This window comes from Paramisgurnus dabryanus, chromosome 20 (genome assembly GCF_030506205.2).
Source record: "Paramisgurnus dabryanus chromosome 20, PD_genome_1.1, whole genome shotgun sequence".
Lineage (NCBI taxonomy): Eukaryota > Metazoa > Chordata > Actinopteri > Cypriniformes > Cobitidae > Paramisgurnus > Paramisgurnus dabryanus.
Window position 1 is genome coordinate 21,770,563 of NC_133356.1, and position 268,747 is coordinate 22,039,309.

Below are 268,747 nucleotides of genomic sequence, written 5' to 3' on the forward strand. Positions count from 1 at the left end.
GTTTGCATCAACTTCTGAAATTAAGTTCAACCAACAAACTATATTGAGTTGGAGAGGGTTTTTGGGAGGATATTTCACACAGGTTGGGCTTCCCCCTGATGCCTCAGTCACGAAGTTTCTACTCAACAGGTAAAGTTTGACATGCTATTTTGAGAAATCCATTTAAAATCACTGCTAGTAAAAGTTTGTAAAAGCTATGATTAGCGATGCTAGCCCTGGCACAAGTCACGAACTGCGCAGACACGGTAAACATCTCAATATATGAACCATGCCAACAGCAACTTGTAAACAGAGCGAAGAGAAGAACTAGGCTCCTGCATGCTCTCTCTCTCTCTCTCTCGTCCACACGTTAATAGGCTTTGCCTTTTGGAGCAGGTAGAGTGTTGCACATGTGCATTTTTTTTTAAAGTGGAGGGGCGGTACCTTTAAATTTGATTAAATCCTGGACACTGATTTACACAAAATAACTACAAATATTCTAACTTTTTTATTTAACAACACTTGTCAGGTTGCAGAAGACAACCAGTATTATCATTTTAGCAAAATGCATTCTGATTGAAGCAGCATGGATCAGACTCAGTGGGTCTGTTCTCAATTTAAAGTCGCCATGAAACGGAAGTAGCGATTGCCTTATTTTCCCCCTGGTGACGTATATCCGAATGAAACGGCTTTTGAGATGAAATAAGGCAGGGCTGGATTTGAATTTGTCCATCGAGATCTGATTGGATCGTTTGAAGTTGGGTCGTGTTGCTAATTGCTAATCACTGCGATCTTCTCCCGGACCCCGCCCACCTGCCATACTTTTGACCGGAAGTGAAGAGAGATCGTTTTGAGGAGGGGAGGAGATTTGCATTTTTGATTAAAGATTATGAGCACACACGAATTTTTAAACAATAATGAAGCTCACAGATAAGTCATTTGTTAATAATACCACACTATTAAAAATACATATATAGTTTTTCATTTTAATTTCATTGCGACTTTAATGCTCTATTCTTCAGCACAATGGTAACCTCTTAAAAATCAACAGCATAACAGAAACTATTTTAAACATCAATATACAAAACAATAAACATTTAACAATAAACATTTATAAGTCATGGTGTGTTTTCATTTTGATTGAAAAATCCATATTTACTCTCACTATCAAGCCTCATGCTAGGCATGCTGGGAACCTGAAACTTGCTAAATGCATTGATTTACTAAAACTTAAATAATGTTTTAAACAAGTTTACACAGATAATTAAGTTGAAGTAACACACAATATTAAGTTGATTTAAAAATCAACATTATTATGTCTGGACAACCAAATAAAAAACGTTTGGAACTTAAAATGTTTCAATATATCAGTTATTTCTAATTTTTAACTTGACCAATGCATTAAATAAAGTAGTGGCAACAGATCCCCAGAATTATTTTTTTAGAGTGATCACTCGAACACACATGCCAGGTCAGAATCCCCAATCTACTTTATTCTTCAACATACTCTTCACTCTCTCAATATGAAGGTCAATTGCTCATCTCCACTTAATCGTTTTGTCCCTGAAGAAAACATTCTGTCAAAGTGATCTTCCAAAATTTTTTCTTTACAAACTATTAGTAAATCTTTTAGTATCTAACAGGTGGCTAGGAATCAATTCATCTAAACCGACAAACAGGATGCAGTTGCCATGTAGCACAGCATTAGATAAATGTGATTCGACAGAGTTAATAAGCAGTGATGTGCTGAACGTCTCCAGGGTGTGAATGTGTGAGACTGACAGACGAGGTGATTTGTTTTAGTGCTTGGGTCATTGATTTGGGGGACAAATAATTTCATGGTGCCGTCCAATACCATGACTCATATGCTTAGAAGAAGCCAGCATCAGATCCTCCCACCTGCCTGTGTGTGTTCTTGCTGTGTATCTTTAACTTGTTTGTTTCCTGAAAGACTCTTACTCACTTCTTTCTAATGTCTGATTGGGACTGGCATTTTGGGAGCCGTGGTAATCATTACGTCTTGGTGAGTCATACAGTGTCCTCATATAATTCTGGATCTATTCATTATACCCAACACAATCTCATGAGAATTCGTATGTGGCTTATATATTAGACCCAATGTTTGTGACACAGCTGCCCTAAACTAACAATATTGTTGATTAACAAATTCATTTTTTTGATGTTTCTGTAATGGTTTATACACCAGTAGGTGTATTTCTAATGCAAATTTTAATGACCTATTTAAAAAAAAAATAGTTGCAGTCTTTAACAGAAAAAATAAGTTTTGAAAAGCACCAATGGTCCGATTATCAATTTTACATTTCCTGGGATTCAGGCCAATCACAACATACAGATTAGCTGGCCAATCAGGGACACAGAGTTTTTCAAATCCGTGTGTTTCAGGAAGAAAGTGAAATCTGGAGCTACAAAAATGTACGGTATGTAAAAAAATAATGTACTTTTTACCATAAACCCATAGACTGTAAAAAAAGATGGACGACGCCTGTTCGCTCTCTTCCATTGGTGAAAAGTGAAGCCGCCAGTGTCCCGTAGTGAGCGGTAGTGAGCAGGAAGTAAAGCCGCGAAATAAAGATGCCTCCCTCGCCCTCGCAGAATGCGCATATCAGACGATATCACGGCTGTCAATCATGACGTGACACCACCGTTTTTATATCATTAGATAACTAACTAAACACAAACTTATTTTAAAAACAAACATTTGAATTTACATCAGCGTGATAAAAACTACAGTAAATGACAGAAACCAGCTTCGGAAAAAAGATAATTGAAGTGTAATTAATTTCTTTAGTTGGTCTCAAGTCCCATGAATAACATGGGGAGGCGGGCTTTATGACCTATACTGGGACCAGTCACTGGGGGGCGATCGAGACGTTTTGGCTTCACTTTTCAGGGCGTGTGCGGCACGCTTGCATAAACCACACAAACACATTGTATTATAACAAATGCACAAAATAACATTGTTTTTTCAACAATGAAATAGGTGCTTTTTAAATTATTTCACAATGGTGGATAGTGAGACAAATAGACTGGTGGTCTAGAAAATGTGTTAAGCTCTGCATGTTGCTACAAGACACAGACAAAAACCAATAACATTCAATGTCACTGAATATATAAATGCCAGAATCAGAATTGAGAGCAATGGGGAAGATTATACATGGGTAAATGGTAATATTGCAGTTCATTTCTTATATACAGCTGCTGTGTGTCTTCAAAAAATTTGAAATCACATTAAATTGAGTCACAATGGCTACTTTTATTGAGCTTTTACACCCATTTGGAGCTCCATAGATTCACCAGACATCAAAGGTCAGACTGACCAGAGAAAAATAACTACCTTAGTTTATTACAGGTGCCTGGGATCTCCAGCACTCCAGACACATGGAGACATAACTGTGTCTCTCTTTATGATCTCACTGCTGTAGAAGAAGGGGGCATTAGATTTTTTGGACAGATAAACCTTTAGAAGTGAGAAAAGCTTGGACACACATTAGCACAATGTGAACACATGATGTACACACAGGCACACACATAAGTTGAACATTTGTTCCCCTGCTCATTGATCCAAAAGTGCTCTGCAGTGGATAACAGGCACAGATGGCCACTGTCAAGAATGTTGATAAAGTGAAACATCAAGAACTGTCTCACATTGCAGAACACACGCACATACACGTGCACACACACACACACACACTTTTTCTGATGCTATGAAAATATACAAACAACGGATTATCACCTTTTTGGACTTAAAATGTAGAGTCAGATCCCTCACTTTGCTGACTGCTTCACAATAAGGTAATCATCTTACATGAAACGTACAGTCAATGTGCAGTTACACTGGGCAAAAAGGCAGAGCAGAAACCTTGACAGAACAACATAACACTCAGGGCTAAATATAGACCTTATTAGAGAAAAAAACAAAGGCAAGGGGAAGTCTAAATGCATGTCCATGTTTAGCAAACCAAGCTTAAAAAGTTCATCCTTACAGTATGTAAACACACACAAATGTAGACACATCGGGAATACAGACATTATTATAAAGGGCATATTATGCTAGAATAGATATACCAGCACACACATACTGTACAGTATTTCTGCCATGTTATCAATACGCACCACCTCTGCTACAGTATGATGCTTCAATAACAACCTAAAACAAGATAAACTTACTAGAAAAATACCTTGCAATAAGTTTATTTTTATTTTATAAAAAATTCATATTTAAATTTATTTTACAACAATTTATTTAAAAAAATAATACATTTAAATAAGAATGTTTATTTCAATTTGTAGTAAATTTGTATGTGAAAACGCAGTTTAAGTAATTTTTTTAGATGTTTAGATAAAATCCTCCCACATAAAGAAGATTCTGTGAAAATATAACCTTGATATCTTTAATATTGACTGAGTAAGGCCATGACAAAGACTGGAATTAAAATGAAATCAGTGACTGAAATCAAACTCTGATGCTTCTGATCTCATAATTAAATGATAAGACTTTAAACTTGGATTAAAGTTATGGATTTTCAAGATATTAGATTTTATTTATTCTTTTTATTTTAAGACAAATGTTCGTCAGTGTTCATATATCAAATACTATATACCACATGAAACTTTTTGAATAGACTTAATAAATCAGATTCATTAATGTTTTAGAGGCAGTCACATGAAAGACTACAGTACAGTCACATCACATCAGATTTAGCTGAGAGAACTGGAGGGTGATGTGAATCATACCAGGAGGACCACAGTAGGGTCCATAGTGACCTACTACAGTAGTAGCTATTAGTTTATCGTCTCATTTATTTAAATGTTAGAAATTTTTCAAAACCATAATTTTTTTTAAATACACACTTCATATTTATGAAAAAGAATTACCCTGTTTGGTAACACTACTTGAAGGGGTGTTCATAAGACTGACATGACACCTTTATAATCATGACATGACACGTGCCATGAACATGAAGGAGATTTTATGCACATTTATGACAACTGTCATCATGGGCCCTATTTTAACGATCTAAGCGCATTGTCTAAAGCGCACAGCGCAACGATTAAATGGGCGTGTCCGATGCCACTTTTGCTAATTTAACAACGGGAAAAATGGTTTGTGCACCGAGCGCACAGTCAAAAAGGGTTGTTCCTATTCTCCTAATGAGTAATAGTAGTGTTTTGGGTGTAACGTGCAATAAACCAATGATAGTCTCAGCTCTCATCCCCTTTAAAAGCCAGTTACGCTGGCGCAATGTCTAATCCCTATTTAGATAACGGATTTTGTAAACTGAAAATCTAAGTGGAGGAAGAAGATCCCCAGTTTAAGATGAATGTTAAATAATTGTATTGTTTTTTACTTGTATCATCATATACAATAAGTCCGTGGGGTAGCATTTAAAAAAACATTTAAAAATAGATGCATTTGTTTAAAACAAAGCATTTATTTACTTACCAGGCTGCAGGTGAAGCAGCTCTTTATGCCTTCTAAACTCTCATAATAGGTCCTCATTAATATCAAAGACACAATAATAATCTTTTACATTTGAATGCTTTACTTTTTCATATTTAAAAGCGTTTTTGTGCTGCTGCGCATCCATGTGTGTGATAAGCAAACCCGCGTTGTTGTCCTGTTTATAGGCGCATATTTCTAATGCGCTTATTAAATAACAAAAACACTATTGCGCCTTAGACTTTTGACTTTAGACAAGGTTTTAGTTGGTCAATGGCGTAGTCTATTTTAGTTGCCTCAGATTTCGCAACACATCAACAATGCGCCTGAAAACACTTCGTTTTTAGATCAGAACGCCCATGGGTGCAAAAATGGGCGCAAATCCATTTGCTATTTAAACAACATGGCGCTAAACGTGAAAATGATAACTGCGCCGGTGGGAAACTAAAGACACTTGCGCTGACTGTATGATAGAGCCCTACATGTCATTCGCTCAATTATGTCATTTTCAATGCAAATATGACATCGTTTGAGATGTCTTTGTTATGACAACTTGACATTACCGAGACAACATAACTTGTAATAAATTTTTTTGGGATCATAATTTAGGCTCTGCCATTGAAAATGCTCGGTCTCCTCTGTTCTTACACCTAGACTGTGGAACATCGAAAAGCATCTGATTGGACGACCTCAATGATCTAGCCTGAGTATGGACATGTAGCATGTAGTCATTAAGCGTTAGTACTAATTGTTAATAAACAGACACGTCAAAAAAAGTAGCTTTATGTATGTGCACAATCCATAAAAACTGACAACTAACAGAACTTGTCCTTCCTCACACAGAGAGTAATATTTTCTGACATTTAATTAACGTTTTTGCAGCGATATGGACCAAACGCTGCATGGCTTAACCCACCATTGTACTTTTTTCATTTAATTTAAGGTGAATCTGCCTCCAAATGAAATACAATATAATTTTATCAATTTAAATTATGATTATTATTGTATGATTGATTTAATTTCTCTAACACCTGGTGGAAACAAAAAATAATTATGAAATGAATAAAATTCATGAAGCTGTTATAAAACTATTTGACAGCGTATTAACACTTAATGACATTTAAATGACAAATTTAATTTGTACCACTTTAGTTGAGGTCAAGAAAAAAATTTATGACTCTATTATAAAACTATTTGACAGTGTATTAACCCTTAATGATATTTTAATGACAAGTTCAATGTATCACCGATAAAAAGTGATCAGACACAATTGTAATGGCTTTGTGACAGCCAATGTCAAAACCAGCCACATGACAGTTCATTGTTATGTTAAAGCTAGGTAGTTTCTTAATTTTAATATCTGATTTATCTGCTATGTCATGTTTATGACAGATTTATAACAAGTTATGTTGTCTTGGTAATGCCAAGTTGTCGTCATGACAACTTATGATGAACTGTATTGGTTTATGTCAACTTGTCATAACAAAGACATCTCAAACAATGTCATCTTTGCATTAAAAAGGACATAATTGAGCAAATGACACTTAATGACAGTTGTCATAAATGTGCATGAAATCTCCTTCATGTACATGGCACGTGTCATGTCATGATTATGAAGATGTCATGTCAGTTTTATGAACACCCCTTCACTTAAAGTGTTACCTTCTGTTTTATGCACACATTTGACTAGGATTCATACATGTTTTAGTGAGTATAGTGTGAGAGTAAAAATCTCTGTACTGTATACGAACCCTCCAGATGAATGAACAAAATCAGAATTTTATCTATAGATAGATTCAGTGCTCATTTGTGGCAAGCCATTGCAGCTAAAGTCTGAATAAATGATGCCTTGATGACTGAAGTGTGTAAAACAGAAAATCTTTTTAGAGAGAGAAAGAGTAAAAGAGAAAGAAGATAGTATGCATGCACATGCGCCATCATGGAGATGTTTTAATCAAGAGCTTCCTCAGGATGTAATTTTATTCAAGTCTGATTTGATAGCGGAAATGAATCACTCATCTCTCCTCGCTCTACTGTGAACAAACAAACAACACTGATCTTTACATCTGTTTATTGCTACCTCAAACTTATGTTTTTAATTCCACAGTTGTCATGATGTCATCATTTCATGATGATGTGTGTAAATACAAGTAAGCCTATACTTTTTATCAATCCTATGAAACCAATATTAAACATTATGTGTAAACCAACAGTTACATCAGTTTGATATAAAGCGACTTGGTTCAACTTTGTATTGCAGTGGTGGCGTACTGCTGATATCCACATAAGAGAGTGACATTAACATAATCGTAAAAATACCCATCAATCAAACTTGTCACGAGTACACTTAGAAAAAAGCAAAACACGATCCGGTGCACTAAGAGAAAAAAACCTGGCTTGGATTTGTGTCTTTGAGGAGAAGGACGGGCATCGCAGATTTATGTGTGCAATAAGGCAAAAGGTTCACACATTTCCCAGTGGCTCACTTAAACACGTACACTAACACAAATACACACTTAAAGGGACCTGACAAGACTCATGGGTTTTGAATATAAGTGGTTTGTGAGAGAGATGTGAGTCCAGTTTTTTTGTCCAGTGCTTGGGTCTGACGCTGTCTTGGTCTAACAACTGTGTGTTTGTGTGTGTGTGTGTGTGTGTGTGTGTGTGTGTGTGTGTGTGTGTGTGTGTGTGTGTGTGTGTGTGTGTGTGTGTGTGTGTGTGTGTGTGTGTGTGTGTGTGTGTGTGTGTGTTTATGAAAAAGAGACCTCAGCTGCTATACTCATAGGAGGGTACAGAATTCCCATCAGGGATGTTATAGATGGTAGACAAGGGATTTATTCAAAATAATCAACAGTACATTACTTTGCTTCCTTGTTTTAGAAGTCCAGCACTTTTTCATGACAGCAGAAATGCAAGACCAGGCTCAAGAAAGAGAGAGATGCTGTGAGCACAATGAATGATGCGTCAGTAAATTTACTACACTTGTAGCATTTGCAATTGTTCATTGTTGCTATTTTTCTTTCTTTCTTTTTTGTTTGCTCCATCTCTCTCTTCATCACTCAAACTGAAATGGAAGCAGTGAAGACCTTTTTCCCTTTAAATACACAGTGCTATTTACTGAGGACATACAAGTGTACCACGACCCTCAACTAAAGTACACTGGGAACATTTCCTTTCCAAGCATGCATGCACACACACACACGCACGCACGCACGCACACACACACACACACACACACACACAGGTTTCCATGTTTTGTGGGGACATTCCATAGACGTAATGTTTTTTATACTGTACAAACTGTATATTCTATTCCCCTCACCTACCCCATTCCCTAACCCCAACCATCACAGAAACCCTTCTCCTACTTCACATTTTCAAGAAACATCATCCTGTTCGATTTATAAGCTTGTTTCCTCATGGGGACTCAAAATGTCCCCACAAGGTCACAAACAAATGATATTCCTATCTTTGTGGGGACAATTGGTCCACAACGTGATAATTGTTTAATGGTCTGACTAGTTGCTGAAACTGAACTCTTGAACAAATACCTCATCAATAATAACAAATGTTTTGGTTTCCTAGGTAATCTTGTTATATAAATAAACTACTTTAAAAGGACTTTGTTGTTATTTATTCTTAGTGCAGTTTACTGGAAGTTGTGTGCTTTCCACGAAAGCCACTTGTTTATGTTGTTACTGCTGAAACTATTATGTTGATCAAAATGGCTTGTACAAAGCACACAGAACACAGTTGTGTGTAAGAGCACTTCACGTCTCACCTGTTAATTCATTAAAATGTTTCTTCATGTTTTATTATAAAATAAACTAGACCTTCTAGCCCTAAGAGGGCTTTTCTAATACTGGCCAAGCTTCAAAAATGTGAATACTTGAGTGTTATAAATAAATAACTAAGCTATATTATCTGGGGAAACACTTTTTCTGAAACTAAATGTGTAAATATTTAAAAACAATAGTGATACCTTATTTCACCGGTTATAAAGTTGTCATTAATAATTCAGTTTTACTACACATAATGATTGTCTCGCTTTATAAGACCTCAATATATTATCAGGACCCACAAGTATTTCCTTTTACTATAGCACCTGAGGATTTGTATTTTATGGAACACCAAGGACCACAGCTTCAGCTAAAAATCTATACTGTTCTCCTGAATAAAAAATGTCACCTAGGTTTTGGACAGCCTTAGGGTGAGAAAATGAATGGCAAATATTTATTTTGACATGAACTATCACTTTTAAGTTCTCCCTACTGTTCATCATAATAATGATTGGAGGAAATATGCAGAGCAAAATAATGCTAAAAAATTAATTGGGAGTTGGGATTTTTTGGCTACGATGTGCGGTTTCATTATCCTCAGTGTGACATGCCCTTTATATTTAATTTTTTTTTTGGATCTTACCCAGAGAGGCAATAAGGCAGCCGTCCCATCTGACTAAGAATGACCTCAACACCGGTCTATCTTGCAACGCTCATTAATTAATTCTTAGTAGGACAGTAAGTAATGCTGCAGTATTCAGTGATTTCATATTACATGGTGACTAATTAATCTGGACTTAGACACTCATTCACCCACAATTCTCTTTAGGTTTCAAAGATGGGAGATGTTAGTCTGACAAAAGTAAAGGTAACGAACATTTTCTAATAAAGAATGGGCATTACTATTAATCTGAAGTTAAGAAGCAAGCTTGGGTGCAATCAGCTGCCAAACCAAAATGGGTTAATTCCAATTTGTTCCAGCCAGGGCCCAACTGAATCACATTCACATCTATTATCCAAAACAATTTTGATGTTGGATTACACCAGCGGTATTAACAAGTGTCAGTAGCTGATGTATGCATGTGGATGTTTGTAATAATGGCTTCATCGAAAATAAGGTCAGACAACCCATAAACATGCCGCTGACACGTCACCATAGCAACAGTTAGCCCTGCCACCCCACTGAACTATTGCCAGTACATAATCTGACATTTCTCATTCAGCACAGAAGCACAAATACATTTGTCCTTTACACTCGTCTCAGGACGTCCAGAATGATTGACAGAACATCTTTACCTCTCTCTAGGGTCCAATAAAAGCAGTCACAGGGGTCCGTGTAGTCATCTATACAAGCAACAGAGGCCTCAGGAGCTGAACACATAAACAGTCAGAGATTCAGACCTCAACCACTGGGTCTTTATAGATTGCAACTGCCAAACAGCGGCTCTTCATGATTTGAAAGTAGAACTGCACGTTATATTAAAATGATGGAAAATATTCAATTTTAGACTGGCATATGAATGTTAGTTGGGATTTGTACTATGTATATATGTATATGAGTGCAAGCACCTCCTCTGACGTACGCAATATGATCAACAAGCTCTGATGTTTTCATAGCAAACGAATCTGTAAAGCATTAAAATGACAGATTTGTTTAATGTCCTACAAATGTAAACATTGCTGTTTACTTTCAGTAGTGATGCTTTCTTTTCCCAGAATGTGGAACATCTATGAAAAATATGAGTTTTGCACTCTTTTCTTTATCTTATATTTGATGCTGTTGTAACAGCATCAGCATGCAAAGAGCATTGTAAACAATCTTAATTTTGTTTGATTGACAGCAATAAATCCATCTTCAAAATTAGCATGTGAAATAATCTTTCATGAAACGACCCATCTGTGGTATGCTTTAAACACAGCTGAGTCCACACTCATTAAGATCTTGAACAACACTCTATGGATCTGTATGTTGACCAGAGAAAACAACAGTAAATAATGTCAACATTTAAATATATAAGAGGCGTGCCAACAATACAGAGATCTAACAGCATCTCAAAGAGTTATTAAGAATGCAATTCATGTCATCATCAACATCACCAGAAATATGTGGTTTACTACATTACAACACATACACCTAAAAATATAACATTAAATTCAGTGTATCAGGTGGTGCTCACCGTTTTCACCTCAACTCAGTCGTCTGTTCCAAGTTTGTTATATTTGTTTGTTTACTTGCTGCACAAGTCCGAAGTTACAAATTAATTATTTTGCCAGCAGCGCCCTCTAGTGCCATTACTGCGGTATTAGCGTATTAAAGGTTTGGTGATCGCCCTGCTAAACTTTGGACTTTCTCCTCCAATGTTTTAATATTTTTGATTGACGGAATGCATGTATGTTTTTATAGATCTATCGTTGAAATTACCAGTTTCCGGTTTATCATCCGGAAAAACGCAAAAATAAACGTAAGTTTGGGAAGAGCTTGATCATTCGGTCCTGTCAATTATTTCTCGATAGTATTTCAACAGCCGCCTACCTAACGCCACTGACGATTACCTGCTTAGATATTGTAAAAATACATTTGCTTTGCAACAACAGAACGTTCTTATAACGTTAGATTTTTTTGGGTGGGGACAAAAATAATGTTCTAAAAACGTTTTTTATAGGCTTTTATTTTTGTAACCAGTGCGTTACAGAAAGAACCTAAAACTAAGTTATACAGAACGTTCCCTGTTGGTTATTTTTCAGTTATTTTTTTTATCCAGAACATTGCAGAAAGCCATTCGACTTTATGCGGCGCCGCAAGAACCGGCAGCTGGATGACGTCAAAGTACCGCGAGAACGATTAGAGAAATCATACGAAGTCTACTTTCGTCTCGCTCTCGCGGTAATTTGACGTCATACAGTTGTCGGTTCTTGCGGCGCCGCATGAAGTCGAACAAGTCTCTCATCTTATGCTGCGTTTCCAGGCAACCTGTAACCCGTGAATCACGACTTAAAAACCACGACTCACGATTCTGAACTGGGAGTACATCGATCTAGTATGAGTTCACGGGTGGGAAGTCACGAGTTTGACTGCCGTTCCACTTTCACAGGTAGAAGGTTGTAAAACACGGGTTACAGGCTGCCTGGAACACATAGAGTCGTGAGTCGTGGTTTTGAAGTCGTAATTCACGGGTTTAAAAACCTGCCTGGAACCTTTCTTTTACTGTCTATGCCTGGAACGCAGCATTATTTCCCCGTCGTGACATATCCGAGTAAAACCTAGAGCGGGACTTGAATTCATTCATCGAGAATTGATTGGATCATTGGAAGTTGGTCCAGGGCTCCGCCCTCTCGCCATGTGACCGGACGTAATGAGAGATCATTTAGAGGAGGACATTAATGATTTTTAATTAAAGATTTTTTATATTTTTATAATGAAGCTCACCAAATAAGTCATTTGTAAAAAAAGGATATGTAAAATATATATATATTTTTTAATTTCTATTTCATTGTGACCTTAAATAACCTAAAATTAACATATACAGAACGTTCCTTGGTGGTTATTTTTCGGTCATTTTTGCAACTGTAAAATCAGAATGTTGCAGGGTGTTTTAAAATAACCTTAAAAAATATAATAAAGTAACAATTATTTTGAATGCCTTTTGGGCATTCCGGTCGCTTTCCCAAATGAAATCTGTGCATACTACAAATTTTAAGACTGAATGGGTAGGTGAACTGACCTTTTGCTCCACAAAAAGTAAATCTGATAAACATGGTGATAAACACCAGTGAAGCTGCCAGAAAAATTGACACATTAAGCACTACTTCTTTGAAGCTTTAGGTTTGTGTTGATCCTTTGCTAAGCACAGAAGTGGTGTCCTTGACACAACAACAGCCAGCTGAAAGCTAAATGAGAAGAGGCAGTAAATGCTGAGGATGGATGTTACTCATTCATGTGCAGTCTGGGCTTTTCACAGTATGAGAGGTGCTTCTCAGTAAGACGTGATATACCATGCTGCGAGCGACGTGTAGGAGGTGAATGTGATTCTGCATTTATTGCTTGTGTGTGTGTGTGTGTGCGTGCGTGCGTGCGTGCGTGCGTGCGTGTGTGTGCGCGCGCGCATAGATGAGTATGGACATAATGTAACTCCTTTCTTAATCAATATGTTTGTTTTGTTTTATACTAAAACATAATTAAAACAACAAGATAAATAACTTAAATAATAATAAAATAATAGTAAATAATAAAAAATCATATTTTTCATAGCCTATATATATAATCTAATAGAACGTGTATTTTTTGTGTGGTGTAACATGTCAACAGTCCATGCTGCCTAATTATTAGGTTTATATGAAATGTCAAATCTGTTGGACTGTCCTGTACTTTGAGTGCCAAGGTTGCAAACACCTGTTGGTGCACGAGTGTTGTTGTATATCTTTGAATGATTACATTTTAAAACTATTCAAATAAGTAGCTGGACCAAACTGTGCTCATTTCTCTGCACTGTTTGTTCTGTTGTGGGATATAGCTAATGCTATTTTGGTCATGTACTTTATGCTTAATTCAACTCAATATTGTCTTTAAGAGGTTTCTCTGCAGTCTGCACAAATCTATACACTATTATTCTGTCTGAGCATGCAACCTGCTTACTGCTTAATGTCCACGGGGATGTAAAGTACTGGAGGGCACTCATGTCTAAAACGCTTCGCTCCAGTAAACAATAAATCTATTTCATTCTCAATGTCCTAACATGCAGTAACCACCTTTCAGGCAATGCAAATTACTGATGTTTTACAGCTGACAGCAGTGTGGCTATTAACATCATAATAAGTAACTATTTACATTATAATAAGTAGCAGATTCTTCTTTGTTGATCTTATTCTTATATTGTAAATAGATTTTTTTTAAATAAAAAATAAAAGCATTCTTAGAAACGACTGTAGTTCGTTTCTAGCACTTCAAAGAGAATCCACATGATGGCACCACAGTAGGGTATTTCACACATTGTTCCAGAATGTTTGAGGGTTCACATTTTTTGGGTGTTTTGGGTTTTTTATCTTTTTTTTTTTTACAATAAATCCCGCATTACTTTTCCTCAAATCACCAATTCTGCGTTCTTCCTGACTCATTCATGTTTCATATAGTCTCAATGCGTAATGCGTTTTTTCGCTGACACTTTTGTTTTAATGCATTTTCCGAGTGTCTAACAAAAAACTGCCTCGGGCGCGTGATGCAGGGCGAATTGAAAGATGGCGCGAAAGAAGCTCTTGAGCCGACGCGCGCAGGTAAACAGGTCCAAAAATGCGCAGTTCATGAGGCGCGCTCCTGCTGCGCGAGGCTAAAGATTGTCATTAGGTGCACCGAGTGAATAGGCTACAGGACTAAATCTCAAAGCAACAGTTTATTCAGAGGACCGCCGTGAGCTGTCGTGTCCAGTGACCCGCTGGAGCAAAGCACGCCAGGAGCGATGGGATCTGACCGGCATACTGATACGCCTCAGCATCGCGACCGCAGCATCAGCACCAGGAACGCGCTCTCAACCTGACACTTTGGTTTTCGTAAGAGTTGCGTTTCATTATTTTAATGTTGGTCACATAGTCGCGCATGCGTTGCTGTGTGGTTGCGCTTCTTCAGACTTAGTTTACCGGCTCTGGCGCTCGATGATGAGAGGGATGCTGGTCGCTTGGCGCGCTGGGATCTTGTGTCTCCACGCGCTTGTGGTTTTAACGCATGGCCGTACCCCGCCGGCGAACAGGTGAGACATCATGTGTATGTATATCGGTGTGATTCATCTGCATTGATTCAGTGTCTTAAATAGTCTACTACTGTAATTCTCCCCAGTGTGAATGAACCCAGCAACATGTCATACGTCAAAGTCACCGTGGATAAATTACTGAAAGGATACGACATTCGTCTAAGGCCTGACTTCGGAGGTAAAGAAGTTATTCTGATAAAAGCACTTCTTTGAATCTTCACGTTTTCGGCATTTTTGATAAAGTATTAGCTGTCACGAGATTGTGTCAGATAGATGTATCTGTGCGCGCGCTTTGCAGGTCCTCCTGTGGACGTCGTTATGAGTATTGACATCTCCAGCATCGATATGGTGTCGGAAGTGAACATGGTGAGTACTGTCCACAGGTGTTGATAGTCTGGTTTAAGAGAAAGTGGTCATATAAAAGTGGAATAGCTTACTTAGTATCAATTTGTTGCAAACATTTCCTTTTAATTCTAAGAATTAAAGATTTAGATATGTGCCTTTTCGATATCTTTTAAAAATAAAGGTGCTTAAAAGGTTCTTCAGTGATGCCAGAAGATCACTTTTATACATTTATTTTATACATTTATATAATCTAAAGAACCTTTTATCATCTTAAAGAACCTTTTGAACAGAAACAGAAGGTTCTTCAGATGTTAAATGTGCTTTCCCTAGTTCGCCTGTGCATTCAGATCTTATTGATTTATGGTAAACGAACTTGGCTTGCTGTCCTCGAAGGGAGCTCTGCAGCTGAGCTCTGAACCTTCAGAGAGGGCAAACCTGAGGCCAGGGCTTGAGCCCCAAGTTCAACCCCTGCAACAGAACTGCGGAAAAGAAAAAAGAGATGTGATTCTGGAAAGGACAAGTCAGTTTGGAGAATGGATTGGATCAATGGTGTGCACTCCAGGTCTTGGAAGGCCACAGTACTGTGGAGTTTAGATCCATCCTTTAATACACACTTGATCCAGCTAATCAATGTCTTTAGGATTAGATACCTCCAGTCTGATGTGTTGGAACTGGTTGGAGCTAAACTATGCAGGACAGTGGCCCTCCATGAACTGAGTTTGACACATACATTTTATGACTATTACATAAGGAATAATTGATGACTGGCTGGTGAATCATTCAAAAACAATTTACAGCCAAGGTGGTAATGCGGCAGGATGCGAAATGAAGTTACACCGTAGGTGTGCGTTATTTTCATAGAATTCAAAGGAGTGAATTATTCCACTTATACCACGTTTCCACAAAGATTGCTCTGGTGGTTATTTTAAGACATTTGACAGGATAAGTGTGCGTTTTACAGAAAAATTATCAACATCTGATCAGAATAAAGCATTCAACAGGCCTATGTAATAAAGAAAAATAATATACTGGATCATTTTACAAATAAAACTGATACATTTGAAAATTTTATAGTAGTTATTCCAAAGTAACTTTAGTAGCAACTAGATAAAAAACAAACAAGATTAACAATGTTTAATAAAGTTTGAGCAATAGTTTGTAAATTCATTATTTAAGATTGCAAATAGCAAAAATTGTCTAAGAACGTATGAGTTCAAAATAGCTGCTTCAATTTTAGGAGTAAAACAGGCTTTTACAGTGAAATTTACGCATGGGTAATAACGAATACAAGTGCTGTTTCTTGTTCACTTGGGGAGAAGCAGGACCTGCAGATTTGTGTGGGTTGGTAAATGTGGTTTACGGGGACATGAATAGTGTATAATGACATGATTACTATGCTATTACCATGGTTTACGGGGACACAGTGTCCCCATAAACTGAAAAGCTAAAAAAAACATACCAAATTGTTTTTCATAGATTAAATACTGCCAACAGGTTTTTGTGACATTGGGGTTAGGGACTGAGGTAGGTAGGGAAAAATGTATAATATTTTGCATGGTATGCTTGCTTGCTTTCTAAGAATATGTATTATAAATACATGTACAGTAATAGCCTCCAGGTCTTAGGCTTTAAGGTTGTAAAAATTAACTTCGTTTTGACAATTTTCTGTGAAGAAAAAAGCTTTTTTTAGTGAATTATGGATAATTTCTGTGCTGGTTTGTGATACATTAATGATTTTAGCACATGAAAGCTTTTAGGTTGTGCACTGATGAGAGGTGCAGATCTGCAGCAGAGAGTGATAGAAAGCATTAGCAGCAATGTCTCAAATTGGTGTCTTTTTATGTCTCTAAAAATCTACTTTGTTAATCAGAATGTGCAGAATAATGCAGCTAAAGCCCAGACCAATCATTTTCATGCCTTGTTTAAAGACATGGCAAGATCAGAGCATAATGAGCTGTCCTGAAATATTTATTAAATATTTATCGTTGAGTTTGAAATTAATGAAGACGGTCTTCAGAGTTATAAGTTATAATGCAGTAGAGTTGGTTATGGTAAAATTATAGAGGTTGATTTCATCTGCTGTTGGAGGAAATAAATCCTGATCCTGGTGTAATGTGTAACTGTTAATATGCACTTTTTTGAGTTTAGAATCACAGCATCTTCTAATTATTGCTTTTCATACGTTGAACTATATTTTATATTCAGAATTATAAAAACACTAAACTATTATAAAAAACGTCTCTCTTCTAGCCAGTTTGTTTTGAAACTCTGCATCTTACAGTAGCACTTCTCATATGATTTCCTCCAGGTGAATCATTTCACTGTTTTGCTCAGTTTTGCACGTCACTTTAAGCATCTGCCACACATTCACACTGCAGTGTAAGGGATGCTGTACATGTTAAGTTTTTAGTGAACCATGTTTGATGTTTAATGTGGATGGGCTGCAGTGTAGTGGTTGTGTTTTTGAATTTTTTTGAAAGCTTATGTTCCCATGCCCATTTAATCTATTAGTTAACCAGCAGAATAATCTATGAATAAATTGCTATGAATAATATTTGGGAGGGGTAAATTAGAGTTTGAGTTGAGTCTTCCTGGTGTGGTTCAGTATCCTGCTGGGTATTGCAGAGCCAAGAATAAATGTCATTGTTATAGTGTTAATATATGGAGCTAGAAGAGTCTCAATAAAGATAAATGCACACACTACATTCACATATGCACACACAGGATTCATACATACACACACAGGATACACAAATGCACACAAAATTCACAAATGCACACACAAAATTTAAGAAGCACAGAAGATTCAGAAATGCACACAAAATTCAGAAATGCACGCAAAATTCAGAAATACACAACCAATTCAGAAATGCAAACAACATTTACAAATGCACTCAAGATTCACAAATGCACAGGACAAGATTCAGAAATGTATTTCTGATGCACATACAAATATATCTTGATTTACAAACTGTTTTTGGTCTGTGAACTTTACTGCATTTTGAGAATTTTGAGACTCCCCTGACTTGGCTCGACACACAGACTTCATTTGGCGCTGCGCAGAGCAATCGTATAAAATCAAAGTACTGCGAGAGCGAATCAAATGCATATGGAGAAGTCTGGTCTCGCGGTACTTTGATGTCAAACGCTGAATGGCTTGCGTTGAGCCACCGTAGCGGGACATCTGCATGCTGCGTATGTCATAAACTGTAGAGAAAAGTTAGCGTCTTATCTGAGAGACGAGATAAAGAGCAAACATATGGATGCATATCACATTTGCTTCAGTCAAGGGACCCTTTGTTTAACGTGATGCTACAATCAAAACAAAAGTGATGCGCGATTGCAGGGTCATCCCGCAACTCAAAGGCAAGCACAAATGTTTATATACTCTGATGCTACTTTATCAGCTAACCTGAGCTGGTACATAACTTGATATAACTTACTATATAAGCCAAAATAAACCAGCGAGGTCCTGTACTGATTGCCCGAGTAACTTAAGTACATTATAAGATTGATAATAAGTGTACAATTTCACTGTCCTCACATTTAATCAAGTATGCTGTAATGTATTTACTGTAAAGAGGGATGCATGACGGAAGAAATGTAGTGCACTTAATGTGAGAGAGTGGTGTTACGTACTACATGTGTTTACAATTAATCTTTCAAATGAACAACTTCACGTTTTTAATATGCATTATCATATTTCTGTTAGTGTAATTTTAGTTTACTGGAATTTTTTAAATATTAAAATTATATCTTTTTTAGGATAGGCCTATATAAGAATATTTGGTAACACTTTACAATAAGGTTCATAAGTTAACAGTAGTTAATGTATTAACCAACTTGAACAAACCATGAGCAATACATTTGTTACATTGTTTATTCATCTTTGTTAATGTTAGTTAATAAAAATTTAAGCTTTAATTGTTTGTTCATGTTAGTTCAGAGTGCATTAACTAATGTTAACAAGATTTTAATAAAGTATTAGTAATTGTTGAAATTAACATTAACAAAGATGAATAAATGCTGTATAAGTGCAGTTCATTATTAGTTCATGTTAAATAATGTAGCTAACTAATGTTAACTAATGAACCTTATTGTAAAGTGTTACCATATATTTATATCACAAAGTTAGGCTATATATTTTTCAGTATGGCACATTCAAGTACTGTACACAGACTAAAATTAAATGGGTTTAAATTTAATGTAGATTTCTAGACTAAAATCTCATGGCATTTAGTTGAATAAAATTAGACTAAAACTAAATCAATTCAGATGACAAAAATATGACTAAAACTTAATTAAATTTTAGTCAAAAGACTGTGACTATGTTTAATCTGTGTTTGTTCTGCCAGGTCAAAATTTGGAGGTGTTCGATTTCTTTTCTATATTAAGAAATAAAACCTCATAAATAAACTTTCTTAGTTTTCACTGCCCAGACCTACAATGTCTCTTTGTGTTGAGGACAAGTGCATCTTTGAGCCAACATTCAGTATGAGTAAAAATACTTGAGTACTAAATTGGGTTACTTTAATACTTTTACTCAAGTCGTTTTTAAATTGGTGACTTGTAACTTGTAGGGGAGTAATTTTTACAGTAAGGAATTTGTACTTTTACTCAAGTATGGCTTTCAGCTACTCTTTACACCTCTGGTACACAATACTTTTTTAGTACTACTAGGTTGAGGTTCCAAGTGAGCCGTACTGATACCAAAACGTTACGTGTAACACTGTGCCGTCAAGCAAACTGTGATGTTGTCATCTGTGTTTTGTGGTACACGTTTCCAAATTCCCTTTCATCTGTAAAAAAATAACATCCACATGCCAATAATCAAGGACACCATTCCATCAATATGCTCTGTTGCTCCTTAAGTTTGCTTGTATTACGCTCCTTGATTTGTTTCCGTAACATTTTTATGAGTATGTCATGGCAGTAGAGGCATTATGCCGTAATGGAAAAGTGCCAAAAGAACGCCTTTGTTCAACAGATGTTCTTTATGGAATCAAACAGCACAACAAAGAACACTTACAACTTTATTTAAAAAGTGTTTGAGCCAAAGATATCGCAGACCATCACATATCTATCACATGAAGCGCATAGTTACAAAGTTAAACTAACTAACTAACCTAAAGTTAGTTATTCCTAGTCTTCTGCTATATTTAATGTGTCTTTAATGTGATGAGCACAGTAAATGTGGTCATGTGATATGAGGTATTGCTTTCATGTTTGTGTGTGTAAAGTTCTGTTTATTATTTATTCATATTTGTTCCTGTCTGTCAGCGTGCTCTGTAAAAAGGTTCTGGAGTGATGATTTTAAGCTGTTGTCAGGGGCAACAGCTGCTTCTAAGAATAGCATTTGTCCTAGGCAAACCTGAGGCACACCCATGCGCACTTTCACGTCTCTATCTCTCTCTCTTATCACACTCAGTCTTTTCATTCTCTGTCTTCACTTCTCTTCTTTTCTGCAGCACTCACATGTTCTCTCCCCCTCATGGGACTGCACCCTTCAAATCTGATTGGCATCTTCCAGTTTATATTGCCCTGAAGAATCCACACAATGAAACATTCAGTACTGTAGATCTGAATGTGCTATATCATAAAATTTCCAAATTTCCTTGATCTAAGCTTGAACTCTGAAAGGTTATTATCTTAACAGTCCAAAAAAAATGTAACCTTCTCTTACAAACTTTGCAGTGTACTATTAGCACTTATTATTATATTAAACCATTATATTAAAACTCTAGTGTCAATCTCATGCACAGTTTTAGTTGCAATAACAGTAGGCTATTCAGCCATGCTTGCATAAAGTATATCTCAAGATTAAAAGAATGTTCAGAAAAAGTTTGTTTCCCAAAGGTATCTTATGAAGTGATTGCATAGGCACTTTAAAGAACTGCAAACTAGGCTGGATGATGTGTGTGCGTGCTCTTTGTGAGATGAATTTTAACCAAAGCTTTGCGGTACGTAAAGTGATCAGGTAACAGTGGTCAATTGAAATAATTGGAAGCAGTGCTTTTAAAACATCACCCACAAGCCCGGTCAGAATCCCATGGGTAATCTTTTATCTTAATCAGTTGAATCTTTTGTGGTCTTTTCTTTATTTTTGTATAAAAAAGCTGTTTGTCTTATTGAAAATTTAGTATAACTGCATTGCAGCAAAACACCAGTATTGTGCTAAGTGTACACAAATGTTTCACAGCAACCAGGTTCATTTTCCCACTTTGAAGTTTGACAAAAGACAAATATTAATAGTAAAAAAGGCATTTCAAACACTGACTAATAACCTTTTCATTGCCATTAAAGTGAATTACTTAACTTAAACACAAAAACCTGATAAAACATGCTAATTTACAAGAAAATATGTTAGAGGGTTTTGCAGCTGAACTCTTTAACCGTTTCCCTATCTCCACTAAATAATCAATAGGGAATGTGTTTCTTATTTAAGTTGGACTCAGAAGCACGCTTGTAATGTAAATGCACAATTTATGGATGACTTTAACATTAATATTCAGTTATATTAAAAGAAAGGTATCAAGCCATTTCACAAAATTGTGTTTTTCTTTCATTTTATATTAATTATACTTCCTATTAATATAAATGTTTTAGGTTAATATACCCAAACTACCAATTGTATGGATATACTGTATAATCTAGATAATTAACATGAATAATCACCTAAATAATTGTCACTAATGAAGGTTCTAAGAGACTTTCCCTTTTTACACAGATCTACAAAAAAAGTGCACAGTAATGTCAATAACTGAACCTACTAGAGTAGATAATGTATGCAAAGATAGGGATTGAAAAGCAAACTAATTCCAAGAAAACAAAACAAAAACCTAACAATTGTAAGTACATTGAAATATCGAATCACAAATACATATCCATAAATCTCCTTTAAGTCAATGGCTTTGCAAAGGCACTAAATCTAAATTCATTCATACAAGCAAAAGTGAATCCTGTAAATAGACAATCTAGACAAAAAGGATACTTTTGATTGGTTTCTGTGCTCCGATACACTTTTGCTCACAAAAAGGTTGGAGACCCCTGCTCTAAAAAATGTTGGGTAATTTCCAACCAAGTGTTGGGTCAAAAAGAGATGAACCCAACCAGTTCAGAGGCAACAGATGGGTGACCTGAGATAGAGAGGACTTTGGAGAGAAAGGTCTGGGCTGGGGGAAAGGAGACCTCAGTCTTATAAAATAAGTTGTAGTAAACGTCTGCTTGGGTATGTCAAAGAGTCAGGCAGACATCATCTCTGAGACTGCAGATACAGAGACAGAAAGAGGAATGTACAGCACTGTGATATATGACAGTGCAATATGTTTACTGTCTGGGGTATATGTGTGTCCTGCTTGTATTTGCTAATGAAAAAATGTGTGTGTTTTACAGGACTACACCATCACCATGTATTTCCAGCAGTCGTGGCGTGATAAACGTCTTTCCTACACGGGGATTCCTCTCAATCTCACATTAGATAACCGAGTGGCTGATCAACTCTGGGTGCCTGATACATACTTCATCAATGACAAGAAATCTTTTGTTCATGGGGTCACAGTAAAGAATCGTATGATTCGTTTGCACCCTGATGGAACTGTGCTTTATGGTCTCAGGTCAGTGTGTTTTTGTCTTGTATCTTGGTGCGTGATTTGAAGTGTTTTCTTTTTTGCCATTAGATTTGTGTGTCCACAATAAGATTCGCTATTAGATTTTTTAGGATTGTCCACGTTGGTGATTTTTGTCGCATTTTACAATAATAGTGAGGTTATCGAAACAGATATGAACCATCTATGAACCATCTGACCAAATGCATCCAAAGTACATGAAAGCTATGTTACTGTATATTCTCTTTAAAGTAGTCACTCATTGCCTAGAGTCATTTGTCATTTTATCAAGCAGCTTGCTTCTTGAATTCTCATCCTAGGCGGATTTTTAAACAATATTAAAATAATTTATTTATTATATGCTTTTATTGGCTGTTTTTATGTTGCCACAATTATATTTTAATCTACAAAAGTAATTTTAAACATTTATTAATTTACCTTAAAGGAAAACACCACAGTTTTTCAGTATTTTACTATGTCCCACTCCTTACCTCAACTTAGATGAATTTATACATACCTATCAATGCGTGCACTTTTAATCTTTGTACAGCCTTCTTGAATGTGTTAGCATTTAGCCTAGCCTCATTCATTCCTATGGCTCCAAACAAAAGTTTATTTTGTGCCACCATACTTACTTGTCATGTAACAGTCTTTAAATAGGGAAAACATGGAAGTGTCTGGTAGCTTCAAAATTCATCCCTGTTTGGATCCTAAGGAATGAATGAGGCTAGGCTAAATGCTAACACATTCACAATGCGTTGTACAAAGATTAGAAGTGCATGCATTGAAAAAAGATAGGTATGTATTTAATAGTCTAAGTTGAGGTAAGAACATAATAAAATGTTGAGAACTGTTTTCCTTTAGGATTTAAAGATTTTTAAGAAACATTTCACTCAACTGCATCTAAACTTTTGAACGGTAGTGTATTTTTCCCCATCTACATGTGTATGCGATCTATGTGTGCTGTATTTTTGGTTGACCCTGTTCTCCTTTGCGGTTTTGATGTTGCTTTTTTGGAGCTCAGTGAGGCATACTTATCCTGTCTAAGTCGGGGAATAGAAGATCTGTTTACCAATGAAAGATGAGGCTGTCTCTGTCCTACTTGAACCAAGAAAGTCTATAATCCCCGGAGGAAAGCATCCGTTAACACTCCCGTTTATCTCATTGGCAGTTGCTTAGCTTGTGCAGGAACTTCCAGATATGTAATTTAAAATTAGCCATCTTTGATTTAAAACTTTCACCTTAACAAATGACAGATGTGTAAATCTGTGTGTAAAGTGTTTTAAGACTATACTGTTTAAAGGGCACATATATATATATATGCAAACTCTACTTTTACAGGGTGTTTGGACATAAATGTGTGTTGGCAGTGTGTGAAGAACACAACCACCCTGCAAAAAATCCACCCTCTGCTTCTTTTTAAATCCTCATCAAACCATAGCAGTCTCAATGCTGTTTTAATTCTCTCGTTAATGTGACAACACACAAACAAAGCACAGCCTACGGCCACTGACTGACTGGTTAATTTTACCCAAAAGTTTTTCTAAATGTGTTTGTTAGCACATTGTAGCGCGAATGCAGCTAAATATACCATCGTCTCAGACTGTATTCACAGGAATCAGATCTATTTTTAACCAAAAACGCTCATTGTCTATTGGTAAGGAAGTGAGGAGCTGTAGCTCATTTGCATTTAAAGGTGCTTTTAAATTATATTAAGCCTTAGCGTTCTGCATAATTAAGGGCGTGGCCATTTGAGTGAGGGGTGAACAGCCACTGCTTTCACTAGAGTCGAGCTAGGCAGGCGTGGTTTCAGCAACCAGCCACCGCGAGTGATGCCGTGAAGTTGAGGTGTTGACGGGAAATGTTGGTTTAATGTCATTTGATGTAATAAGTACTGTAAATTCCAGTATAGTAACCTGCAATTTTTTGTTTTAAACAGATTGCAATAGAGAAAAAAATGTTATGGATTACAAAAAGTTATTAGAATTTTTAGAGTAAATACAAGTCAAATACAAACACCCCACCCTGCAAAAACTGATTTCACAAAGGAAGCTCACAATTTACATAATTTGCAGGCATCAGGGAGCCGCTCTCAATAAAGGAGACAGCTTAAACAAACTGAAAATGGTGAGTCTAGTCAATTCTGCAATAAACTGCAGACACACATTTCTTTCACTGCTTGGCTTGCAGTTTAATGTGAAGTTTTAAACAGTCTTTCTCTGTATAATGTCTAATGTAGTCTACTATGCCTGAGAGATATGGACAGAGCAGTGTTCTCTATATAAAAATACAAAATTGCTAACAATCTTTGTGCCCCTAGAGCAGGGATGGGCAACTTCGGTCCTGGAGGGCCGGTGTCCTGCAGAGTTTAGCTCCAACCATAATTAAACACACCTGAAGCAGCCAAATTAAGGTCTTACTAGGCATACAAGAAACTTTTAGGCAGGTGTGTTGAGGCAAGTTGGAGCTAAACTTTGCCAGACCGAAGTTGCCCATCCCTGCTCTAGAGACTCAATATCACTATATTAAGTAGAAAAATAAACCATGTATGTTTGTATTGCTGATGTCTGTAAGTGCTGTAAACCCAAACTCACCCTGGACTGCATAACAAAGAAGCAATTTCATCATAAGTTGACACAGACATGCAGAAGTCACGCACTGTAAGGTTGCACTGTCTGTGTTTCTGTGTTAATTAAAGCACAGCGTAATTAGGATCCAGCCAGAGGCATTTCAGAGCACCTGCAGACATGACTGAGATGTGTTTAGGCAATTAAACAGAAGTGGAATAAAGAGGGAAAGTAGGGCCGTTTCTCAATTCCAAGAATGTAAAGAACAGACTTGTGTTCTCATGGAGACCAGTCTTGCAAGGCAACCTTGAAGGAACTGGAAAGGACGCAATGACACAGAACGCATCTTTGCGAAAATTGAGATGTGCTTGCGCTGTGATCTTCCTGTTGGCTTCTCAGTATATTTTAAATAAATTTAACATTGCAACATATAAGATGATAAATATACAGTACCATTATTTACATGTTTTATTGCATATATTTCTACATTTAAATGTAAATTTCAGCAAAACACATTTCTGTTTGTTTATTCCACTATTAAAGGGGACAGAGAATGAAAAACCTTTACCTTGTCTTTGTTGAATAATGGTAGTCTACCCGCATTCACGAACATACAAAAAGTGCTAGACATGCTAAACATCTCAGTCTCATAGAAATTCCTCTTTTAGAAATGTCAGCCAGAAAACGGCCCAATCTGAAAAACTGATGCTTATGACATCACAGGCATCTCCCTGCCCCTCTACTTTAAAATAATTGGCTACATTTTTTGAGTGGCAGCAAAGTCAGCCAATCAGTAATGAGATTGCAAGTTAAGCCAGTAGGGGGAGCCAAATAGGTGCAAAACCACTTGTTTAAAATCCCCCACCCTAATAGAGCTATCTGAGAGAGGTTTTTAGGAAGCTTCTAAAGCATTACAGACCCAAACAAAAATTTTTTTGTGTACATGTCACATCACAGAACAAGGATAAATACCCCATTCAATCATTCTATGTCACCTTTAATGTTTACAAGCAAATGTCTACGTTCTGCTGTTACCTCAGCTAAAATGATCATATAAATAAGACACAACTACATTTTGTGACACACAAACATTAATATTTCCAATATTATTTTGGTTTTGGCATGGTGAAATACTTTTATCCTTACACGTATCTCTTCTCGTCTTCTATCCAGTTTTCCTGATGGCACCTGAAGTCTAAGACCTTTATTCTAGACTTTAATGTTTCTGGTGTTAAAGGTGCAGTGTGTAAATTTTAGAAGGATCTTTAGACAGAAATGCAATATAAAATAGTGGTGTATAAAGACCTTACAAAATGAACTATTGTTTTTATTACCTTAGAATGAGCGATTTTTATCTACACACTGTGAGAGTTTGGGGACAGATGAACCCAAGCGCAGACGAGAGTACACAATACAGGACTTTATTAAATAAAGAAGAAAACAAAAACCCACGAGGGGGCAAAACAAGACAGGATATACAAGACACTAAGTAACAAAAACACTGACAGGATGAGACTACAATATATAAAACGAGACAATAAACTGGACTAGATTAACAGTACAAATAAACTTGACTTAACTGGTCTCTTAACTTAACAGCAGGAACAAAACAGTACTTACGTAGACAGGACAATGGGCACAAGGACTTAAATAGGGGAGCAAATAATGAGGACAACAGGTGAAAACAATAAATACAAACAAGGATCACAAAGGGAGCAGGGTAAAAGAGACAAGACAAGGAAAACACGTGGTTGGATAAAAACATCTAATGCCACGTGTTCCCACACAAAACATGGTACTGTCAGAACCCTGCCACAAAGACTAGATATAATATAAGACATGATTCTGACAGGATCCTGACAGACACACCGCGAGTCATCTTACATGGAAGCCACCATTTTGTGCCATACTTTTCTATAGAGCGTTTGTCACTGCGTTGTCTTAGACGATGACATGTTTGTCCTGTGTGGCTACCATAGCTTCTCTATGTGCTTCGAAAGGGAGGGGGGCAATACGCAGCCTTACCACTAGATGCTGCTAAAATCTACACACTGCACATTTAATAAGTTCTCCCTCTTTATCTCTCATCTATGCGCTGTCTGATGACCCGCACCTTCTCCCAGTTAAGTGAGATGTGTTAAGGTGTGTTTGACTTCACGCGAAGCTGCATAACCTTAGACTCATTGGTAGATTAAATGAGTGCATGGTGACATAAAACGTTTGACGTGTCAAGCAAATGAGCGGTAAAAACGTGGACACTGGTGTCCCATGCAAAATGCAGCTGCCCGTGTCTAAATTCGCAACGGCACACTGTTGTAAAAAATGCTGGTGATGTCTCAAAATTTGGTTGCAGTTTGGAGCCCTTGGTGTCCCCCTATTGGCTTGTGCCCCAGGGCACTCGCCCGATCCCTTTTATGGATAATCTGGGCCTGGTATCACGTGGAGCATTGAGCTCAAGTGTGACTGCAGCTTTAATTAAGCATGGCTATTTCTGAGTAAGCATTAAGCTTGAATATAGATCACATTACTGTTACTCTATTATGGCCATATCGAAGCAGATTGGTGTCACACCATCTATTTAAATGTACAGCTTTGTGTGTATTGCCTAACAACAGATAAGTGGGGAAAGTCATGGAAATTCATCATTTAGAAATTGTGGGAAAGCCAGTTTTTATATTTATTTACCCTCTTATTTCATGTAAAAAAAAAACATACTCAAGGGAAAATCTCATTTCGGAGAAAGAATAGATCACATTAGGTGCACTAAACTAATAGTGACTGTGTTGTTTTTGACCTCATATCTGCAGGATAACTACCACAGCTGCATGTATGATGGATCTGCGCAGATATCCACTGGATGAGCAGAACTGTACGCTGGAGATTGAAAGTTGTAAGTGCTGTGAATGGTATAATTGTTAATCAAAACTCACTTGAATGTAAATTTGTGTTTATACGGTAATCATTACTTGTAAAGTTTTATATCATCAGAATAATTTTCTCAGATACCATGCTAAGGCTTTGTTAATGATATTCATAATCTGCATGGTAAATATGGTAAACATATATTGAAAAATATGGAAGTACTATAGGTTAAAGTAAGAAAACATTGTTAATCCCGCTGGTCTCGCTGGTTTTGATGCAGAAGTCTATGTTTGCTCAACACTGAGGAGAAATTATGTATCTCTCGAGGAGAAAATCTGTAATTTAGCAGGTGTTCATAAACAAACATCTGAAGTCAATAAAGATAGAAAGTGAGAGAAGGAGAGAAAGTTATATTGACAGGAGGGAGTGAGGTAGCACATTAATACCCGAGAAAATCAGAGCTCATTAATGCAGATAGACTCTCATTTCTCACAGCACTTTTAATACATACAGATCTCATCTTCATACCAAAGTTTAATTTTCATAGAAAGCGAGGAAGATGCCGATTCTAGCATCTCATCACATGCTATGTAACAGTTGCAGTACAATGCAGCAAAAAGCATCAGGACAAAACTGCTGCAATCAACTACGGTGTGTATGCATCATCTCAGTTATACTTGCAGAGGATCTCACTGTGCTGACTTTCTCTCTCAGACTTTACATCTTTTTGCTCTTTCATATCTTCCTCTCATCTCTTTTCATACTTGTGCCAGACAGTGTTTGTAATTGGATGTCTGCTTTGTTGGGCAAACAGCTGTAACCTTGTAAAGCGGCTGTCGTGCCTCAGCTCTGAGATGAGTATCACAGCATGAAGAAAAAAACTTTACATCACAGCTGACAAAACTTGTCACATTTACCATGTACACATAATACATGCGACATTCCCTGTAATGTGGAAAAAATGTATTTATTTACGTGACTTTTTGTTTCTTTTTACCAGAATAAATTAAAATCAATTAAATGGATTAGAATTACGTTGTTGCGTGGTTGTAGGTAAAGGGGATGACGGACATCTGGTGTATTTAAACTAGAGCCCGATCGATATATCGGCAAGCCGATATTAGGCATTTTCCAAACTATCGGTATCGGCATTCATAATGGCCGATAAATGAATATTTTAAAAAAAACGGACGAAACAGCCTTCATTACATTTCCTCACTGTTGGTGTTTTTGACAGAGCGCTCTGAACCAGTAGCTGCTGGTGGGGTCCAGATTTAGGCGTCTAGCCACTGCCTGAGTCAAGTGATCAGCAGTTTATATTTTGCTGTTGTTGTTATTTATCAGAACTTACAGAATTTGTCTCCAGTCCTATTCAAAGTTATATTTATGAACCTAGTCTTATAAAACTGGTAACTTTGATTTGGTTGTTGTTGTTTTTGTGTTTTTGTTCAAAGGACTTTACGTTTCATATCTTAAGTTTGTATTTTTATACATTTTATTTATCAGAACTTTAATATATTTTAATGTTCCTCTGTTCTGTTCTGTCAATAAAAGAAACAAGTTTCTTTTTAAAATGCATTATCATATTTTTTTTATTTAAAACTCATAAATAACTACAAATAACTAATGTTAGGGAAATCTGTTAATGTTTAGTTGCACATTTTTTGAAAAATATCGGCCGATATATCGGAATATCAGATTTTAAAACCAACAAACATTTGTATCTTTATCAGCTAGGACTGCACGATTTGGGTAATTTTCCCATTGCGATTATTGTTGCTGATATTGCGTCGTGCGATTGCGATTATTAATTATCATGAGTCAACTTGATGGGTTTTAAAAGACAAGTTCGGTATTTTACACTTAAAGCCCTGTTTTCAGATTGTTTATGGTGAAATAGAATGGTTTTGACTGAAATTTCGACATATGCGGCTGCCCAGAGAATTTTCGGGTGTTTGTGTTTCACCTCCCACCTCTACAATGGGTTTATAGGTGCACTGGAACAATCCTTTCTAAAATGCATTAAACTTTCGTTTACAAAGACGTGAAACTCACCGAGTGGTCAGGGGTGTTCACTGATATGCTCACACAAAAATCGCTGCAAAAGATGCTTTCCAACAGCTGTTTTAGCATTCGTTGTTAACTTGTGGACCTATTTTTCCAAACGCCTCACACCCGTATATTCTTCCGCTGAGAGCTTGAATAATAGACACAAGTGGTGGCGCTAATCCGCCATTGCCAATGGCAAGAATAGAAACAAAGTTTGATGTCGCACATAGAAATGATGTCGCACAGGCTGACATCGCGATTGCGATGCGATTTAATTGTGCAGCACTATCTGCCTTCAAAATCCTTTATCGGTCGGGCTCTAATTTAAACTAGCTACTGTTTATAGTTCAGTTTATGTGAGGTGGTTTCTCTGCTATTATAAAAGTCCAAATAGGGCACTGAACCATCTATAGGCTACCAACTCAAGATCGTAACTTCAAAGTGTTAAGACGAAGACAAATTCTCCTCAAATTCATCTGAATGATCCACCTAACCCTAATATGTTAATAAATAATAATAAAAAGTAATTGCAGAAGCCTTAGCAACAAGTGATTGCTGATGGACACTCAAAAAAATGGACCAATCTCAAATACAACACTGCTTAACTGTACTGTAATCACAGAAATCGTCTCTGTTTAATTTGAATTTTAAAAATCGAACACATAAGCAATTTCATCGACTTAATATGAAGAAACAGAAAGATATGGACAGAGTACTGTAGACCTTCATTTGGATTATCATTGGGTTTCAGTCAGTCACTAAGGACTTTAGGCTGATGATTCGTTTGATTTAACGTAATGAAGAAGAACAGAGAAAATCCTCTAATTAAGTTCTAGTGTTGTGGATCGCTGTGCTGTCCTGTAGATAAGCAGAGAGCGTCTGCTGGGAAAATCCTGTCTGACAGACCTGGACAAGCTTCTCACAGAGCTGTTCACAGTGCAGTCGCATGCTGATTTACAGCACTGACGAGAGAGACCATGAGAAACTGAAGGATCCAGCTTTCCCTTTGTGGATGATGCTGAGGCGTTTTGTAGGTGTGTGTGTGAGCTCTGAATCTTTCTGTCTGGCTTTTGTCTCTCAGATGGATACACCACAGATGACATTGAGTTTTACTGGCAGGGTGGGAGTTCTGTGACGGGTGTGGATAACATTGAGCTGCCACAGTTCTCTATTATCGACTATAAGACGCTGTCTAAAAAGGCAGTCTTTGCCACAGGTACAGTCTGTTCTCTGTACATTCATCAGATGAGTCACATCTCTGCATATCAGAACTACACCAAACTTACTTTAGTTTCACACTGTAAGCCCAGACAAGTTCATTTAATGTAAAAAGCTGCCCTAAAAATGTCCATTTTGCTTTGTTTAACAAGTGAAATGAATTAAAGGTCCAATGTGTAACTTGTATAAGGATCTCTTGGCAAAAATGCAATAAAATATACGTACCTATATAATCAGTTGTGCATAAAGACCTTACAAAGTCACTGTATTGTTTTTATTACGTTAGAAAGAGCCGTTTATGTACATACACTGCAGGTTCCTTGCATGGAGGTTGTTGCAATGTTTCTACAGTGCGCATTTCATCACCATGGCCCTGTCCCAAATGGCACACTGCAGACTTGTGGACTTTCTCAGAGTCCACACTTTGATGTAGTGCAGACCTAAGGGACCCTTGAGGCGAGTTCACGAGGGCGCACCGGAGTTGTATTTTGGGACAGACTTGAGCGTCACGCCGGAAAAAGAAAGCGAAGTGGTGTGAACTCCTCCCATCCGTCGACTGATTGCTCTTTTGCAAGGACTTCTGGGTTGGTAAAGTGTGTGGAGCCTGCAGCAGTGCTAGCTTCGCCAGAGATAGCATTAAGGGGGCGCTGATGAGCATACTTCGGAGTCTAAAAATGACAGATGGGACACCCTATGGACGCGTAGACTAATGCTGCGTTCACACCAGCAGCGGTAGAGGCGTCAAGCGCAAGTGAAGTCAATGTAAAGACGTGTTGATGCGTGTCTGGAGGTCTCGCGGCGCGAATGAGGCGTTAAGCGCAGCGCTGTAGTTGCGTTTCTGCCTCATTCACGGGTCTAGTTTGCGTGAATTGAGGATTGCCGCAGCAAACACGTGAGTTGAAGAATTTGAACTCAATTAACCTTAACCAATCAAGAGCTTGCTCTAGTAGGGACGTGATAACAGGAAGCGAGCAGAGTGGCAGAAGCCCCTCCCATGAAGCGAATTTCTGTGTGAATGTCTCAATGACTAGAATTTCACCCGCAAATGAAGGGAGTAAACTCAAAATGTTCAAGCGGCAAACTAGACACGGTAGACGCGATGTTGACGCCTCAAACGCGGCTGGTGTGATCCCACAGTAAGCGAGCATGTGCAATTTAAGGCCACAAGACCGAAAGTCAACATGAAGTGCGCCATTTGTGTCTGGAGGTCTCGCGGCACACATGAGGCTTTTAGCGCAGCGTGGTAGACGGGTTTCCGACCCGTAGACTAATGCTGCGTTCACATCAGCAGCAGTAGAGGCATCAACGCGAGTGATTTCAATGTTAAGTCAATGTAAAGACGCGTTGATGCGTGTCTGGAGGTCTCGCGGCGCGAATGAGGCGTTTAGTGCAGCGCAGTAGACGCGTTTCCGCCTCATTCGCGCGTCTAGTTCGCGTGAATTGAACATTGCCGCGGCAAACACACGAGTTGAAAAATTTGAACTCTGGCAGAAAAACGCCCGCGTTAACCAATCAAGAGCTTGCTCTAGTAATGACGTGATTACAGGAAGCAAGCGGAGTGGCAGAAGCCCCTCCCATGACGCGAATTTCTGCGTGAATGTCTCGATGACTAGAATTTCATGCGCGAATGAAGGGAGTAAACTTAAAAATGCGGCAAACTAGACACGGTAGACGCGAATTTGACGCCTCAAACGCAGCTGGTGTGAACCCACGGTAAGCGAGCATGCACAATTTAAGGCCACGAGACCGAAAGTCAACATGGCGTGCACCATTTGGGACAGAACCTATGTTGGATAACATGTTTATCCTGCAATTTGCAATCTCACCACTAGATGTCGCTAAAACCCCACAATGGACCTTTAAGTTTGTTAAACAGTCAATTAAAATTTTTCAAAACATCTCCTGTTCTGCAAATAGTTAGAATAGTTTATTGTACATGTCTTATTTTAACATAGTTTTATAAAACTAGTAAGATTAAGAAAACTCTGCAGTCTTTGCCTCTTAAAAAGACAGATTGTGTTTTGTGTAAGTGTAGCCAATCGATATTCAATTCTTATTTTAATGACTTACTTTTAGGGTCATACCCTCGCCTGTCCCTTAGTTTCAAACTGAAGAGAAACATTGGATATTTCATCCTTCAGACCTACATGCCTTCAACCCTGATCACCATCCTGTCCTGGGTCTCCTTCTGGATCAACTATGATGCATCAGCAGCAAGAGTGGCACTGGGTGTGTTTGTGTGAAATTCCCACCATTCAAACACCTAACTTGTATTCTTCTGACTTTCTCGACAATGTACAATTTAAACATTTTCTAATCCTGCTTTATAATAATTCTTTTCAGGAATCACCACTGTTCTGACTATGACCACAATCAACACTCACCTTAGGGAGACATTGCCCAAAATCCCATATGTGAAAGCCATAGACATCTATCTGATGGGCTGCTTTGTTTTTGTATTCCTGGCCTTGCTCGAATATGCCTTTGTCAACTACATCTTCTTCGGCCGTGGGCCACACTTACAGAAGAAAGTGGCAGAAAAAGCAGCAAAAAGCAACAATGAGAAGAGTCGAATGCAGAGTAACAAAATTCAGGTAAGAACAAATGCATCTGCATCTCTCTATGCATACACTGCATATCATTTTAAATGTATATGTTAAGCACAATTTTAATTTTTGTTATGTGTAAAACTCTCATTGCGCCTTTTAACCATTAGTCCCATTTTTATTTTTCCTTTTTTGTAAAGATTGATATCCATGGAAACATTCCCCTGACAAACCTTGATCTGCATCTCAGCGGGGCAGAGATGCTTGGTGCTCTTGGGGATCCAAGGAACACCATGTTCTCTTACGACAGTGCCAGCATCCAATACCGTAAGCCCCTCACAGCTCGTGACCTCTACGTTCGACCCACCGCCTCTATGGAGAGGCCAATGCCCCGTAAAAAGGGTCATCTGAAAAGAAAGGCCGATCAGCTGAAGGTTAAGATTCCGGATCTGACAGACGTTAATGCCATCGACAAATGGTCCCGTGTCATCTTTCCGATCACCTACACCTTCTTTAATCTAGTATACTGGCTCTATTATGTCCACTAGGGGTCAGCGTGGACTCAACTCAGTCATCCACACATCAGGTCAGACTCTATTATCCTCCTCACTTAAGTCTTGAATTAAGTCTTGACAGGATGGAGGGGGAGTATATACCGTAGCCCTCCTCTGTAAATAGTTTAGATATTTAATTTAGATCTAGCCTATATTAAAACATTATGCTCAATATGACTTTGAAGTTGACACTGGATTTTTGCACATTTTTGCTTCATGAGACCCGACTGCAACCTCACAAGAGAGACAGACAAACTGCATAACTTCACCACACATCAATGTCAGACGGTCTTTAACCTTTAAAACAGCATTTGGAGGTTATTAAACAACTTTTTGGTGTGGTCTTAGAGGAACATACTTGGTTCAGTGCAACCTAAAATCACGAAAAGAAAAAACAATGTAATCTTTTAAGCACCATTTACAGAAATTATTCTCAAAACATTCACCTTAAAATGTATTGCTTCTTACTTTGAAAAGGACGATGCAGACAACTTTACAGCTTAAATAATAAACAGGTTTTCCCTAAATAACTAAGTGCAAGTGCTTTACAAAAGTACAAGTTTAACATTTCTGCTTTTTGGCTGTCCTGGTTTATTTCCATTGTAAGTTTGTTACTTTAACCACACTTTTGCTTTTTAAAACAATAACTGAGGAATGATTCAATATTGTTTTACCACTATGCTGCTTGGCCTTATCTTGTATTAAACCCAGAACATGTACAGCTACAGTATGTATACAGGCCTTGGTTAAGACAATACTTTCAAAGATAATGTACAGTAGCTCTTGTGTCATCATGTTTTTGGGAAACTTTTTATTAACCCAGGAATCCTGCTTATATAAAGGTTGATACAGTAGTTCACTTTTATACTTTAAAGCCCAGTATTTAAAGGGGCCACGGCATGAAAATCTGACTTTTCCATGTTTAAGTGCTATAATTGGGTTCCTAGTGCTTCTATCAACCTAGAAAATGTAAAAAAGATCAACCCAGTAAGCACGTGAAAAATAGGTCATTGAAATTTGGCTCTCCTTATGATGTCATAAGGAGATCTTATTATAATAATACTGCCCCTTAATCTGCACTATCCAACCACGGCACAGCCATTTAGTGCAGAAAAAGAGAGAGAGAGAGAGAAAATAATTTACAGCACAATTGAGTTTCAATTTCAACAAACCACCGTCATTGCGATCAGTGTTTGACAAAGTGTCAATTTTTATGTTATAATAAATTATCTATATGGTATTTTGAGCTAAAACTTCACATACGTACTCTGGGGACACCAAAGATTTATTTTACATCTTAAAAAAGTATTTTGACATGGCCCCTTTAAATTATTCATTTGCATGAAATGAATACCTTGCTTCATATCATTAGAAATACTGTAAAGAAATTCAGGATTGCATTTTAACTTCCTGACACTAGTAATCAGATTGTAGTTATAACCAAGATATAGGCATTGTTCATATATAACTATTTATAAGGTACAGGAAATGTGTTTAGCTTACAGATACAGTATGCATAGCTTTACACATGTTCAATGTGAGTTATGTATTATTCAAACTCATTAAAATGGAAGATAGGGATTAATAACTAATCTGTTTTAGTCTTTATGGCTAAACTTTGTGCCTTTTAGGAAAATAAATCATTTTACAGGGTTTTACATACAACGGAGTAGAATCAGAATAAATTTCCACGCGGGGTATCACAACAGAGTAATGTTTCAAGGGCTTCCCTAATGCCCTGCTTTGAGATTGTATAATCAGCTATGTAAATAAATCGCTTCTAACACTCTATACTGACAATCTGCTTGGAATATCATCAGTTTGGTTGTTGAACACAACTTTGTGACTCCATCAAGCAGATGAAATAATGTAAAAGAATAAACAAAGCGTATTCAAATTCACTCTAGCTAGAATCAGCATGAATACACAAACACATGAAAGTAAAACAAGCAAATACAGAGAAACTTAAATGTTTTATAGACCATTATTTCATAGAAGTTGTTTTGACCTATAACAGCAAATTCCCCCGAACAAAGTGTATTTTTTGCACAATATCCTATTAGAACCAATAAGCATGTATAATTTCTTTATATTTGAACTTATGCTATTGGTCTGTGCACTCTTATGCGGGAGTGTGTTGTAGAGAAATGTTTAAAGTATTGAATGAGATGGAGATGGCGATTGTGTATGGACTGTTGGACTGTATTGCACAGTTGTTGTCTAGGAGGTAAACATTTAAAATGAATTTAAATAAAATATCTCACCAAACCAATCATAATATGGATCTGTGATTTTGCAAGCTTTGTTGGTGTATGCAAGTACTGTATGAATCAATGCTGGACACAAAGCTGTGAAAAAACACGATGAATGCTTTATTTAAGGGTTATTTGTTTTTACAGACTGCCCTCAACTGAAATTGAAGGGGCAGAATTTCATTCATACAACAAAGAAACAAGAGAACTAAACACATTTTAACATTCATGTGCAGACTGGGCACCTTGGATTTGACTTATTAATTGAGATAACAAATAATTTGGCACCTCTAACAAATCAGTGTTACCCTATAAAACTGAAGCTTTCTTTTGGTGAACATCATGAACACTTATAGTCCTTGAGTTTTGCTTAAATAGCTCATAGTCAGAGCTACTATTTCCAGTTTCTGTGTAAGGTTCCCGTGTGCCAGCATGCAGGCGTTGTCTTACAGCAAAGACATCAGAATTGCTGATTCTGGTCTCTTTATTTCAACTGCAGCACCACCTAGAACAGAACATGTGTCAGGAAAGCTGTGTAATGGATGCTGCTGTATATAAAAAAAAATTTGTTTTTGACTGCATTACCTTATTAGCTGCCTCTAAGGCACTGATGAGTGTTTGTAGCTCCTCTTTGTTCATTTCTATGTTTGTCGATCTCTGAATTCCATTATCTTTCAAGTCCAGACTTAGATTTAACAGGGGAGTGTTTAAAGCTGACAGCTTGTCACTGGATAATGCCAGCTAGAGTGAGTTGGAGGTAACAATGAAGTGATGAGAAAGAAAGAGGAGTCAATGCAGTCAATATTAATCACTACATTGTTACATATGAAAATGTAGGGTGTTTCTCAACCGCGAGGACGGTTCCTAGGCAGGCTGCATATCTCGGCTGCAAAGTCATCACGCATCGTTGAAGGACATTTCAATCCGAAGTATGCTTCGAAGGCAACCTCTGTTTCATGCCTTTAATTGGGCCACTTTTGTAGGATGCACGAACTATAATCTTCATGCTCTCAAATTACCCACAATCCTTTGCACACATTCAGAAAACATCGCGAGACGTCATCCAATTTCATTCTGAAATATAAGCCAAACATTGGTAGGAAACGAGTGGGCACAATGGTCATCCAATATCAGTATGAAATGCAAGACAAAAACATGTTTTACGCATGAGGCATTTATGTTTTCCTTGATTTTTTCCTTGATAAATTAATAACAATGTATTCTGTATAGAACTTGGAGACCACAAATGGTTGATGGGTCAGTGACAAAAACGGTTTGGCATGATGAGAAATTCAAAAATCTTTTTTAAAAAACTTGTTTTAAAACCACGCATCAGATTTATTTCAATGCACATATGGTTTTTATGTTAATTTTATGCAATAAAAAATACATTTGCATCATTTTAATAAAAATGTGAAACGGTGTAACTGCCAATTGCGCCAAAGAATGAGAAATATTAAATATTTCATCCACCTTGATGGCATGTAAACGTAATTAAAAAAAAAAACATTTAAAAATATAATTTTGTTAGTTATTTATAAATTAAAATTTTAATGCATTTTTGTAATATTTGTCCTGACATATGCTGAAAACAGCTCTTTTTTCTAAATAATCTTTGACAAATGATATAAAAATTTGACATATGATGTAAAAAAATCATATTACACGAAACTAGATGATTATATTTTATTATATATATTTTTTCATTTTTAAAAAAAAATACTAGTTACACCAATTGACACAGACCGGTTACACCACAGACATTTTTGCAATTATCCCCCAAATATTCTTTCAAAATGAAATAAAACCAGAAATTTTTGACTTGGTCCTCAAAAACGTGAATCTGCAAATTTAATTAGAAATTTTAAAGCAACACTATGTAGTTTTTTTTACCTTTAAATAATGTCTCTAAAATTATTTCAGTGATAGAACAACTTTTAACTGGACAAATTGTACTGTTGCTGCAACCTGAGCAGCCTCCTAGCTGCTACAAGCACACTCTGAAAGTGGCGGTGGAGGGTAGAGCACACAGCCCCGCCCCTCCCCCTGCCTGCAGAAGAGTGTCTGATACCAGGCACTGTTGTGCTTTTCAACCACATGGGGGAGATGTAAGTCATTTTTACATGGAAACTACATAGTGTTGCTTTAACCTTTTTACATTTAATTAAACCATATGGACACAAAATAATTAACGTCACGTCACTGACACTTATATATGGTTCTCATTCACAGTACTGAATTAATGGAAAGTTGTTATAACTTTTTGTGGTGATACATTGCATTATCTTCAACTTTTAACTTTAAAGTTTTCATGACAAGACCACAGGGGAAACCGTAATGACGTTGCCATGGACACTTATTAGACCGTCTCATTCTAGTGTTTAAACTTGTGGAGGACTCTAACCTTGAACTGTCAGAAGGACTGTACTCGGAAGGAAACAGCTTTCATAGGGCGCGCCCTTGCGTTTGAGAAACACCCGTACTGTATATGTATGTGCTTGCACACCTTTATCTGCCAGTTAAAGTCCTGTAGCTGTGTGCTAGAGATGGCATTGGTTCTGTCCACCAAAGCATGTCTGATCTCATCCAACCTTGACCGCACACACTGCAGAACAGCTTCGGCACGAGCAGGATCCAAGTCACTCAGCAGATCACGAACCTACACATCCATTAATACAATAAAGAAAACATGCAGAAATTATTCTGGCAGAATTCAGACATCACTCCCTTTCCTATCAGAATTCCCAAATGCACATTAAATCATGTGACTATTTACTCATTGTGATTGCAAATTTATGTGCAGGTAAGTATAAAGTTTATAGGTCTGTTCAGGTTCTTCTGTCCTCACCTCTTGATCTGAGCATCCTCTCCCTACAGCAAAGCGGATGAAAGATGAGAGACTGTTCAATAAATCCATCCATTCTGTCAAACTCCATCTGTCTCTGTAATCTGATCGGGACGGACCCCGCCGCCCGCACACTCCATCCACCACCCTGTGCAAGAGCTTAGAAGAAAACAATAAAGAAACTATTAACAATTATTTCAAATAATGCCTGTAGAAAAGGCCTCAAAGTTATGTTAGAGTTGTTATTATTTTGTCAATCATGCTTTATGTTTCATGTTTCTCCCATTTATTCAGTGCCTGTAACAGAGTAAAAGTGCGCACTGGTTTGTGTATTTTATCTGATGTCACGCAGCTAGTATGCAGTACGGTATAGATAGGTGTTCGTTGTCACGCAGTTAGTATGCAGTATGATAGAGATAGGCGTTCGTCATTTCAATTAATATTCAGTACTACAGAGATCGTCCGTCGGTTCGGACATAATTGCGGGTGTCATTTTTCCTCAGAGTGTGCGTGAATGAGAAAAGTAAGTAAAGTTATATCTGCTGCATTACTCGTGATATTGTATTTTTGGCGCTGTTATTTCTGTTATTTGATATGTTAATTAAGAGTTTAAGGGTCGCTACACAACCGTTATGTTAATTATGTCTACCTGATTCAATACGTCGGATCGAATATTTCATATCATGTTTAGACATGTTTGCTTTATTTAACACTTGTTGTTATAAATGTTCATTATTGTGGCTGAGTAAAGTATTATGTGGTGTTAAATATTATTATCTGGAATGCTATTAAGGCTTTATATTATAAATGACAGTATGTTATAGTTACGCTATTGGTAACTTAATGTATGGTAGAGAATCTGATAAGTGTTTGAATTCTTTCTCTCTGTTTACGTTTCTAGAGTTTAAGAGATATATAGTAATATTTTCTGGTTATTGTTTATTTTATATTGTAATGTAGAGGGGAATGAGTATATGTATGTTTCCCTTGTTCATTTGTATTTTGTTCTCTCTTTATAGAAACCACACACATTATGCAAATTATATTTAAACTCACTCATACAAGAAAAGGAAGAATAAACTGAACATTAAGAATATCTCTCAGCTCTTTATTGCATACTCTGCAATATTTGGCCTTAAGGAGTGTTCTGGCCGACACACCTGCGTGAACCTGGTGATAAACCTAGAATTGGCACCTATACTGAGTGTTTACCCATTATCTTCACTACAATGCCACTTATTGTTATATCAGCATGAGTGCAGTGAGTGAAAGTCTAACAATTAATGACAACCTTTAGAAATTACAGTACACCTTATACACAAAATATATAGACAATGTATCCATTTAATATATAGTATCACCATTTAATAATTGATACGAACACGTAAGATGTTTTAATTCCATGTTATGTGACTTTGTTATGTGGATGTGATATATGCCAATACACACTACATAATCATTGGGTAGTAATGGCCCACACATTTCAATAATTTTACCTGTAGTATGCGTGCTCCGTTTAAAACAGATCAGATTTAGATAAAAAATAAAATAAAATAAGGAGTGACCATGCAACATTATTTCAAAGCTGATTCTACAGAACGCTGATTGCAAAGCGAGACTGACGTGAAATTTAAATCAACAACGCAATGTGTATTGGTATTATTTAATTAATACCGTAATACATACTAAACTACTGCTGCTACTTACTTTGGGACATTCTTCGGGTGATAATTTATCCAGCAATGTTATCGTACCGCAAGACATCTTCCTCCCCGATTGAACTCGAGTGATGTCAGCTGATACAATGTCACATGACTTCGGTTTAAGCGTGTTGACTTCATATGCCGCTACCCAAGCCGATCGTAGTTTGACATCAGGTTACCGCGAGAGTATGTCTAACGATGTGCTATCTAATTCATCTCGCGGAAACGTGATGTAACATGAGAGCGGTTGCGCAGCAACGCTTTAATTCGAACACAGTTTTTGTAGGGTGTTCAAGATTGCGCTTAATAATATTGTTCTCTGTAACAAAAAATATATTTTTTTTAATCACATTTACCCAATAAATTCAAATTAACCTTTTAAAAAATGTTATTTTATGAGCAATGTTCTGAATGAATCCCGGAAACTTTCACTTTCGAAATTTCAAATTAAAAGTCCTATTAATCCAAAAACAAAGTTATGCCTGTTCTCCAAATTGTAAATTGTAAAGTTAATGAAATTATTATTTTTTTATTCAGATGGTTTAAAATATATTTTGACTGTTTATGCCCAAAACGTTTCATTTCAATACGAGATAGGTTGTTAAAAATTAAGGCGGATATCTAATAAATGTAGGCCACACATTATTATTTTGTTTGCCTTTCTTTAAAATAAAAAAGTGAATGTTTGTTTAAAAAAAAAAATACACGACACAAAAAGGTAAAATTGTGTGGGTGCTTTTGTGCAGTGTGAAAGGGAGTGAGTATTCCTACTAACGTACACAAACAGAGGATGCTCGCTGCCACTGCCAGAAGAACTACTGAGGCTTTACGCAGTTCTCCAATGTGGATCCCCGTACACCCAAGTATTTTATGGGACTATTAAATGTCATGCATGATTTGCATGAAGTTCAGATTTATGAAACATTAACGATTGTTCGACCATGAGGCCAAGTCGATGAATCGAGGGTAAGATTAACATCTTTGTTACCTTTAAGGTTACGCGGCTACTGTTTGTAACAGGCTCCAAATGAAGTACTGGTTCCCGATGTTATTTAGGTTTCTAAACGACATGGGCGTTTTACGATTTTCGCGATAAAGTGAATCACTTTGACCCACTGTCAAGTTCACGTATATGTAACTTAACGTTAGTTAATGTTTTACAGGTGTCCGTGTTAAGGTGTTTCCGCCTATGCTCCTCAAAGACGGATGTACGGATGATTAAATGCACAACGCAATTATTTTTTGTATAACCAAGGCATTGACCTCAATCTTTCTCGCGTATCTTTATTAGCGCGTGATTAGCACGAGTGTTACCGATATTTTGAATGAATGACTGTGGCAGTTTATCTCGGATGCTTAGGGAACCTCTAATAGTGTTTCATATGCCATAAAGTAATTAAATACATATAAATAAAACAGGGATTGTTTCCTATTGTGTGTATTTGGAGAGGTTATTTCAAAATCTGTTATGGTTTGTTTAACCTGTCAATATAACAGTTTCCTCTTCCTTGTACAGTATGGTTATAGTTCATGTAGTATATACAAACTTACAATTCAAATGCTAAATTTTTACTTATTGTAGATGTGTGTTAACATTTTTAGGGTTAATGTTGGATAGAGAATACAGAAATGTTGAGACCAGTTAAGGAAGTTACATGCTTGTTTAGATTCATTTTAGGTTCCCATAAAGTGTCCATGTTGTTTTGTTTAGTGGGAGATTAAGATAAGCAATTATCATCATCTACATTTAAAAACCAATGTGTGTGAGATGTCCTTACTAATATGGTAAAACCAACATGTTTTTTTCCTATTTTAAAATTATTTTTTTATTCTTTTTGCCTCTTTATTTATTTACTGGCAACACAACAGGTCTATAAAACATGAGATGTTTTACATGAAACATAACACTTCCTCTTCTCCTAATGTCTTCAGTTACATACTTCTGCATAAAAACATTAGTGATTCACATGTCTTTGGCTTTTCAGCTCTGTCACAATTTAAGAATATTCAACACGTTTCACAGAAGTTGAAATGGTAGGCTGCACATAGCCTGCTTCAAAGCTGAAATGCTCTTGTCGGTTTATAGTAATTGTATGCATCTTTTTATGTGTTTAGGAGCAAGACTCTTTGTGGTGCAAACAGAGACCCCTGGCATTTTGGCCTCTCAGTCTCTGGTATTTCTTTGGTCCACCACTTTGATCCTCATGGAGCAGTTCCAATGGGTGCGACACCGATGTCTACAGTTTCTATCCACGGAAACGAGGAGAGGCTGGTACTCTCCTCCTTCATCACTGCCTCATAAGAGCAGTCTGGATGCTCAAGACCCTCAGGTTCAGCGACTTAATGGAAAGAGAAGAGTTGTGGTTGCACGATGGGGTCCACACCATGCGGAGTACCAGAGCATCTCAAAAGGATTCCAAAAAAACAGCATTCGGACCACCAAGTACAACATTATCAGTTTCATACCCATGAATCTGTTCCAGCAATTTCACAGGTATGACATTTGCAATTGAAGACTTCTCACTTTTTACTCAGTAGTTACAAACTGTAGCTACTACAGTTAACTACTACTACTTCTACTTCTGAATGCTATTACTGAAGTTTCCATTTTCTTACAGTAATCATTTAGTTGATCAACAACTGAGGTTCGACTACTGAGCTCATGTAGTGTTTTTTTTTTTTTTTTGCATGCTTTTGTGTTTTTAGTCAATTGCCTGTGTTTTAATTAACATGCTGGCAGTGTGCTTATCCATTAGATGGTTTGCCTTGTAAAATCATCTTGGAAGTTGCATCTCTCAATTTATCCTCTTTAAACCACTGTAACACTCATCAATGTCTGTAGCCAATGTCAATGAGTACATTTACATGCACAGAATAAGCGGATAACTATCAAAAATCTGCTTATTATAGAAAACTGTTTTCATGCGTTTACATGCAAATCAATAAACCGGCTATGCAGACAACTGCGTTTACATGGGACTTGGAGAATTATCAGTTTTCTCACAGGCAGTGGCGTCACCGCCTATAGTAAAAAGCCAACGGCATATCTGTCTTAAGCTGTACAGTTGTATCTCTTCTCAGGTCTTCAGAACCTGTTAATGTAACATGAGCTTCTATTCTCACAGTTTCTCTGCCAACTGCTTTAGTCCAGCGGAGACAGCAGGACATGCGCACATGGACAAAACCGTGAGAAAGCCGGTTAAGGTGTTTACATGCCACGCGAAATCGGCGTAATGAGCAAAAAACTACCTGTGCCGATTTGTTTTTGCTTATGCCGTTTATGGGCTTTCCCCGATAAAAGAAAACCGTTTTACCCGTTTACATGACCCCACACGTTATCAGTTTATTGAGCATAATCGGCGTAAGACTGTGCATGTAAACGCACTCAATGTCTTCACAAACCTATGGGTGACGTCACGGCCACTACATTTATATTTTTTACAGTCTATGATGGTGACGTGAATGCCAAGGTAGGTAAACTATTGGCTTAAAAAAAGCTTTTTTACAAACCTATTGGTGACGTCACCGACACTACGTCCATATTTTTTACAGTCTATGATTCTGCCATGAATGTTGCGTTTTTAACATGCTGTGCCAAGCTAAAAGATCTTAAGAATGATAGGTCACCAGTTTTGTACAAAATGTAGCCTGGAATTGCCTGAATTAATTCATTTTAATTTGTATGTAGATTTTTTTGTTCTGCCAAAAGCAGTACTATCTTTTACTGACACACATTTTTTGTTTTTTCTCAACAGAGCAGCAAATCTGTATTTCCTGTTCCTTGTGTTACTGAATTGGGTCCCAGCAGTGGAAGCATTTCAGAAGGAGATCACCATGATCCCACTGGCTGTGGTGCTCACTGTCATTGCTTTTAAAGATGCCATGGAGGACTACAGACGGTACCGCTATGACAAGAAAATAAACAACACATTAACGCATGTATACTGCAGGTCAGTGTGTGCTTTTGATGTGGATGAAATAAAATGAATGACATGATGAACACTAACAGTAACTTCACTCTCTGTATTTAAGTACTGTTGGATATTAAATTGGTCATATAATGAGGAATACATTTGTACTCTTATCTTTTGAGATAAGATGTTATTATACTATCTGAACATACTGTTACCTTTTGCCCAAACTTTCTTGATATCCCAGAAATTTTTTTTTTTATTATAACTAAGCTGCAAACACACCTCATTCATATTTACACCTAGTATTAAGGTGCGTTTTGGTTGATCGGATCACAAGGGGACAAGAGAGACACTCACATTTACACCTGGTATTTCAATCACGTGGCTCTTGTCCACTTTCATCCGCTTCTGTCCTGATTATTTTGAGAGGTTAGTTTGTGGGTAAGTCGTTACAACTCGAGTGGGAGAAATGACGGGGTTAAATTGACGTACACTAATATTAGTTCAAAGTCCGCTGGTTGTGTTGTTAGGAAACATGTTCCACAACGTTTTGTAAATGTATATGTAAGAGCTCTCTGAAATTTCAGAGCAATCAATGAAATAATTATGCAACTTTCACATGCTCGCAAAATGAAAGAGCCGAAGACCAGCCGCTTTAGATGTATCAATGAAAGCCTAAAGATCAGATTGAACACTGTGGGTTCACGCTAGATGTGAGGTCCGATGTAAAAACATAGTGCTCGATACATTACACACACAAGATAATAGGCGGGGAGTAGGCGGTCTTTTGTGGCTGCTCGAACACATTCGACCACATGCACGTCTACTCCACAAAAGCAATCTGGTCGAATGTGTTTTCGACTAACTCTAAAGTGGTCAAAACTAGTGGACGAGCTCAAAACGTTTTACACCCTGTGTACACCTGTATTTAGCGTCGTCCACTTTTGATCCAATCAACCAAAACGCATCTCAAAACCAGGTTTAAACAGCCTCTTAAACACCAGTGATTTTTATCCTTCAAAAACGCTTCCAAGTAAGTCAAACAGTTAACAATTGTTTACCATTGTTTAGCTGTTTTGCACATTTTACTACCTCAGACTGAAGAGCAAATAAGAACTTTGCAGATATAGATCAACTGACAACAGTAAAAGTGTACAAATTTCTTTAAACCATGTGCTATTCCTGTCTGTTTGCTACAATAACACTTTACTTACAATATAAAGTACCTCTTGAGTGACAAAAATTAAAATTATAAAAACATATATGTTAAAACCCCTTTAAACTTTTGTTTATTATAGACGTGGAACCCTGTACTGTCTTTATAACTATGAAGTGTTTACAGTTAACACAAATTCACTGTCCAAACATAGCACTTTAAAACAAGGAGCACATTTCCAAGAAATAACATTGCATGGACATTTTAGACTAGACTTCCATCAAGACACTGATATTGATGAATAATATATTATATCATATGATGTAAAAATAGTTTCTTGTTATTCTTCTCCTTCATTTTTATGGAAAGAAATTAGTTCAGTATTTCATTAATGGTTGGGTATTGTAAATGAGGTGTTGTATGTATCCATGTGTGGAACTTCCAGAGTGGTTGTGAAGGTCTGTGATGTTACAGCTAACCCTCCCACATCGCCTTGCACATATTTGACTAGTCCATCATAAAATACTAAAAATATAATCATTGCATATAATTGCATGTGCTTAAATATTAGTCTTCATAAAGAAATGCTCGTAATAATAAACGATCCTTTTTATGACTTATAATAATAACAACAATCTCCACTCCTTAGTTTGATAGTAAGTGTCCTCTGTCCCAGATAAACGTCACTGGTTGCTCATTTACCAGCACATTTGTCTTTAAAAAACGCCTCTTGAGTCATAAAAGGCTCTGCATGAGTTTGTTTATGATGCTGGCAGTGTTTCCTGGTCGAGGAGCGGACCGTCTATATGTTGTTGATTATTAGAGGTTTCTGAGACACGCTGTACTCAAGTGTCGGATCTCGTAGCTGTTGTCCTTGGTTTGGATAGAAACAGAAGGAGGACAATGACAGACCAGTTTAACTTGTGGTGGTAAGAGTTGCTGGACATGCTGGGGATAGAGAAACTAAATGATCTGACTGGAATATTCTTACATGCTGGAACTGAAGAGTCCAGTAGCAATGACTCAATCACTGGAACCAGATCAAGGTGGCACAATAAAAGATCAGACAAAGAAGAGAAGGATAGTGGTCTCATATTGGACTGAAGATGAAGAAGCAAAGGAATTGCACAAGTCGTACAGCAGAAACAAGGTCCGAACGACCAAGTACACCTTTCTATCGTTCATTCCCAAGAATCTTTTCGAGCAGCTCCATCGGTTTGCCAACGTATACTTTCTCTTCTTGTGCGCGTTAAACTTTGTGCCTATCGTGAATGCGTTTCAGCCGGAGATCTCCATCATTCCTATTGTTTCAGTGATGTCTGTAACTGCTCTTAAAGATCTTTGGGAGGACCAGCGACGGAGGATATCTGACAAACAGGTCAATAGCCAGTTGTGTGATGTGTATGACAGGTAAACACGTGAAACATTCTGAAAGAGTACAAAATGTGTAATCCAGGACCACAAAGGAGTCATAAGGGTTCATTTTTTTTTTAAATATCATCAGATCAGCTGGATAAAGCTTTCCACTGATGTATTGTTTGTTAGGATAGGACAATATTTTTCTGAGATATAACAATTTGAAAATCTAGAACCTGAGGGTGCAAAAAAAAATCTAAATATTGAGAAAATCAAGTTAAATATTGTCCAACTAAAATCATTCGCAATACATTACTAATGATAAATAGATTTTTGATATTTCTATGGTAGAAAATGTACAAAATCTCTTTATGGAACATGATTTTTACTTAATATCCTAATATTGTTTGGCGTAAAAAATATTTTGACCCATATGATGTATTGTTGGCTATTGGTACAAATATACCTGTGCTACTTATGACTGGTTTTGTGGTCCAGGGTCACATATATGTTCAAATACATGTTGCAAACTACACGTTCATGTGTTCAACATACATCTCTTTGTACTTTAACCTTAACACAGCTGATATCTACAACAGCAGTTTATGGCATTATCTTACTCATAATATCTTAGAATCATGCAATTCAAGTGCTATTTACTGGAAAGCTGCTGGATATGTGTCTTTATTGTTTGTTTGTTTGGTTTTCCTCCAGTCATACAGTTTTGCTCTTGAACAGCATAACTTGGTAGTATTTAAAGGAAAACACCACAGTTTTTCAATATTTTACTATGTTCTTACTAGGGATGCACCGATAGGATTTTTTTGGACCGATACCAATTTAAATAGACAACTTCTGGCCGATACCGATATTAAGCACTTATTATGTATTATAGTATTATACAATACTATACAGCTGGTCTATAAGCTAGTTTATTTCTGCATCAAATTATTTTTATTGAACATGGATTGGATCTAATTAACATTTAACTGACCAACATAATAAGAGAGGAACAAATTAAGCTAAAACAAATATAATAAGACAGCATGACAACCCTAAAAGGGGGTTTTTGCTATTCAGCATTTATTTTATTAACAACATTAACTCATTTTTTACATATAATGGATTTCTTTATGCAGTTAATTAATAAACAGTCGGTATCGGCCTTTCTCGTGCTATTGTTGATATGCTGATGGTTTCAAATTCATCAAAAATCAGCCGATAAATATCGGCGGCTGATACATCGGTACATCACTAGTTCTTACCTCAACTTAGACATGAATACATACTACTTTTTTTCAATGTGTGCACTTACTCTTTACAGCATGTTGTGAATGTGTTAGCATTTAGCCTAGCCCCATTCACTCCTTAGGATCCAGATCGATGAATTTAAAAGCCACTGAACACTTCCATGTTTTCCCTATTTAAAGACTGTTACATGAGTAGTTACACAAGTAAGTATGGTGGCACAAAATAAAATGTGGCGATTTTTTTTTTTTAAGCGGATAAATAAGGAGAACTGTATTGTATTTCAGTGGAGCACTTAGTTTGCAGCACTTCGACCTCAGGCGCAGTAATATTGACAGAAGTTTGAGCGAGTGGGGGGGGGTGATGATGTTACTGCGCGTCGAGGTCGAAGTTCTGCAAACTAAGTGCTCTTCCGCCATATAATACAGTTCTCATTATTTATCCGCTTAAAAAACGTTTTGTGTCGGAGCCGATGGTGTTGTGGACGGTGCTCCGACAAATGATGCAGACGCACTTCTCGCGACCCGAGTTTGAATCTCTTCACCCTATACTTTCCTGTCATCTCCTTAAAGGGATAGTTCACCCAAAAATGAAAATTCTGTCATCATTTACTCACTCTTGTGTTGTTACAAACCTGTATACATTTCTTTGTTATGATGAACACAAAGGAAGATATTTTGAGAAATTTTTGTAACAAAAAAAAAAACTTTTGTGGACCCCATTCACTTTCATAGTATTCTTTTTTCCTACTATGGAAGTAAATGGGTTCCACAAACAGTTTGGTTACAGACATCAGAAAAAAAATTTGTTTTGTGCCACCATACTTTCTTGTGTATCTACTCATGATGTAACAGTCTTTAAGTAGGGAAAACATGGAAGTATTTGCTGGCTTATAAATTCATCTCTGTTTGGATCCTAAGGAATGAATGGGGCTAGGCTAAATGCTAACACAGTCTTTAAATAGGGAAAACATGGAAGTGTTTGGTGGCTTCTAAATTCATCCCTGTTTGGATCCTAAGGAATGAATGGGGCTAGGCTAAATGCTAACACATTCACGACGCCCTGTACAAAGATTAAGTGTACTCATTGAAACAAGGTATGTATTAATTTGTCTAAGTTGAGGTAAGAACATAGTAAAATACTGGGAAAAAAAAGTTTTTCTGTTAAAACATTATTTAATCTTACTTTAAGTTGGTCACCCCAGATACTGTTTTTCTATGTATTACGCTTATTATATATATTTTTTAATCCAGTGGCTTGCTCTTTAAACAGTTTGGAGGTGTGGTTTCATAATGGCACTGCACGTGTCACATGCAACAAACGTTACTGGTACATTTTTTCCATCCAGTTATGTTAAAACAGGTCTTTGTGCATATTTAAGTGTCTTATCGTAGCTAAAAATTCCTTTAAATGTGTGTGGCTAAAACCAGTTCCTGGATTTATGCCATGTTTCATAAATTATTGATTATTTCTTGGTCTAAGACTTAAGAGTGCACACACCTATGCACGCAAGCCTGAGAACAATGGCAAAGTTTTTTTTTTACTTGTGATCTATAATATTGTTTAGCTTCGGTGAACAGAGGCTATAAAGGCTCTTAATCACACAGTCACTATGACTCTATACACAGGCACAAACAGACCTACAAAGGTTTACATTAAATGCTAAACAACTTGAAGGCTCCTTTATTGTAACATTTTTTGAAGGCCCCACTCACAGTTTCAACCCAATAAAATATTCTAAAGTGTGGTATAAAAACACTATAATTTTTTTATTTTATTATTGTTTTAGGTTTATTTTATGCATTTTTGCATTTATTTAAGTCACCTGAGGGCTCCTATTGAAGTCTGGCCCATGGTTGGGAAACACTTATGTAGACTATAGCTTTTCTTGTTTCTTTCTGTGCCTATTTCCTGATAGAAGCTGTATCCAAACTTTGAATAATTTGACATTTGCAGTAGTGTAGCTGTAAATGCTGCTCAGTTGAAACAGGGCTCCCATGTGATCATGTCGCAGTGGGTCATATTAGTTTTCCTGTTGTGAAGCTGTTGCCTTGGGAGATGATGAAGCGCAGCGTTTACTCATTACTTGGACTTTAAGAGTGTTGCGTTGAGATGATAAAAGGGTATTGTTAGAATCTGTATGTGTGTGTTGTGCTTCATGTAGATGAAAGGCGCCTAACAAAGCAGCAGTGGGAAATCTCTATTAAGAGTTTGTTTGTGCGCAATTTCTGCAGGGATGCATTGAATGTTTTTTCATAATAGGTTTGCATGTCAACATTGCAAATACTTCTTAATAGTACCTGCAAGACTGGTTTCTAGTGGCATCCAAACCACGAGGGTTATTTCACTTCATAATAAAAGACTTTACCAACTTTGCATCACATGATTGTAATGAAGAAACAGGGACTTTTGGTGAAAACACTGAGTTTTGTCTTCCTTGTTCTGTTGTTAAAGGGATAGTTTGCCCAAAAATTAAATAAATGTACTCACCCTCATGTTGTTTACAACTGTATGAGTTTCTTTATTCTGTTGAACACAAAAGTTTACTAGACTCATTGACATCCAGCATGAAAGAAAAATACTGTGGAAGACAGTACTGTTAACTGTGTAGGTACCATCATTTTAAAAAATATCTTAACAGAAGAAACATTTTTAGAACAACATGAGGGTGAGTAAATGATAAGATTTTTTATTTTTGGGTTGACTATTCCTTTAAATGACACTGTAGATACATATAATTAACTAACTAAATAACTGTCTATTTAACTGTTACCTACTGTTAATACCTGTTTAATTGTTGATTCCTTTTTGGTATTGATAATTAATAGCTATTGATCTCTATCTAATAGGATCAATAGGTGAAGCCAAAAAACTGCATTACAGACAATAATCATCCGTAAAATGCCCAGTCATGAGTAGGGCTGGGTGATATTGACTAATATTTATATTCCGGTAACTTTGGGGTGAACTGACCCTGCTAAAAATAAACAATAGAAACCATCACAGAAATTCTGTGAAAATTATGTTGGTTATACTAGAAACTATAATGGTCTTTACTGATGTGTGTTGGGTTCTTTTATTGGGACCATTAAATCCTACTGGAATATGTCCCAAAACACACTACAAAAAGGATTTCTGTGGTTTTAATGGTAAAGGCTAATATGGTATTTTAACAATAACATATTGATAACAATTTACAATAAGGTTGTTAACAATTAGTTAATGCATTAGCCAACATGAACTAACAATGAACAATACTTTTACAGCATTTGTTAATCTTAGTTAATGTTCATTTCGCATTTACTAATAAATTCCTAAAATCAAATATTGTAAATGTTAACATTAGTTATGCTCTGGCATTAACTTACATTTACAAGAATTAATATATGCTGAAAAACTATATTTTTCATTTTTTGTTCATGTTTTATTAATGTTTACTAATACAACCTTATTGTTAAGTGTTACCAGAATTTTTTGTGGTGATTTCTTTTGTTTTTCCCAGATGGGGCAATATAAAATAAATTTCTCTGTTTTCGACAAATTACAATAAATGTTTACATGCAAGTCAAAACCTTATGTGAGATGCAACACTTTGATTTTTATTTCATTATATGCTGTTTTAATTAAAGACAGCGTTTCCTTTCTGTTTGAAAATATAAATCTGCGCAACATGCAAGCTGGTTGGAAAGCTAAGCTTATTTCTGATATCTCAGTGTACATTTATGGCAGAGCTTCTGTTGCATAGATAGAGGGTCAAATCATACAATACCCATATAGACTTGTTTTATCCCATATCCGGCTGGGGGAAAATATCAATATATTACCCATGTTCGATATACTGTACTGGCCAGCCCATAAAGCTCTTAAAGTTAATTTTTAAGACAATACTTTTTTTAAGAAATATTAAGTAATGTTAACCACATTACTTCATATTTCTTAAAAAAAATTAATTGTCTTAAAAATTAGCTTAAACTGTTATTTCAATGTTTGGCAGTATTTAGCGAATCTTTAAATGGCTGATCTCGGAAAAGGTGAGCTTAAGAAGTAGTTGTGCATACTGTGAAAATGCACTGAAGCATCTGCAAAATGTTTAAATGTAAACTTAGTGCTTTGTGTGTACTGTATACTGTTTTCTGTCAATATGTGGAAGACAATGCTACGTTTACACATGCAACCAAATAATCCGTTTGTAATCGTATTGATGGCTCAATCGTATTGAAAAGCCTTCATGTAAACACCTTAATCAATATGTTTGAGGTTGATCGGATGCAAATTTTGATAGTATTGAAGGGGGTGATCTGTGATCCGATCAGCAGGAGAAAAGTACGCATGTAAACTTGTGAAACTTATTATTTTTTCAATCTGATGTAATACAATGTGCACATGCGTAGAACAATTATGCTTAAGTTCACATCTTATATTTACCTCTTATTTACCTATCATATGATTCTCATCACAGAAACGCTGTGAATTGCATTTGGGCTACATAAATCATAAAATATGTGTTTGTGTTTTGAAGGAACCAGAAGCGTTTCGTGGAGCGACGCTGGGCAGAGGTGTGTGTTGGTGACCTGGTTCGTCTCAGCTGTAATGAGATCATACCTGCTGACATGGTCCTGCTTTACTCGTCTGATCCTAATGGTGTGTGTCACATCGAGACCGCCAACCTGGATGGAGAAACCAATCTCAAACAGAGGCAGGTGGTTCGTGACTTGACAATGCAGGTGAGATGCTATCAGTGTCTTATTATCTTTAGCAATATTGTCCAATGTTATAAGCACAATTTTTTTTTTATTCATAATATTTGTAAAATTTGTTCTAATATTTAAAATATTTTAAAAGTTATAGAAAGAAAGATGAAAGATGTTTCATCGTTTTTTTGGGTGGGCATCAAACAAGACGCATTTTAAAATTCCCTGTGTTTTTAAACATTATCAATAATTTATCTTCTTTTAAAGGGACATTCCACTTTTTTGAAAATATGCTCATTTTCCAGCTGTCCTAGAGTTAAACATTTGATTTTTACCGTTTTGGAAACCATTCAGCTGATCTCCAAAAAAAGTAACCAAGGGGACTATTTTCGGCTAGTGCGTAATATCACTACGCCTGCTGCAGCCATGTTACGACAGCAAAGTCCTTGATTATTACGCCAGAATGAGAGTATAGTTCCTAGACATATCTGCCTAGAAAATCGCAACTTTTAATTTTCCGTCAGTCATAGTACACGATGTAACTACAGAAGAGTCAAGTTTTAAATAGGAAAAATATCGAAACTCTTTGGTTATTTTTTAGCGTGATGCTAATGGTCTAATCAGATTCAATGGTGCTAAAAGTAGTAGCGCCTGACCCGGAGATCAGCTGGATGGATTCCAAAACGGTAAAAATCAAAACTCTAGGGGAGCTGGAAAATTAGCACATTTTCAAAAAACAGTTTCATGTTCCTTTAAGCAAAGATTGCAGCATTGGGAATTAAAATAAACGTATATCTCTGCATACGCACATGTATATGATCTTTGCCACAGGGATCCAAATTTGTTCCGGAAAACTTCGGCAGTCGCATAGAGTGTGAAAATCCCAACAATGATTTGAGACGTTTCAGAGGCTTCATGTAAGTAAATAAAACTCCTGTAAATAACAAACATGAGGAAACCTGCACTTTGATTTGAATAAATGTGTTAATGGGTTTGCTTTTGTTCACACAGGGAACATCCCGGTAAGGTGCGTGTTGGACTGCACAGTGAGAACCTGCTGCTGAGGAGCTGCACTGTGAGAAACACTGAGACTGTGATTGGCATCGTGGTCTATGCAGGTCACTTTCAAATCTCTGCTTTATGAGATATGATAAGAGTATAAAAACAACAAAAGCGCTTTTATCGACTAACAGATCTCAATAAATGTGCTTGTAGGTCATGAGACGAAAGCGATGCAGAATAACAGCGGCCCACGCTACAAGAGAAGCAAACTGGAGCGCAGGCTCAACATTGATGTGCTTTGGAGTGTTGTTTTACTGCTGATCATGTGCTTTGTTGCTGCTGTAGGTCAGTATTGCCAAACGCTACAGAAATTAATAAGATGATGCAGTTTTATTACTATGAATAGGTGTGTACAAAGTAGTTCATCGTGTCCTATGAATGTGAAAGTGCAATGCTATAGCGAAGTCCCACCTCCCATTTAAACCTAAAGACTGATGATTCACAGGAAGTGGTGATCTGTACAGAGTGTTGTGAAGTGCTTGGTAACCTTTGCAACCTGGGAAAAAGGTGTTTTTATAGCCCAATTTGAGCTTTTAGAGTTTATGGTACAGCTGTTATCAGGTTAACTGGCGGTCAGAAATATGTTGTTTCATTGTGATCTAAGCAAGTATTTTAAGAGATATCTCCCTTCTCCCATGATCCTTTATGACTGAAATAGCTGCCCGGAGGCAGTGCAAATATGGCTGCCGAGTACAGTGACTTTCTTTTAATGCAGGGGTAAAAACTTTTGATGTTTTGGATCCAAAATAGGTCATTCTTGTGATTCGTCCAGATCCGAAGAGTTTTTGGAAATGGGGGCGAGGGGAGTATGCGAAAGGGTCGCATGAACATCATGTCCAGCTATTGAGTAACAATGTCAAAGAACTAACCATTTTGGCGGATTATTTTCTAAAATGTATTTTCTTTGCTGCCGAAGTTTTAGCAGTCTATTCAGATTGAATGCATACACTCAACTTGCAGCAAGGCAATGGCAACACGCATTATTAAGGTAATGGTGTCACGCGCTGTACATTCTTCAGCTCATGTCTTTCATAACATTACATAAAGCAATAAAATATTGTTGTGTCTTTCGAAAATTGTATTTTCTTTTCCTTTATCTGAAAAAAAGAACAATTTTCTCTAACAGAGCTTTGACTTTGTACACATTTTTTCACAGTGTGAACTCGACGAGTGTGCTGTGCACTGCGTTGCCAAGTCCTCTTTTGCGGACTTTAGAGTTGATTGTTTCTGCAGTTTACAGATGAAATGATTTTGTTTATTAGTATTTGAGCTGTGAATAGTCATTAGAATGCTTTCGGGCTAGTTTTGAATGTCCATTAGGCTAGTTTTGATATGCGAATCTGGCAACCCTGTCAGTGCACTTACCCAGGCAACAAGTAAAGGCACGTTGGTTTGTTTGACAGAAATTGCAAAGACACAAGAGCCATCATGTGCACTAAATAAAGTAGGTCACATTAACTCACAGATCAGGAACAGTTTCAGGGACATTAAAATATCTGAAATATTTTTCTAACGTAAATTGCTTTTTGGCTGCTGTTAGTTTAATGCTATGATGTGCTGGTATTGTATAGGTCATGGTGTTTGGTTAAATGGACTAAAGGATCCAATCTTCATGATCCCTCATGACACACCCTCTGCACTTGCTGCCTTTTACATGTTCTGGACAATGATCATTGTTCTGCAGGTCAGTAAGGGGACATATTTACATTTTAAGCCTGTGTATAAATGAACAGAACAATACTGTCTTAAAATAAAATAATTGATCACAAATCATGTACATAATGTTTTTAAAACCAAAGTTGGTCTTTGTTATAATGGGTTACATGTACTATCATAATTGGGTTACATATAATAGGGTGTTCCTTTAAAATGGCCTATATTAAGTGAAGTCCACTTTTTTAAGGTGTCTGGTTATAAATTTGTTTTGGCACTGTGTGAACACAACCACCCTACAATTAAAAAAATCCACCCACTCCTTTTTTAATCCCCATTAAACCAGAACTGTCTCATTAGACATGCTGTTTTAAATATAATGTGATGTCATACTAACAAAGCCCCGCACACAGCCACGGACTGACTGGGTAACTTAATCTAAATGTGTTCATTAGCACGTTGTAGCACTGATGCGGCTAAATATACTATTGTCTGTTTACAGGAATCAGATCTATTTTTAACCAAAAGCAGTAGCTCTTGCATTTAACTCATTCCCCGCAAGAAATTTTTTGAGAAGTTGCTGCCAGCATTTTTTGTGATTTTCACAAAATGCCTTCCAGGAAAATGTTCTTCTAAAAATAACAAACATACAAATATATCAAATGAAAGAACAGAACCTCTGCTTTCAAACAAGCAATAAACCAACAAACAAACAAACAGGATAAACTTTTCATCCCATCTATATTTTCTCTCTGCTTATGAACTCTTAAATATGGGTATTTTTCTTTAAAAATAATTTTTTTAGCTACTGAGCCCTAAGGGGACATGGAGTAAAAATTAAATAAAGTTTAGTGTCATGTGCTCACGCGAAACTTTCATGTGCTCACGCGAAACCTTCATGTGCTCACGCGAAACCTTCATGTTCTCACGCGAAACCTTCATGTGCTCACGCGAAACCTTCATGTGCAGATTTTTTTTTTAAAGTTTAGTTTCACGCGAGCATGCGAAACTAAACTAAAAAAAAAATTCTGCACATGAAAGTTTCACGTGAGCACATGAAAGGTTCACGTGAGCACATGAAACTAAACTGTAGATTTTTTTATACTCCAGTGTCACCTTAGGGGCTCGGTATTTAGCAAATAGTTGAAATAATTGCATTTTTGGGAAGGAATTTTGTTGGAGATCAGATTCAGAACGATTATCAAAACATATACAGAGTTTAAAATTAGTAAATAATGTTTTGGCTTCAGTTTTTTCATAAATTAGGTAGTGGATAATCTAGTGGATAATCGCGGAATTGCAGATTAACATAAAAATTAATCAGGAACACATTCTTTTCATGCAAATGTTTTCTTTAAGTTCAAAAGATAACTTGTCAATACAGTGGAAAGAGTTAAAGGTACAGGCATGAAGGCAGCACTTTTTTGCTCCTGCCAAATGGGGACATTCTTAGCACACCTTATAAAACAGTACATCTTGTAAAAATGGGCATAAAATTGGCCTTTTAAAGTTTTTGAATCGGTCCTTTAGTTTTATAGATAGTTGTCGAAGCTTGCTTAGAAAACCTGTCCTTCTTTTTCTCTGTTTTGTAGGTGCTGATTCCAATCTCGCTCTATGTCTCCATAGAGATTGTGAAGCTAGGACAGATTTATTTTATTCAGAATGATTTAGATTTGTATAACCCAAGATTGGACACAGGTGTCCAGTGCAGAGCATTAAACATCACAGAAGATCTCGGGCAGATCCAATACCTGTTCTCCGACAAGACAGGAACCCTTACAGAAAACCGCATGCTGTTCCGTCGCTGCACTGTGGCAGGAACCGAGTACCCTCATCGCGACAACGGTTCGTTAGATTCACATTTGCTCTTGTGTTGTTTTACAAACTGTGGACACACTTAGAGGGTTTTGCATCTGAACCCTTCATAGTTATATTACAATTTATTTATGTGGTCAGACAGAAAATATAACTGTATGGTTTTAAACGTTTTGTTTGTTTATCTTCAGCTATATCTCTGGAGCAGTATGAGCAGGAGGAATGTGGAGATGTAGATCGCTCTCACACGCTGAGATCACGCTCCAGCAAGAAGTCCCTGAGCTGTAAATCTCTCAACTGCAATCGAAGTTCAGTGTCTCTCAATACCCTTACTGCAGAGTCTGACACACATTCAGTCCTCGACACGCTCCGCAGACGCACACTCGGAGCCTTCAGTGGCACCATGGTGAGAAATGTGAAGCCATACCTATAGGTTTTTTCATTTATTGTGAATGTGTATTTAATGACCACTCACAGCTATATGAGTCACCCAGTAATTTCACTCTACTACCACACCTAACTTACTTATTATCACAGATGCGTGTTTGAATTAAAAATGTTTTGTTCAGGAGTGTGCAGTTATTCCAGACCCTCAGCTGCAGGGGAAGCTTTGTGCACTCTCCACAGATTCCAATGTCCGACCTGAAGCTGCCGAATTTTCCCACATCCTGGACTTCTTTCTCGCGCTGGCCGTCTGTAACACTGTGGTGGTTTCTTCACCCACACAGCCAAGACATGTGGTATGATCCAAATCCTTCCAGATATTCCTGATCCTATTAAGTATGAACTCGGGCTCTTATCCACTTGGTTATGGTTTTGTTTACTGTAGTCCACTGTTTAAGTTGAATAATGAAATTGCCACCACATGCACCATGTATGTGTGAACAGCTGAACAGCATTTGTTTTTAATATTTTAAGTCCCATGAAATATGTTTAAAAGGACTTCCATATTGTATAAAATAGTTTATTGCATTTAAAAAACAATACTTGACAAAATCATTCAGTATCATAATTAAGTTTGTGTTGCATACATGATCAGACATGATGTTTGTAATTGTGTATATGTAACTATGTAAATATAATAGGTTCAAATGCCTGTGGCTCGCACCCCCTTGCGCTCTCTAGAAGAGATGAAGATCCTTTTGCAGAAGTGGAGTCTACCTCGATTATCTATTTCACCCAGCCAAGGCACAGACACTCCTGGCAGCCTGACCAAAAAATTCTTCACCCGTGGTCGTTCAGCATCCTACTTTCCCAACAGCACTCCACAAACACCCAATACAACCCAAGAGTTACCCAACCTACCCACTTACACCCCTTCAGACGCTTCCTCAACCTCCTCTACTCCAGTACCTGTATGCAGTGGGGCGTGTGGAGAAGATGTGAAAGACAGTGAGCTGGCCAAAAGTAATGATGATGATGAGACTAAAAGTGATGAGGAGGAGGAGGATGAAGAAGAATTGCTGTATGAGGCTGAGAGCCCGGATGAGGCAGCGTTGGTGCAAGCAGCAAAGGCGTATGGGTGCACTTTGCTTGGCCGATCCCCAGAGCAAATCCTGGTGAATGTTCCAGGTGCCGGACCGCTCTCCATCCCACTACTTCACGTGCTACCGTTTCATTCTGCCCGCAAAAGGATGTCCGTGGTTGTCCGCCATCCCTTGACCGGAGAGGTGGTGGTTTACACTAAAGGAGCAGATAATGTCATCATGGAGCTGGCTGAAGAAGGTATGGGATGTCAAGGCTCTGAAATTATACTATATTGTATCTGTTTTATTTACAGTATGGGTAAACATGTGACATCTCAAATACCTGCTGCTTGGATATACAGAACTAGTTGATGATAAAATTAAGTAAAATATAAAAAAGGAATCAGTTCTCTTTGCATTCATATTGTACATGGGCTTTAAAGTAGAGTTGTATCTCTCTTTGCCACATTTAAGTTTTTGTAGGGACATAGATGTATTATTAGCTGCTTTGAAACAGAGCCATGTGTCAGAACCATTGGCTTTATTTAAATTCTGGTGCAGACCTATTAGTTATGCAAATTTGGGTGGAATAAAAATGCCACACTAGTGTACAGTAAAGACTTTGAACTCGGTGTACTTATCTCTCTGCTTTGACTGTGTGTTGCAGCTGATGGTTTCGCTAGAGAGGTTATAAAACGGACACAGAGACACCTGGACCAGTATGCCAGAGAGGGTCTGCGTACTCTCTGTGTTGCTAAAAAAGTATGCTTTTCTCTTTCACTTCCCTATTTGAAACAATGAAACTGTATTATGTTCCGTAAGCACGCTGTATGTCAAACTACGTCAAATCTGAGAATGGTATGCTTTGACTAGATATTTTCTGCGTATGATTGACAGGTGTTGGAAGAGCAAGAATACAGAACCTGGTTAAAGAGACATGAGTTTGCAGAGACCAGCATTGAAAACAGAGAAGAGCTTCTGCTTGAATCTGCCGAGAGGCTGGAAACTAATCTCAAGTTGTTGGGTAAGACATTAAGATCTTGAATTTGTTGGTTATGCGTACGTCTTTTCTTTATTTTAATTTCAAACCAGTACAGACACAATGAACTTACCAAAACATTACACTGTAGAACCACATACTGTAGCAACACCCTAACAGCCACCCATAACACAACATGAACTCCCAAACATTTACCCATACACCCCAGTAACTATCAAACATTCACCCATACACCCCAGGAACTCTCAAATATTTGCCCATAACAGTAACACCCCAGGAACTTTCAAACATTCGCCCATAACACCCCAGGAACTCTCAAACATTTGCCCATAACACCCCATGAACTCTCAAACATTTGCCCATAACACCCCAGGAACTCTCAAGCATTCATCCGAACGCCCCAGGAACTCTCAAACATTCACCCATAACACCCCATGAACTCTCAAATATTCGCCCATAACACCCCTGGAACTCTCAAGCATTCACCCAAACACCCCAGGAACTCTCAAACATTCGCCGGCAACACCCCAGGAACTCTCAAACATTCACGTGAACACCCCATGAACTCTTAAACATTCGCCCATAATACCCCAGGAACTCTCAAACATTCAACCAAACACCCCATGAACTCTCAAACATTCGCCAATAACACCCCAGGAACTCTCAAATATTCGCCCATAACACCCCAGGAACTCTCAAACATTCGCCCATAACACCCCATGAACTCTCAAACATTCGCCCATAACACCCCAGGAACTCTCAAGCATTCGCCCATAACACCACAGGAACTCTCAAACATTCGCCCATAACACCCCAGGAACTCTCAAGCAGTCGCCCATAACACCCCAGGAACTCCCAAGCATTCACCCAAACACCCCAGGAACTCTCAAGCATTCACCCATAACACCCCAGGAACTCCCAAGCATTCACCCAAACATCCCAGGAACTCTCAAGCATTCATCCGAACGCCCCAGGAACTCTCAAACATTCGCCCATAACACCCCATGAACTCTCAAATATTCGCACATCACACCCCAGGAACTCTCAAACATTCAACCAAACACCCCATGAACTCTCAAACATTCGCCAATAACACCCCATGAACTCTCAAATATTCGCCCATAACACCCCAGGAACTCTCAAACATTCACCCATAACACCCCATGAACTCTCAAACATTCGCCCATAACACCTCAGGAACTCTCAAGCATTCGCCCATAACACCACAGGAACTCTCAAACATTTGCCCATAACACCCCAGGAACTCTCAAGCAGTCGCCCATAACACCCCAGTAACTATCAAACATTCACCCATACACCCCAGTTACTCCCAAACATTTACCCATACACCCCAGTAACTATCAAACATTCATCCGAACGCCCCAGGAACTCTCAAACATTCGCCCATAACACCCCATGAACTCTCAAATATTCGCACATAACACCCCAGGAACTCTCAAACATTCAACCAAACACCCCATGAACTCTCAAACATTCGCCCATAACACCCCATGAACTCTCAAATATTCGCACATAACACCCCAGGAACTCTCAAACATTCAACCAAACACCCCATAACTCTCAAACATTCGCCAATAACACCCCAGGAACTCTCAAACATTCACCCATAACACCCCAGGAACTCTCAAACATTCACCCATAACACCCCATGAACTCTCAAACATTCGCCCATAACACCCCAGGAACTCTCAAGCATTCGCCCATAACACCACAGGAACTCTCAAACATTCGCCCATAACACCACAGGAACTCTCAAACATTCGCCCATAACACCCCAGGAACTCTCAAGCATTCGCCCATAACACCACAGGAACTCTCAAACATTCGCCCATAACACCCCAGGAACTCTCAAGCAGTCGCCCATAACACCCCAGGAACTCCCAAGCATTCACCCAAACACCCCAGGAACTCTCAAGCATTCATCCGAACGCCCCAGGAACTCTCAAACATTCGCCCATAACACCCCATGAACTCTCAAATATTCGCACATAACACCCCAGGAACTCTCAAACATTCAACCAAACACCCCATGAACTCTCAAACATTCGCCAATAACACCCCATGAACTCTCAAATATTCGCCCATAACACCCCAGGAACTCTCAAAAATTCACCCATAACACCCCATGAACTCTCAAATATACGCCCATAACACCCCAGGAACTCTCAAGCATTCGCCCATAACACCACAGGAACTCTCAAACATTCGCCCATAACACCCCAGGAACCCTCAAGCAGTCGCCCATAACACCCCAGGAACTCCCAAGCATTCGCCCATAACACCCCAGGAACTCTCAAGCATTCGCCCATAACACCACAGGAACTCTCAAACATTCGCCCATAACACCCCAGGAACTCTCAAGCAGTCGCCCATAACACCCCAGGAACTCCCAAGCATTCACCCAAACACCCCAGGAACTCTCAAGCATTCATCCGAACGCCCCAGGAACTCTCAAACATTCGCCCATAACACCCCATGAACTCTCAAATATTCGCACATAACACCCCAGGAACTCTCAAACATTCAACCAAACACCCCATGAACTCTCAAACATTCGCCAATAACACCCCATGAACTCTCAAATATTCGCCCATAACACCCCAGGAACTCTCAAAAATTCACCCATAACACCCCATGAACTCTCAAATATACGCCCATAACACCCCAGGAACTCTCAAGCATTCGCCCATAACACCACAGGAACTCTCAAACATTCGCCCATAACACCCCAGGAACCCTCAAGCAGTCGCCCATAACACCCCAGGAACTCCCAAGCATTCACCCAAACACCCCAGGAACTCTCAAGCATTCATCCGAACGCCCCAGGAACTCTTAAACATTCGCCCATAACACCCCATGAACTCTCAAATATTCGCACATAACACCCCAGGAACTCTCAAACATTCAACCAAACACCCCATGAACTCTCAAACATTCGCCAATAACACCCCATGAACTCTCAAATATTCGCCCATAACACCCCTGGAACTCTCAAATATTCGCCGGCAACACCCCAGGAACTCTCAAGCATTCATCCAAACGCCCCAGGAACTCTCAAACATTCGCCGGCAACAACCCAAGAACTCTCAAGCATTCATCCGAACACCCCAGGAACTCTCAAACATTCGCCCATATCACCCCATGAACTCTCAAGCATTCGCCCATAAAACCCCATGAACTCTCAAATATTCGCCCATAACACCCCATGAACTTTCAAACATTCGCCCATAACACCCCAGGAACTCTCAAGCATTCACCCAAACACCCCAGGAACTCTCAAACATTCAACCAAACACCCCAGGAACTCTCAAGCATTCACCCAAACACCCCAGTAGGGGTGGGCGATATGAGCAAAATCTTCTATCACGATAGGATTAATTTTATATCATGATAACGATATGTATCACGGTAGAGTTTTTTATGTTTTAATAAGGTTTAAATCTTTAATACCATAGAAATGTTCATAATTCTCACAAAAAACATATACAAGCATAGAAAGAAGATAAAAACAAACAAAACTCAAGCTCTCTGAAGATACACAGTCAATAAGAATGATAATAGATAATTATGCATGTATGTATAGGCCTATATATATTTTTATTTAAGGTAGAAAAGTGATTTAATCAGGAGCGAGAGATTTTTTTCTCAATGCTGTTTGATTAACACGAGTGACAGACAGGAGCAAAATTAGGTAACTTCCCCTTTAAGACCAAAGTCCGGATCCAATACACTGTTACACATGCGCTTTCTCTTTTAGCTGTTTACTTTCTCTTAAGACCTTATTGGTCGTGTTTATGATGATGCTTGCAAAGACGGGAATTTTGACGCATATGTGTATTTAAGGCCAATAAAGCGGGAAAAATGCTCACGAGCTTAATAAGCAGAGGTCGCGCGACTTGCGCCCTCCTCACAGACAGAAAGAGCAGCGGTTGCGCGACTTGTCCGCTCCTGACACACAGAAAGAACGCACGCATACAGATCTGTTGTCTGTGTTTCAATGGCTTAAAATAACTTGTTTTAAAACTGCAGTGCTTAAATACGTGTACAAACGTTACGTTTTCGCGACCACACGCACAGGAGCGTGACGTGGGCACGTAACCTCGATAGAAACGATAGTCCAAAATCTCTACCGGTTGACAAATTTCTACCGGTTAATTTTGTCTACCGGTTTATCGCCCACCCCTACACCCCAGGAACTCTCAAACATTCAACCAAACACCCCAGGAACTCTCAAGCATTCGCCCAAATACCCTAACAATGCCCTGGCAACTACTTATAGCATTATGGCCATCTAGTAAGTTTTTTTTGTCTTACAGGGGCGACAGGTATAGTAGACCGTCTTCAGGAGGACGTTCCCGAAACCATTGAGGCCCTGCAAGAAGCTGGAATTAAAGTATGGGTCCTTACAGGGGATAAACAAGAGACGGCTATTAATATTGCCTTTGCTTGCAAACTCATCAGACCAACAGATCAGCTACTGACAGCCAACTGTGACAGCAAGGTAAGAACAGCTGTGGATGAAAGACTGACTATTTTTAACAGCTGTTTGCATCCCAGTAGTCTTGTTGAGTCGACCAAAACTACAAAAAATACAACATGGAAGATAGTACACATGCTACAGTATTATAGTATGAGCGTTTCCAATTGGAAGTGATCATCCCTATGCCCTACTCCCTCTAGAGTTCTTCAAAGGGAATTGCGTAATTGTGTCTTATACTGTGCCCGATTAAAATATACTTGGTGAACAGAACAATAAAAAACAGCGTTGTTTTTTCTTTATTTGGAGTGATTGTTTATGTGATGTCCCCCCTTTGTGAAGGGCCCTTCAAGGGTGCATAAAGTGTGTGTGACCTGAATATTAGCAACTTCAAAATGCTAAAACTTTATTTGAAAGATTATTAATGTCCCAGATGTTGTATTTTAGTAGACACTACAGAAAATAGAAATGACACCAAAATATCAAGGAAGTGGAGGCTAAAAAAACAAAGATAGTATGCAAGTGTGCTAGTCCTGTTTCTTCATTACTGGAATAACATTTTTTCTGTGTATATGTGTGTGTGTTTTCTACCTCAGGAGGCATGTGAAGCTCGACTTTATGAGTTACAAAATGAGATCAGGCACTTAACAAAGGAAGGCGTATCTGGCCAGGACATGTTCAAGTCTGATAATATTAGAAACGCCTCTGACTTTGTGCTGGTCATTGATGGCCGTACGCTGGACTTTGCACTGCAGAATGAATTACAGGAGTCTTTCCTGGTACTCGCGTGCTGCTGTCGCTCAGTCATATGCTGCAGATCCACGCCCCTCCAGAAGAGCCAAGTCGTACGGCTTGTCAGAGACAAACTTAAAGTCATGACCCTGGCAATAGGTCAGTAGATATAATGAATGATCTGACTGGATTTTGCAGAATAAAACTACATTTGGGGGTGGTTTCCCAGACAGGGCTTGACTAAAATGCACGTTTGAGCTGCTTTAATTTCAAAACACCTTGACATATCTTAACCTATATCAGGGCCATTGTTTTGTCTCAATGTTTGTTTGTAAAAACTACTTAATATCCGCAAACTAAGGACTAGTCTGGGAAACTGCCCCTTGAAGTCTAAGAGGGTTTTGTATAATATGACGTGATTTTTATTCTCAGGTGATGGTGCGAATGATGTTAGTATGATTCAAATGGCAGATGTTGGCATTGGCATCTCTGGCCAGGAGGGCATGCAGGTACACTATGTGATTGTGAACAGACACTAAACTGTTTTTCTGTTTGTTTCACATGCTTAAATAGCTGCAGAAAGCCATTTTGCTGGATGTTTTATAACACTGTGTAAAAAAAGTGACAAGGATTATCCTCACTTTTGTACTAAATTTGTGACACAAGAAAGACACAAATACTGTTATAACCTTAATGTTCTCTTTCAATGTGTGTGATCTTATCTTTCTCTATAGGCTGTGATGTCTAGTGACTTTGCCATCTCAAGATTTAAGTACCTGAACAAGCTGATTTTGGTTCACGGTCATTGGTGCTATGCACGCTTGGCTAACATGATCCTCTATTTCTTCTATAAGAATGTGGTGGGTTACAAAGCCATTTAGAAAATCAGATCAAAATAAATGTGCTGAAAAATTCTCATTTATCTCTGGTTTCCTCTTTAAATAGATGTACGTCAACCTGTTGTTTTGGTACCAGTTTTTCTGTGGGTTTTCGGGTAGCACCATGACCAACTCATGGGTTCTCATCTTCTTTAACCTGCTCTTCACCTCTGTCCCTCCACTCGTATATGGTGTGCTGGACAAAGATGTCTCAAGAGAGACACTCGTAGACCTGCCTGATCTTTACAAGTTTGGACAGAAGTCTCAGGTGAACATACTTCCCCAACACTATTCTGTTGTATTCATACATATTGGGGGCATTGTGGTGGTTTGTTTGTGGAAATTTAATAAATGTGTGACTTTTTTAGGCCTACCTTCCTTCAACGTTCTGGCTGACCATGCTTGATGCGTTTTACCAGAGCTTAGTGTGTTTCTTCATCCCTTACTTTGTAAGCCAATCTGAAATTCATGTCTTCAATGATAGTGTTTGTTGAGTGCTGTCTTATTTGAATTAAGCGATTTGCATTGTTCTCAAATCACATTTGGGTATGTCTAAGAACAGGAAATATAAAGCTACTTAAATATGCAAAAATGTCCAGGTTTTTTTTAAAGGTGAAGTGTGTTTTTTATTTTAAAATATCTTGATTCTGAATAATCTAAATAAACAAATCAAATTATTGGATTATTTGTTTGAAACTTTAAAGGGACACTTCACTTTTTTTTGAAAATATGCTAATTTTCCAGCTCTCCCAGAGTTAAACATGTGATTTTTACCGTTTTGGAATCCATTTAGCCGATCTCCAGGTCTGGCGGTACCACTTTTAGCATAGCTTAGCATAATCCATTGAATCTGATTAGACCATTAGCATCGGGCTCAAAAATAACCAAAAAGTGTTACCAAGGGGACTACTTTCAGGAGCTGCGTAATATCATTACGCCTTCTGCAGCCATGTTACAGCAGCAAAGTCCTTGATCATTACGCCAGAATGAGAATATAGTTCATAGCCATATCGGCATAGAAAATCGCAACTTTTAATTTTCCGTCGGTCTTAGTACAAGATGTAACTACAGAAGAGTCAAGTTTAAAATAGAAAATTATCGAAACTCTTTGGTTCTTTTAAGCGCGATGCTAATGGTCTAATCAGATTAAATAGATTATGCTAAGCTATGCTAAAAGTGGTACTGCCAGACCCGGAGATCAGCTGAATGGATTCCAAAACGGTAAATATCAAATGTTTAACTCTTGGGGAACTGGAATATGAGCATATTTAAAAAAAAAAATGAGTGAAGAGTATTATTTTAACTCTTTCTGTGGGTGTGCGAAATAAACATACGTTACCTTGAAACTTTATATTGCAATTGAATCTGGCTGAAATACCTCTTAAATGTATCTTAAATAATTCAAATAAGATAGACATGTTTAATTTTTAGAGCAATGTTCTGTGTATATATAAATTATTACATTGTTTCTTTTAATTGTTATGTAAGGCCTACGCAGGGTCTGATATTGGAGTATTTTCATTCGGCTCTCCAATTAATAGCTCTGCCCTCCTCATCATCCTCCTGCATCAGGTCATAGAGAGTCGCACATTGGTAAGTATTGAATAAAAATTTAGGACAGTTAAGCAATTCATAAAAATAGCACACATTACCAGTATAACAACATATCTTTATATTTTATACTATTATGTTTGTCTTGCAGACATGGATACACGGTGCATTGCTGCTTTTTAGTGCCTTGTTTTATTACGCTTTTGTATTAGTGTTCAGCGTTACATGTGTGACATGCAGTTCTCCCACCAACCCCTACGGCATTGAGACAAAAATGATGTCTGAGGCACTGTACTATTTTGTATGTGCACTCACCACAGTCCTGGCACTTCTGCCTAGGTACAACACACACATCCATTTATTCACATATCACAATAACATCAATAGGCTTTATGCCCAGCTGCACTACTTCCTTTCTTCCAGCGCCAGCGCCAGCTCCTTGTTTCCTGTCTGCCATTATTGGACAAACTGATTAATCCAGGTGTGTCTGATTATTGTTGTTGTGACTACCGAGGTCAGGCACACCTGGATTAATCAGTTTGTTTGTGACTACTGAGGTCAGGCACCCCTGGATTAATCAGTTTGTCCAATAATGGCAGACAGGAAACAAGGAGCTGGCTGAAGTTCAGGAAGTAGTGCAGCTGGGCATAAAGCCTATTCTGTTTCTTAGTTTTTAAAGGGATAGTTCACCCAAAAATGATGTTGTTACAAACCTGTATTCATTTCTTTATTCTGATGAACATGAAGGAAGTTATTTTGAAGTATGTTTGTAACCAAATCATTCATGAGCCCTTTTCACTTCCTGACTAAAGTATGTAGAGCATTTCAGTTGAAGTTCTGCTTTAAGGCAACTACCTATTGCACCTTGAAAGATTTTTAATTTGGCCTTTAGATCTCTTTGGCTCAATCTCTGTTTTTTCCTTCACAGGATTTTGTTTCGTGCCATTTGTAACACCGTCTGTCCTTCTGATCTGGTAAAAGCACAGAAAATAGAGATACTTCCTCCTGAAGCCTACTGCTCTAGTATAAAACAGTGGAAGGAGACCAAAGCTGCAGGAGAACCATCCCCAAAAAACATTCTTCATAGCTTCAGCATGAATGCCGACGTGCCCAATTTAACAGATTGTATCCAAGAAGCAGGCACTGTTGTTTCTTGACCAATAACAAAACTACAGCTTTGTACTATATGAACAAAGTTATTACTAAATATAATGACTTATCCTCCTGCACTTTATGTGGTTGGCAGACATTCTGACCAATCAGATCACAGAGCTGGATTTTCTCTGCCCAATAAGAGTGTTTTTATAGGGAGGTACTTGGACTCTCTGATGTATGTGCGAGAGGGTTAAAACTGACAGGTGAATTGCATGGCAAACACGTGCTTTTGGGGATCATAGAGTATACTTTTCGGTGGTTCAGTGCTGTTTTCTATCTGCAAGATATGCAGAAAATTGTTTACATTTCAGATGTTTCGGGCTGTGCCTGTGACTTTTTGAATTATACATGCACTCCAGAATCCACACAAGATCTGTGACTTGTACTTCAGCTGTTTAATGAGTTTTCAGTAGATGTAAGGAATTATGGGTGGGGATCCAGTTAGTATATGCCACAATATTTTGGCTGCTTTACTCGTACTGTAATGCAATATGTAATGCAATATTTGGTTACGTAGACTGAAATATTCTGTGCTACACGGTTGCTTAAGTATGATTACATGAATTGTGCGCTTTACTTGAGAGCATCCTGTACATAAACTCGCAAAAAATATACTTTTGGTTGAAACATTTTCTGTATTGTAAAAGCTAAGGAATTCTACTACCTGTGTGCCAATAGCACCAAATGAACAGAGACATAAAATGAAAGAAATGAATTGGGTGGAATAAGAGCGAATGTTGCACATCCTTAATTTTTGTTGATCTGGTAACTTTTGGATAATTCAGAAAAGCATAACATTGATCGTGAAGATGAGAGGCCTTTACATTAACAACATAAACTGAATTTTGTCTGCTCAGGAATGAAATTAAGCAAAAGCAGCTACTGTATTTGTAACCTGAGGTCTTCGATGCCCATTACTGTGTATAGTGGGCAAGCAAACAGGGTTAGTGAACAGTGTACCAGATGGATTACCAGTATTTTATGATTGCTTTTATACCAAAATGTTTTATTTTTGTTGCAGAATGCTTGAGTTGAAAATGTAAATTGGTAATTATGATTGTTAATGATTGCAAGTCATTAACGCGAAAACCTATTATTTATACACATTTTATTTTATTTTACATCTCTTTATAACCTTTTCTGTTATTAGGAAATTTTGAAATAAAATACTCAAAACATCCTTGTTTGTTGACTTAATAGGAAGGCATGGGTGCATACAGCATGCATGTCATTGCAATGCATTTTTTTTTCTAAGAGATAAAATACTTGGAAATATTGCAATATCACACTTAAGAGGAAGTTTTTCCTTACTCAAGATAAATGGTTGTTAATTGTGCTTGAACTTTAAACTATATTACGGGATTATAATGTGTGGACACTTTATGTAGGACACTAAGTGATGCTTCATAACTAGGGCACTGGGGAGCCTTCTTCCAACAACTTCCAGGGTAACTTAATAAAATAAACAAAAAATGACTTCTCAGTGTTTTGTTATAACAAAAAAAACGAAAGAAATTGTGAGTGGGGAGCTTTTAAACAGTAATGTCGCCGATAATGGGGCGTTTGGTCAATAAGGTTGATGACAGGACACAGGTCTATTTGCAAAGTGGTGAAGTGTAAATGAAGTCAGCTTCTCTAAATTAGACTACTGGGGGCGGATCTGTTAGACTTCCTCTGTTTTATGCTTTCGCTTGTAAAGCAAACGACGCACAGATAAATAACTGTTTTAGTTAAACGTAAAGAGAAATCAGTAGTGGGTGACCGAGTAACAGTTATCACCTGCATTCACATATGAAGAGATGAGTGTCGGTTCAACACGCAGCTGTGATGAAGACATGGACGAGCTCGAGTCAATCAGGTCAGATCAATATCACGGGTTTTATATATATATATATATATATATATATATATATATATATATATATATATATATATATATATATATATATATTCCACACCTTTTATGCTTTATCATGTACTGCTTATCTCTTTTTCATCACGTCTTTATGCGTTGCTACACACCTTCACATGGTATGTTTGTTAGTTCATTCATATCGTTATTTCTCAGGTGTCGTCGAAAATGTAGCTATTTAGAAACAGAAGCATACGAAAAGAAACATCGTGAATTTTACTGAAGAATTTTTTTACTATAGTTTGTTATCTACAGTTGTAAAAAGGTTAATTTAGTATTTACTAAAAAACTATAGTGTCTATGAATTGTATATGAATATGAACTGTTTATTATAATATTATTATAGTTTATATATTAGTAATTTGTAGACAAACATAGGCTAGCTACTACTGGAGCAGGCTACGTGTATTTTTTCATGTCAGTAATGTTGTGAATGTGTTTTGTACACCTGCTAAGCCTGTTCTTGAGGTAAGTATGAGGAAATACTCTTATTTCACTAATTGTTAGGAATTGGGGCCTGTTTAAACAAAAAGTGACTACTGACTAATCAATTGTCAGCTCAGCTGGTGAAACTTTACTGCAGTTACATTTAATGTAACGCATATATTTCAGAGTAACTTTTCAGAAAAGCAGTACAAGATTTAAAGTTCAACAGGTCCAAAATATAAACCTTTAAAAAAATGATGGCATAAAAGTATAAAATGACAGGTTTGGCTGGGGTGAAATAAGTGCACTGTAATAAATGTACTATTTTCATGCAATAATTTTGTACGTAATGTACAAAAACCTTTGGAATTTCTTAAGGAAAACATAAGATAAGAACATCTCAAGCTGTGCAATTTTTCAGCGCCATTTATTTCAGTGTACACTTTTACTGGTATTAAAGGAACACGCCCACATTTTGGGAATTTAGCTTATTCAGTTAGATAAGTCCATACATACCTTTCACATCTCCGTGCGTGCTGTAACTCTGTCTGACGCAGCCCCTGCTAGCTTAGCTTAGCACAAAGACTGGAAGTGAATGGCTCCAGCTAGCAAACTACTCCAATAAGGTACAAAAAAACGCCAACATTTTCCTATTAATGTGTTGTGATTTGTATAGTCACAGCGTGTACAAATAACAAGGTCATATGAGACACAGCGATCTTTACATAGTGGGAACTATATTCTCATAAGGAAAACCACAGCTACTTGGGCGGAGTGATATGCACAACTCTGACCGAACTCTCTGCTCCTCACCAGGGGGCTTCTCAAGTGCTGCGAGCAAATCCCTCCGCCCAAGCAGCAGTGCGATCGCCTTCTGATAATATAGTTCCCAGTATGGGTACTGTTAAAAGATCGTTGTGTCTCATATGATGTGACTATACAAATCACAACACATAAATAAGAAAAAAATTGTCAATTATTGGGAGCAGTTTGTTAGCTGGAGCCATTCACTTCCAGTCTTTGTGCTAAGCTAAGCTAGCGGGGGTCTGCGTCAGACTGAGTTACAGCACGCACGGAGATGAGAAAGGTATGTATGGACTTATCTAACTCTGGGGGATACAGTGAATAAGCTAAATTCCCCAAATGTGGGGTGTTCCTTTAAGTATACTTTTTTCAAGTGCACTACTAAAGTTGCCTTCATGCTTCGGGATGAGTACGGACCGTGAAAGATTTAGGTTATTTTTATGAAAAGTTCTTGTGAAAGGGAAGTCAGTCTCTAACCACATCAACTTTTAAACATACATTTTTCAGAGATGACCCTCAAATACCAGAAGGCAAGACTATTAGGATTATGATGAGTTGTTGCTCCATGTTTTACCTCGAAATAAAAGCATTTAATATTTTTAAGGTTTTAAGTTTTTACAGGACTGTAAGATTTACCCAATAATATTTTGCTCAATACATTGTTTTGTAGAATAAGTCATCTTTATTTGTAGTGCTTTACGCAATAGATTACTTCATAGCAGCTTTACACCAACAAATGATGAGAAACTATCAGAATTTCAGATCACATCACGCAAGAATTACAAAAATTGAGTTTTGGTTTAAATACCATTGCCACACTTGAATTTAAAGCTAATGTGTCAGCTCATACTATAGTGTCTTTGCATTGCACAACCGAGTCTATAGATTACTCAATTGTAATATCCATTTACTCACAAATAATAAAACAAGGTGTTGTGCAGAACATAAAACTTTTGATGTTTCTTAAAATGTTTATTACTGCTTATAACACATATATCCCAGGTGAAAAAAAATTCTATTAAAAATATACTTTAAAAAAGTGTACTAAGTATATTTTCTAGATTTTGTACTATTTTCGTCAAATCCAAGTATAGTTAAGTGTACTCAATTATGTATTAACTTCAACTTAACACCTATTTGATTACACTTCAAGTGTAAATAGTATGCTAAAATGGAACAACTTTTTTTAAACTTCAAGTGCACTAAAATACACTCCTGAAAATCAAGATTTATGAGTAATTAAGCACACTTACAGTACAATTGCATTGTATTGCAATTTTAATGGAAATACACTTAAAAAGCCATTGCAGCACAAATTATAGTTGTGTTTAAGTACATTTTGTGCATACTGCTATCATACTTATAATTAGTATAAACTATGTTAATTTAGTATGCCTCTGTAATATTTCAAGTGCTCTACAAATGCACTTCCTAACTATTTTTAGTGCTTTTAAAGTGTCCCACTATGACAATAATAATGTTTTTAAAGTGAATTTCAATTATAACCTAAACATCATAGACACGTACTTTCAGTGCAATATTATTATAGTGTATTTTTTATATTTTAAGTATATTTAATTTGTACTTTTATCCCCATTTTGTTATACTTAAGCATGAATATTGCTGTTACACTACAAGTGTATAATATAACAATTCAGTTCAAATGCACACAAACAGATTACAAACTGCATTTCAAAAAAGGATCTTTATTAATGACACAAAAGTAACACACAAAACAGATATTGGCAAAATGGGGAACCTTAAACAGTCGACTTTCTTTGAAATGCCGGGAAGAGAACAATTGCGAACAACTTGTACTATATGGACATCTAGCTCTGATTTGAACTACTGGAGGCCTTGTAACTGGCATTGTTGCACTTCCTCCGTAGAAGGTCCCGGATCTCTGCCACCTCGATGTTGGGGAATCACTCCCTCACTGCATCTGTAAAACAGGAAAGAGACATTTCAATTTCAATTTTATTTATATAGCGCTTTTCACAATTTGTAGTTGTTTCAAAGCAGCTTTACATTAAAAGAAGCAGGGGAAACAGAAAAATCGACAGACAATATAAGTAGCAAAATACAGCGGCTATGAATAAACTTTACAAGTGAGCAAATTAATAATGTCTCGTATACAAGAGGGTGCTAAGTTAAGCCAATGTTGCTTGACTCCCCGGGGTTAAAAAAACCCTAGGAGAAAAACCTCAGGGAGGAACAAAAAGTCCTAGGAGGAAAAGATATACACATATATATATATATATATGGGATGTAAACGGATAAGGAGATTTAACGGGTTCCGTCTAGGGCTGCACGATAAATCGCATGTGTTTGTCAGGCGCATCTCCTCAGTAATGCCGGTTCCTTGATTAGTATTAAATCGCCATCAGCTGTTTTCAGATGGAGCAGCTTTAACTACAGAGCCGTAGTTCCCTGACAAGCTGGGCCATATCGCATACATATCGCAGCCGATACGTCCGCGATAATTAATGCGAAATTGCCCCGATTGTCAGTGAACTACGGCTCTGTGTAGTTAAAGCTGCTACATCTGAAAACAGCTGATGGCGATTTAATACTAATCAAGGAACCGGCATTACTGAGGAGATGCGCCTGACAAACACATGCGACTTATCGTGCAGCCCTAGTTCCGTCGGTGGTCAGGCATCGGCTGGGCATCACGTTGAAGGGCAGCCAGTAGATCAGTGGTGTGTTGACCTCCACGGCAGCCAGAACTGGTCTGTTTGTCTCAATGTCCTCGGGTTTGAGGACGAGACAGGGAGAGAGAAACAAAATCCTATTAGCGTAGGGGCCATTCACATGTAATGCAGTGTCACACAGTGTTGTGTTTTAATATCTGCTCGGTTCCAGACAGGCTAGCTATTGCGGCATTAGTAAATTACCCAGACGAGTTATGTGAATGCTTTGTTCCGTACAAGCTAACTTTTGCGAGATAAGTATAATTTACTAGACAAATTATGTGAATGCTTTGTTAAAGAAAAAAAGTCTTAAAGAATAATTCCGGTATTAAACACTTTGAGTCTCATTTCTGGTTTGTTTTGGATGAACTACAGTGATGGTCACTGAAATTTTGACAATGGGTCGTGTCTTGACTTTTTAACTTGTTTAGAAGCGTCTCTTGACTGCTTCAGAATGGAAGTCAAGGGCCATGCACAAACATGTCATTAAAACAACACTTAACGTTCATTTTCAAAACTGTGCTACTCACAGAGTGGTTTGTGGTGTTCGTTGATGATTAAAAACAAATATATCAGAGCAATGTATGATTTCAATCCGTGTTATTTGCTATAGTGGATCTATTTTTTCAGACACCTCACAACCACGTATATACTTCCGCTCTATATTTGAGTCTGAAGCGTTAGCACACTCTTGACCACTTGATGGCGACAACCACTTTGCCTAACAAGGATGCTGAACGGAACTTGGTGTCTAGCGTATAGACAGTCACAATCGAGCTCAAATTCAAACCTAAGGCTGGTCACTGAGCCATCAAATATGGGAAAAATTTGTGCCCTACTCCGAGGGCACAGTTGCTCTGCTCATGCTAGCCTTTTGAGAGAAACCGAGCGAAAAAACTACAACCAGATGTAAACAGACCCTTTTCCATTTCCGGCGGCAGAGTGATATATCAGCGAGCAATGAGTCTTCCAAGAGAAGTCAATGGAATTTTACAAAATGCCAAATAAAACACCACAGAAACTGTATTTCGCTACACTACTTGTTTTTAATCATCAACGAACACCAAGAACCACTCGGTGAGTAGCACCCCTTACGAAACTTAACCATGGTTTTACTACAGTTAAGACCAAAAAAACCATGGTTACTGTAGTCAAACCATAGCTACCACAAAATAACAATGGTTTTGACAACCATGGTTTTCAAAAACCATAGTTAAACCATGGTTAGTGTAGTAAAACCATGGTTTTGCTCATAGTAATCAATTGACCAAAAAAAACATGGTTACTACACTTTTACCACAATAAAACCATGGTTAATATTCGTAAGGGACAGTTTTGAAAATGAAGGTTAAGTGTTGTTTTAATGACATGTTTGTGCATGACCCTTGACTTCCACTCTGAAGCAGTGAAGAGACGCTTCTAAACGAGTCAAAAAAAGACACGACCCATTGTCAAAATTACAGTGTCCATCACTGTAATTCATCCAAAACAAACCAGAAATAAGACTCAAAGTGTTAAATACCAGAATTATCCTTTAATGGAGCATTTCACCTTTAGAAACATTAATCTTTATTGAAAGTGTCTCATATTTGTAGTGGAAATGTAACATACATTTCGAATTTGGTGCCTATTTGACTAAAAAAGGGGTGTTTGTAGTCTCACCACCTCAACAAAGATATTGGACTTCCTTCTTTCAATGATGCAAAATTATAATTTTTTACATCATTGAAAGAAGGAAGTGCAACACTGAAATCTGTATTTCTCCTGTCTCAGGAAATGATGCATGACCATTCAAAAACATGACTGGGGTTCTAAAGATACAAAGCTTAATACAAATGGGTGAAGTGTCCCTTTAGATTTAAAGTGATTGACTGTGTCTGATTCACAGATACCAGTTGGCAAATCATTTCAGAGCTTAGACACTTTTGATATTCTAGGGAAAATTAAGAGACCAGAATTTTGCGACCGCAGTGTACGTGTTGGATTGTATTCTGATATTAATTCTCTAAGATACGAAGGTGCTGGGCCTTTTAAGGTTTTATTGGTGATTAATAGTATTTTTAATTGTATGCGATATTTGACTGGTAGCCAGCATGACATGGGCATGAATTAAAACAATATTAAATTAAAAGATTAAACTTAACTTACATCATTTTTACACAGAAACCTCTTCAGCGTCAGCAAGGTCGACCACATGGTACATGACCTCTGTAAACACAAACATGGATAGACATCATATTAAAAAAGAAGACAATCATACAACTTTAAAATATATTTTGACTCCAAGCTTCTTTACAACAACATCTAACGTTAGTTTATCTTAAACTTAAAGTGAAGCTGGCTTGGTTACTAAACAGAATAAAGCTATTAAAACAGGCTTGCAAAATAAGCAGCATCTATCAGAACTTACCTACAGCAATGACCCAGCGGGCATATGACCGACCTTCAACGTTGAAATTTGGTTGAAATTAGGTCAGTTGTTTGTTCAACGTTGAAACAACGTTGAAACAACGGTGAATGGTAAACGGTTGAAAAAGGTTAATAAAATGCTTAAAAATCAACGTTGAAAATTGGTTGAAATAACGTCAGTTGTTTGTTCAACGTTGATTCAACGTTGAAACAACGTTGAAACAACAGTGAAGTAAATGGTTGCAGAGAGACAATAAAATAATGTTTTATAATATGTGAATCATTCAGAAAAAAAATGTAAAAACTCATTTTATAATATTGATGAAATTATAAAAAAAATGTAACAAATAATTGAATATACAGGTAGCGAGGTAATCTCGCGAGATTACACGAGACTGGACTGTTTTAACGGCTGTCTGCGAGATCTTGCGTATCACACGAGAAAATGCTTCAGAGAAAGAAGAGGTAAGGAAATATAAGTCAATGTAAACGTATAACGTTATTTTATTCACATATACAAAGTGGTATGACAAAAAAGCACGATGCCAAATCGGGTTTTTTTCTGTTAGTTGCGAATGTATTCGTTATAGTAGTTAATTTACTAGTCCACGGGATGTTCCCGCCGAAATTGGATTTCGTTATTATGAATATTAATAAATTAATATGAGGTGTGTTTTTATCAACTTAACCACTTGGTTGTTTTTGCTTCAGAAAAGCAACTAGTTATAAATTTAAGGGCTTTTTGGACAACTTCGGTGAAAAACTGTTGATTTCGTAGTTCAGTCAGCGTAACTTATATCCGAGAGGTCTTACAGGCGCCACAGACACCTATCAGCCTTTTGTAAGGAGGAGCAGCTCGAGTACGGTCCGGTCCGGTCAGTGTTAGCTGCTTAGTTTCTCAAATTACTATTACTGATAAAGTGTTAAAACTTAGATGAGATGTTGGTGTTTTATGGCTCACGAATTCGCAATAACGGATACGTATAGCAGTTCGTGTTAATGACATTAATCCAAACTTATTGATGACATGATAACATGGGCGTCGAATCCAATATTAATCATGCTGAGGTTTTCTCGACGGGGTAATGTGTATAAATGCAGTTATAAAATTAAAAGGGACAAGATAGTCGACGTGACCCTCATGTTTCCATGGCAATCACTCAATTACGCTTATGACGCTCACCTGCGGTCATTCGCGCAGTATCCATGATTTTAAGCGGCTTGAAACACTTAAGTTAACTCCTTTGTACGAAAATATCATGTCGTGTAAGTTTGCATGTTCTATTTGAATTGAAATACATTGTAACGGTGTAATTTTGCTTACTTGTTGAATAGTTAGCAAGTTTTAATGGAAATAGAAAATAATGGTTATCTAGACAAATGCTCTTGTTTTTAGTATATTTTTATAACTCTTTTGTAATGTCTTCGTTATCAGAGCCCTTCAAATTAGAATAGTGAGGATGATCTTGTCAATGCTGAGATTTTCATGCATCAACAGCCACTACATCTGGATCAGGTAATGTTGTGTTAACCCTGCTATTCTACAGTATTTACTTAAATGCAGTATGCAAGTGTATGTATTCATGTTCTGATAAAAGTCATTATAGAATTCTCTTCCAATATTGCACTAATTTTTCTTTTTTATATTTTGTCAAGATTGAACAAGAAACAGACAGCAAGGGTTGTCAGGTCAGAAACAGAATGACACACAAACACAAGAAACTTCACAGGTGAGAATTGAGAGTGGCTTTTTAAAAACACCTGCTACTTGTTTCTCAAGACTGGTTTATCATTGTCATTAGGAAAATATAAGAAACTAATTTAGGATACAATGGTTACTTTTCAGCACAGCAATTAATTTCTTTTGTATGCCACTATTCCTTCTACAGTATGTAGGCCTACATATTTCAAACACTTTGTTTTCAGTATACAGAGAAAAAAGTTAATCCAGTGTTCAGAGTGGATGTTGATGCAAGTTTTATAGAGGCTTCATATTGACAGGAAAAAAATGGGTCTTTGTGGTGGTGTACATGACAGCATTTATTTGTTCTTATCTTTATGTATTATGGCTTTAATCATAATTTTTTTTAATTGTCAATGAGCTACCACCTACCCTGGTAATGCACCACCAAGATACCATGTTGTAATAGAAATCCGTAATTTACCATTTCTTTTTTGTGAAACGTTTCCCCTAAAACCTTACAATGAATTTAATATTTGTTTTGTAACCAAATCAAATTCTACTAATCCTAATAATTAAGATGCAGTGTTTTGTATTTCACAATTTGTTTTCTTTTTAAAAGGGGCTATGACTTGTTTTTATTTTATGTGTTTTAAATTCTAGGCAGATCAACATGCAATTTGAAGACGTGTGATAAAATACAGAGAGGTGAAGTAGTGTGTCTTTCCAGATCCCCAAATCATTCCTTCTTAAAAGGTAATGAATAGTGTTATGACAAAAAATGTAAACATTCTTAATTTCTTTAAAAGTTGTACTTGGGCCACAGTTTTCTGTATTTCTAACCAAAAGATTACATTTATATTTCTATACTAATGAAATTTGTTTTTCTTTTTCCAAACTTTATCAAATGCAATGATCGCTAAGATGAGCCTGAAGAGGAGATTTGGGAAGATGCTGTTTCGTAAGTCGCTTTGCCAGATCACCTGTGGTAAGTTTGTAAAACATGTATTAAAAATAGGATTAGAACATCTCCTAATCAAAAGTTTTTGATCAGGTCGGGATGTCTGCTAACAAGATGCCTTGCTGGTCTGGGCGAGTTTAAAGGCTTACACAGACAATCCAGAAGTTCTGAAGTCCATCTTTGATTTCATTGGTAAGGGACTACACAAAAGGCTGTTTGACCCACACGTAAAGCAACCTGTCAGTGTTTGCTTTGTTAAGCATCTCTTTTAGGGGTGTTGAAAATATAAAGTTAATATCACTTAAGCATTCAGTATTGGATTCATTTGTAACCACATCGATCAGAAGCACCATTCACAACCATAGTATTCTTTATCCTACTATGTAAGTCAATGGTGCTTCTGGTCAGTTTGGTTGCAGACATTCCTTAAAAAATCTTTGTGTTCATCAGGACGATTTAAGGTGTAGAAACATCTCAGCAACCTCAGTTGTTGCAAAGGGTCTGAATATGTATAATGTAAATATGATGTTTTCTTTTTTCATACATTTGCAAAAGTTTCTAAAATTCTGTTTTTACTTTGTAAAAATATCTAAACAATTACAGTATCATGCAACAACATAAAATTGAAAGTGAAAGGTGTATGATTTCTGAATGCACTGTAGATGATATTAATTGAACCTCATTGTCATCTTCGTAAACACAACAGCTTTGTTCTTTCATCAGATGGCTATGCAATGTTTCAAGTCAGACTATCAAAGAAAACGCATCTTGCCCTGATGTGCAATAACAAGATTTTTTTGTACATGGGCTAAAATGCAGCATTTTTTGAAAATTAAATATCTTGTGTTTTTTCCCCTCCTTAGATGCTGTCATCATATTAAGTACAGCATGAGCCAGAATAGATGGGTGGTGGTGGCCATAAGAAGACTGTCAACTAAACCAACAACAAAATTCATATTTGCAGTTTTTCTTGAATAAAGTTTTTCTATTCAGATTAATAAAATGACTTTTAAACATGATTTTGTTTCATATTTTATGATTTTATTATATATTTAGAAAATTCCACTTCTGCACTACTAACTGGAAACCTAACTGTTTGAAATAATGTGTTTTATCCATAAAAATATTTTTAACAGCTGCTTTCATGTTTATTTGGAAAGGGTAGGCACCTGCCATTTTATTTGTCCACATTTAAACTTTACCTTCCTTAAGTGTTTAGTTTTATGAATGGGGTTGTACTGTAAGTTATGCGTAGCAAGTTGCATTCATATGATAATTGCACTAAAAATGACACGTTTACAGTAAATAATTTAGTGAGTATTGCAGTGTAAAGTAAAAATCTATATTTAGTGTTAAAAACAACAAGGAAATAGAAGGTTGAAATTGCGTCATGATATCAACCATAATTCACCTATGTTGAAAGTGTGACGTTGAAACAACGTCGTGATTTCAACGTTGAAATTTTTTGCAAAACCGAAAGGTAATCCAACGTTGATTCAACGTTGGTACCTGACGTTGATTCAACGTTGAATCAACGTTGAAATGCCGACTGGGGAGCTTTTAAACAACAGAAATCGTCTAAGGTTATCGTTTAAAATAGCAGAAAGAGCCATTTGCTACAGTTAGCTGAACATCTCCAACACAAGTAATCTTGCCGTTTTATTTTTAAAGTTTTAAACATCGAATTGATTCGTTTATCAGGCATTTTGCATGTTACTTTGCTCACTGAAAAACCGCATGTTCAAGTTCCTAACGTTACTGTGTACAGTGTATAACTTACTCTTAATGTTTCCTGTGTGTGCTTTAAATTAAAACACTTCTCGCATAAAGACAAAAATAATCACAGTGAAGAACAAAATAGGAACAAATATGGAACAGATCTGCGCGATGTAAAGGAATGAAAGTCAAACTTACCTCAGCCGTACTGTTTAGCATGAAAACGAGTCAGTAGCGGTTTGAAAAATGCCGTTGATCCTGATTGGTGGGAATGAATGGGTGGGTGCAGGTGCATTCTGGGAATTTGAGTCTTTTGCCCTGGCGTTGGTACTGCTTTAGCATGCTGCTGTAGATGTATTTTGACTACAATTTCCAAGTTGCATTGGATGTTTTTTTTTTTTTCATTATTTTGGATCCTCTGCTGGCACTTTATGTACTTTTTATAATCTGCGTTTTCACACTGATTTGTTCTTTATACTTTATCAATAATAAAAATATTAAATATTTTTATAAAATGTATAACGTTTACAAAACATGTTTAGTTGACAAACATGTTGACAGTTATTTTGAGTGATGGTCAGATTTTCTTAAATAAAAAAAACCTTTATCAATTAAATTACATTAGCATAATAATACATGTATTTAGTAAACACACTTGTAGATATATAATGTTTTTATGTTATGTGCTGCCTTGAACCCCCCACAGCTTTGAAAACAGAGACAGCAACTCTGTCATTAACCCTTCACACCTCACAACCAGCACTCCTTACAACCAGCTGTGAGGATTCCTAGAAACTTCCACCAGTATACATCCATATACACAAGGTTTCTGGATGTTTCACGAGTTTACTTCTGAGTATTACGTTTCCAAGCACTCTGCCTCATTTATCTGGCAAACCTAAAGTTTAGCAGGGATTTCCCATCCGTATTTGTCTGGATACAGCTCTTTTCATGCAGTGTATAGCCTACATTTTATTATTCTAACGTATTTTATGAAAGTACTCTGATATGCAACTAAAAATACACTTATTTTATTGTGTACTGTATAAAGTGTACAGAAGTCACACTTCTAATGAAGTGAGATCCTAGTATGCTAAAAAAGTAAATTAACAATTAATTTCCAAAAAATATACTTCCCATAAGTATATTGAATTGTCACTCTAAGTATGTCAAATTTAATACACTTAAAAAAAATAAACTTCTATACAATTTAAAATACATTGACAACAAAGTACACTTTCAAAAAGTACATTTAAAAAATATTTTAATTACTGGTAAATTAGTATACTTATTTTTTGGACTCTTAAGTTGAACTTAATTACATCTTTTTTTAAGTATACTTCCAAAAAGTACATTTAAAAGATAATTGAATTACTGGTAAATTCATTATACTTATTTTTTGGACTCTTAAGTTGAACTTAATTACATATTTTTTGAAGTATACTTTCAAAAAGTACATTTAAAAGATAATTGAATTACTGGTAAATTAGTATACTTATTTTTTGGACTCTTAAGTTGAACTTAATTACATATTTTTTGAAGTATACTTTCAAAAAGTACATTTAAAAGATAATTGAATTACTGGTAAATTAGTAAACTTATTTTTTGGACTGTTAAGTTGAACTTAATTATATCTTTTTGGAAGTATACTTTTAAAAAGTACATATTAAATACTCTTTAAATTAAGTACAACAAGTAGAAGCATACTTGTTTTATACTTCATGTACTTCAATCATATTTCTAATACACTAAAGTATACTACTTTTTTACCTGGGATAAAATGGAATCAGATTTGTTATCCTAGGTTTAACAGATATCAGTCTTATGTATCAAGAGTAGTGTTGAGCCAAGTTAAGCAGTAAATACAAGCAAAGTGATATGCAGCTTTAGTTGAATTCGATTAAATTTGGCTTGTGATGTGTCTAACAGATGCCTGTTTGTAGTCAAGTCGCCCATTTTCTCTGTTTCCCTCTGTAGTTGGTATCATTATGATTTGTCCCGGCATGCGGCTGAAGCTCTTCTCCTTTCAAATGGGGTAGATGGGAATTTTCTGCTAAGAAACAGCAACCAGGGTGCTGACTGCTTCGCTCTGTCTGTCCGGTAAGACCTTATGTACTTGCAGTCACGTGCTTTGAATGAACTTTAATATTAGTGTAATAACATATAAAAGCACCCAGCAGATTATACACAACTTTGTACTTTACACATACATACAATAGATGGGAAATCAGGTCAATTGCGAAATGTTTTGACTACGTGAGCTACTTTTTTGTTATTCCCCTTATTTATCTATTACTCTTATCCGTCACTCTTTGATGTTGCTTTAAACATTTCAGTTCCCTTTTCTTTTTTAGGTGTCAGTTGTGAACCCCACATCTGCATTCTTGCTTGTTTATTTTAAAGAAATATATTGCATAAAAACGCCATAAGTGGCTTTGCTATTTCGTGAATATAATCACAGAGGCTGTTGCGAAGTGCCTGCAACCACTTATTTACAAAATGACTCAAAGTAAATCTTCATATTAGTACTGTTATGTTCTTTTTGTTAGTCAAAATTCACACACCATGGCTTTTTATTTGATGACAACAAAGAAAGTTTGTTAGAGTAAAAATCTGGTTATAATGATGCAATTTCCTCCTTGACATCTTTAGAGCAAAGGATTCAGTCAAACACTTCCACGTCCGGCGGCACTTGGGCAGATATTCCTTTGGCTTCAATGAATTTTCCTCTCTTCAGGATTTCACGAGACATGTTGCCAATCAGCCCCTGCTAGGCAGTGAGACAGGTTGGCGTACCTTTACTTTACACTTACACATGAACTCATTGTTAATCACTGCTGTGACACCGATTCCCCTTTCACTTTTTTAACAAAGGAAACCTTATTGTGGTGCGATTCCCATACCCACGGCAGGTGGAGGAACCATCTATTTATGAGACCGTGTGTGTACATACAGCCATGCAGACGGGGCGGCATGAAAATGACTTGGTGCCTAATGCTCCATCAGTAAGTCAATCGGCCATTAGGATTGGGGTCTGTTTGGTTCATAAAGAAGACATTTCGCTTTATTAATATTTCAGCAGAGAATCTAATACTGAATAAAGCAACACAGCAGGAAAAGAAAAAGTTACAGTTGGCACCAGCTGGCACAGGACAGCACAGTTTTAGGACGATGGTAGAAAAGTGCAATATGTGTTCCTGAGTCACTGAAAACTTATTTATCTTTGTCTTTAGCTTGGCACTAAAGAGGGTTATCTTGTGAAACAAGGTGCCATCATCAAGGTATGTGTACATGTTACACAAGTTATGTTTATACCCATATGAGTCAAACCAATGTTTGTGTTTAATGCCAGTTCCAGTTAATACGGAGTTAAACTGTTTCTGGAGCAGACTGTGATGCTGACGTCTCTGTATTTGTTTTTGTGTAGAACTGGAAGCAGAGATGGTTCACGCTGAATAGATATGAACTCAAGTATTTTAAAGACAAAATGGTAAGCGTGTGTGTTTTGTGCAGCGATCACTAAACAATGAAGTTGATTTTGTCTAACAAAAAGGAAAATTTTGTTCTGTTTTTAGTTTGCAGAGCCAATTCGAACCCTAGATCTGACAGAGTGCTCTGCGATTCAGTTTGATTACAGTCAGGAGAGAGTTAACTGCTTTTGGTAAGACCTTCATATTGTGCCTAAACATCTTGTACTGTACTTTTAGTGAACTAAAAGTGATATGATTGTAAAGCATGGCACCCCATACTCAAAATGCCCTTGCTCAAGCACACCTCAGTCACAACCCAACTTTCAGGTTACAAGCCCAACTCTCTAACCATTAGGCCATAATTAGGCCTTACTGTTTGTGTAGCAGTGTTAAAGGAAAACACCACCATTTTTCAATATTTTACGATGTTCTTACCTTAACTTAGACTAATTAATACATACCTATCTTTCTTCAATGCATACACTTAATCTTTGTACAGCGCGTCGTGAATGTGTTAGCATTTAGCCTAGCCCCATTAATTCCTTAGGATCCAAACCGGGATAGAAGCCATCAAACACTTTCATGTTTTCCCTATTTAAAGACTGTTACCGGAGTAGTTACACGAGTAAGTATGGTGGCACAAAATAAAATGTGGTGATTTTTTAAGCAGATACTTCAACCTGACGGAAGTTTGAGCGATAGGGGGAGTAGTCAGGAGTAATGATGTAATTGCGCGCCGAGGTTGAAGTGCTGCAAACTAAGTGCTCTTCCGCCATACAATATAATTTTTTATCTGCTTTAAAAATCGCCACATTTTGTTTTGTGCCACCATATGTAACTACTCATGTAACAGTCTTGAAATAGGGAAAACATGGAAGTGTTTGGTGGCTTCTAAATTCATCCCTGTTTGGATCCTAAGGAATGAATGGGGCTATGCTAAATGCTAACACACTCACAACATGCTGTACAAAGATTAAGTGCACGCATTGAAAATAAATAGGTTTGCATTAATTCGTCTAAATTGAGATAAGAACGTAGTAAAACATTGAAAAACTGTGGTGTTTTCCTTTAAAGGGATAGTTCACCCAAAAAAAGAAAATTTGGTTATTAAATACATATTTAATAATTCTTGGATAAACCTCTTGAGATGTCATCATTTACTCACCCTCATGTTGTTACAAATCTGTATTATTTTCTTTGTTCTGCTGAACACAAAGGAAGACATTTTGAGTAATGTAATGTAACTATTTTTGAGCGCCATTGACTTCGATAAGAGTGTTTTTTTATACTATGGAAGTCAATGGTGCTTCTGTTTCCTGCTTGATTACAAGTATCTTCCTTTGTTTTCAGCAGAACAAAGTAATTTATACAGATAAGTAACAACATGAGGGTAAGTAAATGAGGACAGAATTTCATTTTTGGGTATTTACTGTTAATATAAAACAATTTGGTACTTGGTATATATTGTTAACTGTAAATCTGTCTTGAACTGTGTTTAGTAATAGAAAAACATTTCTAAACCTAAAAAGTCCAATATTACTTCTAATGGCAAACAATTGCTGTGGGTGAAGAAATGAGCTTTTTATCGTGCTACACTACACACGCTTCCTATATTACATCGGAAACTTCTGTACTTGGCCAAGTGGAAAATTACTAGCTATTTTTTGACTACTTAAAAATAAGCTACCGTATCTAAATGGCTTGCGCAGTTCCTGAGCACATCTGAACTGAAAAGAACATCTTGGTTTAGTCATTTATATTTCATTTAACAGTGGGGTTACAAAAGGTGACATGAAATGGCATTTCCTAAAGTCCAACTTTGAAACTTTTTAAATAGGCTAAAATGCCATAAGAAATAATCCTACAACATCCACATCTAAATTTTCCAATGTTATACTTTCATTCTCAACTGTGTGGATTTCACATAATTTCTAGTATGTACGTCAGTTTAAAAAAAGAGGAAGTAGGGTCAGAAACCCTTAAACATGGACTTCCTCCTGCCCACATATTTTCCAAACCATGCCACACTACCACATTACCCAATGTAAAAGATCTCTCCATTAAAATACTAAACTGACTATCCATGGATGTTAGCAAAACACTCGACTCACATTTATCTCTTTCTGTGTGATAGTATGGTGTTCCCTGAGAGGACATTTTATCTGTGTGCAAAATCAGGTACTGAGGCTGATGAATGGATAAAGATAATACGATGGAAACTGGTAAGAGTGTTTTGTTTGAAAGCTATCAAAGCAGCCATGAATAATTATTGTATTAACAATACTGTCAGTTATTTCCTTAATGAAACTTATTGTATGTGTTCATCTTTTCATTTCCCTATTTTTAATGCTGACTATCTTACATTTTCAGTCACAGATAAAGAAAGGTCGATGATGGTGACATGGAGAACAAAAGCATTTGACTAAATGAAAGCTGTGCAGTTTTATATGAATTATTACACCTGCAGTTATTTACTATCTGACGGTCTGTGACTTTGGTTACATGGTCATGCATTGAAGATTGTTCATGAAAGACAAGTTCAACAGCACAATGCTAAAATGTTTATATGGAAAGTCTGAAGACAGTGCACCTCCAACATCAGATATACAATTACAAAGTAGTATTTTTTTCACTTATTTTGCTCTTCTGTTAGCCGAACTGAACATTAACCAAAAGAGAGAATGTGCCTTGAAACATCATGAGTTCTCCCAAACATGTGTAAATGTACAATCTGCCACCAGTAAGGTGTATAATATACTGACCTTTGATCCATGAAAGTTTTTAGTTTTGCCTCTTATCAAAAGGCCATTTGTAGTGTGATGTGTGAATTGACAGTTAACATTGTGTTATTTATGAATGTGTAGACAGTATTTATCTTCCTTTTACTTTCTGTAAAAAGTGAATAATGTACAGTAAATAAAATATATATTTTTTAAACCAAAGACTTGTTTATTAATAAAGACACAAAACCAAAGGGTTACATTCATATGAGACACAGCATAAAGACAAAATCCAATACACAAGCCCACATAATATATATATGTACATATCTATGAGCTACAACATTGTAGAAGTTAACCCATCTCTAAGCTACTTCCACAACCTGCCTTAATTCTTCTATCAGGGGTACAAGCTCCTTCTCAAGACTGAAGATCAAACCTAAATATAAAATACATATATGTTCAAATTGATCAAACTTATTTCTTATTAACAGTACTATAAACCAAAACCAGAAGAGATCTACCTGTGTTGGCATTACTACTTGCGATGAAACTTATCACTAAGGGTAATCGGTTGAACTGTATTATCTACCAAGAAATGCATAACAGGTCTCATATTACAAGACATTCTTTATAAATAACTTTATTTAAGTCAAATGTGAACTTTTGTAAAACACAGTACCTGATACGTGTTATAATAGCAAATGATGCTCTTATTTTTGGACAAGCCCAGCTTGCTGCCCTGATCGGTCGCCAAGGCAAAGGTAGATAAGAAAGCTGGTCGCAGTGCATATTCAGGTGCATTGTCATTGGCAACTTAAAGTGAAAGAACAACCACAATGTCAGATGAAGTTTGTGCAGACAAAAGGCATGAAATTGAACAACAGAGCTGAGATTGTTACCTTTGATTACAGGAACTCCGTCTCTATCTGTTACCACTATTGCATGAAGCCCTTCAACACTGAGAAATAAATACATTCCTTACATATGACAATGCATATTATAATAGTCAATTAAGCTTAACCGTTGTTTCAAACCAAGATTAATCCGTTTACCTTGGCAGTTGTTTATACAGATAGCTCCGCAGATTCTGTAACGCAATCAAACACATACTCTCAGCTACCGTAATAAACATTATATTTAAATCAGAATATTTAGAAAGGCATTATTAGTCAGAGAAACTGTACTTACATCTGCCATATTTATTGCAATGGGTTGAATAATTCGCCTGCAACACACAGAAACAATAAAGATAAAAAAATGATACAACACAACATGACAATATCAATGTCGCTTTGTCTTTTTTGCATCAATTTCTACATAACGTTAGCTACCGACACTACAAATGATAACTTACACTGCGTACGAAATTAAAACCCCTAGTAACTTAATTCTACTGAATCGAGAAAATATTTACAAAAAGCTTAATGCATTAAACGTGAGAGATTTACCTTTAAAATGCGTGATTTCATAAAAGTTTCTCGACTTGTTTATGTGCGTTCATCACATGACAGATAGCGCAAGTCTTTCCGTATACGTAATATCCGTTGACGCGTCACTTCCGGTCAAAATCCGTAAAGACATCGCAAAGGCCCTCTAGTGGCTTAAACTGAGCAGTAGCTTCATTACCAAGTCTGGTTTTCGGAAATATCTCTTTTATTATAGTAAAAATAAAATAAATATTATAGTAAACTTTGCATTACTGTCTTTAATATATCAATTGAATTAAGAATGGTTTTAATTTTAAAAGATTAATCTGCAAATACATTTCTTTACTAGCATTCTCGTTATATTTATTTTAAAGGGATAGTTCATCCAAAAATGAAAATTCTGTTATCATTTTCTCGTCCTCATGTTGTTCTAAACCTGTATGAATTAATTTTTCCGATGAATACAAAAGAAGATATTTTGATAAGTATGTACACAGTTGACTGTATCCATTGACTTCCATAGTAGGAAAACAAATATAATGGAAGTATTGTGGTTAATGATGAAGAAGATATTTTGATAAATGATGGTAAGCACACAGCTGACGTTCCCTATTGAATTCCATTATATTTGTTTTTCCTACTATGGAAGTCAATGGTTACAATCAGCTGTGTGCTTACCATCATTTATCAAAATATGAAATATTTTCTTTTGTGTCTTTTCATACAGGTTTAGAACAACATGAGCATCAGAAAATGATGAAAGGAATTTTCATTTTTTGGGTGAACTATATCTTTAACATTTACTTTTAGGTGCATATCAGATAAGATTTGACCAAAAGCAACAATGATGAAAACAATGAGATACTAAAATTAAATGATCAATTTAAGTATTATTACATTAAAAACAGAAATTGCATTGTCCCCTGCTAGAGAGCACAGGGGCTTAAACGCAACAAGGGGATAGGAAAGATTAACTTGGGTAAAACCCAATCCTTTCTCCATGGTGGCTGTATTTAAAAATGTTTTGCATGTAATACATTTAACATGTACTTAACATATGAAAAAATTGTATGTTACATAAAATTATGATAACTTGTAAATGTTCCTTACAAATAGGCCATTTCAAGTTGTTGAATTAAAAAGTTGCATAATCAGATTCCTGAAATAACAATAACGTTACCAGATAATACACAAGAATGTTTTACACATAATCCTGGGGTCCAACTGTTTTTAACAACTATTTGTTGTTTAAAAGGCTAAAAATATTCATGATTTGTACACACACTTCTAAGAAAGCTTTGCTGAGGCTTGGAATGAAAAGCCTTCATATGCGGATTAGTACTACAACAACGCTCTCTTCAGTTCTCGCAAACCAAGCAGAAAACATAATTAGAGAGCTTTCCATTCCATTGTTTTTCCAGCCCTTCATTCCCACAATCACCCTGTCATCACCTAAACCCTACAGACCCTTTCCCCCCTCACACACACTCTTTCATGATCTTGTTCTTTCTCAAACTAGAACACAGTGAGTCTGGACTTTAAAGTACCTTTGAGCTGAATTGATAGAAACAGATGTGATCTAAAATCTGAACGGTGTGTAAATGGCTCTGTGTGACAAAGACCTGGAATCTGGCTTTCTGAATTCATCAGAGAATGTTCCTTATGCTGAAAAGAGTGCCTTCACACAAACAGAGCACAACATTGTCGCTGCGTATCTCATCACTGCAGGTAAACTGTATGTTTGTTACTTGGTGTATTTCATTATAGTGATCAACTGGCTGATTCAACTTCTTACATTTTCATATTAGATAAGAGCTGCTCGTACATCCATCTGTGTCTTAACATCAATCTGTAAATGTGTTTTCAAGCATTCCTTGACATTTGACATTTATAGATCCATTCAAGCATTTGAGGCAAACAACAGGGGGAGTCTGTTAAATGGAGAACTGAAACAGTGAAATGTTTTTCATGGACATGAAATATGTTTGTGTGCGTCCAGTGTCCACAGATGTATTACCTCCTTCTCTTCCTGTCTGTTTCTCTTGGCAGGAGTAGTCAGTCTGTCTAGTAACATAGTTGTGCTGCTGATGTTCGTGAAGTTCAGAGAGTTGCGTAATGCCACAAATGCTATCATCATTAATCTAGCCTTCACTGACATCGGAGTCGCCGGGATCGGTTATCCCATGTCAGCAGCCTCAGACCTGCACGGGAGCTGGAAATTCGGCTACATGGGTTGCCAGGTGTGATGGTCACAAACACAAAATTCAAGAGATTATTTCTTTTAATCTTGTGATGAATTGTGGGCAAATAACACTTAAAGGGATAGTTCACCTAAAAATGAATCGTCTGTCATTATTTACTCACCCTCATGTTGTTGTAAACCTGTATGAGTTTTATTCTGTTGAGTATAAAAGAATATGTTTTGATAAATGATGGTAATCTCACAGTTGACCATAGGAAAAACAAATACTAAGTCAATAGCTACAGTCAACTGTGTACTTACCATCATTTATCAAATATATTTTTTTGTGTTCATTAGAAGAAAGAAACTCATACAGGTTTAAAACAACATGAGGGTAAGTAAATGATGACATAATTTTAATTTTTGAGTGAACTATCCCTTTAATTTCACAATGAGGACTTTAAATGCATTTGAAATAAAATGTTTTACTTACTATTAGTTATTTAGATTATTACATAAGATTTAACACACACAGTACATAAGAATAGTGAAGCAGGTGCGTGTCACATTATTTGTGTGAACTGCTTTGCAAGATGCCTCTTTTACCTCTTTCATAGATCTATGCAGCCCTGAATATATTTTTTGGAATGGCCAGTATCGGACTGCTCACAGTGGTTGCCATCGACAGATACCTTAGCATATGTCGACCTGACATAGGTATGAATTTTTCCATTCAATAACTGTGAACCAATAAGGTCTGTCATTGTCTTTGTCAGAGTAAAATAAAATCTTTGCATACTGGAACTCAAGCAACTCAATGTGTGCACTTGTTACAGGACAGAAATTGACATCAATGTCATACACGCTTCTTATTGTGGCTGCCTGGCTGAATGCCGTGTTTTGGTCATCCATGCCCATCATAGGTTGGGCAAGTTATGCTCCTGACCCAACAGGGGCCACCTGCACCATCAACTGGAGAAACAATGACACGTGAGTCAAAAACAGCACAGATGATCATTCACATCATACAGACCTGTTTTATTTGTTAACATAATGCGAATATATAAAGATGAAAATGTATCAGTTATTAACATCATATGTCATTTTAGATCTTTCGTGTCCTACACAATGGCTGTGATCACGATCAACTTCATCATTCCTCTCTTAGTTATGTTCTACTGTTATTACAATGTCTCTGCTACTGTGAAGAGGTACAAAGCCAGTAACTGCCTAGAAAGCATCAACATCGATTGGTCAGACCAAATGGATGTCACCAAGGCAAGTATTAGTTTTTATTTGGCATTAAAATCAATTGTTTGAATCTTACAAAAGCATGGATAAACTTTACTTCAAAATGAAAGAAAAATAAGGAAATGGTTTTATGTTAAGTGATGATTCTTATTTCTGAGAAATGTGAACCGGCATACTAGAGGTTTAACTGTGTAGTCATATCTTTGTGGTTCCTGGTTGCTTCTTTTTTTAGATGTCCATTATAATGATAGTGATGTTCCTGTTTGCCTGGACACCATATTCGGTTGTGTGTTTATGGGCATCATTTGGTGACCCGAAAATGATCCCAGCTCCTATGGCCATAATTGCCCCACTTTTCGCTAAGTCCTCCACCTTCTACAATCCTTGCATCTATGTCATAGCCAACAAGAAGTAAGTGCACTATTTCACTACATCTAAATGTTTTATGTTTTATCTTTTTTACTAATAATTTGGATTTGCTGATCATTGCAGGTTCAGAAGAGCCATCACTGGAATGCTACGATGCCAAACCCGACAAAGAGTTACGATTAACAACCAGGTTCCAATGACATCCTCTTCTTTACCCCTAAACCCCTAAATGATGAGTGAATACATAAAACATGACCTGCACCTAGCGCTGGACGCTATCTCCCTGTTTCACATCACTAGTGTACCTGAATAAAAGTTTCATCATGATTTATACAGATTTTTATAATCCATGAGCATTTTAATGACATATTTGTAAGCATCAAGTCCATCAAAAAATATTTTTCCAGAATATTCCAAATTTGAGCTGAAATGCATGTAATTTTCACTAAAACAGGATTTTAGGGCGGGACATAGTGAGTTGGATTCTTTGGATTCTGGAGAGTATTTGATTGGTCAGAAAAATCTGACGAGTGCAGAATGATGTCATAAAAATCATAAATCTGTTTTGGCACCCTAACCTAACCCTATCCCTGCATCCGAAATTGCATACTATGGTACTGAATTAGATGAAGTTCATACTCATCGACCATTAAAACATAGGCACAATTGTATGAATATGGATAGTATGAATGAATTCGGATGTACAACATCCGCCATGTTGATAGAACACATGAAATACGTCTTCATGACAACTACTTAGTCATTAACTGGAATTAAACTAGTGCAATTTAATCAGAAGGGACAGCTGTTTAATGTGTTTGCATTTGAATAGAGCCGCGGTACTGCTTTTAGACATTTTTGAATAAAACAACAGCTCTTCTTCTTCATTGGTTAACTCATCCCCATGGGCTCACGGGATAGTAGAGTGTCCATTGAATGAACACTTTGGGATCTTGCCTGATGTAGTAGGTTATCCGGGTACTTTTTGCCTATACGGTTTTTCTAATAAGGTACTATGAGTTCGGACATACTACTCACCTCATCTACTGCTTTTCGCCTAATTTATATATTATGGAAGTAGACGGTTCCGGACACAGCGTGTGAGTTTTTAATACTTATATTTTTTAAATATGAAATTTGTTAATATTTTGGACCAAACTAGTTTATAGAAATCTTTGAGGCTAACATATAATTTTTTTTTAAAGGAACAGTATGTAAGAAATGTATATAAATTAATCATAAAATGGCCCTGATATGTCACTAGACATTAAGAAATCATTTTCATTTCAAATCCTTATCTCACTAACAAAAGTGGTCTGGCCAGGATATTGTCATTTAAAAAGTGGAGTTGCAGCCCTCAACTGATGTTTATCTTTTTATTTTGTGTATTGGCAACCAGCTGTGTGTGATTGCAGTACTAGTTTTAGCCACAAGTTTATGATTGCAATACCAGTTTTGGCCACAATCCTACATACTGTTCCTTTAACTATCTCACAAAATGAGTCTCAGAACAAAGTACTGGGAATTTAAGCATCCTTTATAACATCTTTCACATTTACACCTTTTACAAAGAATTAATAACTAAATAAAGAAACAATATACAGTGCATACAGATTTTTTTAATGCCTGGTTCCAAAGAAAATATGTACTGTAATCATGTATTCATTTTACTGTTTTTTCATAAGAGTATTTTAATTTAAGGCTCTTAGCTTCAGATTCATGTTCAAGCTGCCTTGAGCAATTAATTGAATTAATTTAACTAAACACTGTGAACAAATGTGTGTGATGTAATGGCTTGCGGTACAATCTGTCACAATTTTCTGTACAGCACTATTACACGTTGTTCGCCAGCCAGCGCTGTATCTCCTCCAGGTTTCGTTTCCTCCATTCAATATTGTTCTTCACAGTCTCTACAGCTTGTTTTCTGGACATTTCACCTGCTCCTGCATTTGGGTGTTGTTCAAAAAAGTGCTCCATCTAAAAGAGAACAACTTGTATGAGCAACCCATGAGGCTGTTTATAAAATCAAATTCTGCATATTCAGAAAATGTAGTAAGAAAATAACCAGAAATTTTACACCAAGAATGCAAAATCATATTTTCAAAATTATAACTGGATACTGAGGAAATAATCACACTGGAGTTTTCTAGTAATGAATGTTTTACATCTAAACACTTAAATAATGTAGGCAACTCTGTAATTGATTAATCTGGTCTGTGGAACTGATTAATCTGGTCTGTTATTATTCCTTTACCTGCCACAGCTGCAGCTCTGTGTTGTACGTGCTTGTAATTCTAGCAGGCAGGCGGCCCAAGTTCCTGTCATTTATAGTGTATCTAAAACAGACATTACATCATACACCATATTAGCATATTCAGAAAGAAATTATGGATTTTCATACATTAACTTATTGTATATGAATCAACTGACCTGTTTACTAAGTAATCCCAGTTTAGCGTGACCCAGTCCCAGGCCATAGTTTTGCCATATTTGTTTCGGGACACATATTGCACTACAGTAAAAACATCTTGACTCTTCACAATGCTTTCATCTTTGGTGGCCTCAAGCAACCTGTTTAAAAACATATTCACAATAATCATACATTTACATTTACTCATTTAGCTGAACCTTTTAATCTGAAGCAATTTACAAATAAGAGAGCATCATTAAATATTTGTTATACACAATATTGTGCAAAAGTCTAGCAAAGTTTTAATGGCCATTCTTATTTTTTCATGTCTCTTTCTTTATGAACAAATACAAACAGAAGATACTGGAAACATATACACAAAATTAAAAAGTAACACAATTTTCAAAACAAAATGGCTTCTTTTGACAAAAAGTGTGTATTGTAACAAGACAAAAATTACATGTTTCACATTGGAGCATTGCAGAATTAGTATTACATTCAGTATGCTATTAAACAAAGCCCTGTTATATTACCTATAAAGCAGCTTGATATCTTCCACTGAAGCCAGGCCATAGAGCAGCTTGTCTTTCTCCTGTGCAAGAGTTGCATCAAGATACTTCTGAAGCATTAACTCCCAGTGGTCTGCTGATCCTGATTTCTTCATTCCATACCGATACACCAGCAACCGCAAGTTTACAGCCACACTGCTGCTACCCCAATCACAGATTAATACACCAGTATATAGACTCACATAAGCGTAACAGCGAATGTCCTGTGTGAATTACCTTAATGTTCCATCAATCCATTTTTGGAAAATATCAAATGCTTGATTAAGAGCATCCTCATCCTCCATCTGACATGCAATGCCTAGCACCGTCTCTCTCAGTAGCCTGTGGGGACAAACACACCATTCAGTTCTCTTTCATCATCATCTCGTGTTCGAGATCCACTATGGTAAGGGCATCCAGACCTCGGCAAAAGCATCAAATTGTGCCAATTCTGGCTTAGACAGACGTGTGTGCTCAAAGCTATATAAGGGACCACCCCTTACCTAACACATAAATACACCTGCACTTGATACCTTTCCTCAGCTGACATTTGCTTTTCATGACGCAGCCTTCGCTCGATTTTATTGTCTATTTCTTGCTAAAATCTACACAGTGCACCTTTAAACTTTTTACTATATAATTATACAATAATTTATTATAGAGAATATGTGTTGTATTAAATCAGAAACAATTGAAGTATTTTCACTAATAACTTTTGATATAATAGAAACAGTAGCATTTCAGACCCCCTTCCCAAGCTATTCAGCATGTGTTATGTATACATATGTAGATGAGGTATCTGTTACGAACACAGAAATAGTTTTTGTTTGCTATTATTCAATAGTTCTGCCAAATATCTCTTACCTCTGTGTTTCGGTCCCTTCATCTTCCCACCCAAGAGTTCTGGATATCTTCAGCACGTGGTTTCGGAAGAGTTTCTAAACAGAGATATGAAATGGATCCTTAATTTGCTCTTATATGTTGTTTGAAAATAAGTGTGATAAAAATCTGCCAAAATAAGTGATACAAATCTGCCAAATTCTTTTTTTAGTCCAATGAAACCTCAACAGTCTCATGGGACAGGCTGTGGGTGTTTTCTGAGCAAACTGACATCACTTTACGTAGGCCCCGCCCACAACTATCTAAAGTTAGGTAATAATTTCTATTTCAAATTTTCCTTACATAATTCATTACCACACGTTGATAATAAACAATGAAGTAGTGATTGTTTAATGAAAAATGATGTATGTTTTCAGTACAGATAACCAGTGGCGGTCGGCGACTTCTTTTTTTGAGGGCGCATGCACGATGCGAAGCTCATCACAACATGCATTTAAAGAAAGCAAGCAAGCTAATTTTATATTTATATTGCACTTTTTTAAACAAATTAATGCAAGTGCCAATAGATAGAATACATAGAAGAACCAATAGATAAAATAATTAATCAAATTAAAAGAAACGATTAAAAAGTAAAATAGACACATTAAGATACATAAAAATAGAATTTATAAGGATCGAAATACTTAAAAAATAAATAAATATAATAAAAAACATCATTAAAAACAAAGCAAAACACAATATTTAAAACGTTTCATAAGATTTTAGTGGAAGACCATACTAAAAATAAATGTTTTTAATTTAGATTGAAAGCTATTAATGTTTTCAACACATCTTATGTTCTCTGGAAGGTTGTTCCAGAGGTGAGGAGCATAACCATTTTTTTCGTTCTTCTATAAGGTACCTTTAAAAGAAAGGTACTGTATAGTAGAACAAAACTGCACGTTTCCTGCACACACAAAAATTGACCTTCTCAACACAGTATATAGGATATTTGGACTTAAAATTGCACATGCACATGCAATTTTAAGTCGAAATATCCTATAGATCATTTAATCAGGACACCTGAGGCTAAAATCACATTTTGAAAAATTGCAGTATTCGGAGACCTTTAACATACTCATGCTCTCACAGAGGATTGAACTTAAAGCTTTAGGATCATACCTGAAATGCAGGGTACAGCTCAGTATCATCAGCCAGCATGTTTGCCACGTATGAGATTGAAGCAGACACTCGATCCCACACAATGTACTCGGTTTCATTAACCAAATACATTGTTAGGTTGAAAGCATTTCCATAATCGACGATATCTGCCCTGCATGCCAACAAAAGGCAAAGCTTGATGTCATCTTTACTTTTACCACAACCTTAGATTTTTTTTATTTGTTCTGGCTCTAGCAATAAGCAATGCCAACTCTTGGATTTAAAGGAACAGTGTGTAGGATTGTGGCTAAAACTGGTATTGCAAAAACAAAACTTGTGGCTAAAACTGGTACTGCAATCACCCAACTAGTGGCCAATACACAAAATGACAACATAAACATCAGTTGAGGGCTGCAACTCCACTTTTTAAATGTCAATATCCTGGCCAGACCACTGTTGTCAGTGATATAAGTATTTGAAATGAAAATGATTTCTTAATTTCTAGTGACATATCAGGAACATTTTATGATTAATTGATATAAATTTCTTACATACTGTTCCTTTAATTCCAATGGAAGGTGGATATTTATATAATTCGGCATAATGTACCGCAAGATCCTTTGGATAAAATCAATAATCAACTGCATAAATTTAAATGTTGTTCCAACTCACCGTGCAAATGCAAACACATCATCAACGTAGCTGCTTCTGTCAGTTGCATCATACACCTAAAACAAAAATGAGCAGGTTAGTTATATTTTATACCAACAAGAGTTCTTATACAGAAAATCGTTAAAATAACACAATACCAGATGATCTGCGAGAAGCTGCTCACTGATAGCACTCCACATACTGTCAATGTGATTTACTCGGTAAAAGCCCATGTGGTCTTTGTTGACTTTGATGAGACCATCATTGGTAGGTGAGTAGCCAGGAATGACCATCTCTGAACAATGACAGCAATGAGGCAAATTACACAGAGGAACATCTCGAGTTAAAACATCTGAGCATGTGATCTTGTTTACCTGTCTGTCCTTTGTCAAAAATGATGGAGTTCTGGTTGGAGTTTATTGACTGCCATTTGACAGGTATAGTCCATTTGTAGCTGTGGGACAAGAGTCAAAACATCAAAGTGAGATAAATGAACCAATCAGTGTCAAAATGAAAAACCGAGAGAACAGTCAAAGAAAAAATACTATGATACATTTTCTGCTGCCAGACTATAAGGCTCACCCCAGGGGATTGGTGGGCTGGGTTGGGTCAGCATTGGGGTCCAGGAGAAACCTGGTTTGGGTGAGTTTAGCCTCAGTGCCTGTGGTGGTTAAACTTAGAACAGGATATCCCATCTGCTTTGTCCACGTGTCCATAATGTCTGCTACCTGTAAGCCACTCTCCTGAAGTGCACAGTAATGGGGACAATGAAGCTTTACTTTTGCACAATTTTAAACATCAACATTTTGTAAAACTGAGCATTAACATGGCATGCCATTATGAATGAAAGCCATTTACATCAGCCAAGGCTTTCCAGAAGTCTGCAGTCTTTGCATTTTGGAAGGTGTATGTTTTCAAGTATGTCTGTGGTGAAAGAAAGGGATCTTATTTAATTAAATATAGTGCGTATTAATATAATTAAATTAGAATTTTTCACACCAAGTATTTTTCATTTTGGGTCAGTAATGTAATGTGTGCATAAAGAGAGAAGTGTTGCCTTACACGACATCCATCCCTGAACTTGTCTCGGCCTAGCAAGTCCTCCAGCATCCTTAAAATAGATGCGCCCTATAACAGACAGTGAGATCAGGACTCACACATTTCACTTTGTAGAGAGCTGGTCGATAGAGCAACAGTCACCATCGGTATCATACCTTGCTATACGAGATACCATCAAACACTGATGTGATCTCAGCTGGACTTGACACATCCACAATAATAGGATGGGAGGAAAGGAGAGCGTCATCGACCATGACAGGAAATACATCACCGGTAAGCATGATGTCACGCTAAATGCAGAAAAAAACAATAAGTTAAATATGCTTGTTTTAAAGAGATAATGCCAACAGAGTGCAGTTCTCTATTAATAACCAAAACATTTTTAAGCTGTTTTTAGGAGCATATGGGTCAATGGTACTCCTAAAAATTTATTTAAAAAAATATGTTTTCAATATGGATGTATTCGGATGCATGTTTTTGAGTCAGGAACAAAGTGCATAAAATGTTTTGTATATATTTCAATACATTTAAATGATTTTATTCACAATGTTTTGGATATCCCATTTCCAAAAAAATGTCAGGTGGTACAACCAATCATTATCTATTTACCAGATAAGTTTTAATGCACTCCCTGTGTCATGCTGATTTTTTGTTAATTTGACAGTGGCATTTTAAATTATAATTCTGAAAATAGTTTGAGAGTGTAAAACAACTTTACCATGAAACTAACATTTGAAAATGATAAATTTAAGAACAATCATTTTAAACAATTATAGACAACCTTAGCTTGCATTTATTAAAACTAAAATTATAAGCTAGATTATTAAAATTATTTAGCTTATTTTTTATTCTTAGGGGCATTCAGTTGCGCCCTTTGACTTTCTGGTCGCACCACCTGACCTCTGCAATGAATTTACATTTAACAGACTTCTATTTTGATGCTGGTTTAAGCTTTTGCCTGTGATATCAAATTCATAAATATACTTTTTAAATACAATTAAAATGTGTTTGATAAAATTGATTTTTTTCTAGTTTTACATTGGTTGTACCACCTGACATAGAAAGTGTACCAGCCTAACCCTAAATTTAAGTAGCTATTTTTCATCTCCAAACATTTTATTCAGAAGTAAAGACCAACTGGGGTTTACTTGATGATGTGATGTGATCATCTTTACTGTTCATACTTGATAACATCTAATAATAGGTCTATGATTGTGGTTGAACTAACAATTTAGAGCATTCAAATTGTTGGACAAAAGTTTTTCAATTATCCTAACATCCAAACAATTACTGATATTCATGAAATTTGTTTATAGGAAATACTGCAAAGTATCTTATTTTGAATTTGTAATAATTTAAACACCATTGATAAGAGTTATCTTAAACTGCTAACTGGTACAGACATTTGTCACACCTGCCATTTTACAAATTTAGATATCTTTAAATAAATGTATTTATTTATTATTAAATATACTGAAAAAGTATTTTAATTTAATAGGTTTTATAAAGTGTCATAAATGTATCACGTTAGTTTTATAGTACATAATGCCCCGAGCACAAAAATATGCATGTCTTGTCATTGACCCATAAACCAGTGATAAAAGTGTTTGTTAAAAATTAATTTGCTTTATAAATTAAATTTTTATTTCCAGAACTGACTGGAACTGACTGCTTTATTTGGCGACATATTTAAATGATACGTGATGTATCATAGTCATATCTATCTGTGCTCACCATGCCCCAGTCAGGTTCAGCTTCTTCAACACCAACATATTCAAAGAAACTAGCAAAGCCCTCATTCAGCCACAGGTCATCCCACCAGTCCATGGTCACAATATTTCCAAACCACTGGAGGTAAAAGTCAAAACACATCTTAAACTTAAGACCAAAAATAACTTATTATTATTCAGCCACATTCATGCTTTTATTACAGTATGCATGCATTTAACTTGCTTAACCAGCAAGTCTTCTTTGGTAAAAGTTTTCTAATAACATCTAGATTTTAAACCCCCTATAAGAGATGTCTCAAGTTCACCCATGGTTTTACATCAAGACTAGACCTTGGATCTGCTCATAAAAAATTATCTTATCAGTGTGACTGCCATCATTATCCCAACAAAACATCACTTTGTTGGATGTGTGGAGTGTAATATGTAACTGTGTGATAGTAATCTTTATGGCATCAATATTCTTTCTGCTTTAAATCAAAATAAGATGCATAATCAGGACAGGATGTTCCACCAAGGTCTTTTCTGACGTGTGACTGTTTATGCATACTCAACAATTATCACTCTGTGAAGTGTTTTGGATACTACTGTAGTGTGCTCTGCTTTCTACAACATTGTTTGCTATGAAAGACATCAAAGCTGCAGATACAGTTTTTAGCAGATGCATTAGTTCAAATGTCAAACAGCAGACCTAACTATTGTCCAAAGGCACAAGGGAACATGCTGGACTGCCAGTTGTGAGATTTGAACCTGCAATGTTTTGGTTGCCAGCCATCATTTGTTACCACAATACCATACAACCCCTTGTATCCTTGCCTTTAAGTGCTACAAAACCATATTTACTTTGCAACCAAGTAATAATATTCAGCAATGATAATAAGTAACCTTTTCAAGAGTTTTCATCTTAATACATTTAAAACAGTGAGCTGAAATGCACCAGTGGTATAACCAAGACCACATTTTTATGTATCATCAAATATAGTTTGAAACATATGCTGTATTAGTGAATCAGTAACCTGGTGAACGAGCTCATGTGCAATGACACTGGCCACGCGCTGTCTGTTGATTGACGAGGACTCTTTCTCATCAAACAGCAGATTGGTTTCCCTGTAGGTGACCAAACCCCAGTTCTCCATTGCACCTGTCCCAAAATCTGGGATTGCTATCTTATCTGCAACACAGACAGAATATATTAAAGTTTTGTGCCACAATAATAGATGCATGGACAGAAATGAAAATCAACTCATTTTCATGAGATATGCAGATTTACCTAGTTTCTCTATGGAATATTGCATATCAAAATATTCCTCAAAGTAGTCAAATATGATCTTGGTGACATTGGCAGCATAATTAGCTGTTTCTAGCTGCAAAGGTTGGGCGTAGATCCGCAACTGTCAGGAGAGAAAGAGAGATTCAACTTAGAGGTTATAGTGAGCAGACAGTCAGGAATTTTTTCTATACTCATGAAATATAATTTCACTGGAATGATCCATTTTAAACAAGAAATACTTACTGGTATGTTTCTCTTTGACATCCGCTCCACGTATTTGAACTGATGCACTGCAAAACATACCAAGTAGGTGCTCATCTTTACTGATTTTTTAAAGGAGGTTTTGGTCTTTTGATCTGACAATTTTTCAGTTTTCTGTAAAAGAGAGAGCCATATAAGTTGAATTTAACATATCTGCCAATTGAATTGTCCCAGAAAAGAGATATAAATGGAGAAAGACTCCAATTACCAGAGCCACCACCATACACACTCCAATACATAAGAGCAATTCTGGCATTATAGATGTGACATTTGCAGTCAAATCTTGAAATATCAATTATCAGAGAATGCATTTATTACCAATATATTTAATCATCTGTTTATATTTTTCTAAATCCCTGATGATTAAGTCCAGACATCAGAAAAATATCAATCTATTTATGAGCTTTTCATGTAAAATGAGGGAAACATGCATGCACTATATGGATGTGACAAAAAATAAAAAAGTTTTCGGGAGACATGTGTATTTATACGAATTTAAAGGCACAAACCAGGCAAAATTTAAGAAAGGATGTCTCTTCAAAGAACATTTAATATATATTTTATTACAATTTTTGTATGCACATTTATAAGCAACATTATGGACTGGTTATTTTGTTCATTGGTCCTTGTGTGATTATTCCCCAGGTGTTTCTTGTTCCCTTGTTTCCCCTTGTGTATAAATTGCCTAGAGTTTTAGTTGTCCTTTGTCAGTCTTTGTTAATGTAATGTCTTTGTTGGATGTTATGGTTTGGTTTTTGTGTTCTGTCCTCTTCAACCTGGATTACCTTGTTTCCTGTTTTTGTGTTATCTGCTGCCTCTGCCTGCCTACCTCACCAAGGTTACATTATTGACATTTGAGATATCAGTATGGTTAAATACTTGTTGTACAACTTTACTTTTCATAAAAAAGTTGACATTTGAAATTGCCCATAAAATTATTGCAGGCATAGATAAGTTTAAGTTTAAGCTCCACCTTCAATAAACTTTTGAGAGTAAATGTTACCTCAACAGGCATGTTGGACAGAGCTTCATATGCGCTGTCATGCGTGATAGAGATTGTGTAGGTGGCCTTTTTGTTAGGCTCATCAAAACAGGGAAAAGATTTACGAGCGTCCGTGGGTTCGTGGTCTGTAGCAGCAATTTTCCTGTAAAAAAAATCAGAGAGGGAATAATAAAACTCAACCGGTGGTTTACATACCTCAATAAAATCCTGGGTTATTTTCATCACAACAATTCGGTGAAAAAGGGACGTTGGGTTGTAATTTAATATTTGCTGGTTTGTTTAAACCCAAAAAGCTGAGTTATTTTAACTCATTGTTAGGTAAAATGTAAACATTTAACCCAATGGTTGGGTTTGTCCCCTTTAGACCCAATGCCGGACTTAAAATAACCCAGCATTTTAGTAGATATCGAACTCTTTGTAGTTGTTATTGACATCTTTCTATATTAAAAAAAGAAGGGTCTGTATCATTTCAGTGGATTTGTTATTATGTAAAAAATAATGGATTAAGTCCCACATCAACAAAACTCAACATTTTAGAAGGTTAAGTATTGAAGTTATGAGAATTTGAATACGCTCCATAAAAATAACTTGTACCAAGAGAAATAAAAGGGAACAGCTTGGCAATACGCAAGCAATGAAGATAAAAAGCACATTGTAATGATTTATAAAGCCTGACACTGTAAAATACTTCACATCGTAATCTCAGCTGGACTATGCGCCATTTTTCCCCTCAGAGACTGATTCTTAAAGGAACATGCCCAGATTTTGGAAATTTAGCTTATTCACCGTATCCCGATATGAGACACAGCTATCTTTTAACAGTATACATACTGGGAACTATATTCTCAGAAGGCAAGGCACTGCTAATTGGGCGGAGTGATTTGCTCACAGCACCCGAGAAGCCCCTGGTGAGAAGCAGAGAGTTCGGTCAGAGTTGTGCAAATCACTCTGCCCAAGTAGCAGTGCCTCGTCTTCAGAGAATATAGTTCCCAGTATGTATACTATTAAAAGATAGCTGTGTCTCATATCACCTTGTTATTTGTACACGGTGTGACTATACAAATCACAACACATAAATAGGAAAATGTTTGAGTTATTTTGTCACTTATTGGGAGCAGTATGCTAGCTAAAGCCATTCACTTCCAGTCTTTGTGCTAAGCTAAGCTAGCGGGGGCTGCGTCAGACAGAGTTACGAGACGCACGGAGATGAGAAAGGTATGAATGGACTTCTCTAACTCTGGGGGATACGGTGAATAAGCTAAATTCCCAAAATCTGGGCATGTTCCTTTAAATATGTGGACCAGAGGTCCCTCCAAAATAATTTGGATGTAACATCCATCTGTTTCCTACTTACACAACATCAGTAGCACCAAGATGTAATTTTGATAAAAGTCTAAATTAACTGTAGCTGGTTTGTATACTTTGAAACATGCTGCAATATTATAAAAGGTAATTTGTTACGTCAGTGAGTGCTGGCTGCTGAGGTCAAGCAGTAAATATCAGGACTTTTTTCCACTTATATGATAAAATAACACAAATATTTCAAATTCTGACCAGCTGAAGCAACCATGCAGGTCACTAAGGGTTCAGGAAGACAACCTGGGTCACAGCGGCCAATTTCTTTGCAAACAGAAAAAGTCATCCAAAGTTGGACCTCTTGATAAGAAATGTCTTACTGTTATATCAGTATTACAGTAGTATTAGTATCGGTCTACAAGATAGCATGAATATAAAATTATCAAAGAGTGTATACCTGAGATAAGGTGTTTCACAATGCCATAGAAGACTTATTTGTGGCCGAACGGTTCCATAAAGAAATGCTTGTAGCCATAAAAGATCTTTAGATTAATAAAGGGTATGAAATAAATGATCCTTCTATAAACCTTTGACTGAGTGGTTCTTTGAGGAACCAATCCAAGTACCTTTTGTGAAACAGAAAGGTCTTTTAAATGTAAAAGGTTCTTTATAGGACCATAGAGCCAAAAATTATTAATTCATTGCATCATGTACCACCTTAATTTTCATGATTTATGCTAATTTACTGCTCCCCAAAATTAAAGTTCTGCAACATAGACACACAGTGATGCTTACTTGAGAACTTCATTCTCCATATAAGTGGTCCTGTAGAAACCCACCAGAGATCCATTAAGCCAGCCTTGAAATTGAAGAGTAAGTATGTAGCTTTCATCTGCTCCAGTGACTTTCAGCTGCTCGGACGCCTCCACCACCACATACTCTTGCGGCTTAAACTCAAAGCATTCCTTCACTCTCACCGATGTCAAGCCAGACGGCCCTTTATGATCTAAAGTGGGTACCACAGTGACAAACGTCTCCCGGATGTGGAGCCACAGATGCGAGCTCGGTTGCGTAAGGTTGAGGTGGATGGACACGCTCCCAGTGTAGGTATCTGTGTTCAGGTCAGGCTCCAGGTGCAAATCATAATGGAAAGGTATGATGTGGTCAGGAAGGCGGAAATTGTTCCAGCCACCGTTTGTGTTGCTGGATGGTTTGCAGGGACCCCGCTCATCAGGTGGGGATGTGGGTGATGGTGTTGGTCCCGGAGATGGTGTTGGTTTGGTTTCATCTTCTGATGACGAGGTCTTCTGGCTTAAACCAACCCCAAGACCCACAGCAACACCCGTTACAACGACAACTGCACAGATGATAGCGGCATGTTTACCACGGATGAAGTAACGTTTTTCCTTCTTTTCGAAATCCAGGCTTTCCATGGTGAGCGGTCAAATGAATGTCAGAACTTTCTCTCTCTGAACTTAGACATAGACAAAAATACAAACGCACACACAAACTACTCTTACGCCTCCTTTTGCGTCCAAAGAGATAAAACAGCTGTGTCTGGATCTCCAGTCCCACATACACTCATGCAGGGCAGCCTGTGGGAGGCACAGAGGTTAAAGCTGCAGTGTTGTTTCACCACACTCCAAAAATTTACTTAGATCTCAATGAAGCCACTGCCACGCTGCTGTCAGTATGTCCACACCATGTCCACACCTCAAGCAAACTGAATCTCGGCCTGATAGCATGGATACGTAGGGGACAGGGGCTGAATGTGTACCGCCTTTCAGTTAAACATAAATCAAAATATGCTAATCAGCAGTCAAATGATCATAAACATGCATGTAAGAGCGTGATAGAGAAAAAGAGAGAGTGATAAAAGTGGGGGGAGATTAGTTTTACTGTAGTGTGCTGTTCTGAGAATAGGAGGGGAATGTTACTAGAATGTGACTAAATAACAAATGGTATCCACATACATGTGACACCAAAATTAGGCTATTGCGTTTGAAGCTAACTTTTTAATGGAAATGAAACAATACATACTGTATGTTCATTTTTGCTTCATATTTATTAAAGTGGAGGCAAATTTTGCATTTAGATATGATATGGAACAATGTTGTATATTAAAATATATCTTCGCTATTTTTTGATACACAACTTTCAGATCATAAATTGTTTTAAAAAGTGTTTAAGATCAGACTCTGTATACAGAACAAAAAATCATGTGGGAGTTTTTTCAGAATTTTCTGTCCTAAACTATATCTGGCCATAATCAATTAAGTTAAAAAAAAACTTAGATGTGAGTTTAAGGGATATTTCCTAAGAAAAAAACAAAGCAAAACTATTGATTTTGTCTTTTTAGTGTTTAATGCTTCTAAGAGTGAATTACTGTAGTAAAACATTCATACGATTTTTTGTTAAATGGATAGTTCACCCAAAAATAAAAATTCATCATTTTCAAAGTCATCATTTACTCACTCTCATGTTGTTACAAACCTGTATAGATTTCTTTGTTCTAATGAGGAGTGTTTGGAACCAAATCAATCAGAAGCCCCATTGACTTCCATAGTAGGAAAACGAAATACTATGGAAGTCAATAGGGCTTCTGATCAGTTTGCTTAAAGTGGACAGAAAATGAAAAACCATTTTGACCTTGTCTTTTTGAATAATAGTAGCCTAGTCTACCCGCATTCACGAACATACAAAAAGTGCTAGACATGCTAAACATCTCAGTCTCATAGAAATTCCTCTTTAAGAAATGTGAGCCAGAAAACGGCCCAATCTGAAAAACTGATGCTTATGACATCACAGGCATCTCCCTGCCCCTCCACTTTAAAATAATTGGCTACATTTTTTGAGTGGCAGCAAAGTCAGCCAATCAGTAATGAGATTGCAAGTTAAGCCAGTAGGGGGAGCCAAATAGGTGCAAAACCACTTGTTTAAAATCCCCCACCCTAATAGAGCTATCTGAGAGAGGTTTTTAGGAAGCTTCTAAGGCATTACAGACCCAAACAAAAAAATTTGTCTACATGTCACATCACAGAACAAGGATAAATACTCCGTTCAATCATTCTATGTCACCTTTAAAAACATTTCTCGAAATATCTTCTTTTGCGTCCATTAGAACACTTTACATAAGGTTGTATTAGTTAACATTAGTAAATGCATTAACTAACATATACAAACAATGAACAATATAGTTTTTCAACATGTATTAATCTTTGTTAATTTTAATTCATGCCAACACAGTTCATGTTATTTCATGGTGCATTAATTAATGTTAACAGTTACAACGCTTCATTTTAGAAATATTGTAGTAAATGCAGAAATTAACAAGAACTAAGATTAATAAATGCTGTAGAAGTATTGTTTATTGTTAGTTCATGTCAGCTAATGCATTAACTAAACTTTTATATAGGTTTATAACAACACAAGGATGAGTAAATAATGACAGAATTTTCATTTTGGGTGAACTATTCCTTTAAACACATTCAATAATATTTTCAATCAGTTCTAATCGTAAATCTTTATAGCAGGGCTTTGATATAAACAGATAAGATATAAAAGAATCTGGTCGATCTGTTATCACTTACATGCTAAAATCACTCATCATCAGTTTGCAAGAAGTTTTCTGCCTGTGATGTGAATTCCTTATCTGGGAGTCTCTATGATCTAATACAGGGTGGAAGCAGTTTAGTCTTATAAAGAAGTAATCCAACAAGGAATTTAATAACTCTGTTATTTGACTAAACTTCAAGCAATGCACACATAAGGAAAATTTGAGTTTTGTTTCCAATTTAGTTTTTAAGCTAGTTTTCTTCATTTATGTGTGATTAAAATCATCCTACATAAAGTAAAGAATATTCTGTGAAATTAAAACCTTGATATCTTTAATATTGACTGAGTAAGGTCATGTCAAAAAAGTTAAATCAATGATTGAAATCAAACTTTGAGGTTCCACATTTCATAAATTAAACTTTTGCCTGGTTTTCACATACAGGGTCACACATGGTAAAAGCATATAAATGTGTCTACTGAATGGCTAACTATATCATGGCTGTCTATACCTACAGTATTAGTGGGTGTAGTTGAAATGAACTGTCAATAAGAAGGAGCTGTCCACATACTTTTAACCCTTTAGTTATTATAGATGTGTTGATTGTATATGAAATACAATAGACTATAGTTATATTGCCTGTAAGCTATAATTACAGTTCACTGAAATAATTTTCAGTAAATGTCTTTGTCTCAAAGCTGACATCTGTTGGTCACGACTGAGTGTTATTGAAAACTTGTGAGTCACCCATAGGAGTGAAAACACCTGAAGTAACGAAATATGATCCTTATACTTAAAAAAATATATAAGAAAACATAATTTCCTTGTTTAGCTGTGTTAGATGTGAATGGACATGGGTAATATTTTGTGTATCAGATCATTAAAAGTGACTTTGTGGTAGATTCTGTCCTTTTACATCTCTTTAGGGATGTTTATCTTTGAGGCTGAGAGTGGTCCAGTTATGTTTCGAGGTACCAAAGATCCTACTTTAGATTTTGGTTTGGGTTTCTTTCGTGAATAATCAGATTTTGCAGCCGTTTGCTGTAGGTCTGTATTTTCAGCCATCATCCCAACCACTTTCAGACTGACAATGGCCTCTGATATCCCTGCCATGTTTTGCGCTCTGCATCGATACTCTCCTGCATCTTTATAGGATATTCCATTAAGACTGACAGCCGACCAGCGAATTCCCACTCGAGACGAGTCTTGTACATCTGCGGGCCGAGACAGGCTTAGGTGTGACTAGGGTTTATTAGGTTATAAAGTTCAATCCATCATGTGCTATTGTAAGGTAATATTTAGACACAACGTCTTGCACAAGGTACACTATAACTGAAGTCAATGAATTTGCATGTGATAAGGTTCTAATGGCAACTTACAGCTGGAGAGTTTTCTGGGCAGATTCTCAGTTCCTCTGCTTTTTTCACAGCAACCTTAAAATAAAACAAGACAGTTTTGTGTTCAAGTCAAAATGAAAGTATACACACAGTCATTGTGTGTATAAAAATAAACCACATATGTATAAAATAGGATACCTGTGTTATAAAGGTTCGGTCTGGCAGATTTGAACCACACAAGTGTGGGAGTGGGGTGTCCTATAGCATCACAGCGAAGCAGAATGTTGCTGCCCAGCAGAGCTGTGATCTTTGTGCCGGAGGTCACCACGTATGGCCGGCGGCAACGAGAGAGCTCCACATTCTGAAAGGAAACTCCAGCGAAGACCGGCGGTCCGCTACAGGTCAGGAAGCGATCCAACAGCACCATAGAGGATTCTGGTGCCTTGCTAATATCAAGCAAAGAGGCGAGTCTGCAATCACACACCCAGGGGTTATCCTGTAGACCTGTGGGAAAAGGTATGGGATGGAGTTGGTGTTGACAGAATTGAGTCCTCAGAGATGTGCATGGTTAAGTTATCTACATTCTCCCGAATAGCAGAACTAATTGGAGTCTGGTGAATTGGTTACCATTGGAGACTAAATGCAATGAGCCATCTAATGACTGAAGACTTCTAGATCCCACTTAGATACCAGCAGTGTCTCTGGGTAAACCAGTCAGATTAGGTAAATATTTAATTACTATAAGACATTAATGACTTCATTTAGTTTCAATTACCTTCGTTGTGTGCATGTATTTGTGTATATGTGTGGAACAATTAGTTTGTTATGGATGTGTGATAATGAAATTTTAGCCTACACATATAGCCTAATTATAAACCTCTACTGTGTCTGCTCTTTATGTTTCACCTAAAACCAAAGAGCGTTGGGTTTGAGTTGTCTCACTGAGCATGATCAATGGCCAGAGTGCAAACAGGTCATTGGGTAGCGTGCTCAGCCTGTTGCTTGAGAGGTCCAGATAAGTGATATTGCCTAGGTAACGCGCAGCCAGGGGTGGGATTCGTGCCAGGCGGTTATTGTGCAGTCCAAGGGATCGGAGGCGAGGCACATCCCTAAGTCCCTCCCAGGGAAAGCTGGACAGAAGGTTCCCATCCAATCGTAACTCGTGAAGGAAAGACAGGTTCGTAAAGCTCCTTGGATGTACAACAGTGATGGAGTTATACGTGAGCCACAAATAAAGGAGTTCTGGCATGGAAAAGAAAGCGCCTCTGAATATCCTTGAGACAGAGGTTCGTTCCAGACGAAACTTGACCGTATCACTTGGCAAATCTACTGGAATACCAGTCAAAGCTGGATTCTTACAAAGCACTGTTCTAAGAAAGAGAGTAAAACACAAATGAATAGCAAAAACTTGATATACTTTATACACGTTTCTATGAGGCAGTTTAGATTAATCCAGGCTTAGTTATATTAGGATATTTAACGTAAACATACCTAAAAAAAAAAAACAATAATACTTGTGTGTATCTTAAGACAAAAATATAGCACTGATATACTGTATGTTGATATATGTCAGTACAAGATGTTTTTAAATTAAGGCATATCAAAAATGTATTTTCTGGGACTATGTTAAGCCCTGTCCGGGAAACTGCCCCATAAGTGCCTCAGCATTCCATTATTAAAAATGCATAAATTAGCTAAATTAAATGTTAAAGACTTCTGCAAGGAGTCTTAAGGATGAACAAAAAATACGTTTAAAAACAAATTATTTGTCCTTTTTTACTGCTCACTACTTACATTCTCTCTGTCACTATTAAAATGCTTGTCTGCCTTAGATTTAATAGATAACCTCTACAAAAGGACATAATAACAAGACAACAGGACAAGAGAGAGTGTTTGGATGTTTTTAAAAAACAAGAAGCAAAGACTTGATCAAATTACAGAAAACTTCTCCATACCTGAGTTCCTTGTTATTGTTGCGTCCATGGAAGGCACACGTGCATAGAGATGGGCATGCTGGACCTTGTGCACATATAACCAAAACCAAACACAGAGTAAGTTCAGCATACAGAAGGAGATTCATTGTTTCAAATGTTATACATATATCTCATACACTACTGTCCAAGAGACACACACTATTTCTAAACAACACTGTAGATTAAGACAAACACTAAAAGGATTAGGTCAGATTACTCTTGTGAAGTTCACATCAACACCTGTAGTTTGTGTATACTATAGTGAAACATGTCCTTATATTGCCCTTTACTGAAAAATGAATTTACAGTAATTCAAATGATTTAATGTTTTTTATGGAAACTGTAATTGTTTCTGGGAAATGTGTTGAGTTGTATTGGTGCTAGGTTATCAGATAATTGTACTAGAAACACATCACATAAAGAAATATCCTACTATAATTATATTAATGATAAACAGCTGATCCCACATAAAAAAAATGTAGTATACTTTGGTATTTATAGTAGATTAATTGCAGTATACCTGACTGACTGAAGTATATAATTATATAAACTACTACACTTTCTGAATGTATAGTATCCTTTAGTATGAACTAGCCTATACTAAATTGACTGTAGTGAATTATAGTATAATTAATTTTTTCTATGTTAAGGTCAACTGTTTCACAGTTTACTATAATAAATACTAAAGTAGTATTTTTTACTTGTCATGACTCATTTGTGAATTAATGGTTTTTGTAATAGAATAAAAAATGAAAGATGGTTCCTATGAAAATGGCTGATTTAAATACTGTAACTTTACAGACGCACAAGACATCGAAACTGTAGTGTAGGATATTCGCCCATTTTCACTCTTCACCAAAATTTAAAGTAATTCGTATAGTTTTACTGTCACTACGAAAAAAAAACCTACAATTATTATTCCGTGATTCATATAATAATGGTGGAGTACTCCCCTCAAATGATCTCGGTAGCTTTCTCTTCAGGTGTGTTCGATTTTTTGCGGCTCTGCGCAAACTGATCGATGGATGACATCTAGTATCGCGAGATCAATTCGAAAACACAGTATTCGAATCGCTCTCGCGATACTTGATGTCATACTCCGATCGGACTGCACAGTGCCGCATGAAGTCTGACTCTCGCTCTCTCTGTGTCCGACAGCAGCAAAAGCAAGCATGGCGGCGGTGGAGACACGGGAGTGTGAGACGGAGGGCTGCTGTAAAGAAGCTAAACTCCAGTGTCCCACTTGCATCAAACTCGGGATTTTAGGCTCATACTTCTGCTCTCAGGTGAAATTTGAACGCCTCGTTGCAAACATGCGACGTTGAATGGTCTGCAGCTCGTGTCACGCTACCGGCCTACGGAACTGAGCTCCAGCGTTAGCCAGTTAGCTGTTGTATATAAGGAGGAGACAGTTTACACCTCATTCTGAGCTTTGACGCTTCTTTAGAGTTTCGTGCATTTGGTTTTTTAAGGATAACATAATTGTCTGGATTATTGAAAGTAAAACACTGTGTGAAATGTCGTTTTGCGAGCTATTTTCAGTTCAACGAGCTTTAAATGACCTCAGCTCAACGTGTCCGCGTGCTGTCTGATACAGTTGTCAGTATATCAACCCTTTAGTCGTGTTGTATTTCTAGACTATGTAAAGTTAAATGAAAACAGTGGGCATTATTATTTCAGAGCTGTGCGTCAAGGTTTGTCGTATACACTGCACGTGTGCAGTCTGCAGGGAGTGTCTCTATCTGCTGAGCTCTCATTAGTTGTCTCAAAATTAAGTGAGCTGCCCACTACAGCATTTTTGGGTTGTCTGGGTAGGCAGCTCACTAGGGCTATTAAACCAGCACCTGTTGCTGGGCCTGATCTGCTGTCTTGATGTAGTTTGAAATTGAAGAGTGACATGATGATGATGCTGCTATTAAGTTAACATTTTTGATTTTGACATCTTTAAAAATGGCATCTTATTCATAAATACAGTGGGAAGGGTTATTCTTTAATTTTAATGCATGCCTGTGAGTGCGAAATCACAGATCTTTAGTTCCTTTTTTTCCGGGGAGAAACACAAATTTTAAACGCTGTGCATGCCAAGGATAATTCTGTCAGTCATCATATATTGTATATGTCCTTAAAGATAATAGACATGGACTAAAAGTTTTAATTTCATGCGGTTTTGATGTTATTTCAGTGACAAGATGTCTTGTGTGTTTTCAGGAATGTTTCAAAGGCAGCTGGGCCACCCATAAATTGCTTCACAAAAAAGCAAGTATGTGTTTGTTCCCCCCACCCTTTCTGTTTATTCTGTTTGTGCAAATTATATCTTTGTAAATCAATCATCAATGTCTATCGTGTTTCTGCAGAGGATGATCAAATGAAAGATGAAGGCAAGAACTGTGTGGAGAAGGAAGTCAACACAGACCCATGGCCTGGCTACAGATACACTGGCAAACTACGACCCCACTATCCACTGGTGAGGACGAAACACACGCACATTTATAAACCGCAATGTCAGTAGGTTAAGCATAGACTTAGCGGTAGCGACTACTTGTGTTGTAAATGTGTAGTCACTATTTTTTGTTTCAGACACCCATGAGGCTTGTTCCTAGCAACATCCAGAGACCGGACTATGCAGATCATCCGTTGGGTAAGTATCAAGTCTTTATTTTTGAGTAAATTATTAAGAGTAAAAATAAGTGTGTCTCTTACCATCTGGCCTGGGTCACTGCACCATTCCGACATACGGCCCTGTTCAGTGTGCTTGTGCAGCCTGAACTTTTGAACCTTGCAAACTCGCTTTTAAACGAATGGCCTTCATTTCCAGTGCCATTCGATTTTTAAAAGGTGGCATGTTATTTGCAACAGTGCACTTCTGCTAGCCAACAAATTAACCATAAGTGAATGCATGCCCGCTTCAACATTAACAAGAATAACCTGCAAAACCTTTTTATTTGTGTCTCTTTGTTGCCCCTGGCATAATATGGGGTTTCATGCAACGGTTTTAGGGACATAGACAAGATGTTTGAAACATTGTGGTGTGTTACAGTTTAGCAGCTGAAGTTAAATATTTATTTTAGCTATACGTCAGGACTCCTATTGGGAGTAACATACAATATGTGGACACTTACCACACTTAATAATGTATGAATGCCTTTTCAGTTGCCCTTTATGAGGTTCAATTAATTTGTTACACAGGTTTTCTGTCTACTATGTGTGTGTTGCTAGCACAATGTCTGTAAAAATTAGAAAGCAGAGTACTTGCCATTCTCTAATTTTTTTGTAACGCTTCCATGTCAAGCTTCTCATTTTTTTTAAATTGCCACAACTACACAACTGTGCTACATTTTTAAGGAAACCCTTAGTTATGTACATAAACTGTACAAAGAAAGTGTTGTTACCCTTAGGTTTGTGAAGAGCATTTTGGAAGCCAATAGTTGGCTGAGCCTGCCCTGACCACGCGGGGTGCATGATTTTTGAAAAACACTTTGGAAAAGGGAGTCGGGCCGAATACCAAAACACACTTGTAGCCAATCAGTAGTAAGGGGCGTGTCTACTAACACGACATCGTTGCCTCAAGCAAGCTTGTTTAGGTGATTTCAAATGTCAACACTGGCTTTCAGAGATCTTGCACCCCGCCTTAATTTTGCAGAACTTTTAGGGCTTAAAGAGCCCAGATGGTCCGATTCACGATTTTACATTTCCTTTGTGTGTATTAGTACATGTTAAGAGATCCAAAAGGTACAAACCCCAAAGTAAACGATGACGAGAGTTATCGTCTCCAATGTAAATCTCTTTTCTTGGACTACAACAAACACACAGATTGTAGGCAACAGTTAACTTCCTGGGATTGGTGATGTAGACAAGAGCGACATTATCATAATTCCTCCCGCTTGGTCTCACAGCCTGTAAGTTAACTCCTGGTAGCATTGCATTGTGACCGAATTTTTCAAACATGGTAAGGAGCGTCACATTTCCAGCTGACGTCAGAGTTATTCAGGCCAATCACAACGTACAGATTAGCTGGCCAATCAGGGACACAGAGCTTTCAAATCTATGAGTTTTGAACCAAATCTGTGCATTTCTGGAAAAGAGGGAAATCTGTAGCTACAAAAATGTACAGTATGTGGAAAATGTGTTTTTTAACCATAAACCAGGCAAACACATTGTATTATACCAAATACACAAAATAACGTTGTTTTTAGCAATGAAATTGGTGCCCTTTAAAATAATTCAAACAAATGAATTACAAAAAAATTCACCCCCTCGCATTTGTCATAAAGGGCAAAGTTAGCTATATAGACCAAAAACACTTTATGTACCAGGATGTAAACACATTTATTTCAGCTGTAACGTTGGCATTACTCCCTTTTGGTGGCAGTCTCTAGCGGCCAGCCATTTTGGTTTCACGATAGAGACCGGAAGGTTGCCCCTTGGTTATGTCTATTGTCCTAGAACAAATAAAGGGTTCAGATGCAAAACCCTCCAGGTGCGTTTGATGTTTTCTTGTAAATTAGCTTTTTTGATCAGACTCTTTAATTTAGGTTCATTAATTTCACTTTAATGGCAATAAAACATAATTAGTTAGTTATTGAAATGCCTTATTTTCACTTTAGTGATTTGATTGGTATTTAACACATTTGACTGTCTTTTGCTGCAAAACCCCCTAAGTGCATGCAAACAAAAATCGTCACTTCTAAAAAAAGTTTTTCAGTCACCCTTTACTGTCTTTCCTGAATAAAGGTAATCGGACCAATATGTGGCGTTTAATCGATTCTTTCAAGAAACCTGTATTTCTGAAAATGAGAGCGGGATTAAGCGGATTTGAAGCGCAAGTATTTGATGAAAGTGTAAAACATAGCAGAGCATTCGGACAGAGGTTTAGCAGCTTTTGCATCTGAGCTCTTCAAAATGAGATTACTTACACAGCCTAAATACCATTAATACACTTCCAAATGGACTTCTCTGTCTATATTATAAAGGCATCTCTTGTGAAAACACAGTATTTTGTGAGTAAATAAGTGCTTATTTGTTCTTCATTAACTAATGCTGCAGTGTCTTGCCGTAAGTAACCATTATGGTAGCGACTGTTTGCTATTAGTGTCTTATAGTTACAGCCACTCTCTTGTTATTAACTTATCCTTTAGTTTTAATGCCTCGGCTTTCAGGTACAGAGTCTTGAGACAGCCTAGTGTCTTTAGAAAAGCATCAGATGGTTTAGTGAAATGTGGGTGTGTGAGAGAGGGTATGAGATGGTCCAGAAATCCATTTATATACGTTGCTATTGACCTCCATGTGTGTGTGTGGGGTTGTGCGTCTGAAGCCTCTCTCTCGCTCTCTGCAGCTACAGAGGTTGGGTTGTTGGCAGGTATGAAGCCCCGCCGCTCACCTCGTTTGTCCGGCTTTTGTTTTTACAATATCATAGGGAGCTGTCTGCTCCATAGTGGGCGTATGATTGTGTGTCTGTGAAATGGCATGGCTCTGTTTGTCTGCATGGCTGATGTGGTTTGTTCAGCTGGTATTAAGGGTGGGACGGTATGACCAATTAATGATCATTTAAATTAAAGTAATTATAATATATATGAGAAAAATTAATATCAGTCTGTTGACTTTTTTTCTCTTTTATATATCTGCAAATCTGGGAAAATATATAAATAAAAATGTACATCAATTAGCTGTATAAAAAGACATGATTTAAGTTATTTTAGAAGTAAATATATTGTTTATTTCAATAGCATTGAACATGAATCTATCACTTCCCTTCAGCCATAGTAATACATTTAGCAAGTTTTTTGTAGACTGTTGCTTTAGCTTAACTGGTAGAGCACTGCGTTAGTACTACCACAGAGGTCATGGGTTTGATCGACGTTATGCTCATAAAACTGTCCTATCAACTCATACCTGTCCAAACGTATCTATCGTGGTATTTCTACCGTTAAATTTCTACCGTCATACCACCTGGCCCCAGCTGGACCTTTCTGTTGCTCCATTGTCAAGTTGTCATGTCCTAGAGGTCTCTGGATCAGTGATCGTGTGTGTATGTGTCTTCACAGATGTATTGTGATGTGTTCATTAGCTGACTGGAGACCGGATCTGTTGTGCTGAAAGTCAGTAGTTAGTCACAGTTTCTGACTGGTAGTGAGATACTTCTGTGGGAAGAAAAAATGTCTTGTGTGTTTTACTATGCATTAAATGATTCATCTCCATTTAAAGGGATGTCTGAGTCAGAACAGACCATGAAGGGGACATCTCAGATTAAGATCCTCAACGCCGAAGAGATTGAAGGCATGAGAGTCGTCTGCAAGGTAAACGCATACATAACCCCTAAACAATAAAAGTATGGTCAGCCTATTAGTGCAGAATAGATACCCATATAGACCTACATAAGTTAATACACATTATATCCAATTTCTCTCGAGAAACACAGAAGGCTCTCTGACAATTTTATGGACATTTTCTGAGATCAGAGTGCTGTGTGAATGGTTTTTACACGGATTAATAATGGATCATGGGTGACAGACTAAATGATTGCCTGTGATTTCTTACTGATTCCTGTTACGCTACATTTTGACAGTAAATCAATTTGAAAAATAAGACCAGAAATACCCTGCAAACACAAACAATTTGTAATAGACTGAAGTACCCAGGTTTGGGAGTGAATGTTGATTTAGAAAGCATTTAATATTTTCTTCAGCTTCAAATCACGCAGCTTTTCGTGTTAGATATTGTTTTCGAAGACATTGATGTAGTAATCTAGCAGTATTCATTTTCTCATCATAGTTTTGTCAACTCTAGTTTTCATAAGTGTTTTGTTGAAAACTAGGGATGTGACGATAAATGCAGATATACACTAATAATACCTGAACGATAACTATTCTGTATTGCACAGCCAATATTATGCACAGCTTTCATGTATTACGGCTTTTAATCAGAAAGTCCTTATCAATCTGAAATCACTGTTAGTTTCAGTCGTTTATAACATGCATTTGAAAAAGCAACACTTGTCAAACATAATCATTACACATTCTTTATTATGATGAAAATACCTGAAAAAGTTTGAAGAACACCAATATAAATATTGTTTTTTTTCCTGTGGCCCATATTGAGTTTCTGCACAAGAGCGCCATCTGGCTTTTGGATGTAGCGGCGTAATTAATTGAGAAGCATAGCAAGCAAAATCGGCTGAATTATCGATGCATCCCTATTAAAAACAACTATTACAACCATTGTGTCACTCATGCCCTGATTTTCAGACCTATCCAGTACTCAAAATTAAAAATGGACAAAAGTGCCCATCCCCATTATGTTGTGTTGCTCCTTTATGCATCTTGTTATTTTAGCACTCATTTAGTGAATGAGAAGCCAGAAAAAGTCCTGGTTACACAATCGCCATGGAGAACAATCAAGTTTAGTGATGTGTTGTTTTTGTTTAGAAAAGGTTTAGTTTAGATCATTGAGTTGATTAGTCATGAACATACTAGTCCTATACATCAATTGACAGTGATAGTATCAGATTTGCTAGATTTTTTGGCAGAGATTGTTTTTACCTTCTTGAGAGACGTGACAGTGCTCATCTGATCTGATCTTGAAAATACATTTATGACTGTAAATCTGATTGTGTGATGCAAGCCACAGGACAGTTTTAGATGTTTTATGTCTTTTTGTCTTGTCAAGCTGGCTCGAGAAGTGCTGGACATTGCTGCCATGATGGTGAAATCTGGAATGACAACAGAGGAGATCGACCATGCAGTGCATTTGGTACATCTTTTATCCATGTTTATTTCTCTTTAACTCTTTCACCGCCAGCGTTTTTAAAAAAAAGTTGCCAGCCAGCGCCAGCGTTTTTCCTGATTTTCACCAAAGTTTAATGCCTTCCAGAAAATGTTCTTCTTTAAATATATGAACATACAATATACCAAATGAAAGAACAGACCCTCTGCTTTCAAACAAAAAACGTTTCATCCTACCTTCAGTGGTTCTTTTCCAATCAGCTTTTGAATATGGGTAGGTTTTTGCAAAAACACCATATTTTGAGCAAAAAGCAGATATAATTCCATTTTTATGACGGACTTTTCATAGAGATCCCATTCAGAGCGATCTTTAAAACAGACACGGACATGCAGCAGTTTGCCATAGGGCAAAACTTCCGGTTTTAAAAAGTTGCGGAAGGGCGCCACCTGGTGGATAATAGCGGTATTGCGGAAAGACGGAAAATCTCGTCATTGGCGGGGAAGCGTTTTCTCTTAATTGACGAGATATCTCGTCAATGGCGGGGAAAGAGTTAAATACAAGTGTTAAACACAGAGTGTAAATAAAGTTTGAAAATCCAGGCAGATGACAAATTGTGCACTTCATCTTATTGTTTGTTTTACTATACTTGTTTCCTTCTGAAAGCTTATCAGTCAGTTTGCTTAAATATAATTTTTGACTGTTCTGTTTACTGGTTAAGGCCTGTACAGCTAGGAATTGTTACCCATCACCTCTGAACTACTACAACTTTCCAAAGTCTTGCTGCACCTCCGTCAATGAAGTCATCTGTCATGGAATACCTGACCGCCGCCCCCTACAGGATGGGGACATACTTAACAGTATGTATGATGCATACACATGCAGATTTCACTTTTTACAGAATGTTTGGTGTTTTTAAGTATTGTGTTTAAGTAAGAGATATACACATTCACTGACTTAAGTCATTAAAATTCAATTTTTTAAACTTTCCATGTCACACAGACATAACAAGCGGTAATAAACATTAATAACTATTTGTGTTTTTTAAAAATATATGTGCCTTAATATATGTGTATTAATGCAATAAACTGTGGTTATTAATGCAGATGTTTAATTTAAATCTTCCACTGTAGCTCTTGAATTAAATATGGCACATGTAGGCACAAGGACTCACATATCATGTTCATGGATGATGTAATGAACTAAAGTTTTATAACCATTACTTTATAATGTAGTCCCCACACTGTGGCTTGATAGAAGCAACAACAGATTGGCGTGCTAGATGCTTCAAGTCCAAGTCTGCATTCAGTGCTGCGCAGTTTGATCAGCCTTTGCAGTGCCGCATGATTTCAAACAGACAGGATAAATCGGACATGACCCTATGAACAGAGGGTTGTAATGCTGGTTAAAACTGTGAATTTTCTGAATTCAAACATTGTTGAGAACATTCGGGATAATGTAAGTACACGTGAACCAAATATATAACATTGTGCTAGTGATTTAAATTTCCTTTTAAAGTCCGAGTTGCATATGTCCATCGTTTTTCAGACAAACACATTTTCGGATATTTTATAAAATGTTTTAGATCTTTCAGTTGATTAAATGTAATGTTACAGGGTCCACCTATAGTCCACGACCTTCAAGTCCAAAAAAAGTGCGTCCAACCTTCACAAATTAAATCCAAACGGCTCCAGGATGATAAACAAAGGTCTTCTGAGGGTAATCTGCGCAGGTTGTTGTATAAATATCCATATTTAAAACTTTATTAACGAAAATAAATACCTTCCGGTAGCGCCGCCATCTTAGACTCCTCTGTATTCAGGAGAGAGTATCAGCGTAGTGTACGCACTTTTCTTAGTGACGTATGACAAATTCGGAGGGCGGGGGCACAGAGCAGCAGCAGAGTAACCTCCGTAGGCTGCGTAAGCTCTCATCCTGAATGCGGACGCGACTAAGATGGCGGCGCTACCGGAAGGTAGTTATTTTTGTTAATAAAGTTTTAAATATGGATATTTCTACAACAACACCGCATGGATTACCCTCAGAAGGCACTGGTTTATCATTGCGGAGCCGTATGGATTTATTTTGTGAAGGATGGATGCACTTTTTTTGGACTTGAAGGTCGTGGACTATGGGTGGACCCCGTAACTTCACATTTAATTAACTGAAAGATCTAAAACATTTTCTAAAATATCTGAAAATGTGTTTGTCTGACAAATGATAAACATATGCATCTCGGACAGCTTGGGGGTGGGTAAATCAAGGGTTTAATATCATTTTTGGCCGAACTATCCCTTTAATGTTAACCCTGATGCAGCATGAAATCTGTGTGCCCCATATTTAAACTTAATTATTGATGCATACAGTTCACAGTAATAGATTCACAGAAATGTTTTGGCCTCCCAACTCTACAGGGAACTAAGAGTCACACATTAAAAATAAAATAAAAGCTACACTCAAACGTTTCACTTTTGCTAAAACCCTCTCCCGCTTACAAAAGAAATTGAGTGCTGCACAAATCAAGTAGGAAAACAGACCTTTGCTAGATAGTATACTTCATAGGCAGAGACATGCAAACACTAGCATTCACACTGTGAAAATAAATCACTTGGCCAATCATATATCATTTTCCCTTGCAGTTGATATAACAGTTTACCACAATGGTTACCATGGAGATCTGAACGAAACCTTTTTTGTCGGTGATGTGGATGAGGGAGCCAAGAGATTGGTGCAGACCACATATGAATGTCTTATGCAAGCCATCGACTCTGGTGAGAATTAAAGCCCATGCAAACAAACACTGCATATTTCATCAAGACAGTTATATTGTCTCTGCATTTTCCCTTGGTACATGAATTTTACATTGCATTTGAGCTAGGAAGTATAGCGTACAGTGAGCTCATGTAAATTTAAAGTACATCAATGACCTTTAGAGGGCAGAATGTCACAGTGGGATGTATGTTTTGCGCTTGATCTAAGGATGCTTGTTGCTTTTATGTGTAGTGAAGCCTGGAATCCGCTATCGTGAATTGGGGAACATCATTCAAAAACACGCCCAAGCTAACGGTTTCTCAGTGGTACGGAGTTACTGCGGACATGGCATCCACAAACTGTTTCACACGGCACCCAACGTACCGCACTATGCCAGTGAGTACATTTACAAACGCTCAATATACATTCAGATTTGAATATATATTTAATGTTATTTTGTTTATTTGTGCAGAGAATAAAGCAGTAGGAGTGATGAAGCCTGGCCATGTGTTTACTATTGAACCCATGATTTGCGAAGGTAAAAGATGAATCACCAAATTCTTAATGTATTTTTTTTTTTTTAAAAAAGGTTCATGTTAAAAAATGATTTTACTTCGTGCAGGTGGCTGGCAGGATGAGACATGGCCGGATGGTTGGACAGCAGTTACTCGTGATGGAAAACGCTCGGCACAGTTCGAACACACACTCCTTGTGACGGAAACCGGCTGTGAAATTCTCACGCGTCGCCTCGAGGAAAACGGCCGTGCTCACTTCCTGTCCCAAATGTAGGGGTTGAATTAGCCCTATTCTGCAATGGAGGATACAACGGCTCCGCCCCATATCACCGATCAGCCAATCGCACAGTGTGTGTCTCTGTAGGGCAGGAGATGATTGGCCATGTGGCATTGTCAGCGGATTTGGGCAGGAGGTGGAGATTTGTTAACTTCTGAATGTCACCTGACAGTCACATTAATCAGCTTGGATCTGAGAAAATTATCAGGCACTGGGCTTTAATCTGGTTACAGTGCCATCACACACTGTCTACTTGGGCAGAGTTATTTGTATGGATGGTTTTGTGTGCGCACCTGTGTGTTTGAGTGAGAGCGTCAGCTCTGTGGACTCTGCTGTCTCAGTCTGCTTCAGTGCATTTGTATGCCTGGCTCGTTGCAGTGTACTGTACTTTTTCTTTATTGATAAGCCATTGTTGAGTTTAAGATGCAGCGGGTATTGAGTGTAAAGTGGTAAAATACTGTCTCTCCGGAAGATATCAAAACTGATGACGGATTTGTGGAAACTCTGTTACGGGTGACTCGTAATACTGAACATTGTAGAAATGTTATTCATGAAGTTCTACCAGCATTCGTAAGTTCAACTTAAATCAGTTGTGACTTGTCAGTGAGACCACCTAGTGGTGAATATTAGCTTTTATTCAATAGTTTCATTATTTTCTGCTCTGTGAAGGGGATGACCCCACTGCAGTTGTCCTTGGTAACTGAAAAGATGATTTTTTTGTTTGTTTGTCTTTGGCGATTAAATCCCACATAAAGAAAAGTGCAGAAGACTGAAAAGCAGTTGTAAGCCTTGTGTCTTTGATGCTCTGTCTGTATGATGCATCTCATGAAATCAGATTCAGTGTTTCAGTATTCAAGCTGAATAAAAGTATATTTTCTCCTTTATTGTGGCCTCTATTTTAGAGACGTTAAGTGAAAAATGAAATAATATTACAAAAAAAATGTATGAAAGGTTTAGTAAGTAGTTTGACAAAAATTGCTCTAAGATAGATTTTAAAGAACACATATTATGCCCATTTTTACCAGATGTAATAAAAGTCCCAGTTGTGCCTAGAATGTGTCTGTGAAGTGGCCATGGGTGGGGTTTTATTTGTGTGACATCACACTAACAATAGAATCAAAACAGCATGTCTACTGAGACTGCTTTGCTTTAGTAGGGATTTAAAAAAGGAGAGGGTGAATGTTTCATTGTAGGGTGGTTGTGCCAACACATTTGTCCAAACACCTTGTAAAAGTGTATTTTGCATAATATGTACCTTTTAAGGAGTTCAGGTTATAAAATGCTAAGATCAACGCAACAAATAATCTAATGCAGACCTCTGCTTGACTTTATAGGCAATAACAATGCCTATAGAAACAACCTGCTGCCATTTTAACCATTGATTGTCAAAACCTGTTAAATGGATGTAAACATGGTAAAATGTAATAAACAGATACAATTTTTTACATGCATACGTCCACTGCACTCTAAAAGATTTGGTGCTAAATAGCACTAAAAACTAGTAATCGTGGGGGAATCACCTATAAGCACCTATAAAGAACCAAGCAGGGGTGATATAATACCACATATGGTTCTACACAGGTGCTATATGGCACTTAAAAAGGTTCCCCTATGATTACGGTGGTTGGAAACTCTGGAGGAGTGAAATAAATCGACTTGACAGCATCAAATTGCTTACACAAAACCACATGAAATGATTTACATGCTTATTTTTATTTGCAATAGATAACTTTTTTATTAATGTTCATGCATTCCATAACAGAGTATAATAGATTGATATACATTTTGTTTGGTTACAATACAACTACATATAATTTTTTTACTTCAAAGCAAGTGAAAGCACTTTATAAAACAGTAAGCTAGAGAATGCAATTAACAATGCTGTGTAATTAAAATGGATCCTTGAACCCTGTTGTTACACATTACAAACAGGGAGGAGGCAAGAATTTGACTGTTTAACTTTTGGAAGTGGTTGTGTAAAGATTGCCCTTTATTTTGATATATTCAGGATGGTTCGAATGCTGAAAAACAAAACAAATAAAAGAGTTTTTTTTTTTTACAGTTAAAGGAATACTCCGGCCAAATATCAAAATTACCCCACTCACCCCTGAGCAATCCAAGATACATGTGTCCATACTTAAGATGAACACATTTGGAGTTAATAGACTTCATGCTTTATAATGGTAACTAATAGGGATCAAAAAACAACTTTAAATTTTTAAAAAGACTTTAAACCCACAAATTGCATTTGTCCTTCACAGAGGAAATGCACACGGCTCCAAAGGGTTAATAAAGGTCTTCTGCAGGTAGTCAATGCGATTTGTACAAAAAATATTTAAAAACTATAAATAATGACTAGCTTCCGCAAACAATGCCATCTTGGACTCAAAAAATGGCGTAGTTACCAGAAGATAGTTATTATAGTTGATAAAGTTTAAAATATGGATATTTTTCTTACAAAACCGCATATATTACCTGCAAAAGATCTTTATTAAACTCTTGGAGCAGTGTGAATTATTTCTCTGAAGGATGGATGCACTTTTTGGGCTTCAAAGTCAGAAGTTGTTCCCTGATTCCTGTTTTCTACCATAAGCTTGGAAAAGCAAGGACATTCACTTAAATTACTCCACATGCATTCATCTGAAAGATGATGGACATATGCACATTGGATTGCTTGAGAGTGAGTAAATTTGATATTTGGCTGGTGTATCGCTTTAACTGTTTATTAATATAGTATTAGCTATGAAATCAAGATCAAGTTTTAAAACTGTACCATTCTCCAGTCTTCATAAGGTTGATGGCATCATTGACCTTCTCCAGAGGCATGTTGTGTGTTATGAACTCATCAAGCATTATTTTGCCAGACATGTAGTCCTCAACAAGTTTTGGAACAGAGTCCTTGCCTTTAAAACCTAGAAAAAAAATTATCCACACAAAAATTATCACTTCTCCACTTTTTTAACAAGATCCTTGAAAGTCAGCTTGTGTACCTCCAAACAGAGAACCCTTCCAAGTTTTCCCAGATATGAGCTGAATGGGCCGTGCGGAAAAGTCTTTCACATCAGTCCATCCGACCAGAACACTCACACCCCAACCTTTAACACATGACTCCAGTGCACTCCTCTATAATTAAAGACGCATTTGTTTACACCCAGAAGATTGAAAGAACTTTTAAATGATTCAGTAAATGAACATTGTCTGTCTGTCAAAGCTTACCATTACTTCTGTGTTGCCTACACACTCGAGAGAGAAGTCCACTCCTCCATTGGTCATCTCTGCGAGCACCTCGCTGATAGGTTTATCGTATGATTTCGGATTCACAAAATCAGTGGCACCGAACACCTTTGCCTTCTTAAACTTCTCTTCATTAATATCAACAGCAAAGATCCGAGAGGCTCCTGCATTTCTACAGCCCATGACTGCGGCAAGGCCCACCGCACCCAGCCCGAAAACTGCACACACGGAGCCCGGTGTGACCTTATCAAGCAAACATAAACAACTTGATATCACCTTATCCTTCAGTGGCTCAAAACGTTTTTCCACAATGAAAATGTATGAATTTTATTGCATTATATATAAGAGACAAACAAACTTCTTCACCAACAGACATTTTATGGAAAAGATTTGAACCCAATAAATGTCACTTAGTTTAAAGATCACGTTCTTTCTGATCTAATTTTTTAAACCTAGTTAGTGGGTAATGTTGCTATAATAGCATAAATAATACCTGTAAAATGATAAAGCTCAAAGTTCACTTCCAGGTGATATATTTTCTTTAACAGAATTTGCCTTTCAAAGCCTACAGCGAAACGGCCGGTTTGGACTACAGCCCTCTAATCTGCTTTAACATCACTAGAACAGTTTTTTGACTAAACTCCGCCCACAGGAATACGTCAGTCGCCAGCTAAGCTAACGGCAAGCTAAGCTGCTATCGAATCAAAGCAAACTAAAAAAGCTACACAATCAGAACTCGTTATGTATTTCTGAAGGAGGGACTTCATAGAACAAGGAAGACATCAGCCCATTTTGAGCACATTGAAAACAGCGCTATACAGATAAGTAAATTGTGTGAAAAATTTTTTTACACGTGAAACATGAACACATGTTATATTGGGCACTGTTAGCTTCAAAAACACAGAAAGAATGAGACCTTTAACATTTAGTTATATGATCCAAAGACATTTAGTATTTAAAGTGTCCAAATATTTTTGGGGGCCGAATAAATAGGTACTGTATGTCTTTCTACAGCATGTTTATGTACAAGTATACATACTGCAGCCGTATTGACAGCTGCTCCATAGCCAGTAGAGACGCCACAGGCGAGCAGACACACTCGATCGAGCGGAGCATCGTCGTGGATCTTTGTCACGGCGATCTGGTTCATGACAGTATACTCGGAGAAGGTGCTGGTGCCCACGAACTGCAGGATAGGCCGACCACGGCAAGTGAAACGTGTTGTGGGATAGGACATCACATCTAAATGCTTGTTGGCCCTGCCAGATAAAAAAGCTTTTAATCAAGAAATAATCCCCCCTTTTTCAAAAAGTCCAAGTTTGCACCTTAAAAGTTCATATTAGTACCTCAGAGGAACATAATGCTACCAAATGTATACATATCAGTATCCTCTATTGCATATTAGGCTCTTTAAAGGGTACTGCCCCAGTGACAGCTTAACCATGGTTTTACTAGTTAAAACCAAAAAACCAGGGGTAGTGTAGTAAAACCATGCGCGTGTGTGTGTTACTAGTAAGTAACACACACACACACACACACACACACAAAAAACATGGTTACTTTACTTTTACCACAATAAAACCATGGTTAATTTTCATAAGGGATGATTTTTGTTTGGGTGTTTGTGTGTTTCTCACCAGCTACGATCACACATGTTTGTTTTTGGATATTTGCAGAACCTGCAATCTCCACACTGACAGAGGAAGAGCGTGATGACTTTATCACCTGTTCACCAGAATCCAAAGACACAGAGAAATCACATTTAGATCACATTTCCAGCAACAATAAAACTGTGGTTTTATTTCATGACCTGGTTTAAAATCAGTGACTTTAGGTCCCACACTCTCCACCACACCGGCCCCTTCATGACCCAGAACAGCAGGGAAGCCCTTCTTCAGCTGACTTTCAAACAGGTGATAAAGATCGCTGTGACACACACCTGTAGCTATTACCTACAGAAACAGAAAAATCTTTGTTAACCGGTGACTTCATGGCACCAAATGCTTTAAAAGTGGGTTTATGAAAACGTTTCCCACCTTAATACGTATTTCTCCTTCCTGCGGTGGTGCCACCTCTACTTCCTCCATCACCAGGGGAGCATTGGGCTCCCAGGCAACAGCAGCCTTACATTTAATCACCTAAAGCACACAAATATATTGCTTCAGTGTGTTGGATAGACTACTGAGTATTTGACTATAGGTGTTTATATAACTGTTTTTCTGCTGCAGTTGTAACTTCTCTGCTCTTTAGCTGTTAGTCGGGGAGCCAAAGTCTCAAAAGCTCATTAAAATTGGTTGAACCTGACATGAACAATCATGTTATCCAGTGTGTCTTTCGGAATTATGATGGAATGAGTTTCTATGGAATGAGTATACTGTTTGGTGAAAAGAATGGTATATTGACTGATGTCATAACTTGGGGGAATAGTTGATTGCCAATGAAGTAAAGATGAAAATATTGGAAAAAAGTAAAAAAAGCCTACTTTTTTGCATTAAATTGAGTTATTTTTTCAGTAGATGTTGTCAGCACATTTGTTCTGTGTATCTGGAAAGCATTTATTGACAGCTTACCCAACCCACTGAGAATTTGAGGAAAAAAAATATTTTTCACAATTTTCTGATAAAAATAAAGGGTGCATACACTAAAATGGCCACTTTTTTTCGCGATATTGTTCGGGCAGAGCAGACCCTCCAATTATTGGTTCTTGGGGTCAAAGTTAACAGAAAAACACAAATAAAAAGTATGGCAGACCATGTCAGGTTGAACCCATTTTTGAGACTTTGGCTCCCTGACTATGTACTTGGAGCTTGTCCTGGACAAGTTTTCCAGACATTTGATTTTGGTCAATGAAAACATCTGTCTTTAAGCCAAGATTATGTGGGATTTCACAATCAAAGATAACTATTAACCCAGTACATTTTTATAGTTTTCGTCTTGTTTAAAGTTTGAAAACTACATTAAACTATGAAAATACAAGTATACATGCATACTGTCATATGTAAATGACTTAATATGTAAATGACATTAAAAGAGATCAAAAGACAGTTTACGAACCTTCCCTGCAGTGGCCATCTCCCAATGTAGTCGTATTGTTGTGCTGAATGCAAAAGGAGCAAAGATTTTTTGCCTGTTGTTTTTGTACCCTGCTTTTATACAGATGAAGCAATCTCTCCACCCATCTCTCTCTCGCTCTGTCTTTCAAGTTTTGCTGTGTGCAAGTTTGATCTGCAAGATTACCCATTTCCCTTGTTCAAGTTCAATCATTGGTCAGTAAATAATACAATCAAAACAATTGTATGTTTTCTTATAGCTTTCATTCACCAGGATGTTTCATGGGAATAAAATGTTTTGTGCAGCTCAGCAAACACACGTTCTAAGATAAACTACTACAAGAATTTCACAGGTCTTTTTCCAACTATAGTTCTAATATTAGGGATAAATGTACATTCTCGGCTTAAGTACAGTATTTGTATCTGGTGTGGTGTGAATAAAAAATTTTGTTTCAGACACCCATGAGGCTTGTTCCTAGCAACATCCAGAGACCGGACTATGCAGATCATCCTTTGGGTAAGTATCATGTCTTTATTTTTGAGTAAATTATTAAGAGTAAAAATAAGTGTGTCTCTTACCATCTGGCCTGGGTCACTGCACCATTCTGACATACGGCCCTGTTCAGTGTGCTTGTGCAGCCTGAACTTTTGAACCTTGCAAACTTGCTTTTAAACGAATGGCCTTCATTTCCAGTGACATTCGATTTTTAAAAGCTGGCATGTTATTTGCAACAGTGCACTTCTGCTAGCCAACAAATTAACCACAAGTAGATGCATGCCCGCTTAAACTTTAACAAGAATAACCGGCAAAACCTTTCTATTTATGTCTCTTGCATAATATGGGGTTTCATGCAAGAGTTTTAGGGACATAGACGAGATGTTTGAAACATTGTTGTGTGTTACAGTTTAGAAGCTGAAGTTTAATATTTATTTGAGCTATACGTCAGGACTCTGCGTTCCTATCGGGAGTAACATATTTATGGACACTTACCACATTTAATAATAATGTATGAATGCCCATCAGTTGCCCTTTATGAGGTTCAGTAAATTTGTTACACAGGTGTACTGTCCACAATTTGTGTGTTGCTTGCACAGTGCACGTTTTTAGTAACGCTTCCATGTCAAGCTTCTCATTTCTTTCAAATTGCCACAACTTCACAACTGTGCTACATTTTTAAGGAAACCATTAGTTATGTACATAAATTGTAAAAAAAAAAAAGTGTTGTTACCCTTAGGTTTGTAAAGAGCATTTTGGAAGCCAGTAGTTGGCTGAGCCTGCCCTGACCACGCCCTTAAAGGCGGGGTGCATGGTTTTTGAAAAACACTTTGGAAAATGGATGTCGAGCTGTCAACCAAAACACACTTGTAGCCAATCAGTAGTAAGGGGCGTGTCTACTAACACGACATCGTTGGCTCATGCAAGCTTGTTTAGGTGATTTCAAATATCAACATTGGCTTTCAGAGATCTTGCACCCCGCCTTTAATTTTGCAGAACTTTTAGGGCTTAAAGAGCCCCTATGGTCCGATTCATGATTTTACATTTCCTTTGGTGTGTAAGTGTGTATTAATACATGTTAACGATATGCAAAAGGTACAAACCCCGAAGTAAACGTTGATGCGAGTTATCGTCTCCAGGGTAAATCTCTTTTCTTGGACTACAACAAACACACAGATTGTAGGCAACAGTTTTCTTCCTGGGATTGGTGATGTAGACAAGAGCGACATTATCATAATTTCTCCTGCTTGGACTCACAGCCTGTAAGTTAACTCCTGTTAGCATTGTGTTGTGACTGAATTTTTCAAACATGGTAAGGAGCGTCACATTTCCAGCTGACATCAGAGTTATTCAGGTCAATCACAACGTACAGATTAGCTGTTTTGTATAAAATCAGCACGTTTTGGGAAAAAAGGGGAAATCTGGAGCTACAAAAATGTAAGGTATGTGGAAAATAATGTGTTTTTTAACCATAAACCACGCAAGCACATTGTATTATACCAAATACACAAAATAACTTAGTTTTTCAATGGGTGCCCTTTAAAATCATTCAATGGATGAGTTACAAAAAAATTCACCCCCCTCACATTTGTCATAAAGGGCAAAGTTAGATATATAGACCAAAAACACTTTATGTACCAGGATTTAAACACATTTATTTCTGCTGTAACGTTGGCATTACTCCCTTTTGGTGGCAGTCTCTAGCAGCCAGTCGTTATGGCTTCACGATAGAGGTTGGTTGCCCCTTGGTTATGTCCACTGTCCAGAACAAATAATGGGTTTCGATGCAAAACCCTCCAGGTGCGTTTGACGTTTTCTTGTAAATTAGCTTTTTTGATCAGGATCTTAAATTTAGGTTCATTAATTTCACTCTAATGGCAATAAAACGTAATTAGTTAGTTTCTAAAATGCCTTATTTTCACAAATGTCACTTTAGTAATTTTATTGGTATTTAACACATTTGCTGCAAAACCCCCTAAGTGCATGCAAACAAAAATCGCCACTTCTAAAAAAAAGTCTCCAGTTACTCTTTACTGTCTTTTCTGAATAAAGGTAATAGGACCAATACGTGGCGTTTAATAGATTCTTTCAAGAAACCTGTATTTCTGAAAATGAGAGGGTATGTGATGGTCCAGAAATCCATTTATATACGTTGCTATTGACCTCCATGTGTGTGTGTGGGGTTGTGCGTCTGAAGCCTCTCTCTCGCTCTCTGCAGCTACAGAGGTTGGGTTGTTGGCAGGTATGAAGCCCCGCCGCTCACCTCGTTTGTCCGGCTTTTGTTTTTACAATATTATAGGGAGCTGTCTGCTCCGTAGTGGGCGTGTGATTGTGTGTCTGTGAAATGGCATGGCTCTGTTTGTCTGCATGGCTGATGAGGTTTGTTCAGCTGGAATTAAGGGTGGGACTATATGACTTGTCAATGTCATTGTGCAATCAATTGATTCATCATTTAAAGTAATTATATATGAGAATTTTAAAATTAATATCAGTCTGTTGACTTTTTTTCTTTTTTTAATTAATATAATACCTTTTATGTGTCTGCAAATATTTAGGGAAAATATATAAATAAAAATGTACATCAATTAGCTGTATATGTCTATAATGATATTGTTCATTTCAGTAACATTGAACATGAATGTATCACTTGCCTACAGCCACAGTAATACATATAGCAAATTTTTTGTAAACTGTTGCTTTAGCTTAACTGGTAGCACACTGCGTTAGTACTACCACAGAGGTCATGGGTTTGATCGACGTTATGCTCAAAAAAACTGTCCTATCAACTCGTACCTGTCCAAACGTATCTATCGTGGTATTTCTACCATTACATTTCTACCGTCATACCACCTGGCCCCAGCTGGACCTTTCTGTTGCTCCATTGTCAAGTTGTCATGTCCTAGAGGTCTCTGGATCAGTGATCGTGTGTGTATGTGTCTTCACAGATGTATTGTTCATTAGCTGACTGGAGACCAGATCTGTTGTGCTGAAAGTCAGTAGTTAGTCACAGTTTCTGACTGGTAGTGAGATACTTCTGTGGGAAGTAAAATGTCTTGTATGTTTTACTATGCATTAAATGATTCATCTCCATTTAAAGGGATGTCTGAGTCAGAACAGACCATGAAGGGGACATCTCAGATTAAGATCCTCAACGCCGAAGAGATTGAAGGCATGAGAGTCGTCTGCAAGGTAAACGCATACATAACCCCTAAATAATAAAAGTATGGTCAGCCTATTAGTGCAGAATAGAAACCCATATGGACCTACATAAGTTATATATCCAATTTCTCTCAAGAAACACAGAAGGCTGTCATTTTCTGAGATCAGAGTGCTGTGTGAATGGTTTTTACACAGATTAATAATAGATCATGGGAGACAGACTAAATGATTGCCTGTGATTTCTTACTGATTCCTGTTACGCTACATTTTGACAGTAAATCAATTTGAAAAATAAGAACAGAAATACCCTGCAAACACAAACAATTTGTAATAGACTGAAGTACCCAGGTTTGGGAGTGAATGTGGATTTAGAAAGCATTTAATATTTTCTTAAGCTTCAAATCACCCAGCTTTTTGTGTTAGATATTGTTTTCGAAAACCTTTTTTGTATAATCTAGCAGTATTCATTTTCCCATCATAGTTTTGTCAACTCTAGTTTTCATAAGTGTTTTGTTATATACTAGGGATGTGACGATAAATGCCGATATACACTAATAATATGTTGCCGATAACTATTCTAAATCACACAGCCGATATTAGGCACAGCTTTCATGTACTACGACTTTTGATCATTAAGTCCTTATCGATCTGAAATCACTGTTAGTTTGAGTCGTTTAAAACATGCAATTGAAAAAGCAACACTCGTAAAACATAATCATTATACATTTTCTTTATTATTATGAAAATAGCTCAAAGGGCTTGAAGAGCAGCAATTTAAATAGCCAGTTCCTGGAGCTGCATGTGTAATCAGTTTTCTTCATTGTCAGTTTTGACGAGAATAATGTTATATTGGGCTTATTTTGAAAATGGAAACTTATAAAGTCATTGTTTATTAGCTTTGCAGTAAGTTATGTACTTCACAAATTAATAAGCAACTTACTGTTAAGACGACAATGCTTGACTGACAACATGATGTAGGGCTTATGTTTAATGTACTGCGCAACGTTTTCATGACGCGAACCCACAGTGTTCTGCCGGGACTTTAAACTTTTATAAAACTAAAGCGTCTAAACTAAAGGGTGTAAAGTTGCGGAAGCTTATTTAATCAATTGCTTTGAAAAGAGCATAGGTGTCATTTACACTGGGGACGCTGGGGACTATGGGGTTCCCTTTGTGCCAAAATTAAGTCGACATGCTATCTGTGTATGTGTCACAGGTCGGAGCGGACCACTAATGTCGTGGGTCTCGCCCCTCCCTAGTTTCCACCTCGAGGAGGTCCCAAAAACACCCCAATGACCAGACACACGAGAGAGAGTAAGTAAAATTAAAACAATCTTTATTAAATTATTTAAAATGGTAGATGGGAAAGGGGAAAGGGATGACTAAAACTATAGCTCTCTTAGGTCGGTTCTGACTCGCCTCTGACTCTCACGGGGACATATAGGTAGGTCGATCTGACTTCCTCTTCTTCTTCATCCATACGTGACTTGAGAGTGAATATTCTTGCTTTTGTGCCTCGTGTCTCCTAGGCAAGCTGCAGACAGAGCCTCTCAACCTCCTTTCCTGGGCGTAGAGAATGAACACAGGTAAGTACTCAGGTATGTATATAGGTAAGTAACTATATAGGCAACCTTAGCAGATAAGTGGCACACTGGCTCCAAGCTGGGGCGTCTAGAAGGCCCACAATTGAGTCCCGGAGGGCAGGGCTGGAGAGGCCTAGAAGGTACACAGGTAAGTACTCAGGTATGTATGTATGTAGGTACGGTATGCTGTGCTCTCAGCTTTGGACGTCCAGGTGAATACACAGAGAAAGTACACTGGGCTCTTGGCTTCGGGCATACAGGTGAGTATATAGGGTTAGTACACTGGGCTCTTGGCTTTGGACGTACAGGTGAGTATGCAGGGAAAGTACACTGGGCTCTTGGCTTTGGGCGTACAGGTGAGTATGCAGGGTAAGTACACTGGGCTCTTGGCTTTGGGCGTACAGGTGAGTATGCGGGGAAAGTACACTGGGCTCTTGGCTTTGGACGTACAGGTGAGTATACAGGGAAAGTAAACTGGGCTCTTGGCTTTGGGCGTACAGGTGAGTATACGGGGAAAGTACACTGGGCTCTTGGCTTTGGGCGTACAGGTGAGTATACGGGGAAAGTACACTGGGCTCTTGGCTTTAGGCGTACAGGTGAGTATACAGGGAAAGTAAACTGGGCTCTTGGCTTTGGGCGTACAGGTGAGTATACGGGGAAAGTAAATTGGGCTCTTGGCTTTGGGCGTACAGTTGAGTATGCAGGGAAAGTACACTGGGCTCTTGGCTTTGGACGTACAGGTGAGTATACAGGGTAAGAACACTGGGCTCTTGGCTTTGGACGTACAGGTGAGTATACAGGGTAAGTACACTGGGCTCTTGACTTTGGGCGTACAGTTGAGTATGCAGGGTGAGTACACTGGGCTCTTGGCTTTGGGCATACAGGTAAGTATATAGGAAAAGTATACTGGGCTCTTGGCTTTGGGCGTACAGGTGAGTATACAGGGAAAGTACACTGGGCTCTTGACTTTGGGCGTACAGTTGAGTATGCAGGGTGAGTACACTGGGTTCTTGGCTTTGGGCGTACAGGTGAGTATGCAGGGAAGATACCCTCTTAGCTGGAACAGATATGACTCACCGACCCGGAGGTAAGCTGATGTCGAGCTTTGGCTCTTTGAGGCTTCGGCGGACGGAGAGAACGTAGATGCACACACGAACTGCTAGTCCTCCTCACTAGGACGGACTTCTAGAGAACACTCGGCCGTGGACTTCCAACACGTAGTGACACAGTCCCACGTCGACACAGAGCCCTTGGCTCAAACCTGTAGACTGGCAGGAGACAAACACACAGAGTCTCTTTAACGATAGACTACTTCAGTGAGCATTTAGGGAGAGATACATCACCGCTCGACTTTGAACAGGAGAACAGATGGAGATACAGGCCAGGGCTGCTGCACGTTGGACCTAACACGGCCACAGATGGAATCGCAAGCGGTGGGTAGAATGCAGTAGAACACCACACCAGAGATGTACTGTTCGAGTCGGCCGATCGCTTCCCTCTCCTCTCTTCCACAGCTTGAACAGAGATCTAGACAGGGGTGGGCGTCTGAAAACACTCAAACAGGCGTATTATCATACACAAAGCAGCACATCCACCTTTTTCCACGCAGCAGCCAATCAAAACTCCCCCTTCTTCAGGTACTCCACACACTATTCACAACAAATCCTTACTTACTACCACCAGGTGCGGGAAGGAATTACAAGTCACAGTCAGGGTATATATAGAGGTATCAGTCATCCACCAGCTCACTCCCTTTGATCCAGGGTTCTCCTCTTTGGCCTAGGGCAGGGGTAGGCAAGTTCGGTCCTAGAGAGCCGCAGTCCTGCATATTTTAGCCTAAGCACTGATAATCTAACCTGATTTCTAATTCCTAAAGACATTGATTAGCTTGTTCAGGTGTGTTTGATTAGGGTTGGAACTAAACTCTGCAGGACTGCGGCTCTGTAGGACCGAACTTGCCTACACCCGGCCTAGGGGGTGATTGCTGACAACATTGACACAGCACCACACTTCAATCCTTCAAGTGCACACACGTCAAAAAGAAAGACTCACTCACTGCACTCCACACACTCACGGTGAATTAGGGTCACACCACCACGATGGGCCGGGAGTTGATCCGGAACAATTGACAAGGGGCTAATGCGAAGGATCACCAGATGGAACGTCAACCTCGCGACTTGTAATAACACTCCTTCCTCGCTTTAGTAAGTTTCGGCTCACCCACCACTCCTTTCCACAGGTGGGGCCGCATACACACTGTGTCAGCACACAGGAAACACACTGGAACACAATATTAGCAACAGTGGCACTGACAAGACAGCAAACTCCACGTACTCACAGTTTGGTTGACACTCGATGTTTACCTCTCTCTCCCAAAGGCCTGGTTTATTCAAGGTGGCTAAGACACACTCCTTCGTTCCTTCAGATGCGTTTCCCAAGGACTTCTCAAGGTATGTGATCTCTTAAAGGTAAGCAGCGCATATCAATACAGATGATGCAACAGGAATGCTTTAAATACTCAACTCCGTCCTTCTTCTGCCCAATCCTCCTGATCACGTGGCCAAATCTGCAATATCCTCAGTACTACATCTTTCCGAGCCTACTGGTCGCTCCGTCTCACCCACAGCATTAACTGGAATAAACAACTCCCCTTCCTGTTTCTCAGATGCTTTATTAATACTCCTCCTCTCCGTCGAATTCCCCAATCGCCACGTTCTTTTGTACACCTATTTTCAATAAAGACCAGATCTGGTTGCTCTGAGTTACCGGAAGTAGCGTCATAGTCAAACAACAAGAGTTGAGTCATGTGGGCAATCACATAGACAGTAAACAGACACATAGACATGGAAGACAACACAGAGCATACACAGATAGCATGTCGTCTTAATTTTGGCACAAAAGGAACCCCATTGGGGGACATGTCCCCACCATTTTTTGAAATGGCTGATTTTGTCCCCACCACTTTTTGAAAGAATTTGGTTAAAAGGTTCTGAAAAATCAAGTGATACCTGTGACTTTCGACTGGTTTTGTAGTCCAGGGCCACATATGTTGTGTTGTATGCTTATGGTGTGTTTTCTTTTACATGTTATGAATTTCATTGTAATCATTGACTTAACACGCTGCGGTTTTCTTCAGTATGGTGCTTTGGCACTGTTCAGTTGAGCTGGTGTTGCAGGGACTCTTACATGTGGAGTCAACATTGTTGAGGGATTTATGCTGAGTATTTTTGTGTTGTTGACTGGCCTACGCTATGCCCATTTTGATGTGTCGTTATTCAATAATTTTCCCGTCCTGCTGTAATGTTTTTTTCATCTCATCTTTTGTCCCCACCACTTTTCAACACAAACTGACACCCTGGAAATGAGCATGTTCAGTAACAACACAAGCAGCTGTACTCCCACAGGCTGTGCGTCAGTTTAAACGCGTCAGTTCTCCACCTCGCGTAATTTCTCTCGCTTGTGTTAATAAGCGTCTTAATACCAGGTCTAAAAATGTTGTGAAGACAACACGCGACAGCCGCCACCTGGTGGCCGGTTGCATAAAGATAGCCATGGGTTTCTCAATATGCGTTCTTCAGCGATCTTGCGTCCGGTCCTTGTGTCCTCGCTCTACGTCATCATTAATTGTCGAAGTTCAATTCAAATTCTCAAGAACGCAAGTACAGAGGACGCATGAAAATACCCGGATGAGTTCTTGATATCGAGGATGCATCGAGTGCAGACTTGCGCGTTGAAATATGGGGAGGTCACGTGACCAGCAGGAAGATCGCACACATCTCAATTCTCACAAGTGCGTTCTGTGCTCTCGCTACCTTCTGAGTTCGTTCTTCCAAGGTCGCCTGGCAAGACCAGTCTCCACGAGAACGCAAGTCCGTTCTTTGCGTTCTTAGAATTGAGAAACAGCCATGGTGTTAAGACTGCGTCTTAAGAATGATTCTGACTAACTAGCAATTAGTTAGGGCTAATCAGTCTTATATTTGGATTTAAATTAGACCAATCTACCTTTCGATGTAACATACTTAAAACAGTTATGATCAGTCTTAAAGAAAAAAAATTAATGACTAACTTTTAGTCTTAAAGTTTTATGCAACTGGAGTACTGAGAGACTGACTGAAGGGGGGTTGGCTGGTGTCACTACAGTGAGTGACCTGGGTCGCCATTAGCAACCAATAGGCTACGCTCTGCTGGACAAATAAGTACTTACATCTACTTACAAGCATTTAATGTGTTTTGTAAGAAACGTTCATATAGGCTGCATGTCGACAGCTTATACGCTGATAGATATATCTGCGGCATGCTCATATCGGCCGATAAAATCGGCGAAACGATAAATCGGTCAGGCTTTAGCAAGCATCATCGACCAATTTATCGATGCATCTCTATTAAAAACAATTATTACAACAATGGTGCCACTCATGCCTTGTCATCAAGTACTTGTTCAGACCTATCCAGTACTCAAAATTAAAAATGTACAAAAGTGCCCATCCCTATTATGTTGTTTTGCTTCTCTATGCAACGGTTTTATCTTAGCACATATTTATTGAATGAGAAGCCAGAAAAAGTCCTGGTTACACAATCGCCATGGATAACATGTTGTTTTTGTTTAGGAAAGGTTTAGATTAGATCATAGAGTTGATTATACGGTACTAGTCCTATACATCAACTGACAGTGATAGTATGATTTGCTAGATTTTTTGGCAGAGATTGTTATTACCTTCTTGCTGAGAGGCGTGACAGTGTTCATCTGATCTGATCTTAAAAAAAGGGAATACATTTACAACTGAAAATCAAAAGAAAAATCCGATTGTGTAATGCAAGCCACAGGTGTCACACCGGGAAACAGAAGTCAGGACGCATGTGCAAAGTTCATAGTAAATAAATAACATTTATTAACAAAACCAAAAACAAACACGGGAACCAAACAACGGGCAGAATAAATTATCAGGAACAGACAGGATGGAGACAAATGGCGACAATGATCCGGCAGTGAACATACAACAAACAAGGGCTTAAATAGACAGACTAAATTACATACAGGTGTGATGAGGTAATCAGTCAATGAATGTCCAGGTGACAACAATCGGAACAAATGGAAAACATGTCACGGATCTATCGTGACAACAGGACAGTTTTAGATGTTTTATGTCTTTTTGTCTTGTCAAGCTGGCTCAAGAAGTGCTGGACATTGCTGCCATGATGGTGAAATCTGGAATGACAACAGAGGAGATCGACCATGCAGTGCATTTGGTACATCTTTTATCCATGTTTATTTCTCTTTAAATACAAGTGTTAAACACAGAGTGTAAATAAAGTTTGAACATCCAGGCAGATGGAAAATTGTGCAATTCATCTTATTGTTTGTCTCCTTCTGAAAGGAAGTCAGTTTGCTTAAATGAAATTTTTATCTGTTTTGTTTAATGGTTAAGGCCTGTAAATTGTTACCCATCACCTCTGAACTACTACAACTTTCCAGAGGCCCTGTCCCAAATGGCACACTCCGGACTTGTGGTCCTCCTCAGAATCCACACTTTGATGACATCACATAGTCCAGACTTTAGGGACCCTTGATGGGAGTCCACGTGGGTGCACAGGAAGTCCTATTTTTGGACAGACTCGAGCATCACACAAGAAATAGGTAGAGAAGTTGCCCATCAGTGTGAACTCCTCCCTTCAGTCGTCTGATTGCCCTTTCGCAAGGACTTCTGGGTTGGTAAAGTGCGCGAAACCTGCTGCAGTGCGAGCTTCGCTGAAGACCGCATCAAGGGGGCAAAGGAGGCCCTGATGAGCACACTTCAAAGCATAAAAATGACAGATGGGACACCCTGCGGACTCGCAGACTAAGCAAGAATGCGCAATTTAAGGCCACGAGACCGAAAGTCTACATGAGGTGCGCCATTTGGGACAGGGCCAAAGTCTTGCTGCACCTCCGTCAATGAAGTATGTCATGGAATACCTGACTGCCGCCCCCTACAGGATGGGGACATACTTAACAGTATGTATGAGCATACACATGCAGATTTCACTTTTTACAGAATGTTTTGTTTTTAAGTATTGTGTTTAAGTAAGAGATATACACATTCACTGACTTAAGTCATTAAAATAAAAAAATTTAACTTTCCACGTCACACAGACATAACAAGCGGTAATAAACATTTAATAACTATTTGTGTTTTTAAAAATATATGTGCCTTGTATTAATGCAATAAACTGTGGTTATTAAAGCGGATGTTTAATAAAAATCTTCCAGCTCTTGGATTAAATATGGCACATGTAGGCACCAGGACTCACATATCATGTTCATGGATGATGTAATGAACTGAAGTTTTATAACCATTACTTTATAATGTAACTTCAAACTAAATATAGATATAAAAACTGCACATTCTGTAATTCACAATCAGAAACTCTTATACACCCATTTTGGCAATGTAACTTTATATAAAAAAAACTGTGGTTAGACATTTGCCATTTTATTGCTGATCACATATATAATGATTTTAAGCTGTGCTGTAAAGATGTTTTGTTTGGTTTTGTAAGTTTTGAGAAGCAATATGAAAATACTTACTATCTATGTAATTTAAAGGCGGAGTCCACGATGTTTGAAAAACGGTTTGGAAAAGGAGACGGGCCGACTACCAAAACACACTTATAGCCAATCAAATCAAATCAAATGCCGGGTTGCGTATGTGTGGGGCGGGTCTATCAACAGAAGGTCCAGATTCTATTGGGGTAGGGGCGTGTTTGTTTAGGCGATTTCAAATATCAACACTGGCTTTCAAACATCATGGACTCCGCCTTTAATTATTTTGCTTGCAAAGTATTTAATACACAAATGCAAGACTATGAAAGCGCCCCCCCCCCCCTTTCTTTTTCTCTCTTTCAAGAAGATGTTTTAATTTACACTTAATTATTATCTTTATCTAGTAACAAAAAGACTACTAAAACTTTAAATGTATGCACACTTTTTGATGTTTTTGAATAATATATTGATTGGCTTTCCTTGAACCCCTGGATTTTTCTTTTCTTTTCCTTGGCTTTCTGTTTTGAATTAAAGCCCATGCAAACAAACACTGCATATTTCATCAAGACAGTTATATTGTCTCTGCATTTTCCCTTGGTACATGAATTTTACATTGCATTTGAGCTAGGAAGTATAGCGTACAGTGAGCTCATGTAATGTAAAGTACATCAATGACCTTTAGAGGGCAGAATGTCACAGTGGGATGTATGTTTTTCGCTTGATCTAAGGAGGCTTGTTGCTTTTATGTGTAGTAAAGCCTGGAATCCGCTATCGTGAATTGGGGAAGATCATTCAAAAACATGCCCAGGCTAACGGTTTCTCAGTGGTACGGAGTAACTGCGGATATGGCATCCACAAACTGTTTCACACGGCACCCAACGTACCGCACTATGCCAGTGAGTAGGTAGGCGCTCTTCACACAGGTCGTATTCTAGCTGTGTTTTTCTTGACTTGTGGGGAGGTCAGTGGAGATCAAATGACTTAACTACCAGTAACTCAGTTTTACAGATAATTATCCAAAAGACAATTTTTGTCTTGCTAACATGACTCATAATATGTTTTCTTAAGTGTAGATAAGCCAATAGTAACAGATTTTAGTTTAAAGTTCAATACTTTTTCTAACAGTTTCAGTTATTCAAGCTGAATAAAAGTATATTTTCTCCTTTATTGTGGCCTCTATTTTAGAGGCGTTAAATGAAAAATGAAAAATTACACGCAATTATTGCAAAAAATTATGAAAAGTTTAGTCTGCATAAAAAGATTGATTTGAAAGAGCACATATTATGCCTATTTTTACCAGATGTAATAAAAGTCTCAGTTGTGCCTATTTTGTCTGTTAAGTGGCAGTAGGTGGGGTTTTGTTTGTGTGACATCACATTAACAAAAGAATCTAAACAGCATGTCTAATGAGACTGATTTGGTTAAGTAGGGATTAAAAAAGATAGGGGGAATTTTTTATTGTAGGTTACACACACTGCCAACTAGGGCTGCATAACGATTAATCGTTTGCAGAATAAAACTTTTTGTTTACATCATATATGTATGTGTACTGTGTATATAAATTATGTATATAATAATGTAAATAAACACACATGCATGTATAACTTCATAAAAGTGGATTTTGCATACTATGTGCCCTTGAAGTAGTTCAGCACTGGTTGCTGAAAACATAATCAGATACGCCAGAACAATTAATAATGCTTCAAATAGGAGTTTTGTTCATCAGATTGGGTGTGACGTTTTTGGTACTATTTAGTATTTGTGTTTAAAAATTAGTGTTTTCAGGAATGTGGGTCATAATGAAATTGTAGACAATTTCAACAAAAGCAGCTAAAAATGTTTCTGCATTTACCCAAGAGGCTTCATATTTTGAATTATTGTTGAATTACCACTGCCTCACGCTGGCACATCATTTAATTCTTACTGTGCAACATCTTGAATATAAGATTCATGTCTTCACTTCTATGGGGCGGTTTCTTGGACAGGGTTTAGATTAATCCAGCACTAAGCCTTAATTATATTAGGACATATAGCTATTACAAACATACCTACAAAAAAAAGCAATACTGGTGTGCATTTTGGGACAAAACAATGGCACTTATATATGTTAGGATATTTCAATACAAGTTGTTTTTAAATTAAGGCATATCAAACATGCATTTTAATCTGGGACTATAATAAACCCTGTTCGAGAAATCAGAAATAGTTTTAAACTGGCTGCAATAAGTCTTTTGCTACTATATTCCCCCAGTTTGTCTCTAAATCTTAAAACAAAGCAGAATTGTTGCCAGATGGTTTCTGCATTTCTTAGGGCTGAATGGAGAAACACAGACAGACAGATATTACAACCTCATTTAATGCCAAATACCATAAAGTATTTAGTGTGTTTACGAGTGTTTTGGACATACTTGACAGACTGCGAACCAAAGCAGCAGGGTCGACCGAATCCCCATTATGGTTATGTAGGACATATGTTTGAAACTCTGGAGGAGTGAAATAAATCGACTTGACAGCATCAAATTGCTTAAACAAAACCACATGAAATGATTTACAAGCTTATTATTTGCAATAGATAACTTTTTTTTATTAATGTTCATGCATTCCATAACAGAGTATAATAGATTGATATAAACTTTGCTTGGTTATAATACAACTACATATAATGTTGTCTAAATGTGCTGAAATTTCTTTTTTGTTAAACTTCAAAGCAAGTAAAAGCACTTTATAAAGCAGTAAGCTAGACAATGCAATTAACAATGCTGTGTAATTAAAATGGATCCTTAAACCCTGACATTACAAACAGGGAGGAGGCAAGTAGAGACTGTTTAACTTTTGGAAGTGGTTGTGTAAAGATTGCCCTTTATTTTGATATATTCAGGATGGTTCGAATGCTGAAAAACAAAACAAATATAAGAGTTTTTTTACAGTTAAAGGAATACTGCAGCCAAATATCAAAATTACCCCACTCACCCTTGAGCAATCCAAGATACATGTGTCCATACTTAAGATGAACACATTTGGAGTTAATAGACTTCATGCTTTATAATGGTAACTTATAGGGATCAAAAAACAACTTTAAACTTTAAAAAGACTTTAAACCCACAAATTGCATTTGTCCTTCACAGAGGTAATGCACACGGCTCCAAAGGGTTAATAAAGGTCTTCTGCTGGTAGTCAATGCGATTTTATAAGACAAATATTTAAAACTTTGTAAACACTAATGACTAGCTTCAGGTAACGACGCCATCTTGGACTCACGCAAGTTTTAACGTAGTGAGCATTGGTTGTCATAGATAAGCTGCACAAAGTCAGAAGTTGTTCCCTGAAACCTACTGAAATAACTTCAAATGCGTTCGTCTGAAAGATGATGAACATATACATCTCGGATTGAGAGTGATAAAATATGATTGGCTGGTGTATCGCTTTAACTGTTTATTAATATAGTATTAGCTATGAAATCAAGATCAAGTTTTAAAACTGTACCATTCTCCAGTCTTCATAAGGTTGATGGCATCATTGACTTTCTCCAGAGGCATGTTGTGTGTTATGAACTCATCAAGCATTATTTTGCCAGACATGTAGTCCTGAACAAGTTTTGGAACAGAGTCCTTGCTCTTAAAACCTAGAAAAAAATAATTCACAAAAATTATCACTTCTTCAGTTTTTATTTTACAAGATCCTTGAAGGTCAGCTTGTGTACCTCCAAACAGAGAACCCTTCCAAGTTTTCCCAGATATGAGCTGAATGGGCCGTGCGGAAAAGTCTTTCACATCAGTCCAGCCGACCATAACACTCACACCCCAACCTTTAACACATGATTCCAGTGCACTCCTCTATAATTAAAGACGCATTTGTTTACACCCAGAAGATTGAAAGAACTTTTAAATGATTCAGTAAATGAACATTGTCTGTCTGTCAAAGCTTACCATTACTTCTGTGTTGCCTACACACTCGAGAGAGAAGTCCACTCCTCCATTGGTCATCTCTGCGAGCACCTCGCTGATAGGTTTATCGTATGATTTCGGATTCACAAAATCAGTGGCACCGAACACCTTTGCCTTCTTAAACTTCTCTTCATTAATATCAACAGCAAAGATCCGAGAGGCTCCTGCATTTTTACAGCCCATGACTGCGGCAAGGCCCACCGCACCCAGCCCGAAAACTGCACACACGGAGCCCGGTGTGACCTTATCAAGCAAACATAAACAACTTGATATCACCTTATCCTTCAGTGGCTCAAAATGTTTTTCCAAAATGAAAATGTATGAATTTTATTGCATTATATATAAGAAACAAACAAACTTCTTCACCAACAGACATTTTATGGTAAAGATTTTAACCCAATAAATGTCACTTAGTTTAAAGATCACGTTCTTTCTGATCCCATTTTTTAAACCCAGTTAGTGTGTAATGTTGCTATAATAACATAAATAATAAAAAACCTACAAAAACGGCCAGTTTGGTCTACAGCCCTCTACTTCCTGCTTTAATGATGTCAGTAGAACAGTTTTTTGACTAAACTCCGCCTAAAATGTATAAATAAGTCGCCAGCTAAGCTAACGGCAAGCTAAGCTGCTATCGAATCAAAGCAAACTAAAAAAGCTCCACAATCAGAACTGGTTATGTATTTCTGAAGGAGGGACTTCATAGAACAAGGAAGACATCAGCCTGTTTTGAGGACAGTAAAGACAACGGTATACAGATAAGTAAATTGTGTGAAAAATACCAAATTGTTTACAAGTGAAACATGAACACATGTTATATTGCGCACTGTAAACACAATCAAAGCTTCAAAAACACAGAAAGAATGGGACCTTTAACATTTAGTTATCTGATGCAAAGACATAAATAGGTACTGTATGTCTTTCTACAGCATGTTTATGTACAAGTATACATACTGCAGCCGTATTGACAGCTGCTCCATAGCCAGTAGAAATGCCACAGGCGAGCAGACAAACTCGATCGAGCGGAGCATCGTCGCGGATCTTTGTCACGGCGATCTGGTTCAGGACAGTGTACTCAGAGAAGGTGCTGGTACCCATGAACTGCAGGATAGGCCGACCACGGCAAGTGAAACGTGATGTGGAATCGGACATCACATCATAATTCTTGCTGGACCTGCCAGATAAAAAAGCTTTTAATCCCCCCTTTTTCAAAAAGTCCAAGTTTGCAATAGTTCATATTAGTACCTCAGAGGAACATATTGGTACCAAATGTATACATATCGGTATCCTCTATCCTATTAGGCCCTTTAAAGGGTACTGCCCCAGTGACAGCTTGGGACCATTTTTCTGACAGTGTTGAAAGCTTTCAGAAAACAAGACATCCCTTATAAAAATTAACCATGGTTTTACTACAGTTAAAACCAAAAAAACATGGGTAGTGTAGTAAGACCATGGTTTTGTTGATAATAACATGGTTACTACACTTTTACCACAATAAAACCATGGTTAATTTTCATAAGAGATGCTTTTTGTTTGGGTGTTTGTGTGTTTCTCACCAGCTACGATCACACAGGTTTGTTTTTGGATATTTGCAGAACCTGCAATCTCCACACTGAGAGATGAAGAGCGGGATGACTTTATCACCTGTTTACCATCCAAAGACACAGAGAAATCACATTAAGATCACATTTCCAGCACGTGAAACAACAATAAAACTGTGGTTTTATTTCATGACCTGGTTTAAAATCAGTGACTCCAGGTCCCACACTCTCCACCACACCGGCCCCTTCATGACCCAGAACAGCAGGGAAGCCCTTCTTCTGCTGACTCTCAAACAGGTGATAAAGATCGGTGTGACACACACCTGTAGCTATAATCTAAACAGAAACAGAAAAATCTTTGTTAACCTGTGACTTCATACCAAATGCTTTAAAAGCTGATTTGGAATCAGTGGGTTTGTGAAAACGTTTCCCACCTTAATACGTATTTCTCCTTTCTGCGGTGGTGCCACCTCTACTTCCTCCATCACCAGGGGAGCATTGGGCTCCCAGGCAACGGCAGCCTTACATTTAATCACCTAAAGCACACAAATATATTGCTTCAGTGTGTTGGATAGACTACTGAGTATTTGACTATAGGTGTTTATATAACTGTTTTTCTGCTGCAGTTGTAACTTCTCTGCTCTTTAGCTTTACTTGGAGCTTGTCCAATCATTTGGTTTCGGCCAATGGAAACATCTGTCTTTAAGTCACGACTATGTGAGATTTCACAATCAAAGATAACTATTAACCCAGTGCATTTTTATAGGTTTCATCTGGTTTAAAGTTTGAAAACTACATTAAACTATGAAAAATACAAATATACATGCAAATGACTTTTTTGTATTTTTTATGTATTATGTTTGTATTATGATTACAAATATATGAATGATTGTGAATTAAAGTCCTGTAGCAAAGACATTATTATTCACTGCCATGCATTTGCTGTTAAACTTTGGACTATATGGTCTATTTTTGCTTACGGCTGTATTTAAAGATGATTTAAAGCATAAAATTCTCATGACAAATATTAAAACATAAACTGTACTATAGTAGTTGTTTCAAATAAATGTTACAGAATCAGAAATAAATGTTTTTGAGATTTCTTTGCATATTTTTGCACCCATGTGACGAATAGGTCAATGGAGTGTATAAAGAGACTGAGTTAAAATAAAAAATTCATTAGTTGCTCTGCGGTAGACATAAAAAGAGATCAAAAGACAGTTTTACGAACCTTCCCTGCAGTGGCCATCTCCCAATGTAGTCGTATTGTTGTGCTGAATGCAAAGAGGGCAAAGATTTTTGACCTGTTGTTTTTATACTCTGCTTTTAAGCAATCTCTCCACCCATCTCTCTCTCGCTCTCTCTTTCACTGATTTACAGCGACTGAAGAATGTATTAAACATATGTTTAAGGTTTACCAGAATATGTTACTGTTCAGATTGAAGGTTTTGCTGTGTGCAAGTTTGATCTGCAAGATTACCCATTTCCCTTGTTCAAGTTCAATTATTGGTCAGTAAATAATACAATCAAAACAACGGTCTGTTTTCTTAAAGCTTTCATTTACAAGGATGTTTCATGGGAATAAAGTGTTTTGTGCAGCTCAGCAATCTCACGTTCTAAGATAAACTACTACAAGAATTTCACAGGTCTTTTTCCAACTATAGTTCCAATAGGGATAAATGTACATTTTTGTGTCTGGTGTGGTGTGAATCCACCAGGTGCACCTGTATGAATCGAGCTGTGGCTCACTTTCACATTGAACCAGTTTGTATTTGTTTCTTCCAAAGCGACTTTCAGTGCATTCAAATAGATTTGACATTTAATCAGTTTGTGAAATGGCCATGCTTTTTTAGTAAACTATAGGGACTGGTTTTCTGCAGTGTTAGAGGAATAATAATAAACTGAAAATGAATAAAAAATAATAAAAGTGTAATCAAGAACTGTACTATACATATTAATATAGCATTAATGAATGTTTATATTCAAAACAAGTTTGGGTAATAAAAAGTTGATTCAGTTAACTTAGTACTCAGAGGGGTGGTTTTAACAAACATTTATTATTAAAAACATTACTTGTGTGCATTTTGAGGCAAAACAAATGGCACTGATGTATTTTAAGATATGTCAATGCAAGTTTTTTTTTTAGTTTGGACAGCATTTATTAGGACTAATCTAAGTGTTTAGATGTATTTTATTCTTACATGTGCAGAATGTTCCTATATTAGCTTATGCATTGCATTAGTACAAAGAATGTTGGTTCAATCTCCAGGGAACACACATGCTAAATAAAAAAATGAATAGACTTTAAATTAAAGTTTTTGCAAAACTCATACATTTAAATAGCAGCACTAGAGGACTCTCATTTACAGTTGTCAAGATCAGAGAATTCACTTTAATTTCAATAATTTACTTTATTGAGCAACTTGAACCCTGGCTTGTTTTTTGGATTGTGTTTGCTATGTTGGATTGCATTTCTCCTGCTGACCCTGAAAAAGTTTCACTTTTGACTGTAGTATTTGGCATTAAATAAGATACTGTACGAATTGCAGACTGCCTCTAAACAGATTCCACTCCAACTTAGGTGTTAAAACAAGCTCATCCCCATAAAAGGCTTGATTATTAAGGTAACCCTGAGTGCTTCATGTACTCACTTCGATTGAATACTTATTGATTGAGATCCTCAATGTCCTCCTCATTTTTTCTTACAATAAACAAGAATTGTGTCACGATTTACTAACTAATGTTCTACTTCAAAACATCTGTACTTTCTTTGTGTACATTAAATAAGAAAATATTAGAATATTAGTGACTGAAAGCTTTGGTCCCCATAGTTCAGAGGTGTAAAATGACTCAAAAATGTTACTCAAGTGAAAGTACAAGTACTGAGTGTAAATTTTACTCGGTTAAAAGTAAAAGTATCTGGCCAGAATCATGCTTGAGTAAAAGTTTAAAAAAGTCCCACATTAATATTGTACTTGAGTATTTAAAAAGTAAAAATAACAGGAAAAATGAAAACTAGAGATTCTTGTTTAAGTGAATGAACCACATAGAAGGTTTTATCCTGCTTTACAACTGTTTGAATTGTATTTATTTATCAAACTATAAGACTACCTCATTTCAGTATGCAACATTCTCAAAGTTGTAAAAACTCTAATTTAACTTAAGCCGAACTGATTTTCAAAATTGTGAGTATCAAGCCTCTCACAGGCAGCCGATGCAGCAAGAGCTGTAGACATTATTCACACTGTCAGTCCAAATCCGATTTAAGTGCATATCTAGGAATCCAATCACATTTAGAATGTGTGAACCACATTAAATCCGTTTTTTTTCTAATCCGTTTCAGGCTACATCCAGAGGTGGTTCCCGAAATCCATTTCAGTCTGACGGCCCTGATCCCATTTGTGTAGCTTTTCGGTTACGTCATGCTGTCACGTAAAATGTAAACATGTCAGACATCGAGGCAGATTGTCGTGCCAGCGCGACGTCATTGCCATAGAAACAGTGCAGGACGCACAGATCAGATTGTGATACACAATATGGACAGCATGTCTATCAGATTGGAAATGCACTAAAATCAGATTTGGACTGACAGTGTGAACAAGGTCTTAGTCTTGATAGAAAGGCTCTAAATAGCAGGAACATGTCACATGGGAACACACTTCATGTGTTGTCGGTTTAAAGGAGCAAAAAAATCTTCATCATCAGATAAACTGTTGGCCAATTCCTCAGTGTGGTCCAAGGCTCCAGAATAAATAACATTTAAATTAAACTGGCCATCAGTGCAATTCAATTTGTTTGGTAAGAGCAAGAGAAAATAGAATGAAGTGTTCTCTAAAAATTAAGTACTTTTCGACTGTAAATAAAATTTTAAGGAGTAAAAAGTACTTTAAAAAAATGTTTTCAGTAAAAGTATTGATATTTAATTGTACTGAAGTAAAAATCCCCAAAAATAATACTTAAAGGAACAGTATGTAGATTTGTGGCCAAAACTGGTATTGCAATCACAAAACTTGTGGCTAAAACTGGTACTGCAATCACACAACTGGTGGCCAATACACAAAATGACAACATAAACATCAGTTGAGGGCTGCAACTCCACTTTTTAAATGACAATATCCTGGCCAGACCACTGTTGTCAGTGATATAAGAATTTGAAATAAAAAAAATATTTCTTAATGTCTAGTGACATATCAGGGCCATTTTATGATTAATTGATATAAATTTCTTAAATACTGTTCCTTTAAATACAGTAATCATGTAAAATTACTCACGTTCTTTACACATCTGCCATAGTTTAACTGTGCAGAGAAGTCTTCAAATCAACTGTCAGAACAAATTATTCAAAACTTTTTTATTATAATAACTCCTTTTGAAAATTCATTGCAAAATGATTTAAAATATCCACAAACTGTTTCAAAATAAATTATACATCAAATCTTTCTTCCCAGACCCGTCACCAAATACAGGATAAATGATATGTACTGTAAATGATGTCACAAGGCATTATTCAAAAGAGATGTCCCTGATTCATGAAAATTAAATTTTAAGTGGCATTAGCAATTATGTTTTGTATTACAGCATTACCACGAATAATAAACAAACAATGACATACATATGATTTAAACCTCTGAATGTGTGGTAATGTCATCTTGCAATAATATTCAGATATAAATAACAGATTAACCGTGTTTAGAAAGATATCATTTTTTAAATATAACAGTTGTTGCTGATTATGACACTATAGTTTCATTGATACTGGTAATGCAATATGATATTTATAAAAAGAACACTTCAGAAATTAAAGGTAAATCAACTTATAAGATTAAACTCTTTTCTAATCAAATGAATACTAAACATACAGTGCATAACTCATATACTTTATCATGATCAGAGGTAAGATTTTTAAAGTGATTCATACCCAAAAATAAAAATATTTTCAACATTTACGCACCCTCATGCTGTTCTATAGATTTGTTTTCTTCAGTAGAACACATATGGAGATTATTATAGACATAATGTTAGTGACAGCCACAGTCACCATTCACTTTCATTGTATAAAAATCGGTATCAATATTATTCAGAATTTCTCCTTGTGTTCCACAGGACGAAATCATTCAAGCTTTGAGCAGCATGATGGTGCATGAATTATGACAGAATTTATTATTTTTGGGTGAAGTATCCTTTTAATACATCTGGAGTCTAAGTAGAAATGTCTGTGCTCAGACTATTGGAGGATTTTGTTTTGGCAATATCTTTGTTTAACTAGATACTGCCAGAGGCATTTGGGTCAATGACATGAGATGCATATTTTTGAGTCCAGGGGCATTTTAATTCTATTTAAAAATTATATTTGTTCTGAATTTGATATCACAGGCAAAAGCTTATACCAGCATCCAAGTCGAAGTCTGTTAAATGTAAATTCATTGCAGAGGTCAGGTGGTGCAACCAGAAGGTCAAAGGGTGCAATTCCCTTTAAAAAAATAATAATAATTTTAATAAGCAAATAGATTTTAGCTAAGTTTGTCGATTAACGTTTTTACATTTATAGTCCTTAAACTATAAATGTTTTATTTAAAATGTCAATAAACAAATTGTTCCTGACTCAAAAAATATGCATTACATCCATTTTTAAATACTTCTTTTGTCATTGACCCATTTACAAAACCCAAATATATCCCAACAGCCCCAGATTATTCACATGCAGTAGTATTAACACATTCAAGTTTAAATACAGAAGATCTAATATTTCCTGGTATGTTTCCCCAAGACATTTTAAGCTGAGAATGAGGAAGTTTGCACTCTAGTCATGGAACAAGAACAGTGTGAAAAAGCACAGCTGATACCTGGGCAAATGGGAGTAATACATTCAACAATTGTACTATTGATTTCTGTACAACTGGTTGGACTGATATTCTTAATACTTCAAAAGGCATTTACTTTCAAATAGTCACCATATCAATACATATACATGTTGCCTCAATGAAAATACTTGGGGGAAGCATGCTTATCAGATATACCTTTCATATATATACTGCACACTAGGCACAGATTGGAAAAATCAATTAATTATTTATAGTAAATCCTCTTAATAATTTAAACCATTTTCTCTCATTGCATACCCACAATAAGGTAAGCAAAACACCGAGGCCTGTGTATATTGGTAATGCATTCAAATGACATTCTTCAAGCACTTTTTTTAAAGGAGTCTCTCCTCTTTTCCATTGGCACTGTCTCCAGCTCGATAAGCAAATACAGGTCCATTCATTCATTTCTGGATATATATGATAACAATGCATAGAGTTCCCACGAGACCAAGAGCTTGAATACCCAGAAACCAGAGTAACAACCAGAAAACCAGCACGATCACAGGCTCCACAATTTTTTCTCCAAAGTAAAGCTGGATGAAGCCAAGACCCCTCAGACACTTATTCAGCTCTCCGAAAAAAGTGCCGAGCCTCTCGCAGTCATCCACCAATGGAGCCTCTGTCTCAGGTGCTTCTGGTGTCTGTGGCTCTGCTCTGGAGGTGCGGTGTGGTCTTTCCCTTACCCTGAGCTCATTCTGAAGATAAAGGTTTGGGTGATTATAAACCAGTTAGAGTAGGCTATACTGTCAAAAAATGACATCACATACATAGCATGCATGTTAGATCGTGGGAGTGTATTTAGGGAGTACACATGTTTGTGTGTGTCTGCGCTGTATATAGACAAGAATGGCTATATTTAGGTTGCATTACTTAACTAATGTAAACTAGTACATCAATAAATATTGTTGATACCTATTAATTTTTAGCCATTTGTATCAAGTGTTTTATTCTTAAAAAAATACAACGTATATAAAAGTAACAACACTGCAAATCAGTTATCCATACTACATGTTGTGGTCAAATGTGCAAAGTTCTGGATAAGGATTAGGCGGGGTAGGGCAGTGTCTGTGATTACAGATAAATAAATACTCCTAAAAAAAGAATTCTGGTTAAACACACATTTATAAATGTTATAAGATCTTACGAGTAACGCAAAATTATAACATTTAGGCAAAATCACAGCTAGAGCGAGACTTTTCAAAGCATGAGAAACTCGCCTTACCAGTTCCCTGTTTCCAGCAGGCTGACAACGACATGCGCTTCGGTTTATCGTCCCGCATAAATCATTGCGATGTTGTACCTCTGTATCATTCACGATCGGATTAGTGCTTGACATGTTTTGCCCTTTAAAACGAAAATGTTACTGTTAACCTGAGATTTGGCCGAATGGCGGGTTACCATCTGGCTGACTGTTCACGACACTTCCGGACTCGACTGTCAACATATTCCTGACGTCATGAGCCACCAGGGTGCGATCATAATAAAACTTTAGCATTCTCAAAATTGCAGCAATTACTTTAATCGCTTATTATAATCTTATAATGAGACCAAGTCATGCCATTTTTAAAATGAATTACGTGGCAATTATGTCGCTGTGACAAAATAAGCACATTAAAAGTAAAAACTCTGATTAGGTTAATAGCAGTGATTCAAGGTGTACAACGTTTATTAAAAATACATTTTAAAGAACGTATTTAAAAAAATATTAAAGTTCTGGAAAGTTCAAACGTAAAATGTTTTTAACTTCATGAGGCGCTGCGCAGACAGTTCAGTGTATGACATCAGCTAGCGCGAGAGCGATGCGGAGCAGTCTACTTCAGAGTCGCAATCGCGATACTTTGATGTCATCTTCTGCGCAGAGCGGCCAGTAATCGAACACAGTCCGTCTTAGTGTTGTGTCAGCCAATCAGAGTGAAGATCTGAAGTAAAGCGTGAACGTCCCTTATGAGGCCTGTGAACGACTCACGTAAAATGGCGACGGCAGAGCCGGTGAGTCAATAAACTTTTTAAAGATTATTTTACACCTTTCAGTCACTTTCCGTTGAACCGCGAAACGACCCGCACATAACAATAACATTAAAGTTAACTGTAGGGCAAAAATACATTTTAAGCGTTACCCCCAGGGAACTTTTTAAAAGTTATTCGGCATGTTTGAATGGGGTAACGTTAGAGCAACGAGTTTGGCTCAGAGTTGGCAAGGCTGTTTCGAGTCTTGTAGGGCACTTAATGGCTTTGCCAGATGTGTATTTGTCAGCAATACCTTTCGTGCATTTAGCGTCAATCTTTATTTTGTTTCATTTATTTACTAAAGAACATTTATTTACAACCCCCAAAACTCGACCCGTGGGTTACATAAATGTATTATCGCCACCATGCTGTGTCAGACTAAAACAGTGTCAAACCAGTCTCACAGCTGTTACAATATGCAGTTACAATCCAGATAAACATGACACGTTTATGTAACTTTGTTGTTGTAGTAGTATTTGTAACATATCTACCTCAGAATTATGAATGATTGAAACATTTGTAGCTATAAAAAGTATAGAACGTAGTCTTGAGGCTAACATTAGACACAACATGGTCATACCTTACTAGAGGTTAAACCAGATTTTGCAATAGTGCCCCAGCAAAGAAAGAAAGAAAATAAATAAAGAGGCATTGTGCACATTCTGTCTGTAGAGTAGACTAGCTTATAGCTGTCCTGTTAATCTCTAAACTACTGGCTGCTTTGAATATAGCTGACTGAATTTGTACTAAGACGATTTTAAAATGGTCCTGTACAGGAAATAAACTCAAATTCCTGTAAAAGTGAAGAGGAAAATTCAGAACAGAGCAGCCGGGAGATTGTCAGCCCTGAGAGCTACATCAAACACCCACTACAGAACAGGTATCATTAATTCATTAAAAAAATTTGAGGTACATGGTTGGTGTTACTGAAAACTTCCTTTAATCTTTTGAAAAAAGTTCCTGTAATATGACAAAATTTTTCAAAATCTGACATTAACAAGATGGTGAGACTGTGTTTATAAAATTTAACTGAACATGGTGATATACTTGCATAATAACCATAATGTATTAAGTTGTGCTATAAAAGAGTTTTGTATATTGTACATTTTATTTTGCTTATAATTTCCCCCTATAGATGGTCACTATGGTTCTTCAAAAATGACAAGAGCAAAACATGGCAGGCAAATCTCAGACTGATCTCGAAATTTGACACAGTCGAGGATTTCTGGGCGTAAGACTACTTTTTTTTACAAGATACAAGCATTAGTTTCTGTATTGTTTCTGTTTGTTGACAAGGTTAATAAACCTTTTGAATCACTTCTTTGTAGGCTTTATAACCACATTCAGCTCTCCAGTTATTTGTTGTCAGGTTGTGACTACTCATTGTTTAAGGTGGGCTTCCCTTTATTACTATTATAATTTTAAGAGAAATTTCTCGCCATGTTCCTAATGCACATTATTGTCGTGTGTGTGTGTGTAATACTCCGATATGAGTTTTCCCTTCATATGAAAACTCACTGGAATTTACATAATGCTGTATAAACGTATTACCAACATTTCAAGTTTCACCTTTTTTATCTTTTTTTGTTAGTTTGATTTAGTTGTGGTTGTGCAGTGTAGCTTGCTTCTTTCTTGAGAAATTATTTTTGGAGTTCTCCAGATTACTGTGGATTTCGTGTGTCTGTTTGGGTTGCAGGATGATATTGAGCCCATGTGGGAAGATGAGAGAAATAAAAGAGGAGGCCGCTGGCTCATCACTCTCAACAAGCAGCAGAGAAAATATGACCTGGACCGCTTTTGGTTGGAAACTGTAAGAATTTCAGAGTTTTCATTGAACACCCCCTCAGCTTACATTTGTGCACTAGTACCTGTGTTGCCTCATCCCTGTTATGTCTGTCTATGTCCTGCCCACAGCTGCTGTGCCTCATCGGAGAGGCTTTTGATGACTACAGTGATGAGGTATGTGGCGCTGTAGTCAATGTCCGAACCAAAGGTGATAAAATTGCTGTCTGGACAAGTGACTATGAGAACAGAGAGGCTATAACTCACATAGGGTAAGACTCTCAAACACGCTGCTATATAAACGATGTGTACTTAACATAGTATTAACATGTAGTTGTGTTTTTTGGCAGGAGGGTGTACAAGGAACGGTTAGGCATCCCTATGAACATGACCATTGGCTATCAGTCTCATGCTGATACAGCCACTAAGAGTGGCTCTACAACTAAGAACAAATTTGTGGTGTAAAGATATTCAACTGCCTGAATCCTCTCTCTCTCTCTCTCTCTCTCTCTCTCTCTCTCTCTCTCATGCTCTCCTATTCTCTCTCCCCTATCTCTTTCTCTGCCGGATAAAACCAAAGAAACATAAAGACAGACTGGACTCAAATTGACACAATCCTCATCAAATACAGTTTTCCCAAAAGCCCTTCACAAACACACTCTTGGATTGACACAAGATCTGAGGATTGCAGCACAGACAAGTTATAAAAATAACAATACCTCTGCTGCTTGTTACATTTACACAGACATCTCATATGTGTCATGTTTACACTACAGTGCAAATGTTTTCTTTATAACCAGACAGGTAAAAAAATTCAGATTTATCACTACACAGTTTCCCTTAAAGAACACAACATTCAATTGTTTAATATTGTTGTGAGTTGTAAAATATTGAACTTTTTTTGAAAGATATTGTCAGTTTATTTAATGGCAGAGAAAAAAAATGTCTGTATTCTTTTAGCAGCTTTAGTGCTTCAGTGCCTGATGAACATAAACATTTTAATTTATTCAGATTAATCCTCAACATTTTGTGAAGATACCCGACCATCGAGTTCATGTATTCAAGCCAATCTTCACAGAGCTGCCTTGCGTCTTTAAGCATTAACTTAATTAAATATGGGGGTTTGCGATTCAAGATAAGTCTTTTTATATTGTGAATTTTTTTGATGCTTCACAAGTTTACATTCCTTGTTAGAATGGTAAAATGTGGGGCTTTTTGCAGTATTGTAACAGATGCATTATGCTCGTGTCTGAATGTAATTAGCTAGAGTTGGTGTTTTTAATAAGGTAGCAGCATTATTAAATAGGCCCTGAAAAAAAACTAGTTTTATGACGATTCCATTTATTTCACTAAAAAACTGAAAAGGCGCATCAGTATTCATCATCATCTTATTGTAAGTGTTGTATCTTGGGATAAGGATAAAGGACCCTCTTAAGGCACCCAAAAATGAAAATTGTCTCATCATTTACTCACCCAGATGTTGTTCTTAATGTGTATGAGTTTCTTTATCCTGTTAAATACAAAAGAAGATATTTTGTTAAATGATAAGCACACAGTGGATGGTACCCAATGACTTCCACAGTATTTGTTTCTCCTACTATGAAAGTCAATGTGTACTGTTAAAATATCTTAAATTGTGTTCAACAGAAAGAAAACTCATACTGGTTTTAAACAAAAGGATTAGTATATAATGACAGAATTTTCATTTTTGGGTGAACTATCTCTTTAAAATGTCTAGTTAACCAGTATTAAAGAAAAACACCAGTTTTTCAATATTTTACTATGTTTTCACCTCAACTTAGACAAATTAATATATACCTATCTTTTTCAATGCGTGCACTTTTAATCTTTGTACAGCATGTTGTGAATGTGTTAGCATTTAGGCTAGCCCCATTCCTTTCTTAGGATCCAAACAGGGATGAATTAAGAAACCACCAAACACTTCAATGTTTCCCTATTTAAGACTGTTACTTGAGTAGTTAAACAAACAAGTATGGTGGCACTAAATAAAACGTGATTTTTTAAGTGGATAAAAAATTTGAACTATATTCGAAGTACTGCAAACGAAGTGCTTTTCCGCCACACAATATAGTTATAGTTTTTTTATCCGCTTAAAAAATCGCCACGTTTTATTTTATGCCACCATACTTACTCGTGTAAAATACAGAAAACATGGAAGTGTTTGGTGGCTTCTAAATGCATCCCTGTTTGGATCCTAAGGAATGAATGGGGCTAGGCTTAATGCTAACACATTCACGACGCCCTGTACAAAGATGAAGTGCACACATTGAAAAAAAGATTGGTATGTATTAATTTGTCTAAGTTGAGGTAAAAACATAGTAAAATATTGAAAAATGTTGGTGTTTTCCTTTAAGGCATACCCTATTATTAAATTATACAATTTAGCTTACACTTTTCAGGTGAGATCAGGAAGTTGGCCTCTGTTCTATGTGTACACTGTCAGGAAAAATATGGTTTGTCGCTCGGTCTGTGCCCTTTCAAAAAGTACATTGCACCTAAGGAGTTCATATGTGACCCTGGATCACAAAACCAGTCATAAATTGAGATTTATACATTATCTGAAAGCTGAATAAACAAGCTTTGTTAGGATAGGGCAATATTTGTCCGAGGTACAACTATTTGAAAATCTGGAATCTGTGGGGCAAAAATTTAAATATTGAGAACATCGCCTTTAAATTGTCCAGATAAACTCCTTAGCAACACACACTAATGATAAATATATTTTTTAAGATATTACGGTAGACAATATCTCCATGGAACATGATATTTTCTTAATATCCTTATGATTTTTAGCATAAAAACATTTTGACCCATTCAATTTATTGTTGGCTATTGCTACAAATATACCCATGTGACTTATGACTTTTTTGTGGTCCAGGGTCACATATAAGTACCTCAAAGTTATACTGGTACCAAATGTACACTTAATCCTAAAAGGTGCTTTAGTGATGGCTTGGGGCCATTTTATTTTTTCCTTGAGTGCTTAGTATTTCTGTAACACGTGTGGTTCAAGTTCTGCTTTGAGCATTGCAGATGACTGTTCAGAAAATCTCTGTATTTCACAACCCTTCATTTAGACTTGTGCCAGTGAAACTTGATAACTGTCTCACTGCCACATTATCATCTGAAACCGGCACCTGTAGCTGTCTATTTAACACGATTCATAGAGCTCAAAACAAGTTTATGGTATCAAGCTGTTCCAATAAATTAGTTTAGATGTTAAACTGTGCTATACTTTATCACAACGTAAATGTCTTGGGGCAAACCTGACTCTTTGCCACAAGAAAGGTTACTGCTGACAAATGGAAAAGGTGAATAAATAATGATTAGGGGGAACTGTTGAAATTTTCTGGTTATGACAGATGATCGATATGGACATTTAATTCATTTGTATAGGCAATTCATGAGATTATGGCTCGTAAACCCCCACACACAACAACATGAGACACACAGGCAAAGCGTGACGGCCTTAGTTTACTTATAGAAAAATCCGCTGTGAAGAGCTGCTTTCTTAATTAGCCAAATATAAGATCAATTCAGTACGTATACAATATAAACGCTGTCATTAAAGGGCATAAGTGGTTTCCTTGGTTCACTGATGTCTTAATCTATATCATTTTTTACTCAAGCTCTGTAAACATGTTTAATATTGCAGCGCATATTTAAGTGGACAGTTAGCAGCATTAGTGTGAGGAGTACGTATACGTGCCTTAGATGCGTTTAGGCCTCCACTTACGTTATTTACCGATCTTTCAAGCCATGTTCTGTTACATTGCATTTCTTTGAAACTATCTGAAAGACTTTATGGCTTAAAAATCATAGGCCTTAATGGCTCTAATGCTTTTTATAGGCGTTTGATCAATAAATAGGTGGATGCTTTAACAAGCATTTTAATAGTGAAAGAAATCATCTATGAAAACTCTCCGCAAAATCAAACCAGGAAACCACAACGCCAGATATAACCATAAAATAGTTTTATGGCTTACAGAGCCAGGTCCACAGTAGGAAGTATATGTAGGTACTACATCTGGGCATGTCAATAGTTTTTACCATTATCTTGATGTTCATTGGATGTTTATGTGGTGCTGGACAGCAGCATAATGAGGCGAGGCTCTGATGTGTTATTTGAGACTCTTTATCTCACACCTCTAGCATCTCTAATGAGAGGTCCTTGAATCTGCCTCAGTGACCCTTACAAAACTCTAATGAGGCTTGTGCAGTTTGTTCACCAATTACTGGTCCAGGGTTGACAGAGATATACAGAGCTGAAATCTTAATTTAGTTGTTCCTTTTACATGCTGTGTGAATATTTGTCTGCAAAGATATACGTTAAAGTCTAGGCTCCAAAATGAAACACTCATACCAAGATTAAAAGCTAATAACAGCCTTAATCTTTATATTGAAAAAAATATGATGGATAGTGAGAGTTTTGTACAACTACTGTAAAAGGGAAAAGTCCCATCAGGCATAGCTTTGACATTAAACTCTCTCTGAACTCTCTCTGAATAAAATGTATATGGTTATTCTCACGACAGGATGCTTTTAGGCTAAGTCATGTCTTATTACTTTATATATTTGTTTTTGCCTGTAGCAACCACAGAGGATAAAAGCCTCTTCATTGTTGTAGCTATCCTGACATCTGGCTGGGGTTTTGCCAAACATGCTCAGTGTTTCAGCAGTGGACAGCACTAATGCAAGTAAGCATACAAGGATCAGTGAATGTGCAGTGTACACTACATTCAAAATTGTTTTGCTGTTTTTAATAGTGTACTTATAGGGGCAGTTTCCTGGACAGGGTTTAGATTAATCCAGGACTAGGCTTGTTACATTAGGACATTTAAGTAGTTTTTACAAACATACCTACAAAAACAATACTGGTGTGCATCTTGATACAAAACAATGGCAACAAGATATTTCAGTACAAGGTGTTTTTAAATTAAGGATGCTCACAAGCATTTTAGTCTGGGACTAGGATAAACCCTGTCTGGGAAACCGCCCATTAGTGCTGTTGCTGTGGTTCAAGCTATTTTTTGACCCTCCCTATGAAAATCCAGCTAGTCTGGTTATTATTATTTTTTGCATAAAATTATCCATAATGTAAAGAACATTGTGTGAATTTTAATTTGTTATCTTTAATACTGACTGAGTGGGGCCATGTCAAAAATTGAAATTAATGTAAAATCAATGAGTGAAATCAAAGTTTGATGCTCATAATCCTATTATTTGAATTTGAGACATTAGGCTGGATTTCACAGATAGGGTCAAATTTGTCATTAACATATACTCAAAGCAGTGTAAAGCGTTTTCATCTGTCAATAACCTTAATGTGAAAGTACTATACTTTTGGAGGGAAGTTGTGAGATCTATTGTGATTAATGACCACAAGATGGAGACTCAACCTTCACTTTGTCTCTGCTAGTTAATCACCTTCACTAACTTAAAGTGCACCTATTTCATTTTTATAAAACAATGTTATTTTGTGTATTTGGTATAATACAATGTGTTTGCGTGGTTTGGTTAAAAAAACAAATTTTTTCCACATATCGTACATTTTTGTATCTCCAGATTTCACTCTCTTCCTGAAATGCACAAATTTGAAAAGCTCTGTGTTCCTTATTGGCCAGCTAACCTGTACGTTGTGATTGGCTTGAATACCTCTGACGTCAGCCGGAAATGTGACGCTTCTTACCATGTTTGAAAGATTTGGTTGCGTCCAAGCAGGAGGAATTATGATAATGTCAGTCTTGTCTACATCACAAATCCCAGGAAGTAAACTGTTGCCTACAATCCGTGTTTTTGTTGCAGTCCAAAAAAAAGAGATTTACGTTGGAGACAATAACTCGTGTCATCGTTTACTTTTGTATATCGTAAACGTGTACTAATACACACTTACACACCAAAGGAAATTTAAAAACAATAGGTGCTCTTTAAAGAGCTCAGTCCTTGGCTCCATCCTGCAAAAATGTTTGCTATTATTTTCATTATTTCAGTTTAGATTTTTTTTCTCTTTGTCTAAAGAAGCCCAGCCACATGGCTCTTGAAATTTAAAGACCCACTTAAGTGCTTTGAAATGTGCAGCTTTGTGCGATGCGTTGACGTAATTTACACTGAAACAGGAAGTTGGGGTGGGACATAATGAGTGACCCCTTCCCTTTTCAAAATAGCCAGTAGCTTTTAGTTTACCTCACAGCCTAGAATCTGATGAGAGGCTAAAGTGCAGAATGATGTCACAAAAATGAATCTGTATTGGAAGTGAGAAACTGTGAGTTTTGAATGCTTTATTATCTTCTAAATGGGAATTTTGTAAATGTATCAGAGTATACTAGCTTATAGATATCCTTATTTATACTAAAGCCAAGCAAGTTCAGTTTTGATTTCATAAGGACTTTGCCTGTGGTAGTTTAGCATGGATTTAGTATGCAGTTCTCAGGTATGAATGTTATTACTATTTACATTTATTTACATATTCAGTTATTTAAAACTCATAGGCCAAACCGTTATATCTCACCACATAATAAATCATAAAAATGAGTACCCCTGAAGGCGATTTGAGTACCGTTTTGTATGTTTTTGTTGCCTTGTTCTTTAGATTTATATTTGTACCATCTCATAATTATTTCATTTTCTCAAATGTCTTGCCCAATATCCGAGCACAGCATGACCCCTAAAATGCTTTCCCTGGCTGTTATTAGAGTGCTGACAAATGAGTTTCCATTTCTTTTATGAGGCAAGCGGTGAGAAACCGAATTGTCCACATATGGCAAAGCGCACTTTGTCGCACACGCTAAGTGTGTTTCAGTGGACAGGATTGCTGGTGGCAGGAGTCCCTCGAGGACAGGTTTTGATGCGCTCTGATGGTTTCCAATGGCAACCGGCTGGCCAGCGAGGAGCTTCATATGAAGTGTGCGTGAGGAAGCCTGCAAGTGTTTTCTATTCACACTTAAACTCTGACACGCGGCACTGCACGATTATCACTAATTTCTCTTGCATGGCAGACGTGTGAAAAGAGACGTTAATCAATGCATTTCACTCCATGCTCCTTTTTCTTTTTGTATGTAGCCTAGTATGGTGCTATAAGGTTCTTATAAGCATCACATCTTCTCTATTTGTTTCTTTGAAACAAAACACTTTAAATGATCAAACATTTGGAAAAACATCAAAGCGTCTTCTAAATAATTAAATTGTTTGTTTTTATCTCAGTTATCTTTGTACTGCTTTGTTGTTTTATTCATAAAGAAGTACCAAACCAATTCTGTTCTTCTATTGTCTTTTCCCTTGTTGTTTAATGCATATCTGTTATGGTCCTTCATTTTTGTTTGTAAATTAAATCATCTGTCCATGTGGTCACATGCAGACTTCTGTTACAGTGACCCAGAAGCTTAATAAAGGAATTGTTTAACCAAAAATAAAAATTCTGTCATTTAATCACCCTCCAATTTTTCCCTTCTGCCGAACACAAAAGAAGATATTATGGTAAGCACATAACTGATGGTACCCATTTACTTCCACAGTGCGAATACTATGGGTACCATCAACTATGTGCTTACCATAATTTATCAAAATAACTTATTTTGTGTTCACCAGAATAAAGAAACTTATACAGGTTAAGGACAACATATTGGTATAAGACAGAATTTTCATTTGGGGATAACTATCACTTTAATAAAATAAATGTTCACCCAAAAATAAAATAGGGGAGAGCGGGGCACAACCTAAAGTTTTTTTTTACTTTGGCTCTATCATTCAAAAAATATTTAAGTTAGATTAATCACTTTTTTACACAATCAACACACACATCTCTGCTACAAATGAACACCTAAAGTTTGTTTGTGGGACCTACCGTTATTGTACAATTACACTGGAAGCGACAGGAGTGCAAACGTTACAACTTACCACATAGGTGGGGTTCATTGTAACAAACAGAGGGTTTGTTAAAACACCTGCTAAAAAAAATATTTTAAACGCAATAATCAATAAAATTTTGCCTATTTACATAAGGTGGAAATTGTTTATATATCTGCCTATAATAGATAGATATCCACACATTCATCCATTCATGATCCTTCATCTAACCATCCTTGTATTATGCATCATTGCATATAAATAGATTTTTTTTAAAATTTGTGAGTTATTTTCCCTAAATACTAATTTATCAAGATGATAACTGTTAATACAATATTATTAACAGTTATCATCTTGATAAATAGTATTTTGTTTTCATTATCATTGTGGAGGCTTAGTTGTAATGCTGTGTTACAACAAACCCCGCTGTGTAAAAATGTTTTCAATTCCAGCTATAATTTACTAGAATTGCTGACATGTTTCAAAATGGTGTTAAGTTTTAGGCAACAAGACAGTGATAATATAAAATAATTATAAAATAATAAGGATGGATTTGGTGACTTACACACCCAACTCAGAAATCGAAAAAAAAAACATAAGATGAAGAAATTTACTTTTATGCCTCCAAAACACTCTTTGTTCAATATCATAACCAAAACACATCAAAAGTTTTCACTAATTCACAGGAGATCATCTTCTGACAGTAAGAGAAAAGACCAAAAGCACAGATTGCTCGGCTTTGTATACGGTAAATATGTAAAGTAGCTCTGTTACATTTAACCCTGCGTTAGTTTGTGCCCCGCTCACCCCTATTGTCTCACCCATATATCATGTGTAGGCTATAATAGGCCTGAAACACGGGAACTTCACCAGCTACTGAATTTTGGTGAGCTATTATTTACAACTTTGTCATTTCATAAATTTAAACACTGTAAACAATAAATGCAAATAGTTTCCTGTAGCTTTTTTTCGGCTGGAGATGCCTTATCCCTCAGGCAACTTTTTAATAAACCGCTCTTAACAAAGGTGCTGTGTTTGTTTATGCTCATTTAGCACGTCCTCTAAAACACACTTTCCTTGAACTGTAATGTATGGGTTAGCACTAGAAAATAGGGCACACCAGCAACTACGAGACAGATGGGTCTCAAAATTTGCAAAGGAGTCAGCACACTCCGTATCTGTGATTTGCTAGCAGCACTCCTGTAGAGTTGTCAGTGTATTAAATACTGTCTTTGCATTAAATATTAGTTCAGTATTCCAAACGGATTTAACAAAAACACAGCTGCCACTACTTTTGGGGAGTGAATTCAAGTGTACAAAACACAGTCTGTGTGTAGAGAACAGATTTTAGCTCTTGAAAGCATAGGACAATTGAAAATAGCTTTAGAAGGTGCTAACCTAGACCATCACAACATATGGATTTGGGATAGAAGCAAACACTCATCCACTGTAGATGTGCGAATGCGACAGCGTAGGCACTTTTGCCTTCAATGTTGTCTATTTACTGCAACACTTACACTAAGTCAGGCTTACTGTAATTCTCACCACACAGGTAAAACTGAAAGATGACATTGTTTGTGTGGGTTGGATGTGCAACTTGTGAAATTACAATAAGCTTCGTTTGATATCAGAATCAGATGATAAGGTTCTACTATCTGCACATTTGGCATTCAACAGAGCACATGCTGCATACATTTATGCCCCAGATGCAGTCGACGTACACTTACTATCTTACATCAATGCTTCCTGATGAAGGCCTATCAAATCAATTATTTTCTTGTTATGATGGTTTGAAACTTGAAATGGTTTCATTACAAAACCCACTGAATGCAGTGTACCAAATTGCCTTTGTTTAGCGAGCAGAATGTGAAAGCTGTCTACGGTAGTCCCAACGGTAGATAGCCTATGGTAATTTTCATCGACACCATGTTGATATGAATTGGACGTGACATTTCATGTTTCGTTAAGTATTGTCAAGACGATTGCCCTTTACTTTGCCCCATCAGTAGGGTTGCAAATTGAAGCCCGTATTACAGGGATGCCGGACAGGGTGAGGTGTAATCTCAGAGAGGGCGACGGGTTTGAGGCATTCGGTGCCATTTTAATCTGAAGGCAAGAGCATTAAGTCAGACGTACAATATTGCTGTACATGGACCTCCCTCAGGGCCAGTCTTTACATTAGAAAAGCTCATGAGGAAAAAGAGAGAATACCGCTGAGGCAGATCAGCGTGAGCGCTTTTGTGCGTTTTTCATTAGCGACTTAGTTTCTCTTTTCTTTGAGACTGAATAGAAAGTGTAGTGTGTGAGTGCATGTGTGTGTGTCGTAGGGCTTTCCTTGTGCCACTACCCCTCCCTCCTCTCCCCATCATTCACCCTACATTCTCCATGGATGAATATCTCCATGACGACCCCATCCACTGTCTCTTCCTCACACTCCATCTCTTTTTCTCTCCTGCCCTCTCTCTCTCTCTTCCTCTTTCTACTGTGCGTCATAGACATGAAAGTATCTAATCCCTTGTGGAACTCACATGCACACTAGCCTCGCTTTTGGTAAGACGTCACACACCAGCACGTCACTCTCTCCGAATGAGCCCAGCTTTACAGCGGGAAACGGCGGATAGAGAAGCCAAGTAAGGGAGGGTGGAGAGATAAACGCTTATTGTTCTTGAGCTGCCCGAACTGGAGGTGTGGCATCTACCGGGCGTTGTCGTGGAGACAGAGTGCTGGCTGTTCCCTCTTCCTTTAGCTGATCACTCAGACACTGATTACAGGAAGGCTGATCCTTATGGCATCTAGAGCAGCAGCCACAGGTAACCAGCACACATTAAACAACACGCACACCTATACTCATCCCTTGAGTTAGTATTACGCTATTTCTAAGAATACTAGTTTGGAGAGAAAAAGCGTGCATGTATTGAAGACACACTCTTTTCGTGGCAGGTAGGAGAAAATCCAAATCACAGGTGTGTATGTGTGTGCAATGTGAGTCATAAAGGGGAAACTGGTGATGTATTCTGCCAGGGGTTTGCTGCAAATTTTCACAGCCCGCTCCTGCTGCGCTTTAGTGGAGACCGAGCTGGAAGAAAAGAAGCACGAGTGCGAGGTTTGTGAGAAATGCGTTATTTCATCGGTGAACTGTGTCAGTAGTTCACTTTGTCTGTGACGGTCAGGTGTCGACGCTGATTCGCTTATCCATTAGCGGGGCTCTCGGCGGACAGCACGCGCGGCATTTTACTCTCGCGTGGCATTCAACATTTCCTCTCTCTCTCTCGTGCTGATAGAGAGGAGGATAGGACAGTGATGGATGCTGTTCACGGTTAAAGAGCAAAAAGTCCGAATTCATGGGTGGCGAGACACAGGTTTAAGCAGTCAGAGAGGATACAGACCTACCTTCGGGATACACACGCAGAGGTTTGCCTGAATAAGTAAGTAGCCTAACTTAGAATAAATTAGTGTGCGCGCGTGTCATTTGCATGTCCAGCTCGCGTGCCTTGCCGTTACGTTACGCGTGAGAGAAGCACGATGATTTGGGTTCATTCGTGTTAGGGAAAAATATGAGCTCAGCAAGATGTATGAGATATGAAGCCCATTTTCACATCCATTAGGGGCTGACTGAGAGGGGAAAAAACAGAAACATTGAGGAGATTTAGGTAATGGACCTGGCAAATTGATAGAGGCTGTTTTGGAGTGGAAAAGCTTCTGGTGAACAAGAGACCTGGGGAGCATCGGATAAATCTGTTGCTCTCTTACAACATAAACGTAGGTAACTTTTTGAACATGGTATGAATTAATATATCTGTGAATGAGTTGTGTGTAAGGATGTGAGAGTGTATAAGCTACTGTCTTTTTTTGAGAGTGTGGATGGATTTGGGAAAATTATGGGTTTTGAAGAAAAGTTTTGAACAAGGTTTTGTTCTTAATTTATTTTCATAAACAGCAATAAGTTCTTGTCCTCCAATTTGATTGGGTGATGAGTTTAGCTCTTGAACATTGGGTGTAGGGGACTAAAATGGCCTTCCATAGGTTTTCATTGATCATTATATAGGCCTAAATGTGAGTCTGTCTGTATCCAGGCTTAAATCTCATTATGAGATTAGGAGCATCAAAATTGATTTCTGTCATTGATTTTACACTGATTTCAATTTTTGACATGACCTTAGTCAATATTAAAGTTATCAAAGTTATATTTTCTTTACATTATGTAGGATAATTTTATGTAGAAAGCACTAAATAAAAAAAAAAATTCTTTATTTTATTTAAAGGGGCCATGGCATGAAAATCTTACTTTTTCCATGTTTACGTGCTATGATTGGGTCCCCAGTGCTTCTATCAACCTAGAAAATGTGAAAAAGATCAACCCAATAACTTAGTTTTGGGAAACCATTCTCTAAAAGCACATGAAAAAATAGGTCGTAGAAATTTGGCTCTCCTTATGATGTCATAAGGAGCTCTTGTTATAATAATACCACCCCTTAATCTGCACTATCCAACCACAGCACTGCCATTAGTGCAGAGAGAAAGACATAGAGAAAAAATTATTCGCAGCACAATTGTGTTTTAATTTCAACAAACCACCATCATTGTGATCAGTGTTTGCACTTCAGCTCATTTGCATTTTAAAGGACACACCCAAAATGGCACATTTTTGCTCACACCTACAAAGTGTCAATTATCTATATGGTATTTTGAGCTAAAACTTTACTTATGTACTCTGGGGACACCAAAGATTTATTTAACATCTTACAAAAGTATTGTGACATGGCCCCTTTAAAATATAAGGAGGGTTAATTTGTAATTGCTAGTGTTGATTATTTGGCATGTTACCAACCCTCATCGCCTAAAATAATTTAAAAAAACTATGCCTCTAGATTGGTCAAACATTGTTTCTAGAAGTTTGATATTCAGTATGCTGTGTTTTCACACAATTATTAATATACATGTGTTTGTTGCATGTCTTCAAAATCAAGGTTCTTTATCAAGCTGTATGGTTCCAAAAAATCTTTACATCCAAAGAACATTTCTGATGCACAAAATGTTTTTTGTAGTGGAAGAAGGTTCTGTAGCCTATATGAATGTGACAGTGAGGATATGTTCCCATCGCTAATTGACGTGTGCACAAACCGGTATCACTGGGCGAGGGGGGGGGGTGAATATCTCATGAATGCTCGTGCAGCCGTGCGCATTACTTTATACCAGTGGTTCTCAAACTGGGGGCCGGGACCCCAGGGGGGCCGCGAGATGGTGCCAGGGGGGCCCCAGAATTATGACATTTTATAAAAAAACATTAATTTATAATAAATTCTGTGTAATGAAACCTCAGAAAAATAAGGCTACTAACCAGCAGCAATACATTGTATAATTTAATATGTTTTGTTTAATTTAAACGTTTAAGTTTTAGAATATTTTATGTCATACATTTTCTTTTGGGGGGCCTCGAAGGAATGCACTGTACCCAAGGGGGGCCGCACGCCAAAAAAGTTTGAGAACCACTGCTTTAATAAGAAAGAAATTCTTCTCTCAAGAACCTTGGAATTAATGTTTAATGATCCTTTTAAGCACCTTTACTTTATATAAGGAGTTGTGAGATTTGTCTGAAACTATAAACAGGTTTTTTGTGAAGTTGAAGGGAAAAGAGCTGTTGCTTTTCTCACATGCTGTGTTCCACTCTGTTCATTGCTTGGTGACAGACAAAGCTTAAAGGTGTGGTCACACTTGACTATGTGCTCCATTCACTTCCATACACATGTGAACGCTGGAGAGAAGAAATGCAAGCCCTTTGTGAAGATGTTCAAATTTGGTGAATTCTGACCTCTGAAGTAATTTCCCAAGCAAAACTGTAAGCTCACCTTAATGCTTGGGCTGCATTTTTATTTTATTTAATAAAAAGTATGTTTTCTAAAATTAAGAAGCGCTGCGTAAAATATTGCTCACAATCGTGCTTGTTGTACTCAAAATCAGCATGACTGTGATTTAATGTCCTAGCACCACAGGAAATAATTTGATTTTGCTTAATTTTGAAGTACTTTTTGTCTACCTATTAGTAAACACCTACTAATGTATAATAATTTAGTCTAAAGTAATTAAGTTATAACTACAACACCATGCATATCGTTACCCTCGGAGGACTTGTAATTCTTTACATTAAAAAGCAATAGTCTTAATTGAACCATGGGGAATACACAGTTTAATGATATATTATCAAAATTACCTTAATTGTTAACCGGTTAATCTCTGCTTCATTCTCTTTGTAGGCTACAGTAACAGGTTTGTATTGTGATTGCTTTTGCTTTGTTGGCGACTTGTAATATAAAAACTGGACCATAAAATCAAACCATTCTCATTTCTCTAGCCGAGCAAAATGGTTTTGCTTTGCCGTATTCATTCCCCCAGACTGCTTACAAAGGATTTTAGCAATACAAGAATCGAAGGCTACATTTTATAGGATTTTCCAATTATTTAAATACGTTTGTTTCAAGGTAAACGTAAACCCCCCAAGACATCACACTCCAATACAGCTTGAAGTGTTTTCAGATTCATGCAGAAATACATTTACATAAATACATTTTTCTTATATGCCAAAATGACTTATTAGTATGTGCATATATTGTATCGTTACAATTACTTTTCAGCAGGTGGCAAAAGATACAAATCGGGAAAGAATAAAGTCAAAGCAGCAATTTATAAAAAGGCAACATATGTTGCTTAGATTATACAGTAGTGCTGTTTGTAGAGAGATAGGAACACTGGACTGTATGTTTAGGAGGTTATTCGTTCCACTACTAAAAAGGAAGTGTAAGTAAATTTTCATATGCAGATAAGTTGACGTGTCTCTCTCTTGTACAGATCAGCTCAGTCTCAGGTAAGGCTTGCTATTATATGGAGTTGAATTAATTGTGAACTATCGACAAGTGATGTAAAACCGTTTGGCCCAAGGGGTTTGTTGTGAGTCCATGCTTCAGAGGCCAAGCTAATAGGTCTGACAGTTAAGCTGTTGGTTTGATTAAAGAACTTTGTGAGATGCCAACTGGGTAACAAATTAGATACTGTAGTGTTAACAATCTGCAAAATGTGACAGGGACATATGGAGGGGTGTTTTGAGTAGGTGTCTAGACATGAAGTGGGACTCTTGGTGCTTAATAAAATAAATTCACTTACTGATCCACATGTTATGTATACAAAATTAAGAGACCACTCCAGTTTTGCCTTGAATCGTCATTTCTACATGTATTGTAACTATTTCATTCCAGTGTCTTTTGAATTCCAACAAATGCAAACCTCAGGAGTGACAATAAAGTCACCCAACAGCAATGTAGATTGAAAAGATGTGATTAAAAATCAGGGTTATTCCATCAATATTAATTTTGGAATTGTTCCTGTGTAAAACATTAGCATTGTGTTGTTTCAAAATTAGTATAAACTTGTTTCCCTAGCAGTATTCAAGATCTGAATACATTGCAATTTTTTGTTAGTTTGTCCGGTTTTGGTTTTCTGCAATAGGAATTTGGCAAAAATTCGGCAGTTGACAGAAAGGAACAAAAATGATTATTTTATTTGAACACATACTTATAAATCATTAGTTTAGAAAAACTAAAACTAATTCTGAAGTGGTCTCTCAATTTTTAAATGTGTGGTGCACAAAAGTTAATAATTAATAAGGAAATTCCATTCATCATCTCTACCACTTATTCATATTGGGGTTACATGGAGTACTACAGTCTATGATAGCTATCTGGAGCTGATGTAGGGAAACAGGAATAAAGAAACTGTTAAAAGGTATATTTTTACAAGACTTTTTTATGATGTCAAATAAATCTTTGGTGTCCCCAGAGTATATATGTGAAGGTTTAGCTTAAAATATCATATAGATAACTTATTATAACATGTTAAAATTGCCAGCTTAGGTGTGAGCAAAATTTGCTGTTTTTTGGTGTGTCCTTTAAAATGCAAATGAGCTGATCTCTGCACTAAATGGCAGTGCCGTGGTTGGAGAGTGCAGATTAAGGGGTGGTATGATCCCCTTCTGACATCACAAGGGGAGCCAAATTTCAATGACCTATTTTTCACATGCTTGCAGAGAATGGTTTACCAAAACTAATACCAAGTTCAGACTGCATGATTTTCAAACTAGTTGGGTCACAGATCTTTTCACACTGCATGACTTTACCATAGGAAGAATCGCCGACAACTTTGTCACGCGTCTCACAACCAAACACACGCAAGAAGTGACGCAAACGAAACAACACGAGGTTACGCGTGCAAGACCGGAGTTCTCACGCGAGACTGGGTTTATTGTTAAAAATGGTAGCCTGCAAGAAGCTTACCATACAAATTGCACGTGCGCTCATTTGCAGCAGAAAGAAGAAAAAGAAATAAAGATTATGAAGGAGGAAATGGTTGGAGAGCCTCCTCCCCGAACTTCCAGCTGCCCTTAATGTTGCTCTCTCATTGGCTGTAGGTCATCGCCGATTTCTCAAAATCTGCCGACGGGTCAAAATCAGGGCTAAAATCGTGCAGTCTGAAGTTGTTACTGGGTTGATCTTTTTCACATTTTCTAGGTTGATAGAAGAACTGGGGACCAAATGATAGCACTTAAACATGGAAAAAGTCTGATTTTCATGATATGTCCCCTTTAAAGAAAATAAATTTTTTTAAAATCACTTCCTAAATTTAATCTACTTACTAATTTCTATTTAGTAATGTAATTTATGTTGTTGCTAACCCATATAAATTTTTTGTGGGATATAAAGGCAGAATGTTAAGGACTCACAGCCACGGTCACCATTCACTTTTATTGCATTGACAAAAATAAAGCATTTGCAATAAAAGTGAAGAGTGGGCGAGGCTAGGAGTCCTTAACTTTTCTTTGGTTTCTATTTGTGCTTCATGCAGAAAAGAAAGAAATTAAATAAGATTTAAACAACATGATTGTGAGTAATTAATGACAAAAGTTTAATTTTCGACTGAGCTACCATAAATTTCTGGCCCAATTCATTATGTGCATGGTGGAGAGCAACGTGGGCATTCTGCTAAATAATAGAGTTTAATTATCTGCACAAGAAACTTACATGAGTTAATACAATGAGGAGATTAAAACATTGACAAACCTTTGCTAAACTGTCATTTTAACATTGAAAGGTTGATCTTAGGTTGCTCTAATTTTAAGTATTATTATTATTATTATTACTATTAAGTATAGTTGTTTTGTACAAGACCCAGTGACTGACTATTGTCAACTATTTATCTCACAGATATATATTATCACTGTATGTTGCTATATGACAAAAGTTTTATGAGAGCTTTCACAAGCTTCCCAAAATATCTCATGCATACTTGATAAGTCAACAAATATTCACAACCAGATTCATTATACTGTCAGATGTATGACACGCAGAAGAAAAGTTCCTGTATTGAATCAAAGTGTAGATTGCTCTGTTTCAACTCCGCCAGCCCTGGTGGCCTCTGACAGCTTCCTGAACATCCTTGAGAGAGACAATCAGACTTTTTTTGGCTAAATTTATTCCCTCCGTTAATGCCATAAGTCATTTTTGAATAACTTGCTATCAATTTCATTTTACTTTTCAGTATTTCTAAACGGGAGGAATGTTATTCATATTCAGTAGCTGCAGATTACATCCCGTTTGTGAATGAATGAGTTTTTGGGTGCTGAGTGTAAGCAGGGCCACCGTGGTTCAACTTTACATCTGCATGCACTTCACGCCCACTAAGCACAGGGACGCTAGCACACTGTAATTGTTAATACATTTGTCTCCCTGACTGCCATTGCTTCACGCAACGCAGCACAGGAGAATGAGGTCATATATTTATTTCTCCTGCTCACTTGTTAGCATGTTTGGGGACAAACAGTGCTTAAAGAGATGAAGCCCGATAACTATCTCACTAATCTGCATTATGTGCATGAATTAGCATATTTGGAGCAACAAATAAATATGCATGTAAATAGACGCTTGGCCGTGCCAATCGTGTCTGTATGTGAGAGTCTGTGAACGTTTGGCTGAAGAAGCTGTTCAGGAACTTCATACTGTAGCTGTGGCCACTGCCAATGTAATTTCACTTATGGTCTGAGTTTAATTACTTTGGATTAAATTGGATGGTCTGCGCCTACATTTTAAGTACCCTAAGAGTACTTTGAAAAATGAATTGGTCGATGCAATTATGTGTTTAGGTGCATTTACTATATTTACTATAAGTTATTAAGGGGTTTAATTCACTTTAAAGGAGAACATCAGTGCTGATCAACGCATGTATTTTATTCATGTTTGTTTTATAGGTTGTCGCAGTATAATTATTCAAACTAATGCCAAGATTTCCTGCCAAAGCTAGTTTGGACCCATAATTGAAATACACTCTATGGAATCAAAAACAGACTGCTGTAAAGAGTGCTTTCCTCTTAAAACAGCTGACATCATCTTGATCTAATTCCCTGGACTAGCCAAATGGACTAATGCTCACCAAGATAAGAACAATATCCTGATGAATGTGAGGACAAAAATCCTCAGAAAGATTATAAGGTTTTATGGATACTTATTCAAAATCACCCCATGTGATCCAATAAAGCAAGCATCACTATTATAATTATTGTTACAATTTTATTATGTGATTGCTGTGAGATTTGATCAAACCCAAGCTTGCTGTACAACAAACCTTGCCATGTAACATCAGAATTTTCCCAATGCTATTCTTTGTCTTAACAATGCGGTTTACACAATCTCATGGTAATTTGTAACAATTTTATGAGGTGCAATTGATACATTTGTATGATCTCATTCATATGTTTTAGTACAATCTGCTTTCACTCCATGAGGGTTTAGGGATAAAAGTGCTTGTTCTTCCATTTTTTAATAATCGTTGTTGTTTTGTCATCAAATGAATTAATACAAAATTGCCACCTTGTAAAATTACATTTAACAATAACATTTCAGGCCAGGAAGCAACCACATTGTGGTGATAAGTTTAACATGGACAAACGTTTTCTTAGAGTCCCCCTATGGTGAAAATCAAGTTTTTGGGCCCTATCACACACCCGGCGCAATGCAAGTGTTTTTTCAGCCCGGCGCAGTTGTCATTTTCAAGTTCATCGCCACGCTATTTAAATAGCAAATACATTTGCCCCCTTTTTTATGCCCATGGGCATTTTGGTCTGAAAACGAGGTGTGTTCAGGCGCACTGTTGGCGCGTTGCTATTTTGTGGCAACTAAAATAGACTATGCCATTGACCAACAGAAACCTGGTCTAAAGTCTAAAGTCAATATTGTTTCTTGTTATTTAATGAGCGTGTTAGTAATATACATCTGACAACAAGGCGCGTTTGCTTATCACACACATGGATGCGCAGCAGCACACAAATGTTTTTAAATATGAAGAATTAAAGGATTAACATGTAAAAGATGATTATTGAGTCTCTTGGACATAAATGAGGACCGATTACACAAGACGTTAGAAGCCTTCACCTGTAGTCTGGTAAGTAATTGAAGGCTTTGCTTTAAACAAATGCAAATATTGCATTTATTTAGATTTTTTTAAATGCTACCCCACGTATTTATTGTATATGAGGACTTTGTACCTGTGGATATGGTGAGATGCGAACCTTTTTTAAGTAATGCTTTTCAGTACACTCACGGCGCTGTCCGGGTGCTGAAATGTTTCGGCTCGCCACACTTTTGTAAATTCTTTATCGATAGTTTTTTAGTTTTTAAATTTCGCCATCTAAAAGGGAATCAGCATGGCGCGAGCGCAACTGGCTTTTAAAGGAAATGGGAGCTGAGACTCTCATTGGTTTATTGCACGCTACACCCAAAACACACCCATTGCTCATTACAAGAATAGGAACAACCCTTTTAGATTGTGCGCTTGGCGCTTTAGGCCATGTGCTTAAATTGTTAAATTAGGGACCATAATTGTTGGTTAAATGTCTATGTGGTATTTTTAATATACTTCAAGACAAACCATGTGAAAATTCATTATTCAACACCATTACTGAGTATTTTCTCTACAGAATTGTAGTTTTCCAAAGACAGACTTAAAACCACGGTTTGAAATTGCCTCGGTTTCCTACGTCACAAACATGCAGCCAATCACAACTGAACAGGTGGATCATTACTTTGAGTCATAGATATGTATGGATGCCGCATAGACTCTCACGCTACTTAAACATGCAGTGTGAAAGTTAAGATCACACAAAAATAATACGTGCTGCAAACGTGGACCTCACGTATGATTTGTGAAACCATAAGCTACATGGCTGAAACTGCCAAATGTGGCATCTACATACATATTTATCTATGTTCTGACCTGGTGCAATTTAATGGAGGCGGGGACTAATTCATATATTCATATCTTTCTGGCAAGCTGGTTTGATGGAGTGGAGGCGGGGACTAATTTGTATATTCATATTCATGAGGCGAGCTGGTTTGATGGAGTGGAGGCGGAAACTAATTTGCATATGCATAGATCCACGTATACTACATTTAGTATATGTGGATCTATGAATATGAAAATTACATTTAATCTATTTTAAGACACAAGGACATTATTATTTCTGAATTGATGTAAGTTGATACTCAAATATGAGTTTTACGGGATAACATGATAGACTACAGGGGGACTTTAAGAGAAATATCTTTGTTGTGAATGGAAATGGCTCATCAAGCATAATTATTGAGTATTGCCTTTACCCTACAGAAGAACATTTGTTAAAGAAATTATACGTGAAAAGAATACATAACATCTTTTAAACTTTTAGGCACAGTTACCAAGAAGGTCCTGTGTGTGGGTGTGCGTTTGTTGTGTGAGTGCGGTGTTGAATTTTGTCTGCAGGGTTAATTAGCATTGCAGAAGCAAAGTCTGAAGGCAGTCGGCTGATCAAACCTCTGTCTTTCTCTCCGTCTCCCACAGCCCTTTCTGTCTTTGTGAGCGTGTTGGTGTACACACATTCGGCATGAATAGGAAAAATCGGCACAAGACATAAATGATGCCTTAGCTACACAGTATACAGCACAGTCATATACATACAAACAGACAAATACCAATGGGTGGAAAAAACCTGTTGGCCAAATAAACGTGACTGCACACAGATTAATGGTATTATCCAGGCGCGCAGGTGGAAAGATGAATCAGTGCCTGATTTCTTTGTCTCATTGTTTTGCTGTTATCCATTGTAACATGTTCTTCTTTTTGATTTACTGCTTATATTCTTCTAATTTTTCCATCTTATGAACTTGTATCTTTCAATATATTTTCTATTGTGTCTTCAATTATTTTCTGTGCCCTTACATCATATCTATGTGCCCTTTGCATTTTGAGTTTCTTGCAATGATACGATGCACATTGTATCATTGTTTCTTACACAATTTTAATGTCATACATCCAAGAAATGTTCTCAAAACTCCCGAGATTTAGAAATTGCATTATTACTATTATAGATATGCAATATGTGTATCTAAAATAGCTTTATGTGGGTATTATGTGTGCGAATGAACTCCTGCTTTCCTTAGACAGATCGTTCTATTGTTTTTCTTCACTTTCGTAAGTTGCTTTGAATAAAAGCGCCTGGTACATACCTAAATGTAAATGTGTGTACTGTATGCAACTGTATATGGGCAGCTAACGTAACGCCCTCCATTGTGGCATGTTTTAATTAATGTAACTATTTTAAAATGCATTATTCATATTAATATTATGCATGCAGTTTTATGACCTTATGTTAATTATGAAATGGCCTACACAAGACTACATGGTGTAAAACTGTCACACCATTGGACTTTTCTACTATAGTGAACAGCAATGGTAAATCACAGGCACCATCTAAAAGTATACATTTCTCCTTACACCATAAATACCCATATATATATATATATATATATATTTATCTGTCAGCTACGCGTGTGTTTATCCATTGTGTGCGTAAATATTTGCATGGTTGTATTTAGTGATTCTCATAGGTTAATCCTCGTTTTAACTCTTGTTATTTGAATAGCGGGTGCTGACAGGCTTGACAAACATACCCAGACTTAAAGCATTAGCAGCTGAGCCCAGGCACCCTACTGATGTTCAGTAAACATAAACACATTGCATCAGCCTTTACACGCCCTACCAGACACACACACACACACAAACATGCAAACATCAACATACTAATGTATTCCATTGAGAACCGCTGAATGAAATGTGCAAGAAATATTCACCAAAACCCCAAAACAGGCATCTAAAAATAAATCACACATAAAGCATGGATTATTTGCACATTCTGTCTGCGATCTTTCAGCACGTGATTTATGCAAATCAGGCAATGGCACAAACACGCCCAAAACACTTAGTGCTGAACGTAATTTGCGCACCACAGATCCTGCCTGGAGGATCCGCAGCACACTATGTGATTTGTCTTACTTTACCAGGACTGTACAGTATTGCTCCCCCGCTGCGATATACACATCACACTTATTAAAGTATAGAAAAAGTACACTTGGTAAAACTAAGCATCAGGACGTGCCTGGTTTAATGCTTTGCTTCATCATTTAATGGATAAAATCTTTTTTTTAAAAGTCCCATTGGCGCAGTACCCTTTAAAAATTTCCAAATATGCACCACTTAGGTACAGATATGTGTACATTTGGTACCGATATGTACCTCTGAGATACTAATATGGACTCTTGAGGAGCAAAGGTCTACTTCTTGGAAGGGTACCCTTTCCATTGACCTTTTCATTTTGAAAATGTTTACAGACGTGCACCTGCTTCATGTGGGCCCGAGGGGCAACCTTCCGATCTCTCTGATGAAGCCAATACTGAAGTGTTATAAACTGCTATTCATCGACTGGCCACTAGAGGCTGGCTCCAAAAGGGAGTCAATCCCCATAGACCCTCATGTTAAAATGGCTAACTTTACAGCAGAAAATAATATGTTTACAGCCTGGTACAAAAAGTGTGTTTGGTCTGTATAGCTAATTTTGCCCTTCATGACAACTGTGAGGGTGGTGAATTTTTGTGTAACTCATCCGTTTCAATTATATTAAACTTTAAAGTTCTGCATAATTAAGGGCGTGGCCACTTGAGTGACGGTTGAACTGCCACCGCTGTCACTAGAGTCGAGCTAGGTGGGCGTGGTTTAGCAACCAGCCACCTCAGCTGCACCAACGTCCCACCTCTTTACCCATTTTTGGATATCCGCGAGTGATGTGCGGTGACGCTCGGCCACGATGGCAACGACATGTACCGCGTACTTTAAAGTGTAACTAAACCCCTGGTCAGAGCCTGACTCCACCCACTGGCAATATTTGAAAAATGCAAGAAAAGTGGGCAGATCTCAAGGAGATAGAGGGGACGAACTAAGTGTGTGGTGAGATTGTAACAAGGGCGTGGTGATCTTGAACCTGCTTACGTCACGAGTCATTTTTTGGACCCACCATCCAATAGGAAAATTCAACTGCAGTAGCCACCGCTCAACCTGAAGAGGGCAGCACTCAGACGTTTTTACAACATATATTGTAGTATTAAAAACACTTTACATCCAAATGTCAAAAAACTTACTAAAATCAATGAACAGCACTAATAAAGCATCATTCTTACAGATCATTTACTAAAAAAAGTTGGTTTAGGGTTTAGTTACGCTTTAAGCTTCAAAAACGATCTTCAGAAACCTATGGGTGACATCACGGCCACTACGTCCATCTTTTTTACAGTCTATGTGTGGGCCGTAAAAGCACAACATTAATTGCCTCAGGAAAATAACACAGAAAGATCAGACCCAAGTTTTGTACAGAAAAACCGTAGTGTTTAATTCGGCGTTCAAATTTGTGAACCCGCAGACTCCTGGAAAATCATTTGAGTATTATTAAAGTATTCAGTAGATTTTCACCTGAGCTCTAGGGAAATGAAACATTCAGAGATAAGAGCTTGACTGACGGCTCGTTGCCATGGGTGCCGAGCTACACAGGGTTTCAGTCTTGTGCAATGCATGAGAGACGCGCTGAGAAGTGAATGTGTAATAACACAGAGATCAATAGCAGGAGTCAATAGCGCTCCACTGGGCTGGATCAGAGTATCATAGAGATACTACGGCGCGTTGACTGAAAGCGACATACAGGGAACACACACAGCCCGTGGCACCTACATTTAGATACCTCTGTAAGAAATGATCACCCAATGTAGATCAAGCTCGCGCTGTAGAGCTGAATAAAACATGAGATCCAGAGACCCCGCGGGATGAAGGTCAGCAAACACACGCTCTACTGTACATTCACAAGCATTCCTCGGATTTATACTGATATATATGTGTGTACGCTACAGGCTGGTTCCCATTCAGACTCACCAACACACCAACTTTTGCATTCCCCCTTGGTGTCAGGTAGCTCCGACACCACATCAACCCGGTGGGAGATGGGACACGTCTCTCTCGGTGGGTGTGGTGGTTTCACTCAATGAAAAATGGATGAGACTAAAATTAGATAAACTAAAATTAGACCCAAGTTAATCTGCAGAATGTCCTCAAAGTAAGAAAAACCGCAGGCTTCACAATACCCGTCTGTGGAGGCGAGACACTGATGTAGATCAATGGGGGTGATGCGGGCAAATCTTTCCAAAGCTCACCTGCAGCGCATGAGGAAATGGCCTGATCTTTATTTTTATACACTAGAAAACTACACAAGCTTTTCATTAGCCACATGCTCGTAGGAGCGTTAGGCTGCGATGTAAATTATGTACATTTGTTGAGTATTAAAGACGAAATTTAATATCTTAAGTTGTTTCAAAACCCATGAGTTTCTTTCCTCTTTGAAACACAGGTGGAGATATTTAACAGAATACAATAAGGGAATAAAGACAGTTGCACAGAGAAGAGCACTTTGCACGATTTGCGAATTACTGAGCTCCACACAAGAAAGTACTGTAATGTTGCTTTCGACTGACATAAAAGTAAGTAAATAATGACATCGTTTTTATTTTGGATAAACTATTAAACCTGTGCTGCCATGTCTGGTAGAGAGATAACTGAGATAACACATATTTAATAAACGAACCGAAAGCGCGCATTTATCCAAGCCAAAAAATGTTACCTGCTGCGTGACAACGTATCCTCTGACATAATAGCTTATCTCAGTCCTTGAAAAGAGGACTTTGTAATGATTAATTGATTAACTTTAGAAATGCCTCTCTAATCCAGGCACCTTTAGCAAGAATTACATCAACACCCATGCTCTTCCCTGCTGCTGATACTGTCATTGGATCGGCTGGGATGAATTGAATTATTAACTCATTAAAACTTAATAAACTTCTCCTGTCAGTAAGCTGCTCCCTATAATGAACCACAGGCTTAGTGTTGCCCCCCGATGTTTTACCCAGATGCGTCCTCTGTCTTCATTCTGACACTCATGCTGGCAGGCAGACGTTTCGCGCTTTGTGTCGCCACGAACCTGATGGAGTCGTGAATGAAACTTGAATTGTGCCATGGCTGAGAAATGCTTCTTTTGTGCACGCAAGGACATTCTCAGTTAACAGCAGTGAAAATGCAACAGCGAGGGTTGTGGCATGTACTGATATTGATTTTTAAAGGAAAGGAGAAAATTGATTTTACTAATCACTCTGAGCTTTTGAAAGAGGCTGACTGTGCTACTCACACAGAGTTTTTTGGACGAGTAGAATCTGAAATTGATTTTTAAAGAGCGTGCACCTTTATCTTTTTCTTGCTGATTTAATTAATTGAAATTAGAAGGAGTTACTTTTATTGCTCATAGATTACAAGGCTCGTTGGGATGCTTGATTCTTATTGGCCAGTCACAACATTTGCAAGTTTGTTATTCCCAGATAACAATCGTTAAAAACTTATAACACACGGTAACCTGGATGCTGCAAATCATTTTGACAGCTACAGTTCAACACAAAATTGTATATAAATGTCTTTTAATAACATACTGTAAAAAAATCTTTGCTGCCTTAAAATTTTTTGTTGAATCAACTCAGATTTACAAGTCATTTCAACTAACTATTATTTATCTTGACTAGAGATGAGTTGTTATAACTACAGGTGAGTTGTTATGACTTATAAATTTAAGTTGACTTTTCTCAACTATATTTTATAAGTTGTGACAAAATTTCTGTTGACATGACTCGTAAATCTGAGTTGATTTAACAAAAAATTTAAGACAGCAAAGTTTTTTTTACAGTGTGGCATGTAAACATCTTGTCTTATCTTAAAACCGAAAATAAAAAGGTTTTTCACGTGGAAGGTCTGCATTCGTTAAAAATGAGCTTATTCAAATCAATATTTAATGTTTCTTACACTATAAAAAATTATTTACTGCCTTACATTTTCTGTTGAATCACCCAGATTTACAAGTCATTTCAACTAACTATTATTTATCTTGACTAGAGATGAGTTGTTAAAACTACACATAAAATCTAGACGGTTTCAGCAGTAACAACATAAACAAGCGGCTGTCGTGGTTCGCACGTAACTTCCGGTAAACTCTGCCAGGAATAAATAACAACAAAGTTCTTTAAACGTAGTTTATTTATATAACAAGCAAAAACAACAACAAATAAATTACATAGGAAACCAAAACATTAGTTATTTTCAACCAGGCATTTGTTCAAGAGATAAGTTTAGCAACTAGTCAGACCATTAAAAAACCGAAACCGTAAGTAAAGTTTGGATCCAGGCGTGTATCGAGTCAGCGCACAAGCGTCCGATGAAACCGTCTATAGCTGAAAAACGTCAACTTCATTTCATAAGTTATAGCAACTCATCTCTTGTCAAGATAAGTTGACATGACTTGTAACTCTGAGTTGATTTTACAAAAAATGTAAGGTAGCAAAGTTTTTTTACAGCTACGTAATAATCAGGATAATGTATAGGCAGACGATTATTATCGGGAAATAAGCTTCTTCAGGGTGAAACAAGAACCTTCGCTTCACGTCGTGTCCACTGTCATGGCATAATTTTTACAATAACAACCAGCTGCCTATACAGTACATTATCCTTTACATGTACAATAGTTACAGAAGCTATGTTCTCAGAAATACTAGAAGAACATATTGGCAGAATAATATGAATACAAATGATACAGAAATAGAATGTGAAGCGATGAAAAACAGAAATATCAAAAAATATATGTATATAAAAATAGCACATTTGGATATAAATTATAATTTATAGTATAGTGCAAATATGAATTTAAATTAATTGATAAATAGTAGTGAGTACACAAAAACAGATCCTATAAAATATATTGATATACAAAAAGCCACACATTCACAGGAATTATTAAAGGAAAATAGGCACAAGGTTGATTCAATGTATACAGGTCAGTCTGTAGCTATATTGGTTTGTGTGAGTCTCACCAGTTCACTGAAGACTGTGTGGCCCATTTATTTAGCCTATGATTATGACCAGTGGGTCTTTCTTTTATAGCCCTTCAGAGCAAAGGAGATGGCAGAATGCATTATGATTTTCTAATTAACTATTTTTTTTTTTAGAAATTAGGGCACATAACTTTTCCCAAACTATGCTCGGATATAGTGATATTTTCAAAGCAACAACAACACTCATCTCTTCTTCATAACGTGAAACACATCATTTTATGGTATTCAACGGTTTGCATTATGTTTGTGGGAGCATTAAAACTTTTCCAATTAGACCAAGATTGAGAACCATGTAGAATAAAAGCTTCTGAAATGGTCAGATAGTTAGGGATGCTTTAAGGTTTAATTATCTAAAGCAAAAGGCTGTACTGTTTTCTAGGGAAAATCTCAACATGTTGGGCTTTTACGATGGAAGCATACATTTTTAATGCCGAGACCAAATGACTGTAATTTAGATGCGGGTTTAAACGATGCAATCTCATGCAAGATAGATACACATAAAAATGTCCCCCGTTGGTGAACCTTTTTAGGGATGGTTAATCATGTTGTCCATAATAAGGGTTGTACATCAGCCTGTTTTAAAGTAGAGGATGCTAATTGATGGATTAATAATAGAGCATCCATGAGCTGTCACTATACAATAAGAAATATCTAATTTCATTTATTTTTAATAAATAATCATGTAATATTTTAATATTACGTGTCTCTAGAATGCACATTAGTTTAGATACACTCCCTATTTATTTATTTTTACACTAAACACACACACAATTTAGGGTTAAAATCAGTCTAAGGTGTCTAAATTACACACCCGTGTTTCACAGACCTGTGGAATGCCTGTCTGCCTGCCGTTTGCTTTCTTCCATTATTGATTTTGATTGGCAAAGCAGGAGTTGTGCCAAGGGAGCATGGGGTTTCCATGGTTATGGCATGTTTGGAGATGTCTCTCTGAAAGCAGGCTTTGTATGTGTGTGCGTATAAGCGAGAGAGACAATCGATGTAACACAGGGTTCCTATCATCAAGAATCAGGAAGAGGATTTTTATTAGGGAATTAGTATGAAAGAAATGGGCTTGTGTTCATGTATGTGCATTATAATCTCATAGATTATACATGTGGATGTTTACTGGAGATGGGAATAAGTACTCAATTATTCAGACACAATAATTGTGTGATTTTATTTCTTGCACTATACTCAAACCTGTAAATTATGCAAACATGCCAATAAAGAGCCTCATTTTATTTTATTTGATGATTAGCTACATTTTTAGCAGTAGCATGCGGTACTATGAGTTTCTGCATCATGCATTTTTCCTTTGAAGCAGTTAGAGAGAGATTTTTTTCTCCTACTGCATATATAAATTATTAATTTGTATGTTGAGTATACAAACTTACCAAAATGCCCATCTGTAATGTTTACAAGTGTATAATTATGATGCCCAAATAGAATATGTGCATGCAGAACTAAAGTCCTATAACCCTGTCCATTAAAAAAAAAAAATTATTTAATTGTGTTTACAATTAACAATATAAATATTCTCAGTTCTGTTTAGCACATTTGATTTTTTTTATTTCATTCAACTAAAAATGATTTCGACTAGGCATACTAATCATGCAATGATATAAATTTTCATATCACATGTCTTGTTCTTTGTCTGCCCTTGTTCTCTCTTTTCCCCCTCTCTCTATCTCTGTCTTTGCAGGTGGCCATGCTGTTCTCTTCGTTCATTTGTGCTGTGGGATTCTCCCTCCTGTCACTCCTGCTGTTTCAGTGCCCCGCCCATGCCTGTCCTGCCCGCTGTGAGTGTGCGGTGCCCACCCGCTCCGTTTCATGCCATCGAAGACGGCTGGCGCAGGTGCCTGAGGGCATCCCTATAGAGACAAGGGCGTTAGACTTGAGTAAAAACCGTCTACGGATCGTGACGCCGCAGAACTTCTCTTCACTGCTTCTGCTGGAGGAGCTGGATCTTAGCAACAACCTGTTGTCCTCCGTGGAGCCCAATAGTTTCCGTGCCCAACCGCGTCTTCGGGTGCTCCGACTGCGCAGTAACCAGCTGACGTTGCTGCCTCGTGGCGCGCTGGCTGGCCTCAGTGAGCTCACCCTGCTGGATGTAAGTCAGAACCGCCTTGTTATACTGCTGGACTACGGGTTCGAGGAGCAGAGGAGGCTGCGTGTGTTAGAGCTAAGTGATAATGAATTGGTGTTTATAGCCCCGCGGGCATTCAGCGGCCTGGCATCTCTGCGATCCCTAACACTGCAGCGTTGCAACTTGAGCACGGTGCCCACGCATGCTCTCGCGCACCTGCACGGCCTGACTGTCTTGCGTTTGCGGGACCTGGGCATCGCCGAGCTTCAGGCGCACGCCTTCAAGGGACTTCAACGACTCAAACACCTAGAGGTGGACCGCTGGCCTCTGTTGGAGGGGTTTCCCACCTCAGCCCTGCAGGGGCTGAACCTCAGCACGCTGTCTGTTACACACACCAACCTGTCAAACGTGCCGGTCGTGACGCACCTGTCGTACCTGACACATCTTAATCTGTCTTACAGCCGTATACGGGTACTGCCAGCAGGATGGCTGCGGGGAATGGACAGGCTGGAGGTTGTACGAGTGCGACAGTCTAATCTGCTCAGCGTGGAGCCACAGGCCTTTCAAGGAGCCTCCTCGCTGCGCCTTCTGGACCTCTCGTACAACCGCCTGTCCACACTCGAAAGAGGTGTTTTTCCTGCTTCCGAGTCGCTGCAGAGTCTCCTGGTTGGTCAGAATCCGTTAGTGTGCGACTGTCGCCTGCGTTGGCTGCTGGAGAGGAATCCGCTTCTGCCGTACGGGGATGTTCAACCTGAATGTAGTGCGCCTGCCCCCTTAGCTGGGAAACTCCTAAGGGACCTGGCGGAAAATCTAATATCTCGTTATGTAATCTGCACCAAACCCAGGGTCGTCTCCATGGCAACATATCCGGCACAGGCGGAAGAAGGACAGAGAGCTTGGCTGTACTGCAGTGCGGAGGGGGCACCACCTCCCTCTGTCTCATGGCTGACACCGCTTAGGCGACACATTACCACGAAGAGTACAGGCAGAGTCGTCGTCCACACCAACGGCTCACTCGAATTCCGCATGGCAGAGCCGCAGGATAGCGGCATGTACGTGTGCGTGGCGTCCAACCCGGCCGGAAACGCTACCCTGTCCGTAACGCTCGCTGTGAAAACCTCGGGAATCAGAGACAGAGCTCTTTACGCCAACCACAGCTACATTTTTGACCCCGACTACAACAACTCACTGACTAATGGCACCGAAGAGTTCACCATCAGGGTGGTGTTGGACTTCACCACCATCCTGGTCTCCACGGCAATGGGCTGCCTCAGCTTCCTGGGCGTCGTGTTGTTCTGTTTCCTGTTGTTGTTTGCGTGGAGCCGAGGCAAAGGGAAGCACAGGGGGAGCGTGGACATCCAGTACGTCCCACGAAAGAGGAAAGGAGCGAACTCGGAACTCACAGAAACAAGCGGGCCCAGACGAGTCAACATGAAGATGATCTAAACCGTTTACATGACCGAAGACTTCACAGGATTGCATGGTCAAGTGTGTGTGTTTGTTAAACTTGTGAGTCTTCGGGTACCTGTGCTGCAAACGAAGCAAACGGATGTATAATCATGAAAGTTTACACGTTGTATCCCAACGGAAACAAAAGAAAGATAAAGAAACCAAACCGTATTATGCGCGTCTTCTGCGATGCTTTGTCAGTGGAAAGCATTATTTGGACAGTGCAGACGTGTGTACGTTTCAGTTGTTGTACATATTTCATATTTGTGGGAAAGAATGGTATATTTATATATCTATATATATATACACATACATATATCTCTATTTACAGATACGTTATGATTACCTTTCAAAACGCTGCAAAAACTCAAGTTGTCTTCCCCAATAAGCAAAGTATCTACTGGATAAAGCCCCGGCAGTGCTGTGTTGTGAAGTGTTTGGTTTTGCTCAGAATTGCTGTTCTCCTGGGATGTCCTCTGGATGGCAGAACCTCTGGTGGAACCGGGGAGATTCTGCCGTTTTGTTGTAAAGATGTTAAAATGCAAGAAGATGTTTGACATGGTGGTGGTTCTCGGGGCTGTATTTGTGACTCAGTGGAAGTCTGTGGAACTGTGTGAAGATGTTCTTTTATTTCTTATGTTCTGTCAAATGCTGCTCCAATGTTTTTACATACTAAATATCTGTTTATATTTTCCAAAGAAAATAAATATAAATCATACAGCTTGAGAAGTGTTACTGTCATCTCAAATCTTATTCTTGTTCGTCTCAAGTGTTCCCAGTTGGACAAAAGCCTACCCAATAGATATGTCCCTAATATTTTAAAGCCAAATCCGCAAGCAATAGCTGTCATTTTATCATCTAGGTTAAATATAGACCCGATATAATCCTGCTGTTAGTAAACCAGATCAAGCTTGAATTTGCTAACATGATGTTTTTCCCAAAATAACTTGCAAGATGTACACAAAGTCAAAAGTGATTACAAGGTGTTTAGTTTCATTTATTTTTGTATTTTATTTTATTTATTTTTGGGCTATGGTTAGACATCTATTAAAGGTGCAGTGTGTAACTTTAAGAAGGATTTAATGACAGAAATGCAATTTTATATACATAACTATATTATCAGTGGTGCATAAAGACATTACATAATGAACAGTTATGTGTTTATTATCTTAGAATGAGACATTTTTATCTACATACGCTGTGGGCCCCCTTACATGGAAGTCGCCATTGTGTGCCGCCATGTTTCTACAGTAGCCCTATTTACAGACAAACTGCTGTACAGAGAGTGTTTTGTCACTACTGTATTTTGTCTTAGAAAACAACATGTTCGTCCTGTGGCGGCTACCGTAGCTTCACTATGTGTTTCAGTGAACGGTGGACTAAGCCATTGGTTGCAATTCACAATATCACGGCTAGATGGCGCAAACATTTACACACTGCACCTTTAAAGGTCCCGTTTCCTGTTTTTAAAGCTTGGATTGTGTTTACAGTGCACAATATAACATGTGTTCATGTTTCATGTATTAAAAACACAATTTACTTATAGGGCTGTTTTTACTGTCCTAAAAACAGGCTGATGTCTTCCTTGTGCTATGAAGTCCCTCCTTCAGAAATACGTAACGAGTTCTGTGTAGTTTGTTTAGTGTGTTGTGATTCGACAGCAACTTACCTTAGCCAGAGCCGTTTGAGCCAAAGCTGGCGACTGACGTATTCATGTGGGCGGAGTTTAGTCAAACGGTTTTATTGACATCATTCAACCAGAAAGTAGAGGGCTGTAGTGCAAACCGGCCGGTCTCTGTAGGCTTTGAAAGGCGAATTCTGTTAAAAAAAATTATAACGCCTGGCTGTAAACTTGAAGCTTTATCATTTTGCAGGTATTATTTATGCTATTATAGCAACATTACACACTAATTAAAGTTTGAAAAATGGGATTAGGACGAATGGGACCTTTAAATTTTCACTGACAGCCCAAATGTCTGGACGCCTATAGGCGTCTTTTAAACACAGAATTTTCCCAAACCCATACCCTGTATCTAAAAGAAAACTACCTTACAATCGCCTTACTTATAGCTATAGTCTTATGTGGCATACCAGAAAGTAGGCTATACTTCATCGTGAAAAAAGTGACACACTTCAGCTTTATCATAAAAACATCACACTTCCACTTTAACTTAATTTTAAGCAGGAAAGATGGATAGCCAGAAAATGTATTTGATATAACCGCAATACTGGAATCAAATTACGCCTACTCAAACAGATTATTATTTTAAAGTCTTCCTCTTTTTAAAGTGCTTCGGAGTGATTACTTGAAACAAAAGTGCAAGGACAGAGTTTTCATCAGGAGAATGTCCCTTAAGAAATGTCTGAACCAGTCTACTGCCAGCAACTTAAAGTACCTTGAAGCGATGTTGGTCCTTATGAGGTAAGTTTGTGTTACACAATCAGCAGCATCTAAATATACCTGAAGTAATCATGTCCATTCTGACTCACGAATTTAAACAAAAGTAGTATGAGTGTGTCAGTGTGCGTCATCATCATCTTATGAGTACATGATGTTCTGTGTTCAGTGCCTTATCCTGCAATTGTCTGTCGGCACGAGCTGTGGTGAAGATAGGAGTAGGGGGCACTTTTCTATGTCAATGAGCTCTCTTCACAGAAACATTACAGCAAGAACTGATGCTTAGTCTAGATTCAAGTCCTGACTGCAGAGAAGAAAAGAAAGACAAACAAACATATTAAGAGGTCTAAACTTAATCACTAATCCCAGAAAGAATATTATATAACTCTAAACATTACGCAGGACACTTGACTTTTATTTTTTCAGACATATTTGAGTGCCTTTTGCTAGAAAATATTGTGGATCATTGTGTAGACAGAGATAATAGTTTGAGTGCCAGCTGATAAAAGGTTCAATCAAAAATGAATGTTCTGTTTTTTCTTACACTCCTTCCTGCTATTCGTACAAAAGGGTTTAAGCTTAAAAAGGACACAAAGGTGGTCCACACAATGTGCATTTTCTGTTTATTCTGAAGGCACATGAGGTTTTGTGTATTTAATTAACTTCATTGATAATCTTCCCCTCCAAGTGTCCTGTTAAACGCTTAAACAAATCAGTCCGGTGCTGGATCAATTAGTCATTAGCAGTAATTGTTGTGCACTGAGTAAACCAATTAATTGAAAAAATCCCTACACAGGACAGATATAAAAGATGTGATTTCTGTCATAACCTATTTCTGATGCAACCGTCTAACTGGGTTTTGTTACCAGAGGAGGATATTTTCAATGAATGAACATTTCATAAACAGCTATTCTGTGACTTATAATACCTGACATTTGCCATATGGTCCACAGTTTTCATATATGGGTCAAAACACACTTACCAACAGGCCTATTGGTGGACAGTGAATAACACCAGTAATAATGACAAGGTAAACTTGTTTATTTATTGAAATAATTTATATCAATTCTTCTGATTTTCAAATTCTCTAACATCATTGTCAAATACAAATGTGATCAAGTGATTTGTGTTTTGTTGGTAACATGGATGCCTAAATGTGATTTTTCTCCAAACAGACATACAGTTGTTTTCACAGCGGTTATATAGCTGCAATAAAAATGGGTGATAATATTATTTTTTAGCTCCTCTAAAGTAATAATGGCCCAGCAGGGACCGGTTGCATAAATCTGTTTTATTACAAGTAGTTGCCTAAATGTTTCTGGTTTTTATTTTTTAAGTCTGTTGCATAAAATCTAATTTACAAAAATGTTAGACTGATCACCCCCTGGCTAACTTTTCATTATGATCTATGTTGCCATAGAAACTAATAAACTGTCAGCTGCTATAGTTTCAAAAGTGCCTGACTTTTAATTGAGCTATAGCAATATTTTTATAAATAGGCAACAATCTTTTTAAGACTGATTAACACTCAGTTTTCGTAGTCCAAATACTTGCATTGTTATGACTACATTTGTTAATTTAATTAAATAGAATTGGCTGCTTGTATTTCTATATTTTTAGCAAAGAAAAATAGTTTTGAGCGATTACTGTCAATTTTATTTAAGTTGTTTAGTCTTTTACTTTTTCCACAAAGTGATTTTTAAACTGGGTGCACACTGTGTGATTTAAAATAGACTGTATGAGTATTATACCACCTATACATGCTGTCTCACTGTGGGAGTTCAGTTGTCATTATGTCAGACCGCACAACGGTAAAGACAGACACACGCAGGAAGACTCATGCAGCGTTTGTATTGTCATAGGAAAAGTCACACTGCAAGATTGTGCCTTAAAATTTCCGACACTGACAGAATGTTGTTGTCAGAGGAAAAAATTGATCACAACAATCATTAATCAGCTGTCTGTGAACATGTCAAACTAGCGAACAAAGAGTGCAAATATTAGCATACCTAAATCTTTAAGTTTGATAAATTGGAAATTACAATTAATTTCAACTTTCTTGACCATTGAAAAGTGGTGATAAAATGATAAATGATATAAAAAATAAAGTTAAAATAACTTAAGCTAATTCAACTTTATTTTTTATAATGTATAGCAATTCCTCACTACATTGTGGCAAGTTTAATCAACTTGAAATTACAATTAATTTCAACTTTTTAAATTTATTTTATTTATAGCAACTCCTTACTAGTCAAGAAAGTTGAAATTAATTGTAAATTCAAGTTGATGAAACTTAAAAATTTAAGTGCAACAAGGAATATTTTACAGTGTAGGATTTCAGGAATCTTTTAGGATTTTCAAAATTTGTCTCAGATAAATCATAGCTAAAATCACATAATCAGGGTTCCCACACAGTTAACTTCAAATTCAAGGACCTTTCAAGGACTTTCCAGGTCCAATACCCTCAAATTTAAGGACTAAATGTGGGGACAGTGAGAGCAGGGTTACATTGTGTTACCTTTAAAGATACATTGTTACAGTTCCCTTTCGAGGGCACTGCGGTGACACTTTGGGGATGCCTCCAGGGGTAAGTGTGTCTGAATGTGTATATCAAATTCAACCAATGGTGAAGCTTAACAACAAAGACAGGGTGACGCGGGAGCCAGGAAGTATATCGCTATCTGAAATATTGCCAAAGATGGCGTTACAGGGACGCAGGAAGTATGGCAAGGGAAACACAGCGCCTCGTTCCCTCTCAGGGAACAACAGTTACATACGTAACCCGAGACGTTTTCATATGTCAAACACAACTATGCAAAACGCATTTTGGTATGAATCAATATTCGTATACAGAAGATAAGCATTTAAAGCGAACAGTTTAGCACGTGTGCTTAAAAAAATCTATGATTTTTATGATATTATCCTACACGACACAGGGAATAATATGGATTTTTTTCCAGAAAACTTCTTGCATAAAATAGATTCTAGCACTTTTATGACCTGTATCTATGTATGTATATTTTTAAAAACTTCCCAGGGCCTTGAATTTTTCCCCCAGATTTACAAACTTTCAAGGATTTCAAGGACCCGTGGGAACCCTGCATAATGTGCACCAAGCTTTGAACTGTCTTTATAAAGCAAAGAGTATTTTATGCAACAGTCTTTCTTCACTGACTTAATTAAGTCAGACTAGTTCTTAGACGCAGTTAAGATTATGGCCATGTTTATGCAACCGGCCCCATGATGTAATACTGCTTTAACATTTTAATATTCATTTCAGCGGAAAGGTGGGTATTTGATTTTGAACCATGTGTTTTGACCAATATGGTATAACTTCGTTTTTTTGTTACCTTATCCTATAATTATTCAGTCTAATGAGTTAATTTGAATCATGATAAAATTATATAAATAATAATTCTATAGACAGATGCACAAAAGCTAAGAACTGTACAGTAGAAATTGACTGCAGATTGTATAGATCATTCATAGTTCTCCTTCCTCGGCGTGTTCCCAGATATAACATTTTGCTCCAGGGAGGTTGTTCCAGCAGTTAGTCTACAGTAAATCACTTCAGATAAAAAGCATCTGCTAAATGACAAGTAATCAATATTTCTAGAGAGTCCTCATATATCTGACTCAGAGGAAAACATTTCGCCCCAAACACCTTAAAGTCTTTACCCTGTGAATTAATGTCAATGGAAAATGGATGTTGGCTATTGATTAGCCAGGTGTAGCTCACCTCTCCACATATCCTTAGAAGAGAGGGAATCTTCAGAGAGAGCGCTTGTCAGCGGTGCCTATATCTGCCTGCCAAATAAGCAAAAGAAGAAACAAAAGGGCTTTGATGAGGGCAACAACATGTCACCAGCTGAACGCTAGTCATAAATCTTTGAGCTTCTTTTATATCTCAAGTGGCTTCAGTTTCACCAACACACTAAACAAACCGTCCCCTGAGGAACATCTATGTGAAGCTGTTTGCCAGGTTTGTCCTTCTGTTCCAATGTTCCAGACTTAATTTTTGGCAGTGAAATCATGCTCCATTTCAGATTGGGCACGTTAACATGATGGTCACGTTGGTTATATATCCATATTATTAACATAACCAGGCCATCAGACCCATGCCATTAAAAATAATCTAGGTAAAATAATCCATTACACTTTTCTGTGTGGAGTTGGGGATGCCGCAGACAGGCATCTCCACTCTTCCACATCATAGGATGGGTGGGAAAAAATCACTCATGTAGACGTAATGACGGTAGGAAGCAGAAATTACAACTGCTAATCAACACATCAGTGAGGAAACCATGAGGTTTATGTATAGGGGCACACACATGGATCCATCCGATCACACTCATGATTCGACTGTCATCGCCCTAAAACTAAAAAAAAATCTGTTGATGTTTTTCTAACACATAAGGTAGTCAAGGAAATGAAGCAGAAGGCAACACCCGTACCAATGCCAGCACAATTGATTTCATTCCTATGCTGTCTTGTAACCTGGCCTTTGGATGCACAGATACGGTTGCTAGGCGCTACCTAAAAGTGTCTCTACGCAGCTTCACACTATTGTTGCCATGACAACTTGAGATGCCTTTCTCTCCTTCTCGCAGTCTCTCTGCCATTACAATAAGTCAACAAGGTTTGTGGCATTGTAATGGAAAAATGAGTGCACAATATATATCGTCCATCAACAGTAGTTCGAGGTGGCTGGGGTCAAGTGACGTATTTAACCACAAAACTGAGATCAATGGAAGTTCTGTAAAGCTGGAGGGTGTGTAAGAGACTGAAGGATGATGTATCAATCTGCAGCTGATAGATGACAAAGCCTGTATAGTGATTTTTGGAAGTTTAAAATTTCAAAACGTATAACTTTATAACGTTAATAGCATACTCAGTTCTAATAAAAAAATATGGTAAATAATCACAAATATTTACATAATAAAATCAAATAGCATTATTACCTCTAATAGAGATATCCTTACAGGTATGTGTGTTTTGCCCAGATTGATCAGTAGCACATCAAAGTACCGCGAGAGCGATTCGAATGCATTGGTTTCGAATCACTCTCGGGGTACTTTGATGTCTGCGCAGCGCCACATGAAGTCAAACACATCTTTCCTTAATATTGTTAAAATTCAAAAGTGATGGTTAAATAAAAGCACAAAGCATAACGTATTTGAAACGCATCCCCGTGTTTCCTCCGCCAGAGTGCGTTGTTCAGCCCTGAGCGTCAGCAGCGCGCTTCTGCGCATGCGTGTCGTGACAGCACAGAAGATAGCCAGGAAAAGGGACCGTCGTTGTGTTGTTTTGAGGTAAAACAGGTAATACTAACAATATGTCACACATTGGCAATAGCGGCACGTTCAGTACGTTTTTAGGCATTTTTAGTAGAAGTAAATCGATGCCTAATGATTGACATTAGCGCAGTTGTATGCAGCTTTACCGTATGACAGCTACATAAATAATATGTGTCTATGAACAGCTGTGTAGCCGAGTCATTTGAACGTTGTAAATCCTTTAAACATAGTTATCAACTGTATTTTATCCATTGGCCTCTATAATTGTCCGAAATATTCAGTATTAGATTGAACCGATTACCTTTTGACGAAATAATATATTGAAAATCAACTTTAGTCTGTGTATGTTGGCTTACATGTCCCACTTCTCCTTTTTGTTCCTATTTTTCACAAACTTATTGCACGTGTCCAGTGCAAGACCAAGAGGGATGTCGCAATCTGCTCGCCACCACTAAGATCTGCATTGTGTAACTGACAGTAAGTTACTGTGACTGTACAGTTGTTTGTGGGCACAATGTCTGCAGGCTGCCCTCCACAATCTCCAGCTGTGGCTAAGACTGAAGTGCTGGTTGATGACTGGTGTCCCATGCTGGCTGCGACGTTTGCCTACTGGGACAACATCCTGGGACCCCGTGTGCGGCACATCTGGGCCCCCAGAGGTCAGGGGTTGTCGCTGCTTAGTGACGGAGAGGTGACATTTCTGGCCAATCACACGCTTAATGGCGAGATTTTGCGGAGCGCTGAGAGTGGTGCGGTGGATGTCAAGTTCTTCGTTCTGGCAGAAAAGGGAGTCATCATTGTGTCGCTGATCTTTGATGGGGAACTCAAAGGGGATAAGAACACTTGCGCTCTGTCAATCATTTTGCCGCAGTCAGAGCTGAGCTTCTACCTGCCTCTACACAGCGTGTGTGTGGAAAGACTCAAACACATCATCCGCAAGGGACGCATCTGCATGCAGAAGGTTTTGCTCTTTGTTGTGAATCTTTTCATCATAATACAACTGTACTGTGCTTTTTCGTTGTTGTAAAGTCTTCCTGTGGTTTGTTTTGCTTATAGGGTCACAGCATTATCTCTGTGTTGTCATCTGAGATTGTTCCTATAATGGAACTTCTCACGTCTATGAAGAAACACAGCGTACCTGAGGAGGTGGATGTAAGTATTTTGGGTTTTGGTAGTGGTCGACCGATATCCCATTGGGCGATATAAGGCTGATATAACACAAATGTAATGTAACAGTAAATGAGAGACAAAGAGAAAACTTGTGAAACTGAATAAACATTTATTATGCATAAGATTTATAAATATACTTTTTTAAAGGTACCCTTAAATGTAAAACTGTATTTACCTAGGCATTGATGAATAAAAAGAGTCCTGTACATGGTAATGACATAACGTGAGCCTCAAACACTATTGTTTCCTCTTTCTTATAAAACCCATGCACATGCAAAAGGCTGCTGGAAAACAGACCAATCTTAACATAACATCCACTGTGACATTACAGTCAAGATGTACGCCCCATATGAATTTACACATTATAGGTGACATAGAATGATTGAACGTGGTATTTATTCTTGTTCTGTGAAATTTTTGTTTGGGTCTGTAATGCCTCAGAAGCTTCCTAAAAACCTCTCTCAGATAGCTCTATTAGGGTGGGGGATTTTAAACAAGTGGTTTTGCACCTATTTGGCTCCCCCTACTGGCTTAACTTGCAATCTCATTACTGATTGGCTGACTTTGCTGCCACTCAAAAAATGTAGCCAATTATTTTAAAGTGGAGGGGCAGTTAGATGCCTGTGATGTCATAAGCATCAGTTTTTCAGATTGGGCCGTTTTCTGGCTGACATTTCTAAAAGAGGAATTTCTATGTGAGATGTTTAGCATGTCTAGCACTTTTTGTATGTTCGTGAATGCGGGTAGACTACCAATATTTAACAAAGACAAGGTAAAAATGGTTTTTCATTCTCTGTCCCCTTTAAATTAAGTACAATGTTGTTACAATGCTAAAAACAAAGTTGTGACTGTTGAGCTAGCGCTATATGCTAGTTAATGCTATATGCTTAATGCTATATGCTAGCATTTAGGCTGAAGTTCTAACAATGTCAGCATTATTTAATCCTATCACCAGTGTTCGTAACAGCTGCCGTATGCTTACGGTTAGCCTAAAAGCTATTTGAAGCTCCCTAAATACGATGGTAAGCAGTTCTATAGGCATTCGCGTTTTCCATTTGGACCACCAAACTTTCTTAGCTATGGTTGCACACACATATAGAGTGTTTACACTTTCAAAGTATATGGCAATATGTCAGTCAAACAGTTAAAATATGCTTTGAAGTTTAAAACTTACCAGAGCAGGCTTGGAGCCATAGACTGTAAAAAAAAGATGGACGACGCAATGTCTCCTCCCACCATTGTAATGAATTGAAGCCAAAAATGTCCGACCACGGTCGCCGCCATGTTACGTAAAAACGTCAGTTTGGAGCCAAGGCATGCGCAGAAGGAATCGTCCGTGGAGCCAGAGGCGGAGCCGCGGTATCAAACTTCCGCCCAAACGCTGGCGCGACCAATTCATCCACGCCAATCATAATGACACGCCCCGTTTCTATAGCATTAAATTACTAGCTAAAATTAAACTTAGCACAATAATGAACACTTGAATATATATCAGCGTGATAACAACTACTTGAAAGGACCAAAACCATCTTTCGGAAACTTTTATTGAAAGTGTAAATAATTTTTTTATTTAGAGCAGAGTCCCATTAGTTTCAATGGAGAGGGCGGGGTTTATGACTTGTACTGCAGCCAGCCACCGGGGGGCGATCAAAGAGCCAGAGGCTTCATTTTTCAAGGCTTATGAGGCACACCCGCTTGGAGCGCTCAGATCTGTTAGTGGGGGGAGGGGCAATGCACGGGCTGCAGGCAGTCTCAAGCAACACAGAGCTGCCTGTGGACGCCTGTCTGTAATTAATGGCAGGGAAAAATTATCGGCGAACACAAGCCGCGTATCGGCCGATGCTGATACACCTAAAACCTGCTAAAATCGGCCCGATGTATTGGCCAGCCGATATACATAGGTCGATCACTAATACAATCCCAAATATTTAATATATATGCTACAGGGAATTAGACGCAACATACATGTTTTTTTATTTTGTTTTTAATGACACGCCCCGCATTAAAGTTACAATTTCTTTACCCGCCCCGACCGGTGGGTTACGAGACGACCTGCGCATCACTAGTAGATATCATTTGGCACCTTTAAGTCTTTGAAATAAATGTACAAGACATGCTGTGGATTTGACACATCACGGTTCTGTTTCAATAGGACTTAACTGCACATCAGAACGCCACTTTAAAAAGTGAACAGTTAAGAAACTAAAGGTTTTATTGGCTGATTTAAAAGATTAGTCAATGTCGAATAAAAACAATTCAAAATACTGGCTGATATGTCGGCCACTGCAATATATCGGTCTAGTTTTTGGTTGACTTGTTGGTTGGTCATTTTTATTCACTATCACAGATTAAAATATAGATTAGGAAATTATACAGGATAGATAAAGGAGGAATGGGATAAACAAGAGTTCGACCCAAAACCACCTGCATGATTGATGCATCATGTGGGCATTTTAACAGATTAAATGCGGTAACCACTGTGCCACAGTTTAATTATTTTTGGATTTTATTAGCGTTTGTTTCACATATAATTTATCTTTAAATTTAATAAATAATATACAAATAGAATAAAATATTACTGATATATTTAGTAAGGAAAGTAGTGGTTAATTTCTCATATGCAATTCAAAAATTTATTTAAGGTATTATCTTACTATCCTATAGATCAGTGGTTTTCAAACTGGGGGCCGCGGAGATGGTGCCAGGGGGGCCCCAGTTTAATGACACTTTATGAAATACATTAATTTATCATGAATTCTGTGTAATGAAACCTAAAAAAAATAAGGCTACTAACCAAAAGCACTACTTTTTTGTATAATTTAATGTTTTTTTTTTTTAAATGTTGAGTTTCAGAACCGCAAAGGAATGCACCATACACAAAGGGGGCCACACGCTGAAAAAGTTTGGGAACCACTGCTATAGATAACAATCCTTCCCCAAATTTTATTTTTTTTGTCTAGAAAATGTAAAAAGTATAGTATCTCTCTCACACTGTCTATTTTTCACTGACCCACATAAAGGCAAGTTTTTCTTGTTACAGATAAAGGGCACTGTGCTCAATGACGATGATATTGGAGACAGCTGTCATGAAGACTTTTTGCACAAGTGAGACATAAAGCATACCTGAGAAGCCAATGATCTGAATTATATTCATATCATCTGTCTATTATATGGTTTAATACGGTGATGTTGTGATATTTTCCTCTTTAGGGCTATCAGCTCTCATCTTCAGACCTGTGGCTGTTCTGTGGTGGTTGGTAGCAATCCTGAGAAAGTCAATAAGGTACTGTAAACACCTGCATTCTTAACATCCACACCTAAGTCCCACACGTACACTAAATTATGATGTTTCCTTTGCTAGATTGTGCTCACGCTGTGTCTGTTCCTCACCCCTGCGGAGAGAAAGTGCTCTCGATTGTGTCACTCGGACGGTTTGTTCAAATATGACACTGGCCTGTTTGTTCAGGGTCTCCTCAAGGTATCTAAAACATATTAGATTTAAACTACTTTCCATTTGTACAGAATTTTGCACATAGTAATAAAACTCTTTATGGTCCATAAGGTCTCTAATTTTCTAGTTTTGCATGATAAGCTCCTGCATAGAGTTAGGCATCTGTTTTATGATACCTCATGTAGTGTATGACCTGACAGAGCTCTTATTTTGTTCTGCCAGCGGATAAACATAAGTGAATACACCTGCATTGCTTGTACACACAGTCGTAATTAATTTTCACTGTCTCATAGGGTGAGTCATTAGCTTCACATTAGTGAACAATGAGCTCGGTTGGACACAACATAGTTGAAGAAATAAGGCACCGAAAATTAGACCATTCACAAAATCATCTATTGAAAAAACTCAGTTACTGGAAATTTGCTTTCGGCATCTTTGATGTTGGCATGGCTCTTCCAAAACTTGGCAAATAGTGTTATATAGGGAGTTTCCCACTGGTTTGATTGGTCAATCTTGTGCACGTTTTGATATTCCTACCTCCACTTTAGAAATGTGTTCTCTTTCCCAGGACTCCACAGGGAGTTTTGTGTTGCCCTACCGGCAGGTGCTGTACTCTCCCTATCCAACCACCCACATTGATGTGGACATTAACACGGTGAAGCAGATGCCCCCCTGCCACGAGCACATGTACCATCAACGGCGCTACATGCGTGCTGAGCTCAGTGCCCTCTGGAGGGCTGCCAGTGAGAATGACATCAGTCCAGACAACCTCATCAACGCCCAGGACACCTACACCCCAGACCTGTATGACCTTTGACCCCTAAATCTCCCCCAAACCCTTTTTAGTTAAAGGGATAGTTCACACAAAAAAAGAAAGTCATTATTTACTCATCCTCATGTTGTTCTAAACCGGTATGAATTTCTTTTTTCTGATGAACACAAAAGGAGATTTTCTGAGAAATTATGGTAAACACACAGCATATAGTGTCCATTGACTTCCATAGTAGGAAAAAATAATTTGGAAGTATTGTGATAAATGATGAAGAAAATATTTAAACAAATGTTTGTTAGCACACAGTTGACAGTACCCATTAAATTCCATCATATTTTTTTATTCCTACTATGGAAGTAAATGGTCACTATCTGCTGTGTGTTTACCATAATTTCTCCAAATATCTTCTTTTGTGTTCATCCGAAAAAAGAAAATCATACAGGTTAAGAACAACATGAGGATGACTAAATGATGACAGATTTTTCATTTTTGGGTGAACTATCCCTTTAAGACAAATGAGTAGTTTATTATTGTCAGGATATCAAACTGTAATGGTCTTTTGTCTTAGATAGAGAGTTGCTGTAGGCAGTAGAGGTCTTCACGGGTCCACTTAGATCTGAAAACTTGAGGTCCGACCCAAGACAGAGCGTGTTTGGGTCTAAACGTTTTTAATGTTTGTTTCGGACACAGGTTGGGTATAATATTAGCGGCATCGGTTAATATAAAATGAATGTTTTGCCAAACGGACCCGAGAGCACTCAAACTATCTCACGTGTGTGCATCGGGTCCTTTTCCAACCTCCCCTTTGTTTGCAAAGAGAGCTTGCAACATCGTGTGGCTGGCGGTAGGTAAATTTTTTTCGTTGTGCCAGACCAGATCAATTTTGAATACACACAGTAAGCCAGGGGTCTCCAACCTTTTTGTGAGCAAGTGCTACCACCATGGATAAAATAATCGGGAGGGCTACTTTTTAATATAGTCTATTCAAAACTTCTTTGTTGAGTTTATTTAATGTTCATCATCATCATTTTATAAATGTTAACATACATAAATTTATAAAAAATTAATAAATAAATATTAAAATTGAGGCTATTAATAGACTGTGCTTTGGCAGCGACTCACAGACTCCGTGCGGGCACCATGTTGGAGACCACTGCTGTAAGTGGTTACCTTGGTGTCGTTGTCAGATAACAAATGGAGCAGCGGGCCAAATTGGTTGTGAGGCCACCAGGGTTTCTTTCTGACTGAATGGTGCATTTGGGGCTGCAGACTGCACACATATCGGTGCCGTTTATAGTACATCCGGATCCAGTCGGTTCAAAAAAAGTATCACTTGGTCAGGTCGGGCTCGAGTCTAATTTTGTTGGGTTTGTCTCGGGTCTTTCTTTTCAAAAAAATATGTATGCTTGCTGGGTTTGGGTAAAATGTGAATTAGGTCATTTTGGGTCGGATACATTTCTGTGGACCTGAGAAGACCCCTAGCAGACAGCATGCAAGACATAATGAATAATTAGCCGGTGATTAATGCAAAATTAGCCCCAATACACCAGCTGAGGGGTCTTGTATACTTGAGGTGTTTATTAAAGTAATAACTTTTTGTGATTATTTTACTAGGGTTTAAGTGACACAATGCACAGTGCCTCAAACTTGCTTAACTATGGTAAATTACTTTATTACTTCATTTTATGGCCTTAGTAACTTATTTCTATAAAAAAGACAACATGGGGATAAACAGGAAATTGCATTGTTATGTGAGAAGAATGAGACCACAGGGTGATATGAGAAACATGAAACTAGCACAGGTGCAATATGTAGAAATTTGGTTGCTTGGGACAACAGTGAATTGTACAGCGTAGGGATTCTTTCATAAAAACTTTACCACATTATGGTGTAATCAACCCATCAGATTTGTGATATAGATAATACCTTGCTTAGGAACTGTTAAAGTACTTTGAATCAATACATTTGCTTTAAGATTTTCTTGTGTGTGTAGATGTTTGACCTTGAAATTGTGAAAACTCTTCTTCGCTCTCTGGTATGTCATGGTTCAGTGCTGTGCCCAACATAGAGCTGCATCATTGATTTTCAAAGGATGTCAGTGACAGTTTGCCTGAGAATTTTTCCATTAAAAAGTTCACAGACTGTGAGAGAGGTGAAACGGGAACGTTTCACATTTCATTTGGGCATATCACTGACTCAATGTACAAAAATATATCATATGTCATGTAGGCATTTCAATGTAATTTATTTTAGACTTAAAACGTTGATTGTGATCATTGGTAAAGAGGTGAGATGAATGTCTCTTTGGGATTTTTTTAGGAATGTGTTTCAGGACGTGATGCATAAAGACACTCTTGTGAAGTCCTTCATAGATGAGGTAAGGTTGCACTACTCCCTTTGAAAATTCTCAGGAGCTTTATAATAACCTTCCTTGCCGTGGCCTTGATAAAAGACGTGTGTGTGTGCTTGTGTATCTTTGCCTAGGTGTTTCTATTGAAACCAGGTCTGTCTCTGAGGAGTGTGTACTTGTCCCACTTCCTTCTTCTGCTACACAGGAAGGCCCTGACACTTCTCAGATACATTGAAGATGAGACGTATGTGCAGCAATTTTGAGCTTGTTATCTACTGCAATACATATATTTACTAGACACCCACACACTTTACTTACAGTACAATTCCATGAACATGCAATACTTTATATATGAACCCAGTCTGTTCTGTACATACCATATAAACATCATACAGATATACAGTATTACTGTATGACACTACTTAGTAAGCATTCCATCTAATGTAAATTGTAAAAATGTGATATTTTATGATCTGAGAAGTGATCTAAGATGGTTTAGAACCGAGAAAATAAAATTGTTGAATATTAAAATGGAGATATTAACCCCTTCAGACCCTGCGTCCACTGGAATGGACGTCACATGTTTTGTGGTTCAAACCAATAAAAATGCTGATCAACCAATCAAAATAAGGCACACTGATAAAACACCTGAAAATGTCTGAAGGGGTTAAACTCCAGCTAGTATGAGGATTTTTAAGAAGCAATACATCTGAACACAAGGTGTCAGGATTAACAGTAACATCTCATATATGATTAGGTTTGTGCTTATCTAGGCCCATTGTGTTGTACTAAGCTGACTATCTGCTGATCACAGTGTTATTATTTATTACAGGCAGAAGGGGAAGAAACCCTTTAAATCTCTACGCAATCTAAAAACTGATTTGGACCTGATGGTGGAGGGAGACTTGAACATCATCATGGCGATGGCGGAGAAGCTGCGGGCAGGCCTTCACTCCTTTGTTTTTGGGAAGTCTTTTCTTACCAGCGTGCAGGATCGTGATCTCCACATGAGCTTCTGAACTCTGACTTTTGCCTATAGATGATGTCATCAGGTCACCTGACCCTCTCCGCAGACTCATATTTTGATTTAGTATGTGCTTTTTGTGCACAAAACTCTTGAAAATGTGCTGGTAAATCTGTTTGCTTTGTTATGATAGCTGCTTTGGAAAATGTTAATTGGAATAAATCTGCTGTAAATGAATGATAATCTGCTTACTGAAGCTGGCAAATTCTTGTTTGTGTACAAAAGCTTTAACACTGTTGATGATTATGAGATTCTTGGCTCTAGTTGAGTCTTTTTCATTTAGGCACAAACATGACATAAAGAATGTGTTTGATAAACAGTAAATTATTTTTGATTTATAATTTATAGATTTCTTTACCACACCGAACACTGACAACATTGCTATCTGGCATTGACAGCTTAATAGCATGATTTAGCAGCATACGCCAATCTCTTATATTATATTAGATTTTTTTAAGACATTTTGTTCACTAATTTATTAAATATGTGATGTTTAATATTGCAAAAGAACTAAGTAGTAAGTTTAGCCCATTTTAGGTTTATTCTCTTTAATGTGCACTGCTTCCTTTAAATTAACTGGTTGATAGTTTTAAAATGCTGTCATTACTGTCTTTCTTTCTTTTTTACAGAATTGAACTGACAGATCTGTTACTTCCTAAAACTCTAAAATGTAATTAGGAAACTTTCCTTGTTCCTTATTTTGACTCTAAAGCAGTGATTGGCAACCCTTAGCTGGGTAGAGAGATGGAGTAGGAACCTGTTACATGTTTTGAGAAAGTTGCATTTTAAGTACTGTATGGACAATGATGAAATATAAAGTATTGTTTTTATGTATTTTACATTCATGTATTCACATATCTTGTTGTGATGCTTACATTGCAAATCCATTAAAATATTCATAAATAACATGATACCATTTTTTAAACCGCTATACCACGAAATTTATAATACCATTGCATGTGTTGTTAATATAATTTAAAGGCGATATCTTTGTGGGGGTTTTTTGCACCCTCAGATTTCAGATTTTGAGCATTTTATTATGCATTGTGTCAAATATAAAAATTTTGGCTCGGCTAGGTGGGCACAGTAGGTGGGTGGGTGACTCATTCCCACCACATGCCCCAATACCAATAGAACTGTAGACATGTGGCATTTAAGTGACTTACAGCACAAGATGTGTGCGTGTGAGTTTGGGTCCCTATATGATCAAATCCTTGACCTTTGGGCTGCTAACACAAAGATTTAGCAATTGAGATGCATAAAAACACTTATAGGACAGGAATGAAGCTTACTTTACTTAAATAAAGTAAAAAAGCATTTTAATATGTATTGTGTTAAATTATGTCTGTTCCACAGTTGGTGGTTTCATTTCTACCCCATGATCCAAAAATATTAACACTGATGTTTATCAATCACTACATATACATTTACAAATTTGGCAGGACCTTTTATCTAAAAGCAAGTTACAGTGCATTCATACATTTGTATCATATATCTGTATTCAATGGGTATTGAGCCTATGAATGACCTTTGCACTGCTAATGCAATGCTCCACCACAAGAAGCCACAGGAACACCAATGACATTTCAAGTTATGCCAGACAGACTTACAATATACAAATATAAAAAAGCTATATTTAGAGCATTAGGCATAATAAGAGTACATTTAAACAGCCATTAAGCTAACATTAAGCACCATTTTCCATGGCAACAGCTTGATGATGTCATCAGTTACCTTAGTTTGAATTTGTTGTCAAAACTTGTGAATAGGCTTTATGCCCAGCTGCACTACTTCCTGAACTTCAGCCAGCTCCTTGTTTCCTGTCTGCCATTATTGATTAATCCAGGTGTGTCTGATTATTGTTGTTGTGACTACTGAGGTCAGGCACACCTGGATTTATCAGTTTGTTTGTGACTACTGAGGTCCGGCACACCTGGATTAATCAGTTTGACCAATAATGGAAGACAGGAAACAAGGAGCTGGCTGAAGTTCAGGAAGTAGTGCAGCTGGGCATAAAGCCTATTGAGTTGTGTGAAGAAAGCGTGTTTTTTGGATTTGATCAGCATATTTTTGATATTTACTTGAATATGGCCCATAAAAACGTCAAGCGCGTGAATGCTTCATCCAGGGCAGATGACTGTAGTGAAGAATACCACTTCTCCTACAGATCTTTACTCCATCAGAGGCTATCGCTGGACACCGAGGTCTTTTTTAAACTTGAGACAAAAGCCAACACTGTGAGTACTGCAAAACAGAGTGCTAAGAGGATTCCCAAGAAGTCCAAATGAAGATGCGACAGGTCACCAGAACTTTTGGTCAGTAAGTAAAGGCTTGAAACACAAGCGAGAGGTTCCTGAGCCTTGTGGTGCAAACCAGAACACCACACCGATTCTGATACATGAGTCATCTCAACGCACTCCTGTGGCAACACTTACCTCCACCACTTATTGCACATGAGATGCCCAGGGTGACGAAGCATCATTTAAGTGCGAACGATGAATGGACAATGACTGTTTTGAGGTTCCGGCAATGAAAACGGTCCAAAGACATGATCCACAAAGCCAACACCTGAACGTCGGAGTGAAACCTTCAGCCAGCTGCACTCCAGTGATGTCAACGCCTTTGCCCTGTTTGCTAAAGAAAGAGTTGAAGATGAAAGCTCAGAAAGAACAACAAAAAGCTGCTTGTCTTACCAAAAAGGGTCCGGACTGCAAGATCTTTGTCGACAGGACAGACTTGAGCCTTCGCCGTTATTTCAAACATCTGGATGGTATTTACTACTCCTACATATATGGAAGACCTGTTTAAAAAAAGGAAGAGGAATGTTCGCAATTACTTCCTTTTATTGTAAATAAATGTATATACTATATGCATGGTTGTCCTGCAGAAGTTTTATTCTACTTTTGGATGGTAACTTTTTTTGTGGTTAAAAGCACAACATATTTATCATAAATGTTACATAACATAAAAGCACAAACAACAAACAATATAAAGCTCACCAATATGTGACCCTGGAACACAAAACCATTAATAAGTCACACTAGTAAATTTGTAGCATTAGCCAACAATACATTGTATGGGTAAAAATTAAAGATTTTTTTAAATGCCAAAAATAAAAAAAATAAGTAAAGCTAATGTTCCATAAAGATATTTGTCCTACTTTAAATATATAAAAATATATTTATCATTAATGTAGAGATTAATGTAGGGATGTAACTGTATCAAAATAAATACATAAATAAAAATCACTATACGATAGTTTTCCATTTAAAGGAAGGATAAAAACAAACTTGAAAAAACTGCCATAAGTGTTTATTGAACAATGACTGAACATAACAATGATGTACAAATTAACCATGTCATATCCTGTACTCGTTTCCTGATCCTTTAAACATTACTGTAGAGATATGATTGGTCAAATGATGAAATATGAAAATAATTGCACCTATTTCATATTTTTTCAAAAATTCTCTATGCTACTACCTACCTACATACCTCATAGATTAGATATTAATTTTAAAGTGCAAAAATTGTCTATTTGAAACTAGTGTAGTGTTTACAATTTTCATAAAAATGAAAAAATAATTAGACCATGTAATAAGACAAATATAATTATATAATAAGTCAAAGTAAAAAATATATAAAAGGTTCAAATAAGGGTAAAAGTTTGGCCCACATCATATTTACAATATTAAAATCTGGCCCTCGAAGAAGAGTAGTTGAAGACCCCTGTTATATACATTACATTTTGGTATTGTTTTACTTAAATAACACTGTAATTTAAATTGAATACATTTTTCAAATATGGGGATGGATTTAACAGAATGTTAGTTTCTTTCCATTTTGGTTGCAATTCAATGTTTTATAAACATGTCTGAGATCAAACAGATGGAATAATCCTTCAGAGACTCCTTTGTTGAAGACCCCAATGTTGAAGTGATAAACTAAACTTAACGGTTAATTATATGCCTCTTGTGCGTCTGACTTGGGACATGAATACAGGAAAGCTGGTGGGAATGTGGGAACAGTAAAAAACTGTCTGTACCAATATTAAATGAGACTAATTCTCTGAGGTAACATATGGAAGGAAGTCAGCAAATAACAGAAAGTGCCTCATGGACATTGTGATTTTAGCCTATGTTAATGGCCCCTAATGATGGTGTAATGATACTAAGAGTTGGAAAACTTGAAACAGTCATGCTATTTTATTTTGCACACAACATGTAAATTAGTACATTTGTATGTAAATGTGCTGCCTAAAGTGTGCTTATAATGCCTAAGCCTTGCTTTAAATTTATTCTATTTTTAAGACAACAATTGTAAATATTTAATATTAAACTCAAAATTACATGCTTGAGCAATGAAACATTTTCTAGATATAAAAATGATTTAACACTGAAGCACAAACAAATATGCTTAAAGTGGAAGTGACGGCAGCTTCAGCTTGTGAATTATATGAAAAACCATCAGGATAACATGGGCTTATCTTACTCCAGATGAAGTAATAAACTGGAATGATGATTTAAATGTTGTTCAGTCAAATATGCGTTGTTAACTCCCCGGATTTTATGTTCCAGAACTGCTCCACTCATTCACTTCTCCACATGGATTTTTGTCTACAATGTCAAATATGACAAACATGGGCAAGTCTTATATCAAATGAAAGCTCTCATTCTCAGGAATAAGACTACAGTGTTATTTTTGTTCTATTATCAACACATATCCAACAATCATCGAATGAATAATAAGGTAAAAAATGGTCTTTTGTAAACATATGGGAAACTTGAGTGTGGACTGCCTCAGATAGCACATATAGCCACAAATGATACACAATCTTTTATCTTAGTTCCTACTCTAAACAATGAGTTCATTCACAGCATTTTCTTTGGTTGTGTGCATAATTAATCCCTTGCTATTTATTATATGTGCAAAACAAAAAATTAATATTTATATGAAAAATTTATTTTCACACCCTTTAGTAAAATGAGAATATCTTTTGAATGCGACATGCTAAAGAGTTCATTCTTTTTTTGGGTGTTTACTGTCTGCTGCTGGTAACAGCCAGAACTGTCTGCAGTCTGCTAGAGCACCCAGAACCAGAGTTATACACTATCAAAGACAGTATTTACAACATAAAAAAAGAAAATTTGGTGTTTCATCATGTGAAAAACAACATAAATAACAATATTTGTCACAAACAGCAGCTTTTTATGTAACTTCAAAGGGTTTTCTTTAAAATTATATAAAGAAATTGCATTTATTCCACTGTATGTGGTTATGGGGACACTTCAAATGTTTTTAGGCAGAAATTGTATACAAAAAGGGTATTATTCCTCCCTTCAGTTGGAGTAAAATAACTTTTTCATAGATTATGATAGAGAAAAAATTCTTATTTGAAAATAATTTTCCTCAGTAAGCTGCCAATTGCTGGAATCAAACAAAACTGTCTGCAGGGAGCTGAGATACCCAGGGCCAGAGTTATAGACTTTCAAATTAAAAACTTAAAAAAAAAAACATCAAAAAGCGCCTATTTATTTTTGTGTTTATTAGAGCACTTTTAACAATGTTTTATGAAATTTCAAAGGGTTTCCTGTAAAATGATACCAAACTTTTGTATGTAAACCTCTGCATGTGGGTATGGGAAGCTTTTGAAATTGGGTAGGCCAAATCCAGGCGAAAATCCCCAAGGGCCAGTTGTTCAAAAAGTTTAATCTGGATCAAAATGATCCGGATTTGGAAATCACATTTTTTCCTATTCAGGATCAGGTAATCCGTCTTACTTTTATGCCGGTTTTTCAAAGCAACATTGGACTGGATCACCCTGATCCAAATACACAGTTTTCAAGATTACCAAATCCAGATTACCTGTGCTCTAAATGGGACAACATATCACAACATGTGCTACCAGCTATGTGAAGAACAGGTAGAAGAACCAATATGGGATCACTGTAAGAGTTTTTAATTTTGATACAAAACACAAAAATAACATAAACATCCATTTATAATTTCTTTTATGAACCCTCATCTGAGTCACAAAAAAATATATATATCCAATAACAAATACATTGTGGACGCACAAAGGACGCTTCAAGTGTCTTTTCTGAGCTCCTGTGACTGCTGGCTCTACCAGTGAGGGTCCAGGTTGTATTTCAATAATACAGTAGGGCTGAGATCCAGAATGAATGTTTCCTCACTTTCCTTTAAAATCGTAGGCTCACCATCCCCTACAACACCTCGAATCCCATGCAGAGCTTTATAGTTTTACCTCCAATAATGTCCAGAACCACATCTGTGTATTCATCAACACTACTCATTGCAAAACAAGATGTGCAATTGAGCTTTTAAATGGAGTTCTGAAGAGACGCTTTGCATGCCTTAACGTGTAACGTCCTGCACACAGGGCCGGCGCTAGCTATAGGCAGAGTAGGCAAATGCCTGGGGCCTCAAGCTTGGAGGGGGGCCTCCATAACTGCTAAATCCATGTGCGCTAGTCCGACAATTGTTACTGAAAGTATTAAGTAAAGTTTTGAGATGAGTTCGACTTTATGCGGAGCCGCCGCTGCAAGAACCGCAGGCTGATGACATCAAAGTAACGCAAGAACGATTGATAAGCAGACCCCTCTATATGATTTCTCGATTTGCTCTCGCAGCGCTTTGATATCATTCACATGTTGGTTCTTGCAGTGCCTCATGAGGTTAAAGAAGCCTAAATGAACAGCATTCAAATCTCTAGAGCTGACTGACTTTGAGTGAAAGTGAAAGTGAAGTGAGTATTTGCCAATGTATGGTAACCCATACTTGGAATGTGACCTCTGCATTTAACCCATCCAGTGAATAGTGAACACACAGCACTGCAAGTCGTGAACACACAAACACCCGGAGCAGTGGGCAGCTATCCCTGCAGCGCCCGGGGAGCAATTAGGGTTAAGGTGCCTTGCTCAAGGGCACCACAGTCGCAACCCGCCGGTCGTGAGCCTCGAAACGGCAACGCTCGGGTTACAAGCCCGACACTCTAACCACTAGGCTACAACTGCCCCCGTTGAAAGCGACTATCACATCCTTTGATTCCCGCTTAGCAAAAGCGGCATGCAAAGAACGTTCAGTGTATGATGCAGGTATTTTGAAATAAAAATTAACTTAGCTTTGTTCTGTGTATCAACGTCATTTCAGGACAGATCAAACTTGAGAGCTGTTGACTCTGTTTAGACACTTTGAATGCATGTGCACAATAGCATCGCTTGGGGAGCTGAATATCAAAATAGTCAAGTAAAAAAAGTTTGTATTTAAGTCAAACAGCAAACAAAACTGGCGTTACCTAAAATAAACTGTCTGTATTTCTTTGAAGTCCTCTACACTTTATTTTAGTTTTCAAATCATGAAAACATGATGCATTTTAACATTAATTTAATCAATTTGTTAACTCAATAAAACAGAAAAGTAATGGGAAAAACATGTTTAATAACTGTAGTGGTCAAATTAATTCTTAAAAAAACACTTTCTCAGATTATTCTGAAAATTAAAGGGGTGTGAGGGGCCTCCAACATAAATTTTGCCTAGGGCCTCCAAATATCTAGAACCGGCCCTGCCTGCACAACATCGCTACCAGGTGCAATGTCCCTCCCTGTGATGATGTTTATGATGCACCTGAGCCGTTTGAAGAACCAGACCAACCTCTGGCATTCTGTCAGAATGAGGGACTGAGTGGACGTATAGTAAGGGATGCCATTGTTAGACATTGTTTTTGACAGGCTCATCTCTGATGATTGTTTCTTTGAAATTAATATACGGTGATGAATGACATAAAAAATTTTGTTTGTGATTGAAATCTGTTTGGGGGATTATTTCACATTTCATTATTTTTACTTTACTGAATAGCTTAATTGGTAGCCTATGTCTACTATATCTACTTTATCACTGTTACAACGGTTACACAAGTCAAGTTCAAAATATAAATAAAAGTATATACACTAAATTAAACAAATGTGTTATTTGACCAATTTTAAAGTTTTTCTACATTTCCCTCCTGGAATCCACCTTTAAATCATACCCCCTGTTGGGATCAGGATAATCCAGTTTTTTTGGATCAAAGTTATCCAAATCCTACTGACAAGTTTTGAACAACACAAACTGAAGGTTTGATCCAGATTTAAACTAGGATTGGATTATGTGATCTGATCTGATTTCAGATTCCTTCTTTCCCTTTTGAACAACCCATTTTCAAGATTTGATCCAATCCGATAACCAAAATCCGATCAGTTTACCTTTGAACAACTGGCCCCAAAATAGCTTCAGGGTGGAAGAAGTTAAATGTGTGCATTTGCTACTTTAAAAATGCATATTAAACTTGTTAACAATTCGTTTTTTTTTTCTTTTTAGATTTAGATTTATTCCTGGTCCGAAATCTGAGTTATAAAAAATTTTCCTGTGTGACTCTGTAGCCATCACATCCAGATAATATGCACGCAGTTATTTCATGTACTACGGCTTTTGATCAGTAACTCTTTCCATGCATTTGAAAAAGCAACACTCGTCAAACATAATATCTATACATATTCTTTATAATCATAAAAATACCTGAAAAGGTTTGAAGAAAAACAATATAAATATATCCTTAAGCCATTTCCTGGAGGTGCGTGTGTGGTTCTTCGTCTCCAGCGCATAATGAGTTTCTGGACTAGAACGCCCTCTGGCTTTTGGATGTAGCGCCATTTCACCGTATTTCATTGAAAAGCATAGCAAGCATCATCGGCCAATTTATAGATGCACCCCAGTGTCTCCGTCTACCAACCTTGTTTTGCCATGGTTTATGCATCTGATGGAAGACAAACCATTTCTCTAATCATGTTGCTCTTTATTTTATACCTGGTTACTCTTGGTATACTTCTTGTGTTTCATGTTTAATTAATTTTTCTTTTAAGCAAAATACACTTGTTGTTATTTTCCAAATTATTTGTTATATAAACAAATGATTTACATAAAGTTATTACCATGCTTATCAATTTTGTAATAACCAGTTTTTCTGGACCTATGAAAATGATGAGAATTCAGATTTGGACCTTTGAATGTAAACTTTGAGAACCCCTGCCTTACATAGATTTTCAATGAAGGGTCAGAAAGCTCTCGGACTAAATATTAAACATCTTAAACTGTGTTTCCAAAGATGAACGGAGGTCTTACGAGTTTGGACCGACATGAGGGTGAGACAAGGACATTATTTTCATTTTTGGCTAAACTATCTCTTTAAGGCAAACCTTTTATCAGCAAATTTCATGTTATTCCCACTTAGTGTACGTAGTACACTACAGCTGGATAATTCTTGTTTTAAAAAATTCTGCTTTAAGAAAATATCTTTTAAATAAAATATATTTCGTTATATTCGTTTTAAATACATCCTTTAGTATTTTTTTTAACATTTTTATATATTTTTTTAAATAACGTTATGTCAGGCTTGAATTTCTCTGGTAGAAAAAGGTTTTCAATGTTTTTTCTTCTGCTTGTTGACACTTCATGATGTACTTGATCCCTTCTTTGGTTAAGCGCGACACAATTACTCTAATTGTTATTGGCTACATTCCATGTCACTCACGCCAAGGTTCTATGAACTCGCTCTCTGATTGGCTCTGTTATCCAAAACATATTTCTGATTGGTTAAGGTTGACACATGACGCCCAAACAGGAAGCACAAGCGCTGCCCGTGTACATACTCCGGAAAAGAAATCCTTAGTTTGAGAAATGGGTTTAAGAGGAGTATATACGAGAACATCTCTGAAGATCATGGCAGCGTGAAATGTAATCGCACACTCTACAAGGCGAGGTTAGTACATCGCATGTCTCTATACAAATCCCGTGTGTGTTTGATAACTAGCTGCGGCCTATACTATACAGCAGAGATTGAGCGAGATCTGCCTCCTGGATCACCTGCTGAGCTCAAATGAACACCCATTCTATTCTTTACATTTAAACTGCACTGTAGACTGACCAACACACCTTACACATATCTGTTCTTTCTGTTGATTAACATCTAGCGGCTTGTCTCCAAATTCCACGCGCTAATGCTTTACTTATACTTCCCATCAGTATCGTATTGTGTAAATGTTACCATTTAGACAGTTAGGTTAATATAGTTTATCCTGTTGGTTTCTCTAATGTAGACAGACTATTTACATTGAGTTGAATTATTGTAGAGTTATTATTAAGTACTTTGTACACTCTGTACAGTGATCCAGCTGTCACACAGAGATTTACATTTACATTAATACATTTGGCAGACGCTTTTGTCCACAAAGTTCATTCAGTTCTCATATCTTATCAGTATGTGTGTTCTCTGGGATCGAACCCATCACCTTTTAACTCTACTAGCGCAATTCTGAGCTTTAGTAAGAAATAATGTACTCCATTATTGTGTAACATGTTTTACTTCTGCCCAAAAAGTTCATGAGATGAACTGACTGTCCTGTATTCTTTTTGAATGACTTGTTTGGTTGGTGTCACATATGTTTTGGTAGAGCATTTGTGTCACAGTGCCTTTGATGTTAATGATAACTAACTCATTAGACTCTCGGCTGACACTGGACTATAGAGTTGCAAAGGTGTTGACATCTCTCTTTCAGTTTCATTTTGATTGTCACATTAATAGTTAATTTACTGCCAATTATTTTAACCTGGAGGCCTTGGCTCGTCATTTGATACCTCGGACCTCTTGTGTAAATAAATATAGGGTTACAAATTTTACTTTAAAAAGAAGTTACATTTGATTTTTCCTCTTAAGCAAAGTATAAGCATTGCTAAGTGCTTGCTAAGAATGCAACAATGTATCGGCCGTCAATTTTTTTTTGGCCAAGTTTTGATCCATTTATAACCATCGGCATAGTGATCCATGTGACTGTTACATTCAGATTGTATTCAGGTCCTTTAACTATGATTCTTCCAACAAACTGGTAATTCTGAATGGCCTGACACGGGGATTAAGCAGATTTGAAGCTGGAGTATTTGATGAACCTGTAATATGTGCCGAGTGTATTCAGTTATTATCATTATTTCATTTTTGATAGCGCTGGTGTTTCGCTTCAAATACAACCGTTTTGCAAAGTGTCACCATAAAATCTGTCTCTTAAAATGTTTATTTGTAAGTTAAATGGATCCTTTCCAGTTTCAGTGAAATTATTTGATGATGCAGCAACAGCGGAAGATGCAACTAGCTAGTATACCTAAAAGTATGGCCTTTTTTCGATATGCGTTTTTGTCTGTCCTTGCGTTTTTGTGGACTTGTGAAACGGCTAGTTAAAAACATTTTCAAAACAGTTATCTGTTTTATCAACAAATTTCAAATAAGTGATGCATACCTTTATCAGCAAACAGTTGTTTGTTAAACTCGGTATTGTATTAGCAAAAAATATATATATGTAATTGGTGCATGGTTACTTTTTGCATTAGAAACATCCTGCTTTTTAAAACGTCTTCACTTGGTTTTTGTTCAGAGGATAACATGCCACAACTAATCTGAGGAATTCTGTTCATTGCTGCAAAATCCAGCTATTTATCGGGCATTCCCATCTAACTAACACACACCGCAGTCACACTGTAACCCTTTTACAATATAACGTAGGCTTTGAAAACAGGCTGTTATTGACGGCTGGAGCTGTTAAAAACTTTTTTGGCTCGACAGCACACCAGCAGCTTGTAGCAAAGCACTGTTGTTATGTCACAAGAAAAGCGAGCAAAAATGCTTCTTTTTAAATGTCACACAGTGGGTGGATATGGTTATAAAACCAAATAATGACCATTTCTAAGATTAGTCTATTTTAATTTGAGCAAAAATATATAGTTTTTGTCCCATAGATCCATGCAATGTAAACTGCACCAAGTTATTTTGCTAAGCTATGTTACCACATCATTTACTGAAAGGGTGACAAAAGGGAAGTTGTTTCTTTCTTCAGACACATTGCACGTCTTCTCTTATTTATGGTAAACATCTTTACAAGGGTTAGATTCAAGCTTTAAATCAGACAGAGTCATCCGATACTAGGGATAAATGTCACCCGCAACACTGATATTGGCCAGAATTGCTCTCCTCTTGTGTGGATTACGATGAAAGATTTGTCTCGAAGTTGATATTCAACAAACCATATCAGTGATACACTATCTTTTCTTTATCTTACAATAAGCGTGATGGTTTGATCCCATTATTTGTTGTTACTCGCATTTTCTGTCTTGCTGTATCTTCGCATTTGAAAATAATGTCGCTTATTGAAATTTGTTCTGGTAAAACCTGTAATGTCAGAATCTAGAAGTATTGTCAGCTCGTAGATCACTACTGGCTAGTGCATTATTTATTTCTCTTGTCTGATATTCCTCTTTCATCCACTGTCTGCATTTTATTCACCCTCTTTGTTCTTGGCCAGTGATTTTCTCTTGACACTTCAGTTTAGCCTCTGGCAAGTGCTGTAGGGGAAAAAAAACATAGGTTTGGTTTTTGTTTCACTGTACACTGTATTTTAATTTAGAGAGCTTATTCATTACAATTATATTACAGCTCCAATTAAAAGGCTAACACTTAATAGAGTACAGCAACACCTAAAACAACATTATTTTGTGAAATGCAATGTGTTTACGCAGTTTATTGTTCAAAAAACTTATTATCTCCGAAATACTGTACATTGTTATTGTTCCACTATGCCCCGCCTTTTAGAAATGTGTCGATTTGTACAAAGCTTATCATTATGAAAACTGAGGTGTGCTCCTATTGGCTGTGATTCAGAAGCAGGGGCAGAAAATGTGCATGGAGTCCACGTCAACAGGATGTGGAAGTAAACGGTTGCCTTCCATCCTTAAGCTCATTGTAGTCCAAGAAAAGAGATTTCAGTTGAAGATGATAACTGATAGTAATAGCCTTTGGGATTGTAATAGGGATGGGGATTGTATACAAAACTATATTATCAGGAGTGTATAAAGACCTTTTTATAATGAACCGTTATGTTTTTATTACCTTAGAATAAAATATAACCTAGAGTTTGTAACAGTTCATTGAATATTATTTTGGCTTTGTCTACATTTTTTACAGTTTTTAATATTAATTTGACATTTCCATCACAGGTCTGTCACAACTTGTTTAAATTAAAATATTTTCTTTCCAAGTGCGATGAGAACAAAATTTACTTAAGATAATATTAAAAAGTATTTCTTTATTCAATGTTAGAGAGACTTCAAATCCAATAGTGGAACTTTTGGAGTGTATTTGGAGAGTTTGGTTGTTCGGGATCATTTCATTTTGGTTTATTCACATTGTAAGTGATTTTCAGGAATTTGTGCGTGCATTTACACACATGCTGTAAAGACATGTGACATGCATTGTATTTGCAATTGTGCATTTGGTGAATTTTATCCGCAGCTTCTTAAGTTTGCTTATTATTTTTAGTTTTGCATATAGCTCCATGATCTCTGCTTTATTCCAGTTTGCACACTTGCACACTTTTTTATTGTGGATGTTGAGCTGCATTTAAAACAGCAGTGTCTATAATGTATTGTTGCGATGACACGCATGTTCTCGCTACGACACGCCCCTTCTGGCATTGTTTCTGCGTTCACACAAAGAAAGCACACTGGCCATTTTATGGGACTTTTCTTGGATCAACATGCTTTGTGAATAGAGTTTTTGAATGCTTCAAAAATTAAACCTGATGCTTAGTGAGATCCAACATGGGCAACTGACTAAGGACAGTTGTCGCCCCACCCCACCTTGCTCACTAGGCTCCTCTCTTCTTCTCTGTCACCCATGCCTACAGTATTTAAGTTGCCTTCAAAATGGTTCTGAGAGAGACCATTTTAAACAGTTTCAAATAAATGAATTCATTTTAAGTGAATTATATTTAAGGGCTATTAACAAACAAATTGTCACTTGTAAATAGTCCAATGATTGTACCTTATGTGTGTGCCTTTAATGTGAATACTGTTTAATTTGATGTTGACTGATGTATGTTGGACTCCTTTACAGTGGGGTGTAACCATGGACATCAAATCCAACAACAACAACACTTTCCCTAGTTATGTTGATATAGATGACTATCTCAACAAACACAACTCCAACTTTGTGTGGCTTCTTGTGGGTAAGTGGCCATTTGATGTGATTTCAAGTTGATGACAGTAATTTAAGCACCCCTAAATTGTGTTTGTAATTTTTTTTCACAGCCACTATTATGTCATGTGGATGGATCATCTACTTGACATACTACAATTCCCGCAATATCGGGTTCATCCTCACTCTCATCATTAACAGATTATATAAGAAAGGATACATACACATAGGTAAGTTAGCCTTACTGCTGTTTTTTTTTGTTTATTTGTTTATTTTTTAATGACTTCTGCTTTGTGTGTGTTTGACAGGTTCATTTTCATTCTCCGTGCTCTCGGGCAAGGTCATGTTCAGAGATGTCTATTACGTTAATGAAGACATGTCTATCAGGTTGGGTGCAATATAACTCAAACCCGTTGTCTTTTTTCTACTTCCTGTTTCTTTATCTTTTTTCATGTACCATTGTCTGTGTTTTCTTTCTTCATTAATGGGAGATGTTTGCTTTTAATTACGTTGTAAATCATTTCTTCCAGAATTCAAGATGGTTTGCTCATATTTCGATGGTGGAAGTTGTACAACCCCAAACAGAAACAACATGGTCAGTGTGAAAAACAATAATAGAGACAGTTTTGTTTTTTCACAAAAATGTATCCTGATATTTTGAAAAATATTTGCTTTTTACCTCAATATAGGTTTAAATGCTGTTTTACAGTAGTAACATGATTCATTATTGTTGGGGGTTAAAGTAATTTTTAAACTGGGATTGCAGATCCGAAGGCTGAGACACGACTCTATGTGACGTTTAATGGCTTTGAGTTCCATGTGTATAATCGCACTGAGGTGTACGCCCGGCTACAAGAAATATTTGGCCTGGATCCCACTCTCATCCCACACAAAAGTGATGAGGAGAAAGGTCGAGAGCAGAGAGATACACCACTAGAGAGGTAATCTTACTACTCAACACAGATCTGTTAATATTATTTATGACACAAAAGTTTAAAGATGATTTCTTTTATCATCTTAAAGGGACACTCCACTTTTTTGGAAAAATATGCTAATTTTCCACCTACCCTAGAGTTAAACATTTGATTTTTACCATTTTGGAATCTGTTCAACTGATCTCCGGGTCTCGATATTTTTCCTATTTAAAACGTGACTCTTCTGTAGTTACATCGTGTGCTAAGACAGACGGAAAATTAAAAGTTGCGATTTTCGTACGGCAGCAAAGTCCTTGATTATTACGCCAGAATGAGAGTATAGCTCCTAGCCATATCTGCCTAGATTAGAAAATTGCAACTTTTAATTTTCCGTCTGTCTTAGTACATGATGTAACTACAGAAACGTCAAGTTTTAAATAGGAAAAATATTGTGATGCTAATGGTCTAATCAGATTCAATGAATTATGCTGAACTATGCTAAAAAGGTACCACCAGACCCAGATATTAGCTGAATGGATTCCAAAACCGTAAAATTCAAATATTTAGCATTAAGGGAGCTGGAAAATGAGCATATTATCCCAAAAAAAGGTGGAGTGTCCCTTTAATATTCAGAGATTGCGCTATATTCAAAATATTCAAAACATTGTCTGTCACTGATAAATCATACAATGAAATAAAGCAATAGTACTTCATATCTTATCCTAATAATTGTGTTGTTTTTGAAGTGTTAACATCAAAGCTGAAACTCAGGAGCCATCGTCCTCATGGAGGTCTCTCATCCCTGTCATCAAACTCAACATCAGCACAGTGAGTAGCTCATTCAATTCATTCCTCTCAAAACAACATTACAGCTCCATGTCACACAATACCCATTTAATGTGCTCACAATCTAAACATATGCGTCACAAATGATAAAGTGGACGTGTCTCTTTTCTTCTTTTACCCCCAGGGTCGTGTAGCGTTTGGTAATCACTATCTTCCTCAGACCCTTTGTATGAATTTTGATGATGCCTTCCTGACATATGCCACCAAACCACCCAGCAGCCACCTGGATCAGTTCATGCACATTGTGAAAGGCTCTCTGGAGAACGTCCGTGTCATGTTGGTGCCCAGCCCTCGATACCTGGGCCTTCAAAACGATGAGTACGTCAGATAATCTCTATCAGATGTGATTCAGCTTTCTGATAACCCGTGAAATGTAGTTATTTAACTGGGAGTCCAAATAGCGATACATTATTTAAATAACATTATGATGCAGGTGGTGACATTGTATATAAAAAATAAAGTGAGTATATCAGACATGTTCACAAGGGGTGTCGATGCCTGACAGAGGGCGTGTCTGATGCTTGGAACTGATGTTTCTATTATGGTGACAATAGCCAATCACATTGGACTTGAACACAACACAAAAGGGCAGCTGGTTTTTTATACCAAATAGTTTTACTCGTGTAGTTATTCTTAATATTCTGCAAAAGCTTAGTCGATATGGTGCCCGCCCACTTTGCAAGTGTCTGCAGCTGGGTACTTGCATAAAGGTGATCTCATTTGTTGACGCCTGTGTTGTTGCATAAACAGTTTAAAAAAAATTAACTTCTGCTGTAAGCAACTCCAGTGATGCGATGGACCCACAATCCATTTCAGCAGCGCATAATGTCGTCCATTTAAAGTAAATGAGAAGTCTTAATGCAGATGAGTGTACCGTAAGTGGTAATGTAACCTCTATGGCACGTGCACATGAAACAAATTGGCTAAGAATATAGTTTGTATGCATTAAGTTCAATAATTCAGCAAAATTTTAATCGTTTGGTTCACTGCAAAGATGAATTCGTTTTACACTCGTGTCTTCTGGTATCACAAAAATAATTATTATAAAGGGTTATAAATGGGCTGTTATGAATGCAAGGCCTATTTGAATTAGCGCCGGAGTCATTTGTAATAGTTACTTGCTCTCTGTTGTGCAAGTACATTTTCATTCAAAATAATATTAACATGAAGACCTGAACACACTGTAAGAGCATTAATCTTTACATTAATGGATTGGATTTTCCCCTTAATGTCATTTGTAATTGAGCTGAAAGAAAGCGTGACTGTATTGCTGTAATGAATTAGTGTGTTAAAGGATTAGTGTTTGTCAACTGCTCAATAGGGTAATGATTACCGATAGTAATGTAGCAGTTTGTTAAAAAAAAAAAACGATTTTCTGTCCTAAGACCTCCTAGGCTCATGGGTGAGGGCTTTGTGGTCATGCAGTCAAATGATGTGGACATTTACTACTACCAGGATGAACCAGGTATTCAAATTGTTTGTTGATCTGTTGGTATTCTTGCATGTAAAAACCTTGTTAGTAACATTTAATAGAGCTGTTCAACCTGGAAGACTATTAAGCCATTGATTTGTTTTTGTATTGTAGGTTTAGTACCAGAGGAACTTGAAAATGGAGAAACGGAGGCCTGTTCTGAAGACACCAAGTTACAGGACTTGCCTCCATGCTGGGGTCTGGACATTGTGTGTGGAAAAGGAACAGATTTTAACTACGGTCCATGGGCTGACAGACAGAGGTACTCCATATCATTGATATGATTGTAGTCGTGTTTCTCTTTGATCTGTTTCTCATTTCGTAATTTTGACTCCGCCCATGCAGAGACAGCCTATGGAAGTTCTTCTTGCCAGCAGACTGTCAGGCAATGAAAGTCAGCGAAGTTCCCACACCAGGCAAACCGCGACAGATCCTTGCCTTTGAGCTGCGTATGAACATCATAGCAGATGCTACTATAGACTTGCTATTCACCAAGAACAGGGTATTTAAACTTTTACTCACCTCCTTAATTAATGTGTGATTCTTTGTAGCGGCAACATTTATAAAAGTCACACTTTCGTACACTGTAAAAATGCAGCATGAAGTTTAAAAGGTACTTATCGTCCGAGGAATGTAGTATATGGCCATGCATGAAAAAGTGCTTTAACTATTAAACTGCCAATATGCTAATAATGGCAATGGTTAAATGGTTGTGGATTGACGCGAAAAAGTGTCATTTTACAATAAAATCATAAATTTGACGCCATGTGTGTTTCAAACAGTCATGACTTTGAGCAATGAAATATTTTAAAACACACTGTACCAGAAGACTGCGCTGTCTTTCACTCTCTGCCCAGCATTAAATGAATCCTCATCTTGAGAGAAACAGATACATCTATAAATCTAAATATTATGCTTAAATATTATGCTTGAAGGAAAAAACGATCGACTGTATCATGATGTCAATCACTGAGTGAATTTTTTAATTTTATCGTAAAACTTAAAGGAGACATATCATGCTAAATCCACTTTCTTGGCTCTTAAATGCATTTTGTTGTATATTTGTAGTGTTTATAAGTACATAAAAGTTGAAATTAGTCTCTTCAGGTGCTTTGTTGATATCTTTATATTCTGTTTTGGTCATATTTTCCAACCGGTTCTGATTTTTCTATTATCTATTACGTTTTTTGAACAATTACGTCACAGTATTTGCAGCGGAACTGCTAAATAAGGACATCGACTTCCAGCCCAACACTACGAGCAATCCGCCATTTTATATTTCTCGCTGCGATATTGTAGTCCAAGCTCAAGGATGCAGAAGTTACGAGAGCGTAAGAAATGTACTCACATCTGTGGATAAAGTCATTTTTGTGTGCCCGAGGCACTTTAAGGATAACTACTTCACCAATCTCCGCCAGTATAAAGAAGGATTTGCCGATAGACTTCGTCTGATTGAGGGGTCAATTACTTCTTTCTTTGGAGACGACGAGCAGAGCACTTCGGTAAGCAGTTTATAACTTAAAGTAAAAAAGTAAAGTACACGGGTGGTCATGGTTTAGCAGTGCTGTTTCTCACTCCGAAGGCTGCAGCCTGCGGAGATCGCTTTTGGGCATCAAGCCTGGTTTAAGTTAACTGAGCATCACATTTGCAAGTCATGAGCATATTACAACAACTTACGATTAACTAAGAATAATAGTAAACTTTATAATTGTTAATATTCTGAAATAAGACCGTCTTGATTACGTATGCAGCCTAGATATGCGACCTCCGGAGGCTGCAGCCTCACACCATTGCGATAAGTTACCTCCATATGAAGACGTTGTTCTGCAGGTTTGTCGTCTTCATTTTCCTCTCAGTCCGTTTCCGACTCTGGCGCGAACATATAAGGCTGGATGGACAAGTCTTCCGTTGTTGACATTTTGTGAATAACGAGTAAATAAAAAGTTTCTGTGCAGCTAGATAATCGTATCTCTGCTATAAAACTACAAAAATGGCCGAACGGGGTGGAGTTTAACCGAGTGTCACCTCTGCAACCTGGGGAGGGGGCAGGGTATGACGTGCATTTAAAAAGACAGTACCAAAACGAGTTGCTCTCAGATGCACATCAGAAAAGGGGTAGAAAGGGGGCTATAATAATGAGGAATTCAGACCCAAGCATTGCAGTTTCGCTTTACATAGACCACAAATAGATGATTTATATGTAAAAAGGACAGATTTAAAAGCATGATATGTCTGCTTTAAGAGAAACATATTTTATAATGTGCCATGGGCTTTTTATGTCTATAATTGTGTACTGTGTCTATATCTGTCATTACACGGACCAGAACAGCACGAAAACAGTGTGGATTAAACAAATCACAGTTATATAAATTACAATGACTGTCAAAAAGCGTCTTGAAGGGGTTTTCTCATAAATGCATGTAAAATAAATTAATGTGAACTTGAGATTTTTATACTGTTATTAAACTGCACAGTATGTCCACATGCGGCAAACGCTCTCCTCACACTACGCATACGCGCTGCTCGCGCTTGCGGTGTGAAACCGGTGTTAAAGTGAACAATAGCTACTTCGTGATTTATTTCTTCTGTCCTTAACCCTTAATCGATCTGTCTTCACAGGAGACAAATGCAGTCCATGTGAATGTAGGAGCAGGTTCATATTTGGAGGTGAACATACCCATGACTGTTGGGGAAACTGGTAACTATCTGATTTCTGTAACTTTGTAATGTAAGAACTGCTATGTAATGAAAAAGAACTAGATAAGTTAGTGAGGGTGAGAGTGTTGAGGTAGCAACTTTGTTACTTGGAAATTTTATCTTAAATTATTGCTTGTAGCTTGGCATATTACAAAGCTGCAGTAAAACTCCTTTGTAAGTAATAAAGTAGTGCGAACAAAGTGCAGCTGATTTGCTGAATTGAATTACAGTACACTTCCCACTGTTATTTGATGGAGAGAGAAAGAATTTGTCTCTGCTTCTTTCACTGCAAAGCTGCAGACAACACATTTTGTAGTTTTACAAGTCTACTCTTAAGAAAATTAACTCATTACTAGATAAGCTGAAACACAACTCTTTATTACTTACTACTGGACACTGCTTGTCACATTATCATAAATAATATCAAGTATTATCCTTGCTATACAACAGTTGATATTGATTCTCATTGTGTTGTGTGTCTGTTTTTCTCTCAGGCTATTCTCCTACTGTTAAAGGTCAGTTATTACATGTGGATACCACCAGCAGCATGCAGTACAGGACACTGCTGGAGGCAGAGATGCTGGCTGTGAGTGCAGTGCATGGTTTTATATGTGTGTCAAAGTATGAGATCACACAGCTACATGACCAGTAGAAGATCTAATCTCAATAATTAAAGGGATAGTTTCTCACCCTCACATTGTTTTAAACCTGTATGAGTTTGTTTATTCTATTAAATAAAAAAGAAGATATATAGATAAATGATGGAGTCTTATTAATGTTAATGCGTGTTTCTATCACCTTCTCTTCAGTTCCATGTAATAGCCAGTTATCCTCGTGTGTGGAACATGCATCAGTCCTGGCAGTGTGAAATCGAGGTGTACAAAGCCACGTATCACTTTATCTATGCACAGAAGAACTTCTTTACTGGTAATGTCTCTCTTACCTGTAATGCACCGTGTGCTAACGCCTGTCCACCACCTGACCTCATATTATTCTGATCTATAGATTTAATCCAGGACTGGGCAAGTGACAGTGAACCAGACATCTACTCATTTGTCCCATATTCGTGGAAGTTTAAGGTACTCTTTCACCAGTTTGAGATGATTTGGGCCGCTAATCAACACAACTGGATCGACTGTTCCACCAAACAGCAGGAGAACGGTAAGCGAGTAGTTTTTTTACGACTAATAAAGCCTTAGACAACACTAATATAGAGTTATGTAGATGCTGTAAGAAAGCCAAGAAACAGAGGCTTTGTTTATAGTGTACCCAATTCCAGAGTGTTTTTCTGATCTGTAGGATCGTCTGTCCGCACCGTCTTTTAAAGGGGTCATATTATGAATTTTTTTTAAATGTAAAATAAATCTTTGGTGTCCCCAGAGTGTGTAAGTGAAGTTTAAGCTCAAAATACTCCACAGATAATTTATTATAGCATGTTAAAATTGCTCATTTGTAGGCCTGAGCAAAAGTGTGCCGTTTTTGGGTGTGTTGTTTAAAATGCAAATGAGCGAATGAAAAACAAACACTGATCACAATGATGGTGGTTTGTTGTAATTAAAACTCAATTGTGCTGTCAAGTCCTTCTTTTCTCCCTCTTACTCTCTGCACTAAATGGCAGTGCTGTGGTTGGATAGTGCAGATTAAGGGGGCGGTATTATTGTAATTCGCCTTGCTACCTACCTCACAAAACAGGCAAAATCTGAACGACCTTATTTTTCACATGCTTGCAGAAAATGGCATACTCAAATTAAGTTACTGGGTTGATCTTTATCACATTTTCTAGGTTGATAGAAGCACTGGGGACACAATTATAACACTAAAACATGAAAAAAAGTCAAATTTTCACGCTATGACCCCTTTAAACAAATGAAACTGGATCTGTTTGGTGAAAATGCTATAGACACCATGCCAATGGTTTTACATTCTTTAAAAATCAGACAACAAATGTTAGTGGCTGATACATTGATGCATCTCTAGTTTAAACCTCAGCATTACTTAAACAACAGATTTTCACAGTAACTAACACACTGCTTTTACTTCTTGTCTGCAGTGTATCTCGCTGCCTGTGGGGAAACGCTGAATATTGACTTCACTTTGCCATTTCACGAGTTTGTCCCGACCACCTGTAACACACGTTTCTGTCTGAAAGTGAGTGTACACTTGCAAACATTCAAACACATTTATCTATTATTTTGAATCATTTGTTTGATTAGGCAAAAAGTAACCGTTCTCCCAAAAATGAAAACTTTAAATGACATTAAAACACATGGTCAGTTGAATTGTCTATAAAAGAAGCTAAATCTCTGACACAGGCTGAGGACACAGACATGCGCTTGTGTCTGCCTGACTGTCACCCTAGTCGGTACGCTCTGCTCACCCTCGTGAAAGATTACCAGCACTGTAAGAGCCCACCAGACAGCAACATGCCACCAGAAGGACAAGGAGCTCCCCCTAAAAACAGCAAACCACGGTGGAGGAACATGACACACTTAGAGTAAGAGAGAATGCTTTCTTTATGTCTCTCCCTCTTTTGCTTTCTCTCATCAGGTTCTGTAGTGATTTGTTTGTATTTGTTTGTTTGTAGAGCTGGCTGGGTGGACTGCTGGAGCGTGCCAAATTTCATGTTGATTATAGACTACACCTGGCATCCCATCTACCCTCAGAAATCTGACCAGCAGCTCAAACAATCATGTGAGTGTATACCACACTAAACCATACAGTACACAAGCAGGTCAGGTTTATGTATACTATCAGACATTTCTAATCATTCTTTATTGTTGTGCTCATGTTTTAAAGTAATAGTTGGTTATTAAACAATGAATTAAAGGCATAGTTCACCCAAAAATTTTAATTAACCCATAATTTACTCACTCTCAAACCAGCCTCGATGTTTATGATTTTTTTTTGTTGACAAATACAGTTATATTAGAAAATGTCCTGAATGTTCCAAGTTTTATAATGGTAGTAAATGGTGCTTTTAATTTCAAGCCTCAAAAAGTCGGTATATCAGTCATTGCATTGACATGTTTTGATGTACACAGTGTCGGAAATAGAGGAATCCATGTTATCGGCACTGCGACCCCCAGAGCTCGTCCCACCTACACCTCCTCCACCTCGAGTCTCCTCTGACCCCAGCCTGCTGCCCCCAGACCGATTACATGTGGAGATGGAGCTGAGCTCAGACTCTCACATCACACTGTATGGTCCTCTGCTCAGAGCGCTTGTGTCCATCAAGGTGCACTTACATTCAAAGTCTCTTTTAATATACAGCGAAATATGTTTTATTTTTTTCATCATGAATTACAAGATAATAAATAGTTGTTCCTTAAATTTTATTTTTATCTGTATAGGAAAACTATTTTGGAGAGGATGACATGTACACAGACTTTGAGGAGTCTCTGTCCAGCCCTGTGATGAGCTCCTGCTCCTCCTCATTTGGCTGGCCTGGAGGGGGATTAGAAGAGAAGGGACCTAAAGACACACCCCACCCGCTTTCCCTACGGCCCTGGGATATCACCGTACTTATCAACCTGCACAAGATCCACGGACGCCTACCCACGGTTTGTTCCAGTCAAATGATAAAAGGCAGACTAGCAATTTATTACCACATCTACACTGCACACTGTTCTCGGGGGTATTTTTGTGCACGTTCACAACAGCAAAACAGCTTTAATTTTTTATAGCCCAGAAAACCAGGGCCTTAAAATGAACTTAGCTGCACCCTTAATGCTGTTTGCTAGCACTAATCTAGCATGTTTGTGTTTTGTAGCACTGCAGTAGTGATGGCCCGGAAGGTCCCACTGGCTTTCTTGAGCGTCTGTGTTTCGAGATGAAGAAGGGCTATAAGGAGACCATGTTACAGCTTGTTCTCTCTCCTCTACACGTGTTCGTCAGCGACAACTATCAGGTGAGAGGAAGTGATGTCATTCGTATTCTTGTAGGTGCTGGACTTCTCGCATTGCTTCTATCAACTATGCAATTTATTTTGTGCTCGCGTAGCGGCCTACGGTCGACGCTGTGTTGAGAGATGGGCATCTGAGCCTCTCAGGGTTGCAGATGAGAGCCCACGCCATGTTCTCTGCAGAGGGATTACCACCGGGCACAGACACGCTCGAATATGCCTGGCTCATTGATGTTCAGGCTGGAGCTCTCACTGGAAAAGTTACTGTTCCTCAGGTGACCGATTTGTTCATTTTGACACTGCAAAACTTTTTGTTTTGAGAGACCTGCCAATATGTGTGTTTTTGACAGCATGCCACAGTTGTAGTAAAGAAGAACCAGAATATAAATGAACAAAAATGTTTATGCTTGTTTTGTAGTGTGCATCCCTTCTGGAGTGGGGCGAGACCTTTGTTTTCCATGTGCTGTCTCGAGAGTTTCAGCTTGAACAGCCAAAATCATCTGTGACCTGCCAACATGGAGTTGATCGCAGAGTCTGTGATGCCAAGGTACAATGCCAACAGAAATGACAAAATATTGGTGTCAGCCACACAAAAAAAATGTGAAAACCCACCAATTAGTTTTTACTGTTTTATACATAAAATCGTCTGACATAGTGAAAAGAACATTTTGTGAAAATAAATATGGTCTTTGTGTGAAGAATGCAAAGCTGCCTGGCCCTTGTCGGACATCAGAGGATCTAAAGTACACCATGACTCGATTGACAGTTGATGGAGCCCAAATTTTCATTGTTGAACATGGCTGCGCGGCCAACATTAAGGTTAGTGATGGATGGTCAGTTGTATAGTCTTTCTAGTGCTGTTGACTTAAGTGTCGATGATTGTTGGTGTTTGTGTATCAGACTGGAGCGTTCCGGTTGGCCAACTGTAACTTGCACACAGCAGCTGTCGGTGAAGGTATCAGTGCCGTCCTCCAGGACGTTGTGATCGCTCAATTCATAGAGCAACAAGAAGTGGCCAGGCTCGGCCTTCCTCCTCCCCTCCTTCGGCGCTCACATTGGCTTGAAGCCGGCTCTGTGACCTTTAACCTCATCACCGCTGATGTTGCTTTGGCTGCTGACCATCCAGCCAAATATGAGGTCCAGAGACAATTCCTGGAGCTTCATGACATGAAAACTAAGAGGTTTGTGTATATCTTTCATAATTCAGGGTTATACCCTTCATATGAAAACCCAGCTTTTTGTGATTGGCTGTTTTCTACATAAAATCCTTTTACATAATGAACATTTTGTGAAAAATAACCTTGATATTTATTATATAGATTTAGAAAGGCTCTATGAATTTACCATGTTGGTGTGTGCATGTGCATGTTAGGCTTTGGTTCCTTTGGCCAGAGGAGAAATACAAGCGAAGCCGAAACCGCTGTGGATGTCTCGGTGGATGTCGCTTTTTTGGTGGCTCATTCGGAGGCCTGGACTTCTTTCGCCTGGAGGAAATCACGCCTTCATCAAGTTCGGCCTTTTCAAGCATTAATGTCGATAGTGACATGTCCTATGGCCAATCATTATTACATCCAGGAGAATGGATTGTCATGAAGGAAACTCCCAAACTGCCTGATGGTATAGATTTTTTTGTGTTGCTTTGTTGTATCTGTTGTAATTGAGTTATTGCTAACTGAAAGCTGATTGGTTGACATGCAGGGAAAGGCGTGGGTATTCGGAGAGACACCTGTTCTCCTGCTCCCGTGGTAGACATGGAGAAACGTGGCCAACACCTCAGCCTTCACGTACCTCCGCGCTCTCACAGCTCCGCCTCTTCCTCAGAGGAAAACTCATCGTCCAGTGCTGCCTTGCCTCTATTGGCTGGAGAGCGAGAGTCTCCCTTTCCCTCCACAGAGTGAGTCAGACCACATGTACTCTTTTAAATATTAAACATTTTACAAAAAAATATTCAATTTGTCTTATTAAATAAAATGTATACATATTATAAACATTTAATATACAATTTTCAACTGATTTTGTTTTTTTTACAGGTTAATGAATGTTGTAACCACTGACGGTCCTATTCCCGAAGTTCCACCTTTGCGCTCTCCCCTTCGTTCTCCTCTCAAACGTCAGGCCTCTGTCCAATCGGCACGGCTCGGCAGCACCAAGAGCCTATCAGCTGCAGTCTTCGCAGAGAAAGCCGCCCCTCCTGCTGGTGTGCAGTTTAGCAGCGAGGTTTCCCGTAGCGATGAAAACGTTCTGGACTCGCCGAGGCAAAGAAGAAGCTACGGATCTTTCCCTTTCACTCCATCGGCTGATTCCAGCACATTTCATCAGTATCGTTCAGTCGATTCCTCCATGTCCGTAGCGGATAGTGAGGCCTACTTTAGCGCCAATGAGGAGTTTGAGCCAATCAGCAGTGACGAAGGACCTGGTACTTATCCGGGGAGGAAACGTAGACGGAGACAACAGGGTCAACCTCACACGGAGCGCAGTCGGACCTCTATATACCATAGTGTGGAGGGACCACTGTCAATCAATGAGCCCCGCCCACCTCAACTGCCTAGCCACACCTCCCAAGCCTCATTTGTCTCTGCTCTTGGATTAGAAGAGGAGGGCTCGATTGAAACAGAAAAGGCGGAGCCTGGCCTTCTGACAACACAGCCACTTTTAATGACTTGTTACCAGAATTACCTAGCACACTATCATGTGTCGAACTGGTCGGTTAAGCAGCCAACTAATAAGAGGACATCAAAGTCATCGTTGCATCGCCCGCTTGACCTCGACACACCCACAAGTGAGGAGAGCTCCATCTCATTTGATCAGCTGTCCATCCCTTCTTTCAAGGTTTGTTTACTTATCATGACATGGAGTCATAAATCTGTAATGAATAAAATGTCTGAATTGAGATTTAATTTTTGCTCTTTTACAGATGGTGAAGGCGGGTTTGTCTGCTGGCTCATTATTGGACAGAGGAGTTCAGCTCATGGGAGATTCAAACGGGTAATATGAAACATCATAGCAAATTGGAAACATTGTTTTTGACATCAAGCAGACTTTACATTATTAGCATGGGTTGTTTTTGTTTATTAGCAGCACACCCTACACACCCCTGGACAAGCGGGCGATGGACAACACGGATGAGGACACGGTGACGGAGGACTGGACCCTTGATCAACCACTTGCCCAGACGAGAACCACAGCCATCGTAGAGGTCAAAGGAGCAGTCAATGTGGTCCTGACTCCTCTAGTAGCTGAAGCTTTAGACAGGTCAGACATCATCGTATTCTCGTCAAACGATAATCTACTCAAGGCCCACCCATTTGGACAGATGTGAAATGGCCAATCATGGACTAGCATAGAAAATAAATGCAGGGTGGTTGAAACTAACATTGCATTGATCACATTATCCACATGAATAAATAAATGTCAGAAGGTGAAATGCGTCTTTCTGGTACATTCCAGGTACATCGAGTCCATGGTTCATTTCGCCAGTATTCGCCATCCAGCATCAATCCTGGACGACCTGCATGGGAAAGTGCTAAATGAAGTGTATCAGATCAGCAAATCCACTGTCTCGGAGTCTGTAAGTGATCAGTAACAAGATGTATAGATGCAAGGGTACATTTACACCTTCAGGTGATCATGATGAATGTTGTGTTTACCAGAGTGCAGCAAAACCGGAGCACAAAATATCTAAGACTGAGGGCACCACACCCGGATCTCTGGGCTTGCCTCATGGACAAACTGATCTGTCAATCAAACCTGACAATGTGAAGATTAAAGGCTTACAAGCTAATGTCACTGTTCCGAAGGTACTTTTGTCTTTGTGTATGTGAGAGAGAAAAATAAGTGTTAAAATGCACGGAAAATGCACCCGGGATTGATTTTTTTATTTTTTTCATTCACACTGCCAATGATTTGCCGGAATCTGTGTGTCGTCACGCAGATAAGGTCCCGGAAAGACACGTGACCTGTTTAAAGTCCTGCACTTTCTTCTGCGAAGTGTCTGAAGTTTTGCTTATTATTTATTATTTCTCTTTAGAACCCACTCGTGTGCATTTTTGGAGCATGTGACGCACGTTCTATGCTGGTGAATGATCTCAGCAAAGTGGATATTTGAAAAGCTCCTCGATCTCCGCTTTAATCCAGTTTTCAGACATTTCTCATCGTGATTTTTTTAATGTGCATTCAAAACCCCTGTTTTGAGGAGCTGAACAATATATCTTGTTGGGATGACGCGCAGGCATTTTTGTTTATTATAAGCTCAAATAAGCATGTGATGCGAAATTCTTTTATGCTGCTGAATGATCTCCGCTTCAGCGCCGTAAGTGACGAGCTAACTTACCTGATATCTGCTTCAGTCCAGTTTGCTGACATTTCTCGCCTCGGATGATGATCTGCATTAAAATCTTGCGTTTTAAAGAGATGAACCATAACTTTATTGTTAATGACACACGCGTCCTCACTACGACACGCCCATTACGGCATTACGCGCATCTTATGGCGCTTTTCCATTGCATAGTACCCCACAGTTTGGTTTAGTTTGGGTCGGGTCAGCTTACTTTGGGGAGCTTTTCCATTGGGTGCAGTACGTAGTACCCGATACTTTTTTTCGTACCGCTTCGGTTGGGGTTCCAAGCGACCCGAGCTGATACCAAACGTGACGCGAAAACACAGTAGATCACTGATTGGTCTGAGAAAATCGTCACTACAGCGTCATCGCTATAATGTAGATTAGCTTTACCTGTGCTAGCTTGCGCTGTCTCGAACAAACATGTTGTCATCTGTGCTCTGCTATAAGTTCCCAAACTCCTTTTTAGCGATGAAAAACATCCACAGGTTGAGAATCAGGGACACCATAACAGTTTTTTCCAAACTTGCAGTTTGTGGCAGAACATTTGCGACGAGCACGTCAGCATTGTATGCTTAAATGCAACTTCAATGAGGCTTAGCTGAGCGCACATCTATTTGTGGTGGCCAATTTTAATTTTGTGGCGGACTGATAATCCCTATAATCCCTCCCACTGCGAAGTGATACCAAAGTCGATGGAAAAGCTAACCACGCCAAAGTGAGGTGAGCTGACCCGACCCAAACTAAACTAGACCGTGGGGTACTATGCAATGGAAAAGCGCCATTTCTAGGTCTTCTTTCCTGGAGCAATCCCAGAAAATTTACACGACGTGTTTGCGTTCACACAGAGGCTTGTCTGGCAATTTTACGGTTATTTTCTGGGATCAAAGTGCTGTCTGAATGAGGTTTTAGTGAATCTGTGTATGCTTGCTGGTAAATCTATGTGCATCTGTTTGTTTTTATAGGTAAATTTGTGTGTGCTTCAAGCATCAGTAGAAGAAGGTTTACCCTCAAATAAAAGTGTCACGCACGTCTCTCTTGTGGCCTTGTGCTTTGACCGGATCGCTACTCAGCTGCGCATGAATAGGTACAATTTCTGCCTTTTTGATTTATATACACCAATATAAACATTTTGGCCAATTGATAATAATTTTCTTTACAGCCAATAAGTCAATACATAATTTTCTTTAAATATTCTGCTTGAATAATCATATTAAAAGTCAATTTTATGAACTATTATCAACCTAATCAGACCAATATTGATGATTTTAAAACCTTTTAATATGAAGGTCGATACCAGTGTGGTCATCATCTAAATGTTCCTAAAGTGATATTGAACATGAAGGTCATTATGTAATTGAGAATGAAAGTTTGTTTGTAATATTAGTAGTTTGTACAGCCCAGACATCTGTAATGTGTGATATACAGGGGTATAGTGGAGGATCCAGAGAAGCCCTCAGTTATGATGGAGAAGTTCTCATCTGCATCTAAGATGGCTCCTCAGTCCAGCGGTTCTCTCCGCTCTAATGCTGGTATAGAGAAAGGCAAAGAGATTGCAGCCAGACTCAACATTCACCGCATACACAGTCAACTTCGTGGCCTTGACTTGTCAGGTAAACTTATACACGCATAATGAAAAATACCTGAATTTCTATTCAGTGAAGATTTGCAGAATTTGACCATGCAAACTGTTTTTGATTTCCTAAATAGTTTAAAGTTTATCCAATAATTATTGCAAACTAGCACTTTCAGGTTATGTTTGTTTATTGTTTGTTACAGATCTTGGTGCTTGTGCCATCACTGCCATTCCATTTAAGAAGTCCAAGGTTCTCTTCAGTTTGGAGGAAACGGATGACTTTGTTTTAGTGGATGAGACTGAACCCTCCATATCCGCTGAGCATGTGCCAGAACACATTCCTGACCTCAACCGCTCTGCAGCCAGTCCTGAGAAATGGGGGTGGATTATGTTTGAATGTGGGATTGAGAACCTTACAGTCAAAGGTATTATGATATACATACTATGTTATTCACTATGAGTTTCATTACTGTTTTAGATGCCAGGAATTCATGTCTGACTCTCATCCACAGGTGGGCGGCAGTCGGGGGCTGTGCTGTACAGTGCTTTTGGTGTGATGGGCGCGGCTGACAGTGGTGTTAGGGATGGAGTCACAAAATCAAATGATTCTAGTGGTTCTCAGACAGGAAGCGGCTACAGCACTGATGTCTCTGATGACAACCTGCCCAATGATACGCAAAGCCCCGCCTCCGAACCCAACAACTCTGAATCCGATGAACAGGTTCTGATATTTTTCCTTTATATGCGAAGTTCTGCATTGGGTTTTGTCTATTTTTCCTGTGTTGTTTATTATTGATGGATGTTTTTTTGCAGGATGAGGGGGTGGAGTCAGATGACCTAAAAAAGGACCTGCCTCTCTTGCCTCCGCCTCCTGACTCCAGCAGTATGAAATTGACTATAAAGGAAATCTGGTTTAGTTTTGCTGCCCCGACCAACATTCGCTCCCATGCTCCAGCAATGTCAAGGTACACACACACACACATGTGACCATGTCTGTGAAATCCAGGCTAAAGTCTCATCATGTATTTAGTAGCTTGATTTCAGTCATTGATTTCACTTTAATTTCTATCTTTGACATGACCTTACTCAGTCAGTATTAAAGATATCAAGGTTATGTTTTGTTGTTTGTGTTTGTGTCCGCAGACAGCTGAATCTGCTAAGCACTGCAACCCCTGCCATTGGTGCATGGCTAGTTCCCATTGACCAGCTGAAATCCACGCTGGAAAAACTCGACATGGAGTCCACACTGCGTGTTTGTGCAGTAATGGGCTGCATAATGACAGAGGCCCTGGAGGTCAGACATATGTTACACGTCATCAGATACATCCATTGGCACTTAATCCACAATGTTATTTTAGCAGAATTGTGAATTCATTATCCGTATTTGTTTCGATCCAACAGAAAAAGAGTATTCACTTTCCATTTCGGAGCAAGTACAACCGCGTTACAAAGCGAGCCCGATATCTTCACGAGAACCCGTCCTGCCTATTGTGTAATATTCTGCATCGCTACCTCCAGCAGGCGGATTACAGCGTCATTGAAGAGGCCACCATGGTAAGTCTGTATGCTTATTAAGACCTGGGGTCTTCAATAAATCTTCTGTCTGTTTATTAGTTAGTGCTCCTTTATCTTCTATTAGCTCATTCCCCACCAGCCTTTTTTTTTAAAAGTTGCCCGCCAGCATTTTTGTGAATTTTACAAAAGTTCACAAAATGCCTTCCAGGAAAATTTTCTTCTATAAATATAAAAACGTTTAATCCCATCTTCATTTGTTCTATTTTTATAACCTCTTAAATACGGGTAGGTTACTTCAAAAATACAAAATCTTGAGCAAAAAGCTGAAATAATTGCATTTTTGCAAAGGAATTTTGTTAGAGATCAGACATATACACATACACGGAGCTTAAAATTTGTAAAATTAGTTTTTGCTTTAGTTTTTAATAAATTGGTAAGAACCATCTAGTGGATAATTGCGGAATTTCAGATGACAGTAAAAACACGTCAGGAAAGCGCCGTTGGCAGGGATAGCTTTCTCTTAATTGACGAGATAACTCGTCAATGGCGGGGAAAGAGTTAAAGGGATAGTTTTGTATGAGTTTCTTTATTCTCTTGAACACAAAGAAGACATTTTGATAAATGATGGTAAGCACATAGTTGACTGTACCCATAGTTTTCGTTTTTCCTACCATGGAAGTCAATGGGTACCATAAACTGTGTTCTTACCATCATTTATCAAAATATTTTTTGTAATCAGCAGAATAAAGAAACTCCTACAGGTTTAGAACAACATGAGGGCGAGTAAGTGACAACTTTTTTTTTCATTTTTGGGTGAACTATCCTTTTAATACCTTCACTTTAACTTTGCTAGAATGATGGACTTCCTGCTCTGGTCACCCTAAGAAAAGGATTGGTGGCACTTGCTCGTCAGTGGATGAAATTCATCGTGGTCACTCAGGGCTTTAAGGCAGTCGGCCTGCCACAACCCAATTACATTCCTAAACTTAAAGAGCCTGAGCCTATTGAGCCAGAACCAACACAGGGGCCCGACTGTGGTGCTGCCCTGCAGAGCGACACCAGTGCTGATGGAGCAGAGTTTGAGTTTGATGCCGGTAATTCTCACAAACACATTTCCACATTTTACTGAACATGCATGTCAGATTTGAAACCAAATGTGATCCTGCGTATTTAAACCTTAAAAGTCATTTTTTTCTCGATTTACTGCTTTCTACATAAAATCAGTGATACTGGCTAGAGGGGATAGAGCTACAGCTAAATTTCGCAACATGTTGGGTTTGGAAAACAACTGTTCTGGCTAGATAGTATAAAGCTACGGCCTAAATCCGGGGAAACATTGGTTTGGGGGTAGGATTAGGATGAAAAACTGCACTCATCCAGTGTGATTTGACCGTAACTGTATCCCTTCTAGCAACAACCAAAATCATCATAATATAAAGAACATTCACTAAAAATATTTTTTTATCAATCTTCAGCCTAAATTTCACACACAGGGTCACAAATTTGTATCTGTTTTGTGTTTCATATTTATTTGAAGGTACTGTTAGTGAACACACCATGCTGTTAGAAGGAGTGTGTAGCCGTCCTGCTCCTTCCGGAAACTCTGCCCCTGTAACCGGTGTTGAGATCATGAGAAAACTGTCCAAATCACACACGCATAACGAGTCTGCTCTCAGGATTAAGGTTTGTTGTGCAGTATGTTCAGTTATGGAAATCATTCATAAAAACAGTGACAATTTCTCAATTCCCAATTGGAATCTGGATGTTTTTCAGGGTTCCCACCCTTATCAGTCTCTAAGCTACACAAGTGGAGATACAGCAGCCGATTCGCCCGCTCACGTTGTGCAGTCCAATCACAGTCCACGAAAAGAATCGTTGCTCAGCTACTTAACAGGGAGCATCCATAGTCTGCACAATTTGATAGATGCCACGCCTCATCGAGTGAGCGAACAAACCGCGGCGAAGAGCACCTCCCTCACGCGCACAGGTACGGCGCTGTCTTCCTTTGGAGTTTATTGCTTTTTGCAATCTAATATTAGATGGGCGAAATTGTGCAGAAAATTGCATTTTTACTGATATACTGCGTTGCTTTTGACAGAGCAGTATTTTATGGGATTATTAACTTTATTCTCTGTATTAACAATTTTCTTCCTAGTATTATTATTTTTCTGCCCCAAATATGTCCATGCAGTGCTGAAACATGAAACTTGATAGAATGCTGCTATATCTTACCTATTATTTATTGTAAGCACCACAAAATAAAATCAATTTAAACTTCGTCTTGTTTTTTATGTAGGCAACAGTATGGGTACAGACATGCTGACAGAGCACCCTCTTCTCTCTGAGCCGTTTACCGTCAGCTTCTACAACTGGATGTCCAATGCTGTTGGCAACCGCACGGGTAACAACATTCAAGACTCTCCTCTTAACCGCTCCCAACACAACAGCCTGCAGACTGGAGGTGAGCGTGTTTGTGAGGGATTATTAAGTGTCAGAGATAGTCTATTGAGTGTGAATACCAAATTGTGACCCTACTTTTAAAATCCAGGCTTGTCTCATAATCCGTTTCGTGCGAATGTGTATGTATGGATGCTTGTATTTCATTAGCTGCTTTTACTCTAATTTACACTTGACGCAGAGACTCCAGTGTGTTTATTTGCAATCATTCATTCTCTTTGTGCAGGAGTGCTTCCCACAATTCCTTCTGCTTCCGATTTTAACACCGTACTGTCAAGCGATCAGAACACGTTGGACACACACTCCCAACACACACACTCACAGCACAGCACAAGTCAAGAAGACCTGCTTGAGCAGGATGAGACGAACCTCTGCCCCGCAGCCGTGCAGCTGGCTGACGCACAGGTACGCATGTTATAGACACCAAAGCATGCACTCACTCACTCAATTTATGATCATGCACGCCTCCTCTCATGCCTCCCGTCTGTTTGTGTGCCATGGGTTTGAATGTATAGGTAGTATTCAAGCCATTGCTGAGTCACATCGGTTTTCAGCCCCAAGACGCTCCTCCCCTCAGTTACAAGATGTATTTTGGAGAGCACCTGTCTTTTAGCGGCACTCTTGACTGTTTGAGAGCCGACATTGTGGACTCTGACACCAGCAAAGAGAGAAGGAATAAGCGCGCACACAGGTAAAGCAACAGTCCTACTTTTACCTGTGGTATATCTTTGTGGTCACATACATACATTTTATTCAAATCTATTGTTTCAGGCAGGGCATGGTGAATATCCCTCCACTTGATTTCAAACCCGCCCTGATGATTGAAACGTTCAGCCTGAACGCAGTCGTCTTGGAAAAGTGTATGTCTACTCCTCCCTCCGCCAGCGCATTGTCTTTTCACGAGCTGAGTCGTCGACCCCAGGCCAGCGTGCACTGCCATTTTACCGTCGCCTGCCAGGCGATCCGTCAGCACGTGGATATGGCTCTGGTCCGCCTCATTCATCAGTTCAGCACCATGATCGACGACATCAAAGCCACACAGACCGACATCAAACTAAACCGCTACACGGCCGGCTCCTCGTCCCCCACTCCCACCAAGGCGAGGCCTTACCGCGAATTCCGCTCATCCGATTTAAGCCGCAGTTCTCGCGGTAGTCTGAACGGGGCTTCTCGGCTGGGCACGCTGAAGAGTAAGCGAACCATGGTCGGCCCTGGACTCGACACGCTGACTAGGAATCGAGAGCCTCGTGGGAGGGGCACACTGGGACGTTCTGAGCGAAGGACGTCGAAAGTGTTGCGGAAGGGTTCGCGTGATGTGGTTGACCACATGACGATTCAGATGGACGACTCGGACTCCATCACGGTGTCGGAACAGAGCGAGCCGTCGGCTGAGTGCTGGCAGAATATGTACAAGCTTCTTAATTTCTACTCGCTCATATCAGACCCCACAGGCATCCTGGAGAAGAACCAAGATAATGGCCTTTCAGGTTTGACTTTTGCATCTGTATTTTCATTGGGTCTCATTTGAATTGCCTGTTTAAGTTTTATTTTTGCTGTGCAGAAGGTGGGCGGAGCCCTGCAGATCCTCCGTGTCGATTGGTGTACGAATCGGAGAGCGAGACGCCATCCAGTCGCCTGGGTCGTAGGCGGAGCTTGGTAAGCTCGGAGCCCCAGCACGTGACGCTGATCGTGTTTGGTGTTGGCATGGTGAACCGCACACACCTTGAAGCAGACATTGGAGGACTGACCATGGAGGCAGAGCTTAAGAAAATACATGGCAGTTTTACTCTAAAGGAGAAAATGAAGGGTGGGTTACTCAGCATTTAAACACTTTAAAACATCACGCAGGCTTACAAAAAAAATTTAAATATAATTTTGTGCTGTACTTCTGTCTTCATGCAGACATTCTTCATCAGAAGATGACAGAGACCTGTGCATCGGCTCACATCGGCTGTGTGAACATTGTGCTGCTGGAAGGAATTTCACCTGACATACAGTCAGTAATGCTTTTTCTGTAAAACCTAAACTCTAGCTGTGTTTCAAAACCTAGACTGTTCTTGTCTTAGATACCATATTTTTTGCAAATTGTAAGACATTATTGCATGCATCAATCACTGATCAGGGTTGCGATTACAACTATAGGCCAAAGTATGATGATGCCAGGGTCCGCATACATTGTGCGTGGCACAATTTTTATCATTAGAAGAATGTGCGTGCATGCGCACACAGAAAAGTTTAGTATTTAGCCCAGGAGACGCATTGCATTTTTTCGAAATGTGCATGCACCGAATATCTGCGTACACGTTCGAATCAAATAAACTATGCTTAGGCGTGCGGCATGCACGTACGTTCGCATACACGTAAATAAAAGGATATACTCCAGGCTTAACTTGTGCAGTCTTTTTTATTAAATTTAGCATGAAACAGAAGTTGTGATTGTTTTAATTATTTCTATTTTGACACATTGCAATAAGTATTTACAGTTATGTGACACAACTATGTTTTACATTTTATTTCTTAATGAATGTTTCCCTTATATGTACAGTACAAATATGTACATGTACGAATACATGACTGTTAAGAATTGCTTTCTCGATGGGTGATTTTCCCCTGTTCTACCTTAATTTTTCTACCTATCCTCTCTCGTTTTTTTGTTTTTTCTGCCTCTTTCATTGGCAGACTAGAGGATTTTCCAACCTCACCTACCAGCACAACCAAGCAGGAGTTCCTGTATGTCCAGTTTTCCTCAGTAGCCCTGTTCTGTCCTCCGTAACCATTTAAAACATCTCATTACATTTTTATAGTTCTTTTATATTAATTCATTTACCAAATATTTTGTAATTTCTGCACCCTGTAGTGTGCCAAAGCCCTCTTATATTAACACTCACAGCATTTTGTGATGTCATTATGTATCGTCTTTTATTATGACACTTATAGGGGCGGTTTCCCGGACAGGGATTAGACTAGTCCTAGACTAAAATAAATATAAGAGCTGTCCAAACTAAAAACAACTTGCACTGACATATCTTAAAATACACCAGTGCCCTTTGTTTTGCTTTAAAATGCACACAAGTAATGTTTTAGTAAGACATGTTTGTTAAACTTAGTTATATTATCTATATAAACTAAGGCCTAGTCCTGGTTTAAGCTAATCCCTGTCCGGGAAACCACCCCATAGTCTTGTTTATTTTATTTATGCTTTGTCTGTAGACAACATAAATAATGGAGGTTATTATTTCTGTTTTGCACTACATTGTTAAATTTGTCTGAAACAAAACCGTTCTAAAGCATCAACAAGTATTTAAGTTTATTTTTATAAGCTTAATGCATATAGTCACCCTAAACTGGCAGTATACCTTCAGAGTGGGCGTCATATCTGAGGCTTGGTCTATTTCTTACCGTTCTCTTTCAGTAATCCATCTGTATCTATCTGCTTGTTGTTCCCACCTTCTTTCCAGCCATATAAACATTTCATCCAGTGGTGTAGTCTAGATTTTTGTAGTGAGTATACTGTGATTTTTCCCTCTCACCCTTATGCTCACTCGTCCTAGCGCGACACCTCATAAGCACCACCACACTCACAGATGCATACAGTAAAGATATTCATGTAACTTTGAGCATTCTGAAAGTGTATCATAAACACATAAACTGAATGTGTTCTCAACATGTCAGTTTATTATAAGAAAAAAAGACTTTAGAGCCAATGGGTTTACAGCTGGGGAAACTGGACTGATTTTTAGACTGGTTTAGTGTTAATCAACATCTAACTCAGGGAAAAAAGTTACTTAACTGTTAATTAAAATTAAATAAACTGTTTACAATCTTCAATCCGTGGCAAACACATGCATTGAAGGAGAAAAAAATATTCACTCTTTCAATAGATATTATCTGACAACTATATGTTTTTAATTAATACACATTTAAGATGACCATGAATTAACTATAATTTGCATAGTCATTGATATTAAAGCTTATTTTTTGCATATAATATAAGCATTGTCTAAAAATTAAAATAGGCTTATACTTAATTATTATTACAAGACCATCCTGTAGCCTAAAATTTGCAAGTCTAAACTGAACATCAACGCAGACATGAATTTCCTCACAGAAGTTTAAGATCATATACATCTTGTCAAGATGATCTTGAACGCAGATATATAAATGAACACAGAGAAGGAAAGTTTAACACTGTGAAGCACAAGCAAACATGCATAGGAACTGAAGGCAGCTAAAAACCATCAGGATATTATCACGGGCTTATTTTATTGCATTTGGAGCCTTACCTCCAGATAAAGTAATAAACGGCACTGATGATTTAGATGTTGTACTCACATGTGCGTTGTAAGCTCTATGGATTTTATGTTGCAGCACTGCTTCACTCGTTCACTTCTCAGTGTCGCGTGAGCAGCTACACTGCAGGTTCGACTTCATTTGGCGCTAAGCAGACCTCTTGGTGATGTCAAAGTACCGCGAGAGCGATTCAAAGCAGATTTCTCCATGTGATAACAGGAGTCGCTCTCGCGGTGCTTTGCTGTCACTTCCCTGTGGCGTCACACCAGTCTGCTCCCCAGTCACTTTCGCGTCACTATAGTAATTTGATTTCATAGAAATTCATACGCCGATCGGATCGCGCAGTTCGGCAGGAAGTATATAGCCTAATATGTATTTCAACCCGCTAAAGTGGCAAGTGTAGCATGCTAATGATCAGTGCTTCACATCTATATTATGACTAAAAGTTTAAAAATATGTCACAAAACCATGCTGTTACGCATCCTCGCGCTATTTTTAGTGGGTATACGGAAATCCTTGACCATTTCTAGTGGGTATACGGCGTATACCTGCGTATCACGTAGACTACACCACTGATTTCATCTGTTTATTTATTCATAGTGTTACATTTGACTTTTTCACAGGCAGTGTAATTGTACGGTTTGGCTGAATGTTTGCTTGTTTGTTAGGACGGTGGTGAAGTGTAACATCGCAAAGTCCCAGGCTTTATATAACGCTCAGCGTGGGCTGAAGACCAACAACGCTGCTGTATTTAAAGTGGGCGCCATCTTCATTAACATCCCACAACACCCTGCAACGCTGCATAGCATGATGGTCCGTAGCTCCCACCAGCTCTCAAAACAGATATCAGACCTTATTCGGCAGCCTTCCAACAAGTGAGTCACACTTTGTCACTTTCTCCTTTAAAGTTCGAATGAAGTTTGTTGAGTGATATTAATTCACCTGTTCATGTTTCAGTCCACCTCCCAACCGAGAAGAAACGCCCACTCCGCAGCCCGTGGAAATGAATGTCAATCAAACTCCGGTGGAGGCCAATGAGTTTCCTCAGCTGCCCGAGGGGCTGGAGAAGAAGCCAATCGTGTTGAAGTTCAGTGCGATGCTGGATGGGATCACAATTGGTGCAGCACTGCTACCCTCTCTCAAAGCAGAATATAAGATGGGCCGAATGAAGAGCCACGGGATGACGGGTACCCAAAATTCCCACATACCGTGCTGTAAGAGTGTACTGTAAGATCCATATGGATCTGTTTATGTAGTCATTTTTGTTTGTAGTAGATGTACTTTTGGTTGTTGTGATGCATTAGACATTAGTCCCTTTCACACATACAGTCTTTACTGGCGATTTACTGGTAAATTGCAGTTAACAGGTCATGTGTGAACAGAACTTTTCTGGTAAATCAGTGCTGCCGATTTACCCATAAGAGATGTTGTAAGATTACCAGTAATTTACCGGTAAGCACTACGTGTGAACAAAAATGTAGATGGCATTTAGAACAAATGACATCAGGCCGCGCTGAAAGCTTCGGGCCAATCATAACGTTTTGATACAAATGATGCGTTTACCCCCGCACAGTTTACGGACGTTTCCACACACGCTGCTTAAAAATCGAGCACATCTGAAGTTAACATCCACATTTCTTCACCATAGTTGTTTAAAACAGCTTATCCTCTATTTGCTGAATTGCCGACGTCCTTAGCATGCCCTCTGTAAAGCCTAATGTGCAAACAGTACGTTTGTTTAAGACGCAGGTTTCGTTTGACGTCACGTTTTAGCAAAATAAATAGAGAATGTACCAAGTAATGTTGCGTACACACCAAACGCGAAGCATCGCATTCCTCGCTCTAGATTACTCGCGGGATTTAACTTCGTGTAATGGACAATTTCGCTTGAGTTTACTATTTTCAACGTGGGCGAGGCGACTAGCGTGTGTTTTTGCGCACGATTAGACCGACATGGCATATGAGCCTATTTATTTTGAAATAATAAAACATGTAGACGTGTTCGAATTACAAGCGCTAATTGTTGTGCCCTGTCTCTCACAGGTGCTCAGACGCGTTTCACTTTTGAGCTGCCCAATCATAAGCTGTGTTTCCAGTCTAAAGTTTCCCCCGTGGATGTGTCGGCCATGCCCCCTACAGCCAGCCTCAACCTTCCTCCTGTCACCATGTCAGGACAGTACATCATACAGGAGCTCGAGGGCCACAGCGACACCGCCTGGGCCCCCGGATATAACAGCTACCTGCAGGGAAACTACCTGCGCTGTGTGGCTGAGGTATGCCAATCACTTCACTGCTGCGTTGTAATGAATCCAAATGCATTGATGGATTATCGGTCGGTTGATTTGGTTGTAATGGATGCTGTGGATTTTTTTTTAGATTGGGTCTTTCGAACACAACTTGACTACAGATTTGCTCAACCACTTGGTCTTCCTACAGAAGGTCTTCATGAAGGAGGTCAATGAGGTCATACAGAAAGTGTCAGGTATAAGCAGTCCAAATGAAGACGGCAAGAAATAAAGTAGCAGGCAGAGAAGTTAAAGGGGTCATATTGATTTTTTGTAATTGTTTAATTATTAAGTCTCCAAGGTCATTTTACACCTTCTCGCTCAATTTAATGCTTTATTCACAGCTTGGATTGCTGTCACATCTGAAATATTTTACACTATCACATCCTTCAATAACATCTTTCTTTTACAAAACAATTAATGGTTTCTATGAATTAATTATCATACTGTAATTTTATTTAAAAATATCGGACAACAAATTTGTATTTGTATTTTTTTGTAGGAGGGGAACAGCCGATCCCACTCTGGAATGAACATGATGTGTCAACAGATGGTGACAAACCTAAAATCCTTCTTTATTCTATTAACCTAACATTTAAGGTATGGATGTCTTTAAATGACGTGTTTATCCATTAAGGTGAATTCACAAGATCTTTTAAGTGAAATGCTTGTATTGTAGGGGATCCAAATGACAGCCACTACACCCTCCATGAGGGCAGTTCGCTTCGAGACGGGTTGCATTGAGCTCGAATTGTCCAATCGGGTTCAGTGCAAGACCACGCCCACAGGAAGTAACTACCTGAAGCTGTTTGGGAAATGTCAGGTGGATCTCAACTTGGCTTTGGGCCAAATCGTCAAACATCAGGTAGTTAACAAAATATGAAGAAATAGATTTTTCTTATTGTGTTAAAACATCATTAATTGGTGTCATAACACTGTTTCTTGCAGGTTTATGAGGAGGCGGGGTCCGATTTTCACCAGGTGGCGTATTTCCGCACTCGCATTGGCTTGCGAAATGCATTACAGGAAGAGATCAGCGGCTGCTCTGACAAAGAGGCGGTCCTAATTACTCTTAATCGTCCAATTGTTTTTGCCCAGCCGGTGGCGTTTGACAGAGGTCGGTCCACAGTGAATGTTTTGGTATTGGTGTGGCTGTTGTCTGATGCTTTTATGTTTATAATTGTGTTTTCTGTGTCTGTTCTAGCTGTGCTGTTCTGGTTGAACTATAAAGCTGCCTATGATAATTGGAAGGAACAGCGCTTGGCTCTGAACTCGGACATTCATATGGCCACCAAAGAGGTTGTGGATAAACTGCCAGCCATACAGCAGACCAGTGTCCAGGCCTTCAGTACCCTCTTCCTGCAGCTCACTGTTAATGACCTGGGCATCTGCCTGCCTATTACCAGCACTTCACAGGTGATGTATGCTCACTAAAACACAACATTAAAGATAAACTTTAAGTGAGCTTTCCTCAAAATAAGGTTTTTATAAATATTATTTTAAATATCCCACAGTTATACCTGTTTTAAAGGGGTATTAACCTAAAAATGTTGTTCTAGACCTTGAGTTTCTTTATTTAGTTCAACACAAAAGAAGATATTTTGATAAATGATGGTAAGAAAAAAATACTATGGAAGTCAATGGGTACTGTCTATATGAAAATGTTTTTTGTATTCAACAGAATAAAGAAACTCTTACAGGTTTAAAACAACGTGAGGGGGTGAGTAAATGAAGACAGAATTTTTCACTTTTGGGTGAACTATCCCTGTAAGGGTTATTCAGATCAAGTTTCAATCAAAAGATTATCGCAATTAATTGCATACAAAATAAAAGTTTGTGTTTCCATATTAATTGCACACAATACACACACAAATATATTATGTATATATAAATACACACATATATGTATATGTATACATTATAGAATTTTTTTAAAAACGTAAATGTTTCTTAACTCTTTCGCCGCCAGCATTTTTCATGATTTTCACAAAAGTTTAATGCCTGCCAGAAAATGCTCCTTTTTAAATATATAAACATACAATATATGAAATAAAAGAACAGACCCTATGCTTTTAAACTAAAAAATCTGTTTCATCCTACCTTCATGTGTTCTGTTTTTATTACCTCTCAAATATGTGTAGGTTTCATCAAAAACACCAAATTTTGAGCAAAATGCTGAGATAATTCAATTTTTGTGAAGGACTTTTGATAAAGATCGCTTGCATCTGATCTGTAAAACATACACGGACATACAGCTGTTTGCCCTAGGGCAATACTTCCGGGTTTTATAAGTTGCGGAGGAGCCTTAAAAATTGCATATTGACGAGATAACTCGTCAATGGCGGGGAAAGAGTTAAATACATAAATGAATGTTTGTGTATTTATATATACAAAGTACTGTATTTTCCAGACTATTAAGTCGCTTCGGAATATAACTCACATCAGTCAAAAATGTGTTTTGAAGTGGGAAAAAACATAAATAAGTTGGACTGGACTATATGTTGCATTTATTAAAAAAAATATTTCACAAAATCCAAGCCGAAGAACAGACATTTAATCTGGAAAGGCAAGTTATTCAACTAAACAATAGCACAGAACAGCAGACTGAATAAGTACATGTAAAAGTAACATAAACAGTTATTTACACGATACACAATAGCATACAGAACATACCTGGGAGGCTGAATAGGCTAAATTAACACAATAAGCCAAATCAAGTTCAAAAAGGTCCCAAAGTCATTCTGCATCACTAAATCCATTGAAATACATAAATACAGGAGCAACATAGAGCGGACTCTCACGACTGTATAGACGGCAATGGTTTCTCTTGGTTCATATGAAATAATTTTGACGTATGAAGTCACACCTGACTATAAGTTCCAGGACCCGCCTAACTATGAATAAAGTGCGACTTATAGTCCGGGAAATATGGTAATTACACAAAGTGCATACATATATTATGCAGAAACAAGCATTTATTTTGTATGCGATTAATTGAATTATGCATTAAATGAAAAATTTTAATTGCAAGTATTAAAACTAAGGATTCACCGATTTGTTTTGCCAACCACCAATTAAATATACAATTATTGGCTGATACAGAAAATTGTCACTTGCTCACTTCAACGTTTTACATTTAAAATAAATCACTGTTTTAATCATGTTTAAAAGATTTAAAATGCATGTTTTATATTGGAATATATCAAATCTTTTAATAAAATTATCCTTAATTTGAAGATATTGATCTTTAATTCATGATGCTTAATCTCATCAGTCTTGGTGTGTGGAATACTACACACATGCATTAAAAGATGAGTTTACTACTGTATCAGAATGACAAATTGTTATTAGCTCTTCCTCTTTTCTACTTCAGACCAATCACAGTATAGATTTTGACACTGGTTCAGCGCTGGTGTTGACCATTGAGAGCACACTAATCACAGCCTGCTCCTCTGAGTCTCTGGTCAGCAAGGGCCATTTCAAAAACTTTTGCATTCGATTTGCTGAGGGCTTTGAGACCACTTGGGATGACTGGAAACCAGAGATCAGGGGTGACCTGGTCATGAACGCCTGTGAGTAACCTTCATTCATGTCTAATTGGTTCTTAAATAAAACTCCCCTGATCCTTGAAAACACTCAAATGTGTTTTTGATGTTTTTCAGGTGTTGTACCTGATGGCACCTATGAGGTTTGCTCCAGAACAACAGGCCAGGCTTCTGCAGGTACGTGTGCCTGTGTTTAACATAAGCAAACGGTCATTTTACGTCTATAATGCAAGTATTTTGGAATGTTTAAGAAGAAATGTAGCGTGGAATATGATTTTAGGAATCAGGTCCACCAATGTATCACTTACTTGGAGTTTGGAATTCACTATTCAATATTGTTGTATATAAGTAACGTTGTCTATAAAACAATTGTGTACTCCAGATAGCAGTAGTGCAGGGACATGGACCCTCAACGTCCTGTGGAAGATGTGTGGTATTGATGTGCACATGGATCCTAACATCGGCAAGCGTCTGAATGTTCTGGGCAACACGCTCACCTCTCTAACGGGTGAGGAGGATACTGATGACATCACAGATCTTAACTCGGTCAACATGGTTGATCTTTCAGACGGCGATGAGAGCGACAGCATGTCTCCCCCCATACACATGGTCAGAGCTCACACTTTCTTTTCTAGCATTTATTAATATACATATTAAGATATATTAGTATAAGAAGTATTAGTGTATTGAATTCAATTAAATCTTTTTTTTTCAGATTGACAGCCCTAAATATTTAATTTCTTTAAGTATAACATAATTTGTTTATTGATGTTATTTGTGTGGTAAAAGCAGAAAAAGGAAAGTTTCTTTTTATATGTGTTTTCTTTGTATTAAATGTTTGTGTAGTGGCGTGCATTTGTGTTTGTTTTAAACCGGCCCATGTTTACAGTGTGCAGAAGGTGAACTCAGTCCCAGACTGTCATTCAGGAAGCGGCTGATGCACAGCATTCTGGGATTTAGCCCCAGCCCCCCTCCCCCCTCACCTTCCGAGTGTCGTAATATTTCTCCATCATCCACAATCACTCGGCTAAAGTCGAGAAGTGTTCGGCTGCCATCCACTGCCAATGCAGAACGAACTAGACATCCCAGGCCATTGTCCTGGGGCTGTGTATGTACCGTAGAGCTCCAGATTGCTTGGTTTGCTTTCAATCTCTCTCACTATGTCTGTCTGTCTGTCTTCTCACATCGTTTCTTTCCATATTGTTCATGCTCTCAAGGTGGAAGTGGCTTTTTAGATTGTCAAATCTCTCAAACCCTTGTTGAATTCTACCTTACAACTCTATGTTCATCAGTTGTTTAACACCAAGAGGAGGTCTGGATTAATGCTTTTTAGTCCTGTCTTATTCATGTCCATGAGAAATGAGTGACCGGTTAACAACATCTGATGTCCCATTACCAAATGATGCATTTCTCATGGATTGACTGTGCTTCTAATAATCAGTTTGGTTTTTTGGGTGCTGTTGTGATTTTGTTTGTTGATGTTTTGAAATGATCAGCACTTGTTTGGACTGTTTTACAGTCTGTGTGATTTTGAAACGGTCCTTTTATGCATGAGTTTGTTTAGGGTTGAATGGTATGACCGTATGTGTTGTGGGCCGCTTGAAATTTTGCCTGTTCATAATCAGTGGCCTGGACTAATTTTTAGAAAAGAAAACATACTTTTTATTTGTGACTCTGGATCACAAAACCAGTCATAAGTAGCACAGGTCTGTTTGTAGCCAAAAATCATTAGGATATTAAGTAAAGAACATATTCCATCTAACCATCAATACAAATAACTTAATTTATCATTAGTAATATGTGTCGCTTATATTTAGATTTTTTTTAACCCTTAGATTGTATTTTGGCCAAATATGGTCCTATCCTAAAAAAAAGCTTATTTACAGTATTCAAAAACTAACCCTTTTGGCTGGTTTTGTGTTCCAGGGTCACATTTGTCATTTAATTTATTTGATTAATTCAAAAATAGTCTTCACCATATGGTTGTTGAATATATAAGAACTTTTTTCCATGGAATTTCCATCAGGAATTCTATCTCTAGCAGATATATTTATAATGTAAAGTTATTCATACTTGATAAAATTTTGGTCATACCACCCAACCCTAAGTGTGCTTAATATCTAGACTCATTATTAACAACAACAATCTCCTCTATACAGGAGTCTGTAGACCTGCGCAGACAGGCAGTTATGAGCAACCAGATAATCGACGCTCGTGGGCGAAAATTTTCCAAGCGCCTTGTTGACATCAGAGAGTTAAACGAGCAAGCCAAAGTCATAGACGATCTCAAGTAAGCTTAGACTTAGCTTAACAAGTACCTCGGTTGTTGTTTTTATTTTGTTGTTTTCAAATTTTTCTTTCTTTTCTAAAAGAAAACTGGGTGCAAGTGAAGGCACTATAAACCAGGAAATCCAGCGTTACCAGCAGTTGGAATCGGTTGCCGTCAATGACGTTCGAAGGGACGTTCGCAAGAAACTACGGCGGTCGAGCATGCGGGTGAGCTTTAGTATCATTCTGAATGCATAGCGGTGCTTTAATGTCGAAATGTTCTGAGTGTGTTTTTTTTTTGTAGGCTGCGTCGCTCAAGGATAAGTGGGGTTTAGGGTACAAACCCAGTTGCAGTAACAGCAGGTCTAAAAGCATCTCAACAGGAGGCAGGCCAGCAATAAAGAGAACCGACAGACCGAGGTACACACACGTGCACACGCTCTTACTCTTTAAAATCTCATTCTCATTAGACATGCTTGGTTAATCCATTGATTCATTGCATCTACAGGGATGAACTGCCAGACATCAAAATAGATGTCGCATCTCCAGCACAACGGGTCACCTTCAACATCGACACGGTAGTTTGCACACATACATCCGTGTGTGCTTTTTATCTGTCCATTTGTTCAGTATTCACATTTGTTTTCATTCTATTTGTGTTGAATGAAATCAATCGCAAAATCATGAAACTCGCACACACATGGTTTCACCTGCGAGTGCTTCACTTAATCAAAGAGCTACTCGATAAAATCACGGCACACACACTTTACTGATCACGTGCTGAATATTGGTTTCATGTTTGGATGAGTTCTTTATGAGTCTGTTTGTGTTTAAGATGGGTAGTTTGGCTCTGGACACCCCAATTCCAAGTCCAGCTGACTCTGTATTTAAGGTACCGGAGAAATCTGATCTGATGATTTCAGAATCATCACCGAATCTCCTGCGTTACTCATCTGTGCATGACAACTATAGATTCATGACTCAATATGCTTTTTTAAAACCAATCAAAAATCGTCGTCTCCGACAAGATTTGAACCTTTTTGGTATTTTCACTCTGGCTTTTTTTCTAAGTTGAATCAGATCGGATCAGCTCTTAAGGTGGAATGTGGTCTCTCTCTCTCTCTCTCTCTCTCTCTCTCTCTCTCTCTCTCTCTCTCTCTCTCTCTCTCTCTCTCTCTTATGTGAATGTCTCTCTCACTTGTACACTCACACACTCATTTGAACACTGAGTTTCTGTGTGTTGATGCTGCTATCGTTATCACCGATTTGCTCTTGCTTCCTTGAGATTTACTGATTTTGATATTCTTCCATTGCCCTGCTGCTGTTTCATGATGTATTGTCATCTATCCATCTTTTCATTCTTTCATTTCTCATCGCTCTCTCCTCCGCTGGGTGTTAGTAGACAGCATGAATTGGGAAAAGGGAGAACTTTCCGTAAAGTGCTCGCTGGTTATATGAGCTATCAGTCAACAGATATGGTTTAAACTGACAGTTATTATTTAGAGTTAGTTCAGTTGATTTACATACAGATTAAAACATCGATGATTTAATAAATTTAGCTAAAAGATTTGGCCTTTAATGGAAATTTCACATTTAAATTACTTAATTCTAATGGAAGCTCAGTTGAGAAGATGATTGTAAATGGATAGACAGACGAATAAAGGATTTTGTGAGCGTTAATGGTTTTGAAATGTTAAATAAGATTGAATTTTAGTTGTACTGTAGGTAGGGCAAGTCATCTTACACAGACTTTTCTGCAAACTTATTTTATAGACTGACCTGGTAGAGTAGCTTAGTGAAAATTGATCTCGTTCAGTTTTATGGTGAATCTCGCAACACTTGTCAGTATGTCATGTCATACCCAGGTCACGCTTCACCGCTGAATCACAAAATAAGAACGCTGAAATGACATTTTGCCAAATGTCAAAGAAAATTAAGCCTATTTTTTAGGACGGTTAATATTTGCCTTCACTTATGTTGGGAACAGTTAACCGCATCTCTCTCCAATAATGGAAAAAAATGTTGTACATAAAAATCCTAAATGCTAATTAACTCTTTCACCTCCAGCATTTAAAAAAAAAAATTGCCCGCCAGCATATTTTATGATTTTCACATAAGTTTAATGCTTTCCAGAATTTTTTTCCTTAAATATATAAACATACATTATATCAAATAATAGAACAAACCCTCTGCTTTCAAACCAATACAAAAAAAAATCATATCTTTATTTGTTCTCTTTTATCACCTCTCAAATATGCCCAAAAACACCAAATTTTGAACAAAAAGCTAAGATAATTCAATTTTTGGGAAATAATTTTGTTAGAGATCAGATTTTGAGCGATGACCAAAACATACACAGACTTTTTACTGTTTTTGGATCAGTGAATGGTTTAGTGTTTTATAAGTTGTGTAAGAGCACCACCTAGTGGATAATAGCGGAAATATGGATTGCCGTAAAAACTCGTCATTGGCAGAGAAGCGTTTTCTCTTAATTGACGAGATAACTCGTCAGTGTTAAATAGACTTCATTGTCTTATTACAAAGTATCTGATTTATTTCTTTTGATTCATGGAAAAACGTGGCCTGGACGTGTTGACATGAGATTCACCTTTAGGCTTATATTAAGAGAGAGGCAAATCTTTTAGGAGAGGTAAACGGATGAATAGATGGATAGAAGAACAGACAGACAGAACAGTTGTTCTGACTGTTGGTTCTCACTGGTTGTTAAAGTTCCCGGAGGAGACAGAGATGGAGCTGTTGTATGTCACCACTGATGATCCTGCTCATTACCCATCACACTCAGTGTTCAGTGCTCCTGGCACACCCGCAGTCTTCTCACCAACCGTTCCCTTCCAGCCTGACGACAGTCGCCGTGACGACCTGTCCTCAACTTCATCAGAAGATTCAGATAAAGATGATGAGTTTGACAGAGACAGACCGCACAGCTTCTACCGCAGACCAGGGTGAGTTAAACATGCGTGCTCGCCCCGTGTAACAAATAGCAAAAACAATAATAGGCTCCCTGAATTCACAATGGTTTTTTTTTTTAGGGGCTCTCAGAGGAAAGCATCGGGACTGACCGCGTTATTCAGTGAGCGTTGGCCGGCCACACCCCCTCAGCGTGGAGGTTTAGCCCCGCCCAGCGAACGAAACATTGACTTTGAGCTTGACGTCCGCGTTGAGATCGATAGCGGCAAGTGTGTGCTGCATCCAAGCACACAGGCACCTGAACATGAAGATCTTGCAATGAGGAGGTAAAGATAACCATACAGTTTTGGGGTTTGATCCCCATTTTTGTCGCTGTAGATCAAAGTGTGTGTCAAATATGTAAATGTGAATGTGCACACACACACTGTACTGTACTGGATTTGGATGGGGTGCGAGCACAATTAAATGCAGCCGCGTGTCACTGCATCCCAAACGACCCCAAATAACAGACATTTTTAACATTTGACATCATATTCGCTGTGCAGATAAATGGTTAATGACCATAAATAACAATGAGAGAGATTCAAAAGCATATTAGGAGCGATTTGCTCTGCATTCACTCTCATGTTAATGTCATATGCCAGTCGATCTGCACAGCGTGCATGATTTCAAACACCTAATAAGCCAACTTATAATGACAGTGAACTCCATTGCACTTATCTTCCAGTTTTCTTTAAAACAATCACACTTTTTAATAATGTAAATTGTGTTCGGTCTGGTTAAATAACTTGTAAGTGCACCCTAAAGAACCTTTGACTGAATGGTTCTTTTAGGAACCAAAAATGGTTCTTCTTCATTGACATCACTGTGAAGAACCTTTCATAAAAGTGTAAAGTGTCTCTGTGTTTGTTTTGTCTCTCTTTGCTGTTTAGGAGTTGTGAGCAGAGCTCCAGGAGTCTGGATCAGGATTCCCCTCCTAAGAAAAGGAAGTTACAGCCGGGTTTTGCCTCCAGCTCTCATCTGCTAAATTCTAAGAGAGTTCCCACCTCACTGCAGAGCAAGAGCAGTGACATTGAGACCACTATCTTCTACATTCCTGGAGTGGATGTTAAGGTCTGAAATGCTTTATGCATGTGAACATAAATACAGTTAAACATTTGTAAAGCGAGATTCATAATCATTAGTCTAAAGCATGGGTCTTCAACCAGGGGTCCGCGGCCCCCAGGGGGTCCGTGACGGAACGGCAGGGGGTCTGCCAAATGATGTTTAACGACAAGCTATTTTTTGCTTAAAACGTAAAATATATGTACAAAACGTTGCATGTCCCCTTTAAGTTGTGCACGTGCGTGGCCGCATAGGTTTGAAGGCGCGCGTTCAGTTTAGCCAGCGGACCAAAATAAAATATCTAAAGATTATAAATGTCCACTCAGGAGGCAGCAGTAGCGAGAGAAAAGTCATCATAAAACAGTTAAATCTTATGTGTGTCTTTCTTTCAGAATGTCATTTTAGAATCAGTGCGACATGTTGTCTCATCTATTTCTGAACTTGGACGGCTGTCCTAATTACACTACACCGCGTCTGCATTATAAACTGTGACAAAACTATCGCTCGCATTTAAAAATTTATGAAACGCGTGCCGTGATGGTGCTTTGTGCAAGATTCATATTCAGGTTGAAATCCACCTCTCAAAAAGTTTCCCCAAAGAGATGCGCTATTTAGTATGGATGTGTGACAATATGGTTTGTTTCTATTTATAAAACAGTTCCAGTCCTTGATTCTGATTGGTCATCAGCAGAGTTGGGTATAACGCGTTACTGTGTAACGCATTACTGTACTCTAATTACTTTTCCTGATAACGCAGTAACGTAACGCTTTACATTTTAAATGTATGTAATTTGATTACAGTTACCAATGACAACAAAATTACGTTACTAGCGTTACAAATTAAGTGTTGAAAAATTAATTAAAATGTATTTTAAAATGACGTTTTGCCATTGCACGGCAACGTCTGCGAGCATGCGCGCAGCGTCAGTTAACGAGCATATGCTTACTCACTCGTCTGAGATGCAAGCAAATGGATGCTATGTGAGCGGTGGTTGATCCTTCAAGTGGAATACAGACAATACATGTCCAAAACCTTGGCATTTCAGAGTGGGCTTTGCGCGATGACATCTGGTCTGCTAGAAGCGGTCGTACAGGTGTGTTTTTAAATCACTAATGTACAATAAGGTTTTATTTGTTAACATTATTTAACTATGTTATTTTATCATGAGCTCAATGCGTGCACTGCATTAAGTAATCATATGTTTATTTAAACAATTACCAAAAACACTTTTTATTGTTATATTTAACGAACTAACATGAATATTAACATTCTTTAACTTGACCAAAAAGCCATCGCGAATGCGACGACGTGTTAAAACTATAGTTTCTGTCTCCGCGACCGCGAATGAATGTAGATAGTGTAGCATTCAAGAGAAATGCACAGACACTCGTTTAACTAAACTGCTGGCTTTATTTTAACAGAGCACCCGTAGGACGATGCTCACGCACATCCAGTCGCGCGCCCGCGCCAGAGCGTGCACAACATCATAGCCCAAAACAAAAACAAAAAACCCCTCCCCTCGTTGCACTAACCAATCACATTTCAGGGAATACATGGCAAAGAGAACAGAAACTCAGCGTTAACCCTTACAGAACAGAGTTGTAATAAACATCCAAGAACATCATTTTAAACACTGCTACAATAGATAGATAGATAGATAGATAGATAGATAGATAGATAGATAGATAGATAGATCGATAGATCGATAGATAGATAGATAGATAGATAGATAGATAGATAGATAGATAGATAGATAGATAGATAGATAGATAGATAGATAGATAGATAGATGTTAATGAATGTAGAATGTTTAATGAGAAATGTTAAACATCTGTAACTTATAATAAAAGCTACAAATATTTCTGGATCACTATATGACCAGTAATTTTAGGAGGGGGCAAAATCACACCAAAAATAGCTTTAAGCATTCAAATATGCACTGTAATCATTACTGTTTTCAAATGTTACAAGAAACATTTTCACATTAACACTGCGTTTGGGTTTATCTGTCCTTGTTTCTGACAGCTTCACTTTGTAGTTTTTTACATTTGATGTTGTCAAAGTAACTTACAAGTAAAGTAATTAGTAATTAGATTACTTTTTGCATGTAGTAATCAGTAATGTAATCAAATTACAATTTTAAAGTAGTAATTAGTAATTTGTAGTGGATTACTTTTTTTGAGTAACTTACCCAACACTGGTCATCAGTTGTACTTTACTCCACTTTGCATTGTGCCTAATACGAAAAGGCAGCCTCTCGTACCTTACTGCTTACTTAAATATCTCTGTTTTACACATTTAGTATTAGGGGGTCCCTGCTCCATGCCTTTCTGCTCTAAGGGGTCCCCGACCCAAAAAACATTGAAGACCCCTGGAATAGATGATATATCTAAGCCCACATATACCAGAAATGGGTCCCACCTTCTATAAAATATGACATCTTTATTATTGGACGCACAGGTTAGATAATCTAATAAAACATATTCTAATATAACCCTGTGCCATAGTGACCTAGAAGGGGCCTTATCGACTAACCAGTTCAAAAGAATACATTTTCTTGCACAGAATGTTAGGAACTTGCAAAGTGTCTTTTTGTCTGCAACCATGTCCTCATGTGTTCCAAGCAACATGTGTTTTGGGTCGTAGCCAATATTAATGGATAAGATAGCATTAAGTTCTTGTTCAACTAAAGGTACACATTATTAAAAAAGGGGGTGGGGAGGTCGTCTTATATTCCTGACAATACGGTTCATCTGGAATCGCATGAGGGGTTACTAAATTATGAAAGAAATTTCACATGATATAATTATATTAAGTTCATTCCATGCAATTTAGCAAGCAACAATTCACGTCTAATTTCACGCAAATTAAATTTGTATTCAAATTTCACTCTTTTTCTCTCTCCCTATCTCTGTCTACAGCTTCACTACAACTCAAAAATGCTGAAAACAGATTCGCCCAATGCGTCACGTGGCTCCTCTTTGCCCAGAACCCTGTCCAAAGAATCCAAACTGTATGGTATGAGAGACGCACCAGCACCGCCGGCCTCAGGCCCTGGCAAGCCTAACACACTCCTGTCCCCCCCTCCCCCTCCTCTCCCATCAGGTACACGCTCTCATCCGCCATCTTCCTCCGCCGCTGGCTTCCTGCATGCTCTCAGCTTCCTCGCTCTTTCTCACTGGAGCATGGCCCACACTTTTGAGCTCAGTGTGCAGTGCTTACAGCTGACACCACGGGATCTTTTCCGTCATTTCTCAGCAGAATATGTGTGTGGAGCGACGGCAGTGACCTCTGCTGTCTCGGTTCCCTTTTAAAGCAATAGCAATTTGGACTTACAGTATAATTGAAACGATTTTGGAGTGAGAGAAAAACATTATTTGATAAAAAAAAAAAACATCAAACAGTATGCGATTTTCACTATTAGTTTCTATCTCTGGTTCCAATTTGCATATCCCACATATCGTACTCCCCATGGTTATGTGTTTTATCAGCTGATATGAAATTGCTTGCCATGAAAAGCTTTCACTATTGTTTGCATCTTGCAGACTGGAAACTATAATCCTGTGATATTTGGTGCTATGCTATTGCTAAAATGTATGCATTTTATGCCAGTTTGCATCTTAAGGCTGCTCTCTTTTGCGCCATGCATATTACATGCATGCTGGAGCTCATTTGCTAGGTTGCCATAATTTTCCTGCTTTTATAGCTTGACAGGTCCATGAAAAGTTTTGTGGTTCCCAAATTCATATTGTGTGTGTTTTGTATGCGCAGCTAAAGGTAAGGCGGGTGTAGGGGTGAAGACGGCCAAACTGTATGCATGGGTAGCCCTGCAAACACTGCCAGAGGAAATGGTCATCAGTCCATGTCTCCTGGACTTCCTGGAGAAAGCTCTCGAGACCATTCCCATCACACCTGTAGACCGAAACTACAACTGTGAGTGCACACTAACATTTCTCAAATGTCCACATATATAGTACCCTTTTTTTAACTTCTTGTATGTGTGTCCATAGCCATGAATGTTCCTGAGGAGGATGTAGGGCAGTTTGTGGAACCTCTGGAGGAGTCCCAGGTCTCTCTTGTATCTTCTGCTACTTCTCCATACTCCTCTTTCCCCGTGGATGTGGTTGTGTATGTTAGGGTGCAGGTACGTGCAACATCTCGGCATGCTTGTGCTCCTAACCAAAAGTCACATTCGTTTAATTTCATCGTGTTTGTTTGTTTGTTAGCCATCACAGATACGATTCAGCTGTCTGCCCATGTCTCGAGTCGAGTGCATGCTGAAACTTCCCTCGCTCGACCTGGTCTTCTCATCCAACAGGGGTGAGCTTGAGCCCACAAACTCCACCCATCCGGCTGATGGCCAGCAAACGCCCTCCTCCACACCTCCATCAGTACACAATGCCAACAGGGTGCCTGGAAGCAAAGGTATGAATGTAATAAGTAATGAAGTAATAAATTAATAATGAATTATATACGGTGATGTTATATTGCTTTTTCCACAGGCCCTTCCACAGGATTGGGCAGTCCCTTGGGGGGGCGGAGTCGCCACCATAGCAGCCAATCAGATCTAACATGCCCGCCTACCAGCTCATCAGGTCTAAGTTTCACTGCCTGTATGTCCGATTTCTCACTTTATGTGTTTCACCCGTATGGAGCTGGCAAACAGAAGTCTGCAGTCACCGGTCTCCCACCTGGACAAGGATCACTGGGTAAGAGACATTTATTAGAAACATTGTGATGTGTCATTGGACATGCAAACTATGTGTTATTAATATGGAAGAGCATGGTTTTTTAGGAGCAGCAGAGGATGATGGGTCCTCGGTTACGGGCAGGAAAGACTCTCTCTCCATTAATTTGGAGTTTGTGAAGGTCAGTCTTTCCAGGTTGAGACGGACCGGCTGTCCTGCATTTATTGATACGTGTATTGCCAGTAAGGGTGGGAAGATGGATACAACTCTAATCAATATTTCAGGTAAAAATCCTCTCGGGCACCCCAAAATAGCTACATTTAATGAAAATCTTCATGCAAAAAGTATTGTTACAGGTGTATTTATTGGCATGCAATGGCTTAAAATGCATCTCATCCAATCAGAATTTAGTCAAATCTGTTAAATAAGGTTTTAGTATCATGTTAATATACATGTGTGCATGTCTTGTGTATTTTTTAGCGGTGTGTGATATCGGTTCTGCATCCTTTAAGTATGATATGAGACGTCTGAGCGAGATTCTTGCATTCCCGCGGGCTTGGTATCGTCGAAGCATCGCCAGAAGATTGTTTTTAGGGGACCAGACCATTAATTTACCAGGTTATACACTTTTAACAATATGTAGTTTTTTCTGATTCACTGTTTTCTACTAATATCATCCTCACTGCAAAAAGTGATTTTCAAGAAAAACATTCTTAGCATTTTTGTCTTGTTTTCAGTAAAAATATCTAAAAATTCTTAAATTAAGATGCTTTTTTTACTTTTTTTTTCTTATAATTTTTTGAAACAATATACAAAGAAAACATACAGTTATACAAACAAAACAAACAATTTGGTCACCTATACTTTCTTACACATGTCATATTAACAGAAAAACAAGTCATATTATGCAGTGGTCAGTGTACATCATGGCTCCAAAAACACAATCAAGATGCTTTTTCTTGATGAGCAAAATGACCCAAGAAAATAAGTCTAGTTTAGACCAAAAATATCAAATTTAAAGGCACACCACAGAACTTTTTGGCCACTAGGGGGCGCTAGACATGTATTTTTCACACCTAGCGCCCATAGAGGCCACAAGCGCCGCAGCACTGTCGCAAAGGAAAAGAACTGGCCAACCTTAAAACTAAACTAAAAACTAAACCTTTAAAATGCTAAACGATCAACATTTTGAGGCATCAGGGAGAAACGCAGTCATGTTACAACTTTCTGATGAGGAACTCGTGGCAGAAGCCATTTCTCAATCTGAAGGTTGCAGCCTCCGGATGTCGTATTTCTAAGCTGCATACGTCATCAAGACTATTAACAATTATAAAGTTGACTATTATACTTAGTTAATCGTAAATTGTTGCAGTATGCTTATGACTTGCGAATGTAATGCTCAGTTTACTTTAATAAACCAGGCTTGATGACGTATGCAGCCTGCATATTTGACCTCCGGAGGCTGCAGCCTTCATATTGAGAAATGATCAGAAGTATTTCCTTGCCTTTTTCTAAACAAATATTGTTGCATCGTCCCTCTCTGCCTCGCCACCAGGATTTTCCGCAATGGTGCTCGTTTTTCCTCTCTTTTGTGTGAAAATTGTCTCTCCAAATCCAAGTAAACCGATGTGTTTAGGTCGTCTGCCGCTTTGTAATACGTCACGGAAGTGACAGCGGAACGCAGCAAAAGAGAGAAGAGAGAAACGCTCGGATCTGATTGGTGAATGAATAGGGATTGGTAAATGAATAGGGTTTGGTTTTACACTGTGTGAGTTTGAGCAAGTTTGACTGCTATAGCATCCTGGATTGCAATGTAAATACCATAGACAGTAAAAGAAAGATAAATGTGAATGCAGCATCTGAATACAGGGAACTATATGCAAGATAATCGCCGTCATTTATAAAGAAGATCACATTTATGTATGAATCAAGATCGTGAGTTTATATAAAAAATTGCCTTAAAGGGTTATCAAACCCGGGTCGCCAGTGTCATAGGTCCGTGACACTAACATGGTGCCAGAGAATCATATAATAGAAGTTGCTCTCTACACTCCTTAAGTAGCCTCCAGCAAAATTCACGTAAAAAAAATTGCATCGAGGAAGTGGAGGAAGTGATGTATGCCGTAAAGCAGTCGAATTTTGTAGTTTTTTTGTGCTCTGGTTACTACCAGAAACCCTAAGTTTTAAAGTACGAGTAAAAGCGATACAGACCCCGTCAGGCTATGGTAGACATGTCATTCAACCTATTTAAAGTCGATGTACTATCACAAGGGTCTTGAAAATTTATTATAAAGGTTGAAAAACTATATGGTGTCGCTTTAAGTGATTCTGTGCATAAAACAAGCAAAGAAATCTCCCAATTGGGGAAGCAAAAAAATCTTACGTTTTTCTTAAACACTTAAATTACACTTACCCCATTTTTTTTGCTTGTTATATTTTTTGACTTATTTTCTTGGGTCGTTTTGCTCATCAAGAAATAGCATCTTAATTTAAGAATTTTTCGATATTTTTACTGAAAACAAGACAAAAATACTAAGAATTTTTTTCTTGAAAATCATTTTTTGCAGTGTACATAATGTAAAGAATATTCAGTAAATATAACTATGACAACCTTAATAAGTAATGTTATGGCAAAGATTATCATCAGTGTGAAATCAAACTGGGATGCTCCTAATCTCATACAGTGCATAAAAGGTCTACGCAGTTTTTTATTTGACAAGGTGTAACGGCTTCAAACATGATTCCTCTTGGTTTCATTTGTTTACATTACAAAAACCTGATATTAAAACAAGGATGTGTAGACTTTTTATATGCACTGTAATTAAATTAAGACTTTAGCCTGGATTTCACAGAAAGGGTCACATGTAATAACATCTGTTATGCTTGTGTAGCCTCAGGTCCTGCCACACCAGACTCAGCAGAGAGCATCGCCCAGCACCTGTCTCCTGAGTCAAGCCGTAAAGCGTATTGGAGAACATGGGACGGCCAGTCCACTCAACACCCCTCATCGGTTTTTAACGATGCCACACCAAGCCACACCCACCTTAAATCTCCAGCCACCGGTCGTTCCCGCAGCGTGTCCGACTCCTCAGCACCACGCAGAGGTGCATTTGTACTCACTAATCTGTTTATTGGTTGTGTAGCTTTGAGGAGGTACCCCCTTGATATTCACCCTGTCTGAGAATCATTTTAACCCGTTAAAAACCAAACTTTGACTTTTCAGCCTGACATTATCATAATGAGTAAATGTTGCAGTTTGAATTGAGTAATTGGTGGTTGGCTCCTTAGCTGTGATTTGATTGATTCCATTGCAAATGCACTTCATCTTTGTTGGTAACTTCATGTAAAATGTGTGTGTGTCTCAGTAGACTCAGTCACCAAGACCTCCACCCCGTCATTCCGGAATGGAAAAGCAGCGGCACAGCAGGGATCACCGTGGGAAACGCTGGTGGTGTTTGCCATCAACCTTAAACAGCTTAATGTCCAGATGAACATGAGCAACGTGATGGGCAACAACACGTATGTACACCATGGCCCTTAGAATCTAATCTATCAAGACTTACAGGAATATTCAATTTTCTTAAAAGAAAAATCCAGATATTTTACTCCATGTCATCCAAAATGTTGATGTCTTTCTTTGTTCAGTCGAGAAGAAATTATGTTTTTTGAGGAAAACATTGCAGGATTTTTCTCATTTTAATGGACTTTAATAGACACCAACAATTAATACTTAAGTTTCAAAGGACTATAAACGATCCCAAACGAGGCATAAGGGTCTTATCTAGCAAAACGATTGTCATTTTTGACAAGAAAAATAAAAAATATGCTCTTTTAAACCACAACTTTTCATCTAGGTCCGGTCCAGCGCAACCTAACGTAAATGCGTAGTGACGTAGGGAGGTCACGTGTTACATATATAAAACGCACATTTGCGGACCATTGTAAACAATAAACTGACACAAAGACATTCATTAGTATCAGTTGACATACAACAACGTAGGAACGGTCCTCTTTTAACACACTTGTAAACACTGGGGGGGAGTTTCGCGTTCGTCCTTTGTGACCTCTTGACGTCATGACGTATTGCGTGGGGTCACGCTGACGCATCACGACCGGATCTAGACGAGAAGTTTTGGTTTAAAAGTGTATATTTGTTATTTTTATTGACAATCGTTTTGCTAGATAAGACCCTTATGCCTCGTTTGGGATCGTTTATAGTCCTTTGAAACTCCGTTGATACCGTTGAGTATTAATTGTTGGTGTCTATTAAAGTCCATTAAAATGAGAAAAATCCTGCAATGTTTTCCTCAAAAAACATAATTTCTTCTCGACTGAACAAAGACAGACATCAACATTTTGGATATCATGGTGGTGAGTAAATTATCTGGATTTTTCTTTTAAGAAAATGGACTTTTCCTTTAAAGGCGGAGTCCACGATGTTTGAAAGCCAGTGTTGATATTTGAAATCGCCTAAACAAACACGCCCCTACCCCAATAGAATCTGGACATTCCGTTGATAGACCCGCCCCACACATACGCAACCCGGCATTTGATTTGATTTGATTGGCTATAAGTGTGTTTTGGTAGTCGGCCCGTCTCCTTTTCCAAACCGTTTTTCAAACATCGTGGACTCCGCCTTTAAGGGCCATTCACACTTTAACGATAACCATAACGATAGCTAGTTTAGCGTACACGTAACCGGACGATAAAAATCACTTTGTTCATTCGCTCACGCATGTGGTACTTGCAGAAATCACTTAGCTTAGCATTAACTGATATTGCATATTTCCTTTCCAAAATATGACTGTGATTTTTGGGACAGCTTTCCATGTTGTCGCGTAAACGGACTCTTAATAGTTTACACAACAAAATAAACACTCTTTCATCATTTTTCCCCTTTATTATGTCATTCCAAACCTGTCCCTTTAACCATAAATTATATTTGCTTGATGTGTTTGTGTGTAAACAGCTGGACAACAAGTGGGTTGAAGAGTCAGGGCCGTCTGTCAGTAGGTAGTAACAGAGATCGCGAGATTAGCATGTCTGTTGGTCTCGGACGGTCAAAACTGGATTCTAAAGGAGGTGTGGTGGGTGGCAACATTGATGTCAACACTCTGGAGATGGTCTGTAAGTACACTGAACCTGAAATTAGTGCAAAACACTGGTGTCTGTGGGACGTCTTCCTCCTCAGTGACTGATATCGGATTGTTTTTCTAGCCCATATTTCAGAACATCCAAATCAGCAGCCCAGTCATAAGATCCAGATCACCATGGGCTCCACAGAGGCTCGACTGGACTACATGGGCTCCAGCATATTGATGGGCATCTTCAGTAATGCTGATCTACAGGTCCAAGATGAGTGGAAGGTGAATCTCTGCACCACTGAGGACAGTCTCTCTGAGAAAAGGTACCAAAAAGAGCTGCCAAGCCTACTAAGTGGATGAAGTTTTCCACAACAATAATCCTCATTCTCTGATTTGTGTGTCCTCCAGTGAGATCTTTGTTCACGGAGACCTGCAGTGGGACATATTCCAGGTGATAATCTCCCGATCCACCACCCCGGATCTGATAAAGATCGGCATGAAGCTGCAGGAGTTTTTCACCCAGCAGTTTGACACCAGCAAGCGGGCCCTGTCCACCTGGGGTCCGGTACCCTACGTGCCTCCCAAAACTCCTGTCATCAACACGGATAAAGCAGCTGAGCTTTGTTAGTGTGCTTGTGTTTTTGTGTATACATACGTACAATTTCTTTTTCAATACATCAAAGTAATATAATAAAAAGAAAAGTTATAAGATTAATGATTTCTCTCAGATATGGATGCAGCTCATCACAGGCATTGGCCCAGTGTGTTGAAGATGGTGGCAGGATGTCACATCTCCCTGTTCCAGATGCCACTCCCAGAGGATGCGGTGCAGCTGGGTGGCTCCATGAGTCTCCATGGCAACCACATGACCCTGGCTTGTTTCCATGGGCCCAACTTCCGTTCCAAGTCCTGGGTGCTGTTTCACCTGGAAGAGCCCAACATCGCCTTCTGGACTGAAGCACAGAAGATCTGGGAGGATGGTACACATTCAATACAATGACTTTCTTTCTTTTTTTTTTCTCAAAAGAGATCTTTCTTTCTTTCTCTTTCTTTTTTTAACTCTTTCTTTTTTTCACTCGCTGTGTCTTTCATTCACATTTTTACTCTTTCACTCGCTTTCATTCTCAAGAGATCTTTCATTCATTCTTTTACTCTATCTTTCTTTCTTTCTCAAGAGTTCATTCAATCATTCATTCATTCATTTATTCATTCTTTCTTTATTTCACTTTCTCTATCTATCTTTCTTTCCCTCTTTCACTTTCTTTCTTCTTTCACTCTTTTTTGTTTTTCTCTTTCATTCTCAAAAGAGATCTTTCACTCTATCCTTCTTTCTTTTTTAGGAGTTCATTTATTCATTCATTTCTTTCTTTCACGCTCTCTGTCTTTCGTTCACTCTTCACTTTCTTTTTTCTTTCTTCTTTTACTCTTTTTTTGTTTTACTTTCTGTCTTTCATTCTCAAAAGAGATTCTTCACTCTATCTTTCTTTCTTTCTTTCGCTCTCTCTCTCTCTCTTTTTCACTCTCTCTGTCTTTCATTCTCAAAAGAGATCTTTCATTTATTCTTTCACTCTATACTTATTTCTTTTTCAAGAGTTCATTCATTACTTCTTTCTTTCACACTAAGTCTTTCATTCACTCTTTCACTTCCTTTGTCTTCTTTCTTTCTTTCACTTTTTAGTCTTTCACTCTGTTTTTCATTCTCAAAGGAGATCTTTCACCCCATACTTCTTTCTTTCTTTCTTTCTTTCTTTCTTTCTTTCTTTCTTTCTTTCTTTCTTTCTTTCTTTCTTTCTTTCTTTCCTGCTTTCTCAAGAGTTCATTCATTCATTCATTCATTCATTATTTCTTTCTTTCACTCTCTCTATCTTTATTTCTTCTTTTACTCGCTCTGTTTTTCATTCTCTTTTTTCGTTCTTTTTTACTTTTTTTGTTTTACTCCGTTTTTCATTCTCATAATAGATCTTTCTCTCGATCTTTCTTTCTTTCTTTCTTTCTTTCTTTCTTTCTTTCTTTCTTTCTTTCTTTCTTTCTTTTTTTCACTCTCTCTATCTTTCTTTCTTTCACTTTCGTTGTCTTTCATTTACTCTTTCACTTTCTTTTTCTTCTTTTTTCTTTCTTTCATTTTTTTACTGTCTTTCATCCTCAAAAAGATATTTTACTCCATCTTTCTTTTTTCACTTTCTCTGTATTTCATTCTCAAAATCTTCAATCTTTCGTTCTTTCGTTCTTTTTTCTTTCTTTCTTTCTTTCGTTCTTTCTTTCTTTCTTTCTTTCTTTCTTTCTTTCTTTCTTTCTTTCGTTCTTTCTTTCGTTCTTTCTTTCGTTCTATCTTTCTTTCTTTCGTTCTTTCTTTTTGTCTTTCTTTCTTTCTTTCTTTCTTTCTTTCTTTCTTTCTTTCTCTTTTATTCTCAAAAGAGATATTTGATTCATTCTTTCACTCTATTTTTACTTTTTCCACTCTTTCTTTGTTTCTTTGACTTTCTCTGTCTTTCAATCCAAAAAATATATTCTATTCATTCGTTTACTTTATCATCTTCTCTCTACTGTCTCTTTCCCTCTCTTCCCTCTATTCTTTCACTCTATCTTTTGTCTTTTATTCTCTGTCTTTTATTCTTAAAAGAGATTAATTCTTTCACTCTTTTTAACTTTCTTTCTTTCTTTCTCAATAGTTAATTAATTAATTAATTCATTTACTCATTCATTCATTCTTTTTTATTTCACTCTCTCTATCTTTCATTCTCATTCATTTATTCATTCTTACGTTCTCTACCTTTCTCTCACTCTGTTTATCTCTCTACCCATCTTTCACCCCCTCTCTCTCTTTTATGAGTCATAAGTTTATCAGGATGATTCATTGTAAAAGGTGACTAAGAGGTTTTGTTTTGTACAGGTTCCAGTGATGACTCTACATACATTGTTCAGACGCTTGACTTTCACCTGGGTCATAATACCATGGTAACCAAGCCTTGCGGCGCTTTGGAGAGTCCAATGGCAACCATCACAAAGGTTACCCGCCGTCGACATGAAAACCCCCCGCATGGGGTGGCCACAGTCAAAGAATGGTTCAACTACGTCACTGCCATGAGAAACGAAGGTAATGTGAAATTATCACTCATAACAGTGGAAAACTCAGTGGTCAGTGTTTTCTGTTGCATCTCTTTAATCTGTTTATCTTCTACCAGAGCTGAATCTACTGAGGAACGTGGATGCAAATAATTCTGAAACCGGAGCGGCGGCGAAGAGCGCCAGTCTTCTGAGTGGATTCAGAGGATCCTCCAGCTACAACCACGAAACCGAGACCATCTTTGCCCTTCCCAAAATGCAGCTCCAATTCAAATCCATCCATGTTCAAGATCCAGAGGAACCTTCTCTCAGTGGTACAACACTAATATACTATCAGATTTTAATTTCACATGGACATTAAGCTGTTTGCACTAGGGCGACACTTCTGGGTTTTTTAAGTTGCGAACGATCACCACCTGGTCGATAATGGCAGTATTAGGGATTGCTGTAAATACTTGTCATTGGTAGGGAAGCGTTTTCTCTTATGGCGGGGAGTTAACATATTGTATCAATGCATTCTTTAGCACCATTAAGAATAATTACATATTCATTTACAATTCATGCAACATCAATGCAATAGTTTTAATATCAGGACACACACAATGCCATGAAGCGTTTGCAATGAATGCACTGTAATATGCTTTGTATAAAAGTATCTGCCAAATGCATAAATGTAAATTGAGCACTGACAGTGATGTGTGTTGTACTGTAGATGCCGGCAGTAAACCCAAAGTGGAGTGCAGCGTTGTGACCGAGTTCACGGATCACATCTGTGTTACCATGGATGCAGAGCTCATCATGTTCCTGCATGACCTGGTGTCAGCATACCTGAAAGAAAAGGAGAAAGGTGAGAACATGAGTACTGACAACACAGATTTCTATAACAACATGAAATCAAATGACTTTCTTTATAAATTTCCCTGGACTATTCATTTGTGCCTGTTATTCTAGGTAAAATCTTTGTAATATAATTGTAGTATTAATAATAATAATATAAAATATATTTCTAGTTTGCTGAAATACCAAATGCTACATATATAACTGTGATAATATAAGCTATGCTGTTATTATTAGTTCATATGATAATCTATACAGCATTAACAAAGCCAAGGTCGTGGGTTTGATATTAATAAAATGTTTCTTTAGAATGCACTGCGAGTCTCTGAATAAGCGTCTGGCAGATATGTAAATTCGATCCTAATGCTGCAAAATCGAATCAAATCAGTCGACGGATCAAATCTAATTCAACCCAACAATATAGTGTTTCAT

General features: G+C 37.8%; 17 protein-coding genes and 2 long non-coding RNA genes across 44 annotated transcripts in view; 11 read left to right on the top strand and 8 right to left on the bottom strand.

Moving 5' to 3' along the window:
* Window positions 1–14,296: 14,296 nt before the first annotated feature.
* On the top strand, window positions 14,297–37,333 carry gabrb1 (gamma-aminobutyric acid type A receptor subunit beta1). Of its 4 annotated transcripts, XM_065297029.2 has the most exons (9): window positions 14,297–14,957; window positions 15,044–15,135; window positions 15,256–15,323; window positions 22,695–22,915; window positions 28,281–28,363; window positions 31,466–31,600; window positions 33,679–33,831; window positions 33,946–34,196; window positions 34,349–37,333. In XM_065297029.2, the coding sequence occupies exons 1-9, from the start codon at window positions 14,863–14,865 to the stop codon at window positions 34,694–34,696; spliced, it is 1,446 nt and encodes a 481-aa protein (XP_065153101.1). In that variant the 5' UTR covers window positions 14,297–14,862; the 3' UTR covers window positions 34,697–37,333. The 4 variants fall into 4 exon arrangements, with proteins under 4 accessions (XP_065153101.1, XP_065153102.1, XP_065153103.1 ...); XM_065297030.2 differs by lacking the exons at window positions 15,044–15,135; window positions 15,256–15,323 and having other exon boundaries at window positions 14,297–14,971; XM_065297031.2 differs by lacking the exons at window positions 15,044–15,135; window positions 15,256–15,323 and having other exon boundaries at window positions 14,298–14,957.
* Window positions 37,052–41,638, bottom strand: commd8 (COMM domain containing 8). Its single transcript, XM_065297035.1, has 5 exons — window positions 41,507–41,638; window positions 39,803–39,958; window positions 39,461–39,613; window positions 37,540–37,695; window positions 37,052–37,459 (listed from the first exon to the last, which is right to left on the bottom strand). The coding sequence occupies exons 1-5, from the start codon at window positions 41,561–41,563 to the stop codon at window positions 37,439–37,441; spliced, it is 543 nt and encodes a 180-aa protein (XP_065153107.1). The 5' UTR covers window positions 41,564–41,638; the 3' UTR covers window positions 37,052–37,438.
* Window positions 41,639–42,275: 637 nt separating this feature from the next.
* On the top strand, window positions 42,276–70,797 carry atp10d (ATPase phospholipid transporting 10D). Its single transcript, XM_073812839.1, has 23 exons — window positions 42,276–42,468; window positions 43,618–43,996; window positions 45,258–45,452; window positions 53,696–53,900; window positions 54,699–54,784; window positions 54,879–54,985; window positions 55,083–55,214; window positions 56,501–56,613; window positions 58,175–58,427; window positions 58,589–58,803; window positions 58,967–59,137; window positions 59,483–60,122; window positions 60,531–60,625; window positions 60,761–60,887; window positions 65,201–65,385; window positions 65,958–66,252; window positions 66,526–66,602; window positions 66,828–66,953; window positions 67,039–67,239; window positions 67,340–67,420; window positions 68,460–68,564; window positions 68,674–68,861; window positions 69,451–70,797. Exons 2-23 carry the CDS (start codon window positions 43,707–43,709, stop codon window positions 69,677–69,679), a joined length of 4,116 nt encoding a protein of 1,371 aa, XP_073668940.1. The 5' UTR covers window positions 42,276–42,468; window positions 43,618–43,706; the 3' UTR covers window positions 69,680–70,797.
* Window positions 70,798–71,333: 536 nt separating this feature from the next.
* Window positions 71,334–88,648, top strand: dapp1 (dual adaptor of phosphotyrosine and 3-phosphoinositides). Its single transcript, XM_065297039.2, has 9 exons — window positions 71,334–71,535; window positions 84,257–84,379; window positions 84,932–85,065; window positions 85,154–85,284; window positions 85,513–85,560; window positions 85,707–85,769; window positions 85,855–85,940; window positions 87,884–87,971; window positions 88,120–88,648. The coding sequence occupies exons 1-9, from the start codon at window positions 71,477–71,479 to the stop codon at window positions 88,141–88,143; spliced, it is 756 nt and encodes a 251-aa protein (XP_065153111.1). The 5' UTR covers window positions 71,334–71,476; the 3' UTR covers window positions 88,144–88,648.
* LOC135787617 (uncharacterized) lies at window positions 74,506–76,605 on the bottom strand. The gene is made up of 2 exons (XR_012335544.1): window positions 75,414–76,605; window positions 74,506–74,761 (listed from the first exon to the last, which is right to left on the bottom strand). It is a non-coding gene; the product is annotated as an uncharacterized lncRNA (long non-coding RNA).
* Window positions 78,301–81,582, top strand: LOC135787616 (uncharacterized). Of its 2 annotated transcripts, XR_010547129.2 has the most exons (7): window positions 78,301–79,187; window positions 79,357–79,437; window positions 79,578–79,651; window positions 80,266–80,358; window positions 80,527–80,590; window positions 80,657–80,755; window positions 81,427–81,582. It is a non-coding gene; the product is annotated as an uncharacterized lncRNA (long non-coding RNA). The 2 variants fall into 2 exon arrangements; XR_010547128.2 differs by having other exon boundaries at window positions 78,301–79,437.
* Window positions 88,649–88,675: 27 nt separating the features above from the next.
* Window positions 88,676–90,044, bottom strand: lamtor3 (late endosomal/lysosomal adaptor, MAPK and MTOR activator 3). Its single transcript, XM_065297040.1, has 7 exons — window positions 89,921–90,044; window positions 89,661–89,697; window positions 89,525–89,559; window positions 89,372–89,430; window positions 89,152–89,285; window positions 88,994–89,057; window positions 88,676–88,908 (listed from the first exon to the last, which is right to left on the bottom strand). Exons 2-7 carry the CDS (start codon window positions 89,667–89,669, stop codon window positions 88,835–88,837), a joined length of 375 nt encoding a protein of 124 aa, XP_065153112.1. The 5' UTR covers window positions 89,670–89,697; window positions 89,921–90,044; the 3' UTR covers window positions 88,676–88,834.
* A 1,219-nt stretch (window positions 90,045–91,263) lies between these two features.
* rrh (retinal pigment epithelium-derived rhodopsin homolog) lies at window positions 91,264–95,099 on the top strand. Its single transcript, XM_065297038.1, has 7 exons — window positions 91,264–91,627; window positions 91,949–92,139; window positions 92,699–92,798; window positions 92,918–93,071; window positions 93,191–93,359; window positions 93,565–93,743; window positions 93,825–95,099. The coding sequence occupies exons 1-7, from the start codon at window positions 91,501–91,503 to the stop codon at window positions 93,928–93,930; spliced, it is 1,026 nt and encodes a 341-aa protein (XP_065153110.1). The 5' UTR covers window positions 91,264–91,500; the 3' UTR covers window positions 93,931–95,099.
* Window positions 95,100–95,217: 118 nt separating this feature from the next.
* enpep (glutamyl aminopeptidase) lies at window positions 95,218–107,674 on the bottom strand. Its single transcript, XM_065297037.2, has 20 exons — window positions 106,702–107,674; window positions 104,611–104,752; window positions 103,590–103,721; window positions 103,347–103,467; window positions 103,093–103,247; window positions 102,084–102,197; window positions 100,505–100,639; window positions 100,353–100,418; window positions 100,149–100,214; window positions 99,873–100,033; window positions 99,665–99,744; window positions 99,449–99,585; window positions 99,312–99,367; window positions 98,661–98,811; window positions 97,524–97,597; window positions 96,897–97,001; window positions 96,645–96,818; window positions 96,132–96,272; window positions 95,956–96,037; window positions 95,218–95,678 (listed from the first exon to the last, which is right to left on the bottom strand). The coding sequence occupies exons 1-20, from the start codon at window positions 107,337–107,339 to the stop codon at window positions 95,535–95,537; spliced, it is 2,874 nt and encodes a 957-aa protein (XP_065153109.1). The 5' UTR covers window positions 107,340–107,674; the 3' UTR covers window positions 95,218–95,534.
* Window positions 107,675–110,371: 2,697 nt separating this feature from the next.
* lrit3b (leucine-rich repeat, immunoglobulin-like and transmembrane domains 3b) lies at window positions 110,372–112,876 on the bottom strand. Its single transcript, XM_065295964.1, has 4 exons — window positions 112,752–112,876; window positions 111,703–112,166; window positions 110,995–111,300; window positions 110,372–110,673 (listed from the first exon to the last, which is right to left on the bottom strand). Exons 1-4 carry the CDS (start codon window positions 112,874–112,876, stop codon window positions 110,372–110,374), a joined length of 1,197 nt encoding a protein of 398 aa, XP_065152036.1.
* Window positions 112,877–113,899: 1,023 nt separating this feature from the next.
* On the top strand, window positions 113,900–124,912 carry metap1 (methionyl aminopeptidase 1). Its single transcript, XM_065297042.2, has 11 exons — window positions 113,900–114,055; window positions 114,978–115,029; window positions 115,124–115,233; window positions 115,347–115,407; window positions 118,971–119,062; window positions 120,432–120,515; window positions 121,207–121,345; window positions 123,125–123,256; window positions 123,489–123,632; window positions 123,709–123,774; window positions 123,859–124,912. The coding sequence occupies exons 1-11, from the start codon at window positions 113,942–113,944 to the stop codon at window positions 124,023–124,025; spliced, it is 1,161 nt and encodes a 386-aa protein (XP_065153114.1). The 5' UTR covers window positions 113,900–113,941; the 3' UTR covers window positions 124,026–124,912.
* Window positions 124,913–125,722: 810 nt separating this feature from the next.
* Window positions 125,723–130,470, bottom strand: LOC135787225 (alcohol dehydrogenase 1-like). Its single transcript, XM_065297044.2, has 9 exons — window positions 130,317–130,470; window positions 129,299–129,400; window positions 129,073–129,214; window positions 128,900–128,987; window positions 128,302–128,521; window positions 127,245–127,505; window positions 127,019–127,151; window positions 126,802–126,940; window positions 125,723–126,049 (listed from the first exon to the last, which is right to left on the bottom strand). The coding sequence occupies exons 1-9, from the start codon at window positions 130,332–130,334 to the stop codon at window positions 126,019–126,021; spliced, it is 1,134 nt and encodes a 377-aa protein (XP_065153116.1). The 5' UTR covers window positions 130,335–130,470; the 3' UTR covers window positions 125,723–126,018.
* A 25-nt stretch (window positions 130,471–130,495) lies between these two features.
* Window positions 130,496–142,125, top strand: LOC135787226 (methionine aminopeptidase 1-like). The gene is made up of 5 exons (XM_065297045.2): window positions 130,496–130,665; window positions 130,769–130,829; window positions 133,906–133,997; window positions 140,714–140,797; window positions 140,977–142,125. Exons 2-5 carry the CDS (start codon window positions 130,775–130,777, stop codon window positions 141,094–141,096), a joined length of 351 nt encoding a protein of 116 aa, XP_065153117.1. The 5' UTR covers window positions 130,496–130,665; window positions 130,769–130,774; the 3' UTR covers window positions 141,097–142,125.
* A 2,283-nt stretch (window positions 142,126–144,408) lies between these two features.
* Window positions 144,409–148,940, bottom strand: LOC135787224 (alcohol dehydrogenase 1-like). Its single transcript, XM_065297043.2, has 9 exons — window positions 148,787–148,940; window positions 147,990–148,091; window positions 147,750–147,891; window positions 147,571–147,658; window positions 146,969–147,188; window positions 145,997–146,257; window positions 145,771–145,903; window positions 145,554–145,692; window positions 144,409–144,961 (listed from the first exon to the last, which is right to left on the bottom strand). Exons 1-9 carry the CDS (start codon window positions 148,802–148,804, stop codon window positions 144,931–144,933), a joined length of 1,134 nt encoding a protein of 377 aa, XP_065153115.1. The 5' UTR covers window positions 148,805–148,940; the 3' UTR covers window positions 144,409–144,930.
* A 2,951-nt stretch (window positions 148,941–151,891) lies between these two features.
* Window positions 151,892–154,862, bottom strand: fam241a (family with sequence similarity 241 member A). Its single transcript, XM_065297046.1, has 2 exons — window positions 154,642–154,862; window positions 151,892–154,114 (listed from the first exon to the last, which is right to left on the bottom strand). The coding sequence occupies exons 1-2, from the start codon at window positions 154,753–154,755 to the stop codon at window positions 153,821–153,823; spliced, it is 408 nt and encodes a 135-aa protein (XP_065153118.1). The 5' UTR covers window positions 154,756–154,862; the 3' UTR covers window positions 151,892–153,820.
* A 476-nt stretch (window positions 154,863–155,338) lies between these two features.
* Window positions 155,339–158,531, top strand: eif4eb (eukaryotic translation initiation factor 4eb). Of its 2 annotated transcripts, XM_065297048.1 has the most exons (8): window positions 155,339–155,408; window positions 156,203–156,306; window positions 156,562–156,657; window positions 156,755–156,818; window positions 157,123–157,236; window positions 157,341–157,480; window positions 157,559–157,694; window positions 157,725–158,531. In XM_065297048.1, exons 1-7 carry the CDS (start codon window positions 155,364–155,366, stop codon window positions 157,671–157,673), a joined length of 678 nt encoding a protein of 225 aa, XP_065153120.1. In that variant the 5' UTR covers window positions 155,339–155,363; the 3' UTR covers window positions 157,674–157,694; window positions 157,725–158,531. The 2 variants fall into 2 exon arrangements, with proteins under 2 accessions (XP_065153120.1, XP_065153119.1); XM_065297047.1 differs by having other exon boundaries at window positions 157,559–158,531.
* A 9,103-nt stretch (window positions 158,532–167,634) lies between these two features.
* Window positions 167,635–189,426, top strand: lingo2b (leucine rich repeat and Ig domain containing 2b). 4 transcript variants are annotated; one of them, XM_065297049.1, is made up of 2 exons: window positions 167,635–167,881; window positions 186,144–189,426. In XM_065297049.1, exon 2 carries the CDS (start codon window positions 186,150–186,152, stop codon window positions 187,971–187,973), a length of 1,824 nt encoding a protein of 607 aa, XP_065153121.1. In that variant the 5' UTR covers window positions 167,635–167,881; window positions 186,144–186,149; the 3' UTR covers window positions 187,974–189,426. The 4 variants fall into 4 exon arrangements, with proteins under 4 accessions (XP_065153121.1, XP_065153124.1, XP_065153122.1 ...); XM_065297052.2 differs by lacking the exon at window positions 167,635–167,881 and adding an exon at window positions 167,912–168,034; XM_065297050.1 differs by lacking the exon at window positions 167,635–167,881 and adding an exon at window positions 168,057–168,496.
* A 6,136-nt stretch (window positions 189,427–195,562) lies between these two features.
* On the top strand, window positions 195,563–205,344 carry c9orf72 (C9orf72-SMCR8 complex subunit). 2 transcript variants are annotated; one of them, XM_065297054.1, is made up of 10 exons: window positions 195,563–195,686; window positions 196,084–196,632; window positions 196,728–196,823; window positions 199,882–199,946; window positions 200,052–200,124; window positions 200,203–200,319; window positions 200,861–201,096; window positions 203,384–203,441; window positions 203,549–203,658; window positions 204,247–205,344. In XM_065297054.1, exons 2-10 carry the CDS (start codon window positions 196,186–196,188, stop codon window positions 204,431–204,433), a joined length of 1,389 nt encoding a protein of 462 aa, XP_065153126.1. In that variant the 5' UTR covers window positions 195,563–195,686; window positions 196,084–196,185; the 3' UTR covers window positions 204,434–205,344. The 2 variants fall into 2 exon arrangements, with proteins under 2 accessions (XP_065153126.1, XP_065153125.1); XM_065297053.1 differs by having other exon boundaries at window positions 195,578–195,695.
* An 8,770-nt stretch (window positions 205,345–214,114) lies between these two features.
* Window positions 214,115–268,747, top strand: part of kiaa1109 (KIAA1109 ortholog) — a 58,029-nt gene continuing 3,396 nt past the window's right edge. The window contains exons 1-86 of one of the 17 annotated variants that reach the window (XM_065297055.1): window positions 214,115–214,252; window positions 218,429–218,540; window positions 218,623–218,739; window positions 218,818–218,896; window positions 219,040–219,104; window positions 219,276–219,450; window positions 220,170–220,251; window positions 220,394–220,587; window positions 221,655–221,734; window positions 221,855–222,002; window positions 222,086–222,242; window positions 224,360–224,438; window positions 224,932–225,023; window positions 225,247–225,364; window positions 225,443–225,598; window positions 226,488–226,585; window positions 226,750–226,931; window positions 227,022–227,128; window positions 227,479–227,672; window positions 227,788–227,997; window positions 228,207–228,344; window positions 228,437–228,613; window positions 228,757–228,885; window positions 229,038–229,157; window positions 229,239–229,519; window positions 229,711–229,955; window positions 230,037–230,232; window positions 230,369–231,167; window positions 231,253–231,323; window positions 231,414–231,590; window positions 231,786–231,906; window positions 231,989–232,135; window positions 233,640–233,761; window positions 234,103–234,287; window positions 234,454–234,675; window positions 234,763–234,971; window positions 235,064–235,215; window positions 235,394–235,544; window positions 235,652–235,804; window positions 236,619–236,859; window positions 237,303–237,448; window positions 237,539–237,752; window positions 238,062–238,226; window positions 238,449–238,627; window positions 238,738–238,913; window positions 238,994–239,709; window positions 239,784–240,029; window positions 240,125–240,218; window positions 240,902–240,952; window positions 243,181–243,387; window positions 243,470–243,726; window positions 244,556–244,785; window positions 244,889–244,994; window positions 245,300–245,397; window positions 245,477–245,662; window positions 245,746–245,914; window positions 246,002–246,213; window positions 246,479–246,517; window positions 248,171–248,369; window positions 248,460–248,519; window positions 248,725–248,951; window positions 249,232–249,450; window positions 250,502–250,632; window positions 250,715–250,838; window positions 250,915–251,030; window positions 251,119–251,188; window positions 251,446–251,502; window positions 253,341–253,573; window positions 253,661–253,864; window positions 254,471–254,651; window positions 257,565–257,748; window positions 258,415–258,576; window positions 258,654–258,787; window positions 258,870–259,068; window positions 259,146–259,352; window positions 259,439–259,615; window positions 259,812–259,949; window positions 262,223–262,435; window positions 262,697–262,850; window positions 264,301–264,458; window positions 264,549–264,738; window positions 264,824–265,038; window positions 265,144–265,395; window positions 267,306–267,509; window positions 267,598–267,792; window positions 268,191–268,325. In XM_065297055.1, coding sequence (XP_065153127.1) covers window positions 218,441–218,540; window positions 218,623–218,739; window positions 218,818–218,896; window positions 219,040–219,104; window positions 219,276–219,450; window positions 220,170–220,251; window positions 220,394–220,587; window positions 221,655–221,734; window positions 221,855–222,002; window positions 222,086–222,242; window positions 224,360–224,438; window positions 224,932–225,023; window positions 225,247–225,364; window positions 225,443–225,598; window positions 226,488–226,585; window positions 226,750–226,931; window positions 227,022–227,128; window positions 227,479–227,672; window positions 227,788–227,997; window positions 228,207–228,344; window positions 228,437–228,613; window positions 228,757–228,885; window positions 229,038–229,157; window positions 229,239–229,519; window positions 229,711–229,955; window positions 230,037–230,232; window positions 230,369–231,167; window positions 231,253–231,323; window positions 231,414–231,590; window positions 231,786–231,906; window positions 231,989–232,135; window positions 233,640–233,761; window positions 234,103–234,287; window positions 234,454–234,675; window positions 234,763–234,971; window positions 235,064–235,215; window positions 235,394–235,544; window positions 235,652–235,804; window positions 236,619–236,859; window positions 237,303–237,448; window positions 237,539–237,752; window positions 238,062–238,226; window positions 238,449–238,627; window positions 238,738–238,913; window positions 238,994–239,709; window positions 239,784–240,029; window positions 240,125–240,218; window positions 240,902–240,952; window positions 243,181–243,387; window positions 243,470–243,726; window positions 244,556–244,785; window positions 244,889–244,994; window positions 245,300–245,397; window positions 245,477–245,662; window positions 245,746–245,914; window positions 246,002–246,213; window positions 246,479–246,517; window positions 248,171–248,369; window positions 248,460–248,519; window positions 248,725–248,951; window positions 249,232–249,450; window positions 250,502–250,632; window positions 250,715–250,838; window positions 250,915–251,030; window positions 251,119–251,188; window positions 251,446–251,502; window positions 253,341–253,573; window positions 253,661–253,864; window positions 254,471–254,651; window positions 257,565–257,748; window positions 258,415–258,576; window positions 258,654–258,787; window positions 258,870–259,068; window positions 259,146–259,352; window positions 259,439–259,615; window positions 259,812–259,949; window positions 262,223–262,435; window positions 262,697–262,850; window positions 264,301–264,458; window positions 264,549–264,738; window positions 264,824–265,038; window positions 265,144–265,395; window positions 267,306–267,509; window positions 267,598–267,792; window positions 268,191–268,325 — 14,698 coding nt within the window. In that variant the 5' untranslated portion in view covers window positions 214,115–214,252; window positions 218,429–218,440. The remainder of the gene's footprint in view (window positions 214,253–218,428; window positions 218,541–218,622; window positions 218,740–218,817; window positions 218,897–219,039; window positions 219,105–219,275; window positions 219,451–220,169; window positions 220,252–220,393; window positions 220,588–221,654; window positions 221,735–221,854; window positions 222,003–222,085; window positions 222,243–224,359; window positions 224,439–224,931; window positions 225,024–225,246; window positions 225,365–225,442; window positions 225,599–226,487; window positions 226,586–226,749; window positions 226,932–227,021; window positions 227,129–227,478; window positions 227,673–227,787; window positions 227,998–228,206; window positions 228,345–228,436; window positions 228,614–228,756; window positions 228,886–229,037; window positions 229,158–229,238; window positions 229,520–229,710; window positions 229,956–230,036; window positions 230,233–230,368; window positions 231,168–231,252; window positions 231,324–231,413; window positions 231,591–231,785; window positions 231,907–231,988; window positions 232,136–233,639; window positions 233,762–234,102; window positions 234,288–234,453; window positions 234,676–234,762; window positions 234,972–235,063; window positions 235,216–235,393; window positions 235,545–235,651; window positions 235,805–236,618; window positions 236,860–237,302; window positions 237,449–237,538; window positions 237,753–238,061; window positions 238,227–238,448; window positions 238,628–238,737; window positions 238,914–238,993; window positions 239,710–239,783; window positions 240,030–240,124; window positions 240,219–240,901; window positions 240,953–243,180; window positions 243,388–243,469; window positions 243,727–244,555; window positions 244,786–244,888; window positions 244,995–245,299; window positions 245,398–245,476; window positions 245,663–245,745; window positions 245,915–246,001; window positions 246,214–246,478; window positions 246,518–248,170; window positions 248,370–248,459; window positions 248,520–248,724; window positions 248,952–249,231; window positions 249,451–250,501; window positions 250,633–250,714; window positions 250,839–250,914; window positions 251,031–251,118; window positions 251,189–251,445; window positions 251,503–253,340; window positions 253,574–253,660; window positions 253,865–254,470; window positions 254,652–257,564; window positions 257,749–258,414; window positions 258,577–258,653; window positions 258,788–258,869; window positions 259,069–259,145; window positions 259,353–259,438; window positions 259,616–259,811; window positions 259,950–262,222; window positions 262,436–262,696; window positions 262,851–264,300; window positions 264,459–264,548; window positions 264,739–264,823; window positions 265,039–265,143; window positions 265,396–267,305; window positions 267,510–267,597; window positions 267,793–268,190; window positions 268,326–268,747) is intronic. The other 16 variants (XM_065297056.1, XM_065297064.1, XM_065297065.1 and 13 more) reach the window with 16 other exon arrangements.

Bases quoted from the DNA above. Each gene is read 5' to 3' on its own strand.
- lingo2b (XM_065297049.1), top strand. From the start codon at position 186,150: ATGCTGTTCTCTTCGTTCATTTGTGCTGTGGGATTCTCCCTCCTGTCA.
- enpep (XM_065297037.2), bottom strand. From the start codon at position 107,339: ATGGAAAGCCTGGATTTCGAAAAGAAGGAAAAACGTTACTTCATCCGT. The intron at 103,722-104,610 runs GTAACATTTACT...TCTCTTTTACAG, and splicing joins TGTCCAACATGCCTGTTGAG to AAAACTGAAAAATTGTCAGA. The intron at 97,598-98,660 runs GTATGATCCTAA...ATCTCTGTTTAG, and splicing joins AGCTGTACCCTGCATTTCAG to AAACTCTTCCGAAACCACGT.
- fam241a (XM_065297046.1), bottom strand. From the start codon at position 154,755: ATGTCAAGCACTAATCCGATCGTGAATGATACAGAGGTACAACATCGC. The intron at 154,115-154,641 runs GTAAGGCGAGTT...CTTTATCTTCAG, and splicing joins CTGCTGGAAACAGGGAACTG to AATGAGCTCAGGGTAAGGGA.
- LOC135787224 (XM_065297043.2), bottom strand. The intron at 147,892-147,989 runs GTGGGAAACGTT...GTTTCTGTTTAG, and splicing joins AAGGAGAAATACGTATTAAG to ATTATAGCTACAGGTGTGTG. The intron at 145,693-145,770 runs GTACACAAGCTG...ATTTTTTTCTAG, and splicing joins GAAGGGTTCTCTGTTTGGAG to GTTTTAAGAGCAAGGACTCT.
- LOC135787226 (XM_065297045.2), top strand. From the start codon at position 130,775: ATGAGGCTTGTTCCTAGCAACATCCAGAGACCGGACTATGCAGATCAT. The intron at 133,998-140,713 runs GTAAACGCATAC...TGTCTTGTCAAG, and splicing joins GCATGAGAGTCGTCTGCAAG to CTGGCTCAAGAAGTGCTGGA. The intron at 140,798-140,976 runs GTACATCTTTTA...TTAATGGTTAAG, and splicing joins TCGACCATGCAGTGCATTTG to GCCTGTAAATTGTTACCCAT.
- rrh (XM_065297038.1), top strand. From the start codon at position 91,501: ATGGCTCTGTGTGACAAAGACCTGGAATCTGGCTTTCTGAATTCATCA. The intron at 93,072-93,190 runs GTGAGTCAAAAA...ATGTCATTTTAG, and splicing joins AACTGGAGAAACAATGACAC to ATCTTTCGTGTCCTACACAA. The intron at 93,360-93,564 runs GCAAGTATTAGT...TTCTTTTTTTAG, and splicing joins ACCAAATGGATGTCACCAAG to ATGTCCATTATAATGATAGT.
- dapp1 (XM_065297039.2), top strand. From the start codon at position 71,477: ATGAGTGTCGGTTCAACACGCAGCTGTGATGAAGACATGGACGAGCTC. The intron at 71,536-84,256 runs GTCAGATCAATA...TTCCCTCTGTAG, and splicing joins GACGAGCTCGAGTCAATCAG to TTGGTATCATTATGATTTGT. The intron at 87,972-88,119 runs GTAAGAGTGTTT...TTACATTTTCAG, and splicing joins AGATAATACGATGGAAACTG to TCACAGATAAAGAAAGGTCG.
- atp10d (XM_073812839.1), top strand. From the start codon at position 43,707: ATGGAGCAGTTCCAATGGGTGCGACACCGATGTCTACAGTTTCTATCC. The intron at 53,901-54,698 runs GTGAGATGCTAT...TCTTTGCCACAG, and splicing joins TTCGTGACTTGACAATGCAG to GGATCCAAATTTGTTCCGGA. The intron at 55,215-56,500 runs GTCAGTATTGCC...GGTATTGTATAG, and splicing joins GTGCTTTGTTGCTGCTGTAG to GTCATGGTGTTTGGTTAAAT.
- metap1 (XM_065297042.2), top strand. From the start codon at position 113,942: ATGGCGGCGGTGGAGACACGGGAGTGTGAGACGGAGGGCTGCTGTAAA. The intron at 115,030-115,123 runs GTATGTGTTTGT...GTGTTTCTGCAG, and splicing joins ATTGCTTCACAAAAAAGCAA to AGGATGATCAAATGAAAGAT. The intron at 123,775-123,858 runs GTAAAAGATGAA...TACTTCGTGCAG, and splicing joins TGAACCCATGATTTGCGAAG to GTGGCTGGCAGGATGAGACA.
- gabrb1 (XM_065297029.2), top strand. From the start codon at position 14,863: ATGATGAGAGGGATGCTGGTCGCTTGGCGCGCTGGGATCTTGTGTCTC. The intron at 28,364-31,465 runs GTAAGTGCTGTG...TTTGTCTCTCAG, and splicing joins TACGCTGGAGATTGAAAGTT to ATGGATACACCACAGATGAC. The intron at 33,832-33,945 runs GTGTGTTTGTGT...AATTCTTTTCAG, and splicing joins AGCAGCAAGAGTGGCACTGG to GAATCACCACTGTTCTGACT.
- lamtor3 (XM_065297040.1), bottom strand. The intron at 89,431-89,524 runs GTAAACGGATTA...TTTATTTCTCAG, and splicing joins CTGTATAAACAACTGCCAAG to TGTTGAAGGGCTTCATGCAA. The intron at 89,058-89,151 runs GTACTGTGTTTT...ATTTCTTGGTAG, and splicing joins GCTATTATAACACGTATCAG to ATAATACAGTTCAACCGATT.
- lrit3b (XM_065295964.1), bottom strand. From the start codon at position 112,876: ATGAATCTCCTTCTGTATGCTGAACTTACTCTGTGTTTGGTTTTGGTT. The intron at 112,167-112,751 runs GTATGGAGAAGT...TCTCTTTCTTAG, and splicing joins AACAATAACAAGGAACTCAG to AACAGTGCTTTGTAAGAATC. The intron at 111,301-111,702 runs GTGAAACATAAA...CTTTTCCCACAG, and splicing joins CCAACGCTCTTTGGTTTTAG to GTCTACAGGATAACCCCTGG.
- LOC135787225 (XM_065297044.2), bottom strand. The intron at 129,215-129,298 runs GTGGGAAACGTT...CTGTTTCTGTAG, and splicing joins AAGGAGAAATACGTATTAAG to GTAATAGCTACAGGTGTGTG. The intron at 126,050-126,801 runs GTACAGTTTTAA...TTTGTTTTTCAG, and splicing joins CTTATGAAGACTGGAGAATG to CATTCGAACCATCCTGAATA.
- eif4eb (XM_065297047.1), top strand. From the start codon at position 155,364: ATGAGGCCTGTGAACGACTCACGTAAAATGGCGACGGCAGAGCCG. The intron at 156,307-156,561 runs GTATCATTAATT...TTCCCCCTATAG, and splicing joins AAACACCCACTACAGAACAG to ATGGTCACTATGGTTCTTCA. The intron at 157,237-157,340 runs GTAAGAATTTCA...TCCTGCCCACAG, and splicing joins ACCGCTTTTGGTTGGAAACT to CTGCTGTGCCTCATCGGAGA.
- commd8 (XM_065297035.1), bottom strand. From the start codon at position 41,563: ATGTCTTGCGGTACGATAACATTGCTGGATAAATTATCACCCGAAGAA. The intron at 39,959-41,506 runs GTAAGTAGCAGC...TTTTCTTCTAAG, and splicing joins CACCCGAAGAATGTCCCAAA to CTCTTGCACAGGGTGGTGGA. The intron at 39,614-39,802 runs GTGAGGACAGAA...ATGGATGTGTAG, and splicing joins GAGGATGCTCAGATCAAGAG to GTTCGTGATCTGCTGAGTGA.
- c9orf72 (XM_065297054.1), top strand. From the start codon at position 196,186: ATGTCTGCAGGCTGCCCTCCACAATCTCCAGCTGTGGCTAAGACTGAA. The intron at 199,947-200,051 runs GTGAGACATAAA...TTTCCTCTTTAG, and splicing joins CATGAAGACTTTTTGCACAA to GGCTATCAGCTCTCATCTTC. The intron at 203,659-204,246 runs GTATGTGCAGCA...TATTTATTACAG, and splicing joins AGATACATTGAAGATGAGAC to GCAGAAGGGGAAGAAACCCT.